The sequence below is a fragment of the Manis javanica genome, chromosome 8, assembly GCF_040802235.1.
Source record: "Manis javanica isolate MJ-LG chromosome 8, MJ_LKY, whole genome shotgun sequence".
Taxonomy (NCBI): domain Eukaryota; kingdom Metazoa; phylum Chordata; class Mammalia; order Pholidota; family Manidae; genus Manis; species Manis javanica.
Genome location: NC_133163.1, coordinates 117078206 through 117354471, shown reverse-complemented (window position 1 = coordinate 117354471; position 276266 = coordinate 117078206). Strand labels below are relative to the sequence as shown.

General features: G+C 47.8%; 2 protein-coding genes and 3 long non-coding RNA genes across 13 annotated transcripts; 3 read left to right on the top strand and 2 right to left on the bottom strand.

Annotated features, from left to right (window-relative positions):
* Positions 1-24394: 24394 nt before the first annotated feature.
* Positions 24395-37222, bottom strand: LOC118970867 (uncharacterized). Of its 5 annotated transcripts, none has more exons than XR_012120760.1 (4): positions 37072-37222; positions 34130-34607; positions 26470-26546; positions 24395-25922 (listed from the first exon to the last, which is right to left on the bottom strand). It is a non-coding gene; the product is annotated as an uncharacterized lncRNA (long non-coding RNA). The 5 variants fall into 5 exon arrangements; XR_005059025.2 differs by having other exon boundaries at positions 27444-34607; positions 37072-37203; XR_012120759.1 differs by having other exon boundaries at positions 24395-26546.
* ANP32A (acidic nuclear phosphoprotein 32 family member A) lies at positions 34497-71608 on the top strand. Of its 2 annotated transcripts, XR_012120758.1 has the most exons (8): positions 34497-34683; positions 64253-64402; positions 64662-64784; positions 66301-66490; positions 67788-67885; positions 70042-70105; positions 70370-71121; positions 71390-71608. XR_012120758.1 is itself a non-coding variant. In XM_017681199.3 (7 exons), the coding sequence occupies exons 1-7, from the start codon at positions 34630-34632 to the stop codon at positions 70429-70431; spliced, it is 741 nt and encodes a 246-aa protein (XP_017536688.1). In that variant the 5' UTR covers positions 34497-34629; the 3' UTR covers positions 70432-71608. The 2 variants fall into 2 exon arrangements, 1 of the variants encoding a protein (XP_017536688.1); XM_017681199.3 differs by having other exon boundaries at positions 70370-71608.
* A 17474-nt stretch (positions 71609-89082) lies between these two features.
* On the top strand, positions 89083-90228 carry LOC118970847 (uncharacterized). The gene is made up of 2 exons (XR_005058999.2): positions 89083-89228; positions 89367-90228. It is a non-coding gene; the product is annotated as an uncharacterized lncRNA (long non-coding RNA).
* Positions 90229-119455: 29227 nt separating this feature from the next.
* On the bottom strand, positions 119456-251740 carry CORO2B (coronin 2B). Of its 3 annotated transcripts, none has more exons than XM_017681201.3 (12): positions 250338-251740; positions 181538-181738; positions 143821-143937; positions 132396-132545; positions 131541-131705; positions 130407-130523; positions 130182-130286; positions 129535-129631; positions 125840-125952; positions 125402-125492; positions 125056-125195; positions 119456-121427 (listed from the first exon to the last, which is right to left on the bottom strand). In XM_017681201.3, the coding sequence occupies exons 1-12, from the start codon at positions 250350-250352 to the stop codon at positions 121296-121298; spliced, it is 1443 nt and encodes a 480-aa protein (XP_017536690.1). In that variant the 5' UTR covers positions 250353-251740; the 3' UTR covers positions 119456-121295. The 3 variants fall into 3 exon arrangements, with proteins under 3 accessions (XP_017536690.1, XP_073068172.1, XP_073068173.1); XM_073212071.1 differs by lacking the exon at positions 250338-251740 and adding an exon at positions 245533-246147; XM_073212072.1 differs by lacking the exons at positions 132396-132545; positions 250338-251740.
* Positions 251741-268721: 16981 nt separating this feature from the next.
* LOC118970849 (uncharacterized) lies at positions 268722-273970 on the top strand. Of its 2 annotated transcripts, none has more exons than XR_012120926.1 (2): positions 268722-268793; positions 273761-273970. It is a non-coding gene; the product is annotated as an uncharacterized lncRNA (long non-coding RNA). The 2 variants fall into 2 exon arrangements; XR_005059002.2 differs by lacking the exon at positions 268722-268793 and adding an exon at positions 271149-271413.
* The last annotated feature ends 2296 nt before the right edge of the window (positions 273971-276266 follow it).

Here is a 276266-nt window from a genome sequence, read left to right as displayed (position 1 = left end):
GGCTATTGTAAATAGTGCTACAATAAACATAGGGGTGCATGTATCTTTTTCAAACTGGGCTGCAGCATTCTTAGGTAAATTCCTAGAAGTGGAATTCCTGGGTCAAATAGTATTTCTATCTTGAGTTTTTTGGAAACCTCCATACTGCTTTCACAATGGTTGAACTAATTTACATTCCCACCAGCAATGTAGGAGGGTTCCCCTTTCTCCACATCCTCGCCAACATTTATTGTTGTTTGTCTTTTGGATGGTGGTGATCCTTACTGGTGTGAGGTGATATCTCATTGTGGGTTTAATTAGTATTTCTTTGATAATTAGTGACGTGGAGCATGTTTTCATGTGTCTGTTGGCCATCTGAATTTCTTCTTTGGAGAAGTGTATGTACACATCCTGTGCCCATTTTTTAATTGGATTACTTGCTTTTTGTTTGTTGAGGTGCAAGTGCTCTTTATATATTTTGGATGTCAACCCTTTATCAGATCTGTCATTTATGAATATATTCTCCCATACTGTAGGATGCTTTTTGTTCTATTGGTGGTGTCCTTTGCTGTACAGATGCTTTTCAGTTTGACATAGTCCCACTTGTTCATTTTTGCTTTTGTTTCCCTTGCCCAGGGAGATAAGTTCATGAAGAGGTTGTTCATCTTTACATTCAAGAGATTTTTGCCTATATTTTTTTCTAAGAGTTTTATGGTTTCATGACTTACATTCAGGTCTTTGATCCATTTTGAGTTTACTTTTGTGCATGGGGTTACACAATGATCCAGTTTCATTCTCTTACAAGTAGCTGTCCAGTTTTGCCAACACCAGCTGTTGAAGAGGCTATCATTTCCCCATTGTATATCCATGGCTCCTTTATTGTATATTAATTGACCATATATATCTGGGTTAATATCTGTACTCTCTATTGTGTTCCACTGGTCTGTGGGTCTGTTCTTGTGCCAGTACCAAATTATCTTGATTACTGTGGCTTTGTAGCAGAGCTTTAAGTTGGGAAGTGAGATTCCCCCTGCTTTATTCTTCCTTCTCAGGATTGCTTTGGCTATTCAGGGTCTTTTGTGGTTCCATTTGAATTTTGGAACTATTTTTTCCAGTTTATTGAAGAATGCTGTTGGTATTTTGATAGGGAATGCATTGAATGTGTAGATTGCTTTAGGTAGGATGGCCATTTCAACAATATTAATTCTTCCTAGCCAAGAGCGTGGGATGAGTTTCCATTTGTTAGTGTCCTCTTTAATTTCTCCTAAGAATGTCTTAAGGTTTTCAGGGTATAGGTCTTTCACTTTCTTGTTTAGGTTTATTCCTAGGTATTTTATTCTTTTTGATGCAATTGTGAATGAAATTGTTTTCTTGATTTTTCTTTCTGCTAGTTCATCGTTAGTGTGTAGGACTCCAACAGATATCTGTGTATTAATTTTGTATCCTGCAACCTTGCTGAATTCAGATATTAGTTCTCATAGTTTCAGAGTGGAGTCTTTGGGGGTTTTTCTGTACAATATCATGTCATCTACAAATAGTGACAGCTTGACTTCTTCTTTACCAGTCTGGATGCCTTGTATTTCTCTGTTTTGTCTGACTGCCATGGCTAGGACCTCTAGTAGTATGTCGAATAACAGTGGGGAGAGTGGGCATCCCTGTGTTGTTCCTGATCTTAGGTGAAAAGCTTTCAGCTTCTCGCTGTTAAGTATAATCCTGGCTGTGGGTTTGTCATATATTGTAATTTTCTTTTTTTGTGATGTCTTTGCCTGGTTTTGGTATTAGAGTGATGCTGACCTCATAGAATCAGTTTGGTAGTATTCCCTCTTCTTCTACCTTTTGGGAAACTTTAAAGAGGTTGGCTATTACGTCTTCACTAAATGTTTGATAAAATTCAGTGGTGAAGCCACCTGGTCCAGGCATTTTGTTCTTAGGTAGTTTTTTGATTACCAATTCAATTTCGTTGCTGGTAATTGGTCTGTTCAGATTTTGTTTCTTTCTGGGTCAGCCTTGGAGGGTTGTATTTTTCTAGAAAGTTTTCCATTTCTTGTAGGTTACCCCGTTTGTTAGTATATAATTTTTCATTGTATTCTTTAATAATTCTCTGTATTTCTATAGTGTCCATAGTGATTTTTCCTTTCTCATTTCTGATTCTGTTTATGCATATAGATTCTCTTTTTTTCTTGATAAGTCTAGCTAGGGGTTTATCCATTTTGTTTATTTTCTTGAAAAACCAGCTCTTGCTTTCATTGATTCTTTCTATTGTTTTATCCTTCTTGATTTTATTTATTTATGCCCAAAGCTTTATTATGTCATTCCTACTGACTTTGGACCTCATTTGTTCTTCTTTTTCTAGTTTCAATGATTGTGAGTGTAGACTGTTAATATAGGATTGTTCTTCTTTCCTGAGATAGGTCTGTATTGCAATATACTTTACTCTTAGCATGGCCTTTGCTGCATCCCACAGATTTTGCAGTATTGAATAATTGTTGTCATTTGTCTCCATATATTGCTTGATCTCTGTTCTATTTTATCATTGGTCCATTGGTTATTTGAAGCATGTTGTGAAGCCTCCATGTGTTTGTGGGATTTTTCATTTTCTTTGCATAATTTATTTCTAGATTCATACCTTTGTGGTCTGAGAAACTGGTTGGTACAATTTCAATTTTTTTGAATTTACTGAGGCTCTTTTTGTGGCCTAGTACATGATCTATTCTTGAAATTTTTCATGTGAATTTGAGAAGTATGTGTATTCTGTTGCTTTTGGGTATAGAGTTCTGTAGATGTCTGTTAGGTCCATCTGTTCTAATGTGTTGTTCAGTGCCCCTATCTCCTTACTTATTTTCTTTCTAGTTGAACTGTTCTTTGGAGTGAGTGGAGTGTTGAAGTTTCCTAGAATGTATGCATTGCATTCTATTTCCCCCTTTTAATTCTGTTAGTATTTGTTTCAAATATGTTGGTGCTCCTGTGTTGGGTGCATACATATTTATAATGGTTATATCCTCTTGTTGGACTGACCCTTTATCATTATGTAATGTCCTTCTTTGTTTCTTGTGACTTTCTTTGTTTTGAAGTCTATTTTATCTGATACAAGTATTGCAACTCCAGCTTTTTTCTCCCTGTTAGTTGCATGAAATATCTTTTTCCATCCCTTTACTTTCAGTCTGTGTATGCCATTGGGTTTGAAGTGAGTCTCTTGTAGGCAGCATATAGATGGTTCTTGTTTTTTTATCCATTCAGTGACTCTGTGTCTTTTAATTGGTGCATTCAGTCCATTTACATTTAGGGTGATTATGGATAGGTATGTAGTTGTTGCCACTGCAGGCTTTAGATTCATGGTTACCAAAGGTTCAAGGTTAACTTCCTTACTGTCTAAGAGTCTAACTTAGCTCACTTAGAATTCTATTCCAAACACAATCTAAAGGTTCTTTTTTTCTCTTCCTTTTTCTTCCTCCTCCATTCTTTATATATTACATATCATATTCTGTACTCTTTGTCTATCCCTTGACTGACTTTGGGGTTAGTTGACTTAATTTTGTTTTTGCTAGTACTTAACTGTACTACTTTCTTTACTGTGGTTTTATTACCTCTGGCGACAGCTATTAAACCTTAGGAGCACTTCCCTCTGTAGCAGTCCCTCCAAAATACACTGTATAGACGGTTTGTGGGAGGTAAATTCTCTCAGGTTTTCCTTATCTGGAAATTGTTTAATCCCTCTTTTGAATTTAAATGATAATCTTGCTGGATAAAGTACTCTTGGTTCGAGGCCCTTCAGCTTCACTGCATTAAATATATCATGCCACTCCCTTCTGGCCTGTTAGGTTTCTGCTGAGGAGTTTGATGATAGCCTGATGTGCTTTCCTTTGTATGTGATCTTATTTCTCTCTCTGGCTCCTTTAATAGTCTCTCCTTATCCTAGATCTTTGCCATTTTAATTATTATATATCTTCTTGCTGTCTTCCTTGGGTCCCTTGTGTTGGGAGATCTGTTCACCTCCATGGCTTGAGAGACTATCTCCTCCAGATTGGGGAAGTTTTCAGCAATTATCTCCTCAATGACACTTTCTTTCCCTTTTTCTCTCTCTTCTTCTGGTATCCCTATAATATGAATATTGTTCAGTTTGGATTGTTCACGCAGTTCTCTCAATATTCTTTCTTTCTTAGAGATCCTTTTTTCTCTCTGTGCCTCAGCTTCTTTGTATTCCTCCTCTCTAATTTCTATTTCATTTATTGTTTCCTCCACCATATCTTACCTGCTTTTAAAACCTTCCATTTTATGTTTCATTTCTGATGCTGTGTTCTGTAATGATTGGATCTCTGACCCCAATTCATTCCTGAGTTCTTGAATATTTTTCTGTACCTCTATGAGCATGTTTATGATTTTTATTTTCAAATGTCTTTCAGGAAGATTCATGAGATTGGTTTCATTTGACTCTTTCTCTTGTGTATGTATGTATGATTTTGCTTTGAACCAAGTTCCTTTGATGTTTCATATTTGTGGGTGGTGCCCTCTAGTGCCCAGAAGCTCTACTCTCTCGAACTGCTCAGCCTGTGGAGCACTGTTTGGCGGTTGCAGGGGAGCAGTATTGGTCCGTGGGGGTAAGAAAGAGCTGTTTCCTGCTTCCCGGCTGCTATGCCCTTCACCACTGCCAGAACCAGTGGGCCAAGCACACAGGTGTAAGCCTCTATGCTTTGCTTTTGTAGCTGCTGTAGGTGAGGCTTCCCTCTGGTTGGCCTGATGCCAGGGCAGGGGTTGCCAGTTTGCTGCAGCTGCAGGCTGGCCAGGAGACAGGAGCAGCAGGCTGCCTATCATGGAGGGGGGCCACGAAGCTGCATAGCCACCCAGGGGGATGGAGCACCCGAAGATCATCAAAGTTCCCAACCTCCTGGGCAGTGTGCACCATGACAATTTTGTCTACCTGTCCTTTCTCCTGAGAAGTAAGCTCTGTGCAATCCTAGCCCCTTTAGCAGCCCTCTTGCTGTTAGGAAGTCTCTCAGACTGCCTGCCTTTCTTTTGTCCCAGAGCAGTTGAATATGGATCCCTATTTTCCACACGCAGCTGGAATCTCAGTCTCTCCAGGTATTCTGCCTGTCTTGGCTTTCCAACACCCCTGGTCTCCAGAGCACCATGCAATGTAGGTTCATGCTCCCAGAGCTGATCTCCAGAGCTAGTTGTTCAGCAGTCCTAGGTCTCCTTTCCCTCCCTGCTCTGTTTCTCTTCCTCCCACCGATGAACTGGGATGGGGGAAGGGCTTGGGTCCTGCTGGGTCATGGCTTTGGTATGTTACTCTGTTTCTTGAGGTCTATTCTTTTCTCCATGTGCATGCAGCCTGTTGCAGCCCTCTTTTCTGTTGCTCTTTCAGTATTAGTTGTAGTAATTGTATTTTCATATTGTATATGGTTTAGGAGGAGCCCTCTGTCTCACCTCTCACACCACCATCTTTAATCCCATTGCCTTATATTTCTATTGGATGGTGCTATTTTAACATTTCATTTTTGTCTGGAAATAGTATGGAGTAGCCCATATTGCAGTTAATGACATTAACAGGTGGAAGGGTTTTTTATGCCCAATGAAACAAAAAATTGTTGCATACATTTCTAGTTTCTTCTGTGCTGAATCTGTGATTTAGTACTAAGTCATACAAATATCTTGAAGCACATGCTATATTATATGCTCTCAAGGACAGACATTTACATGAGTATAATTTCTTTCTCATAGGGAGGGAATAGGAACAAGATTTGCAATAAAAATTTCCATTCATTAAAAAGCTTTAACAATGAATATTTTAGATTATCACTTAGTGTTGAAAAATAACATGGCTGCATCACTTTAGCATCAGTTTACAAACTCTGAATGCAGCCAGCAGTAGGCCCTTCCTGAACAAGGGTGGTGCTTCCTTATTGCCACTATTATTGTTTCATTAGGTCTCTCAAGTGTCTTTCAATCTAACGCACTCTGCTTGTTGCCACTGCTTCTTTTAATTTGTTTTTTCGTGGCACTGACTTTTTGAAGATTTGAGGTCAATTGTCTTGCAGAATTATTCTATATGGTGTCATTTAACCTGTTTCACTACCCCCCCGAATTCCTGGAAAATGAAGATCAGGTCTAGAAAAACTTGATTACATTCAGGCCACACATTTAGTAGGAATACTTAATGTTTTGTACTCAATATTGCATCATATTAGGAAGCATATACATCATGTGATGTTGAATTTGATCACTTGTTTAAAGTAGTGATTGCCAGATCTCTCCATTGCAAAGGTATGTTTCCATGTGTATTTTGTGAGGGATGATACCACATGACTATTTGATTTCTTAGTAATTATTCAACAGATGAATAGGTAAACAAACTTGTGGTATATACATGCAATGGAATATTCTCTTGTCTTAAAAAGGAAAGAAATATTAACACATGGCTCTAGCATGGATGAACCTTGAAAACATTTTGCTCAGTGAAATGAGCCAGTCACAAAATCACAAATACAGTATAAGTCCACTTACATATGGTACCTAGAGAGGTCAATTTATAGAAACAGAAAGTAGAATAATGGTTGCCAAGACTGGGGATAACAGGGAATGGAGAGTTATAGTGTAAGGGGGTACGAGTTTCAGATTTGCAAGATGAGAAGTTCTGGATATTGATAGTGGTAATGGTTGCTCAAAAATGTAACTAACGCCACTGAACCATATACTTAAAAATTGTTATAATGATAAATTGTATGCTATGTATATTTTACCACAGTTTTTAAAAGTACAATTCAATGATTTTTAGTGTGTCCACAGAGTTGTACAACCATCACTACTATCTAACTTTAGAACATCTTTATCACTCTCCAGAGAAACCTGGTATTAGCAATTGCTAGCAATTATTATTAGCAATTCCCCCCCATTCTTTCCCCTCCCCTCAGCCCTTAAACTACATTATTTCTCTACATATTTGCCTACTCTGGACATTTCATATAAATGAAGTCATAAAGTATGTGACTTTATGAGTTCTATCTCTTAGCATAATATTTTCAAGGTTCATCCATGTTGTAATGTGTCAATACTTCATTTCTTTTCATGGCCAAATAGTTCTCATGGTATGGATATACTACATTTGTTTATTAATTCATTAGTTGGTGGATATTTGGATTTGTTTCAGCTATTAAGAACAATGTTGCTAAGAACATCAGTGTACAAGTTTTTGCATGAACATATGTTTACATTTTTCTTGAGTATGTACCTAGGAGTGGAATTGCTGGATTATATGGAAACTCTACATTTAACTTTTTGAGGAGGTTCCAGGCTGTTTCCCACAAGGGCTGAATCATTTTACATTCCTACCAGGATATGAACTCCTACCAGTGTATCAGGGTTTCAAGTGAAGAGGTATTTTTTCTTTAAATATTATTTTCTAACCTTTCTAAAATGGACATATAACATGGCTTAAATCATATAGCTCTGTGTTTTGCTTTGTAAATTTGTAATAATAATAAGCCAGGAATGCCACACGCGTGAAAAATGAACTATTTTAATAATAAAATATACAATGCAACCTCTATTACCTATGATCCAGATGGTTTTCTACTCAACCTGTGGCTTCTGGACTACTTGCCTGGCTCTGACAGGTGAGCCTGCGGACGATGCTCAGACCTGGCGGGCGGTGGTGGGGCCGGCTTAGCCCTCAGCCTCACCCCCACCCTCCTCCGCAATGCGGAGCAGCCGGAACTCCATTTCCCAGCATGCCTCCCACCCTTCCCGGGTGGAGTTTGCCTGAAAGGAAAGGGGGGGAAATTTGGGAAGCAGTGAAAGGAACCTGTTCTCCGGAGATGGTGGCGGCCAGATTCTGAACAGGTTTGAGTCCCCGAGGCTTCCCCGCGCGCTCTCCGGAGCCCCCTCTTCCGGCTGAGACCTTCAGCTGCACCTGCACCTGGGCCGCCGCCGCCGCCGCCGCGAGCCCCGCGCCTCCCCGCTGTCCAGCGACGGCGTCAGCCCCGGGGCTCTAGCGGACCCCGCACCCCAGAAGACGTAGTGGCTTGTGTTTTCCTGAACAAACCCCGAATAAATCGTGTATTTGGGGGCAGAGGTACCATTTAACGTTTAATGTATTTAAAATACAATGAAGGGGAGGAAAATGCGGTATGTCTAGAAACTGTTTTTTCATCAACTGGGTGTTTCTGTTTCGGAGTCAAACTGGAGTCCAGCCTTGCCATCCTTAATGTATAATGAACATTTTAAAAAGCATTAAAAAAAAAGAAACACGTGTCGTTGAAAACTCACTTTAAACACCATTTAATGGTAGAATAATAATCCACCCAACATGTGCCACAATTTAACGAATTACTCCCATAATGGTGGCTTTTAGGTTACTTTTGCTATTCTGAATAATACTGAAAAAAGCGACTTTTTGGATTCCTTCTAGAAGAAGGAATCCAAAAAGTGTTATTCCTGGTTCAAAGGATATAAACATATTTAAGATAATTGATGCACATCGCTAGACCGTTTTCCAGAAATGTAGCAGTTTATACTTCACGTGGTGACCAAGAATTACGTTACCATTGTGTGACTGCCACTAAGTACTAATTACATAAGTAATAATGCTTGCTAATTTGATGGGTAAAACTGCAGGTTTACTTGATGCTCACTTGTTGATAATCCATCTGTCCTCCCTCCCTTCCTTCCCTTGTTAACCTCCCTCCCCTCGCCTCCCTTTTTCTCTCCTTTCCTTTCCCTCTTTTTTCTCTTCCCTCCTTCCTTCCCTCCATTCTTTCTTAGAGTTCACATACTTTGTCTATAAATCTGTCAAATGTTTTTATAAATTCCCAACTTCTTGTTTCATTTGATTTTGTTTATATTTTATGTAGCAAGAACTATTCCGTTACAGTTCCTAACATTGCTTATAACATTAAATATTTTATTTGCAATTCAGAAATCAGATTAAATACTAACTCTATTTCTACTATTGGCTTAATTTAAAATTATGGCTTGATTTTATACATTAACTCTTTAACTTACCTAGACTTTTAAAAAATATGTATGAAAAGGAGAATTTATAACTTAAATTCCTCCTGAAATAGCTAGTTGCTTGAGCATCCTTTGGACAAATCTTAACCTTCATGTAATTACATTTTTTTATTCTAAATGCTTTTTAATAATTAGGGCACTCTTGTTGAAAGAAGTTCAAGCACCTCAGAAATAACGTGGAAAGTGAAAGAATCTCAAGTCCTAGAGATAACGACTGTTGACAATTTAGCGAACTTTAAAAACTCAACTTTTTTTTTTTGAGAGGGCATCTCTCATATTTATTGATCAAATGGTTGTTAACAACAATAAAATTCTGTATAGGGGAGTCAATGCTCAATGCACAATCATTAATCCACCCCCAGCCTAATTCTCGTCAGTCTCCGATCTTCTGAAGCATAACAAACAAGTTCTTACATGGTGAACAGTACAAGGGCATTCATCACAAAAACTTTAGGTTTTCATCACTCATTATAAACTATAAACAATCAGGTCAAATATGAATATTCGTTTGATTTTTATATTTGATTTATATGTGAATCCCACATTTCTCCCTTTATTATTAATATTATTATTTATTTAAATAAAATGCTGAAGTGGTAGGTAGATGCAAGATAAAGGTAGAAAACATAGTTTAGTGTTGTAAGAGAGCGAATGTAGATGATCAGGTGTGTGCCTGGTACACTATGTGTTAATCCAAGCTAGACAAGGGCAATAAAACATCCACGGATGCAGAAGATTTCTCTCAAAACGGGGTGGGGGGGGGATGAGGTTCTAAGCCTCACCTCTGTTGATCCCCAATTTCTCACCTGATGGCCCCTCTGCGACTGTGCCTGTCTTAGGTTGTTCCTCCCTTGAGGAATCTTACCCATCTCTGGCTAACCAGTCATCTTCTGGGGCCATACAGGGAAATGTAAAGTTGGTAAGTGAGAGAGAAGCCATATTGTTTGAAAAGGTTAGCTTTTTACTTCTTTGCAGATTTATGCCCTGTGGCTTCTATGCCCAGCATTTGTCTTGAGGTATCTTTACCACTTGGAGGAATTATGATACTTGGTGAATTCGATATAAGGCATGAATTCTATTTAAGGGTTATAATTAGGAAGGAAAAAGAAAAGCTATAGAGGTAGCATATGGAAGAAAACATGGGAAGATTGATTATTCCTTTGACATATCTTCTTGTAGAGTAACTTAACCATGTATAGGTTTTAAACTACTAATTAAATTGTGCACACACATTAACATAATAAGAATACAGTTACATAACCAAAGCAGATCTATAATTACCAGCCATCTCCAGTGAAGCCAAGAAAACCAGTTAGGCACCCTAGGCATTTGTGAAAATTTGTCTATGATATAATGGATATTGTCCAACTGTACTTGAACAGTCTGGGAGAAAACAGACAAATTAAAACAACCCATTCCTGGGAACTGTTCACATCCCATATGTTCTTTTAACAGTAGATAGTCTGTAGTTGTAAGATTTTGGTGTGCTACAACTTGCACTTCTCCTAATTCTTTGTTGAGTTCCAACAGTACAGATCCAGTCAAATTTGTTGTTTTACTGTATGCACAGGCCAGCTTAGATATCTCCTTCTTCATTCCAATGGCAAGTCCAGACTCTGGTGGGATGAATGCAGCTACAACTGCAGCATCACGTGGATCTTTGTTAAGATTTTTTTGATGATCATCTTCTGGTATGAGTCTTCCAGAGAGTGCTGATGTTGGAAGTTCTTCTTCATATTGTATCTTAGTTCATTTTCTGGGTAGGCAAATTAGGCTTTGATCCTCTGTATAAACACAAACAGACCCTTTGCCCACACTTTAATATGCCCTTTACACCATTGTGTAGAACTCATTGGAGGTCACTACACAGAAACTGCTTTTTTTTTTTAAGAAAAAGGAATATTATCAGAAAAATGTACCTCCACAGCTGATCATCTGACACCCTTTTAGTGATCAAAATAAAGGATATTTAAAGCATGCATTAATCGTTGATTTACAGTTAGTTTTATCCTATCAGGGAGTAATCCCCCTTTTCTTTCTTTCTTTCATTTTTTTTGTTATCTTTAATCTACACTTACATGAAGAATATTATGTTTACTAGGCTCTCCCCTATACCAGGTCCCCCTCTAAACCACTTTACAGTCACTGTCCATCAGCATAGCAAAATGTTGTAGAATCACTACTTGTCTTCTCTGTGTTGTACAGCACTCCCCTTTCTCCCACCACCCCCATGCATGCTAATCTTAATAACTCTCTTCTTCTCCCCCCCTTATCCCTCCCTTCCCACCCATCCTCCCCAGTCCCTTTCCCTTTGGTACGTGTTAGTCCATTCTTGGGTTCTGTGATTCCGCTGCTGTTTTGTTCCTTCAGTTTTTCCTTTGTTCTTATACTCCACAGATGAGTGAAATCATTTGGTATTTCTCTTTCTCCGCTTGGCTTATTTCACTGAGCATAATACCCTCCAGCTCCATCCATGTTGCTGCAAATGGTAGGATTTGCCCTCTTCTTATGGCTGAGTAGTATTCCATTGTGTATATGTACCGCATCTTCTTTATCCATTCATCTACCGATGGACATTTAGGTTGCTTCCAATTCTTGGCTATTGTAAATAGTGCTGTGATAAACATGGGGGTGCATCTGTCTTTCTCAAACGTGATTGCTGCATTCTTAGGGTAAATTCCTAGGAGTGGAATTCCTGGGTCAAATGGTAAGTCTGTTTTGAGCATTTTGATGAACCTCCATACTGCTTTCCTCAATGGTTGAACTAATTTACATTCCCACCAGCAGTGTAGGAGGGTTCCCCTTTCTCCACAGCCTCGCCAACATTTGTTGTTGTTTGTCTTTTGGATGGCAACCATCCTTACTGGTGTGAGGTGATACCTCATTGTAGTTTTAATTTGCATTTCTCTGATAATTAGTGATGTGGAGCATCTTTTCATGTGTCTGTTGGCCATCTGTATTTCCTTTTTGGAGAACTGTCTGTTCAGTTCCTCTGCCCATTTTTTAATTGGATTATTTGTTTTTTGTTTGTTGAGGTGTGTGAGCTCTTTATATCTTTTGGACGTCAAGCCTTTATCAGATCTGTCATTTACAAATATATTCTCCCATACTGTAGGGTTCCTTTTTGTTCTATTGATGGTGTCTTTTGCTGTACAAAAGCCTTTCAGCTTAATATAGTCCCACTTGTTCATTTTTGCTGTTGTTTTCCTTGCCCGGGGAGATATGTTCAAGAAGAGGTCACTCATGTTTATGTCTAAGAAGTTTTTGCCTATGTTTTTTCCACGAGGTTAATGGTTTCATGACTTACATTCAGGTCTTTGATCCATTTTAAATTTACTTTTGTATATGGGGTTAGCAATGGTCCACTTTCATTCTCCTACATGTAGCTGTCCAGTTTTGCCAGCACCATCTGTTGAAGAGACTCTCATTTCACCATTGTATGTCCATGGCTCCTTTATCAAATATTAATTGACCAAATATGTTTGGGTCTAATGTCTGGAGTCTCTAGTCTGTTCCACTGGTCTGTGGCTCTGTTCTTGTGCCAGTACCAAATTGTCTTGATTACTATGGCTTTGTAGTAGAGCTTGAAGTTGGGAGTGAGATCCCCCCTACTTTATTCTTCTTTCTCAGGATTGCTTTGGTTTTCGGGGTCTTTTGTGTTTCCATATGAAGTTTTCAATTATTTGTTCCAGTTCATTGAAGAATGTTGCTGGTAATTTGATAGCAATTGCATCAAATCTGTATATTGCTTTTGGCAGGATGGCCATTTTGACGATATTGATTCTTCCTAGCCATGAGCATGGGATGAGTTTCCATGTGTTAGTGTCCCCTTTAATTTCTCTTAAGAGTGACTTGTAGTTTTCAGAGTATAGGTCATTCACTTCTTTGGTTAGATTTATTCTTAGGTATTTTATTCTTTTTGATGCAATTGTGAATGGAATTGTTTTCCTGATTTCTCTATTGGTTCATTGTTAGTGTATAGGAAAGCTACAGATTTCTGTGTGTTAATTTTGTATCCTGTAACTTTGCTGTATTCTGATATCAGTTCTAGTAGTTTTGCAGTGGAGTCCTTAGGGTTTTTTATGTACAATATCATATCATCTGCAAATAGTGACAGTTTAACTTCTACTTTACCAATCTGGATTCCTTGTATTTCTTTGTTTTGTCTGATTGCCATGGCTAGGACCTCCAGTACTATGTTAAATAACAGTGGGGAGAGTAGGCATCCCTGTCTAGTTCCCGATCTCAGAGGAAAAGCTTTCAGCTTCTCGCTGTTCAGTATAATGTTGGCTGTGGGTTTATGATATATGGCCTTTATTATGTTGAGGTACTTGCTCTCTATTCCTGTTTTGCTGAGATTTTTTATCATGAATGGATGATGAATTTTGTCAAGTGCTTTTTCAGCATCTATGGAGATGATCATGTGGTTTTTGTCTTTCTTTTTGTTGATGTGGTGGATGATGTTGATGGATTTTTGAATGTTGTATCATCCTTGCATACCTGGGATGAATCCCACTTGGTCATGGTGTATGATCCTTTTGATATACTTTTGAATTCGGTTTGCTAATATTTTATGAAGTATTTTTGCATCTACATTCATCAGGGATATTCGTCTGTAATTTTCTTTTTTGGTGAGGTCTTTGCCTGGTTTTGGTATTAGGATGATGTTGGCTTCATAGAATGAGTTTGGGAGTATTCCCTCCTCTTGTATTTTTTGGAAAACTTTAAGGAGAATGGGTATTATGTCTTCTCTGTGTGTCTTATAAAATTCCGAGGTAAATCCGTCCGGCCCCTGGGTTTTCTTCTTGGGTAGTTTTTTAATTACCGTTTCAATTTCCTTGCTCGTAATTGGTTTGTTTAACTTTTGTGTTTCTTCCTTGGTCAGTCTTGGAAGGTTGTATTTTTCTAGGAAGTTGTCCATTTCTTCTACGTTTTCCAGCTTGTTGGCATATAGGTTTTCATAGTAGTCTTTAATAATTCTTTGTATTTCTGTGGAGTCTGTCGTGATTTTTCTGTTCTCATTTCTGATTCTGTTAATTTGTGTTGATTCTCTTTTTCTCTTTATAAGTTTCTCTAGAGGCTTATCTATTTTGTTTATTTTCTCAAAGAACCAGCTCTTGGTTTCATTGATGTTTGCTATTGTTTTATTCTTCTCAATTTTGTTTATTTCTTCTCTGATCTTTATTATGTCCCTCCTTCTGCTGACTTTAGGCCTCATTTGTTCTTCTTTTTCCAGTTTCGATAATTGTGATGTTAGACCTTTCATTTGGGATTGTTCTTCCTTCTTCAAGTGTGCCTGGATCGCTATATACTTTCCTCGTAGGACTGCTTTCGCTGCATCCCACAGAAGTTGGGGCTTTGCTTTGTTGTTGTCATTTGTTTCTATATATTCCTTGATCTCTATTTTAATTTGTTCATTGATCCATTGATTATTTAGGAGCATGTTGTTAAGCCTCCATGTGTTTGTGAGCCTTTTTGTTTTCTTTGTAGAATTTATTTCTACTTTTATACCTTTGTGTTCTGAAAAATTGGTTGGTAGAATTTCAATATTTTGGATTTTGCTGAGGCTCTTTTTGTGGGCTAGTATGTGGTCTATTCTGGAGAATGTTCCATGTGCACTTGAGAAGAATGTATATCCTGTTGCTTTTGGATGTAGAGTTCTATAGATGTCTATTAGGTCCATCTGCTCTACTGTGTTGTTCAGTGCTTCCATGTCCTTACTTATTTTCTGCCTGGTGGATCTATCCTTTGGGGGTGAGTGGTGTGTTGAAGTCTCCTAAAATGAATGCATTGCAGTCTATTACCCCCTTTAGTTCTGTTAGTATTTGTTTCACATATGCTGGTGCTCCTGTGTTGGGTGCATATATATTTAGAATGGTTATATCCTCTTGTTGGACTGATCCCTTTATCATTATGTAGTGTCCTTCTTTATCTCCTGTTACTGTCTTTGTTTTGAAGTCTATTTTGTCTGATATTAGTACTGCAACCCCTGCTTTCTTCTCACTGTTGTTTGCCTGAAGTATGTTTTTCCATCCCTTGACTTTCAGTCTGTACATGTCTTTGGGTTTGAGGTGAGTTTCTTTTAAGCAGCATATAGATGGGTATTGCTTTTTTATCCAGTCTATTACTCTGTGTCTTTTGATTGGTGCAGTCAGCCCATTTACATTTAGGGTGACTATGAAAAGATATGTACTTATTGCCATTGCAGGCTTTAAATTCGTGGTTACCAAAGGTTCTAGGTTAGCCTCTTTAGTATCTTATTGCCTAACTTAGCTCACTTATTGAGCTGTTATATACACTGTCTGGAGATACTTTTCTTCTCTCCCTTCTTATTCCTCCTCCTCCTTTCTTCATGTTGGGTGTTTTGTTCTGTGCTCTTTTTAGGAGTGCTCTCATCTAGAGCAGTCCCTGTAAGATGCCCTGTAGAAGTGGTTTGTGGGAAGCAAATTCCCTCAGCTTTTGCTTGTCTGGGAATTGTTTAATCCCGCCATCATATTTAAATGATAGTCATGCTGGATACAGTATCCTTGGTTCAAGGCCCTTCTGTTTCATTGCATTAAATATATCATGCCATTCTCTTCTGGCCTGTAGGGTTTCTGTCGAGAAGTCTGATGTTAGCCTGATGGGTTTTCCTTTATAGGTGACCTTTTTCTCTCTAGCTGCCTTTTAAACTCTTTCCTTGTCCTTGATCTTTGCCATTTTAATTATTATGTGTCTTGGTGTTGTCCTCCTTGGATCCTTTCTATTGGGGGTTCTGTGTATTTCCGTGGTCTGTTCGATTATTTCCTTCCCCAGTTTGGGGAAGTTTTCAGTAATTATTTCTTCAAAGACACTTTCTATCCCTTTTCCTCTCTCTTCTTCTGGTACCCCTATAATACGGATATTGTTCCTTTTGGATTGGTCACACGGTTCTCTTAATATTGTTTCATTCCTGGAGATCCTTTTATCTCTCTCTATGTCAGCTTCTGTGCGTTCCTGTTCTCTGGTTTCAATTCTATCAATGGCCTCTTGCATCTTATCCATTCTGCTTTTAAATCCTTCCAGAGTTTGTTTCATTTTTGTAATCTCCTTTCTGGTGTCTGTGATCCCCCTCCAGACTTCATCCCATTTCTCTTGCGTATTTCTCTGCATCTCTGTCAGCACGTTTATGATTTTTATTTTGAATTCTTTGTCAGGAAGACTGGTTAGGTCTGTCTCCTTCTCTGGTGTCTCTCTGATCTTGGTTTGCCTGTAATTTTGTCTTTTCATGGTGATAGGAGTAGTTCGCACAGCTGGGATGAGTCACGGCTGGACGAACTTCCGTTCTTGTTGGTTTGTGGCCTTCCTCTCCTGGGAGAATAGCTACCTCTAGTGGCTTGTGCTGGGTAGCTGTGCACAGCCAGGGCTTCTGCTTCCTGCCGGGCTGGTATGGAGTTTATCTCTGTTGTTGCTGTGGGTGTGGCCTGGCTCAGGCTGCTGCTCCAAAGTGGTGGAGTTGCGTTGGAGGGGGAGCAGCCAGGAGGCTAATTATCTCCATAAAGGGCCTCTGTGCTCTCTGCAGCCCAGGGGATTAGAGTGCCTAGAGATCCCCGGATTCCCTACCTCTGGACTAAGTGTCCCGCCCTGCCCCTTTAAGTCCCCACACACAAAAAAATGGCTGCTCGTTTTTCTTTATTCTCCGGCACCAGCCTCAGACACCCACTCACCAGTCTTGCTGCCCTGTTTCCCTAGTATTGGGGTCCCTATCTCTTTAAGACTTCCAAAAAGCGCTTGCCAAAACAAACAACAACAACAAAAAAAAAATGGCCGCTCGCTTTTCTTTTGTTCTCCAGCGCCGGCCTCTGATACCCGCTCACCATTCTTGCTGCCCTGTTTCCCTAGTATCCAGGACCCCACGCATGCACTGTGTCTGCGCTCTGGTGCAGACGGCTGGGGATGGGTGTTCAGCAGTCCTGGGCTCCCTCTCCCTCCCTGCTCCAACTCCTCTACTCCTGCCGGGAGCTGGGGGGAGGGATGCTCAGGACCCGCCGGACCGGGGTTTGTATCTTAACCCATTTGCAAGGTGCTGGGTTCTCGCAGGTGTGGATGTGGTCTGGATGTTGTCCTGTGTCCTCTGGTCTTTATTCTAGGAAGAGTTGTCCTTGTTTTATTTTCATAGATATATGTGGTTTTGGGAGGAGACTTCTGCTGCTCTACTCACGCAGCCATCTTGGCTCCACCCCCAAAAACTCAACTTTTTAAATTGAGATGTAATTTACAAAAGTAACATGCATAGATTATAAGTGTACAATTTGATGAGTTTTGGCAAATATATACACTCATATAACCACCACCCAAGCAAGATATAAAAAAAACATTTCTGTACCCAGAAAGTTCAGTCTCACCCCTTTCCATTCAATTCTCATTCCCCAGAGCAAGAGCTATTCTAATTTCAATCTCTATGGGTTTGATGTTTTGAACTTTATATAAATGGAATCATAAGTATGAAGTCATTGGTGTCTAACTTCTTTCACTGATTTTTTTTGAGATTCATCCATGTTGTTTTGTGTATTAATAGTTCCTATTTATTGCTGAATAGTAGTCCATTGTATGGATAAATAAAATTTATTTATCCATTCACTTACTGATGGGCATTTGGTTCTTTCCAGTTTAAGGCTGTGTCAAATAAATCTGCTAAGAACATTTTTGTACAGGCCCTTCTTTGGACATTTCTAGGAGTGGAATTACTGAGTTATAGGGTAGGTGTAACTTTAATGTTTGAGAAACTGACATACAATTTTCCAAAGTGGTCATACCATTTAACATTTCATTCACCAATAGTGTGTGACAGCTGCTCCACACCACCACTTGGTATTACATTGGTGTGCACATGAATAAAATTTTAAGTTTTTAAATTTTTAATACAATCACAAAAATTGCAAGTACAGTACAATGAACAGTTTTCCATCACCATTTTAGAATACATTGCCAACCTGATGCCCTATTTCCCCCTAATTCTTTAACGTGTATTTCATACAAACATGGACATTCTCCTACATAACCATCAAAATTTAGGAAGCTAGTATTGGTGCATTACAACCATCTAATCTTCGGACACTATTCAAGCTTTAACAACTATTTCAATAATGTTCTTCCTAAAAGGATTCAGTTCAAAAAGTGTATGTTGCTTTAGTCGTCAAATTTCTTTAATTTTCATGCAACTGGAACTGTTCTCAGGTTTTCTTTTTTAAACTTTTGAAGTTTCCAAGCCAATTAGATTGTAGAATGGTCCCAGATTATGGATTGTTTGATGTTTCTTCATAATTATATTCAGATTACACATCTTGTTGAAAAATGTTGACAAGATTATCATAGAAGGTACATAATGTTAGTTTGTCTCTTCAATGATGATACTCACTTTGATCATTTGAATAAGATGCTGTCTGCAAGGCTTCTCCACTATAAAGTTGCTCTTTTCTCACTGTAATTAATACTTTTGTGGGGAAGTACTCTGACATTAGGTAGTTATTCCATTTCTTCCCAGACTTTCTGTTTGCTCATTTATTAATTTATATTTGTATGAACTTGTGGTTTCCGATGTTCTTCAGTAATAATCTATTACTATCAGTATTTTGGTACTCAGATTATACCAGACTTGGCCTACATGCCCTCTTCTGTGTCCTTTTGATATGTCCCTACCATTCTTGGAACAATTTTTTACTTTCTGGCACAAGAACATCTAGAGTCGCCTTGAACTTTTCCTGCCCAGCCCTGGAATCAGCCATTTCTCTAAGAACCCTCACTTTCTTTTAATGGAGAATGGTATTCAGAAACCAAAACTTAGACACTAAGTGTGCTCATTGTTAATAGCATATCACTCCTCCCAGTGCCTCTCTCAGGAGAGAACTAGGGAATATGTGGATAGGCAAACACACACACACATATTTACATTTATGTCTATTTCCATACCTCTCTACATATATGAAAACCATGAATCTATAATCATTACCTCCAATTACAGTCCAGTTCACAGGGTTCACATTAGTTTTGCCCCTTTCAACAGTTGTAGCTTTTTTTCTGCCATTCATTATCCTTATTACATTACTAGGATATAATATTTCCTTATTACATCAGTATGCTGGAGGTATCCACTCTCCCATGTCCACGCCTTTTCCTCCCCAGTGTGGTCATCCTCCTTACTGTGCTTACTCTGACACTCCACTTAGAACAACTCTTCTACCAGGACACCTCCTCTCCTTGCTCAGATTCTGAAATCCTGCTTTGGGCCTCCTATCCAAGTGGATCATCTCCTTAGTCCACTTGGGCTCTGATTCTCCATGTGGGGCCACCCTTATTAGTCAGCTAAGGCTCAAACTCCCCAAGTTGGGCTGTTTCCTGCATGGACTCTGCTTTTCCAGTTCAGGCTCTGGTATTTAACACTGGGCTTCCCTCTGTATGAGCACCTGTCTCACTCTGCTTACCCTCTACTGTGCCGTGTTGGACTGTCCTCGACCATGGGTGCCCCTCACGCTGCTAGAGCTCTGATACACTGTTCTAACCCATATTGCCTGCCTTTCCCCCCAAATCTCCGTCATGTGGCACTTACCTTGCTTTCCTCTATGTAATGGCTTTAGGGCTGAATCATTTAAGAAGGGACGGGAACAGGGAAGGGGCAGAGGAAGGGGCATGGACCTATTGTCATTCCTTTAAATGTCAGTTATTCTCAAGGGTATGACATGGTATCTCATTACATTTTTAGCTTGCATATATGACGACTAATGATGTAGAGCTTCTTTTTTGTGTTTATTGTCCTTTATACATTTTTTTGTCAAGTATCTATTTGAGGTTTTTGCTCATTTATAAAGTTTTTCTTTGCCTTACTGATTTGTAGGCATTCTCCATATATTCTGTATCCAAGTCCTTTTTAAATGTGTGTATTGAGAATGCATTCAACCACTGTGTGGCTTGCCTATTTTTATTTTCTTAATGGTGAAATTTTTACTTTTTATTAAGTCCAATTTATGAGTCTTTAGATTTATGGCTAGCATTTTTTGTGTCCCATCTGAAATATCTGCCTACCCCAAATTCATGAAGATATTCTCCTGTGTTTTCTTCTAAAAACTTCAAAGGTTTAGATTTTATGTTTAGGTCTTTGATCCATTTCAAATTAATTTTCCTGTATGCTATGAGGCCAAGGCTATTTTTTTCCTTACAGATACGCAGTTTTGCCTTTTTGTTGAAAAGGATCTTCATTTCCCAGTGAATGACCTTGGATCTTTTGTCAGAAATCAGGTATCATATATATGTGGATTTATTTCTGTACTCTGCCCTGTTCCACTGCTTTGTACTCTATCAATACACCAATGGCCAATCATTGTACTTGATTACTGCATTATAATCAGTTGGTATAAGTCCTCCAAGTACTTTTGTTCTTCAAGATTGTTTTACTAGGTTCTTTGGGTGTCCAGATAATTTTTAGAATCAACTTGATTAGCTACAAAAATTGTTGCTTGGGATTTTGATTGTGATTGTGTGAATCTATAGGTAAAATTAGGGGAAATTGCCACCTTAATAATATCAAATTTTCTATTCTATGAACATTATATATCTCAATTCATTTAAGTCTTTGCTAAATTTTCTCAGGATTTGTAGTTTGCAGTATCAGTGCCTTGCAGTTCTTTTATCAAATTGATTCACAAATACTTGTTTTTTAATGCTATTTTAAGTGGTATTTTTAAAATTAATTTTGTCAATTGTTGGTAGCATATGTAAATACAGTTGATATTTGTATCATGCAGTGTTCTTAAATTTACTTTTCAGTTTTAGTATTTTTTCATAGATTTTTACAGTTTTCAATGTAAACAATCTAGTTGTTTGTAGTAAAGAGTTTTACTTCAAACTTTTAAAAACTGTATCTTTCTCTTGTCTCATCCCACTGGCTAGGACTTCTAATACAATATCAAACAAAAGTGGTGATAGTGAAGATCTTTGCCTTTTCCTGGTTTTAGGGCAATATCTTTCAGTATTTCACCACAATCATATAATGTTGGCTGTAGGATTTTCTTAAATACCTTTTATCAGGGTAAGGAAGTTCCATCCCAGTTTGAGTTTGTGAACTCATCCCACTTTTAATTATAAACTGATGCTCACTTTTATCAAATGCTTTTTCTGAATCTACTGAATGTTATAGGTTTTCACCATTACTTGATTGTGGCAAATTTCATTGATTTTTCTAATGATAAACTGCCTTTGCAATCCTGGAATAGATGACTCTTGCTAAATTTTGTTTAGAATTATTGTACACATGTTCATGAAAGATACTGGTCTGTAATTTTCCTTTTTTTTATATCCTTGTCAAGTTTTATATTCAGGTTATATTGATCTCATAAATGCTTTGGGAAAGATTCTCTTATTCTCTATTTGTTGAGAGAATTTGTGTAAAATTAGTATCTTTTCTTCATTTTACATGATAGAATTCCATCTGTGCTTGAACTTATTTTGTGGAAAGGTTTATTAGAATTTCAATTTCCTTAATTGATGTAGGACCATTCAGGTTTATTTCTTCTTGATTATATTTTGGTAAGTTGTATAATTCAAGGAATTTATCCAGTAATCTAAATACCCATATTCATGAGCATAAAGTTATTAATAATATCTCATTCTTGACATTGGTATTTTGTTTTCTGTTTTCTTATTCAATCATTGTCTTGCTAGGGTATTTTTCAATTTTATTAATTTCAAATAATTTCATAAAATGTACCCTATTATACATATGTATTCTATTTTACTGATTTCTGATCATATTTTTATTATTTCCTTTTTTCTGTTTGCTTTGGACTTTCTTTGAAGTTCTTTTTCTAACTTCATGCTTTGGGAACTTGGATTATTTATTTATAACCATTCTTCTTTGCTAATATATATACTTTTAGATCTATACATTTATTGTTAGATATTACTTTAGCTGTGTTTCACAAGTTTTGATAGGTTTCATTTTCCTTATAATCCAGAATATTTTACAATTTATAATTCCAGAATTATGCAGTTCTGTAAAATTATAGAATTCTAGGTTGGCAGGCTTAGTTTAGTTTTGTTTTCTTTTCAGCAGTTTTGAAGATGCTATTCCATCTTCTTTCAGGTTCATAGATTTTTGTTAAGGTATCAACTATTATCTTTATTGTTGTTTCCCCAGGAGATACTGTATCTTTTTTTCTGGCTGCTTTAAAAATGTTCTTTTTTGCTTAAGTTTTCAGGAGTTAGACTAGTGTGCTTAGATGTGGTTTTCTTTTATTATCCTGCTTGCTGCTTGTGAAACTTTTTGAACCTGTGAGTTTTAGCATTCATTAGATTAAAACTTTCCTCAGTCATTATTTTTTCAATATTGCTTATGTCCTGTCTCTCCTCTTCTTCTTCTTAGACTCCAATTACGTGTATGTTAGGCCTTTTGCCTGGCCCACACTGCTTTCATACTTTGTTCTTTTTCATTATTTTTTTCCTTCTGTGTTCAGTTTAAATATTTTATTTGACTCCTCGAACCTTCACTGGTGCTATAACGAAATAGTTCCTAATTTCAAATATTTCGATTTGCATTTCTAAAATGCCCATTTGATTCCTGTTCATAAATTTTCATCCACTTTGTCCATCTTTTCTCTAATTCCTTAAGATACTAATTTTAGTTACTTTGAAACTTTTGTCTAACTCTAATATCTGATTCATCTGAGTCTTACTATTTTATCTGATGATTTGGTTGGGTTTTTTTCTTTTTTCTTTGCATGTCCAGTGGTTGTGTGTGTTGGTTAACATAGTGGTTGATACAGTGAAGAGGGTCTAGATTATATTGCCTTCCTCTGAGTTTTGAGTCTTGTTCTGGCATCAAGTGTCTATTTTAGTCCTTACTCCTACTGGTAACACTGCTAATTCATGGTCCTTAATCTTATGTAGCCTTTCTGGGGTCTTCATTAAATTCTAGGTATTTATGAAGGTTTATACATTTTCCATTAGGCTGGGCCTAACCTCTCATGTCTTCCCATTATTTTGAAACCTCTGAAATCTCTGTTCAGCTCTCAGCCTTCCAGACTGTTCTCTGCTAGGTCTCCTGGAGTCTTGCCTTGCTCGTACACATCCTAACAGTGGGCCAACTACCTGAGGGAAGTTGCATGCAGTTTTGGAGGGTTCCTTCTGTGCAGCTCCCTCCTCTGAGGCACTTTGCCCTCCAAACACGGCTGTGCCAGCAGGCCTGAACTCTGGTCTGTTTCCTCTGCCCAGAGACCCTGCTGCTTTCCGCCTGGGCTCATATCCACATGCTGGGATGAATGTGAGACAGACCTAATGTGCTTTCCTTTGTTGAAAGGCAATATTCTGCTTTGGTTGCTGTCCAGTGCCTGCAATTAGTATTTTACACAATTTGTGTAGCTTTTATTGTTGTTCACAGCAGTAAGGGGAGCCAAGTTCAGTTACTCATTACTAAAGGTACTCAGTCATAACTGGAGCTGAAGTCAAGAGGTTCATTTTCTTAAATTTTGTTATCATTAATCTACAATTACATGAAGAACATTGTTTACTAGGGTCCCCCCTCCACCAAGTTCCCCCCACAAATCCCATTACAGGCACTGTCCATCAGTGTAGTAAGATGCTGTAGAATCACTACTTGTCTTCTCTGTGTTGCACAGCCCTCCCCATGGCCCCCCTACACATTATACATGCTGATTGTAATGCTCCCTTTCTTTTTCCCCCTTATCCCTCCCTTCCCACCCATCCTCCCCAGTCCCTTTCCCTTTGGTAACTGTTAGTCCATTCTTGGGTTCTGTGATTCTGCTGCTGTTTTGTTCCTTCAGTTTTTCTTTGTTCTTATACTCCACAGATGAGTGAAATTATTTGGTATTTGTCTTTCTCTGCTTGGCTTATTTCACTGAGCATAATAATACCCTCTAGCTCCATCCATGTTGTTGCAAATGGTAGGATTTGTTTTCTTCTTATGGCTGAATAATATTCCATTGTGTATATGTACCACATCTTCTTTATCCATTCATCTACTGATGGACACTTAGGTTGCTTGCATTTCTTGGCTATTGTAAATAGTGCTGCAATAAACATAGGGGTGCATATGTCTTTTTCAAACTGGGCTGCTGCATTTGTAGGGTAAATTCCTAAAAGTGGAATTCCTGGGTCAAATGGTTTTTCTATTTTGAGCTTTTTGAGGAACCTCCATACTGCTTTCCATAATGGTTGAACTAATTTCCATTCCCAAGAGATTCATTTTTTAAAAGGAATGGATTTAAGGAATCATTATGTTTTTCTTCTCCCTAGCTATACTAAGGCTAAACATAAAGAGCCTGTTACCAAGAGCTCCCACTCAAATTTGAAGTCCAAATCAAAAGTCTTATATTTGTATAGAGTTCTGTCCTTTATTTTCACATCTTCCATAAAAAAATAGCGTAATAAAATATACTCATCCTAATCTTTTCTAAATTTTCTATTCACATAATTGGAGTAATACAAAAACATTTACATATCGATTTTCATGTTTATAGACCATTACAGACAAAAAGTTAAGATTTCTTAAGTCAAAAGATAGAACATGGATGTACAAGTGCTCAGATTTCTCCCAATTGTTAAATAAAACTAAAATAGATGAGCTTTGTCATCTCATTCCTTAAAAATTTTTTTTAATGTTTTTACTAGATTTATTAAAATATAGTTTACATAGAACATTGTATTCATTTCAGGTGTACAACATGATTTGATGTATGTGTAGCCTGCAAAATGGTTACCACAGTAAGTTAACATCCATCCCCACAATATGTTAACATCCATTACCACAAATAGTTGACTTTTTTGTGTGTGATGAGAACTTTCAAGATCTACAATCTTAGGAACTTCCAAATATATGATACAGTATCATTCACTTTAGTCACCATGCTGTACATTACATCTCCAGGACATACTTATAATGAGTTTGTACCTTTTGACCACCTTCACCCATTTTTGTCCCCCACCCACCCCTGGCAACCACCAATCTATTCTCTGTACCTGGTTTGTTTTTTTAAGATTCTGCATGTGAGATCTTACAGTATTTGTGTTTCTCTGACTTATTTCACTTAGCCCTCAAGGTTCACCATTGTTGTTGCTAATGGTACAATTTCCTTCCATTTAATGGCTATTTTATGGCTCACATTTTCTTTATGCATTCACCCATTGATGAATACTTAGGTTATTTCATATCTTGGCTATTGTATAATGCTGCAGTGAACATGGTAGGGTGGGGGGTACACATATCTTTTCAAGATACTAATTTTGTTTTCTTCAGATGTATACCCAGAAGTGGAGTTGCTGAATCATATAGTAGTTCCATTTTCAATTTTTTGAGGAAAACGCCATACCATTTTTCCATAGTGGCTGCACCAAAGTACATTCCCATCAATAGTGCACAAGGGTTCCCTTTTCTCCACATCCTCACCAGCACTTGTTATCTCTTGTCTTTTTGGTAATAGCCATTCTTACAGGTGTGAGGTGATATCTCATTGTGGTTTTGAGTGACATTTTCCTGAAGATTAGTGATGTTGAGCATTTTTTTCATGTACCTGTTGGCCATTTATGTATCTTCTTTCGAAAAATGTCTGTTCAGTTCCACTGCCCATTTTTAAATTGGATTGTTTGGTTTTTTGTTATAGAGTTGTATGAGTTCTTTATATTTTTTATATCATCCCCTTACCAGATACATGATTGTCAAATATTTTCTCCTGTTCTGTAGGTTGCCTTTCCATTTTGTTGATGGTTTCCTTTGCTGTGCAGACGCAGCTTTCTAGTTTTGTGTAGTCCCACCTGTTTATTTTTGCTTTTGTTGCCTTTGCTTTTGGTGTGAAATCCAAAATACCATTGCCAAGATCAATGTCAATGAGTTTACCATTTTCTTCTGGGAGTTCTGTGGTTTTAGGTCTTTGAACTTTATCATCTCATTCCTTCTTGCATTTTGATGAATTCAAAACCTAAAGCAATAAATATTGTGTACCTTCACTGAAAATTGCATAGACTCAAAATTAGAGTTAGTGAGCTCTGTAAGCCCCATCTCTCCTACAAATTGCCTTTTAAACAATTCAATCTCTGGGTAGGAGCCTAAAATAAAGGACAAAACAACTCCTGGGTACAAGACTAAAATATAGTAGAAAAGCTTCTGAATTATGGTCATAGGAACAAAAATTTTTGTTTCCCTCATGTTGGATAGAATAAAGAAGTTATTTAACAATCCTGTCCCCAATACCTTATTGTTGTTTACTTGATGTTGAAGATTAAAGTTATTTAAATGTTTGAAAGGAACTTTTTAAAGTAGGGTGTCTATTATGTTTAAATCATTTATTTATCATTAAATATATCTTGAATATTTAATGTTCACATAATGCAGGGGTGACACACGTCAACTCCTATTCTTATCTTCAAGGATTTATTGTAGGAGGGGTAAATAGAGTACATGGCAGTAAGTGGCCCTTTGGTACCCTTTATAATGTTATGAAAGTTCAAGGAGAAGAACAATCTTACTTGTTTGGGTGCAACATAAAAGGTTTCATGAAGGCAGTGGTATCAAAGTTGGTGTTAAACTCTGCGTAGGATTTTGACTGGTGGGGAAAAAAGGAAAGGGTATATAAGCTGAGAGAATCATATAGTCAAAGATAGAAATGATGGGAATAGCAGAAGGTCTGATTTGTCTGGAAATGAGAGATATCAATGGGAAGGTAGTAGGGAGTCACCTTTTTTGGGAGTTTAAGTACCAGATTGGGAGTGTAGGCCACTGGGAACCAGAGGCTGTTGTTGATAAGAGAAGCACTACGACTAGAGCTCAGACACATTCATCTGATATCAGGACCTCAGAGCCACTGCTGGTCTAGAGGTTTCCAATTCCTTGAGTAGAAATCTCGGACAATGTAAAATTAATAATGTAGGGAAGACTCAACTTCAGGATATAGGAAAGTCCTTTACATTAAATAAATTTAGTTTTATGTAGACTCTCTACATTGTTCATTGCAGCATTATTTACAGTAACAAAAACATGGAAAAGATGAATGGATATGAAAAATGTGATACACACACACACAAACACGTATGTGTGTATTAGCCATAAAGTTTTTATCTGGCAAAATTAAAAGTTGGCAATCCTATGTTGGTCCTTAAAACACTCTTTTGGGAAACATTGGTGAAAAAAAGCCAGAAGCCTGGGAACAACGGGCACAGAGTCAATTTAGACATGATGGAGACTGGAGCTGATTCAAGGCTAAGAAGTGAGATTTTAGTTTGGGAAATGTTCTGTGGATAGTCTTGTAGGAGAGCTGTTTGGAAATGTCCCATGAGCGACTGAAATGTCAGTCTGAAGCTCAGGAGGGAGGCTCATTTATTAACAAGACAACAGATATTTATTTTACACTTACTATGAGCCAAGCACTAAACTGGGGGAAAGATATATTTGTGTGTCAGTTATATAGACTCTCTTACAATAATCTTCTTCATTAAGTACTTACTTAATATAATCCTTTTATCTCTGTTTTACGGTATTCCTAAGAACCTGTAATTCAAACATATATTGCAAATACAATAATAAATATTCAAAATATACAAGTCACCTACAAAATCATAAAGGAATGGAAAACTAAGACTGAAAAAAAAAACCCTTAATGTGTATTAGTTAGCATAGGTCACAGTATAAACAGACTCAAACATGTAATGGTACAGCAGAGAAAAAGTTTCTATCTTGGTCACAGGTCATCTCGAGGAGCAAGTAAATCGGTTTGGTAGAATGGCCCCCCTCGGAGACCCAGGCTGAGGGAGGTTCCACCCTCATGGACAAAACATGGCTTTGAAGGTCACTCTGTCAACTCCATCTCAGCATGCAATGATTTCAGGCCTCAAAGTGGTAAACATCACTTCTCACACTCCACTGACTAGAGTTCAGTCACATGGCCCAATATAACCAGGAAGGGCCACGGGGAAGCATAGGCAAGCTTTGCGTCCCGGAAGAAGACATAAATTTTTGTTGAACAATTAGCAGTCTGCCACAATTTGCATTAAATCTTATGAGTAAAAGTTAAAATTTAATAAATAAATCAGTTGGGTCGTGAATTGCATTTTGTGTATCAATGAACAGATATTTAGCCCTGCATCTCTGGAGAGAAGTTATTGCCATTATGGGAACTTCTGTTCATGTTAACAGTTAAACCATATTTTAATAGTTTTTAAGCAAGAAAACAGTTGAATTCCTGTAACATTGTTCAGAGTCCTTGCAAGGATAGCATTTGCTTTTTCTAGCTGAAAAGCAGTCTAAGCTGTGATCTGAAATGATGGGGAGCAAGAGGAAAGAGAACAGTATCCCAGGATTAACATGTTCTCTATAAGCAGGTCCTTTATGACCTTTTGTTCCCTGGAACATGGGCCTCTTTGACGTGTCTGTGGTTTTTGCATTTCTTTCGCTGTCAGCATTTTTTCTTCAAACTTGTCCTTAAAGTGACTGCATCCTTTAATGAACCCTTACTTAGCCTCTGACCGATTGCCTACTCCCAATAAATTTTTACAAAAAATCTCATACCCTTCAGCTTAGTTCTGCACTTGGAGTCTGAACATGTGCTCAGAGTAGCAGACAGAAACCCATCAGCAACAATACTTAAATATATAAAGATCTCCTATTACTTCATATTCAGAGAAATGTGCATTTATTCATGAAATATAACATGTAGATTATCCCTATCTTTAGTGTATCCCTTATGACTGCTCTGCTTTAAGTATTCATTGATACCAACAAAAATAAATTATTTCTTTTGGCCAGAACTTAGAAAAGGAAGCATGTAAAAGGAAGAAGACACTAGCTCTATCTTAGGTTGATCCTAAAGTAGGTGATGCAGCCTTAACAGTTTTTTTGGGCTACTATAACAAAATACAAGATTGGATGGTTTACAAATTTAAAAAATTATTCATTTTTCAGTTCTGGAGACTGGAAGTCTGAGATCAGGTGCCAGCATGGTCAGTGAAGGCCCCTTTCTGGCTGCAGACTTCTTGCTATGTCCTCACATGGTGGAAGCGCTGGGAACACTTAATAAGGGCACTAATCTCAATCCTGAGAGCTCCACCCTCATGACCTAGTCACCTCTTAATAGCATCACCTTGGGGATTAGGATTTCAGTATGTGAATTTTGAGGGTAGGAACACGAACGTTCAGACCACAAGTCCCTTCCTGGTAAGTAGTAGGGAGCCAGAGAGGATCTAAGACGGATAATTTGGATGATTAGGAAACCTTCACATTACTGTTTAATCAGAACACTTCAGTGGATTTTGCTTTTGGTGACCTAGCATCAGAATACTTTTAGGGGGCAGATCCTAAAATAGATAGGAGGCAGGGTCACACATCTCACTGGAGCCGCTAAAGGGGGCAGATAATCTTTTTTCCTGACAGCTGGGGCATCTGCAAATGTTTCTGCCAAGAGCATTTGAACCTTGAGGGAGTGATGCGAAAATGGAAGTGCCTGAGATCATTTGTGGCAAGGGGGTGGTGCAGAGTCCACAGCTTAGACATGGCCCTCGAGTTGTGGGGTCCTCGCAGGCTGTGCCTGCAGCACCATCTTGGCCACTTTAGATTGGGCAGCCTCCCGTTCCCTGCTCTTTTCTGGGATTTGTTCTTTGGTTCTATAGTAGCCTGATGAGAAATTTTCTGCTGCATCGATCAGGGAGTTTCTTTTGTCTTCAACCAAGAATCCCAACTGGCACAAACATCCCCAAATCTGCTATACCTGTATTTTTCCATTAAATGTAATTTTTTTCTTATTGCAAAGTCATTTATCAACTGAAAAACTTAGAAAATGCAGACAAACCGAAAAACACTGTAACTCCATCACCCATAGAGAACCTTTGTAAAAAATTTTAAACATTTTCTGATGCATACCCTCCCTGACTTTTTTCCTGGGCATATGAATATACTGTTTTTTTTCATTAAGGTATTATAAAAAGTGCTATCACACTATGACCAGCTTGCTTATTTGCTTGTTATTCTGCCTCTTATATAGCAGAGCTTCTCCACATGAACGTGAATGCAGACATAATGAGTTGGGCCAGCTTGGTAAAAAATATTTGTCACACTTTATCAAATTGCCTTTGAGTAAATATATGTAGAAGTGGTATAATTTTCATACACAGGAAGTCATATAAAATGATTTCAGGTAAATTCTTGGAACAGAAAAACAATCCATAGTAAAGCACATGTTCCTCTACTTGGTTAGGTCTTTAAACACCAAACTTGGCTATCTTGCTTGATCATGTGATAATGAAGGCATACTTTTTATATTTAAGTTGCTGGCATTCAGAATTTTAAAAAAAGTTTTAAGTATAGGTATACTCTCCGGGAAACCTAGTATTTCAAGTAGAAATACATTTAAAAATGACTGACTTCTCAGAATGCATTCAATTGACCTCTAATTAAAAAGAGAGTTGTATATGTATTTTAAAAGGTAATTACTTATAGGTACAAATAAAAACTGCCATTAGATAATCTGAGTACAATTTTACTGTATATGCTTAAAATTATAAATAGGTGCAAATATATTAAACATCTTTATAAAGTCTTTTCTACCTCTTGTGTCTTAATAGATGTTAGTCCTCTTTTGTTCAGAGGTAACTTCTACCCCATATAGATGAAAACAAATTAGTAGATTCTAAATAAATTGCATTTGTTTTTTCAACCTAATTTCCTTTAGTCACATTTCTGTTCTATGACTCTTTATCCTGTTATCTGCCTTTATGGCAACTATTTTTTTTTCCTTTATAGCCATATTTTAATACTGAAAGTAAGAGCTTAAGAGCTCTGGTTTTCTTTCCGGTGAATGTTAAAAAAGCTCTCTTCTTGCTATCTCCAAATTATCTTTAATAAATATATTTCAGAAACTGATTCATGAAACTTCTAGTGATTTCCAAACAACTTTGTAATTTCTTTTCCTTTCAAAATAAACCATCTTTAAACTGCTTTTAAGAGTTTTTATTAGTTTTTATAATCACATGACTTTTTATGTAACAGTGCTTTTTCTCCACGACCAACCCATTGATAACTATTCAATAATTAAAAAAAATAAAACTAGCCAATGCTTTATTAAGCCAAAGAATTAAGAAGAGTTAACATTTTAGAACCTGGGCCTTAACATTCCTTTGCTTATTCAAATTAAAATGCAGCAGTCTTCCTATTTGTGACCATGGATTTCAAAAGAAGATTCTACATTTCTAAAGCTGTTTATACAGAGTATATGATTTAAGCTGAGGAACAAAATGTTGAACTGTGAATACTTTAGTTCAACTCATAAAAAGGATGCTAACCAAAGAGTCTCCATCTTTGAGACCAAACAAGATCAAAGGAACTAAAATGGCAGCAGAATCAATGTGGGTTATTTATATAACAGTACTTTCCAGCATGTATCAAGAGGCTAAGATACCCATTGCTCATACGTTTTAGAGAACAAGATAGGCTGCTCATTTGCTTGGAATAGTTCCTGAAGAAAAATATTCTAGAAGGCAGAAAGGTCTTTCCTTACCTGAAGACCATCTTTCTCCCTAGGGGCTCAAAGCTTTCAACGTATCTCATTTATTCTTCTCAGTGTGAATCAAATCCATTTCCAGAGGTTACAGACTCTCGGTCTTTCATAACCTAACTTCCATTGTAGAATCACTCTGCAATTAGGAACTCACCCTGTTCTCAATCCTTATAAAAATTTAGCCAAGATTCTTTGGTATAGGGCTTTTCTTACTGTATATCCTCTGCTATTCAGAGCCATTCAGAGCATTTATTTACTACTATAATATGCAATGAAATGTAATTTAAAAAGCCACTCTGTAAAGTAATATGAAGCTTTTTCATTTTTTAATGTTTGGTCAAGTAGCATGGAGCAAATGGCTCAGTTTAGCTGAGTTATATTCCTAATTCCTTTTGATAATGAAAATCATTAAAATTTTCTGAGAAGTAAACTATAAACAAATCTATTTGTAAAAGGGGAAATCTCTTCTCTCAAAGTATGTTGTAAAGATGGGAAATTAATTCAATTGGTTATATACACTTTCTGGATATTTCCACTTCTGTAAATGTCGACATCCAGTGAAGCCTTATTTCAATTTTCTAACAATAATATAAAAGCTGTTATCAAAATATGTAGAGGTAAATGCTTTTATAAATAACTGTTAAATTTAGTATTTTGACTTAGTGATCAAGCCATAATTTTTTTCAATTCTAATTTTAATTTGTTCCTGTACTCTACTTAAGGGGTGTTTGGGCTTCCAAGTCATCCTTTTCAGTCTTTGTAAGATAAAGTGAGTTAGGTTATTTGCTTCTGTTTAGCAGAGCTGGATGGGGAACATCTCTGCATTTCATTGGCTGGCTTTTAAAGGATTACTCCTCTGGAAACGCACTGTCCCAAATAACATTGCTAGCAGTGTGGACTTAACTGGTGTAAAATTTAAACTGACGATGAACATTTACCATCAAAAGAGGACAGAACTTCAGGACTCCTATGTTACATAGATTCTACACATCATATGACTGTGATGAACAGCTCTGTTTTGAAACAACCTTAAACCCTCTAACCAGAAATAAGAACTGACTGCCAAAGAGAAGTAACTTGAGGTCCCTGTATGTTTTATAAATGCAACCGGTACACTTTTAAAAAGAATAAATTCCAACTATAAAGACTTCCGTAAGATTAACAAAACTGAGGAAGACAAATGTGTCAACTAAGTCAACAAGCAAATACAATATTCTATACTGTTTATACCTAGATGAAATAAAACAATGACTTACCACTTCCATTTGCATTTCCCAGCTACTCGGAGTAAGCATTATCACTTTTCAAATTCCACTTACTATTTTATCTGAAAGAATTCACTGAGTAAAATGCTTAGCTGCAGGATTTTACATTTGCAATCTATCTGGTTACAATATTAAAGTTACTACATTTTCTTCCCCAGTATACAGTTTCTGTATGTGCCTTTTATTTACACTGTCACTCTATATTTCCTCCTAAACTTTATATGCTCAAGAATGAAACTGTATTGGTGTTATATAACAGTATTTCAAATTTGCAGTACATATACTGTTTTATCTCTCCCTTGAACCTATGTCCATGAAAAATAAACACAATGTACCCAAAAAGAAAAAATTACCTTGGAGTGTATGGGCAAGAGTACAGACGTGTAGAAACAAAAGCAGTGAAATATAGTTATGTGGAAGGGTAAAGATATATTTGTCTTGTTGACAACAATCCCCATGATTTATTAACAGTCATAAGCAACCGTTTAGTACACGAAGAGGTCCTAGGCCTGGCCACAATAAGGTGGTAACCCAGTGGGGATGAAGGCGTTAAAGTCTCTTACAACTAATGTGATTTGAAAAAAAGTCCCAAAGGCAGCAAACCGTAAAACCTGGAGAAAGTGTTCCAAATAGAGCCTCTTTGGCAACCCGGATTGAAGCAAATGACTCAGATGGACGATTAAAATAAACTGTGCGCCGTTTTCTTTCACTAGATTTATAAAGTCCATAAATCGTTTGGTCCAGAAAACCAGGAGTTACTAAAACTTTCCTTTTTCACTGTTAAACATTCAATGTATCAACAATAATTCTTAATCCATAGTCTTCATTTATTGAGTAAACAAGATCGTGGGTGGCTCTTGGTGATCGCTCCTGCTGAGCAGATCTCATATGACAGCAAACTGAAATGTACCTCCGTGAAGAGGGTCAAGACCACGAGGTAAGTCATCCCAAAGGTGGGCGCATCTTGCTTTCATGTACTTATTTATTGGAGCGGCGGCGATGGCCGCGGCAGTACTAGAACAAGGCTTGAGGCAAAAGGGCGCGCGGGTTGTGAGCCGCAGCCCCGGTGGGGAAGAGGGGGGGCCGCGGAGGAGGTGGGGGGTATGGGGGGGTAGCAAACACGCTCTACCAACTCTGCCCCCGACCCAGAAAATGACCCTCTCCTCCCCCCCACTGCACCCTTGACCCTCCCCCTTTCCAAGCCTTTCATCCGCCCGCTCACCCAGCACACCGCGGACACCAAACCGCGCACCGCCCACCTCTTCCTATGACCCCACCGCACGGCGCTGGGAGGCCCGGGGCGGCCCCGCGAAGCCCTCGGCCCGGCGAGGACCGGACCCCGACCCCTCCCGCTGCGCCCCTCCCCCTGGTAAAACGCACCTGCAGCCCCGCCCCCGGACAAACGCTGAGGCAGCGGCGGGCTGGCGAGGCCGGGTGGCTCGGCCCTCGAGGCACAGTCACCTTCCCTTCCCCCGCCATTCTGCCCACCCCCCTCGCTCAGCCACCGAGCAGCCGCCGCGCTCCTCTGCCGCCCCGAAATCTAAAGGGGTCCGTCTCAGGCACCACAACCAAATGGCTGAGCCTCCCTGGCCGGCTGCGCAGCCTTCCCATTGGTCCCTCGCCCCCCCCGCCGCTGCCACCATTGGCTGTTGCCCGGAGGCCCTCGGCAACGATTGGTTCAAGCTGCTGCCGTTCATCCGCCGGGCCGTAGATCCCGCCTCCACGGTGATCAGGTTAGTGTGCGCCGCGGGTGCTGGGGGCTCGAGAACCGAGCGGAGCTGGTTGAGCCTTCAAAGTCCTAAAACGCGCGGCCGTGGGTTCGGGGTTTATTGATTGAATTCCGCCGGCGCGGGAGCCTCTGCAGAGAAAGAGCGCAAGAGATGGACATGGACAAACGGATTCATTTGGAACTGCGGAACAGGACGCCCTCTGATGTGAGCATTTGCCAAAAATATCTCTGTCGGTCCATTCTCCTACTTTGTGTGTGTGTGTGTGTGTCTGTGCGTTGCGGGGAGACACTTTTTTTTTTAGGGGGGGACGCCCGGGAGGTGTGGGTTTGGGGATCGGACTGCAAATGAATTGCAAGGTTGGGGGCTTGTAATGCCATCCGAGCATGTTCCTGCTGCTGCCGCCGCTGCCCTTGGTGTATGACTACCTGTGCGTGTGCTCCCGCGTGTGCGAATGTGGGTGCGAGAGTGTGCGTGCGAGTGTGCACCCATCGGGGGCCAGCGGGCGCACGCGTTTGGGTCAGAGAGAATGAGGCAAAATAACCCTCTGAGCTCGCTGCTCCCGTGACTCTGTCTGGGGGAAAGATTAACGAGGAAGGAGGAGGAGAGGGGCTGCCTCCTAGATTTAACAACAAAAAGGGGGGGTTATATTTTATAAATGAATGCCCCCCCGCCCCTCCCCCCTCCCTTTCTCTCTCGCTTGCTCGCTCGCTCTCTTCGCTCGCACACACACAATAAGTTTTGGGCTTCGCGAGTCCGGTTTAGTTTCTGATAAACGTGGGCCGAGGCCCCCGGGGAGAGCGCGTGGGGAGGGGGCTGCAGCGGAGTTGGGAATGGCTCGAGTTTAAAGTGCGTCTTCATTTCTTTGCAGTGATGAGGCGAGAGACGGGGGAGCCATATTTGTAACTTTGTAGTGTTCGTGAACGCGCCCTTTCTCTCCCTCCCTCCCTTTCTCTGCCTCCCTTCCTCTCCTCTTTCTCCCTCACTCTTTTCACCCCACCTTCGGGCCAGATGCTGATGTTTCTTCCTTCCCTTCCGAAGGGAGGATAAATTGGGAGGGGGGAGGGAATCTCGAACGTGCCAAGGCACGGATAATCCCCGCGCCTCACCTCAAGCGATCGCTATTGCAAGTTACCCGAAGGCTGTGTCCCGGTCCCCTCTCGCCCCTGCGCCTTCCGGCCTCCCTAAGATGCCAGCCTGTGACTGCTGGCGCCTCCGGCGCCGACCCCCCGACCCGTCCTTCTCTAGGGTGGGTTCCTCGGCAGCCATTCGTCGCCTGGTTAATAAATGGGCATGGGAAACTTTGTCAGGACGCAAGCTGCCCAGAGCTGGTGCCCGTGGTGGGTATTGGCGCGGTCCAGATTTCTGCGGGCAGAGCAAACGCAGCTCCTGGCCGGGAGTTTGCCTTCGGTCGCCGCTATTGAGTGGGCAGCGGCGGGAGTACCCCCGGAGGAAACTTACACGGATGCGAACTGGGAAGCTCGGGCGAAAGCCAGCCCCCAAAGCGGGGGAAGGTGAGGGTGGGATACTCGAACGCTCCGGTTCGTTTCTGTCTCCCTCTCGCCTTCAAACAGTGTTTTATGTGAGTTGGCGGCTCAGCGGAGGAGACCCCGTGTCTGGGGCGGAGACGCTGGCCGACTCTCCGGTGGCCCCTCTGGGGGACCAGGCGAGCGCTGGCCGGAGGACCCCCCTACCCAGCCGCGGTGGTGAGGGTTCCAGAGTTGGGAGTTTGGATAGCACTGCGCGCTGAACTGTCGCCCCTCCAGCCCGTTAAAACCCGAATCCCTGGCGCAGGGAGGCCTTGCTTCCTCTTTTCTCTAGTTCCTCCCCCAAACCTGAGTGAGACTTTTGAAAACAAGATCCTTTTTGTGCCACCTCCCCCCCCCCATCATAACGCAGCTGGACTGTAGACGTGCAGTGCCTTATGGCGCGCAGGGCGGGGAGTGGGGCGGCGAGGGGAGGGGGTTGCTGCCGGAGAAGGCAAGAGTTTCCGCTAACAATTTGCCAGCGGTTTGTCTTTCTCCGGGCGGTTTCATCCCAGCTGGGACCCCGAGCCGGTGGATTTGGGGGCTGGGTGTGGTGGGAGGGAGGGGGCCGGAGCCGCGGTCTTCCCGCGTCCTCTCCGGAAGCCCCCGTGGCGAGGGGGAAGGGCGCCCAGTTAGCGGGCTGGGGTCTCGGCGGGTGAGCGTGGAGGCGCGGTCCACCCGGCCAGCCCCATCCACACTGCGGGCCAACTGGGAGTGCGATCGAAAGCGGGTCGAACCGGCTCTTTAAACTTCCCCGAGTGTGTGCTGGGGGAGGGGAGCGCGCCGCGCCGAACTGGGAGCGATTTCTCACGCTTCGCCCCCTCGCCTCCGAGTCTCCCTGCCCACGCGCCTGCCCCCTGCCTTGAGGCGGGGTGGGGCGCGGGTGGGGATGGAGGGGGCACTTTCTGCACCTTTGGGGCGGTGGGGGGGGGAAAGCTAGCTAATGAGGGACAAAAGGGGTTGGGGGAGGAGAACTATTTTTTTAAGACGTTCTTAAGACAAACAGCTCCCGGAGATCGCCCCCTGCGCCCCTCCCCGCCGCGCTTCCCCGGGGCCCCCACACACCCACCTTCGGAGCCTCTCCCAACTCCGATCCGGGGGTTGGTGGCCACGCCGCGACGCCGAAATAGGACGAGCAGCCATGTTTCCCGGGTCTCTCGCGGCCCGCCCCGCCCCTCCCCCACGGCGCGGCGGGCGCCGAGCGCGGGGCTCCGAGTGCGGGCGCCGGGCTCCATGCGACGCGGGGCGCTGGCCGGCCGGCCGGCGCCGGAGAGGCCCGGCTTCGTACGCGCGGGCCAGGGTGCGGGCGCGCCCGGCTGGCCCCCGGGCGGGCCTTTTGGCTCCTCGAGCCGGTTTGGAACTCGAGGTGTTTTATTTATTATGATTATTTTCTTAACGGCCAGGCCCACCCGAGGCCGAGCCCGAAGGGCGCCGAGATGTTATTGGGGGGCAGAGGCGGCCTCCAGGGGCCTGCTAGCCTGTGGCACGACTGCCAGGCGCCGGGCTGCCATTTTGTCACCGTGGCTGTTGTCGCTGGGGGGGTGGGGTGGAAGCGGAGCTTTGCGCCATTGCCCCGACGGTCCCGGACGTGGGGGCAGCAGGAGGAGCCGGCCCCGGGGACCCCCAGTTGTGCCCTGAGCCTCGGTGATGTCCCCTCCCCGCGTCAACGGCCTCAGCCTTTGCTGGAGCGTCGCGGCGGTCGTTGCACTGGGAGGGTGACGATCTTCCCTGCAAGGGCGCCCCCCAACCCCCCATCGCGCTCCATACCTCCCCCGCCCCTCTTCCCTCCAGTGTTCGCCCTTCCTCCTGCAGGCGTTTGAGACGTAGTTAAATGTGGCCCTAAAGACGTACCGGTCGCCCTGGTGTTTGCCCTTTTGGCGGAACTGCTGGGAAGGTGGGGGGAGAAACTAAACACGAGGTTTCTTTTTTGGGAGGGGGGGACGCGCATGCGATTCTAGCGGCCCTGACTGAAGCCAAGGACAGCAGCCGCTTACCCGGGAGGGACGAGTGTCCAGGCGCTGGGGAAACGCCCTCCGGGGCTGGGCTCTCCGGGAAGGTAGGTCTCTGTCCCTGCTTCTGGTGGGTGTTGCAGCGCCCTGCCGGCTGCCAGGGGAGCGCCCCTCGATCTTCCTGTGCCCCTCCCCTTTTTATTTTAGCCTAGGGAAAGGCAACTACAGTAGTAAATGGAACACTGAAGCCAGAAAGAGGAGGGAATAAGGTTTGCTGTTTAAAAAAGTAAATGAGGTCTTTCTGTCGACCACCTTTCTCTTTTTTCTGGCTGTTGACTGCCCAGCCAGACAAGGCGTCGCGTCGTTGACATCTCTGGGACTTTTTAAAAGCCGGTATCAATGCGGTTAAGCACGTCTCTGATTGTACTCTGGTGTTTGCATGGAGGCTAGTTTCATGGCAGTGCCAGCGAATACTGCCCAGGAAGCCAGTTTTAACTTTGACCTTTGGAATATATCGCATGATGTTTTCTATTTTCTAGACTGCCTGCCTAATGGGGTTCAGGTAGCCTTATATTAACTCCAGTTTATGCAAGCCAACCTGGGATGTCCAGGCAGAATACTGAGCGGGACCTTGGTATGATCATGGTCAATTGCGTTTTGTTACTGGGTTGGTACTGATGGTAGTTTTGAGTCTGGGGGCTCCAAAGTGAAGCTGGGTTCCGGAGCCACACAGGCCTCAGTTTGATTTCCGTCTACCACAAGAGGTAAGATAAGTTAACCGTCCGGTCTGTAATCTTGCGCAGGTTAACTTAACCTGTATGTTGGAACCTTGGTTTCCTTACCTGAAAAAGGGTAATAATAATTGCGTGTCAAGTGTAAGTGACTTGATCTGGCCCTCGGGTGCTCAGTATATGATAGTGGTATTCTCTCAAAGATGTTGGGGTGTGATGAGGTACACAACAATAATAATATTTAATGCTGACATAGCACCTATGCTGTGCCTGGCATAGTTCTAAGTGGATTACACAGATCAGTCAATTTAGTTCCCACAACAGCACTGTCGGTATTATTATTATTATCATATTACACACAAGGAAATCGAGGCTTAAAGAGGTTATTACAGTCAGTCTGCATACCCAACTACTCTTTACTGACACCCCAGAAACACCCTTTTTATTTTTTTGAAGGATACCATGTGGAAAAGCCTTTTCTTTTCTGTCTTTGAAATGGTGATGCCTTTTGGAAGAGTGAATTTCTTGTCATTGAAGGTATTGAAGACTCAATAGCTTCATGGCTACAGATATTGAGGGGGATGGTCAGGACCAGAGGCGCTGTGGATTGTCATTTTAAGGGAGAAGCCATATACTTTACAAGTTTGGTTTAGCACATCACGTCTGGTTAGACTGAATCTGGTCTTTTTTGGTGTTGGGGGACACATTTTAGGTAACAAGAAGACAGGCAGGAGCCAGTCTTAGGCAGTGGTTTGTATAGTATAGTCTTGCATGTAATGCATTCAACATTTTTGTTTCCATCTACAGTCAAAACACTGAACAGAATTGGCATGTCTGGGATCTAGGATTGTAATATGCTAATAACATCTGGAGGAGCATCTCACTTAATCCTCCCAACAACTCCTTAAGGGTAGGCCAGGCAGTGTGATTTCCTCCTTTCTGTGAGAGTGAATCATCAAGGCTGGAAGAGAAACTTAGGCAGTGGGGCTGGCTTCTTCTCCCACTGAAACTAGAGTCCCCTTAGGTAGACAGAAGGGACTGAATTGTGTAGTCCATTGGGTTCCAGCCATAGCCCATCAGCAGAGTCACACGGAAAGCATGTAAAATGCGGATCACCAACCCCATCTCTGGGCATTGGTTTAGCTCAGGCATCACCAAATTTTGGGGGAGGTACTTGTTTTTGGATCATGAGCTAAGAATAATTTGTACATATAAACATTTCAATTAGTTTGATGATGTGGAACACATAACTTTGAAACCCAGTTAAGTGAAATGTTACCACTCCCCAGAAAAAGAATTCCACTTGTCTCATTAGACCTTTATTACCAAAAAATAGTACCTATTATTTATTTTGAATTTTATCTGTAAAGAATGGTGGAAATTTGTTTTCTCTTATTATAAAAGCACCTGTGTAGTATTGTGAGTTTTGCCTCTAGGTACAGTTTATTGATCCTTTACAGAAGTTTGTTGATCCCTGGTTTAGTAGATTGAGGGGGAGGGACCCTGGGATCTTGAGTTTATAAATTTTTTATTAAGCATGTGGCAAATGGTTCACTTGGATGGTGCTTTAGGGGTCTTTCCAAGTTCTCTTATGTGTTGATGCGTAGTGGAAATAAACCTCAGTCCAAGACCCTCCGTCAGAAGAAAAATTCTTTGCTACCAGTTTAGAATAGAACACCCATTCTGTCCAGAAGTTCCTCTGTGTAACCAACTGAAATTCTTTATCTTGCATGCTCGTATTTCAAAAGATTTTTGTATATTTTGCAGTTACATGGTCACTCTTAAATTTTAGATGTCTTCTCAGAGCTAGACGAAAGGAGCTTTGAGGCCTATTGAAAGTGCAGCAGCTGTGTACCCACTGGCTGACATCAGACCCTCAGAGCACAGACCATTGAAAACCATAGATAATCTGAACCCTCTAGTTTGGACCTGCTTTTCTACCGTGCATGTTTCCTGGGGAACCTACCAGAAGCAAAAGAGGCTTTGCATTCCTGAGCCCTTCCTCTATCTCTGGTCTCTGGTACCTGAGCTAATGAGTGGAAAATGGATGTAAGATTGGCCAGGTGGAGGGATGGAGGAGATAAAACCAAAGGGAAAAACTGCAGTCCCCGTAACTGTGGCCTGTACTTTAAGGACAGCAAACCACAGACCCAGTTCACTGTCTTGGCCTCTGCTGCACCACCAACCTCTCAAGGTGACTTGCTGTAGACTTACACAATCCAAAACCTGGGGCGCCTTTACAGCCATATTTGTGTAGGAGACTTAGCAGATGCATCCTACCGCTGGGCCTGCCCGCTGTACCTTGGAAAGGAGCAGAGCTTGTCGCTGAGTGGTGATGAGCCCTTGTCAAATGAACTTGGCCCAGTGGGCCTGAATTCTGACTTGATGAAGAGGGTCTCATTATTGGTGTCCAGAGTGAGTACTCCTTTACAGATGTTTGCTGCCGTGACGCCCCAGCCCACATTGGCCCGTCCAAACCTTGTTCCTAGCTAGTTCTTTAGTCTCCTAGAAGTAGTCTGCCACCACCACTGCCTTCTTCCCACAAGTAGAGAAACGTGGACCTGCCTCTGAAGCTTGCATTATATTGAAATATAATTATATGACAAATGATGAATACCCAATAATGATGTTTTCATTAAAGAGATGGAGTCTGGCAGGAATGGAGAATTGTGAAAGCATCTGTTATTCAGAACTTCTCATTTAATAAAATTTGTTGAAACGAGATGAGCAAAGCACCCATGGCCCCGGGCCATCTGTCCAGACATGGAAGCAGCCTCCTTGTATAGAACCAGTTGTCTTGATGATACTTGTTAATAACAAAGTCTGTAAACAAGATAAAATGTGTTTTGTTCTCCCACATCAGGCCTTGTCCGATGTCTACTGGGCCGCAACCTGTAACCGCTGTGTTTTCACTCAAATTTATTTTGTCTCTGTTCCGCGGATACCCTGGTGCATTCATCTCTCATCTCCTTTACCAAACTCGCTCCAGGCAGCAGATCTGAAAGATCAGCTTACTCGTGCCACTATCTCTTACTCTAATGTGGGTTAAAGTCAGGGCTGTCTTTCCCAGAGGTATTTGCATTTGGAGATTCTGGTTTGGTGAAGAAATTACCACAGAACTATTAAGAGAGTTGGGTGCTATTCTCAGCTCTGCTATTAACTAACTTGATTAAGTTGTTTGGCCTCTTGGGACCCCTATTTTCCCCACTCTAGAATGGGAGTGTTGACTTAGATCAGTGGCTTTCAAACTTTAGATCCCGACTGTAAGAAATATGTTCTACACCACTACCCAGTATGTTTGTACATACATATGTGAAAAACTGATTAATATGCTCCCTTACTATGTGTAAAAACAATTTTCTGTTTATTAAAAAAAGTATTCTGGCTTTGACCCATAAATTGATTTCATTGCTTGTTACTATTTGAAAGACATTAAAAGATGAGTATTAAGATTCCTTCACACTCAAATATTTTGTGGTTTCATTTGGGGGAATGAGGGAATGGCTTTTGCATTCACAAAATGGCTTTGTGAAATCTCTCCACTGAGGGTCAGTAGTGATTTCTCCTTTTTTAAAAGCCAGCTCACCTCTGGATCCCAAGCTCCCAAGCTGATTTCCTTACTTACCACTCTTTCCTAAACCACACTTTCCTACGGCATTAAGGAATCATCCTAAATTCCCACCCCAGATGGATGCCTTCCAAGGTTCTTGTCCTCAGCCAAGCATGTTCCTCCACTCCCTTCTCTCTACCCTCATCCCCCCTGCCCTCCATGCTGCAGTGTGCTGTACACCGCACAGGGTCCCAGGAGATGCCACATATTGCAGCATGGAAGAGAGACTGTGGCAGAGCGGGGAGAGTGCACTTGGCTTCTGTTCCCACCCAGATTGCCTGGGCACGCCCTGTCTCTTCCAGCCATGGCACTTGGGCAAGTCCCTTCACCTCACAGTCTTCCCTTTCTGTCTCTGCAAAAGGACAATGTAATAGTGCCTAGCACACAGACTGGCACATGGTAAGCTCAATAAAGATCAGTTAGTGTTGTTAAGGTCTGCTCTGCTAAAACACCATAGGTGGCATTCGCTTGTAATAAAAAGCTTACATCATCAACTGACAGCATTATATAAAAAAGTAACATTTGTTTCAGTGGGAAAGTTAAAACCTAGAGATTCAGAGTTGCCGGAAGTTATTTTTTTCCCCACAAGTAATGCAACAGTGAAGGTACTGGTTCTAGGTGTGAATATAGCCTTAGCATCTAAGCTTCCTGGAGCAGCCCCAGCATTGGACTCCAGGTGCTTCTGTTGAGAGTAATGTCATGATTTGCCTCCTGGGCAGTGTCTCCCATCACTGCCCACAGCAGCTCTTTCAGACTCTACTCCTCAAACTGCCTGTAGACTCTCCACCCAGCAAGAACCTCCGCACTCACGGAGCAAATTGGTTTCCTAAGAAATTCCTAGACTAAATCCACGCCCAGCTCAGCTGTCCCTTGGGTCTTAAGCAGTCCTGCCCTTCGGTTCCCTTTTCCATCCAGCCACTCCTCTCCCTAGGGTCTTTCTCAAGCTTGGGGATGTTTATGCCATCTTCAAGCAAATAGAAAGCCTCCCTTTATTTTTATATCTCACTGTGGCTACTGCCTGTCTTCTCCCTTTTACATTCAGACTCCCTGGATTGTCTGAAACCACTGACTCCATCCCCTCACTTCTCACACCTCAACCCTCTTCAGTCTGGTTTGCTTCCTCAACAGCTCCAGAAATCCCAGCAGCCTTCGCTGGTCTTACACTGTTCCTCAGCAGCAGAACTCCCGTCCCTTGGCCTTCATGAGGCGTGTTCCCTCGTGCTCTCCCTTTCTCTAGCAGCTCCGGTCACCCCGCAGCTTCTAGTGGCCTTTTGCCCTCCTGTGTGAAGTATTGTACCCGGTGAGGCCAGGCCCTGACTCTGCATTCCCTTCGCACCAGGTATCATCCTCCCTCACTGACAGCTGCCTGGGATCAGACGTTGACATCTCCAGCCCCAAACTCCTGGCTAAGCTCAGGACCCACTCGATATCTCTATCTGAGTGTCCCCAAAGTACCCACGTTTGACATAACCCAAAGAAATCCCATGACCTCCATTACCCCCTCCATCCTCCCCACATGCACACATCATCTTTTATCCATCACAAGTCCTGTCAGTTCAAAAGTCCCATCGCTCCGCATCACAGGCCTCTTGAAACCATGCTTACATTCAGCCAGCATATTCTTCCCAAAGCACAGATGTAATCGTGCACCTTGTACTTAAAATATATTGTTCCTAGGATAAAGTCCAAAACCGTTGATAAGGTCAATAGGCTCCTGCATGGACTGGCCACTACCAGCCTCCTAGTTTTCCCTTGCCCCCTTCCTGCTGTGCTGGCCCCCCTCACCACCTGTTTTTATTCCTGCATACCCACTCCACACCGGAACTGCCACCACTGCTTACTTTGCTTTACTCATCTTTACCATCTCCTTCATCATCCACCCCGCCTCAGCTCTGGGTCTGGTTCTATTGTTACAAAACTCTTAACAGAAATTCAATTTGTAATTATACATTCTTGGGTGTGAGTGCTTTAATTAGTATCTCTGTCCCCTGGTGTCCCCAAGTAGGCTGCATGATTTAAGGGACGTGTTTTTGCTCACCACTCTCCTCCAAGAGCTCAGCACTGCACTTGGCACTTGGTGGGCATTCTACAAGTACTGGTTGAATGAAAGAACTATTTGCATGTTCTTGTCATTGTCATCACCCTGTCTTGTAAGCCAAGCACGAAGCCACTGAACTGCTGAAACAAAGCACCCGAAACAACACAGTGGTTTGGTGCCCAGCTTTCCCCTGGGTTGGTGTAAGCTGCCTCTGGGTGGGTGATTCACACTTTTTCAGTGCAGTGCGCTGAAAATTTTTCTGGTTCTTTCCACATCAGCAAAAACTTTGAACCTGTGCTCCAGTATGGCCACTTTTTAGTTACCAGTTTTTCACATACACTGTATGTAAATATGTACATTATAAAACAACACACAAAAATTAAAAAGGATCAATTCAAAGTACTGAAAGTCTTAACTAATGCTTTCATCCTGCACACCACTGGACTGGCTTGGGCAATCCACATAGGAGATGACTGCTCTAATCAATTGCTTATTTTATTTTTAATTTGATGATGAAACTTCATGCTGTACAAGAAATGCCTGAACCTTGAGCATTCTTAACTTTATTTGAGAAACGGAAAATGCCCTGGTCTGCCTGAAATCCCCAGCAAATCAGGTGTCCACTGCTGTGTGTCATTCAGTGGTATCCAGGTAGGCTTTGTGCAGCCTGCCGTCGCCCCAGTCATCCCTGAGGGTCCAGCAAAGGCACCCCCTGGGCTGTTCCTGCACGTGTCCTGAGAGGCCCTGAAGTGTCAGGTGGGAGCATTCTGTCAGCCGTGGACTGAGGCCAGTCGGGGTAGGGAGAGAGGAGGCCTTCTCTTATTTTGTCCTTAGGCTGGGGGTAAGTAAAAGGCAGGGTGTGCTGCAGGCTGGGAGAACAGGAGTGGAGGGCCAGAGGAAGCCGGTGGTGTTTCTGAGTGAGGCGTCTCAGCGAAGTTGTGCTGGGGACTCTGCAGTCAGAAGTACCCAGGAGGTCTGGACTGCCGGGTGCTGCTGCCTCCCCAGGGAGGTCTGTGACCCCTGCTTCAGACTCTGCATAGCAGATTGAGTATGTTGAATCCAGTCCCTGTGTCCTGGGGGTCGGGGCATAGGGGGAACCGGGCGTGGGTCACAGAAGGATGGTGTCGCGGGTTTCTGTGGTGGAGTTGGGGAAGTGGAACAGAGCACAGACTGGAGGAAAGAAGGTGCGTGGTTAGTGAGGTGGATTTCAACCCCAGCTGTTGATCAGAACCATCAGGGGAGCATTTTAAGAAATTCCCAGGCTCTATCCAGCTCTGGAGTCCGCTCTGAGGGTGGTGCCCAGTCTGTGTATTTTTAGAATGCTCTAAAGGGGGCTCTGAAGCACAGCTGGTAACTGGCACCTTGAGGCAGGGCGCAGCACTTCACAGCAGGTAGGACGACCTGAACTAGATGGATGTAAAAGAAGAGGAAAAGGGAGCTGGGAAAACAGGAAATCAGAAAGAAGGGTGTGGAGTTCAACCTGCTGGGATGCCTAGCCCCCATACCTTCCCACAGCCATGCAGAATTCACATACACCCACATTCCTTGCTCATCACACTTGTAATTTTGCATTTACCTGTATCTCAGGAGGCTGCTATGGAGTGTTCAGTGGGCTTTATTGAGCACGACAGGACTTGGCCTGTCCTTGATCTCCGGAGGACTGAGAAGTCAGTGGGCCTTCTGTAAGAAACGACGGGACCCCGGGGCTAAGCAGTCAGATGTAGTAAGTGGGTTGTTTGAGAATATCTGGCAGGTCACCTCTCTGAGCCTCAGTTGCTTTATCTGTAAAATGGTGACTAACAATTATACCTGCTTCCCGGGGGTTATCAGGACAAGAAAACCAGCTTTGTGCCAGGTGTATGTTGTGGACAGCTTCTGAAGGTTAGTAGACTGTAACCAGCCCAGGCTTGAATAAACTGCTTGAACCGGGGGAGCCAGCCTGACTGAAGATGGCCCTTGTTCAGTGTCTGAGCTTGTGAGTGGTGGGAGCAGTTTTGGAGAGAGCTGCCCTAGCCTGCCCCAGAATGAGGCCCCCCTTGGAGCTGCTAAAGCAGGTGTTTCTGTGGGGTGGGGATGGGGGCACAGAGTGGCCTCAGGCAGAGAGAAGAGCCCCTGCTTTTCTTTGTTGTTGAGCTGAGGCTGGAGCAGTACCAGCCAAGCTGCAGACCTCCCCGCCCAGGCCTCCCCTGCCCCTTGTAGTGTGTGGGTGAGGGGCTCTCTCCCTGGCTTGCCTTTTCTGGAGCAATTATTTTGTGCCTGTGGTCCCTCCTGCCTCTTGTCTCCTCTCCTGGCCACAGAACTGGTTCTACACCTCTGAGGCCTTTATCTTTCTTTGAGACACCTCCTAAGAGGTCTCCTCTAGGAAGTCTTCCTCAACTCACTGGGGGAAACAGAGTAAATTGTGTCCATCCCAGGTGATACGAAGGTGTAGGATTCTCAGGACTCCTAGGTCATGCAACAGCGTTCTCCTGCGAGCTAATTCCTGTAGCACCTCAAGGGGCTCCATTCTCCCGTGGGTTTGGTTTGCTCAGTGTCTCTTTATTCCCCCTGTGCGAGGGCAGCACTGAGGGTTTGCTGAGCCCAGCATAGCTCCCCTGCAGGTGGGTGCTTTGGGAAGGCTTTGTGATGATGTCATGTGTCCCCAGCTTCCCGCCTGGCTGTTGGTGGGAAGGATCTGTCTGTTCTGGCACAGAGGCCTGTTCCATATGGAGGGCCAGGAACTGGCCATCACAGTCACCTAGGGCGTTCCTTCCACTTCTGCACGTCTCCCCTTCCCCATGGAGATTTGGGTGTGTGCCGGGTGTGGCCTAGGAAGAGTGGGCAGGCATGTACTTCAGTAAATCTCCCCAGCTGTCTCTGGTAGGCATGAAGAAGCCTATGTGCAGAGGTTGGCTTGCTGCCATAATGAGTGCTTCTGCTCCTTTTAGCTCCCATCAGGTTTGCGGCTTTGTTGCAGACATGCCTTTATGTGTCTTGCTTAAGAGAGCTGGGGTATCTGTACCTTTAGGTGAGGCCAGTGAGTCCAGGGAGGCTTCTGCTAGAGTAGGACCCTCTAGGGCGAGGGCTGCTGTTTGGAGTGGAGGTAGAGGAGCAGGCCTAGGAGTTGTGCGTGGTGGGAGCAAAAATGAAACGCTGTCCTCTTAAAAGTGAAGGGGGTATTTGGTTCTGGGCAGGCAGTTGGCCTTCCCTCAATGCCACTGGCCAGTGTGGCCATAGCCAGGAGCTGCCTCTGGGGGAGGTCAGATGTGGAAGTGAACATGCACCTCTGAGTTTGACCAGTGTCCATACACTCCAGCAAGGCCAGGATCCTGTTCTGAAAGGTGCCCACTGCACCAGAAAGCAGACTTGTATCAGGCACATGTTTTGCTAGCTGCAGGAGGCTTATTACGGCCACAGATGTCCCTGATGGTGAGCAGCACCAGAGGTATGGGGGTGATTTCTGCAAATAGAAAATCCTGAGGAGGGGTTCTTCATATTTGTGAATTGATTGGATGCCCACTGTGTGCCGGGTTCTTTTCTAGGCATTCTGGATACAGTGGTGAACCAGACAAGCATCATCTGTGCTCCCCACGTGGAGCTTCCATTCCACTGAGGGAGACAGTAAACCCAAGACACGACTGCTGGTGTGCTAAGTCCCAAGAAGACAAAGACTGTGTTAAAGGGGGGGTGTGATACAGGAAGGCCTCTCTGAGGAGGCGGCATTTGAACAAACATTCGAGTAACCCGCACTGGACTTCTGGCACGGAGGAGCCAGAACCTTAGAATATCTGATCTGGAAGTACCTAGGAATCATCTTGCCCATGAGCGGGCTGAAGCCCAGCCAGGTTAAAGTGCACATTCGTGAGGTGACTAATAGGAAAGGTGATGTGATAGAAAAGAGGCAAAATATAACTGGCCAGTGTTCTCTCTTCATACCAGCCGTAGACATTTCCCCAGGCCAGCTAACCCTCTGCCTTTTCATCCCAGAATGTCTTTTATTATCCTCTCGAGACTCAAACTTTGAAAGATTTGTACTTCTAAATTGCATTTACTAAATAGTAGGTTTACTTTCTCATTTATGGCTGGATGTGGGGGCAGAAATTTGAAACACTACTGTAACTACCAGTCTGCCCTCCAGACCAGGGTAACTACCTGGAGTTGGTCTTTTTCCTGCCTGGAGATGTGGCCCTATCTTGGTAACCACAGGCTCTCCCTGCACATCACAGTGGGATTTCCATTGGCCTTTATGAAATTACAGTCTTGGGGGACTCACATTGCTACTTTTATGATTACATCTGGACCTTTTAGGCCCTCTCACCTGGTCTGGGGGTCCAGGTGCCTATGGGCAGACTGGGGAGACCCTACCAATGTCTCTCACCAGAGATGATGAGGCAGGACTCAGGGCCAACCAGGGCTTATTTAAGGGGGGAGAAGCTCACACTTAAGTCAGATAAAAAATTCAGCCTGACCCACCTCTCCCAAGGACCAAGATGAGCCTTAATTGGCTGATAGGTCTCATCTAGAAGCAGGCATCCTGCATGAATTTAAAAGGAGCTTCTGGTGAAGTAGGACCTCATTAACTAGCCTGTTAGGGAAATGGTTTCCCAGTTTTATGGGAGCTGGAACTTTGAGGACTACTGTTCTGCTTTGAGTTTCTAAAGGGAAGGCCCCAGATTTTCATCCTTGTTACTAATATTGAGAAGAAGTAGGATCTTTTCAGTGTGCTTTTGTTTTTTGTTTTTTTAATTTTGGTATCATTAATCTACAATTACATGAGGAACATTATGGTTACTAGACTCCCCCCATCACCAAGTCCCCCCCACATACCCCTTTACGGTCACTATCCATCAGCGTAGTAAGATGCTGTAGAATCACTACTTGTCTTCTCTGTGTTGTACAGCCTTCCCTGTGCCCCCACCCCCTACATTATGTGTGCTAATCGTAATGCCCATTTTTCCCCCTTATCCCTCCCTTCCCACCCATCCTCCCCAATCCCTTTCCCTTTGGTAACTGTTAGTCCATTCTGGGATCTGTGAGTCTGCTGCTGTTTTGTTCCTTCAGTTTTTTCTTGGTTCTTATACTCCACAGATAAGTGAAATCATTTGGTACTTGTCTTTCTCCACCTGGCTTATTTCACTGAGCATAATACCCTCTAGCTCCATCCATGTTGTTGCAAATGGTAGGATTTGTTTTCTTCTTATGGCTGAATAGTATTCCATTGTATATATGTACCACATCTTCTTTATCCATTCATCTACTGATGGACACTTAGGTTGCTTCCATTTCTTGGCTATTGTAAATAGTGCTGCGATAAACATAGGGGTGCATATGTCTTTTTCAAACTGGGCTGCTGAATTCTTAGGGTAAATTCCTAGGAGTGGAAGTGTTTTTGTTTTTAACTGTTCAGTATCTATGTACCATATTCTTATTAAATCTGTACAGAAACGCACACTGCAAGATGAATGGGATTCTTACCACTTTAACAGCCAGGGAACTGAGGCTTAGAAAGGTAGTTGAGTAACTTAGTTTAGGGTCAAATTGTACTGAGGAGCTGTGCTTGGACACAAAGCCAGGTCACTTGACTTCAGAGCTATGCGCATGACCCTGAATTTTAACTTCAACCTCTCGCCTCCTCCCAGCCACTTTGGGGCTGCCGATAATATGCAAATGGTCTAGACTTCTGACTTCTGTTTCTTTCTCTTCTTTATCATAAAATCTGCTGCATTTATTTCCCCAGGGAAATGAAACAGGATGCCACAATTTCTGATTTTTAAAAATGTTTTGTTGTGAAATAGAGAACATATTAAAGGAAACAAAAATAAATATGAGTGAGGTTCAGTGATTTTTTTTCTCCTTTAGAATTTTTTTCTCTTTAAATGATTATTTTACACTGCCAGGAAAATCCCAACAAAATCAACTTTCCACGTGCTTGTGCGTGCCAAGGCCTTACTTTGTGTGTCTGGGTTGCCCCTTACGGTCCTGACATACTTCAGAAACAGAGCCTATGCACACAGATGAGAAGATAGGCCTAAAAAGGTTTGGAAAGTGGGAGAAGACCAAACCATTTTTCAATAAAGAGAGCCTTAAGACATAATTAGGGGCTTAGGTGTGGCATCAAAAACACTGTAAGTAGCAGTGTTATTACAACCTTCCGTAAGAAAAGGCTAATGTGGTCATGGAATGAGCAGGACGGTGCTATACTTTTTGCCTGGAATAGCTTACTGCCTTTGTCGTCATCAGCAAGACCTCTTCTGGGAATGGAATAGGGCTTACCCCTTACTGAGCACCTACTCGAGGTTTTGCATCATGCTAGGGACTCGGCAGGCATTACCTTCCAGATCCTTTAGAACACCCTGAGGTTTAGGATAGCCACTATTACCAGACAGGGAGACTGGCCCCCAGAGGTTAGATGGCCTTGAAGACACCCCGAACTGCCCCTTTGTGTTGTAGTGGTCCCTACTGCTTGTTGCTCCCAGACTGGACACCCTGGGGGCAGAAGGCAAGGAGCTTTTATCATAGGGTCCCCAGCACCTGATGCAATACCTGCCATTTGGTAGGTTCTAAGTAGCATTTATTGAATGAATGGAAGTGAAGTGAGCTTGTCCACATATGTACAGTGGTGAGCCCATGAGATTATAGGACTCCAAGGCTCCGTGTCCCACAGGTCAGAAGTGGAATCTGATTCCAGCTCTTCAGTTAATAAGCTGGATGAATGCAAAATGACATGTGCACCAGTTTATCTAAATTGCAACATTATTATAGCAAAAGATTGGAAGCAACCCAAATAGTCATTGATAAGGGACTGGTTAAAAGGAATGATGGCACTGTAACAATGCAAATAAAAAAAACAAGGTTTTTGTGTATTGTATTATATGAACTTTATGAAGAAAAGGCAAGGCAAAGATCAGTATATATAATATGAGTAAAAGGGAGAAAAATAAGGCTCTGAATTTGCTTGTATATGTGTAAACTAATTCTGGAACAATACTTAAGTGAGATGGGAGGAAGAATTGACTTTGTATCTTCTAATGCATTTTTAGTTTTGAAATCATGAGAATGAACCTGTTGTTACTTATTCAAGAAAATTAAAAAGAGAAAAGTAACTTAATGTGACTTTGGAATAGCTATTCTGTTCATCTGGGCTTCATTCTCCCCATCTGTATAGTGAGGCAGTTGGATTAGATCAAGGCTTCATCTGGAGTGGAGTGTTGTATATATTGTGTATCTCCGGCTTTCATGAGATTTCCAGGAGACCCTGACCCTGTCCTAGAATGGCTGTAGTCCCTTCTGTGGGTGGCTTGGACCTGGATCAGCTCAGGCTGTTGAGAAGGGCTGGGCTGGTGCGGAAAGCAAGGAGCCTTCTGCAGAGGTGTCAGGCTTTGTTCCTGTCCCTGTGCCCGGGACTTTATCCTCTGCACACCCTGCCCTGATGTGACTCAGTTGGTTCTTCCCCCAAAGTAAAGGGTCACAGGGAAGAGAAACTGTTCTGGAGCATTCTGGCAAAGTGCTGTAGTTTAATAGGAAGAAAAAAATGGCAAAATGTTTTCCCAGGTTATTTTTAATGCTTTTCAGCTCAACAAACAGTTATTGAGAGCTAAGTGTAAGGCAGTATGGGGGAATCAGAGCTGTATAACACCTCATCTCTGCTCTCCGGGTGCAAAGTCTTGTGTAAGAAGCTTGCTTGTGAAATTCCTCCGTGCATCCTTCAGGACAGCACCGTTTACGTAATCTTATCCCACAGAGACTTGCGGGGTTCTTCTCCCCATTGTACAGGTGAGGAAATTGAGTCAGGGAATGTCATGCCCAAAGCCACACAGTGCCTAAGTGGTAAAGTCTGGAACCAAACCAGATTTTCTGACTCTTTCTAATGCACCCAAACACTCAATCAAAACATTCTGTCATTGGCTATTTCCCAGGGGTGTAGCTTAGGCCCATTTCTACCTAGAAACATTGGATGAGCACAATATTGGATACAAAACTCCTATACTTTTTTCCCTTTAAGCAAGAGTGAGGGAAATCTCAGGCATAGGGTCAGGACTTGGGCTCTACCCTCTTTGCTGTGGTCCAAACAACTCTGACTTAGCTGTTTGTGAAACCCACCACCCTACCACCAGTTACATGCAGAATGTCCCACATGTGTGTTAAGACAGCCTGCAGAGTCTCCCCACCCCATTCTTCTGCTACCACTTCCCTTCCTTCCCTTCTTCTACCAGCTGTGTTGCTGCCACCTGTCGTCTTAGCTCCTCCCCGGAAGGGCCACACACTCCCTGCTTGGGGTCTTTGCTTGGCCCTTCCCTCTGCCCGGAAGGCTCTTTCCTTGGTGTTCATTTGTCTTCAAGTCCTTACTGAAAGCACATTTTGAATAGGCATTCCTGGTGACCCTTTCTAAAGTAGCGTCCCTTGTCACTATTGCCGTTATTTTCCCTTTTTTCTTTGCAGCATTTACATATTTATATATATTTATTGATATATTGCTATAGCTGTGTTAAATATACAGATACATACATTTCTTGGTTTAGATCTCACTTGCCCACTGGAATGTAAGCCCATGAGGCGAGGCACCTGGTTTTGTTTACTGCTGTATGTATCCCTAATGCCTGCCTAGCAGGGGCGCCCTGCATCTAATAGATACTCTGTGAATATTGTTGAATGAGCAAGTTTGGCCTGTGACCTAAACAAGTCATTCTTTTAAAGAGGAAAGAATCAAAGCATAGCAGCCTAAGAGGTGAAAAGACCCAAGGCCCATGTCTTTGCAGGGCTTCATCATACAATGTTATTAATTCATTTAATAATCGTTCAGCGCTGTTCGTGGGTGAAGTTCTTTGTAGACAGTCACTTAGCAGACTCTGCTTATGCTGCAGGGTCAGGAGCCCACTGATTTCTCCAAGCAGCCCATTCTTTTGTGGGCCAGCCATAATGGTTTCAACACCCTCTGAGGTCTTACACTGGGCCAAAAACTCCCTCTTTATAATTCCTACACACTGATCTTAGTTCTCCAGCTGCCAGAGAACACAGCAAATGTCCTTCTATTTGCATATGACACTCCTTCATAGTTGGAGAAAAGATCACTATCACAGCAGTCTCCCCACCCTCGGGCCTAAACATCACTGGTTCCTTCCATTGTTCTTCCAGTGTCAGTTGGCAGACACCCCCACCCACGTTGCCTTCATCACGTTTGTTCTGCTTCAAGTTTTGGAATTTAAGGTTTGGTCCCATTGGAGCAGAGTGTTTGGGGACTCTGACTGAGGAGCCTTGGTCCATGCCACTTGTTTCTGTCAACACAGCCTGGGCTGGCCTTGTCTGCATTGGCCCCCAGGGCAGGGACTTCCTTCAGAAGCAAGCATGAGGTTCTTTTTTACACAGTTCTCTAGACCGCCCTGACTCTTCAAGAATCATAAACTTGTAAGGTTTTTGTTTTGATTTGTTTTGTTTCTTTAGCATTTTGAGATTAAAGCAGCTGTAGATCTGTGAACAGCAGTGAACCTGTACTGTTTTACAAAACACTAAATACAGGTCAAGTTCTATCACCAGGTAAAGAGGGCCGAACTCCAAAAGTAAAGCAAAACGTACACAGCCTTTAACTCTATCCTTTCTTCCCACTCGTTGACTGCCTGTGTCTTTTTCTCAGGTGTGTCTGTCTGTCCCCATCCCTCCTGTGTTCTTTCTCCCCTTCCTTCTGGCAGCACCTCGCCTCCCCATTCTTCCCTTGCTGTCTCGTTTCCCCACTTCCAGTTAGTAGATGTGTGGGACTGTCACCAACTTCTTAGCATTTTTTGTACTTCTATCACTAAATCTTTTACCATAAGCATTTAACTTACAGACTTAGACAAGTTGTACATGTCACATTTCTCTAAGGGAGAACGACCTGAGATGAAATTGCTTCTTATGTGTGACACTTGGCTCATTTGTTTCCTGGCCCTGGATAGGAAAAAAGCTTGCAGCCCCGAGCCTTAGCTTCTTTGCATGGTTGCTTCCCGTTCCTGTCCAACTCAGGGGTTCCTGACTGGTGGTTGAACACTAGGGCGTCAGTGCCTCAGTGCTGGCTCTGCTCTGTCATTGCCACTGCTGCTGTCATTCGGGGTAGAGGTGGCAAGGAAGGAGGCTGAGGTTGAGGCTTTGGTCTCTGAGTCCCCCTTTCCCCTGCCTCTTCTGCACTGGGGTGTGTGTGGAAGCCGGGACGGAGGTCAGCGTCAGCTTGGGGCTCTTTTTTGAACAGCTATTTTCTTTTTCCTCCCTGTTGCCTCTTGCTTTGACGAGATCACCCTGGAGTAGCCTGTGGCTCTGGGGTGTGGGCCCTAAGTTAGGAGAACTGAGAATGGCCCAAGGTCTGATTCCACAGTGGGCCAAACGTGGCCTTGGGTGAGTCCTTGGGCTTGGTTTCCACCTGGCTTCTTCAGTCGCCAGAGGAGCCGGATTGGACCCCGTGGTTCCCCGGAGATGGCAGTGATGGGGTCCTTTAGTTCTCTGGAGCACTCTTTAAAAGCCAGCTGGAAATTGGGCAGAGGCTCGTGCTTGGGCTGTGGGAAGCGTCCTGGCCTCCGAGTCTGCGTGGTGCGGTGTCTTCTTCGGTGGATTGTGCTGCCGGGCTGGGCAGAGTCTTTGAACTGCCAGCTCATGGATCTTTGAGTAGCAGAACTAAGGAGTTAACTTTCCTTTTGAAGACTTTTTCCATTGGGGTACCACAGGGAGAGTGGAGCTGTTACAGCCACACGTGGACCCATTTCAGTGACCCTGGGCTGTGCCCTCCTCTCAGACCCTGCTGACTTGAGGAGTCCTGTGGGATTTCTGCCTGTCCACAGATGGGCCCAGCCCAGCCAGGCTTAATCCCCAAATTAGGAGCCAGAATCAACCATATTAGATGCTGGGACAGAGGCCCAGGAAGCCATCTTGGTTGATTTGCCCAAGAGTGGAGTTAGTGGGACACTTGCTTCAGAAAGTGAATAAGGGTCATTAGTCTTTTAGAATCTAGATGATTGCTCAGAGCCATTGCTCACCCCTGCTCCGTCTTTTCCTCTAGCCTAAGTGACCAGGTCCAGTGTGTCCACTTAGCAAACATTTATTGAAAGCCAGCCACTCTGGGCAGGGCACCAGCGGGGGACACTGAGACCTGAGACCTTAGCAAGGCTGTGCTTGGAGGAGAGACCACAGGACGAAGGACTGCCAGACATCCTGGGGCCGAGCAGTGGCTTGCAGAGGGCCCCAGCGGATAGGGGCAGTTAACCTGCGAGCGATGGGATGGGTAGAAGTCCAGTTGTCTGTGGATTCAGTGAGGTGATGCCTGGGGAAGCGCTTTGTAAACTGTAACACGGGGAAGGGGTACCAGGTGGTGTCACCGTGCTGCTGCAGGGCAGGGGGGCTGGCGCAGAGTGAGGCAGGGATAGACTATCTTGGAAGAAGCACAGGGTTTTTGGTCAGGGTGCATTGATGGTTGAGGGGCTGGGAATTCTCTGGACTTTCACTTGATCCGCGTGGCCCTTACAGGCCTTTGGGCAGGGGAACAACATGATCAGAGCAGCGTTTCAGGAACATTGACCAGGATTTGCCCTCTGTGCCCTCCAGGACTCCTTTTCTGTCTTCTCATGGTCTTCCTGTTGCATGGGGCCAGGGCTGTGGCTCTTTAATAACATCATCGTGGACAGTGTGGGTTTTTCTTATGAACCACAGGATTGTCGAGCCCAGAATAGGACCCCATGAGTTGAGGCACCTACCCCCTGCTGCCCTGATGGCAGACACCAGAGGAGACAATGCTGGACTCCCACATTTGGATCCCGACACCCTGGGCCTCTGGGGGCTGTTTTTGTGACCCGGATGTGCTTTTAAGAGAATGTGATTGATTTTTGCATTTCAGTAATTATCCAGGATAATTGCCCGGTGTCCCAGATTTCCTTTCTGGCATTCCTCAATGATGAAACCTGGGCTCCTTTGGCCCATGAAATATCCTACCTCCTTTTGGGGAACAGTGACTGAGTTCGGGTGTGGGGTGGGACTAAAAATACATGGACCCGTAGAATTTTGGAACTGGAAAGGATCTCTCATCCCTGTGATTAGCCTCCACTGCAGTGCATGGATTAGGGGACTGGCAGAAGCCCAGAGAGGGGACATGACTTCCCCCAGGGCACACAGCAAGTTCAGGGGCAAAGTGGGCGGAGCCCATGTCTCAGAGTCACTCTGACTGCCTGATGAAGCATCCTTTGGTGGCGCTGCCTTCACTCTCCTCTGCTTCCAACTCCTCCTTCTTCACCCATTCCAGTACCACTGAAGGTAGGGACATCCATCCGTTTAGAACAGACGTAGCCTGCTAGGTTTTCACTTGATCGTGTCATCCACCAGTTCCAAAACCATCATCTCTGTGTCCCCACTACAACCCTCTCCCCCAGCAAAGTCAGACCCAAAATGACTCCTCCCTACGTGCTGACCCCAAAACAGCTTTCTGGGCCTACTTGCTACTGCTCTGGGAACGCTGCACTTCCCATGCTCTTAAATCCGGCAATGCTGGGCAGTCAGGGAAACTTCCTGTAAGAGGTAGAACGGACACGTCCTTGACGTGGAGTACAATCTAGACCGACTGCAAGGGAAGGATGGGGTTTAAGGGGAGAAAAAGCAAAGGCATAACCCTGGGAAGGTGCCCCAGCTCTGTTAGGGTTCATTAGCTAAGCAGGCCTTTTTGAACAAGCCCAGGCTCTCTACCAGTCCCCGCTGGTCTGTGCAGTACTGCCCTGAGCCCAGTCCGTCCACCTGGCTGCAGGAAGCATCTGCAGTAGAACCAGCGCCTCTGGCTCCGCAAGGCAGAAACCCAGGGCCCCACGCCCTTCGGAGGAGGTAGTCCGCTGGATCCAGGCGGCTCAGGAGCCAGTCACAGGGTTTATGTTAATATGGGCCCTCCCCCCGCCGCGCTTAGCCTATTACCCTGGCCGACAGCTTAATTACTGCTGCAGCACGCCTTGGTTCCCGTTCCAAGGTTCCCTAAAATAATAAGGATGGCGTCACCAACTTCCCGCGGCCGTGTGCTCCACCCGCCCATGCCTTCAGAGCTCTATTGGAGGAAACAAACAAAATCCAGAGACTCGGATGCTTTTTTTCATAGAGAGACTTTCTCTTTTAATTTTTTTAGTAATGTGGGACCCCGTTCGCTGGCTAAGATTTTTTTTTAAAGATCTTTAAAAGGTGTGGAGACCTGAGTTTTAGCTACTGCTGAGGCTGCAGAATATAGACTCCTGTTAACAGAAACTCAAAAGCTACATGGATGCTTCCAAGTTCTTCCACTGGGGACTGTGATTTCTGATCACAGCAGTGGGGTGGGGTGGGGTGGGGTGGGTGAGGAATCACGCGGCTCGGGGTTCCAGGGCTCTGGGCCAACTCTGGAACGTGCTTCTTTGGAAGACGGGGGCTGAGCTAGACCAGCATTTTGCAAACTGTGGGTCACAGTTAAAATAATTTTCTTTTTTATGTAGTAGAAAAGTTATTGCAATAGTGAAGTTTTTGTTTTGGTGTATATGCCTATAAACACAAACAAAAAAAAGTGTGCACTGAACCAAGGTGTAAGTGTGTCTTTTTCTGTGGGTTGTAGTCAGAAAGCCACTGACCTGGGTGATCCTGAAAGCCTCTCTAGGTTTCGAAATGTCTGATTTTTCTCCCAGGTGCTGATTTTCCGCCCCTGGAACCTGACTGATCTTTGCAGGTTGCCACATCGACTATTCAGCAAACTAGAGATGTGACGGTTAAAGGACAAAATCACAAGTATCTATTCACTCCTATCGAACACCTTTGGGAGGCAGCCCATTTCCCCTCTGCCTTGGCGTCTCAAACAGTTTGGCCTTCTAACTAGAAATGGGAACTGCAACAGGGGATGATGGCCCATTTAAACGCTGACCTATTTAAAACCCATGAGCAACCAAAAAAACACGGGTCAATTTGATTTGAGTCTACTCTTCTGTGCAAGGCTGGAACCTGAAAAAATTGGTCAGGGACTGAAAAGGTTGAAACCAAAGCTACAAATATTTATTGAATTCTTGCTCAGTAAAAGAAAAGAAAATCAAGGTTCAACATTAATGGGGGGAAGAAAGAAACAAAACAAGGTGTACAAGCAAAGTCAGGAGGGGTATATTCGGGGCACACTTAGTTCTTCACAGTGTTACAAGGCCTTTAGTATTCCACGCGGAGGCCTTGCACACCCCTTAGGTAAATCAGATCCGCCTGCCTGCCTTTATTTCCATCTTTGTGCCTTGACTGTGGACACAGCAGTCGACATGGCTGTGGATGAAGGAGAAGGCAAGTGGCTTTTTCCAAGCTGGAGGATACTCTAAGTGCAGTATTTCATTTAATCCAAACCCTGGTGATGAGCTGTGTTATCACTGGAGGAAACAGAAGCTCAGGAGAGGTGACATGAGCTAGCGAGTGGAGAATCTGGACTTGAGCCAGGTCTGTCTGACTCCAGAGCCTGCCTTCTGTTCACCTCCTACCTTGTTGCCTCGGGAAGAGCTGGAAAACTAAAGAGCAGTTCTCACTCGAGCTTTCTCCTCTCTGATTCTGGGCTCCTTTTCAGGCCCAAGCTGTCCATTCAAATCAGGGCTAGCTTCACGGCCATGTGACCTCTGCAGTCATACAGATGCTGTGCTTAGAAGGGCTCTGGGTTTAAGGCACTGCTCGCTGTCGGAATTGTTAATAATTTTTGAGCAAGGGGTCTCACATTTTGCACTGGACCCTGCAAATTATATGGCCATTCCTGCCCTTCGATATGGCATGTCGCTCTCTGGTCTCTCTGCGTTCCTCTTATCTGCCTTTAGCTTGCCTGTCCTGTGTGGGGTGGAGGCATTTGAAGAATGCACTCCATCCCAACCCAGGGCTGCTACCTGGCACGCTGGACCGGAGTTGTTTACCAGCCGTCTGCCTCCTCCTGGCCTGCCATTGCACATCTTGCTGGCAAGGACCCCAGCCGTGGCTCGCTGTTGCTTCCGTTTCCCCTCAGCATTCACCCAGGTGAACAGTGTCATGGGAGCACTCTGTGTGCGGAGCACTGGGTCAGGTCAAGAGGAGTGTATACAGTTGACCTGGCTCCTAGGGGCGTATGCTTGCCTTGCGGACACAGACACACACCAAAAAATGGTACTGATTATAAAAGGTAGGGTTCATTCAGTCTGTATCAGACCAGTTACACTGTAAGTTTCATGATGGTTTGACTCACTGTGTACGCCCGGCACCTAGTGCTGTTTGTGCCTGGCACAATAAATAGGACATTTGTTAAGCAGTTGCTCTGGTGTCCGCTCCCCGCTAGGCTGATTACCGGGAAGGACAGTCCCTGACCTCTAGAAGGATCGGATGCTTAATACAAGATTAAATGATTCATGTGGCAGCTGCCCTCAGTGCCCTAGGATGCACAGAGCTGGGTGTGGGGAGGGCTTCCGATGGAGAGGGGCTTGAACTAGGTTTGTAGTACAGGGGTGAGAGGGGGAGCGATGTGATTGGAGGAGGTGGAGAGCCTCCTTAGGTCAGTTTTGGAACTTTAATTCTGCGCTGCCCCCAGACCCTTCCAGGTAGCAGGAAATGAGGAATGTTTTCTAGGCTGGAGTTTCCACTTCATAGGCTAAACAGATACCATCCCCTTTCTGCTGAAGCAGAGCCTGAGACCTCGGAGATCAGTCAGGGTCATTCAGTCAGTGGGGTCCTTGGCCTCCGGGGTGAGTCCTATTCCCAGTAGTCCAGTGTCCCTACTGTCACAGAGACTCTATTGGGGGGCAGAGGCAGCTTAGAATGACTTAAATGACCATGACCAGGACTGCAGTATTGGGAACATAGAGGAAATGGTCAAATTTGAGAGATCTGTAAAAACAAGATTTCAGTTTTGAAACAAGCCACGGGTTGTTCCTTAGAGTAGTAATGTGTTTGTGTTTATTATGGATGTTTCAGCTCCCATTGGTGAGAAATGACTGCCATGTCCTAGGTTTGGGGACATGTTTCTCAGAAAATGCCAGGGCCGGGCATCCCGGGAACCTGCATTGCCTCCCCACTGACATCTCTTGGGGCCTTAGTATGAATATTCAGGCTTCTCTGGGGTGTTAACGAGAAATGAAGCGTAGGATCCTGTGCAGGTTTGTCTGTGGGGTGTTTGAAAAGCCCCTGACACAAGCTGAGTAATTGCCAGTTGTTGGACTAGGAAGAGCGTAACCACATTTCAGATATTTTTAAATGGCCAGTGGAATTGGGAGAGAGTCTAAACCCAAAGTACAAATTTTCAGTTTAATTTTAACTTTGCACTTAGCTCACACCCAGGATTTGGCAGGGGGAAACGGGCCTTAATTTTTTTTTCTTTTTTAAGCAGAATATACTCTGGATGTGAAAGGGATATTCTCTTCCCGTGGATGGGTTTAGAGTGGTAGACACCAAGTTGAGGTGAGAGGGAGTGGGTTGGAATCGCAGCGGGAGTTCAGAGTTGATTTAAGGAATGTTGGGTGGGCTGGAGGTTTTGAAACCCTCTAGCCTGCCCCCAAGCTCTAAGAAAGTGTGGCACTCCACAGAGGCAGAGGACAGACAGAATGACTTCCACAGGTCGGCTGCTAGGCTGGTGTCTTTGTTTTTCCTGTTCGGTCCTTTTCAGACACTTCACAGGCAGCTAGTCTACCATCCCCGGTGTGACACATCACCCCACAAAGAGGCAGTGGGGTTCCCCCATGCGGTTTGGGCTTTTTTGGTGATATCAGCAGCCTGGGGGGCGTGGGCGCTAAGCTTTGATCTCTCCCGCTCCTCTTTGATCTCACCCCAAACACTGCTGACACCCCCACCAGGAAGGAAATGCAGAAACCGTGGGGATGCAGGAGGCCCCAAGGACCTGACCTGGAGCAGCCAGCTGGCCCCCCAGGTACCACAGGCTTTCCTAGGGGACTGAAATCAGCCTCTTGTTGCTTGGGGAAGAGCGGTGCCCTAGGTCCCCCAGCCCCTCTCCAGAACCTTATGCCGCATTGTCTGTACAAGGGCTGGGCTGGGGTTTGTGCTTTGGTTACGGAGGAAGTGTAACCAGGGTGGGGATGCTGGGAGGGACCCCCCAGCTGGCTGGTGGAGCAGGTAGAACAAGGCAAAAGGGAGTACGCACAGTCAGGGGAGCTTGTAGAATTGAATTGGGGGGTCTGGGAGAGCCTGTGCCCTACATTTGGGGATGTCAGAGGAGCCAACACCGACCACCTTGGTCCAGTAGACACCCTCCTGGGGCTTTAGGTTAGGTGTTCCTGACATGTCTGTAAAATGGGAGGGTGCCCTGCCCCATGGAGCAATTGTGAGGATTAAATAAGCCATCTGGGGAAGCACTGAGAGTGGGCCTGGGGGGGCCTCACCAGGAAAGATCCGATGACTGTTAATAAAAACATTAGTAGTGGTGGCTTGCGTATTGCCCCAGAGAGCAACGGATCTGGTTCGGGTGTGGTGCTGGGAGCTGGGACTGGAACCCGGTGTCTGCCTGTAGAATTGCCAGGCAGCACTGTGCCTCTTCGGGAAAGAGGCTGCCTTCTGCCAGGAATTCCCTTGACTCCCCAGTGCCACCTCCCCCACACCTGGGGCCTCCTCCTTGGCTAACAGAGGTAAGAGGAGAAGCCCTGGACCCATCTGGAGAAACCGCATCTGACATCTTTGAGGGTGGACTGGAATCTCTTCATATCTGTCTTTGTTCGGTGGAGCTTAAAGGATCACCAGGGCCTTCCAAGGAGACAAGTCACTAAAGGGGCGGCAGGCATGGGATAGCTGCTCACTGCAAGGGAGGAGCCGGTCGTGCCTCCCCCAGTGCAGGTGGTCGCCCTCCGTGTGCTCCGCTCCCCTAAGGCCTGGCTTACTGGCTCCACAACTGATGTCCTGTCCTGTGCAGAAGGCCTCACAGGACTTATTCCCAGGCACTCTTTCCAATGACCTTGAGAAGGTGGCTTGACCTGGCTGTCTGGCCTCTCCAGGGGATGGAGAGAGGGGGAAAGGACCTAACTTCTCTCCCAGACCCCAGGGAAAGGTGGGCCTTGGCAGCCAGTGCCTAAGGCCAAGAGCTTGTTGGCACTGGGAGAGAGCTGGCTCTCCTGGCTTTGCCCCTCCTGGCAAATTGCCACCGCCCTGGGCTAAGCGCTGTGCCTCTCTACCCCAGGGAGGAAGAAAGCAGGGCAGCTGTGGGGCTCTGCCACCCACGTATTGCCCAAGCTCCCTGGTCTGCCCAAAGGCGAGGGGAGACTGAGCAGCGGATAGCAGGCTGCTGTGGATTCTCTTCCCCCGCGTTTCCACTTGGCCCAGAGATGCCCAGGTAGGAGGGGCACTGGAGGACCACGGCAAGCAGGTCATTCTGGGCCCTGCGGGAAGAAGCGAGGCAAATGGCCTGCTCGCATGGGGGAGCAGCCCCGAGGAGCCCTGGGTAAGGCCCTTCCGCTACCCAGGAGAGGAGAAGAGCCTGGGTGGCCAGAGTGGGCCTTTGGACGATGTGAGGCCGCTGCCGAGGACAGGCCTGTACCGCGTGACTCATTCCTGAGAAACCAGAGCCTGTGAGTGGCAGTCCCAGGAAGGCAGCACATCCAGGCCTCATCAATACCTGTTATCCTGGAGGCCTTGGGGAGCAGGTGGGTGGGGAGGCTATATCAGGCAACAGGCACAGCAGCCTGGAGGGGTCACCGTTAAGGTTCCTGCCAGCCACGGTGCTGGGCAGGAGCAGACAGCTGGGGGCATCTGCCTGGCCCCCCTGCTGACTCCCCGGGGTCTTTCCCAGCCTGAGACTTAATACTCTTCCTAAGCTTGTCTCCCTACCATCTGTACTGGAGCTTGGAATCTCACCATCAGCTAAATTTGCCTTTTAACAACCAAATGAGAGGGTAGCTTTTTATCCGTTTCTTCTACCTCATTAGAAGTAAAGGATTTAGAGGCCAAATTTTGAGTAAGAAGAGAAAAGGAGAATCTAAAAATTCTAAAACTGCCTCCAGGGAGGACAGACGGGGCTACCCAGGTGCCTCAAAGACTGACTTCTGGCCTCTGCCAACCTCACCATTTCATTATGGACCCGCCCTAGTTTTGTGGGTTTCTAGTGTCTTCCTCCACAACTCCTTCTGGGGCCCTGGAGAATGAGGTCTAGAGCCGTGCTGTCCATGAGGGAAACTGCATGGATCTTTACCCTTAAATTAATAAAGTAAATAAGCCCAGTTAGTCAAGTCTCACCCGCACATTGCGGGTGCTTGGTGACCACAGGTGGCTAGTGGCACCTTCTTTGGACAGGTTTTCTTCACTGCAGGAAGTTCTGTTGGGCAGGGCTAGAGAATGGAGAGTTGGAGGACTCTCTGGTTGGCTGCCCACCCCTCCCCCCCATGGGGCAGGCCAAGCAGGTGACAGTGGCGACCATAGCCAGACCTGGTGGGCAGGCTCGGATGTGGTGGCAGGAGCCGGTGAGAGCAGGTGTACGTGTGCTTCTTGGGACCCGTCAGCACACACAGTGTCCCAGGCACATGAAAGAAGGTGGGGGCTGAGGATGGGAGTAGGTAGCTGGCCTCGGGAAGGCAGTCAGACTGAGGCCACGATGGGCATGGGGTGAGGGGTTCTAATGGTATGGGTGATGCTGGCCGGAAGATGGGGAGTGTGGTGCTTTGTGGATGGCGTTTGGAAGAACGAGACCATAGGGTTGGAATGAGACCATCAGCCCTGCCAAGGGCGGCAGCCTGAGTGTCTCCTCCAGTCCAGCCCATGCTCCTGTCTAGGGCAGCCCCTGGTTCTGCAGCTCTGCCCAGCCCAACCCTCCCCTTCCTTCCCCTCAGGATTGCTAAGGGCAGGGACACCAGAGTGGCATTGGCAGTGCAAAGCCCCAGCAGAGCTAAAAAAAAAAGTGCTGCTTTTAGTGTGATAGATGGTATTCTGGGTCTGTCTCCCTGTCCTCTGAGGAGGCCTAGCGCTGGCCCCTGCCTCCGCTGCCATCCCTGACTCCGCTCACATGGCCCTTCCCTTTCCAGGTGAAAGAGCTTGTCCTGGACAACTGTCGGTCGAATGAAGGCAAAATCGAAGGCCTCACGGATGAATTTGAAGAACTGGAGTTCTTAAGTACAATCAACGTAGGCCTCACCTCAGTCGCAAACTTACCAAAGTTAAACAAACTTAAGAAGGTAAATAGGGTGAGAGGAGCTCATGTGTGCAGGGGAGGCAGGGGTGGGGAGGAGGAAGGGTTCATTACGTTGTGTTCAGGGAGCGTAAGTGAAGGTGCAGCCAGCTCTGAGCACCAGCAGGCCTGCCGATGCCCTGAGCCTGAGCCTGAGCCTGAGCCGACTTCCTCTCCCCGCTCATCTGCAGAGAGCCGGGCGGCTCTGAACCCAGAGCCTTAAGAGCTGCTCTGCTTTTCTTTTTTTCTCTCCCTGCCTTGTTTAGCTTGAACTAAGCGATAACAGAATCTCAGGGGGCCTGGAAGTATTGGCAGAAAAGTGTCCGAACCTCACACATCTAAATTTAAGTGGCAACAAAATTAAAGACCTCAGCACGATAGAGCCACTGGTGAGTCATTTGGGTCCGTGCGGTGGGAGGTGGGAGGGATTGATAACCAGGGAATATGACTTTTGCATTTGTGTAATGCCCTTTTTTTAAATTTATCTTACTTTATTTGACTCTCATTATGTGCTTTGAGGTAGTGTCAGAGTTACTATTTCTGCTTCATCCATAGAGAAGTAAAATAGCTTGAACAAGGTCACACAGTCAAGTGAGCAGTCAGGGTGAAGGGCGGGGTGGGACCCTGGTCTTGATTTCTGGGCTGGTGCTTTGCCTCTTACAGTTCCTGCTCAGCTTTGGAAGTCTGAGCTGTTATTTCCTCAGGCTTAGAGCATGGCTCATTGTCCCTCTTGCGGGGTAAGGAGCCATCCAGGAATGAAGCTAGCCCTGGAGGTGCCCACTGTTCTGTCCTTGGGTCCAGGGCCCCTGGGGTGGCAGAGCTCTGTGTGGTACGGAAACCTCACACAGGCCTTCCTCCGTGGGTGACTCTTGCTGTGACAGGCACCAGCATCTCAGAGACCTGGGCAGCACTTTTCAGCTTCTCTGCTCATCCTCGTAGACCTGAACATACCCCAGACTTCATGGATTTACTAGTCAGAAAGGGACAAATCACCGTAAGAATAACAATTTCTAATCACCTGGATCTGAATGACTATATTCCCTTGGTGTCAGGGAAATCAGCTATAAGGTGTGTCATTGAATGAATAATAACTTTTTGGGGAATATAGAAATGCTACCACATTCAGTAAACATACTTGCTGTAAATATGTATGTAAGAATCAGTTCATCAGCCATGCGTCTTAGAATCAGGAAAAGGTAATGAGGTTATTTTTGCCAAATTTGCTGTATTTTCCTTTTCTGGATATATAGGATGGAGTTCGGGGCATCTCTCAGTTAACTTTCGTTGGGTTCTTGTCCAAAAAAACACTCTGCTCTTCATCGTTGCTTGAGGAGCAGGTTGATGAACCAGGGTAACAGAACAGGAAGCTGGCATTTCTTTTCCAGGCTCAAGCTTTACCTGCACACCTGGGGCATGGGGTCAACTATTAGAATATTCCTTCCACAGACCTTGCCTCCTGAGGGTGGGAAAGGGGGGTGCAGGGCTCACCCATCCAGACCACAGCCCAGACTCCTTCCCTGCCCTTGACCTTCTGCTAAGAATGAACCTTCTTAGTTCCCCTCTGGTTGCTTAGTCACGGGGGCAAGCAGCAGAGCTCCTGGCCCATGCACAAGAGAGCCCCAGGTTAATTTCAAACCAGTCAGTGGTAAGGCAGAAGTTGTAATTGTAAAACAAAAGTGTTGGCATTGCATGAGGCTTTATAGATCCTCAAGTCTAAGCCCTCAGAGAGGGAACTGAGGCCCACCAACCAGGGTGCAACAGCAGAGCCACGCCGTTACCTCATCACCCACGGGCCTTGGGCTCACCCTGCCCCGCCTGTTTCCCGGGGTGGCGTCCCTCCTACCCTTCCCCTCCCCACCTCACCTCCCACAAATCGTTCACTGTTGACTCTTTCTCTGCTTGCAGAAGAAGTTAGAAAACCTCAAGAGCTTAGACCTTTTCAATTGTGAGGTGACCAACCTGAACAACTACCGAGAAAACGTGTTCAAGCTCCTCCCACAGCTCACATACCTTGATGGGTATGACCGGGACGACAAGGAGGCGCCCGACTCGGACGCCGAGGGCTACGTGGAGGGCCTGGACGATGACGAGGACGGTGGGTGGCAGGGGGCAGGGCTAGGGCAGGCCTGGAATTCTCCCTGAGGCACAGGGCTCTGGGGGGCTGGGTGCTGGGAGGCCCCCACTGGCCACTGAAGGCTGGCTGGCTGTGGACTATTTTCCAAAGCTCTGGAGGGGTGTGGGGCTTTGTTTATCTTTGTCCCTGGTCTGTCTCATTGGTTGACTCCCCTAAAAGAACAGGGCGTGAGCCCTGGAGAGAGAGCCTGAGATTCTCCCAGCTGCATGGTAACTCCTTAAAACCATCCAACTCAATCTACCTTTTTCAAAGTCCTCTAAAACGCCCTGTCCCTCAGCTGCCCCACAGTGTGTCTCCGTAGTATAACCCTGGACACTCACAGGGAGGGGGTGAATGGAGAGAGGAAGGTGGGGTGTGGCCTGAGGGTCCTTTTCCCCATCTGGGTGTCCTCTAGGTGAGATGAGGGCAGGTGCTGGAGAGGTTGTGGGGCCCCCTGGTGGCTGCAGCCCACAGGCCCACAGGCTGGGACTTGGGAGGTGGGGATCCCCAGGGGCTGGGAAGTGGAAGAGACTGCAGGCAGCACCTTGGGCTCCCTGGAAGTGGAGAACAGTCAGAACATGCTGGAAGGAAAGAAGGAGTGCCTTCTCCTGTCCCTTTTGCACCCCAGCAGAATAGTGTGGGTCCCTGCAGGTCTTCATGGCCAGAGGAAAGTTGAGAGTTGAGATGCTTGTCTAATTAATTCAGATGCAAGATTTTGTTTTTCCTTGTTAGGTAGTAATATCTTGCAAGATATTCAGACACCTTGTTTGCCACAGTTTGTTCCTTTTTGTGATGCAGCAAAAAGGGCCCAGGGACTGACTGGCATCCTGAGCCCAGGTTTGTAGGCCTAGCTCTGCAACTAACTTGGTTTGTGACTGAGTGAGCCACTACAACCCTCTGAGACTTGGAGTTCTCACCTTGAAAGCAAGGAGTTTGGCTCGATGCTCTAAATGGATTGACTTCCTGGCTTCCCTGGGCCCTGTAACTTGTTCCTCTGATATGGCACTTTCTCTGTGGTCTCAGCCTCCACAAGGGATCTTTCATTTTGTAAAACTTGGGAGGAGGGCTTCTCTTTCGGACCGCTTTAGGGTGCTTAATCTTCTGGGTCACTTGAGGACGCGTTCGGTCCTGGTAGACCAGCGTCCAGGCCTTGGGCCGGGGTGGGTGTGGGAGGGTCATGGGCCCGCACCGGAGCCCGTACCTCCCGTGGCAGGCCCCTCAGCTGGGGCCTCTGCTGTGGGAGGCAGGAGCCAGCTCACCATCCGTTTCTGCCGCACAGAGGAGGAGTATGATGAAGATGCTCAGGTAGTGGAGGAGGAGGAAGACGAGGAGGAGGAGGAAGAAGGCGAAGAGGAGGACGTGAGCGGGGAGGAGGAGGTAAGAGGCCGGGCCGGGCTGGGGCGCCATCCCTCGGAGTCCCCTGTGCTTGCTGCCCCGGAGTCAGTCCCTCCGGGTGCCCTGGTGATCGGCCTTTGGCAGCCTGGGGGCTCCGGTGGGGGAAGGAGTCAATTTCAGGGCCTTTTATTGGGCTGTCTGGGGGGAGGCAAGACTTGCAGCCAGCCCTGGGAGGGGAAGAAAGAGGGGACTGGAGGCAGGTGAGGAGGGGACTCACCAGCCCTTGTTCCTAACTGAAAATTACTCTTAGGGAATCCACATGCCCATTTTCTGCCTTTATGTATTCATATGTTGATTTAGATACTTACTGAGCACTTAGAGCATGCTAGAGAAAATCGGAGACTGCCTTGACCTTGATGGGTGGTGGGATAAACACTGCTAGATCTCAAACCAGAGAGTGACAAGGGTCCCTTGCACACAGTGGAAGTAGTGCCCTTGTCCTGACCCAGCAGCTGGCTCCCTGGTTTTGGACGAGGTCGGTAGCCTGTCTGTGAGGGGTGTTGGAGCACAGAGTTTCAGAGCACAGTCTGGGAAGGGGTGGATCCCAGCCCTACCCCTTGCTCGCTGTGTGTCCATGGACAAGTTCCTTGGGCCTTTTCTGAGCCTATTTCTTCATTTAAAAAATAGGTGTCCTTTTACAACTGAGTTGTAAATAGGGATCAATCAGTGGATTTTTAAAAGGATAAAATAATTTGTAAGTAAAATGCTTAAGGACGGTGTCCAACAAGGGATGCTTGACCCCTTACTGTCTTAGGCTCACATGCCCTTTCTCCAAGGTCCTGGCTCTGAGTGCTGGGGGTATTGTGTTCAGACGTCTGCGTCTCTGTACTTCTTTACTATGACTTGTTTGGAATTCTAAATCAACTCTTACTAATCCCCAAAGTTGGACCTGGGGAAGTTTAAAGTGACAACATGGCCAAGGTACCTGCCCTGTCCCCCGGTCTCCCATCTGCCTCCATCAAGGGTGCAGACACCCACCTGGCACACAGACTCGCCGAGGCAGCGTCTCCTGGCCAGCCCACCCCAGTCTTGGGAGAGGCAGGTCAGCGTGAATAGAAAAGCCGGTGAGATCAGCGTGGTTCCTGCCTCATTCTGCTTCTGGGTTTCTCTCCTCCCTAGGCGGAGGCTGCTAGGCTCACCTCTGAAGAATATTGTGTCTTAAAAGTAAAGACTTAGAAAAACAGCGCACCCCCCCCCACCTTTGGGCAGGGCCGCCACCCCTGTTGGCCAGTGCAGCGCTCAGCCCGCCCTCCTTCCACAGGAGCCGCGGCAGGCAGGGCTGGATTTCTTTTACTTGTCCTGTTGCTGTTCTGTCATCTCATCGACCATCTGCAGATTTCCAGCTTCCAGGAAAGGACGGCTTACACACACATAAATAAAAAAAATAAAACAGCAAACAGGCTGATGAAAAAACTATTTGGTGACACTATGAAAGGATATTTCCCTTGACAGAAAGAAGTCTATCACCAAGTTCCCTTTAAACAGTGGGCTGTCTGATGTTTTAGGAACAGTGTTCAGCATGCGGAGATGCCACTAGCATGGAACTTAAGGAGCTGCCTAAAGCGAGGGTCCTGTGTCGAGAGTGAACTCGCATGAATCTCAGTGATGTCCTCAGAAGGCCTTGAATTTATCCTCCCCTTCCCTCCCCTGCAGGCAATCCAAGTTTGCAAGATAGGGGGCTGGGTAGGGTGAGGTCGGACTTGCCCGCAGAATCTGGGTTTGCTCAAACTGGGGTCTTCCCGTGAAGCCAAAACTAGACTGACATGAAAGGACAGCCTTCTTCACGTAAAAGTCAGCTTGGGGAACTTGTTCCAAGAGCAGGCCGACCGGGAATTTTGCATTATAAGAACTTCAGGATTCTTAACCTGGGGCCAGGACCCACCACCCCGCTGACATATCTGCCGATATTGTATGTGATATGAGGGTGTTGTCTGGGGAAGGGGCTTAAAGCTTTCTGCAGATTCCTGGAGGGGTTCTGGGTGAAAGGAGCCTCTGCTTTAGGTCCATCCCAAGATAGCAGATCTTGTGGGGCTCTGACAGGCTAGAGGCCACCTTTTTGAGGTCAGTGTCAGGGAGAGTGGCTTTCTCAGCATGTGCCTAGGCCAGGGGCATTCCTGATGTCCAGTGTTCTCTCCTAGGAGGATGAAGAAGGTTATAATGACGGGGAAGTAGACGATGACGAAGATGAAGAAGATCTTGGTGGTATGGCTGCCTTTTTACTCTCAGCTGATAGCGGGCTGGCCCCTTCGTTGGCCATAGATTGCATAGGCCCTGAGGACCTGGCAGTGGGCAGAACACGCCCATCTGGGGCCCCAGGTGCCTCCCTGGCTTTGCAGATCCCTTGCCTCGGTTTACCAGGGATGGCTAAGCTTCCCGGATGTGTGGCCTCCAGGTTTCCCAGCAGGTGATGTGAGTTAGAGATGGGAACCGTGTTGAGTCTAAAATGCCTTTTCTTTACTCTTCCAGAAGAAGAAAGGGGTCAGAAGCGAAAACGAGAACCCGAGGATGAAGGAGAAGACGACGACTAAGTGGAATAACCTATTTTGACAAATTCCTATTGTGATTTGACTGTTTTTACCCGTCCCTCCCCCAAAATCCCGCCCCCCGAAACTTATTTTTTTCTGATTGTAACGTTGCTGTGGGAACGAGAGGGGAAAAGTGTACTGGGGGTTGTGGGGGGAGGGAGGGTGGGAGAGGGTGGAATAAAATACTATTTTTACTGCCACTCTTTATTTTTATTCCCCCCTACTTTTTTCTTTGTGTCTGGTTTTATCCCTGTAAATGAAATAGCTGAGTACACACCAAGTGAGCATTTATTCCTTACTCTCAAAGAGGATGGTTTGGAGGTCTCTTACATTTCCTGGTATTTCCCGAGGCCCTTGGGTTGGTTGGAAGGCCATGGCTGGTCTCAGTCTGGTTTCCTGAAGCCCAGGAAGGCCTGAGCACCAGCCATGTCTTACCTCTTGCTCTGTCTGGTTCACGTGATTTCTGCATTTCTCAGGCCTTCTAGAGGCATCCAACGCCCTGGTTTGTAAATAGCAACCTAAAGGCGTATTTTGGCACTGGTTGGGGGACATTCCCCATCTCTCATTCCCTTTCCCTCTTCACAGATGGTGGTGGGCTTTGCTCTACAAAGAAGACTCTGATGTCACTCTTAAGAGCTATGAGCCAGAGAGCCGAAAACAGCAGGCTTATGAGTTATAAGAAAAATGGATTTGGTAATTATAATTAAAAGAGAAGCAAACCCTCTAACTTCAACCTCTTTAAAAGATTAAAAAATATGAAAGAAACTGTCCTTTCTCGTTCTGTAAAATACTAGAACTCTTTGTTTTACAAAATGACAGGAGAAATCTTCCACATGTACTTCTGTGCTTAGACCATTTTTACAAACCTAAACGCAGGAGAAGTTGCTGCATGTCGGCTGGGGTTTTTTTTCATACACCTGAGCACGGAAGAACTAATGCAAAATTGTATTTTCTTACCTAGTGGAAATCTGAAATGACTGCAAATTCCTAGTGAGTGTACAGGTTGCTTTCGTGTTCCTCTCCTGGATGGCTTTAGAAGTGACGTGTGATTTCCTAGCCCGTGTTTCATCTGTATAAAAACATCTGCACCGGTTTTTCTCCTCCCCCTCAGAAGAGCCAAGCTTTTGAGTTTTATGTCTGTTTGTCATTGATAAATTTCAATAAATCTTTTTATACAATTTTTTTGGGGGTGGCTTCTTTGAGTCCAACAGGTCATTGATCTTTCTGAGATGCATTCCAGATAACCTGCTAGTCGGTGGGGGGAGGCTTAACTTCAGTTACCTAGTAACAGCTTTTCTTACAGGATATGTAACGTGGGATACTAAGTTTGGGTGCCTTGGGTCTCAAAGCAAGACTTATGGGTTGCTGTCTTCATTAAGAGCTTCATTTTGGGGACAAAAAAAAGAAAAACAACCCAGATGGTGGGGTAAAAAGATATAAAAAGAGTTATTCAAACACCTAAACCGTCACCAAGAAGTTAGGCCAACCTTGGAATCTTATTTTGAATGTCTGTCATTGTTTTGTTGTTCAGGCTGTAGAAAGCATACATGCTTGGAAACCTTAGGGATGTCATAAACAGATTTGTTCTTTTTTATGTGATGTTATAATTTTTCTCCACTTCTAAAGTGTCTTCAAAAGCATGTATCTTAAATGGCTGTGTAGTAGTCCACTAACTATTCTGATTTTTTAGTTCTAGATAAATGGTCAGGTGTTTGGGCTATTTCCAACTCGTCATTACAGCGGGCATTCTGTTACACTTTTTGTGGATTTCTTAGTGCAAATGCTTAAAAGTAGAGTCATTGGACCTAAAGCTGACATTTGCAAGGTTCCGTGTTTTGCAGAGGGTTAGGGTTATTAGCTGTACTGTGGCAGTTTATACACATACATACATACGTACATGTCCGTCCTCAGTCCTGTAGCGTTGAACCCGACAGCCCTAGTTCCTCTGCATTCCAATAGAAAAAGGTGTTTCTCGGGAGAGACTGACCCATACAGCCCTCTGGGCGGTGATTGGACACCTACTGCCCTTTTCTTTGGAGCCTGTTCACATACTCTGGCTCCAAATGGGGGGTAGGCAGGTGGCCTCCCCGAGGGGGGGTACTGCTGAGCACCAGCGCTATGAGGATCAACTGGTCAGGTGTGCTCTGCCTCCCACAGCTGGTGAAAGTGGAACTGGGGCAAAATTGAGAGACCCTCCAGCCTGAGCTCAGGTTTTCTGATGTTGACTCCCCCACATGGGAGGTGATTCACATAGAGAAATAAATGCTATAAAATGTAAGGTAAAATGGATGATGATGAACGGGTTAATGCTAATGAGACTAAAGGTGGGAAACCCTACCTGCATCAGTCATACCAAGTCTTCACATCAACCCTTGAGGAAAGCTTACTACACCCATTCTGCAGATGAGGAAAAGTGCAGTTGAGTTACTTGGAGTTAAGTAGAGCCAGGGTGACCCAGATCTTTTGGACTACATTTCATTGAACTTAGTTACAAATGGTGATGAGAAAGAGGAAGCTCAGCCATAGCCGGGGAGAGGTGGTAACAGCTGACTTCTATTGAGCTCTTGATGTGTGCCAGGTGCCATGTCTTACATGCAGCATCTCATTCATCCTACTGGATCCTCATGGCCTTAGGTGCCGTTACTCGTTACTAAGGTGGCTCAGTGATTCACCCAAGGTCACGCAGCCAGAAAAGGGCAGCGTCAGGAATAAACCGGGTGTGTGTGGCTCCAGAGCCAGCCATCCGACCTTGCCCTAGCGTTCTCCACCTTCCTCCCTGGAGCTGCAACCACCCGCACGAGCCAGCTGTGTTGAGGCAGGTCCTCGGCTTTGCCTGTCATGTCTCTGCTGACCGAGGTTCCCCCACTGAGTGCTAGCAGGCGCTATAGGACAGACCTTTGAGAGAGAAGGGCCCTTTGTCACCCAGCTGTCTGATTGGACAAAAGGGGACACCAGAACCCAGGGGGAGGGTAAGTGGTGTGCCCAAGGTCACACTGCAAGGGCAGAGCCCAGGCTGGACCCCAGGACTGCTGTTTGTATCATGCAGCTACACCGTGTGGCTGCCAAAAGGTCAGCTGTTGTGCGAGCAGAAGATAAATAGCAGAGTGTCTTCCAGGAAGAATGTAGCCAAGCCTTGGGTGGAGAGGATTCACTGGGTGCCGTGGCACATCTGCATGTTTTATGTGGCTTTGGAGTGCATCCTGTGTTTTTAAATGTTCACAGTGCATTTGGCTTTCTGCTAGTGTCTGAGGTTGATCGTCCTGAAAAGGGTGTGCATTTCTGGATAGAGACCATGTCTGAAGAGAGAGTAATGATGATGTTTCTAGATACTCTGTGTCACACAGGCTTAAAGGCACTGCCTCCCTTAATCATGCAGATTTATAGATGAAACAGGCTCTGAGAGGTGAGACACCTAGCCCAGCTAGTAAGTGACAGTTAAGCCTCAAACTTATCTTTCTGATGCAGAGACCTTCTTATCCACCATGTTAAAAGAGCCAGGCAGATGAGTGAAGAAGGTTTGAGCAATTCAGTTTGTCTCATTTGCTGACTTGCAAAGGCTGTTTTTATCCTGGCTCAGAAACTCAATTGTTCATGGTTGGAAGGATTCCCACAGTGGGTCCCTACTAAGCAGCTCTGGACAATGGTGGCCCTGAGTGCTAGGCCAGCCCTTAGGCCTCTGTGGCAGGCTGAGTAGGTGTGAACAGGCCCAAGGATAGGCCTGGAGGTGGATGGACAGATGAGGGCAGGGCCCAGGTGAATCAGCCCGACCGAAGCCCTCCAAGTGGACCACAACTATGCGAGCAGGAAAGAGACTGGAGGAAGAGTCAGACCCGATGGGGACATCCATAGACTGTTAACTGCATCTGTAACTTAGAAAGTTGATGTGGGGGACCACCGTGGGGTTGCCTGCCAAGCCTCAGTTCCTCTTGGTCTGGCAACAACATTACAGGGGCCTGGGAAGGACTGATACAGATATAGACCATCCTTGTTTCTCGAGTTCAGATTGGGCTGACCCCCACATCTTCTCTGGTTCCTGGGGTGAACAAGCGGCCCAGTCCTGGCCAATCAGTGTGTTCCAAATTTGACCACAGTGACTGGGACAAGGACGGGCCCGGAACCCAAACTGGTTCATAAGGCTTGGTCCCTCGAATTCAGAAAATGAGAAACTGCCTGGCTGGGAGAATGAAGGCCTGGAGCTATAAAGGCATATCCCTAAGGGAGAATCCGGAAGATTCCATTTCAGCCTAAAAGAGTCCTAATACAAGGAAGTGTGGACACCAACATGCATTTAGAACTTACTGTTTGCTGGCCATCTGACATTAATTTGCTTGTTTCTCATAATAACTTTATCTGGTTGTCATTATCCCCATTTCAAAGACTGAACATCTAAAATAGTACTTGGTAAATACTAGCTGCTTACTGCCAGACTCAACAATAAAAGCTTTATAAAAATCAACCTAGTGTTTCCCATATTTCCCTGATAAGAACCTCTGGGGCTGGTCAGACTGCCAGGCCTCACCCTGGGAACTCTGGTTCCATGGCTCTGGCCTGGGGCCTGGGAATCTGTGTTTTAACAAGAACCCAGAGGCTTCCCGTCATCCAGGACATTTGGGAAATCCTCCTTTGAACTCAGTACCCACAACAGTAGTGAGGAAAATATGCGCATCAAAAGCTGACAAAAGCGAGGTTCCTGAGAGGCTAAGTAACCTGCTGGAGTCGTCACAGCTGTGTGTGCAAAGCTGGGGCTTATACCTGGGGCTGGATGACTTTCACACTTTTGTGGCAAGGGGCTGATGATAACCATCTGTGTATCACAAGTTGTGAGACAATAGAAAAGACAGGGAAGAGCATTGCAAAGTGGGAAGCAAAAACTGTTTAGAGATGCTGGCTTTATGAAAAAGAAGTTCAAGCAAACCAAATATTTTCTGTAACAAGATAATAAAGTCCTAAAAGCCACTTGGTAATTAAGATAATCCATGTGAAGTTTTTTAACCCTCTCTTTTAAAGTTGACATACAATAAAATTTGCTCTGTGTCAACCACCACAGTCCGGATACAGCTCATGGGAGATCTTGGTTGTAAAAAGAAATGGATTTGTGCACTGGGAATATCCCAAATCTTGCTGGTGGCCTTGGGAAGGTGTTAGAAATTTTGGCCAGGGCTCAGGAGTCAGGAGACCTTGTTTCCCATCCTGGCTCTGAGACTACGTAGCTGGGCTATTGCAGACAAGACACCTTTATGTCCTATACGAAGAGCAATCCAGTCTGAATGACCTTTGACAGCCAGTCGATAGTTTATCACTTTCTTTCCCTCATTGCCCTGAGTCTTCTAGTTGAGTCTATTTGAACAAAGCGGTTAGTGAAGGCGTTTCCTGCCGAAACTCTGAGGCAGCAGTAGGAAGGGTCAGTGAGAGAGAAACAGCCCCTCCCCTGAGGCGGGAGCACTCTGACAAGGAATTAGCAAAATGACTTCCTGAGGTTTCAACAAGTAGATGAGTAACCTGGTCTGTTCACAGCCACATTGCTGGGGTGAATCAGCTGGGCCAGTAAGGAAGCAGAGATAATGCTAATGACACTGCATGCTCACTGGTACTCTGAGCTTGAAATTATTTCATTTCATCGCCACAGCACGATTCTCCCTTGAGGTGGTTGCTTTTCTCCTGGCTTCCCTGATGAAGAAAGTTCATCAGTCTATGAATGTCCCCAAGTTGCATATCTCTTGTTAGGATGTAACTTGCTCAAGACCACACAGCCAGGGCACAAGCTGGTATTGAACCCATAGCTTCCTGGCCTGAAGTACAGAGGTGTTTCCCCAGTTCTCAGGTCCTGTGCAGTCTAGACCTAACTGCAGCAAGAGTCATCTCCAAATCTTGATTTGACTAATTTCACATCTCTTCTTACAGAATCTGGCTCTCAGGCCCAGCACGGCCCTCCCTCTCACCCCGACTTTTAAATCTAAGACAAAACCAGTTTCTCCATACTTTCTGGGAAACCAATGTCTTGCAACAAAAATGATTCGAACCTCAGGAAAAGGAGAACTAATCTCTCTACCTCTGGAGAGAGGGATGCGGGATGTTTTGAAGGATCAACAAGCAGCTTTGTCCAGTGCTTGAGACTTCGGGGGAGGCAGTGCAGATGGTGGTGCCATCCTGGGCTAGAACCAGGAAGGAGGCCTGGGTGACCTGGGACGAGCCACCTCTCTGTAGCGTCTACCTCCCAGAAGTGTCAGGAGATACAGAGCATGTTTGTGTGCTGATAGGGGTGGTCCAGTAGAGAGGGAGGCATTGATGATGTGGAATAGATGGAGAGAATCCTGGGGAAAATTAGAGGTATGGCATCCTGTCACTAAATAGAAGCTCAGCCTTTGGCAGAGGAAAGAACACTTCATCCTTCATAGCAGGAGAGAAAGGCTATAGATATGGGCAGGTGTGGACATTTGGTGGTGGAAGATGGCAGAGCCCCTGTCTGCTTTTGAAGGAAATATAAGGCAAGGTTATCAGTGGGGGTGAGGGTGGAGAGGGGCAGGATGGGAGAGATGAGAAGGTGTAAGACAGCTGTTCTGGAGGGCGGGCAAATGGCCACCCCTGGGAAGCCTGAGTGGGTGAATGCCCATTTACCTGCAGCTGCTGACCATCACGGTAAATGGGACCAGTTGGCACAGCTGAGCTGCTTGCATGCAGGCCCTGAGGTGCAGACAGCTGGGTTTAGCTATCTAGGTGATTACAATGCATAAAGCACAAGGCAAAGAAGATGGAGGGTTTAGAAGATGGTAACGATGGCCCAGGGAGGGAAATGAGTCATGATCGATGGTGAGAAAGTGGGAGAAGGTCAGTAGGTTGAAAAAGAGCTGAAGGATGTTGGGATGGGAGCACCACGGTAGGTGAGCCGCAAGGAGAGAGGCAGTAGTCGGAGAGGAGATGCCCAAGGTGGTGCAGTTTCTGTGAAGCCAAGGATGCGCCCACTGGGTCGGTGTCTGAGGTGGGATGAAGGAGCACATCTTCACTGGAGGTGAGGAGTTTGCAGAACTGAGAGTCCAGGGTACTGGATCACTTATCCCGGAGGTTGTGAACAACTGCCCAAGCCCTCACTGATGAGGAGGCAGATACAGTGACCCAGAGGTGGTCGTGACTCTTTAAAGGAGGAGGGAGGAGAAATGGAAGCAATGATGAGCAACAAGAAAAATTCTCCAGTTCTCCACATGTCCAGCCTTGGGACACATGAAGAAGGGGGACAGCGTCCCTTGTGGTCTCATGAGAAGACTACAGGGGAAGTGGAGTCACCAGGTTGGGACCAAGTTTGCATTAGGATAGGAGAGGAGGCCCATTAGCTGCCTACCAATGGACCACACACAGTTCCAGAAGGTTCGAGGAGGTGAGAAGGGTGGAAAATAGCTCTTGTTCTTCCTAATAACAACTTCCATGTATTTTCAAGTTGGTGGGGGTGTGGACTGGAGCGGGCGAAAGGGCCAGGTTCTCCCTTCTGGCACTTGTGGGTGTCCACAGAGGAGCTGGTTGTCTTGTCCTGTTGGTTGTCTCAGACTCTTCGGAGTTTGCTGGTGTCTCTCCTCGGGGGCTGCCGACTCCCAGCAGCCCCACACCTCAGCTTCTCTATTCTGGCCAGGTAGTCTCTGCCTCTTGGCCTAGGCCCACTCACCCTGAGAACTGTTCTGGCAAGAAATTTACTGATTGAGCTTCCATTTATGCATCCATTGGCCAAATAGCCAAGCCACATGTCCCTTCGTATACTCACGCACCTTTGGGCAGTATTCTAAACTTCATTGATGGGCTTCAGATGGCAGGGAGGGAAGCGGGAAACACCACCTCAGCCTAGTGCGGAGGGTTAGATGTGATGTCACCCCAGAAGTGACATCACTAGATACAGGCTCCAGGCATTGATATCACCAGAAAGTGACATCACTGGAAGTGGGGTTCCTGAAAACAGAAGTGACAACAGTGAATGTGAGATCAGCCTGGAAGTGACATCATTATGAGCTTCTGAATATAAGTGGTGCTCAAAAAATAAACTGCGTCACTTGTCCGCCATCAGCAGGCAGTGAACCTCCTGATCCCAGCTTTGGTGTCTGTTGTCTTTCTTGTATCTTTCTCTGTGTTTTCATAAAGCTCCTCACCTACTCCGCTCAGGTTCAGCCGGTTCGTGGAGCTGGTCTCCGCAGCCTAGTCCCGCTGTGTCCTAGCTCCTCATAAACTATCCAAGAGGCATTTTGGAGAATTGCTGCTAATGCTCCTGTGTCGCTCCGATAGAAGGGCAGGCAGCCCTGGGCCTCTGCCGTTCAGCGTACTCTGCTGCTCTCTGCACATCACCTCCCCCTCCCGACAAAAGTGAGCTTCCTCAGGTGATTAGTCACCAACAATAGGGAGCCCCCACTACTGGCAAGCTTCCAGGGTGGACCAATCCCTACTTCAGTTTTCTCGCTAGGGGACCCCCAGCTTTAATTTATAAGCCCTTATCAACTGGGCAGAAAAAGCTGCCTTCCTCAGAGGAGGCTGTGAGCATGCTGTACATTTGAACTTCATGGATAATCTGAGGAGTTAGTTTATGAGGTTTGTTGCCCTCTAGATCTTTGGCATTTTAGGTCTTTTATGAGCCTCGATCACACGTGTTCTAGATCTTTTGTGAGCCTCCATCGCAGTACAGTCTGCCCACTTCCTAGAAGCCTGTTTAGATTCTGTAGTGATAGAGTCAAACACTGACAGTTTGTCTTTGGAGCCGTGGGGCTGGGGACTGATTGGAAAGAGGCACAAGGGAACCATCTGGGCGGATGAAATTATACTGTATCTTGATTCTATATTTGTATTTTGTGGGTTACACACTTGTATACATTTGTCAAAATTCATCAAACACAAGGTGATGCATTTCACTGTATGTAAACTTTAACTAAATAAATTAAGAATTGCAAGTAAATATTGACCTTTAGCTAATGATATACATACTGAAGTATTTAGAAGTGAAAGGCATAATTTCTGGAACTTACTTAAATGCATTTAAAACAATAAGGTGGATTGATGGATATATAATAAAGTAAATATAGCAAAATGTTTATTATAGAAGCTAGGTGGTAAATATATGAGAGTTCAATGTACCATTGTTTCAGATTTTCCAGTATGCATGAAAATTTTCTGGGTAAAATAATGATGTGAAGATGACATACATGCAAAACAAAGATATGTTACAGAATTAAGATTATGGATTATTTTTAAATAACCTAAAACACTAACTTTGTATTTACATTCAACAAAATACTTCAACATCATTCTTGTATTACCAAAGTTTTAAAAAGCATATTATAGAAATTTTGCAATATGTAGAGTAGAAACAAAAATTTTTAAATCTGTAATCCCATGGCCCACAAAAAAATCACTTAATGACATATTTGTATTTTTTTTACTTAACGTATCTTGAATACTTTCCTGTCATTAAATATCCCTTAAAACATAATTTTTAGATAGTTGTACATTCCATTGCATATATATACTATATGTAAGTTGCTAATCATTCCCTGTTGTTAATGTTGGCTTGCTTCCAAGTTTTTCTGTTGCAAACAAAGCTGGGGTGCACATTTCTGTGAATACATCTTTGACCACATTTTGATTTTTCCTTAGGATAGACTCCTTGAAATTAGTTAATAGGTCAAAAGTTAGAAGCATCTTTTACATTTAATACTAGAAAGGTTACTTTCTAGAAAGGTTACACCAGTTTACATACCCCAAGTAATGAAAGCACTTTTTTTCCTGTAACTTAGTCATTGGATATTTTTAAAAAATACAGTTTGTTGTCAGTTTCATAGGAGGAAGATTGTATCTTATTAAGTAGTTTTAATCTGTATTCCTTGGAATACTGTTAAACATTCTTTTTCCAAATTTCTATTAGTGGTTTCTATTTCTCCTCTGAATTACTTGCCCACATCTCTTTTCCTCTCATTTTGAGGGGATTGTTAGTATTTTTATATTGATTTATTAAAACTTTTTAAAAATGATATCAAAGCTTTTTAAAATGTGTTAATTAAATCCCATGCCTTATATGTTTGCTACAGATATTTTCCCCATTTTACTGCATGTCTTTTTTTAATTGAACTTTTTGATAATTGTAGATGCACATGTAGTTGTAAGAAACAATACAGAGAAATTATATGTATCCTCTACCAATGGTAAGACTTATAAAATCATACTACAATATCATAGCCAGATATTAAGATTGGTACAGTGAATATACAGAACATTTCCATCACCACAAAGATCCCTCATGTTGCATTTTTTTACAACCACATCTATTTCCCTCCTTCCCCCAAACCCTCCTTAACCCTGGTAACCACTATTCTCTTCTCCATTTCTGTAATTTTGTCATATGAGGAATGTTATATAAATGGAATCATATAATATGTAACCTTTTGGGACTGGCTTCACTCGGCATAACTCTCTGGAGTTCATCCCAGTGGTGCAGATATCAATAGGATGTATCAATGCTCCTTTTTTATTGCTGAGTAGTATTCCATGACATAGATGTATGATGGTTTAACCCTTGCACCCACTCTGTGACCTCTGGGTTGTTCCCAGTTTTGGCTATTATGAACAAAGCTGCTATAAGCATTCATGTATGGTTTCTATGTGAACGTAAGTCTTAATTTCTCTTGGATAAATGCCCAGGAATGCAAAAACTCAATTGTATGGCAGTTGCATGTTTAGTGTTCAAAGAAACTGCCAAACTCTTTTCCAGAAAGGCTGTACCACTTTACATTCCCACCAGAAATATAAAATGATCCAATTTCTCCTCATCCTTGCCAAGATCTGATGTTATCACTATTTTTTATTTTAGAAATCCTAGTAGTGTAGTGATATTGTGGATTTAATTTGCTCATTTCCCTAGTGATTAATGATGGTAAACATCTTTTCATGTGTTTATTTGCCATCACTGTATCTTCTTTGGTAAAATGTCTCTTCAAGTATGTTGTCTATTTCTAATTGGATTCCTTCTTTCTGTTTTTTTTTCTTTTTTACTATTGAATTTTGAGAGTTCTTTAAGTATACAAGCTACTAGTCTTTTGTCAGATATGCCGTTTGCAAATATTTTCTCCCAGTCCTCCCAGAAGCTTGCATTTTCACCCTCTTCACATGGTCTTTTGCAGAGCAAAAGTTTTTAATTTTGATGAAGACCAATCAATTCTTTTATTTATTAATAAATTTAGATTTATTGTCAAGACTAAGAACTCTTTTTTATCCCTGTGTCTGGAAGATTTTCTAGTATGCTTTCTCTGAAAGTTTTATAGTTTTACATTTTCTATGTTAATCTATGTTTCATTTTGAGATAATTTTTGTATGTGTAAGGCTCAGGTTGAGGTTCTTCTGTTTTGGTTTTAGTTTAATTTTTTTTTAAACCTATGGATATCTTTAAACCTTAAAAAGGCTATCTTACCTGCATGGAATTACACCTACATTAAAAAATCAATTAGGCATACATGTGGGCATATATACAGGCATATGTGTATTTCTGGGTACCCTATTCTGTTGATCTATGTATTTATCTCTCCACCAATAGCACACATTTTAATTACTGAAGCTACTTAATGAATCTTGAAATTAGGTAGATAGATTCCTCCCACTTTATTCTTATTCAACATTGTTTTAGCTATTCTAGTCCCTTCGCTTTCTCATATACATTTTAGAAAAATCTAATCTATGTCTACAAAAAAATATTTGTGAGATTTTGATAGAAATTGTATTAAATTTGCATATCAATTCAGAGACAAGTGACATCTTCACTATCTGAGTTTCCCAGTCCATTAATACCATCTATTTCTACCTTTATTTAGATCTTCTTGCTAATTTCTTTCATCAGTGTTTCATAGTTTTCAGCTCGCAAGTCCTCATGTTTTCTTGGACTTAAACTTAAGTACTTCAACTTTTTGAGTAATTTTAAGTGATATTTTATTTTTCATTTCAGTGTGCATATGTTCACTACCAAAATACAGAAATACAATTGATTTTTCTATGTTGATCTTGTATCCTTCAACCTTGCTGAACTCACTTATAGTTATAGGAGGTTTTCTGGTAGACTCCTTGGAGTTTTCTATGTAGGCAATCATAGCATCTGTAGATAACGCAAGTTTTACTCCTTCATTCCAATCTTTATGCCTTTAATTTCCTTTTCTTGCCTTGATGCTTTGACTAGAACATGTTGAATATGAGTGATGGAAATGAACATCATTGCTTTGTTCCTGAAATTTGGGGGTAAGCATTTATTCTTTCTCTAGTGAGTACAATGTTAGCTGTAGGTTTTTTGTATTGAATTGAGGACGTTTCCCTCTCTTCCTCTATTTCAAAGCATCTTTATCAAGAATGGATGTTGAATTCTGTCAAATGCTTTTCCTACAATGACTGATACAATCGTGTGATTTTTCTCCTTTTGCTGTTAATGTGGATTGCATTAATTGATTTTTTAAACGTTGAACCAACCTTGTACCCTGGAAATAAACCCTACTTTGTCATAGTGTATAATTCCTTTCATATACTGTTAAATTCCATTTGCTAATATTTTGTTAAGCAGTATTTATCCATAGTCATCATGGATATTGGTTTGTAGTTTTCTTTTTGTACTCCTTTTATTTAGTTTTGGTATCAGGATAATACTAGTTTCATAAAATGAATTGGTTAAGTATTCTTCTATTTTCTGGAAGAGATTGTGTACAATTGGTGTTAATTCTTTAAATGCTTGGTAGAATTTTCCAGTGAAACCACCTGGGTCTCAAGATTTCTTTTTTGGGAGTTTTAAAATTATGAATTCAATTTCCTTAATAGTTATAGGGCTACTCAAGTAATCTACTTCAAATTAAGGGAGTATGGCAGTTTGTGCTTTTTGAAGAATTGGATTTTTTCAGCTAAGTTGTCAAATTATGTGTGTAGAGTTGTTCCTAGTATCACCTTATTTTCTTTTTGATCTCTTCATGGTCTATAGTGATATCCCCCATTTCATTCATGATATTGGTAATTCATATCTTCTCTCATTTTTTCTTTGTCAGTCTTCCTAGTTTTGTCAATTTAATTGGTCTTTTCAAAGAACCAGCTCTTTGTTCCATTGATTTTTCTCTGTTGTTTTTCTGTTTTCAATTTCACTGATTTCTCTTCTTGATTATTTCCTTCTTGCTTTGAGTTTATCTTGCCCTTTTTCTAGGTTCTTGAACTAAGACTTTAGACTATTGATTTGGGACGTTCACTCTTCAAATGCATGCATTTAGTGCTAAATTTTCCCTCTTAGCACTGCTTTGACTGCCTTCCACAAATTCCCGTGTTTTATTTTCATTCGAGTTTGGTTCAATGTACTTTTTTATTTTGGGGGGGACATCCTCTTTGACCTATGGATTTCTTTGGTAGTGTGTTGTTTAGTTTCCAGTTGTTTGAAAATTTCACTCTTATCTTTGTGTTATTGATATCTGGTTTGATTCCATTGTGTTTTAAGAACAAACTCTGTATGATTTTAATTCTTAAATTTGTGGAGGCTTTATGGCCCAGAATATGGTCTATCTTGGAATATCTTGGTATATGTTCCATGCGTGCTTGAAAAGAATGTGTATTGGTAGAATGTTCTAAAAATGTCAATGAATTCCCATTGGTGGTTGTGTTTGTCTCTGTCTTTGCTGATTTTCTGCCTAGTCCTATCAGTTCTTGAGGAAGGGGTATGAAGTCTTCAATTCTAAGTGTGGATTTGTCTGTTTTTTCTTTCAGTTCCAGCAGTTTTTCTTTCAGGTGTTTTCCAGCTGTGTTGGTGGTGTACAGACACTCAGTTTATACACTACTTTCTCAGTAGATAGGCCCCATTATTATTGTGTAATGTCTCTCTTTGTCCCTCGTAAAATTCTTTGCTCTAAAATCTACTTTACCTGATATTAATATAGCCACTCCTTCCTTTGACTGATATTTTAAAGTCCTTCTTTAAAATAGAAAATGGGTGATGAGGATTCTAGTTAAATACTTTTTAAAGATATAGTAAACCCTTAGTTATCCATAATAAAAAAGAACCTAAAATTGCAAAGACAAGTAGCACTGAATTCACTTATTTTCCTCACTATGTGTCTTCTTGTGGCTGAACAAATTAATAAAAAAAACAAGTGATCCTAGTAACTTCAATATGCCTGATTTAAGGCTGGCTTGTACCAATCCTTGCAGAATTTATGCCAAAAAGCAGAACTGTGGTTAGAGGTCTTCTAATTTCTGTTTCGTAGGAACAGTTCTCCCCAGCCTCTTAGAATTTTGCTGGATTTCCTGAGGCCTCAAATTCATAAAACATCCTAATATAGAATTTTAATCCTATTTCCAAATTTAATTGGAAGTATAGCCACAGAGACACACCAACAAAACTGAAAGAGGATATTTATCCAGCAATTTTAAACTTGTGGCCTTTTACTGGACCACTTCTGATATGTGCCTTGAATTAATATTTTTATAAATTCTGTAATTATCTAGTACATTTTGTTATTTCTGTTTCTTATTTTTTATTAAAAGAGCCAACTAAAAAATGTAGGTGTTTAAAATATACTGTAATTTTTGTGGCCTTACTTGGGCATTTCTTCATTTTGTAACTTAACAGGAATCCTAAAAGAAATGGCATTAGCCAAGGTCTGTTTTGATGGTTCAGGAATCTACAGTGATCCCGGAATCTACTGAAAACAGTGTGCCCTGGGATGACTGAATTCATATTACCTGCTTATTTTGGCCTTTATCTAGAAAGAAATAGAATCCAGGTATTTTCCTCTTACGCTGGAACAGCACCCGGGAGAGTCAACACCAGAAGTATGATTGCTTCCTACCCACCCCCATGAAGCACAGGCTAGGCCGCCGATCTATCCACTCAAATAAACCATTTAACAAAACCAAAGTGTATACCAACATGTCCTTCATGTAAATAATAGCAGGAGAGCTTGGCAGACAAAGTAGAGTTGAAAAGTAGACATTTTATCATCTTTTCTGGAAAGCCAAAAGCTTTCTCAAAATTCACTTGAAAGCTGATGCCACAAATGTAGAATATAAATACCAGCAACCCATGTTCTGGCCCTTCAAGATAGGGGTTTTTTGGGGAATCTAGGTATTCAAGAGATTTAGATCTTCTGAATTATGGTAGAAGAAAATGTTGGGAAAGTAAATGGCTTTGCTAAATTGAATGCTATATAGTGAGTGGAAGACTGAAAAAAAATCAATACACAACACAACTGATGTTCATTTTATCCCACTTTTCACTCACTGGAGGCACCAGCCCAAGACAGCACAGTGGTCAGAGAGAAGGATGGGATTATGCATGGGTTGGTCATTCGTTACCACCCTTGTATTGGCACGGTCTGGCAAAGCCATATGGAAAGTGGTGTGACGGGGCTCAAGCCCTGAAGTCATGGCATCTGTGGTCAGGATTAATAGAGGCTTTCACATGTTATCTGTTGCTACTTTAAAAAGAATAAAACAGAGTCCTTCTGAGGGTTGAAAGATAAATATTAAAAGAGCAAATGCTTACAGAAATCTCATTAACTGAATAGTTAGGACCACTTCTCTTACACCACTAATAGATTAATTTGAAACAAAGTTACAGTCATTGTTTTGGTTTGGTTTAAATCGGTAATACATTCCCATGGGTCAAAAATCAAATAACGAAAAGGTATACAATGAAACATCTTGTTCCCACCACATCCTCTGGTTACTCTGACCCCACCCACCACCCTACTGATACACTGGCATTGCTTTTGTTATTCCTCCTAAGATGCCCTTTGCAAATATGACTAAGTTATTATAACTCCCCCTCTTTTTACACAAAAGGAAACATAAAAGACCATTCAGAGCACAGTCTCTGAAGCCAGACTGCTCATGTGCAGACCCCAGTTCTCCCACTGGCTGGCTGTGTGTCTTTGAGAAATTTTTGTAACCACATAGTGCCTCAGTTTCCCCATCTGGATAATGAGGGCAATGATAGCATCTGTCTCATATGATAATTTGAGGGTTAGATGAGCAAATACATGTGTGGGGCATGTGGGTTAGGGCCTGGCACACAGTGAGGCCTCTCTATATTATATGCGGCACTGTCATCATATCTGCAACATGCAGAAAATAATAGTACTTACCCTCCCCAGGTTATTGTGAGGTTGAAAAGGACAGGCCTCACACTTGATAAGCACTATTATATTTCATCAAATCCAAGATGCCATGGATTGTAAGACACTTCATTATTTTATGCACTAAGAAAGAAAAACCATTCCAATTAAATTATGACATGTCTGTGACTAGAATAGATCCTCATTTCAAAAATGTTAGAGTGAAAAAATGCACATCTTAGATTGATGAAATATGGGATACAAGTGTTAGTTGTTATACTCTTTTTTCACTTAAAAATACATCTTGGGTATTGTTCTGTATTGATATAAAGAGAGCTTCTACTTTCTTTTTTTAATGGCTATATAGTAATCTGTTGTGTGACTAAGCCATAAATTATTTAACCAGTGTCTTATAAGTTTCCAGACTGTTGCTGTTACAAACAATACCGCAATGAATAACCTGAGAGACATGTCATTTTGCAAGTCTGCTAGTGTATCTGTGGGATAAATTCCCAGAATTAGCATTGCTGGGTCAAAGAATATATGTGTCTGAAATTTCGACAGGTGTTCTAAGCTCAAATTTAAATTGCCCAGCTGTATCAAGAATGTTTGAAAAGGACTGACTTAATAAATGAGGAGAGTCGAATTAGAAGAGTCCTATGGCAAAGGTACGGGGGGAAACATTCATACACTCCTAGGGGCCATGCACATTTGGCCAGACTTTTGAAATGCATGTTGGCATATCTCTTAAATTCTACCTCTAGAAAGCATTCTTACAGAAATACTAGCACAAGTTGCCCAGGCGTATGTTAGAGCAACAGCAAGCACTTGTGGCAGACGTAGCACAAAGTGCCTTACAGATATGAATGCATCTAGTCCACACAAGGGAGGGACTATAGTTTTATAGCTCTGGAGACAGAGGGGGTAAAGCTGTCAGCTGCAGAGATAGGCCTGGACCAAGCAGCCTGGGACCAGTCTGTGCTCTTGAGCATTACACAAATAAAATATTTGAAAAGAGTGAAAAATTTTGAGAATTCTGAGTGTCCCAAAGTGAGTTAGTTAATATTATTTTAAATTCACACTGTGAGAAACAATATACCATGATAATGAAATAAATCTTTACATAGCAACCTCAACATGTGTCCAACATGTGCCTTGTTAAAAAGAATTAAAAAGCAGGCTGCAGGGCATTTTGCACAGCATGATCATGTACCTGTCGATATATATGAGTATGTGACATATCAATCAGATAGGTAGATAGCTATCAACGAGTCTGGAAGGGTAATTAAACAATTAAGGATATTCATTCCCAGTACCTCTGGATGTGACAGAGTGGTCAGGATGGAGGACTTTACTTCTGTGTATTTCCAGATTATTTGAATCTTTTTAATGATGAGCATGTTCTATACAGAGCTTGTTGTTAAGAGGCATTTAATTTCAGACTCCGAAAATTTTACTTCATTCCTACACTAACGTCATGAGGAGCGCCAAAAGTGTTTGGGTATAAATGACACTGGCCCCATAAATTAAAAACGAAAGAACCAACCCAGATTCAAAGATAAACAGCACTGGTGCCATACTATTGTATCACTTGGAAAATGATTCAGCACGATGATCATCTACTGAAGTCACTCAGCAAATACTAATACTCAAAAATTATTTTTAAAAATAGTTGTTTTCTTTAGCACTTTCAGTATTATTTCCTCCATTTCTAAGTCATTTTTACTCCTTAGAATCTTCCCAAGCTGCCTTGAATCTCTCTCTAAACACTACCAAGTAAAATTATTATTAAAGTAAAATGCAAGATATTTTATACCAGGATGTGCCAGGTGTCTGAATGATCCTAAAGGGAATCCCTTGTTTGAAAGGGCCAGTCTAGGGTGAGGTGGCGGAGGAGGCCTGGGTGGTTGCAGGGGAGCAGCTCAGCCCCACACCTGACAGTGCAGCCCCCGTGGAAGCCTGTCCTGCCCCTGGGCCCCTCCCTGAAGGTGGCGCCTGCTAAGCTCAAGGCTTCTCAGGAAGACCTGCTCTCCAGCAAGGTGGAAGGTCACTCAGCACTGCTTTATCTTTGGAGAAAGGCATTTGAAATCATCTAAAGGGCATTGGTGAGGAGTCTATTCTCCACCAGGAAAGCTGAGAAGGGAAGGACTGGTTTCATCTTCTCATACAGGAGACTCTTAGCCGGAAGCCCGTATGTCAGTACCAGACTGTAAGGTTGCCCTCTGGCTTCTGCCTCGGGATAAAGTTCCCATCAGGAGACCCTAGGTTTTCTAGCATCTTCCTCTTTTTATTTCCCTATTTGCGCTCTTGGAGGCATTTGGCCTGACCTCCTCTTCACCTTAGCTTTTTTATTTTTGGTCCCATTCTTCTGCTGAGTTTTGTGAAATATGAGGCATTTGGAAATCTTTTTTTAGGATGAAAACCTACCTTCTCTCCCGTTTGCCTTAAAATGTGTTGGGGACCCTGTATTACTGTCCTATCACTCACTGTACCAATTATTATCCTGTCCTGCTCTCTTGGAGGTGCTTGGAAGGGGTTTTTTTGAACTGATTCGATTCCTGAACTTCTGAACTCCCTTTACATCCAGAAGCCACAGGAATCTGCAGTCGCTGACTTGATGGGAGTCCCTAAGCTGGAAGCTGTATCCAGCGCTTTACAGCAAGAAGGAACAGACCCAGCCATCTTCGAGGAGATCTCTCCTGCCACTGCTCATCCTTACCGGTGAGTATTTGCTATTGGCGCCTTGGTGTTTGTGCTACCTTTTCTTTTTTCTCTCCTTTTCTTTATTTTCCTTAGTTAACTAAACGTTGTCTTGATTGTCTTCTGCTTCACAGTATTTAAGACATCTGTTCTTTTCAGCCGTCCTTCACTCGTGATGTAAGGGGGCAAATATGGAGCCTGGGAGAAGCCTGCTTCCTGGTCCTGTGTCATCTCGAGGTGCACTTGCTGGTGGAGTGCCCGGCCTCAGGGCACGGCAGTCACCTCCCAGGGGCGGCTCCTCCAGCCCCCAGCTCTCTACTCCTTTCGCCATAGCCCTTGCGTCTCCTGCTAAGCTCTGCATCTCACCCTGAGCCCTTTGCTTAGGAAGTTCTGCAAGGATGTCTGCCTCCGTGTGTTCAGCTGGAATTAAAGCACCATTTCCTGGACTGAATCTTTCTGTGAAATATGTAACTTCCTGGATTACATCACTTCCATGGAGTCCATCATCTCACTGGGCCCGGGGAACCAACTTCCCCATTTGATTTGTCCTTGTCATCTACAGGTTACTTGGAAGTCTCCTACAAGTTACTTGGAAGTCACTTCATGACTTTAGTCTCTGATTATGGTATTGTGCACATCAAAATGTGCTAAATTGATGTTAAGAGTTCTTATCATAAATAAAGAAAGAAAAAAGGGGTGTTAAGGAAACTTTGGTACGTGATGGGTGTCTAGTATCTTGTTTCTGGTGAAGGTATCATGAGGCTTTGCATATGTCCAAACCAATGTAATTGTACATATTAAATATGTGTAGTTCTTTGTATATCAATTATGCTTCAAAAGATTTTAAACTTCAACTTGTATATGTTCTGCAAGAAAACCTTTGTCCTACAGGGATGAATACAAGAGGATTTCTTTCCTTTAGGAGAATATTCTTGGTAGATTTTTTTGCATTTCTCAACCAACTATTTTGAACATTGTGCACACACACATTCAGTGGGCAAAATAAATAATATTCATATTTTGTTAGTGCTTTTTCATTACCCTGAATTTTTTAAGTTATACTTCAGTGATCTGTCCCCCATACTGGAGTTGCTCCTGGGTTGGAGGAAGGAGCCATGGTTTGTCACTGATCTATGATGGGTGACGGTAAAAGCTTCCCCACTCATCATTTATGTCCTAGGCTACCTCTTTCCTAAGCACCAAAATCCGTACTGATCTCTCTTTTTTAAATTTTATTTTGGTATCATTAATGTACAATTACATGAGCAACATTATGGTTACTAGACTCCCCCCATTATCAAGTCCCCACCACATACCCCATTACAATCACTGTCCATCAGCGTAGTAAGATGCTATAGAATCACTACTTGCCTTCTCTGCATTATACGGCCTTCCCCGTGCCCCTCCCCACATTATGTGAGCTAATCATAATGCCCCCTTTTCCCCCTTATCCCTCCCTTCCCACCCATCCTTCCCAGTCCCTTTCCCTTTGGTAACTGTTAGTCCATTCTTGGGCTCTGTGAGTCTCCTGCTGTTTTGGTCCTTCAGCTTTTTCTTTGTTCTTATTCTCCACAGGTGAGTGAAATCATTTGATACTTGTCTTTTTCCACCTGGCTTATTTCACTGAGCATAATACCCTCTAGCTTCATCCACATTGTTGCAAATGGTAGGATCTGTTTTCTTCTTATGGCTGAATAATATTCCATTGTGTATACGTACCACCTGTTCTTTATCCATTAATCTATTGACGGACACTTAGGTTGCTTCCATTTGTTAGCTATCGTAAATAGTGCTGCGATAAACATAGGGGTACAGATGTCTTTTTCAAACTGGGCTCCTGCATTCTTGGGGGTAAATTCCTAGGAGTGGAATTTCTGGGTTAAATAGTTTTTTTATTTTGAGTTTTTTTGGGAACCGCCATACTGCTTTCCACAATGGCTGAACTGGCTTACATTCCCACTATCAGTGTAGGAGGGTTCCCCTTTCTCCACATCTGTGCCAATATTTGTTGTTGTTTGTCTTGGATGGTGTCCATTCTTATTGGTTTGAGGTAATATCTCATTGTGGTTTTAATTTGCATTTCGCTGATGATTAGTGACGTGGAGCATCTTTTCATGTGCTTGTTGGCCACTGAATTTCTTCTTTGGAGAACTGTTTGTTCAGCTCCTCTGCCCATTTCCTAATTGAATTATTTGCTTTTTGTTTGTTGAGGTGCATGAGCTATTTGTATATTTTGGATGTCAACCCTTTATCAGATCTGTCATTTATGAATATATTCTCCCATACTGTAGGATGCATTTTTGTTCTATTGATGGTGTCCTTTGCTGTACAGAATCTTTTCAGCTTGGTATATTCCCACTTGTTTATTTTTGCTTTTGTTTCCCTTGCCTGGGGAGATATGTTCATGAAGGAGTTGCTCATGTTTACATCCAAGAGATTTTTGCCTATGTTTTTTTCTAAGAGTTTTATGGTTTCATGACTTACATTCAGGTCTTTGATACATTTTGAGTTTACTTTTGCGTGTGGGGTTAGACAATGATCCAGTTTCATTCTCTTACATGTAGCTGTCCAGTTTTGCCAACACCAGCTGTTGAAGAGGCTGTCGTTTCTCCATTGTATGTCTATGGCTCCTTTATCATATATTAATTGACTGTATATGTTTGGGTTAATATCGGGACTCTCTATTGTGTTCCACTGGTCTGTGGATCTGTTCTTGTGCCAGTATCAAATTGTCTTGATTACTGTGGCTTTGTAGTAGAGCTTGAAGTTGGGAAGCGAGGTCCCCCCTGCTTTATTTTTCCTTCTCAGGATCGCTTTGGCTATTCGGTGTCTTTTGTGGTTCCATATGAATTTTAGAACTATTTGTTCCAGTTTGTTGAAGAATACTGTTGGTATTTTGATAGGGAATGCATTGAATCTGTAGATTGCTTTAGGCAGGATGGCCATTTTAACAATATTAATTCTTCCTAGCCAAGAATCATGGGATGAATTTCCATTTATTAGTGTCTTCTTTAATTTCTCTTAAGAGTGCCTTGTAGTTTTCAGGGTATAGGTCTTTCAACTTCCTTGGTTAGGTTTATTCCTCAGTATTTTATTCTTTTTGATGCAATTGTGAATGGAATTGTTTTTGTGATTTCTCTTTCTGCTAGCTCATCGTTAGTGTATAGGAATGCAACAGATTTCTGTGTATTAATTTTGTATTCTGCAACTTTGCTGAATTCAGATATTCATTCCAGTCGTTTTGGAGTGGATTCTTTAGGGTTATTTATGTACAATATCATGTCATCTGCAAATACTGACAGTTTGACTTCTTCCTTACCAATCTGGATGCCTTGTATTTCTTTGTTTTGTCTGATTGCCATGGCTAGGACCTCCAGTAGTATGTTGAAGAAAAGTGGAGAGAGCTGCTTTTATCCCTGTCTTGTTCCTGATCTTAGGTGGAAAGCTTTCACCTTCTCACTGTTAAGTATGATGTTGGCTGTGGGTTTGTCATATATGGCCTTTATTATGTTGAGGTACTTGCTCTGTGTACCCATTTTGTTGAGAGATTTTATCATGAATGGATGTTGAATTTTGTTGAATGCTTTTTCAGCATCTATGGAGATGATCATGTGGTTTTTTGTCCTCCTTTTTGTTGATATGGTGGATGATGTTGATGAATTTTTGAATATTCTACCATTCTTGAATCCCTGAGATGAATCCCACTTGACCATGGTGCATGATCCTCTTGATGTATTTTTGAATTCGAATCGCTAATTTTTTTTTTGAGAGGGCATCTCTCATATTTATGAATTGCTAATATTTTATTGAGTATTTTTTTTGCATCTATGTTCATCAGGAATATTGGTCTATAATTTTCTTACTTTGTAGGCTCTTTGCCTGTTTTTGGTATTAGAGTGATGCTGGCTTCATAGAATGAGTTTGGAAGTATTCTCTCCTCTTTTATTTTTTGGAAAACTTTAAGGAGAATGGATATTATGTCTTCTTTATATGTCTCATAAAATTCATCAGTAAATCCATCTGGCCTAGGGATTTTGTTCTTTGGTAGTTTTTTGATTACGAATTCAATTTCATTGCTGATAATTGGTCTCTTAAGATTTTCTGTTTCTTCCTTGGTCAGTCTTGGAAGGTTGTATTTTTCTAGAAATTTGTCCATTTCTTCTAGGTTATCCAGTTTGTTAGCATGTAGAGTTTCATAGTATTCTCTAATAATTCTTTGTATTTCTGTGGTGTCTGTCATGATTTCTCCTTTCTCATTTCTGATTCTGTTTATGTGTGTGGATTCTCTTTTTCTCTTAATAAGTCTGGCTAGGGGGTTATCTATTTTGTTTATTTTCTCAAAGAACCAGCTCTTGGTTTCATTGATTTTTGCTATTGTTTTATTCTTCTCAATTTTGTTTATTTATTCTCTGATTATGTTCCTCGTTCTGCTGACTTTGGGCCTCATTTGTTCTTCTTTTTCCAGTTTCAATAATTGTGACTTTGGACTATTCATTTGGGATTGTGCTTCCTTCTTTAAATAGGCCTGGATTGCTATACACTTTCCTCTTAGAACTGCCTTTGCCGAGTCCCACAGAAGTTGGGGCATTGTGCTATTGTTGTCATTTGTCTCCATATATTACTTGATCTCTGTTTTAATTTGGTCATTGATCCATTGATTATTTAGGAGAATGTTGTTAAGCTCCCATATTTTTGTGAGCCTTTTTGTTTTCTTTGTACAATTCATTTCTAGTCGTATAACTTTATGATCTGAGAAGTTGGTTGGTAGAATTTCAATGTTTTAGAATTTACTGAGGCTCTTTTTGTGGCCTAGTATGTGGTCTATTCTGGAAAGTGTTCCATGTGCACTTGAGAAGAATGTGTATCCTGCTGCTTTTGGGTGTAGAGTTCTGTAGATGTCTGTTATGTCCATCTGTTCTAGTGTGCTGTTCAGTGCCTCTGTGTCCTTACTTATTTTCTGTCTGGTTGGTCTTTCCTTTGGAGTGAGTTGTGTGTTGAAGTCTCCTAAAATGAATGCATTGCATTCTATTTCCTCCTTTAATTCTGATAGTGTTTGTTTCATGTATGTCGGTGCTCCTGTGTCAGGTTTGTAGATATTTACAATGGTCATATCTTCTTGTTGGACTGACCCCTTTATCATTATGTAATGTCTCTTGTTACTTTCTTTGTTTTGAAATCTATTTTGCCTGATACAAGTACTGCAACACCTGCTTTTTCCCCCTATTAATTGCATGAAATATTTTTTCCATCCCTTGACTTTTAGTCTGTGTTATGTCTTTGGGTTTGAGGTGAGTCTCTTGTAAGAAGCATATAGATGGGTCTTGGTTTTTTATCCATTCTATTACTCTGTGTCTTTTGATTGGTGCATTCAGTCCATTTACATTTAGAGTGATTTTCAATAGATATGTACTTATTGTCATAGCAGGCTTCAGATTCATGGTTACCAAAGGTTCAATGGTAGCTTCTTTACTCTCTAACTGTCTAACTTTAACTCACTTATTATGCTATTATAAATACAGTCTGATGATTCTTTATCTATCTTGCTTGTTATTCTTCCTCCTCCACTCTTTATATGTTAGGTGTTTTATTCTGTACTCTTTTGTGTTTTCCTTGACTGCTTTTGTGGATAGCTGATTTTATTTTTTGCCTTTAGTTAGCATTAGGTTGGTCTGCTTTCTTTGCTCTGATTTTACTTTGTCTGGTGACATCCATTTAGCCTTAGGAGTGCTTCCATCTAGAGCAGTCCCTTTAGAATACCCTGTAGAGGTGGTTTGTGGGAGGTAAATTACCTCAACTTTTGCTTGTGTGGAAATTGTTTAATCCCTCCTTCAAATTTAAATGATAATCATGCTGGATACAGTGTTCTTGGTTCAAGGCCCTTCTGTTTCATTGCATTAAATACATCATACCACTGCCTTCTGGCCTGTAAGGTTTCTGTTGAGAAACCTGATGATGGCCTGATGGGTTTTTCTTTGTAGGTGATCTTTTTTCTCTCTCTGGCTGCTTGTAATATCCTGTCCTTGTCTTTGATCTTTGCCATTTTAATTATTATATGTCTTGGTGTTGTCCTCCTTGGGTCCCTTGTGTTTGGAGATCTGGGCTTCCGTGGTCTGAGAGACTATTTCCTTCCCCAGCTTGGGGAAATTTTCAGCAATTATTTCTTCAAAGACACTTTTTATCCATTTTTCTCTCTCTTCTTCTGGTACCCCTATTATGCTAATATTCTTCCATTTGGATTGGTCACACAGTTCTCTTAATATTCTCTCATTCCTAGAGATCCTTTTATCTCTCTCTGCCTCAGCTTCTCTGTATTCCTGTTCTCTGATTTCTATTCCATTAACAGTCTCTTGCACCTCCTCCAGTCTGCTCTTAAGTCCTTCCATTGCTTGTTTCATTTGTGTTATTTCCCTCTGGACTTCATCCTTTAGCTCTTGCATATTTCTCTGCAGCTCCATTAGCATGGTTATGACTTTTATTTTGAATTCTTTTTCAGAAAGATTGGTTATGTCTGTCTCACCAGGCCCTCTCTCTGGCGTTTGAGTGATTTTGGACTGGACCAGGTTATAGCTGGCAAGTGGCACATGTGTCAGCTGGGAGAACATAGTCCCCTCCTGCTTGTTGGTCGCCTTGCCCTTCTCCACTGGCTGTGCCAGTTAACTACACACAGGGAGCAGTCTCTGGGTGAATCTCCTGAGCTGCTGTGGGCTGGGCGGCCCTCAGGATAGCCTAGGGCACTGGCAGAGGTCCCAGATGAGCAGTGTGTGTTCTCCCCTGATAGTGGTGCCCCTTCGTGCTTTCCAGACCTTGCGCCAGCTTCCTGTGCCTGTGCCAGGCAGCTGCGCAAAGGCAGCAACCTCTGGGTCTGGCCCGATTAGCTGCGCACTGGGAGAAGACTCTGTATGGTTTCTGTGGGTGGGGCTGCTCCCTGGCTGGTACGTAGCAATAGCAGGTCAGCCGGTTTGCTTGCAGTGCCAGCAGGGAATAATGAATGGCAGACTGCTTACCACTGTGAGGGGCTTTGGAGCTGCATTGCCACCCAGGGGGTTAGAGTGCCTGAACTTCCTTAAAATTCCCAGCCTGCTGGACTGAGTGTGCCAGGACGATTTTGTCTGCCTGTTAAGCCCTTCTCCCTTTAAGATTTTTAAAGTGCCAGCTTTTCTTTAGTCCCAGGGAAGCCAGCTGTCGGGACCCACTCACAGTCTCCATCTCGGATTTTACTTTTCTGTTTCTCTAATATCTAGTACACCATGTAATGTGTGTCTGTGCTCCTGGTGCAGATTACTAGGGCTGCTTATTTAGCAGTCCTGTGCTTCCACTACCTCCGACCCTGATTATTTTCCTCCTTCTGGTGAGCTGGGGTGGGGGGAGTGCTCGGGTCCCACGGGGTCATGGATTTGTATCTTACCCTTTTCATGAGATGCTGAGTTCTCGCAGATGTAGATGTAGCCTGGCTGTTGTACTGTATCTTCTGGTCTCTCTTTTAGGAATAGTTGTATTTGCTGTATTTTCAAAATATATATGGTTTTTGGAGGAGATTTGCACCACCCTACTCATGCCACCATCTTGAGAAATCCTGTCATACTGATCTCTTTTTAATTCTGAATTCCTACAACATCTGTTATGAATTCAATATATTTATTAAGAATCTATGATACATGAGGCATCGTACCAGGTGCTGGATATGATGGGGAGCAAGACAGACATGGTGTATCCTTCTGTGAGCTTGCAGAGCTACAATTGTGTAAGTAATAGCTGTGAAGTGGGATGAGCATTAGGATGGGAAAGTCAGGTGCAGGGGGAGTGGTGGAGGGTAAATTCTAACCTATTCTAGTGATGGTCTTGAAGGGGAGACCAGGAGAGTAGGCATGAATAACACAGACAGATAAGACACAGTTTATGGAGGCCAGAGGGCAAGAGAGTACCTGGGGACTGCAGGAAACCGGGAAAGAAGTGAAATAAAAATTACACATCTGTAATGACAACTACCGATTCTCCAATACCAGCTGAATGTTCAACAATTCACTTCTGAAACTAACTACCCAGAGTTTGCACAGACCCCACAGCTTTGGGGCTCAGGCCTGGAAGATTGCCCCTGCTTTGGATGCTAGTCTCAGCTCAAGTCTCAGAACACCCAGACTTCTGGCTAGTTATAAGCCGGGGATTCTGATGATCCCCTCCTAAGTTTCAATAGTTTGCTGGATCAGCTTACAGACTTCAGGAAGCTACCTTACTTACAGGTACAAGTTTATTATAAAAGATGTAAATCAAAAGCCAATTAGAGTTATACAAGGAGAGGCCAAGAAGGGTTCTGAGCACAGGACCTCCTGTCTTCATGAGGCTGGGGTGTGCCACCCTCCCAGCATATAGGTGTGTTCAGCAGCTCCAAAGCTCTCAAGCTTGTTTAGACCTCAAACTCTAACCTCCCTTCCCCAACTCCCAGGACATCAGGCTGGTACTTTCCACCCACAAATCACATGGTCTTTCTGGTGACTAGCCCCATCCTGATGCTATCAAGGCCCCACCCACCCACTGCATCCTAAGTCACCTCATTAGCATGAACTCAGGTGAGAAAGAAAGGGAATTGTTGTGAATAACAGAAGACACTCCTGTTACTCAGGAAATCCCAAGGGTTTTAAGAGCTCTGTGCCAGGTAAAGGGACAAAAAGCCAATATTTATTTCACTATACAGCCATCTATAGGGAGCAACAGCATTTCAGGCAACAAATGGTAAGAGATGAGGCCTGAGAGATAAGAGGACCAGATCAAGAAAGACTTGTGGATGAAGTTAAAGAATTTCTACTTTAGATTAGGGCAGTGGGGAGCCACTAAGGGTTTAAGGAGGGGAGTGGCAGGGATGAGATATGAATGTTATAGAGATCACTGTCTGGAGACCTGTTTAGAGGGACAAGGCTGAAATCAGAGACACTAGAAGGTACCTCTGTGGTAGTCCTGGTGGAGACAGTGATTATGGCCTTGGGAGGTCAGGAAGACAGAAAGAAGTGGGTGGGATTATGAGAAGACTGAGTTGGCCCTACTTTGATTTTGGAAACATGGTGATCTCTATCATTCCGGCAATTGTGCTCTTCCTTACCACCTTTATTTTTATATAGGTTCCTACTTGTTTAATGCTGTTATTTGACTTTTCCTGCATTTATATCTTATCTCTCCAACACTCTTTAAGCTCTGAAATTCTCATACCTAATTAAATACCAAATTTCATTGTCTGATTCTTTGGGCCTCAGTTTCCTCATTATTAACACAGAATTGATAATCCATACCTTTCATGATTCAAAGAGTTATTTTGAAGACCCAGTATTCAATAAGATGATGAAGCACACAGTCAGATCTTTTTACAGTATGCAGAAACAATGGATTGTTGTCATAGAGGAATTACCTGTATGCATTACATCAGCACTGCCCAGAGCATATATTGGTCAGGATGCAGTCAGAAAGAAGATAAAAGCTGGTGTACTCTTCACTCTGTGTGGTTGATTCTTAAATTATGACTGAAGTTCAATCAATAATGGCCAAATAATATTGACTCAAGCCAGAGAGAAGCCTAGAAAAATGTTTGTCATGGTAACAAACAAGAATTGGATAGCCAATGGTTTCATATGTCTACTAGGGTAATCCTAACACCTCAACTCTACATGTGATTGTTTGGAACCCCATCTCACAAGGGGGAGAAAACCCAGGACTTCTCCAAGATTTCCGTGGTTTCCCTGGACTTGTATTTCTTAGTGTGACCTCTGTTAAAAATAAAGACACAGGCTCAATGTGATGTCACTTCTGCTAGGCCAAGTCACCCAGACAGGGCCTAATACTTAAACAAATTCCAGTTTCAACATCCCCTGGAAATGTGGTCAGTCAGGAATTTTCTGGTCAGCATCAAGGATAAGATCAAGTCACATGAGCCCCCTCCATCTTTTCTAAAAGAAGAGGTCATCTGCATTTTAAGACCCCTGCTCTTTCCCCTGAAAGAAAGTGACTTTCTTGAGACAACCCCTTCTTTTCTTTTGATGATAACTTTTCCCACCTTCCTCACTATCAACACCTTCCATTCTGGGCTGACTCAATCCATAAAAGGATTAAAGATGGCGGCGAGAGAGCTGACACAGAGAACTCCTTCCAAAACCACATATAATATGAAAATATAGTTAATACAACTAACCCTAAAAGAGCAACAGGAAAGAAGGCTGTGCCAGATTGCATACATGTGGAGAACAGGGCAGACCTCATGAAACAGGGAACGTACCAAAGCCTTGATCCAGCAGGACCCAAGCTCTTCCCGCATCCCAGCTCACCAGCAGTAGGAAGAGAAACTGAGCAGGGAGTTGGTGGAAGCCTAGGACTGCCGAATACCCAGCCCTGGAGATCTGCTTTGGGAGCACAAACCTGCATTGCATGGTGCTCTGGAGACTAGTGGGGTTGGAAAGCTAAGACAGGTGGAATATTTGGAAAGACTGAGATTCCAGCCATTTGTGGAGGACAGGGATCCACATCCAGTTGCTCTGGGACAAAGGAAAGGCCGGCGGTCTGAGAGGCTTCCTAGCAGTGAGAGGGCTGCTGAAGGGGTGGGGATTGCCTGGTGCTTTCTGTTCGGGAGAAGGGATAGGTGGACAAGGTTGTCTGGGTGCACTCTGCCCAGCAGGTTGGGAACTTTTAGGAGCTTCAGATGCTCCAGCCCCCTGGCTGGCTACTCAGCTCTGAGGACCCCACTGTGATACGCAGCCTGCTGCACCTTCCTTCTGGCCTGTCAGCACCAGCTTGCAAACTGGCAGTCCCTGCCCTGGCGTCAGGCCAGCCTGAGGGAGGCCCTGCCTACAGCAGCTACAGACACAAAGCACAGAGGCTTACACCCGTGTGCTTGGCCCACTGGTTCTGACAATGGAGACAGGCACTGCAGCTGGGAAGCAGGAAACAGCTCTTTCCTCCCTCTAGGCACCAGCACTGCTCCCCTGCGACCCCCAACATCACTCCAGGGACTGAGTAGCTCCAGAGACTAGAGCTTCTGGGCAGTAGAGGGCGCCACATACAAATATGAAATGTCAGAGGAAACTGGTTCAGACCAAAATCTCACGAACACCAGAAAAATGCCCAAGTGAAACTGAACTCACCAATCTTCCTGAAAGAGAGTTCAAAATAAAAATCATAAACATGCTCATGGAGGTATAGAAAAATATTCAAGAACTCAGGGATGAATTTAGGTAAGCAATTCAATCATTAAGAAATTCCATATCTGAAATGAAACATACAATGGAGGGATTTAAAAGCAGATTAGATGTAGTAGAAGAGATGGTAAATGGAGTAGAAATTAGAGAAAAGGAATACAAAGAAGCTGAGGCACAGAGAGAAAAAAGGATCTCTAGTAATGAAGGAATATTGAAAGAAGTGTGTGACAAATCCAAATGGTACCAGAAGAAGAAGAGAGAGAAGAGGGGATAGCAGTGTCTTTGAGGAGGTAATTGCTGAAAACTTCCCCAATTTGGGGAAGGATTTGGTCTCTCAGGCCATGGAGGTACACAGATCTCCCAACACAAGGGACCCAAGGAAAACAACACCAAAACATATAATAATTAAAATGGCAGAGATCAAGGATAAGAACAGACTTTTAAAAGCAGCTAGAGAGAGAAAAAAGATCACCTACCAAGGAAAACCCATCAGGCTATCATCAGATTTCTCAACAGAAACCTTACAGGCCAGAAGGCAGTGGCATGATGTATTTAATGCAATGAAACAGAAGGGCCTTGAACCAAGAATACTCTACTCATCAAGATTATCATTTAAATTTGAAGGAGGTATTAAACAGTTTTCAGATAAGCAAAAGCTGAGAGAATTTACCTCCTACAAACCACCTCTACCATGTATTTTGGAAGGACAGCTATAGAAAGAAGTGTTTCTAAGGCTAAATAGCTGTCACCAGAGGAAATAAAACCACAGTAAAGAAAGTAGAACAATTAATAACTAAGAAGATGCAAAATCAAATCAACTACCCCCAAAGTCAATCAAGGGATAGACAAGGAGTACGAATATGATACCTAATTTATAAAGAATGAAGGAGGAAACAAAAGAACCTTTAGGCTGTGTTTGTAATAGCACACAAAGTGAGTTAAATTAGACTCTTAGATAGTAAGGGAATTACCCTTGAACCTTTGGTAACCACGGATCTAAAGCCTGCAATGGTAATAAGTACACACCTATTGATAATCACCCTAAATCTAAATGGTCTGAATGCACCAATCAAAAGACAGAGAGTCAGTGAATGGATTAAAAAAAACAAGACCCATCTATATGCTGCCTACAAGAGACTCACTTCAAACCCAAAGACATACACAGTATAAGGATGGAAAAAGATATTTCATGCAACTAATAGGGAGAAAAAAGCAGGAATTGCAGTACTTGTATCAGAAAAATAGATTTCAAAACAAAGAAAGTGACAAGAGACAAAGAACATTACATAATGATAAAGGGGTCAGTCCAACAAGAGGATATAACTATTATAAATATCTATGCACCCAACACAGGATCACCTATGTATGTGAATTGACCTGGGAATTCCACTCCTAGGAATTTACCCAAAGAAAACAACTTCTCAGATTCAAAAAGACAGATGCACCCCTATGTTTATTGCAGCACTATTTACAATAGCCAAGACATGGAAGCAACCTAAGTGTCCATCAGTAGATGAATGGATAAAGAAGATGTGGTACATATACACAATGGAATATGATTCAGCCATAAGAAAGAAACAAATCCTACCATTTGCAATAACAAGGATGGAGCTAGAGGGTATTACGATCAGTGAAATAAGTCAGGCAGAGAAAGACAAATACCAAATCATTTCCCTCATTTGTGAAGTAAAACCACAAAGCAAAACTGAAGGAACAAAACAGCAGCAGACTGACAGACTCCAAGAAGGGACTAGTGGTTACCAAAGGGGAGGGGTGGGGGAAGGCAGGTGCGGAGGGAGGGAGAAGGGGTTTGAGGGGTATCATGATTGGTGCACATGGTGTGTGGGGTCACGGGGAAGACAGTGCAGCTCAGAGAAAACAAATAGGGACTCTGTGGCATCTTACTACACTGATGGACAGTGACTGCAGTGGGGTATGGGAGGGACTGGATAATAAGGTGAATGTAATAACCACATTGTTTTCTTGTGAAACCGTCAAAAGAGTGTATATCAATGATATGTTAATAACAAATAAATAAATAAAAATAAAATAAAATAATAGATGCATCTATAGAATTTTAAAAAAAGAAACAACCTTCCATACTGTATAATTCCTTGGAGCATCTCTCTGCCTCCTAGAGGATATGCAGCCCGATTTATGAATCATTTAATAAAGTCCATCAGATCTTCAAATTGACCTGAATGAATTTTGTTTTATAACACCTCTGACTCTAAATTTCTTTCTTTGCTGTATTAAGGCCACCCCTGTATCTCTCTCCCAGAATTGCCCCAAGAGTTGAACACAGCTCCTTCTCTTTGATGCCTGCTAACCTTGATCCCATAAGCTAGCTTTGATTAAGAGACATTTATTGGCAGTTTGGGGAATGGATTCCATTGAAGACTGGTGGATTGCAGAATTTCAGTCCAGAGATCTCTCTGTTCTTAAAAGGCCTCCCCAGTTTCCCAACAATGAGGGCTTTGGTCTCCGGCCATTTTGCTTAGTTTTCCTTTCTCCTTTGTTCCCCCTCATCCCCAAATTCTTGTTTACTTCTTAGGTGGAGCTGTGTAGCTATCTTTGTTTTTTTTCCTCTCCCCCGCCCATCTTTAAGGCCTCACCTTCTATCCCTAAGGGGCCCCTCAAGGTATTTTCCTAAACAAAAGACACTTCCTTCCCTGAAAGGAACTCTGGTACCAGCTGATAAAATAATAATTTCTGTTACCTGCTACAATAATAATAAGGTTGCCAAATCATGTTTATTCTGTGGGAAACTTGCCATTAGTGGGGCCTAGTGGCCCATGGGAAAACTAACTGGTCCGCACTCCTGGTATTTTAGGTTCGCACCCATTATGGTATTTGATCTGATGCTCACAAGTTTTGGAGAAAGGCTGGGTAGTTCTGATTTGCCCATTTTATGATGGGCAAAAATAGGGCTTTGAAATGGTCAGGGGCTGGACGAAGCAGCTTCTGAGCTAGAACTTGAACCCAGATCTCTGCTCATTCAATTCTCTTTCCCTCGAGAGTTTTCATGGAAACAGAAAATGTCCCTTGTCTGTAGTCAAGTGGGCTGTTTTGAGAATGAACTTGGTGTCCCCATGTAGAAGGTCAAAAGAGACATGGGTTATTTGGCAGATCTGTTTACATAAGTGCTGGAGGAAAAGATAAGCTGCCAGCAGATGCTTTTCTGTGTTGTGATTGAAATATTATCCCCCCACGATAACCATCTTGAGGCTATTAGAAAGAGTGAAGGCTGGGGAGGGATCCAGCAGGACTCCTGGGACCCACCTCTCTGGGCTTCTCTCTGCTGTGGAGCCTTGTCCTCTCCTCCCTGTCCATACCCTATCCTCCTTCAAGGCCCACCTACATTTGAACCTCCTCTGGGAAGACATCTTTGTTAGCCACTCAAAGACTGAATCTCTCTCTCTCTCTCTTTCTTTCAGGAATCCCATTGGCAATTACTCTGGGCTTTGCACCATTAGGTGTTCTAGATCAGGGGCTTTCAAGTGGTTGACTGAGACCCACAGTAAGGAACAAATACTTTACCTTGCATCTCAGTACACACACTGTACCACCTGCTCACTCTCTCACACGCACACACAGAGTAATAACACACATGTACACTACTGAACCAAGGGTCACACACAAGTATTTACTCTTATTTTGTATGATGCATACTAACAGTTTTTTATTACACTTAACTCTTTTCTATTCTGCTAAAAAAAATGCTGGTTGCAACCCACTTAATTGATTTCATGACCTACTAAGAACACTTATTTTTTTTATCTCTTTGCAATGCAAAGTATGGTGTTTTACTATATAATCAGCCCACCTCATTCCCTACTGCCCCTGATCCTCGAGTTCAGGTCACTTCCTGTCTTACCTGGGTACTCCCAGAAGCCCCTCATTGGCCTCTCTCTCTCTTTCTCTCTCTCTCTCTCTTTTCCATCCTCCCCACTGATTTTTTTCAAATGCAAATTTCATCTCATCATCCTACTGCTTAAAAACCTCCTGAGGCTTTCCATTGATCAAAGGCATATTCCGAATAAATAGCTGGAGTATAAAGCCCTTGTCACCAGTCTTCCCCTTGACCTCAGCAACTCAGGGCCCTTTGTAATCCCAAAGGGCTGTTTCTCCATGACTTTGCACATTCCGTTCCCTGACTGGAATGTCTCTCTCTTCTCTGGTGGAAAACTGCAGAATGGAAAAGAATTATGTAGAATAAAAAAGAACTGTTAGTGTGCATCACACAAAGAAAGAGTAAATACCTGTGTGTGACCCTTGGTTCAGTAGTGTACATGTGTGTTATTACTCTGTGTGTGCATGTGAGAGAGAGAGAGTGGGTGGTACGGTATATGCATTGAGATACAAGGTAAAATATTTACATCAAGAAAGATTACTAGAAAGAAGGAAGTCCTGTCATTTGTGACTACATGGTGGACCTCGAAGGGTCTTATGCTAAATGAGATAAGCCAAACAGAAAGACAAATACTGTATGATATCACTTCTATATGGAATCTAAAGAAGCCAAATTCATAGAGGATAGAATGGTGGTTAGTTACCAGAGGTGGGAATTAGGGGAATTGAAGGGTATAGACCTGCAACTAGTAGATAAGTAAGTTCTGGAGCTCTAATGCATAGTATAGTCAACAGTACTATTATAGACTTCAAAACTGCTAAGAAAGTAGATCTGAAATGTTCTCATTACAAAAAAGAAATGATAAAATTATGTCACTTTTTAGAGGTGTTAGCTAAGGCTATGGTGGTGATCATGCTACAGTATAAAAATGTACAACACACTGTACACCTTAAACTCACATAATGTTATACACCAATTATATCTCAATAAATAAAAAGTAGAACTCAGATTACCTATCAGCAAGAGGTCTTTCTCTATTTTCTGTGTTTTGATTGCTCTTATATACAGCTTTGATAGAGTACTTATTTTACACTGTGTAATTATTCATTCACATGTCTGCCTCCTTCAATAAACCTGAGGCCAGTAACTTGTGTCTCTCAACTGGTTTTATATCACTGGCACCCAGTGTAAAGCTTTTGTCCAGCAGGTGTTAATTGTAAATGAGCAAAAGAACACTGTTCTCTAGGTTCATATCATTAATACATTTCTCCCATTCCGTATGATCTTAATCTCTCTGGCCATTTTAATAATCCAGTTATATATATGTGTGAACTCCCATGCTTACTGAGGAAGAATTTTGGAAATAAGTTATATCTTGCAGTCCCTGGGTGCCCTCTCCCCAACCCAGCCAGCAGTAGTCACCACCCAGAAAGATTAGGATTCTGATAGCAGGAATGCCTAAGGACACAAACAAATGAATATCTGTCGCGTGCCCTGTCCTCGCCGGCAAGAACAGCATGCAACAACAGCAGGATTCTTCTGCAGAAAGCTTTATTCTTCAGCTCTTTGTGAAACAAATGAGTTGGGCAGGACCCAGAGGGGAAGGAGAGGCTTGCTTATATAGTTCTCATGCTCTGACCTGGTTGGTGCGGCTCCATATGCCTTATTAGCATAACCATTTGGTGGGTCTCATTGGTCCTTATGCCAAGGCGCAATTAGCATGTAGTTTAGTGGTGTGGGATGATTTGTCATTAGGAAGTTCGGGGCCTTCCGGCTGCCCTGCATGGGGCGCTATTTTCTGAGCGCGGCTGCCAACATCTCCCCCTTTTTTGTCTAACAGAAGCTCAAGGCGGAACTTGCCAGCAGAGGCGGAGACAGAGGCCTGACCTCCATCATACTTCCTGATGCCCCCTTTTTGGAGAGGGGTTCTGGGCATCTACCCCTATGCAGTCAGGCATGCCTCTCAGAGGGGTCCAAGACCTCTTGCAGTGCTTTGCCTCGCATCCTCTGGCTGGCGTTGGGACCGCTTGGTACAAAGGGTTTGGACCCTTTTTCTCAACCCTCTTGCACCATGAGCTTCTTAAAGAAAGCTGTGATTAAGCATTGAGGTACTCGGGCCTGGTGCAGTGCCACATGGGCTCAGGGTGCAAGAGCTACCTCAAGCTAAAGCCGAGCTTCCTTCTTAAGCATGTTGAGCCACACTTGGGGAGAGGCGCCAACGTCTATCGCCATTAGGGCTTGAGCAAGGATCACCTTGTCCTGCTTATGTTGGTTGCGGAGTCTGCATAACAACCAGAGTAAGAGCATGAGACCTCCAAGCAGGAACACGCCCATCCCAGCCATGCCCGCCCACTCCTTGACGTGGGAGAGAGCTCTGAGGAACCAGGAAGAGAGTCCTTCCGCTACGGAGATATCTAGACGGGTGGAGTTGATGTGGATAATTTCTCGCCGCAGCTCTTCTAGTGTCCCATCGAAGTCTTGGGACCAGTTTCCTGAAAGATACTGGGACAGGTCTCGTGACAGATTAGCTGCCCGTGTAAAATTTTTATATTGAATGCTAGTGATGCAGAGGGCACGATATTTCCGCTCACATCCCAATTGGGCCATTTGCCAGAGCACCTCCATTTGTTCCTCCACGAGATCTATGCGTTGATTGAGGATCATTATTCCTCCTTTCAGTTTGCCATCAAGTGTGGACTGTTGGTCCAGGGCAGAAGCTACTGAGGCTGCAAGGTTATTGAGCTCTGTAGCCGATTTGATGGAGGTGTCTAAAGCTATACCAGCGGCGGTGGCTGCGACCGCGGTCGCGGAGATCAGGAGCACTATGGCGGCTGTAACACCGAAATCGCGCCTTTCTCGAAACAGAGTCATGGTGTTAGGGGCGTCTACGGGAACAGGGACCCAACGGGGGATGCGGACTACCAAAGCATTGGTAAAGTTACGCGCATCCCAACACTGAGACAGAAAGCAGGTTTCATTGGAGCAGGAGTCAAAGCTACTATTGGATAAGATAAACAGAAATGGGGGGTATACGCATACTGGAGAAGGTGGAAAAAGGGAATTAGGTGACTCTGGACCTGATTTTGCTGAACACGTGTAGTTCTCGTTGTTATGGGTCATGATCATGTTCCAGTGTGCGCGCATGTGGTTATTCTCGCACCAAAAGGTGATATTTTTTACACCAATTCCCCCACCCTGGAGGGCGGAAAAGGGGGAGAGGTCGGTACACGAGCCATTGACTCCACACAGCATCCATTTATGGAAGGGGTTCATGCTCAGCTGCTGACGAAACTCGCCTTCGAGCACCTTTACTGGCCACCAAGCCTCATTGGCTGGCCGTCCCTCCATATCTGGGGAGATGGTAAACTCCTGCCTCTCAGTTGCCCACGTTACTACAGTTGACTGACAGTCAGTCCAGGGCCACAGCTCTCCCTCATAGTCGCCCACACAATGGGAGGCATATTTGGGTTGACGAGGCCTGTCGGTGGAATTGTTCCTGGGAGAGTGTACAAATGTGCCATTGATCCAGAGAACCATCTGGTGGATAGTCATGTTCTTATAGGACGGGCTCCCTTCCTTATTAGGCCCTTCAAATTTAGCTGACATAACGGGGAGGCTACTGGCCTCTAGAATTATGTCACTGAACCATCCGTATTTCCTCCGTTTCAGGGAGATACAGCCAGCTAGATTCTGAGTGGTGAAGCATAATGACCCATTAGTTACGAAGGATCGGTTTTCTCCCAGGGGAGCTACTAGGGTGTCTTTAACTAAGTAGGGCAAGTTCATACTAGTATTGGTAGTGAAAAAGCGCGGAAAAACGGCTGCATTGAAACGGACAGGCATAGGCTTAGGAAAGGCAGACAGGATTCCCCATCTCAATACTCCCTGAGTCGGGGTCTCCAGTGTCAGGAGCAGGGTCAGGAGGTACAGCGAAGTCATCTCCTTTGTTTAGGACTTTCCTCGTTAGGCGCTCCGGGATCCAGAAGGGATTTTCTTCACCCTGGGGGAAAACACACACAGCTCCCCTGGATCTGATTATGATTGGATCCGGGCCCTTCCATTGGTTAGATAACACGTCCTTCCATTTTACTAGTTCTTGTGGGTCTTTTGGCCACTGATTATGGCGATCCGCTGCTGTATGGCTTTGAGCATCCAGATTCAAAAAATTTATAGTGAAAAGTGCTAGGGCTATGGCAGTTTTTGGTGTGGGGGGTATATCTTCAATTCCCCCTTTTTGTTTAAGTAAATAGGATTTGAGCGTGCGGTTCGCGCGTTCCACAATCCCTTGACCCTGTGGGTTGTAGGGAAGGCCAGTGATATGTTTTATCCCCATGTGATGACAAAATTGAGCAAATTTTGTAGAGGTATAGGCTGGGCCATTGTCTGTTTTCAGAATCTGTGGTAACCCCCATGCGCTCCAAGCTTCAAGGCAGTGCTGGATGACATGGGAAGCTTTCTCTCCTGACAGTGGGGAGGCAAAGATGACTCCTGAACAAGTATCCACGGATACATGTACATATTTCAGTTTCCCAAAAGACGAAATATGCGTCACATCCATTTGCCAAACTTGTAAAGGCTTAATACCTCTGGGGTTGATCCCAACATGAGGTGTGGGAAGGAAGCTGCAGCAATGTTGGCAGCTAAGGACAATGTTCCTAGCTTCGGCCCTGGTTATGCTAAACCGCTTGCGCAGTGTTTCAGCAGTGACATGAAATTGTGTATGGAATTTTGAAGCTGTGGTGATAGGGTCTAGCAGGGGAAAAACTATATTTCTGGTTGCGAGGTCTGCCAGGTGGTTGCCTTGGGTCATAGGCCCGGGAAGGCCTGAATGTGCTCTGATATGAGTTATATACAAAGGAGATTGCCTATGAAGTAGTGCTGATTGTATCTGTTTGAACAAAGTGGCTACTGGGCTGGACGCTTTGATTAGCCCGGCCACTTCTAGAGATTTGACTGCATTAACTACATAACAGGAGTCAGACACAATATTTAAAGGTTCAGGAAAGATTTGTAGGACCTCTAAGACTATGCGACATTCCACTATTTGTGGAGTGTCAGGCGTGTAGCCTTTTGTCACAACTTTGCCATCATGGACATAGGCACCTGTGCCTGTCTTAGACCCGTCCGTGTAAACTGTTTTTCCATGAGGCAGCGGGGTTAGGCTAGTGACCCGAGGAAATACTAGGAGATGATTTTTGGCGAAGTTGATGAGGGGATGTTTAGGGAAATGATTATCAAAGGTTCCTGAGAAACTGTAAGCAAGTATGGCCCAATCATCGTTCATAGCACATAATACTTGTATCTGTTCTACGCTGTAAGGGGTTATAATTTTAGCTGGAGCCTCTCCGAAATGTGTCATGGAGGTTTTTACTCCTCTCAAAGCAAGTTTGGCCACGGCTGCTGGATAGTACTCTATTGTCCTAGCCTGAGAGGCTTGGGGATGAATCCAGATCAGTGGGCCGTGCTGCCATAAGACTGCTGTTGGCAGCTCTGGGGTGGGAAGGACACACAACTCAAAGGGTTCATTCGATTGCACTCTATTTAATTGTGCTGTCATCAAAGCCTGTTCTACTTTGCGAATGGCTTGTAATGCCTCAGGTGTGAGGGAGCGCGGTGACGTTAGTTGTGGGTCTCCTTCTAGGGTTTTAAATAGTGGAGTCAATTCAGTGGTGGGTATCTTTAAGTATGGGCGCAACCAATTAATATCCCCTAGGAGTTTTTGGAAGTCATTCAAATTTCGCAATTGATTATGTCTTATCTCAAGCTTTTGGGGGCAAATTACATCTGTGTAAATGGTTGCTCCTAGGAATTTGCTAACACTAGATTTTTGGACCTTCTCGCTTGCTATATTCAGTCTCCAATTTTCTAGGGACCTAGTGAGATCTATATATGCTTCTTCTATTTCCGCTGGTTGTGGGGAGCAAAGAAGGATGTCATCCATGTAATGGATGATCTTTAGCGTGGGATAGGTCTTACGAATTGGGTCTAGCGCTCGCTGAACGTACAGTTGACATATGGTGGGGCTATTTGCCATTCCTTGAGGGAGGACCTTCCACTGAAATCTGGCATCGGGTTGTTCATGGTTAATAGCTGGCAAAGTAAAAGCAAATCTTTCCCTGTCCTTGGAGCTTAGAGGTATAGAAAAGAAACAATCTTTAATATCTATTATGAGCACTTTCCATTCTTTGGGTAAGGCAGAGAGGAGTGGCAGTCCCCATTGTACGGGTCCAAGCATTCTCATTTGAGCATTTACTGCTCTCAGATCATGAAGCAACCTCCATGATCCTGACCTTTTCCTGATTACAAATATGGGTGTGTTCCATGGGGACACAGAGGGTTCTAGGTGTCCCACTTGGAGCTGCTCTTGCACTAAGCAATGAGCTGCTTCTAATTTTTCAGAGGATAGGGGCCACTGAGGAACCCATACGGCCTCCTCTGTGAGCCAAGGTATGGGCATGGCATCTTCAATGGCCCCTATGAAAAACCCAGGCCGTGACGGTCATTCTTTACTTTGGGCAGGATGGGCTCTATGTGTCCCTGTTGGTGTTTCCCCAGCCCCTTGCCAGGGATGTATCCCATGTCCATCATCATGCCTTGGGCGGGGGTGGAGTATTCATTAATGAGTTTGAGGCCTAAGTCTCTCATGACATCCCTCCCCCATAAATTGACCGGTAGAGGGAGTACATAAGGGGTGACTGTACCCTCTTGTCCTTCAGGGGCTCGCCATTTCAATGGTTTGGCACTAATTGAAGGGCTTGACTCATATCCTAAACCTTGTAATGAATGTGAGGATTGGGTCACAGGCCACTTGGAGGGCCACCAGGTTGCAGAGATAATACTTTTATCTGCTCCAGTGTCTAGGATTCCCTCAAAGCTCTTTCCCTCTATTTGAAGAGTTAATTTTGGTCTGTCTGCTAAATCTAATACTATGAAGGCTGAATCCCAGTCAGAGGAGCCGAAGCCCCTTTCTCCCCTCTCCGTGTTGGTAGCAGGATAATTGGCGTGGAGACTAGGTAAAACTAAGAGCTGGGCTATGCGGTCTCCCGGGGATATAGGATAGATTCCTCTGGGAGCCGAACACATGATTTTTACCTGTCCTTCATAATCTTGATCTATGACTCCGGGATGAACTACCAGGCCTTTCAATGCAGCAGAAGAGCGCCCTAGGAGTAACCCAATGGTATTTGGTGGTAGGGGGCCTTTAAAGTCTGAAGGGATAGGCTGAACTCCCATCTGTGGAGTCAACACTATTCTGGTGGTGGCACGGATGTCCAATCCCGCGGAACCTGAAGTGGCTCTCCTTGGGGGGCCTGGTTGTTCCCGAATGACACTTGCGTGCTGGTTGCCCCATATATTTGCGGGCCCTGGTGACGGGGGCCCCTCTGGGCGTTTTTTGGCAACTCTAAGGGTTTCCCTTCTATATCTTTAATAGACCGGCACTCATTAGCCCAATGCCTGCCTTTCTTACACTTAGGGCACAACTCAGGGGTCTTTTGGGTTGTTTGTTCTGAAGCTGGGCTCCTACACTCTCTCTTTATATGTCCTAATTTCCCGCATTGAAAGCATTTGATACTTCTGTTAGTGATCCTGGCTTGTTTGTGGCTCTGTAATATGGCCGCGGCTAGGCCCGCATTGGTGAGTGGCCCTCCTATTTCTCTACAGGCTTTCAACCAGGCATGTATCCCTTTTTGTTTCCAGGGTGTTATCGCCTGTCTGCATTCTTTGGTACATTGTTCAAACACTAATTGCTCCACTAGGGGCATTGCTTGTTCCTGATCTCCAAATATTCTGCCTGCGGCCTCTATCATACGAGCGACAAAGTCAGAAAATGGCTCGCTCAGCCCCTGAATAATTTTTGTCAAATTGCCTGATACTTCTCCTTTGTTGGTGAGGGCTTTCCATGCCTTGGCGGCGCACGTGTTTATTTGTGCATATACCTGTAAGGGGAAGGCGGTCTGGTCGGCTACCCACTGTCCTTGGCCCGTCAGCATATCATATGACCATGCAGGCTGTCCTTCGGCCGCGTTTGCGCGTGCCTGGGTCATGCTGATATCATGCCACAATGCCTTCCATTCTATGTATTGCCCCATACTAGAAAGGCATGCCTTAGTTACATATTGCCAGTCTGCGGGTGTCATGGCTGTCTCTGTTAATCTCTCAACTTGTGCTATGGTATAGTTAGCACTGACTCCATAAGCCCGAACGGATTCTGCTAACTCCTTAACTTGTTTATGGCTCAGGGGCTGGTGAGAGCGTACACCGTTATCCTCAAATACAGGAAACATTTGTCTAATTGCCTGAAGAGTATCTGGGTGGCAAAAGGAGAGTGCGCCACTCACGTAAGGTGGCGGGGCAAAGGGCGTCGGGGGACACCCTGCTTTCATTTTTTCCTTGGTCCGCTTTTCAACTTTGCTGGTTCCCTTACTTCTACACTCTGCGGTTTTATTTTCTTCCCCTTCCTCTGCGGACGTTAATTCCTCCTCAGATTCCCTATTGGAGAGTTGGAGGTCCCTCAACTCTTTCCAGGGGTATTTACTATTTTCTCCGAGGCGATTGTTACTCGCTTCTCGGGGCTCTTTCGCTTTTGCCCTAGGCGGGCTTTCTCCCTCACTCTGAGGTTTCTTTACCTTCGTTTTTGTGGCCTTTTTTCGGCCGCGCGCGCTCTCTGTTTCCCGTTCCGTTTCTGACATGCTCTCTTGGATATCTGTCAATGCTCTCTGACCTTCTTTTATTACCTTTTCACATCTCTCATCTTGCAGACAAGCTCTAATCAGTTTCCAGAGGGGCCTGGTGCCTCCCCTCAGGCTACCCTCCTCCTCCTCTCTATCAAGATCTTTCCCCAGTTTGTCCCAGCTCGGGATTGAGAGGGACCCTGAACAAATGAACCAGGGGGCCACACGGTCTATCTCCTTCACAAAAGATCCTAAGACTTTGCTGGAGACCTTCAAGTTTCGCTCTTTGAGAGCTGTCTGCAGCGCCGTGACTAATGACGGTGCATTCCCCATGGTGCCTCCTTATTTACAGAGAACCATCAACCATCATCCTAAAAAGCAGGGGCCTCTCGGAACTTACCCCTCCGGGCTTTCTTCTGACCTGCAGTTCTGAATCCTCTCCAGATGTCTGAAGGGTCCTCCCTGTGCCGGTGATGTTCTGGTTCCCGGGTTTCGGCACCACTTGTCGCGTGCCCTGTCCTCGCCGGCAAGAACAGCATGCAACAACAGCAGGATTCTTCTGCAGAAAGCTTTATTCTTCAGCTCTTTGTGAAACAAATGAGTTGGGCAGGACCCAGAGGGGAAGGAGAGGCTTGCTTATATAGTTCTCATGCTCTGACCTGGTTGGTGCGGCTCCATATGCCTTATTAGCATAACCATTTGGTGGGTCTCATTGGTCCTTATGCCAAGGCGCAATTAGCATGTAGTTTAGTGGTGTGGGATGATTTGTCATTAGGAAGTTCGGGGCCTTCCGGCTGCCCTGCATGGGGCGCTATTTTCTGAGCGCGGCTGCCAACAAATATCCGTACCCAGCTTTTGGTTTCAATACAGATTTTCAAAAATTCATGGCTGAGACAATAAACATTCTTGAAAGCTAAAAGTTCTGATTTGAAGAGGAGAAAGGCCTCAGTGCTGGAGGAAAGTCACAGAGTGTTTATGCCACAAACAATAGACTGGGAAGAGGATGGGTGAAAAGCCAGGGCACCCTGCTCTTCCATAGGCAAGATTAGGGATTGGGGCCACCTGGGGTGGAGTGGAAGGAGGTGAGCGGGTGGGATGAGACCTAGAGGGATCCAGGAAGGCCAAGTCAGCATCAACAGGATCCAGGGGAAAAGCTGTTGTCACCCTCACTTGCACAGGAATCCGTGGGAGCTGAGCATCATAGTGGCAGGGAGCTGGGGGCCTTGGCAGGACCCCCCCGTCAAGTGCCCAACAGAAGTGACAGCTGACCCGATCTGAGTCTGCTCCTGCCATCCACCTTCCTCTTAGGTAGAAAGACAGACATGAGCAGCAGGGAAGGAGAAGACGGGGAAGGAAAAACCACCCAGTTAGGAAGGCCCCACCTGATTACAAAAGCTTCGCAGGGAGATGACTTCCTTGCCTACTAGGACCAGGCCAAACTGGCCCCAACGAGATCATGATGCAGGTACAATCAAACAAAACTAAGAACCCCTCAAACTGTGCCTCATCATAATCTCATTCAAATAAAATTGCACTTCTGCTCTTCCCCCCACGCCCATGGACTTTTCTGTGTGCATTTTGGGAAAAGACGTGCGCACTAAGAGGAGTTGGGTGTATGACTAGAACTCTCGATCAAATGACCTCATCCTGTCAAAGAGGTGCCTCCCAGCTAGGGCAGGATAGATCGCGCCTCAAGTAAAAGTTCGAGGCTTTTGTCTACCTGACTCTGGCCCACTTCTCCCCTTGGAGTGTGTTCAAATAAAACTTTTGCTCTGCTTTGCTGTTTCGGTGGGAGCAGGAACCAAGGAGAATAAAGTCTTCCAGCAACACACGCACGTGGGCAGTCTCTTCTGGTCCAGAGGGCCAGTGATGATCAACAGCCCCAGAACTCACACCCTATGAACAGGACAGAACAAGCCTCAGGTTTCATCCCCAGGGAAACAGTTGGTGGCAAATTCTAATGTTTTACATGTGTTTAGAATACCTGTAAAATTAAAAATACCTTCTCTTACTGCAAAAAAAAATTATTATAGAAAACACAGATATTCAAAAAAGCATCAAATTAATCTGTTAACCCAGAACCCTGAGATAATCACCATTAATCACCTCAGTCTCTCCAGATATTTCTCTTTGTACCGCACGTGAATTTTAACTATAAATTAGAATGGAACCTTTTTGAGAGCAAGAACTACCTCATTTCTAGCATCTAGGATAATACTTGGTGTAGAAAAGGTATTTGATAAATATTTGATAAAATAGTGTCTGAATGAAAACTATCTCAAATTTCCCAGTAGGCAAGAGAGAAAACCTATGTTCATTATCATTACAAATGACTTAGAGGAAGGATGGATAAATGTGTGAATTTCAGGCATCCTGAGGCTGATGGGAAACAAGTTAGGGTGGGCGACCCTCTGGTGGGTGGGAGACTCTCACAGGACAGTGCCAATCATCCCCAAGGGGCAGCCAGCCTTTCAGTAATGGAAGAACCCACCAAGTTTCCTAGGAAGGGCCACTCCTCCATCCGCTGGTCCAAAGGACACCAGCTAAGCAGGGAGCAGCCGCACTGTCTCAGGTCCCCTGTTGGAAGTGGACCAGTGGGTGGACTCTGCTGCTGGTTTCAGAGGCATAAAGTGCTATGCCTACCTCAGTGGAGGGCCCTGTTGGCAGGGCTGGTTCATATCCCACCCCACCTCTGGTCCCATTCCTGGGAGGTGTGGCCCCCTCGTCCATGGCTCCTTTTCTCCATCCTCTTCTCTCCCCTCCTCCTGCCCCAAGCCCTCTGACCAAGTGTCCATTCTGAAGTCCGCCCTCACCACTGCTTCAACTCCCCCACCTCTGCCCTGGACCAATCCTACCCCCTCCCCCACCCCCTCCAGACCCCTCACCTTGCTTCAGTGTTGCTGTCTAACCTAGGCAGCCAGAGGAGAAGGCCGTCCTGCTTCCATTCCTTCCCAGGCTCCTGGAAGCAGCCTCCAGGGCAAGAATCCAGAGCTTCCGTGGTCTGGCCATGACCTCTCTTCCTCCGCCATGCTGTATGCGTGCCTGGGACACGTCCTGTTTTGCTCATCAGCACCTCCTGGGAGACTCCCCCGGGCTGGGCTGAGTCCCGGGCTGCAGAGCCTGGTCCTCCCTTGCCGCCTTTTCTTCCCTCCCTCTCACGGTCTGTCTTTAACTTCTGCCACTTCCTCAGCCCCAAGCACCATGGAATTGCAGATGCTTCAGGCCCCTCCCTGTCATTGTCCCTGAGGGGAAGCTGCCCAAGGTCACAGAGCAGGTCAGGGGCCGGGCGGGAACAGGAACCCAGCTAGTTAGGGCAGGTAACCTTAGAGGAGGAACTCCAGGCGGCCACTCCTTGGAGAAAGTTGACGGGCAGTGAGAGGGACTGGCTGCCCCTTTTTCAGCCTCCCTTCTCCTACACTTGAGGCATTTCAGATCCTGGCTCTTCTGCCTTCTTTGCCACAGGCCCTAGTGTCCTTGGTTGGGTCATTAATTCTAGGGTAGGACTGGAGGTGGCAGAGGGGACCCAGCTCAGGGGTTGGGGTAGAAGGGGTAAGATGGGCTTGATAGGAAGGCCATCATCTGCCACCTGCTGGCTGGATTCAAGCGCCAAGCAATCTCTTCCTGGTCTTTGAATCTTGCCTTAATCACTGTGACCTTGAAATCCAAGATCTCTGTTCTCAGTGTCCCCACCTTCCTCCTCCCACTGGAGGCATGCCCTTGTTTATTGTCCCTGTGGTCCCTGCACTCAATCTGTTAACCCTGCTCACGTTAGCATCCCCATGCCAGCGGGTCTGTATCTGAAGAGGGCTCTGGCAAGAGCGATGCTTGACCCAAAAGGACTGTGTGCTGACAGGGGGCTTCCCGGCAGTGGGACAGCCCGCTGGGACCAGGGGCTCTGGGGCAGAGAGAGCTTCCTAGAGTCCTCAGATCTGACCCTGTGGGTATTCACTTTCTCTCTCTAAGTAAGCCTGACCCATTTGTGTTTGTCACTGAATTAAAATTCCAAGGAAAGGCAGGCTGCAGGTTGTTCCAAATAGAAACACACATGCACAGAGAACAAGGGCTTCTGCCAACATCCCAGACGGGCCGCCTTCCCTTCCCTGCTCTGCGGGCCTGCAGGCCCTGGGCTGGCCAACCTGGGAGGAGAGGGATCTGGTAATGCTTCCTGTGGTCCAGTAAAAGTCTGCTCCTGCTCCAGGCAGTCCCTGGGGGCTCCAGGCAGTCCCTGGGGGCTCAGCCCTTCCAAGCAGGAAGGGTGAGGGGCTGGGGTCTTGTGGGGAGGGTGTTTTCAATATGAAGTCATTTTCCACAGTGAAAAAGCAGCCATGTTCTGCATGGTCCACTGGCAGTCTGGGATGTTTGCCCAGCACCAGGAGAGAGTCTAAAAATGCCCAAGCCCATCTTGGGATCTCAGGAAGCTGGCTAGAAAAGAACCTGCGAGTCAGCAAATCTCAGAACAACTGCCTTCCCCTCACTGAACTCAGCAAAAGGGGGGAAACTCATTCCAGCCTCTAGGGGCTCCACAACCTGCTGGGTGACACGGTGCCCAAGATTGAGCACTGCCTGGAGAACCTGCAAGGGTTCTTTCCTGTCTCTGGGTTCCCAGTGCCGAGAACCAAGTAGGCCCCACCATGCAGTGTGTTAGACCGAGTTGAAAATCCGAGGACATGTCAGGGGGAGGGACAAGGAGTCCTAGGAATGCCTAGGAGGGGCCCTCCGTAGAAGAGAAGGGTCTGGAGTTTCGCCTAAGATGTCCTCACCTGGAGAAAAGGAAGAGGCAAGCACGTGGTGGGGAACATGGCAGAAGGAATGGGCTCCAAGAGCCAGGCGGGCCTTGCTCTCCTACATCACTGTGATAATCAAAGCAATGTGGCAGGCTAGGGCGTAACTGGCAGTGGGGTCAGGTAACAGACCAGGCATGGAAGATATCTTAGTATGTGAAGAACTAAAGGACACATAGATAACCAATGAGGAACTGATGGGTTATTCAACAAACGCTGGAAAATGGGCTACCTGGGGGGAAATCACGTTTGACCCTGACCTTGGACAATGTGTCTTAAGTAATGATAAACTAGCAGCCAGGTGGGCTGAGAAGGGGGGATTCAGTGGGACAGAGGTACACAAGAGACAGGTCGCTTCATGCATTCACCTGCTCCCCTGGCTGAGAGGGGAAGCCTCAGTCAAGGAACCTGCCCCATCTTCCTTAGCACCCCAGGAGAAGGTGCTTACGAAGGCCAGACACCTAATGACCTGAGCATTTCTTTCAAGTACAAAACTTTGTGAGCTGATCTAGAACAGAAACTCCATGGGTGTCTTTGTTCAAATTCAAGTTTATCAAAAGGCCATTTCTGTACCCAAGCCCTGCAGGAAGCCGCCCTGCTGCTTCCCTTCCCCAGACGCATTTCTTGTCTGTACCACTCATGCTAGACACTCGGGGGTCCTGGGGATTTGTCCCATTCTCCCAACTGCTGGTATAATGGAAACCTAAGTGTTAGACCACCCATTGTCCCACCCCTTTGTTCTATGGAGGGAGAAACTGGGGCCCAGCGAGAAATGAATTCTCGATGTCACACAATGTCAACCAGAGGCCGAGCTGGGCCTGGGCCATCCCTTCCAGGCTCCAGTGTCCTGCCCGGTTCTCCTCTGGAGCTCCTTACAGTTTCCTCTCCAGCCCCTTTTTCTAAGACTTTTCCTTGCTTTCCTCTGGCTTTTCTGTTTCCCTGTGATGTCTATAGTGCTATGTGCCTGTCTGCTTTGCTGTCTGACAACTCTATTCCATGATGACCCTGGCTTGGTGAGACAGGGAGGGTGTCCCAGGGGCCCGGAACATGCCCTGTGTCCTGATAGACTCCAGCCCTCCTCCCTGCACTGAGCCTGGCTGGGGACCAGGGACATGCACCCCCTCTGGCCCTGGGCTCAGAAGATAAACGTCCCCATGTGTTTCCCCCCCTCCACCAGCAGATGCTGTGAGCATGTCACCTCTCTGGACCTGGCTGCTCTTCTTGAAAATGGGAGGAACAATTGGACATACCACCTTGAGATACTGTGAAGCTCAAAAGAATCAAGTATATGGAGAAGTGCTTTTTAAACTGCGAAGCATCATTGCAGGATAAAACACTGATGTCCCCAGACCCCACCACGGGCCTGGACACAGAGCACATGTCTACTGAATAACAGTAGAACAGTGGTTCTCAATTGGGGATGATTTCGACAGCCCAGGGGATTGGGTGATATCCAGAGGTGTTTCTGTTTGTCACAGCTGGGTGGGGGCTGCTACGGCATCTGACTGATGGAGGCCAGGGAGGTGCTAAACACCCGACAGTGCACAGCACAGCCCTCACAGCAAAGAACGATTTAGCCCCAAATGTTCATAGCGCTGACGTTCAGAAGGCTCACCGCAGATGAATGGAAGTGTGGACTTGTATCTGTGGATAGAGACGTGGCTTGTTGTTCCAGAAAGGCAAGGAGCTGTGGCTGGGGAGTTGACCAGCAAGACACCACGGTGACCACGAGCCGGAACCTACGAGGTTAAATGAGATGGCCATGCCCAGGTTTGACAAGTTGAAAACATTTTATTTCAATTCTTTCCTTGGGAGGCAGCATAAATAATCACAGAAGACTGCAAAGGTCAATGGGGAAGAAAAAAAAGCTCAAGAAGTGTGGAGAAGAGATGAGAGCTGACAGTGTCTAGCTGCGGGGGGTTGGTGGTGAGGAGACCCTGCTTTGGCTTGCCCAGGGGGGAAGGGTCTTGGAGGAAAACCCCGGGGGGTGGGGAGGCTTTCCCTGCCCAGGTCACCTGGAGGGCCTTAGGGAGGTGGGACCTCTGAGGACGGATGTTCTGCACCGAGGCCATGAGAAAAGCAGGTATGGAGAATAACGCATCTAGTAGATCCTGGCTAAGAGAGAGAAGAGCAGACACCCCCATTTCTTGATCCCCAGGCCAGATCTCACCCCCAAACTGTGACTCTTCTGAGAAGAGCAGTGTTTATGGATTCTGTGGATAGTGGGAAATGAAGGGAGAAAAGAAGGAAGCAAAAAAGAAAATGTGTAGAAGACCAACTGAAATGTGGCGTCTCCAAGAGTCCTGTGACCTTTGGCCACTTCTCAGTTTCCTCATCTGCAACATGGAAAGAATGCTCCCCACCTTCTGGAAGGGATGTGAGGCTCAGATGAGATCCTAAGTGCCAAAGAACTGTGTAAACTTTAAAGGGCTATACCGACGCGAGGGGCTGTGGTCACTCTACAAGCGTAAGGCTGAAAGTGGCTGAGACAGCAGTGGGCAGAGGCACACAGGGCACCCCCTCAGAGCAGTCAGACCCTGCTCGGTCTTCCCCGGGGCTCTGCTCCACTCCTCTCAGCCTCAGCCTCCAGGAGGAAGAAGCCTCATCTCAGAGGGAGTCCCCTGGGGGGCGAGAGCAGAGGGTGGGGCCAGGAAGAGGTAGGGGCACTGAGCGTAAGGGGCCTCAACTGGGCATGTGACACGTTGGCACTACTGGTATTGGCGGGTGGTGGAAGTGGCTTCCAGTTCTCATTCTCCACAGAGACTCGGGCACTGGTGAAGCCCCCATGGGATTGGCATCTTGATGCAGTTAGAAGGGGCTGCCCTGGGGTCTGGACACCCCAGTCCTGGTCCTGGCTCCACTGTTGGCCTGCTGGGTGACCAAGTAAGTCACTTCTCCATTGCAACCCCCTCAGTTCCGTGATTTGTAAAATGGGAACACTATTCCCTACCCTGCCTGCCTTACAAATTAAATGGGAAAAGGGGGTTGCAAGAGCTTAGAAGAGAATCATGGGAAGGCAAGGAGTAATTATGGCCTTGGCGAGCAATCCTCTTAATTCCCTGAAGACGAGAGAGAGGGGGTAAGAGACAGAGGGGGCTGGGCTGCTTGCAACCCTGTCTGGTGGCTCGGGCTTCCAGGGCTGCCCAGGGGGGAGAGGGCAGTCGGCAGGGGAGGATCGGCCAAGGTCTGCAATCCTGCCCTTCCTGTGGTCCATTAGGAGTGCTGTGAGCCCCAGCAGGGAGCACTGAGATGTCCTGGAAGCCCCTTTCACAGGGGAAAAGTTCAAGTCTAAGTCAACTGTGGGCCTGGCCTGCCCTTCTGCTCCCTGATCTGTTGAGGGCACCCTTCAGGGAGTCTGTGGTCTTGGCCCAGCTGAGGGGAAGTCAAGGTCCCTGGGTGGCAGAGAAAGGAGCTGCCAGCAGTGGATCTCCGGCAGAGGCTGAAGACTTTTATTAGCATGAGGTCAATAGGTCAAAGGTCAGCTTCCAGTTCTTGAGGCGGCAGGCAGGGTCCTCAGGCTCTGTCCAGTCCCGGCTCTGTCTCTGGGGTCACCGGATGGGGGCAGTTAGGGGACGAGTACAAACAACAGAGAAATCGGCCCCACAAAGGAGCTAACAGTTCTTGGGGCTGTTGCGCAAGTTTTTCAGTTCCAGCTGCAGCTGCCGAATGCGGATGTCCCTCTGGGCTAGCTCCTCTTTCAGTCGCCGGATCTCATCCTGCTGCCGGAAGAACATTCGGAGAAGCTGGGGTGGACGAAGAGAGGGCGTCAGTCAGGGCCGGGAGGGAGCAGTGAGGGGGTGACTGTCAGAGGGGTCCCGGACCCCACCCCTGCCCCCCGGTGAGGCCTCTGCCCTCCTCTCCCTCTCTCCCAGGCCTTGCCCTGCTCCCCACAGCTACGTCCCAGGTGACTCATGTCACCAGGGCTCTCCCTTCTCCAGACCCAGCCCTCAGCTCCTACTTTCCCTTGTGAGGTAGGGAAAAAAGAGGGCCCCAGCCTGTGGCACTGACTCAGGGTCACCAAGGAAGGGGTGCGTTTTGGACAGTTTTCCAAATATCCAAGCTTGGCCTTTTAGGGGCTCAAACCTAACACTTGTATTTACCATTCTGAACAGAAACCTTTCTAAACTGATATGCATCCTTCTTTTCTTAAGGAAGCTCAGCAGTCAGGAAGAAATCCAGCTCTTTTCCTGCTGACATGGGACTGTCACCGGCACACCAAAGTTGGCACTGGGCAGCCAGTGGTCCATTTGCTGGAGTGGCATGGGCCAAGCATAGGTGTCTGACAGACCTTCACTTAGATGATCCCCTGGATTAACCAGTCCCTCTATTTCTTCCATAAAACAGACTGACAGATGCCCACCAAACACTGAGCCCTGGAGGGCAGCAAGCTGCTTGAGGGCCGCAAACACTTGAACTGGATGTTACCAACAATCAGTCGTGGGTGTCCTCAGACTTCTTCATCATTTGTTCTTATAACTGGATAATTTAATTAAGTATAATATCAACTGATGAAATGCATACAAAAAGAAAGTTTATAAAAGCTATAAAACTATAAAAACTAAGTTGAATGCATTAGAAAATGTTGATTAAGGTCAGCTAAAAAAGCTGCTATTAGTGTGAATTAGTGTGGATGATATAGGCCTAGAAGACTGGGGGAATATTATCTATCTTGATTGTGTGATGGTGGCTGCGTGTGTGTGTCAAAACTTATGGGACTGAACACTACAAAGGAGGATGTTTTAAAGGGTCTGAGCAGACAACACAAATGCCACAATCTCTCTGCACTAACGCTTGCACACCTTCCTCATCAGGAACAAATTTCCTCACAGCCTACTGATTCTGGGTTTATGCACAGTTTTAATCATCACAGCAGGCTGATTTACCACAGGTAAATCATACCTCAGTTACCTCAGTAAACCTGTCTTTAAAAAATCGGTGCGAGAAGGATACTTTGAAAAAACTAGGGCTTTATTTTTAGATTGACTTGAAGTTTTCTCCTCCACCTAAAAAAAAACTCCAACTGGAAACTGAAGTTAAAGTGTTAGTTTTCAGAAAGACAGCAGATCCCAACCAGAGATCTCCTCAAAGAAAAGGTCTTAGTCCTACATCAAAATACGTTGAAGGAGTATGTATGTTTTATCTTTGAAATGAAAATAAAATAGTTTATAAAGAATGTCTCTATCATTTTTATGATTCTTTCCTTTAACTGGCTTTTTAAAAATTAACTGGCAAACCGGTTCTGGTTATGTCTGTTCAGAGGGACTCTAAATGTCTATACATTCCTGTGCCTTCCAAATTCTCCACATTTCTTTGAACAATTTTTTGGTCAGCTTTTGTTTAAAAAAAAACAGCTTTATTGAGGTGTAATTCACATACTATACATTTCACTTATTTTAAGTGTACAATTCAGTGCTTTTTAGCAAGATTACAGAGTTGTACGACCCTAAGTTCTTCCTCTATGTCAGCCTACCAGTTGTTTCTTCACGCCTAGATCACCTACATCAATACTCTCTACAGCCCTATTTTCTAACTGGTTGCCTCCAGTCTGCTGTGATGATTAAAACTGTGCATAAACCCAGAATCAGTAGGCTCTGAGGAAATTTGTTCCTGATGAGGAAGGTGTGCAAGCTTTCGTGTAGAGAGATTGTGGCATTTGTGTTGTCTGCTCAGACCCTTAAAACTTTTCTTCCAGGCCTTCAATTCTCACTCATATAAACAAGTCATAGCTAAATGTTACTCAGTTTTACTATTATTTAGCCCTGCCTTCTATACACCCACTTCTAGCACTAAGTTTGGTCGACTCACCTGGGCTATGACAGCAACTCAACTACCTATACCTTAAGAGGGCACTTAAAAACTTTTTTAATGGAAAAGTCTACATGTGTACAAAAGTAGAAAGAATAGCACCATAAATCTCCATCACCAACTAGCACTAACAAATAACATGTGACCATTCTTGCTTCATCTCTATTCCTATCCACTTCTGCACCACCTCCCTTGGGGATTATTTTGAAGCAAATCCTATTTATCACATGATTTCATCCAGCTCTAAAAATGTGCACTCCCTTTTACAGTGTGACAAGAAACCTCTAAGATAGCCTCTATGATATTCCCTCCCCTAAAGTGTGAACTGTATTTCATAATTTATTCCAAATAAATAGAACATGGCAGAAATGATGAGATGTCTTTCCAAGGTTAGGTTACAAAAAGACTGTGGCTGGCATCTTGGCTCTCTGGCTTATTTGCTCTAAGGGACGCAAGCTGCCAAGTTGTAAGCTGCCCCATGGAGAGGTCTGTATGGCAAGGTCCTGAGGGGGGCCTCTGGCTGACAGTCCAGAGGACCTGAGACCCTCAGTCCAACAACCTGTGAGGAAATGAGTCCCACCAGCAATGATGTGAGTGAACTTGGAAGCAGGTCCTTCTGCATTGCAGTTGAGCCTTCAGATGTGACTACAGCCTCAGCTGACAGTTTTAACTATATGAGAGACCTTGAGCCACCAGCATCCATAGAAACTGAGATAATAAATGTTTGTGGGTTTAAGTCACTAAGTTCTGGTGTAATATTCTGTACAGCAATAGACGGCTAACATAGTTAGCCCCTTTGGGTACATAATATGAGCCAGGAAGAGTGCTTAGGGATTATCTCTTTAATGCTCACAGCATTTCATATCCCCATTTTACCAAGAGAAATGGACTAAGAAGGTCAGGAAACTTGCCCAGGCAGAGAACCAGGATTCAAATGTAGGTGGGTCCATGCAGCCATCTCTATCAGCTGCCATCAAGCCAAGTGCCTGTCACATGATAAACATGCTGTGAATCCTGGCTAAGCTAAATTGTACTGGCACCACGGACTGACGGTATGGCTAGGAGGAGAAGCCTTTGGGGGGTCTGGACAAGGCCAGCTATGGTTGTCCCTGAATGAGCTGCTCCCATTCTAAATGGCACAAAGAGCACTTTCATAAACACTCAGCCTCTTCCACAAAAACAGGAAATTGTCAGACCCCGTCACTGCCGAAATGCCAGGGAGGAAGGCAGTACTGTAAAGCATGAGGCCGGACTCCCGTGTTAGTCAGGAATTTATAACTCCCATAACACCAAATGACAGTGACATTCTGAAATTCACAAGGAGACAGTAACTGGGTGGGAAGTGAATGTGAGTGTGGGCGGGGGGGCATCCATATCACGGCAGTACCCCAGCCTCTATTTATTGGGGTCAGAGACAATGGAAACCAACAGCAGGCTACTTAGGGTATTTGTCACAGAAGGAAAAATGCCTTTGAATGTAGCTGGCTGAAAGGCCTGAAGCCCTCACCGAAATGCACAGGGCTCACTCTCCCGGGACCTGTGGAGGCAATAACTTACATTCCTTACCTCATTCTCTGTTCTAGGGGGGACATTTTCTAATAAATCTATTCCATTGACCACAACACTCTTCTTTTCTTTGATGGGAGCCTTAAACACCATTTTTGAGGACTTCTTATAGCCTTCTTTCAAAGACATCAGCACGGGATCTACAAAAGGCAAGGTAAATGTTCACACTGACATTCAATGGACTGTCAAGCGTTGGTGTCTTTCATTGACACCACGCTTGACGGTTGGCCAAGTGTGAGGGGCAGTTCAAGTGGAAGCAGAGACCCAAGGCAAAAGACCTTTGCTAGACCCAAGGCAAAGGTTGCAGTCTCTTAGCCTTTTCGGTAGACTCCAACCCCTGTGGTACCTCGGTTGATGCCTCCCAGCCATTCATCGGGGGTCAGAGCTGGCTCCGTGCCTGGCGTCATGGGGTAAATGTCTTCCTGGTAGGAATCCGACTGTAGTGAGGGGGAGCAGAAGAATGGATAGATTGGGGGCTGCTGAGAAAACCCCTGTTCTCCAGCAGACTGTTCTCCTTGCTGACCTCCAGTCATACGACCTGCTTTCCTGACTCCAAGCCTTTGCATTGACAGTGTCTCCCCCCTTGGAATTCCCACCCTGCTTTCATTCGCAAACCAAACTGTCCCCACCTCAGACTATCCTTCACCTCCCACCCCAAAGTGGGTCTAAGGAACCCTGATCCACAGGAACTCCTTCTTCTGGGCCTCTTAGGCTTACAGTCAGTGGGGAGCAAGCTAGGATTCAATGCAAGGGCCCATTCCGAGCCCAGCCCAATTCCACTCACCCTCCGGGGCACGATCATGGAGATGGGCTCAATCAGACCCTTGAGAGTCACCAGCTTGTAGAAGCGGAACACCTCACAGGCTGACACGTCCAGCCCGTGCTTGGGCATGACCCCTGTGGACAGGCACACACAGCTGTTTGGGATCCTGGGGATGGCCTCTTCAGCACACCCTCCTTCCCCCGGTGTCCTTGGCCAAGAGCGTCCTCGGTCACTTAGGTTTCCAGGCAATGATGTGCCTACTATGCTGAGGGTAGCAGGTAGGCTGGGGACCTGCTCAGTTAGGCTCTGTCTCCGGGTGAAAAGTTCTCAGATAAGCCCCTTGGACCAGACCTGCCTCAAAAAGGTGCATGCTTTAGAACTGGGGCCTTTTAGAACTGAAAGAGGATGCACAGTTATTTAAGTCTAGTCTGTTCTTTTTATAGACGGGACTCCTGAGAGTCACAGGGGGAGAGCCTTGCCCACTGTCAGGCAGTATGGCCGGGGCAGGGCCACAGAGCTTGTTCTCTTCTGAAATGAACTGGCTGCCCCAAGCCTCTGTGTCTCTGGTCCTCAGAAACAAAGAAGAAGGAAGAAACCTTTCCCTATGCACCCGAGGGGTTTACAGGCAGCCTACGACTGCCGTCCTAGCATACCTCTCCTCTCCTAGGACCAGCAGTGAGTATGCACATGTGTGCATTATCTGTGTTCACAGCAGTCGCAACCTCTCCTCTCCTAGGACCAGCAGTGAGTATGCACATGTGTGCATTATCTGTGTTCACAGCAGTCGCAATGCTCCTGACAGCTGCCGTGACTGCACACCTCCTGAGAGAGCAGGGCCATGCGGTGTTAGTGACACAGCTCTGGGGTCAGGCAGATCTGGGTTTGAATCCTGACTCTGCCCCTTGTTCCGGCTGGGAGTTCTTGGGCAAATCACTATATCTGAGCTTCAGGTTCCTGGGTTGGTTAGAGGACGACAGTAATGGCTGCTGATGAAATAGTCTGGGAGTTGAGTGAGAAGATGCTTCTTAACTGCCTGGCACCATCATGAGCACAGTAACATTAGCTTCTTTCTCCACGACGTGAAAATGAGTTAAGGTTCTAGCTCTCTTTGAGTGGAGTGGAAGGCTGGTCTTCCAGATAAAGAGATTCCAGGAGCTGGAGGAAAATGTTGGAATGGTACCCAAGTGGGCTTTGGAGCCAGCAGGCCTGGCTTTGAACTCAGGCTTGGCCACTCAAGATGTATGTGACCTGCCTGGGGTGAGTTCCTTAGCCGATCTGAGCCTATTAAAAGTGCCCGGCTCCTGGGAACGGCTCAGGAGTGGCCACGGGTGAGGAGCATGGGGAGAAACAGCTATCCCTGGTTCCTCCCTCCCTCCCCTCTCCCCTAAGTCCTACTGTCCCTTCTTACTAAGTATCTCCCGAATTCACGCTCTTCAGCACATCTTCATGCCGTCTCCCTAGTTCCCACCCTTTCTTGCCTACAAGTCCTAAGCGGCTTCCTAAGTGATGTCTGGGCCTCGCTCCTGCCTTTTTAAAATACATCCTCCCAAATCAGTTCTCCCTATTGGGGCCAGAACAATCTTACACTAACATTTCGGATCACACCCACCTTCCGACAAGTTCCGACAAGTTCCCAGTAAAGCCCAAGCCCCTTCCCCTGTGCGATGGTTAATTTCATGCGTTGGCGGACCCATTAAAGAAGTGTGAGTGGGCATCACCCAATCCACTGAGGGCTTGACTAGAACAAAAGATGGAGAAGGAGGACGTCGCTCCTTTTCTTCCTGCCTCATTGTTTGAGCTGGAACATCTCATCTCATCTTCTTCCTGTGGCCTGAGATTTACGCCATCGGCTCCCCTGGTCCTCGGGTCAGGTCTCCAGGCTCGGACTGATGACACCACTGGCTCTTGCGTGTCTCTAGCTTGCAGATGGCAGATAACGGGACTTCTCATCCTCCACTATAGTGTGAGACGATTCCTCATAAACTCCCTCTATAGATAAATTTGATTCTGTTTCTCTGGAGAACATCCCCTCACTAATACACTCTGTCTAATGCATCCTGTGGGATCTGGCCCCTGCCCACCTCTCCACTGCCATCTCCTGACGCTCTCACCATCTACAGAGTCTGCTCTAGGTTTAGCCACACTGACCTCTGTTCTGTTCCTGGAACATGCGACGTGCCTACTTGCCACAGGGACTTTGGACTGACTGTTCCTCCTGCCATCATTATTCTCCCTCCTTCTTCATTTCAGATCTCAGCTTAAAATATCACCTCCACATTGAGGCCTTCCCTGATCACATGGTTCTAAAATAGCCCCCCCGTCACTCTCTGTTCTCCCACCCTATTTAATTTTCTGCCTAGAACTTACTTCCGTCCAATGTTTTCTTTCCTTATTTGTTTACTGTCTGTCTCCCCTTGGTGGAATAGTACCCTCTCTTAGTTAGAAGCGCTAAGTGTGACTCCTATTGTGGGGAAGGCTGTGTTCTGTACTATTTACCACTGCGCCCAGGAGCTGGTACAAAGTGGTATCCAAAAAGTGTTTGTTGAATGACTATGTGAAGAAGCAGGACTCAGGTGCTCTGCCAGGTGCCTTGTACATATGGTCCCTCAGCTTTACAACAGCCATGCAAGGTAGGTTTGATTGTCCTTATCTTGCAGATGAGGAAACTGAGACTCATAGGGCTTAGGCACACACAGCTGAGCTGGAATGTAAGCCTAGGTTTGACTCTAAAGGCCAGGCTGCTTTTCTTTAAGTTCTATTTGATGAAGAGATCACAGTGAAGGAGGGGGAGAGGCCAGAGAGCTGGGGAAGGGTAAAGGTGATGAAATGGTCTTAGGACCTCAGGCATATCTCTGGGCCTTCATTTTGCTGTTGGTCACTGCGGTGGGCTCTTGGTCCCTTCCACTGGCTGAAGCTGGCTCTCGGGCCCTGCCAGAGTACCAGATCCCCAGAGGGAACAAGCCAGATCGGAGCTCCAAGGAGGTGGGAAGGGAATAAAGCCCTGAAGAGACTTTTTCCACTGGGCAATTCTGACGGCAAACAGGGAATTGCTGAATAGTGTGCACTGCCAGTGTCAGTTGGCAGGGATGAGGGTTTTGTTAAGACTTCAGTGGTGGAAGAATGTGGGGCGTGAAGAACATCTCATCCCCACCCTGACTTAATGTGCTCTGTCAGGCCTGGGCCCTCTCTGGGATTGGCCTGGGAACCTGGGAAACCTGAAGATGCAGTGATGGGAACACCTTGGAACTTCCTCCTGTCCTCTCAGGCAAGGACAGAACTGTTCCTGGGAACTGGGGGTCCTGGCTGTCCGAAGGCTTCAGGAAGGGGGCCTGGGTGGAGACCCCTCTCTGACCTTCAGTTACTGAACCACCACCTCCTACCAATGTCAGAACTCTGCTGGGTTTCAGTGTCCCCAGTAGGAAGTGGGACTGAAGGTACCTTGTACCCCACTGTGGGCTGCTGATGGTCGGACATGAAGGAGGATGTCAAGAACCACACAGCGGTCAGGACGAGTGGGCAGGGACTGGCTGGCTGAAGGGCAGGCCGGCTTCACAGAAGCAGCATCTAGAGGTTCTGTTCTGACTTCCTCATGAACTGTGGCCTTCTGAGTCTGATTTTATCATCATAGGTTTTTCATTGAACAGGGGAGGGTGTGCTCCATGAGCCAAACGTCCAGTGGCCCATTCTCTAGCATAGTAGGCTCTGGACGCCCTTACCGAGGCCCTTCTGTGGGGCTGGGGAGCGGAACTCCATGAGGTAGCTCAGGAAGGGCTTCTCACTGCTGATCTCATAGTACCGGATGTTTCCATCTCCCTGGGGACAAGGAGAGAGGGAGGTGAAGATGGCAGGGTGGGAGGGGAGGGCTGAGCAGGCCCTGGTCCCAGGGGTCTGAAGAGAGCCTTCGCTGTGCTCCAGAGGTGGTCAAAGGACCAGGGAGGAGCTCTAGATCCCTTTAGATCCCCGGTGGACCTGCACAGGGGACTTGCTGGGAGCAGTGTGGGGTGTGTGTGTGTATAAACAGCCTTTCTGACAAACACAGTCATGTCTGCCAAAGATCTCTTAGCAGGTACCTCAGATTCCATCACTAGTCAGTTTTACACACTTCAGGCTCTGATCCATACTCCAGTACAAAATCCCACTCCAATCCACCTCTGAAGTAGTTGTCAGTCATTGACACTTCAGTAAGAATTAGTGTCAGACTTGAGGGTAAGTTTCAGTGGAAGGGGGTGAGAGCCAGGCTAGGTCAGGGGAAGGCCAGAGAGGTGAGGCTGGCTCCTCTTAGGGGGGTATGGCAGGAGCAGGAGCACAGTGGAGGCAGGGGTCTCCCCTAGGCTGCCCCAGTCCCTCCCCCATCTTCTACTACCTTTCCAGCCAGGTAAAGCATATGAGTGTCAGCATCGTAGAAGGGGAACAGGAGGCCGGAGAGCCCATCAATTTCCTCTTCGATCAGAGGCATGGACAGGTCCTCCTGTGGGGAGGTGGCCAGTATCAGCCTATGTCCAGGCAGGGTGACACCTTACCTTCCCAAACCCCAGCAAGGCCCCCAAAGCTACATCCCTTGTCACCCTCCAGCCTTCCTGAGGCTCACCTGGTCCCAGAGGGCGATCTGTCTCGTGTTCCACCTGGAGACCCCTGTTGTGAGGAGCCGCTTCATGTTTCCCAGGAACACCACCCGGTTCACTCTGTGGTTTTTGCGGTCTGCCTCCTAGCAGAGGCAGAGTGAGCTGGAGAGCCAGGACCCCCTGGCACTAGGGTGCTGTAGCGGGCACAACAGTGGCCTCCAAAGGATATGTCCATATCTTAATCCATGGGACCTGTGAACACTTCCTTATTTGGAAAAGGGTCTCTGTAGATGTCATTTTAAGTTAAAACCTCAAGATGGGGGTCCTTAATCCCTCTGGAATATTCAGTTATTCATATGTATTCCTATATGTCATCATGAGTATCCTTACAAGAGATAAGCACAGGGAGAATCTGCAGGCACACAGCGGAGGTGATATGACCGTGGAGGCAGATGCTGGAGTGGTGTGGCGACAAGCCAAAGAAGCCAGCAGCTACCAGAAGCTGGAAGAGCAGAAGGATTCTCTCCCGGAGCCTCCAGAGAGGGTGCAGGCGCCCTGATTTTGAACTTCTTTGGCAGGAAGTAAGCCTCAAATTTCATCCAGATTTTCTGTCCCACCTAGCCCCATGACTGGCACCCAGGAGGTGCTCAAGAAATGTTAATTTCTTACTCCCAAATGGTATCTAATCCCTTCCTTATAGTCAAGACCCAGGAGACTCAAAGACCAAAATGAGCTCAGTTCACCGCCAACCTCCCCACTTGGAGCCGTTTCAAGAGCTGACACCTTGAGCCATTCCCCCAGGCCTATCCCATGCAGGTGGCTGGGCAGTGGGTCCAAAGCGCCCTGCTCCTGTGCCCATGATGGGGCTGGAGCAACACCCAGGATGCATGAGCTGAAGGGTGTCACCAGTTTGGCCCCCAGACAAGCCAGAAGAATCCCATCTGAGGAAAGGGGTGCAGTGGGGATGAGAAAGGGTGTGGAGACCCCTCTCTGTTAGAACAAGGCAATGTTCCTGTAAGCCAAGAAGGGCCCGGAACACATGGAGGTGCAGGCCAGATGTATGGGAGAAGGGAAGCTGGCACAGCCCTTCCCTTCAGGACTGAGAGCCACGCTCCAGGCTCCAGCACCTTCCCTTCCCCTCAAAAACTGTGGGGCTTCACCTGCAGTACACGGCCGGAACGGGGCTCAATCACACGCAGCTTCTTGTCCTTGCACGTGGTGGTGAGCAGGCTGCCGTCGGTGTTGAAGGACATGCAGAGGATCACATCCAAGTGGCAGTCGATCATCTTCACTGGCTCACCCACATCCAGGTTCCAGATGAGGACCTGCGGAAGGTGGAGACATGTGGGAGGTGGGGTGAGCCCTGTGGCTGGGGCATCTGCCCTGGGTCTGCCCCCAACAGCCCCGGGAGACCCCGAGCAGGGTCGGGCACACTGGGAGCAGCACAGTGCCATGGAGTTCTGTATCAAAGGCTGATGCATCCCTGTTACATAAATCTGCTGCTATCCTTGGGCAGATCTCAGCCCCGGCCTGGGCTCACTTTTGCTACTAGCAAGAAAGATAAATGTTCCTTGCCAGGCTTCTGTGGCCGGCATACCTCTTTGGGTGGCATGCCTGGGGGTAGGGGTTGGGGTTCCAATCTCTTCCCTCCAGCAGATTTGGTTGTTTCTTTATCCTACCAGGAGGGCAGCAGTCACTTCTAGGTTAAGAAGTGGCCAGGCAGAGGGTGTGGGCATGGAGTGGGCATTCTCCTCCAATCCATCCAGTCCAATCCTCCAATCTATAGCCACAAAAGGTAGTAAAGATGCTTCCAGCCTCTGAGGACCCCAGGAATGACAGGACACGCAGAAGATCCTACACAGTTGTGTGTAGCGAATGAATGAACAAACGTGGTAGTATTAGTGAATGTGTTCAGGGGAGTAGCAGTGCTTCCCACAGGCCCCCAAAGGTGTCCTTCTCTCTCTCTCCCCACTCCCTACTGGGCCAGCTCTGGCCACAGTTGTCCCCGTGCCCACCTTGTAGTCATAGCCGGCGCTGAATAGGATGTTGTTGGTGGTGGGGTGCCACTCGACCAGCCCCACGCGCCGGCTGTGCCCATGCAGCTCCAGGCGGGCCTCTGTCATGTTCCGCCTCAGCCCGCCCTCGGGGATCTCCCAGATCCGCACCTGCAGGGGGACAGAGGGCCTGGGCTGGGTGGGCAGGGCCAGGAGAAGCCCTGACAGCCCTCTCCCTGGACCCCAGGCTTTCAGAGGTCTGCCTGGTGGGGCACCGCCTGGCCAGGACAGAGAGGGAGACTGGCTGAGGCCTGGGGCATGGGCTCCAGGGCACGGTGGCAGAAGAAAGAGACCATCTCCTCTTGGCCTTTGGGAGGGTTTTCACTGAGAAGTCTTGGCCAACCTAGGTGACTATTATTGCTGGCGGCTGTTACTGTTATGGTCTAGCCAGGCCCAGAGGACCACACAACAAGCAGCTTTCGGCAAGTGTTACACTGAAAAGCCTAGCTGTTTCCCTTCCCACACCCAAGAGATCCGCCTTCAGCCCCAGCTCCCATGTTTGTGCCACACGGCTTTTTCCCCTACTCTGTCCCTCACCGAGGATGCGCACCTGAGCAGAGGGAATCCCATCTGGGGGGCTGGGAGGCCCAGATTCTCTCCTGAGAGGTGATGGACTAAGGGGCAGAGACTTAGATGTTGGAGCCTGAGTTGGGAGGATGGGCAGGGCTGTCTGCTGGCTTGGGATGCTGATAAAGAAGAAGAAAGTAGTGATCGTGAGGGAGGAGGATGGGACAGGTAGGGAGGTGCAGAGAAGAGACCATGTGGCCTCAGAGAGAGACTGAGCAGTTGCTCTGCAGTCTTTCACCCCCGCCTCCCATTATGTACATTAGCCATGCTGGGCTGGGCTTCTGTTTCTCAAGCCAAACATACTCTGTACAGTTCAACTGTTTCATCTATAAATGAGAGAGAAAAATCTTAGCCTTACCTTGTCTACTGGTAGAATAAAATGAGATACTGGTTGTAAAAGTTTGTGAACTACAAAGTGCCCTACTGCCCTACAGAACTACAATTCTTGTTATAATTGCTGTTATTATCATTACTAATGCTATTCATTATGAGCCAATGAGTTGGAGGGGAAAATGCACATGTGACTAAACTTAGGACACCCTTTTGAAAATCTGAACTCCACCCTTGCTAGTAAGAAGAAAAATGGGAAAAATAGCTTTGAGATACCATTTATAATCTTCTAAAATCGCCAACTGGGGAAAAAGAGTCAGTGCTGGCAAGCTTATATACTGGAACTTGTATATTCAATTGGCTTTGGTAGTATTATAAACCAGAGTAACTCTTTTGGAAGCAATTTGGCAATGGTTGGTACAAACCATAAAGACATTTATACTCTGTTCTTTGACCTAGTAATTTCACTCTGAAAATCCAGTATGAACAAAAATCTCCATGCATGAAGATGGTCATTGCAAGACAGAAAATTTAGAAACACTGTAAGTGACCAACAGTAGGGGAACAATTTAACATGTCAGATTAATCAAATATTAGCTATTTGATTATAATTCTGAAGCCGATGGATAAACATGGAAAGCATGTTAAAGAAAGTTAAAGGCAGTCCCAAGGTCAGGGGAGCAGGGCTGGGAACTGGGGGCCCCTAAGGGGATCCCCTTCCTGGTGCTTTCCTCTCAGACCACAGAAGGGAGCATTTCCCACACGTTTCCCTCAAAGACCCAGCTCTACACATGTACACCCAGGAGCAGGTAATAAAGGCAGGTTCAACCATGGATTTGGGGTCATCCTTAGGTACACCATTTTCTCAGTTTAAAGAACATTCTCTAGGAAGTTTTTAATTGGGGACAGTTTGAAATGTTTTCTTGTGCCCGCTGTAATCAGCTTCGGGTGCTCCAGCACTCCGTGAAAGCCCAACACTCTGTAACAGCTCTGTGTGGTGGTGGGGCTGGGGGTGAGGGGTGACATAAAGGAGCCCAGTAGGCCCCATGATCTTGTGACAGACCCTGCCCAAAGGCATTCAGAGATGAGTTCTGATCTGGAGTGGAGGGGAGGGTGAAGGGGCCATCAGGGTAGATGACTCAATAGTCACCAATAAGACACACATGTGCTAGAGGAAGGTGACCCTTGAAGAGGTGACTAATGCTTGGGTTAGAGACACACACACCCCACACATATCACACACATACAACACGCAAATGCCACACACACCACATTTCTTTCTTTTCTACCCAAAGGGATGCTATATGCATGTTCTTCTGCAACTTGCTTTACTCAGGTACCAGAGGGCATCTTTCTACCCCATTGCTAATGATCAACTTTATCTTTTAAGAGGCCAGAGGGAATCTGTTGTCACTGTGCTCTGACGAATTTAACGAACCTCTACTAATGGCCACCTGGGTTCTGCCCACTGTGTTCACTATTATAATTTATCCTCTGATGAACAGCTCGGTAGTGCAAGTTTGTGCATGGGTGTGACTATTCCTGTAGGACACATGCCTGGACATGTTTTACTTTTTTATAGTTACTGTAGAACTGTCCCCAAAAGCTGTCCCAGTTTCCACCACAGAGTCCAAGAGCACTTCTTTACCCACGTCTCTAAAACTATACCTTCAAAAAAAGACTTCCGCCCATCCTGTAGGTTGAAAATGCTGCTGAAATCACTGTTGTTTAGATCTGTGTTTCTTTGATTGTTTGAAATACCAGGTGTCTTTTTCTGTGTTTATTCACCACCCTTGTTTGCACATGACGAGGGAGCTTTAGATTTTGGACCCAAAGTGATGACATTTCAGGGGGCGGGATCAGGGGCCAGTGTGGAGGTATTTGGGGGCAGAGGATGCCGTCTACCATGCCTTGCACTATATCTTGAGGACAACAGATAAGTATGTATACACATGACCACCAGGGCATTTGGTGTGGCAGTGCGTCTGAGGCAGGAAAGTGGCCCCTGGCCTTTGAGATAGGTCTTTGAAACATAAAGTTGAGCCTCGTTCATTCCAAACACCCCTTAGGAGGCTGAACCTTGCTAGCCAATGGGATGGGCTCTGAGTGTCTCTCTCTCTCTTTCTCTCTCTCCGCTCTCCAGCAGCACACAGTGGGGCAGACAAGGCAGAGAAGCTGTAGGAACACAGAGCAGGAGGTGGGGTGGGGTGGCAGAGGGTCTAAGGTGAATCCAGTCTGGGGTGGGGGAGGGTCTGAGAAGAGCAGGGTTAGAAGACAGGATGACGACTCAAGTTTGAAAAGACAGCATGGGGCTATGGAGAAGGGCAAGGAGACAGAAAAATGGCCAGCCCGTGTGGGTTCAGGCATAGCAGGCGGGGACATTGAGGGCAGGTCAGCCTGGCTGGTGTGGAGCAGGCTGGCAGGTGGCAGAGGAGGTCAGAGGCCGGGTGTGTCACACCTGGTCACTGTGGCCCAGGGTTAAGTCCTAGGAAAACCTTTTCCCAGAAGAACCTACTTCCAGAGCAGCCAGCTAATTGAGGTGTCCCTGGGTAATGTCATGTCCTGGTTAAGGGAGAGACATGAGGGAAGCCATGAAGTGAGATCCACCCAGGCTCTGTTCCCAGTCACTAGCTGCACGATCTTGGACAAGCCAGTTAACCTCTCTGAGGTTCAGGCTTCTTGTCTAGACGATGAAAATAGACGTGTGTGCCTTATTATAAGTCAGTGGGTTAAACTAAGCCAGGCTCCAGTGTTCTTGTGAGACTGAGGCTTCCTAGCGGCAGGAGCTGATTTGTTGGGGTGACAGCTCTACCTATGAACTGTTAACCTGAAAAATAAAACAGTTCATTTACTAGCAAAAATCGGTTTATGTGCGAAAAGCAGAGATAGCAATCTGGGACATGCAACCTCCAGCAAAACCATAGGCATGTCCAGAGAACAAAGGAAAGCAAACTCTTAATAGAGCAGAAAGGGCTCCGTTAGGAGGGCTTGTCTAAGCAAAGTCCATTGGAGTAAACTGGAGTCCCACGTGTCACGATTCTCACTGGCTGAGTTCTGACAGTCTCTCACTGGCTGGGCTGTTGTGGAGAGGCAAAGGTGAAAACCTTTCTGCTGGGGAGTCAAATAGCTAAGGCAGTGTGGGCTGTCTCTTTGGGTGGGGTCTGACATTTACCAGGACTGGCAGGTGTGAGAGCTCCCCCTGCAGGCCTCCTGAGGCCATGTCAGCGAGGTTTCCCTTTGTTAATTTTTGCAGAACATTAGGGGCTAAGCCAAGGGGCCAGGGAGGGCAGGACCTATCTGTGCCCAGGCTCAGCCCTTGGACTGGATCCAAGTACCATGGAGTTAAGGGCTTCAAGGGAAAGCCCAAAGAGCTGTTTTCACCAGTAACTGTTAGATGTAGGGTTCCAGGCAGGACTTGGGGGACCCTGTTGAAAAATGTCCCACAGGGGGAAAGAGGTACCTTCCATTTGATACCAGCCATTCCCCCCCCGGGGCCCAGTTTTCTCATCGGTACATTGAGACAATATTGGTTAATCTTCCAAAGGTCTCTGCTTTTGACATCATTGAATGTACCACTTTGGGGAAGAGACTGGCTCTGTTTGACCCACAGCTACAGCTAACATGCTATAGGAGTTCAGAAGAGGAGCTGGGGTTCACAATGGGCTTAAGTGGCTGAAAAAGGAATTCCAGTCTCTTAGTAGTCCAGGGATTTGTTGGAAACGAAGAGTAGATGGGCGTGGGAGGAACACTGCAGATCTGCTGCTCTGGGAGGTTGCTTCAATTCAACAGGAAACCTAAGAAAGTCTGCCACACCAGATTTCTGGAAGGAAGGGGTGGGGAAAGGTGGTAAAAGCACTCTCTCCAGCAAACCAGCTGCGCCTGGGACTGTCCCTTTCTTAGGTCCCTGGGTCAGAGCCCTCTTTCACTCAGTTACCTTCAATCCAACGACATATGCCCCACCCCTCCCTGTGTCACACAAGCTAGATTCCTCTGCCTCAAGTAGCTCCCTTTTCGGGGAGACAGCAAACAGTGCAGACGAAGCTGAAGCAGGGCGGCCGATCAGGACGTTGTATAAAGCTACAAAACCAAGTGCCCCTGTGCTAAGGGGAGGGAGCAGCTGGTCAACAAAGCGAGAACCGTGCATCCGACAAGCTGTGTTCAAAGCAGGGCTCTGACCTCCTTGGCTGCCCAATCCCTTCTTTCTCTCCTGGACCTAAATTTGACAACCTGGGAAGGATATAGTCTCTTCTTGCGCTTATCTATTCCAGGAAGGAGCAGCTCCCTGGCCTCAGGGTCTAGAAATCACCCTTCTTGGGGGCACAGACAACCTGCCAGGCCTCCCAGTGGATGGTCAACATGCATACTGGAGTGGAGTCTTCTAAGTCACTGCCATACCTTCAGCGCAAGGAGCAGTGCCTGGCGCGCACTGGTTGAATGAACGAACCAATGGGAGAATCCTAGCTGAGAAGCCTCGCTACCATCAGCAGGTTCAGCGGTGTATCAGCCTGTGCCCTGAGGGGAGCGGACAAGCCCTCACTCCCGCTGGTGGTCAGCTGCGTAGATGCGAAGTCAGCCCTTTGATCCTGATTTAGAAGGGGGATTTTGGTGGGCGATTTCTCTCTTGGATTATGTGGCTCAGCATTCAGCTTAGACTTTTTTGGACACCAGTGATGGAAGGACTATTTTGAGGCTCAATGAGTACAGAATGAGATATAGTGGAAAGGGCACTGGGTCTTCGACTCCAGCTCTCCAGCCACTCCTCACCGGGGCATTTAAACTCTTTGTAGCCGTTAATATTTATGAAGTTCTTAGTAGACATGAAACACTTTTATGTTCAGTTCTGATTATGTGCTCAGCATGATCTCCATTTCACAGTAGGGCAACTGGTGCCCAGAAAGGTAAAGAAACTGGTCCAAGGTCACAGGTCTGAGAAGTGGCCAAGCCAGGATTTGAACCTAGGCCTATGGACTCCTAAGTCTGGCTGCTTAGTGACAGGGACACACTACCACTTTCTCTGCAGCAGCCGGGCTCGCTGGTGGGGCTCCAGTCAGGTCTCTGGCCTCTTGGGGCTACTGTCCTTCCTCTAAAAGGGATGTATTGCTCTGTTCCAGCTCCAAGAGATACTGGTTCTTGCATGTGTAGGAGGGCAGGGTGGTAGGTGGCTTCCGGCTGCTTACAGAAGGGCTGACATCCTGTCCATCCCACCCCCAGTGCCTCAGGGAGGGGCATCACTTCTGGGGGGTGGAAGGGGGGAGGGCAGCTGCAGGATGGAGCAGCAAAGGAATAGAAGGCAGAGGAAAGCTGCTGAGCTCAGCGCATCAGGGAGAGGGGCCTGCCTCCCTCTCCCCTGGGATCACACCCTGCCTCTCCTTGAGATGTCAGAAACCTCTCCCCTCTGCGGCTGCTGGCCCCCTGAGAGACGCTGGGAGCATGAGGCTTGCAAGCCCATGGTGCCCTTCCCTGCCGCCTGCCTGCCAGCCTCCCTCCCTAGCTGCAGCAGAAGCTATAAAAAGCACAGCCCTTCAACAATAGGTGACATCACCCAGCAGCGGAAAGAACTGGATTCTACCAGATGCCAGGGGGAGTTATGGTGCCCGCCCCTCCCTCAGGATGGGAGCCCCTTGGGAAAGGGCTTGGGTACGGTCCCCTGGAGCCCTGGAGGGATGGGCTCAAGCTCCTGAGGACCTCCTCACGGGCCGAGGGAGGGGAGGCTGATCCTGAGGGACTTGGGCATGGACTTCACTGGGCATTTTTCAGGGATGGGGGATATGGGAAAGGAGCTGGCGGTGGTGGAGGCGGGGTGGTCAAGAAGGGCTTGCTAGGTCCCCTCAGTGTTCTCTGAGTGTCCCAAGAGACAAGGAGTGGGTAGACACGGCCAGACCTGCTTCCAACAGCTTCTCTCTGGGCCCCTTCCAGCTGGTGTGGAGCACAGTGCCTGACACATAGTAGGTCTGCTGACTGACCACCTAGCCCTGGCTCTGCATGTTGCACTTGATACACATCAGTTGATCATCTGGGTTGGAGTGAGTTGAGGGAGGGTGTCTCAGTGGCCTGCCCCCGAGGTGCTCTGATGGAGGCAGGAGGGTCAGGCGGCACAGGCCTGGCAGTACTGACAGGCCTGGTCACCCCCCTTCAGGGCTGCAGGTGCCATTTCCCTCACATCCCACCCTTCCCAGCACCTGGCCAGGGATGTCTCCCCTCCCGGTGCCCTCAGTGCCTGGCACTGGCTTTGCACAGAGAAGATGCTAAAATGTAGAGATTGAGTGTGATGGATCTAAACCGTCAGCCCTCCATGGCTCTGAGCCTCGGTTTCCTCACCTATAAAACCAGAGTGGTTGGTGAGGTGCTAAAGAGTGCTGGTGGGGAGTCATGAGACCTGGGTGGGACAGGGGTGCCCTGTGTGACCTTGGGCAAGGCGCTGCCCCTTGGGCCTCAGGGTGCCCTTCCCCAGGAGAGGCTGGGCTCTGGTCACGGGGACTGGTGGCCCCATTGCCAAGGCCCTGCGGCTGCAGCTGAGGATGGGCCGAGACTGAGGGGCAGAGTGGGGCTCTGAGCTGCTGCTTCTGGGGCAGCTGGGGTCAGGCCTTGGTTCCTGTCTGATGCAGTCTCCTCTCTGCATCAGCAGCCCTAGGCCAGCCCCTCCTGCTTGGTATCCCCAAGCCCTGTGCCCTTTCTCTTCGTCCCTGAGCCCCCCGCCATACTCCTTCTCTTCACTGAGCCACACCCCAGGACTTGCCAGCTGGCCTGGGCCCCAACTCTTCCACAAAGCCACTGTGCCTCCTCCAGCCCCACTAGTTCCCCTTCCCTGATCCCTGGGAGTGGGCGGGGTCTCCTACACACCTGGCATATGCCCTGCTCTGCCCCTCAGGTCTCAGGCCCTCCACAGCTGTAGGCGCAGGGCCTTGGCAATGGAGCCAACCATCCTCGTGGCCGGAGCGCCTCTCCTGGGGAAGGGCACCCTGAGGCCCAAGGGGCAGCGCCTTTCCCAAGGTCGTGCAGGGCGTCCGTGCCCCACCCAGGTCTCCTGACTCCCCACCAGAGCTCTTTAGCACCTCACCAACAGCGCTGGTTTTACAGGTGAGGAACCTGCTCTGGCTTACACTCAGATGGCTGGAGAAGCACAGGTCTCACTTCAGAGTTCAGCCGCTCACCCTGGCTCCCCAGTCCTTCTCTCCCTGGTTCCTTCCATCTCTGCCACTTCTCTGGCCCACTCCCCTCCAAGGCCACCACCCGGGGCCTCCAGCTGCACCAGATCCTCTGTTTTCTAAGCATGCCACATGCACTCTGCTATGGTCTGAATGTTCGTGTTCCCCAAGTGTCCTATGTTGAAACCCTAACCCCTAAAGGGCTAGTATTAGGAGGTGATTAGGTCATGAAGGTGGAGCCCTCATGAATGGGACTAGTGTTCTTATAAAAGAGGCTTCCGGGATACCCCTCACTCCTCCCACCATGGGAGCATAACTGAGAAGACAGCCCTCACCCCACCAGGCTGGCACCCTGATCTTGGACTTCAGCCTCCAGAACTGTGAGCAATAAATGTCTGTTGCTTGTAAGCCACCCAGTCTGGGATTTTGTTACAGTGGCCCAAGCTGACTAGGACACACTCCCTGCAGGCCCTTGCCTAGGCCCTTCCCTGGGCTTCCTTTAATGCTCCCATGCCATCAAAGGCCTGCTTCTTTAGGGTCCAGCTCTCTCTAACCTCCTCTCCCCCACCTGCACCCCATCGGAACTGATTCCCCTCTCATCCTTGGGCACACAGCTCTCGGTTTGACTACCATGGCTGCAGTGACATGATTCTGCATTGCATTTAGGGCAGTAGCATGTGATCCGTGTGGTCCTGCACCTCTGCTGGTGGTATTTCCAGGGCAGGACAGACCAGCAGGCCTGGTGTTAGGCACAGACCTGTCAAGCCTCACAGCAACTGCCAAAGGGGTGGATCATTATTATTATTACTGTTGTAAAGAGAAAAAAAACAGGCTCAGAGAGGGTAAGTAACATGCCCCTGGTCACCCAGCTGGTAAACAGTGAAGCTGAGATTTAATCCTGGGTCCCCCAGATTCCACAGTCAAACTCCCTTTGAAGCCCAGTATCTGGGAGCATGGTCAGCACACTGCGGTCTTTCCATTGTTCTGTGCAAAACTAAAGAGGGACACTTGGCTTATGTGGCCAGAGCCAGGCCTTCCACTTTTCTTGAGCACACAGCATGGGCATCCGGTTTATTAGTGGGGGTCCTGGAGCATGAGCCACCTGACTTTCAGGTGAAGTAAGGTGCTGATGGCCAGGCAGTGGCCCTTCCACCCTCACCCCCAATCAGAGGTTTTGACCAGTGGTGTAGCCAGGGCAGCCAGCAACTCCGAGCAACTAGCTGACTGTCTGTTCCCTCACAGAGCTGGTCTCTGCTCATGTCTTCTCCAGATGGCTCCCGTGGTGAGACACAAGCACCAGGCAGGGCCTGCGGCTTCTAGCACAGACTGTCTGTGGATTTACGCCATGACAAGATTTTGTCGGGCAGGAAGAACATGGGCTTTGGAGCCAGCAGCCCTCTTTCCACTTGCTAGTTCTGTGACCTGCCCCCAATCCCTAGTGCCTGTCTCCTGAGGACTAATTAACTACACTGCAGCCGGAGTAGGTGCAGGGGCTGGTGTCAGGCAGCTCTGAGTTTCGGGTGTCTGCTTCCTGGTGGCTGCGGACAGTTGCTCGATTCCTCCGCAGGCAGGGCCAGAGCCGGCTGGGGTTGCCGGCACTCCTTCCTGGGCCTCCTATACCCTGAAAGGAAGGATGGGCAGCAGCTCCACCTGCTCTCTTTTCCACCAAGCCCAGCCCTCCCCTGCGCTGACCTCTGAGCCTCCAGCCCCCACCAGCTCCAGCTGCCTCCTTCTCAGCCTAGGAACAAACCAGCAACCTCCTTGCTCCCCCTGGGCCTCCCCACTTGTCCGGGGCTCCATCACCTCTTGCCTGTCCTCTGGTCTGCTTGTGCCCTGACCCCTGTCCCCAATTTGCGGAAGAAAGTAACCAAACCCGGTGAACTCTGTTCACCTGAAGCTCTCGCCCTCCCCGCCCACATGGGCCCTGTCTCACTGTCACAGATCTCAGGGTCCTTACGTTGACTCAGGACTTCCGCCTGCAGGAGCGGGTCAAGCCCACTCACTCCGCCATCCTAATTCCCCCCCCACCTCTCCCATTTATGAGGCACTGTGCCAGAGGACCTTCCCTCCAACTTTTTTAACTGATGGTGACTATTTATTGTGAAAATCTTCCTTTGGATAATTGATTAGTTGGGCTGTATTCATTCTTTCCTTCATTTGCTTGTTTTCCCATGCATCTATCTACCCATCCATGCATCTTCATCCAGCCATCGTTTCATTCATCTATCTACCTTTATCCACCCACTGAGTCATCTTTATCCATCCATCAATGTAGTCGGCCAACAGTCCATTCATCTATCTAGCCGTAGCCATCTGTCCAGCCATCCATTCACCGAAGCATCCCATCCAATACCTACGAAGCATTTAGTAGGTACTGGGCTCTGTGCTGGGTATTTGGGATTCATGGTCTGTGCTCTCAGGAGCTCACCATCTAGCCTGGGAAGACAGGCAACATGAGCTCCGTAGTTCTTTCCAGTTCCAGCCCTCTGGGAGTCTATGACCTGTACCCAGGCTACACCAGTGGGCAGCGGGCAGATGCATGCGGTCTGACTGAAAGGCTAATATTCCTTCACCCGGGAACCCCAGGAGCTGGGGCAGCCCTTCCTCACCAGCTCAGCTGAGGTCTGAAACCCCCTCTTGCTTCCAAGCTGGTGTGCGGACGGTGTTCAGCGTGACACATGGAGACTGCTGACTGCCTGACCCAGCTCCACCAGTGGAAATCGGCAGAGCCTGGGGAAAGGGTGGCCAGGAAGCAGCTTCTCTGTACCCTCTTCCCCCCCCATCCCTCTGCCTCCTGGCCGGCCTCTCTCCTTCCCTCTGTTTACTCCCTCATCCTAGTCTTCTCTCTTCCCATTAAGTCTGTGGGTCCCTGGACAAGTCGCAACAGTTCTCAGCCCACTGTCCTTCCCTGCAGCCACGACGAAACCAGACGGTACATTGGCCGTGCCCGGCCTGCAAGAGCAGCCTGCCCAAGGGGAGACCCCCAGGGCTCAGCCTGCCTTGCCCCTTCCTCCTTGTCCATATTTTTCCTCCTGCCTTCCTCTTTTTTGAGAACACAGATGAGTGCTGAATCACATTTTTCTAATGTTCACCTACAAAATCAATACTTCCAAACAAAATCATGCAAACGGCACGAGATCTGCCAAATATTCCATGGATTTGCCCCCTCAGTCCTTTTCCTAACCCTCTCCCCATCCTGGGCTAGCTGGAACGATGACAGAGAGGCAGAAAAGGAAAAGACAAGACAGGACCGAGAGGGGCGTTCCAGAAGGGAGGCCCCCAGGAGGCAGCGGGGAGGAGCCCACTGCGGGCCCACCCTCCTTGGGGGGCACCCCTCTGCTCACCGATGTGTCCTCCGAGCATGAGGCAATGATGTTGTCAATGAAGGGGTTCCACTTGATGTCCAGCACGTTGCCCTGGTGACCACAGACCTTGGGGTAGTTGGGCTCAATTCTGCCTGTCTGTTGAGGGGAAAGAATGAGAGAGAGAGAGAAGGGGATGAGTTCCACGGCCCTGGGTGGCCCTGAAAGGACAGTCTTTATTCTGGGCTTCTAAACTGGGCTGCAAGGTCCTTGAGGACCCACCAACGTCTTATTTGCCTTCACATTCTTGCATCCGGATGCGACAAACTTCTCTGTGGCTGTGTCCTCCCCAACACTGGACGGTGGTGGGGGAAGGGGGTACACAGCAGGCAGAATGATGGGGCGGGGCCGAGGTTGGTCCATGTGGCATCTTGTGCAAATTAGGAAAAGGTGTCCCTTCCTCAAATAAAAACATTGAAAGTTAAGATGCTATTATTCCGTGGACAACCAAAGCATGCTGGGCAGCAGCCTAGGCAGCACACACATCCAGGCACTGGGGTGCATGCACCTTCCCTGGCATCCAGCGTCCCTTGTCCTCAGGAACCATAGGCAGTGTGGGATCAGAAGGGTGCTCTTCCCTGCTGCTCCAGGAGCCGGCAGAGAGGCCTGCACCCCTGGGTACGCCTAAACACTGTCATGTAAGTTACTCTGCCTATGATGGGAACAGTGCCGCTCCCAGATGCGGCGTGCTTGGTCAATGTGCATCTTAAACATCTGCACACAGTGCCCTGTGGTTGAAAGCATAGTCTTGGGAGTCACCCAAGCTAGGGTTTGAATTACAGCTCTGTCACCTTTTAGCTGTGTGGCCTTGGGAAAGTCAATGAACTTCTCTAAGTCTCAATATATTCTTTTCTGAAATGAGGATAGCAGCACCTACCTCTTAGCATTGCTGTGATGATTGAATGAGCTACTGTGCTTAGCAGAGTGCTTAGTGTGGAGATTATCATCCCAATGAGTGCTCAGTATGTGACAGCAGTATTTTTATTGGAGAGGTCAGATAACATCTCTTCCAGGAAGTCTTCCCTGTTCTGTCAATGGGTTAAGAGCTTCTCCTCTGTGACTCACAGCATTCTGTGCTTCCCTCTATTATAGGCACCATCAAGGGGAACTGCAGTCTGTCTATTTATGAGCAACTGAGGACAGGGTCTGTGTCTTATCTCCGAGTCTCTAGTGCCTACAAGCCTGGCAAACAGTAGGTGGTAGGTTCATGACCTGAAAGACATCCTGCGAGGGAAATGAAGTCCACAAAAAATGGAATAAGGGACGTGGGGGTGGGGAGTAGGGAAAGGCAGGTCTGTGTTCAGTGGCTATGAAGGTAGCAGGGAAGGGAAGGAAAATGATAGGCAGAAGCTGTGTCTCCATCCCCCCATCTTTTTTCATACTAGCTGTTTGGGGCACCTGGAGGAAATAAGGAGGCTTTGTGCAGTCACTGCCCATCTGCTAACAGCAGTTAGGGTGTTAGAGGCACCTTAGGCAGGTCACACCTCTCCCCACTTTAGGTTCCTTGACTGAATAGTGAGGAAAAGAACCAGTGTCTGCCAAGCCCCTGGTACACGTGCCTTATGCTTCACCAGTGTGATGGGGCAAGAGTTATTTCAGGGTGTGTGTCCTGCTGTAACCTGTTCCCTACCCACTTCCTGCCTGCATCTCTAGCAGCTCATTGCCAGATCATTTGATTTTTTTTTTTTTTAATGAGACAGCGATGGCAGCATGGGTAGAGAAAAAAATAGAACTAAGGAAAGTGGCAGTGGTATGGAGGGTGAGGAATGAGGCAGAGAGGAAAAAGCCTCTGAGGTTACTAGGAGAACTTCACTGACACTACATTGTTGGAAAAATGAGAGAATGGAGGAAAAAGATTTGGGAGTATTCCTCTCAGGAATGGGATCCCTTTGACATTCTGAGAGAGGCGGTTAGAATTGGATTATCTTTTTCAATTATTTGTGGGTTGTTGGACTACATTTCTTTAAATGGGACTAAGCAGAGATTGAACCACCTGTGACCCTGGCACTTATTTGGGTTATATTACCTTTGTTAATGCTCATGATAACCTGGAGCATTAGGTATGAGGCAATTCAGGCCCAGAAATGTTAAGCAACTTGACCAGGGTTACCCAGCCGAAAGCAAAGCTTAGATTCCCATCTAAGGGTGACCCTCAAAGCTGAGCTTTTTGGACCCACTGCTCATTGTTGGCCAGCTGTGCTCCTCCAGTTCTGACTTCCATGGGCCATTCAGCGCAGCACTGTCTGCTTCCACAGCTTGTTTCCTCTCTGGAAGAGCCATTCCTTAAATCTAATCCCAAAGGCTGCATCTGAATGATCCCTGGGCAAAGCTGTCCGCACTAAGCTTTTGGCACCCAGCCCAGCCCAGCCCAGGCAAACCTGAGGGGCGCCAAATGAATCAATAGGTGGCCATAAGCAAAGAGCAGCTTCTGGACAGCAGCTTGTACGCGATTCGGTGGAGGGACAGGTTAAGCAACATCACTGGAATCTATTCAGAATGGAAAGGTCAGCGCCCTGCACTGGGAAGGGAATATGTCTTTTTAAAGCTGAGAATGGTCCTGATGTAATGTATGGTGCCAGGCAGACCTCTCTTTACACAATGTATGCATTCTCCGGCGGGGCAGTAATTATGATTTTGGTGACTGAATCACATTGTTGTTTATATGAATGGTGACCCCTACATTTGTGCAGTGCACAACCTGTTTGGTTATACATGGCAGCCCTGGAGAGATGGGCCTCCTTTCAACCTGGTAGTTCTGACTTTTCAGTGTTATATAGCAGGGGTCCACATAAAAGTTGACTTCAAAAATAAATCCTGCTGCTAAGGAGAGAAGCTTGAAAACCACTGTTCTATAGGGAAATCAAGCAAATTTAAAAAATACAATTATTAACTCGAGGAAAAAAAGTCGTAAAAGAAAGCTAATGTAAATCATGATGATAATGATTTATGTGCAATGTGTACATAGTTGAAATGATGAAAAGCTTGCGTATTTATTTAAACAAGAGCTTTGTTATAATACACTGGGAGGACAGAGGTAAGGAAAGTATGTGTGTGTAGTAAGAGGGGAGACAGAATGGAGGGCAGCCAGATGCTCAACTTCTGTAATAGGAAGTCACCAGTATCTAAGATTGAAAAAATATGGACATGGCAGTATAAGCATGTAATCAAGAAATGTGAGGAATCAGTGCAAAAACAAACAAACAAACAAACCAGCTGAAAGCCATGAAAATATCTACCTTTGGGAAGTAGGAAAGGCGGGTGTGCAGCACAGTGGGAGAGGAACTGAGGTTTTATGCAGTCCTGTGCTGGTAACTATTTAACAACTGGTTCTCTAGGGGGAAAAAGGCTCTAGTTAGTAGCATTTGACAGTTTGGGTGGTGTAAATATTCCTATCCTGGTTAATTCAAGTTATCAGGGTAATGTCACCGAAAGTAGAGTTAGAAGTGACTCACAACACACCATTGTACATCATTTCTACCATCTGCATATAATAGATGCGGATCACTTCAAGAGCACAGAATAATTAGGAAGTAATGAGTTTTTAGTATTTCATACCTCCATTTTTAATGTGATTTACTTAATTGAAAGTTTATGTAACTTAATTTCAATAATGGCCATATTTAACAACTAGGTGTCAAAACTCCTCAAAATCTGACAATAGGCTCTCATGAGCTAGTACGAACTGACGCCTGCTCTTGTAGCATTATAGGCCTTGTCATGCTATTTGACTTTATGAACTCTGGATAATTATTACTTTGACACAAAATCTAAAAATGTTAAGAACAAACAAAATTAACATTTGAGACACAAAAATTGAAGAACAAACAAAATACACATACCAGGTGTCCTAAAGGAAGTATATTCTGAAGTCTGAAAACACGTGAACAATCCCGTGCACAAATGCCTCTACTTTCTGTCCCAGGTTCTGTATGGGATGTGATTCGAGGCCAAGTTCAGACTGGTTCTTAAGGGCTACACAGTGCAGCCTTCTCTTGTACGCACTCTAGTACTCCTGGCGACACTGACAGCTATTATTAATGTGATACGTATTAATCAATTTAATCCTCATAACAATCTCATCTTACATCTGAGAAAACAGAGGTTTAGAGAGCTTCCAAGGAGTGGAGTCAAGATTTTCAGTGTTTCATAACTTCAGAGTCGCAATTGGGATGGTCAGCCCACAGAATTGCCCCAGCAGTGGGGTACCCAGGGCGCCTGGCGTCTAACCTGCCATCTGGTCCCTGAACTTCAATGGGAGCTCTGGCCTCAGCAGATCTGGGGCAGAGACCTTGCTGCACAGGATAAAGTGGGGAAGCCTGTTATTTGGAGTCTATAATCCTATAATTACTAGGGAAATCTTCATGCTGTTGGTGTGGGTCTTATCCTGGAAGCCTCCAGGGATAAATCCAGCCCCCTTCCATAGGGACAGGCCTTTAACACCAAATGCCGGATAGCAGCTGTTACACATCTTCAGTCTTTTCAAGGAGAAGCCTGGTGTTAGGGATTAGGTTGTACCTCAAATATACCTTATCTATCAAAAGACAGAGTTGGGAAGGGCTGGGACACAGGCCTCTCTCCAGGGCAGGAAGGAGTGAAGCAGGACAACCTTCCCACAGGTCTTTTTGACAGGGGATCTCAAAGACTTGTAAAAATTTCATAGCCTTTGACCAGTCATTTCTCTCTGGGAGTTTATCTCAGGGAAATGAACAGAGAGGCACACTAAGACATTCTCTGCTGTATTATTTATAATAGGGAATGATATAATAAAAGCCCAATGATGGGGTATTGCCAAAATGAGTTACAGTACACCAATATAATGGAATATGATGAGGTCATCTAAAATTGTGCTTTTCAAAGAATATTTAGTAATGTGGGAATTGCTCAAGATCTAATGTTTAGTGAAACAGTCAGAATCAAATTATATATATATACATATATATATATATATATGTATATATATATAAACACTCCTATCTATGAAGAAAAATAGAGTCTGTAGGAAAATACATCAGAATGGTAATAGTGGCCATCTTTGGCTAGTTGGATGTTCACGCTTTGCAAAGCTCCTACAATGAATAGTGACAATTTTTATTAAACGATAGATGTCATTAAAAATACACACACACACACACACACACAATAGCTTTAATTGAAAAATATTCCTTCTGGTTGTGGTCAAACAGGTCCTTAAGAAATGAGATGCAGTGTGGTGTCCACCAGATCGCATTTCAGATGCTTTTGTGGGACATGCATGTGTTTGCTCCTCTGGGCTTCTCCACTCCCTTCTTATCTTATGAATGGTTTGGGGGAAAATCAGACCCTTGAAATTGAATAAAACTGTATAATTCATTGAAAGCAGGTTTCAGAGAGAGAGAGAGAGAGAGAGAGAGAGAGAGAGAGAGTGTGTGTGTGTGTGTGTGTGTGTGTGTGTGTGTGTGTGTGTGTGTGTGTGGTGCACATGTGGGCAGCCAAGGCTGCGCCTCCCTTGGAAAGGCTGGAGGGTGCGGCTCACCCAGCAAGCTGCCCAGGGGAGCAGTGGGTGCTCTGGGCTTCAGTCCAGGCTTTATCTGAACCCAGTGAACTGAGTGGGCATGAGATTATTTTCAAAACAACCTGCATTGCAGCTTCAGCTTCCTAGAATTTCCCATCGCTGCAGAGCTGAATTTTGTACACAGAAGCAAATTGTTTTCTTACCTGGGGAATCAGCTTAGCGAGGCAGAAAGGACAGACTTGGAGCAGGAGGCAGGTTCGTAGGTCCGTTTCCGGGCACTCACCTCAGTGGCTGAGTGACCTTGAACATGGCCCCTAGTCTCGCTGGGATTCTCGGAGTCCTAGACCCTGGGCTAATGTCCTTCCTGCTTCTTCGTGGCTGCCCTTTTCACTACAGGAAGTAAGGTCTGCCTGCAACCCAAGTGCCTTGCTTCTGGCACAGCAGGACAGAATGAAGACATCCGCATCAAGTCCGCTGCGGGAAAGACCGCGGGCGGCAATACTGACAATGACGACGAGAAAGACAGTGATGGAGACCATTTACAAAGAACTAGGCCTTGTGCTAAGCAATGTATATACATTATTTCATCTAATTCTTGGAAGAATTCTATGAAGTTGCATTGACTCCTTATAACCCTCCTATCACAATCCATTTTATGGAGGAGAAAGCTGAGCTCTGGGCCACGGCTTGCCAAAGGAGGGGCAGTGGGGAAGCTAGGAGCTGGAATTTGCACTTGGTACTGTCTGGCCCTGAGGCACCTTGGCTTTGCTGCTCCTATTTCAGAATGTAGGTGGGACACTTGATGAGTTATGGGGAAAAGTGGTCATAAATCAGAAGTAGGACCTCAGAATTTCTTGTGGAGTTCTCAGAAGTGGTTGGCTGCAATTTTGCTGTGAAGTTCCTTCGACTTGCTCTGGGACCCTCCCTCCCTCAGTCTCTCCCCTCTCCCTAGTGGTTCCCAAACTTTGTTACATTTTAGAATCATCTGGGAAGTTTAAAAAATCCCAATGCCCAGGGTGCATCCTGTCTCAATTTAATCACAATGTCTGGAAGGGGGAACCAGGCATCAGTAATTTTTTTTAAAGATCCCCCAGTGATTGCAACTGGGCAACAGAGTTTGGGGACCAATATCCCAGAGGCTCCATATTCTACTGGGGCCTCAGGGAACCACCTGCAATATTCATGCAGTCCGAGACAGGGCCAGAGGCTGCCTGGCTGGTGGTGTGTGTGTGTGTGTGTATGTGTGTGTGTGTGTGTGTGTGTGTGAGAGAGAGAAATCAAAGAAGATTACTGCATATTTAAAACAGGCTCACTTCCAGAAACCACAGAGAACAGGAAGTTAACAGTCGCATCAGGTAATGTGCAATTTAAAGGGGGACCCAGGATGGCAGACAATGCTGAACGAGGAAGTGGGTGATCTAACAATGGAATCCCAAACCTCAGTGTGAGAGACACTGTTGGATGAGCCACCCCAGTATCCCACTAGCTCCTCCATGTGCTGCCCCATGCGTTCTAGACCATCCATTAGGCTGCTTGCAGTCTGCTTTCTCTCTCTCTCCTGGTTGGAAGTTGATATTAAATAAGAGAGAGAGAGAGAGAGAGTGAGAGAGAGAGAGAATCATTATAAAATGGGCCCCCTGGTCCTCCCCAGAGCCCTGGGCAAAGGTCAGGCCCTTGTGTCACAGCCCTGAGCCTGAAGGAGGCCTGCTCCCAACTCCTAGCCCTTAACATATATATTTTCTTAATTAATATTGCCCAGAATATAACACGTGACTTGACAAACAAGGAAATTTGCCCGTGGTCACACCACCCAGCGGCGACAGCCAGAACAAGTTTGTAAAGCTTCAAAGCTTTGGGTACCACCACGGCCTTCTTGGCGCAGGGAAGGTGGCGTCTCGTGCCTCTCAACAGTGTGTACCCCCATCCAGAGTGCAGGTGCCCCCACCCAGGATGTGTCCAATGTGCCAGTGGCTGTCTCCAGCACTCAGGTGCCTGCACACACCCTCACATACTTATACCCCCCTGCCCCCCACCCACACAAGCTTGTGTCCACGGCCACTTCTGCTCAGGCCTCTGAGTATTCTTCCCTCCCTGCCTCCTGATCAGAACATGCTGGTCTCGTGTTCCAACTTCAGGACCCTGATCTCTGTGCCCGTTAATCTAATAAATGAAAACTTTCAAGGAGGACCCTGGGGGATGTAACAGGTGAGTCAGTTTCTCTTGGCAGGTCATCTATGTTCATGCTGACGGGAGTCTTTTAGAGAAAGTCTTTTGGCCCAGAAGTACACTCTCCTAGATTTTCAGACTCGCAGGCAGTCTGCTGGGAGATCTATTTTGGGTGGAGGGCTTCATTCATGCTAGAGCTTCCAAGATTATTCTGCAGGATTTCTTAAGTGGATCCTTGCTTTGTCTCCTTGCCTCTGCTGTTCTCTCTGCTCTGCTCTCTGATTCATCTTACCTACCTTGCTTAATTTTCCTAGAGTACGCTGCTGTCATCACTTCCTCACTCTCAAATTTTTAATGACTCCCTATTGCCTAGATTCTATAAACCAAACTCTTTATCCAGACATCAGAGCTGTCACAGTCCCAGCTTGACCCAGCTTTGATGCACTCCCTCGCCCCACTGGCCATGCCACACCTGTGACTGGGCAAGCACCAACGCACCCGCCTCTGGGGCTCCCATCACCGACGTGAACTTTGGTTCCTGGTTCGTCCCAGCCACCAGGCTATGAGCATCACCAGGACAGTGACCTTAACCAAGGTGTCTCCAGGGCCTCACTCTGGGTCCAGCTCATAGTAGGAGCTCCAGCTGGGTGAATGACTGTCACCCTCTTTCCCACTCCTGGGTCTCTGCTCATGCTGTTCACAGCCCAGACACCCATACCCTTCATTGTGCTCACCCATGCTTGGCACCCAGAAAATATCAATGAGGGAATAGACAAATGCCCTCTCCCTTCCCCATGTGGGAGGGATTTCTGGATCCTTGGGTTGTTACCTTGAGAAATTCTAGATCTGAGGCTGAGCTTCAGGGTAGCGGGTAGACTCAGAGGCAAAGGGCAGAGTGTGTGATAAGGGCTGTGACTGCTCTAAAGTTAGTTACCCAGTCAGAGAGAAGGTCATGGTTAGACCTCAGAAAGCCTCCTAACTTCATAACTTCCTGTTTTGATTTTCCCCATTCTTTTATCTTTGTGTTTTTCAAGATGGAAAGCGTTTGCTGTTTTTTCCAGTTAAAATCCCTGGTGTGTATGAATGTGTGTCTGTCTGTGTGTGTGCTGGGGGAGGGGTGGGAACGGGCTCCTTTGGGGAGGGGGAGGTTTGTCTGGGGAAGAGCGGTAAGGAATTCTGTTTCTCTTGGTATTTCAGCTCTTGGAGATGCACTCAAGTCTCTCAGTCTCCAGAAACAAGAGGTGATAGGGCTGCCTTTGTCCTGGGCAGTGTGTGTCCTTCTGCAGACCTCGGGGTGGGGAGAAGTCAAAGGCTCCCTGGGCCTGGGAAAGGAAGACAGTGAGGAGAGTGTGTGCGCATGTGTCGGGAGGCGGCTGCCTGGGACTTCAGGGCACGTGCCTGGCCCTGCAGTTTCCTGGTTATTGACCCCTTTTGTAAAACCTCGAGGTGGAACCCAAAGTCAGGAACAGTGCCCAGGTCAGCTCTCTGCATTTTGGCCCAAACGCCTGGGAGTCTGCTGTGCCAGGAGCCATCTCAGGAGAAGCCCCATCAGACCTTGTTGTATTTTTCAGGGGCTGCTTCTAAGTGCGTAACAATCCCTCCTTCCATTTGCTGCCTGACCCGGGAAGGAGATGAGAAAGGGGGACCCTCTCACCTGAGGCCCTTCCTGTAACCTCCCTGGCAGTATGCAAGGAAACTCACTCAGGGTGATCACTGTTGCCACCCCCCTGGGTTTCAGGAGCCCGCTAAACCAGTTCCAGGGGGAAACGGCAATAGCCTGGGGGTCAGGGCACCTGGGCTGACCTCAGCCCTGCTGCTCTCTGCCACGTGGCCTGCAACAAGTCTCCACCTCTCTGGGCCTCAGTCTCTCCTTCTGAAAAGTGGAGACATCTTGGAGGGATGCAGAGTACAGATACGTGGTCCACTGGCCGCCCCTTGGACTTCCGTCTCTCGCGGGCATTGCTGATGGTTCAGAGTCCAAACTGAGCCCTGCGCTGCTCCTCTGTGATTAGAGCGGGCAGATGAACTGTCTGACTTACCCCCCGGGGCCATATGACCCTCTAAAGCTCTGGCAGCTCTTTGCTGAGCCTGAGATTCAGCACACCTCTGCATTCAGAGAGGGTTCCGGAGGACCCTGATAAATTAATCCCCCAAATGCCTTCACATCTGCCCCTTCCTCTCCAGACCCACTGGGTTCGTACTCCCGGAAGTACTCCAGCAGCCCTCCAATTGGCCTCCTTGGCACTTGGCTCTTCTCAAACCCTACTGTAACTGCCCCTTTCATTGTGCAACTCTTCCAGAATCTTCCATGGTTGTGACAGCTTGTGGGAATCTTGGCAGTTGGGCCTCCAAGCCACTTTTCTGATCGGGGAGACTCTTCTGCTGTTTGCTGTACTGATGGGATGCAGTGCCTCCCTCACCTTCCATCATGAGAGCTGACCAGAGGTCCTCCTACCCAGAGTCCTCTGCTGGCCAAGAAGGGGCATGTGACCAGGCTTAGCCAATCCGGCCCTCCCACCCAGGCTGGCCAAGGACTGATTCAACTGCCTGCTTGGGGCCCTCGGGAACGGATTTGGTGCTCACCTGTGTTCCAGGTCTACTTCTCCACCCCCCTCAGCCCCTTGAATCTGTGAAGGACCCAAATCCCTGTCTGTTTCAGACTGCCAGGGGTAACCAGGAATCCTGATGGAGTCATCTTCCTTGTTGCTTCCTGTCAGATCCCGCTGATCTGCTTGGCCTCTGAGGGACCCACACATCCTGATCCTACCCCAACCGCCCCTCCCTGGACCTGCCAGTTTGCTCAACTCTTGGAGCCACACTTCTCAGACTGCCAAGAGGCCCAGTTGAAATGTTATCTCAGGTCTTAACAAAATTCCGAAATCTCCCTAAATCCCATATTTTGTGACCACACCTTTTCTCAGACCACTCTCATTCTGGAAGAAACACAGAACGTTGCCAGATCCTGGGTGCCCTGCTCCATGGCCTGATCAGGGTGTTCCTCGCTGGCTCGGGAGAGGCTCACCCTCCCTCCCCACCTTCCTCAGGACACCATCCTTAGAAGGACCTGTCCCCCTGGGCCTCTGCAAGCCTTAACCATCATTCTAGAGCCACCCTGACTCTTGCTCCTGCCAAGACACCTTATCTGACTCCTCCACATCTTGTGATTTCCCATTTTCCTGAACTTACACAAGGCTTTCTCCCTGTAATCCACTATTTGTGATATTACTGGCTATCACCTACTGAGGCACCTTCCATGTGTTAGACTTTAAAGTAAATGTTATTTCAACTACTTACCACAATAACCTTATGAAGTACACATCACTCTGTCCATTTTACAGATGAGAAAATTGAAGCTAGGTGAGATTAATCAATACAATGGCAAGCGCAGGACACACGCTTCAGTCTGTGTGACTTCTGAATTAGAATGTAAACTGCATGAGGGGTGGTATTTGGTCTTGTCCCCCACTATAACCCCGGTGTCTGGAAAATGCCTGACTGATGGGAGACTCAGTAAACTTCTGTTGAATGAATTAATGATGCCATAAACTGTGGACCTAATCAGGTCAACTGTACAGTTGCAGGGATTGTGCACTGCACAACTCACCAGGGCACCGTTCGCATGGTGTACAGCCCTCTTTGGTGCTCTGGGCCTAACCATGATGCTGCCCTGCTTCTCAATTTAGCACTGCCTTGCACTATTTGCTATTCATGGGTGTTGGTTGTTTTACCCAGGAGGTCATCAGCACCTTTATCTTAAATGATAATCATGGGGGGTTCTCAGGAGAGTGTGGAACACAAGTGAAACCGAAGACATATAAGACGCGCTTCTTATGCTCTCTGGCCCCAAACACAATGTCAGTCTATATTCAGAATCATACGATTCCCCAAGGACATGGTGCCAGTTGCATGGGTGTTGTTTTTGCTGGCAGTGGGAACGGATCACAGGGCACCAGTCACACACCCCAGAGCTGGGCCACTCCTCTGCTACCCACCATCAGGAGCACCCACCTGCAGGGGGCCTGATGCCTAGCATCTCTCTTGCCAAGACTCAGCCCCGGGAAGCTGTGGAACCCGTGGGCAGGGCAGGGGGCCTCTGGCTCAGACCCGCAGCCTTGCTCCATCAGGACATCTAAGAGACCAGAGAATGGGCTATACCACCTCGGAGGCAATGGCCCTGGGGCAACAATGGCCTTGAAAACTCCCTTTACATGGAAAGTAAGCAGCCCCATTCTTGATGCCTACCCATCCCAAGCGTCCCCTCAGCTAACTCTGCTGAGGCTGGTGATCCTGGTGGGTGGGCGGTCAGAGATGGAACACGCGGCACTCCAGGCTCCTAAGAACCAGGGCCTAGTGCCGGCTCCGCTCATGCTGATGAATGGCCGAGCAAGTTCCTTCCTCCCTGGGCTTTGTTTCCTCATGAGACAAACATGTGCTCACGGGGCCCACTGCCTGGCACCAAATACGCACCCAATAAATATTACTTATTATCATCTGCAAAATGAGTCCCCACCAGCGCCTGTGCTCTGCACACCCCCAGGACCACCCTGGCCCCTCCTGTGCTCAGTATCTCGTGGCTCTGTTTCCCCACCTGATGGCGAGCTCTCCAAGGGTGGGGTGCATGTCAACATCTGCAACCCCAGGCCTCGCACAGCCCCGGGCGTACATGCTCAGAAGAGTCTGCAGAGCAGAGATGAAACCCCAGGGCCCTCCCAGCTCTGACAGTCTGTGATTATAAACTGAACCTCCACCCATCCGCTCATCGAACACAGACAAGGACCCTCCCTGGCTTGGCGCTGGCTGCCTGGAGATGAAATCCTCCCATGAATGTCAGCCTCGTGACATTCTGTCTATTGTCGTCACTGCCGTGTCCCCAACACCTGGCACACTGCTAAGCATATAGTAGGCTCTCAATAAACATTTATTGAATGAACATTATGAGTGAGAAGCATTTTTAGGGGCCCACTGCCCCCTCACTGGCCCAGAGGGCCAGGGCAGGGCCTGGCTCCTGTTGTCTGGCAGAGCCGGGCTGCCAGAGTGGGTGGGGTGGGGAACACATCCCCTGGCACTCCTACCCCCTGGCCTCGAGCCAGACCTATTATCTTTCTAGTGACCTGGTTACTTGGATTCTCAAATGGGACCCAGGCCCTGGCCTGAGTGTGTAGCGTCTGCGTGCCTGGCGATTCCCCACAGAGACCGTAGACCACTCCTCTGAGCATGGCCCTGGCTGCTGCACCTGTCACTCCCTGGGACACTCTTCACGGTTGCCCCGTGGCCCTGTGGCCACTGCTGGTGCTTCTGTGTGAGGAAAGGGAGAGGGCTCCCACTGGCACAGAAACTGGGGCTTCCTCGTCCCCCAGATCCTACGCTCAACGCTGTGGGGCCCTCAGCTCAGCAGTCTTCCCAGACGGGTAGGAAGGGGCTCTAACCCACATGGGGTTGTAGGATGAGCAAGTAGCTGGTGGCACGGGTGCTGCCGAGTCCCTCTTTTGGGGATGTCAAGTGCCCGTTAGGCCTTAGGAGGGGACAGTGGCACCTGGTGCAAAGGGGTGCTCTTATCAATCACAGAAGGGCCAGGTCAGACCTCTGGCCCAAGGCCCTGGGCCTCACAGGTCCCTAAGAGGCAGGGATTCCGACTGAGGCCTGGTGCCTGATTAGGAGGAATAGGGGCCCCTGCCTCCGGCCAGTCTCACGTCTTCCCACAGTTGCAGAGAACCTGTGGCCAGTTGAGCCAGAGGATCAGGGTCTGTTCTTGTCATGACAGTAGAGGGCACCTGGCCACCCACCATGGAAGCAGGAGGGAGGGGAGAAGGGTCAGGGGAGGGGAGGCGGCGCACACAGAAGGGGGGGCTTGGCAGTGGGAGGGTAGCCCCTCTGACTAGCAGGTGGATGGGGGCTGGCCCAGGATGAGCGATTTCCCAACACACAGCCACTAAGGCCCATGGCAACAACAGCCATTTCCCTTCTGCCCACGGAGGCCTTGCAGTTCAGCTCCCAAATAACCTTTGCCTTCCCGAGCAAATTCTCCAACCCCCCTGGGTCACAGCCTTACCGGCCCTCCCTGCCTGGCCTTTCCCCAGAGGAGCCGCCTCCCAGCTTCCCAAGAAAATGTGTTTGTTCTGAGGCAGAACTCCTCAGCTAGGGCCCCACCAAGGTGGGGTCTCAGCACCACCACCTGCTGTGTGGCTTGAGGCCTCTTGGCCCCATCGGGGCCTCACCTGTACCATCTATGCCATGGAGTTTTGTGCCAGGAGACCCTCTGAGGTTCTGAGATTTTCTGATGTGTGGACTCCGCTGGGGCCCAGTGGGGTGAGCAGCAATGAGCCCTGTAAGTAGAGCCGTAAGAATCACTCACTCGGCAGCGGGGACAGCGACAGCGGCAGGAAGGGCTAAGGAGCAGGCAAGGTGTGAACGCTGAGATGGCCCGGAGGGGCGGGAGGGCGGGCACTCGGGGCTGCCGCCTGGCGGGGACTGCAGCCCTTCAGGCCCTCTTACGCACAGATCTTGGGCCTCTCATGTACCGAATGCACTTTCTCTGATGTACTGACACCTCCAGATGCACTGAATCAGGGTCTCTGGGGAATGGGCACTCGAAACACACTCCTCACATGGTTCCAAGGTGCCCAGACCAGCACAGAGGCAGCAGCAGGCATCTGGGAGCCCCTGCTGCGTGCGGCAGCCTGAGCACAAGCTCGGGAATCCCGTAGACCTGGGTTCAAGTCCCGCCTCTGCAGCTTTCTGGGAACAACCGCCTACCTCACAGGGGAACAGAGACAGTGTGTGGACATGCCTGGCATGTGGTGGGTTTAGTCAGTGTGGCTATCCTTGCTATTAAAGCAGCCCCCTCACCCTTTGTCACCTCAGTCTTGACAACTAAGGGAGAGGACCTTCAGCTAGACTGGTCTTAGTAAGTGGAAGGCCAAGGCGGACCAAAGGGAGAAGTTTCCGCTTAAACCAACGGTCCTTCCTTGGACTGTCTGTGTGGCTCACAATGACTCCCTAACTGTGTGGCCCTTACCCCTAGTTGCAGAGGCTCACAGCCACTAACACATACACCCTAGGTTCACTGGATCAGATGAACATTAAATCAAGCTGAGCCAATCAGATTGTCTGATTTATTCACCCTCCCAAACATACCACCCCCCCCCCCCCACACACACACAGCTGATCGGACTAGGATGAACATTTAATACAAGATGAGCCAATCAGATTGCCTGATCTATCCCCCTTCCAAATACACACACCTGACCACCTTATTTGAAGTTGTAACTACCCTTTTACCCTCCCACTCTCCTGACCTTTCCCTAATTTATCTCTCTTTCTAGCATTGATTACCTTCTATTATACTCTATATCTACTCACTTTATTATCTGTTTCCCACACAAGAATGTAGGTCCCTAAAGACCAGGACTTTATCTGTTTTGTTTTCTGCTGGGTCCCCAGTGCTTCCAAAATGCCTGGCACATAGAAGGTACTCAGGAACATTAGTTGAGTGAATGAATTTTCTCTTCCAGGAGATGTAATGATGTAACATTTAGTGAGCACCTACGAAGTCTTAGTGTTTTCTGAACACTTTAAATGTGTATTAACTTGCCATTGTCTCCATTTTACAGATGACTTCCTAAGGTCACATGAGGAGAAACAGAACTCAGCGGTCTTGCAGGGGCTGAGTGTACATGCGAGTATAATTCTATTAATGATCTTGGTTTTATGGTTTGCAAACACATTTATAAAGATCTTAGGTGAGTCTCACCACTCCCATGTGGGATATTGTTTTCCTAATTTTAGAGATGAGAGAACTGAGGTTCAGAAAGGTTAATTGACTTGCTCAAAGTCCTGCAGCAAAAAAGTGGCCGAGCTGAAAGGAGAACCTAGGATTTCACACCCTCCCCTGAAGTTCCAGTTCTTTCCAGACACGAAGGCATTCCCTCCTGGGTCTAGAAAATGCTGTTCCTGCTCTCAGAAGTGTGCGGTTTCCCTAAGAAGGTAAGTTACACGAAGGGACAGATCTGCAAGCCCAGGCGAGGCTGAACTGACTGAAGGGGAGTAACTAACAGGAGTTTTTTTTCCCCTCAGTTATTGTGAAATTCTCACAGAGGTCTGGCAGCACAGCAGCAGGCAGACACTGGGAGGGGAACCCCAGAGCAGGTGAGGGAGGGTACACTAATTCATGCTGCATCAGAATTATTTTTGCCATCATGGCTGCCTTCTTCGGATTACCTTCTGCTCTACTTCCCAATTACAGTACAGCTCATGGAGCCGAGAACAATACTACCCTTCCAGCCTGTGGTATGACCAACACAAAAGGGAGGGGAAAGATTTCCTCCTTTCTTGACTCTAAGATCTTGCTGCCTTATAAAAGGATCACCGACTCTCCAGTTGACACATATCTAAATTTCTACCATTAGGGATTCATTCCTTTGCACCACACTTTGCTGCTTGTAACATATAGGTACTACTGAGAAGTGCATAGAGGTGGGGGATGTTGTGGGTCATTGACAACTCATTCTAAGTGAGCTCTGGGAACTCTCCCAGAGGCAGATCTTAGGGGAAGAGCATGAGAGCACTGGTGGAAAGGGCAGAGGGAGGGGAAATAGAAAAAAAAGAATAATGTGTCTGGGATTAGTGCAAACTCTTAACCTCAGACCTCACCTTATGAGGTCATAGGGCATCATTGAGTTTGGTGTTCTTCATGCTGTGTCCCACAGAGGTGCCCCTACCTATGCCCCTCCACCCACCATCAATATGGGGCCCAGAGAGAGGAAGGCATCTTCTCACGTCACCCAGTGAGGACGTGGATATTAGCTAGGACCCAGGTGAGTGCCCAGTCCGGTCCTGTCAGTTCTGGAGGCCCACCTCACAGGAAGGGACCAAGTAAGGCCACCTAAGGATGATTCACTGGCTTCCTCCCCTGTCCCAGTACCGGTGGGGCATCTCGCTGGCCTCGCCTGCCTTCCTGGCACACTTGTGCAGGGAATATCCCACAGCCCCTCTCCTGAAGCCTCCAGTGGGGAAACCAAAGGATTCTTCCTATCTGGGAAGCCCTATCCGGACAGAGGGACGCAATGGGGGCCAGAGGAAGCTGTGCTACCGCCATTCTGCCAGCAGAGGGCGGTGGCTGCGCTGCGCTCAGCCGCATCCAGACTTGCAGCCCCTGTGGCAGGAAATTTAGACCAGCTCTTCCTAAGGAGGAGATTCCTGAGACGAACTCCAGCCTTCAGGGCTCCCAGTCAACTGTAGCTCAGTTTACTAGGAATTCTTCTTTATATTGAGATGAAAATCTACCGTCTTATAATTCTTGCCATAACCTAGCTCTGCTTCTGGGGCCACACAGAGAAAGTCAACCACTGCTTATTCACCAGCTCTTGAGAGTCGGAGCCCCTTTCCAAGGTGGCCACCCACAGTGCGGTGTGACTTTGGGCAAGACACATTCCTTCTCTGGGTCTTTATTTCTTACCTATAAAACAATGGAACAGACCCTTTGAATTCTGACTTTCCAAAGGACATGGCTTTCACAGCTATCGCTGAAGGGCAGAAGAGGATCACTGAACACCCCCACCTCTTGGCCTGGGTTTCCGGCACTGGGAGTGGTTCCTTGGCACGCCTTCAGTACCCTCCACAGACAGCCCGTTCTTAGTCCCCTTCCCGTGGTTTGGGGCCTCGGGGCTGGTGCACACCCTCATCCACCTCTGGCCGAGCTCATCTTCAGCCCAGGCCGCCTCTGACACTTCCCACTAAATGCTTCTCATCCAACCACTGTGTGGGGGCTGCTCACAGCTCACTGGGCTCACACCCCCGGCTCTCAGCTGTCCTGTGGTCCCATAATGCCTGGCCATTTGGTGGGGATGGCGGAGGACAGGTTCCCGGTGGCAGGCCCTACCTCATGAGCTGGACGGTCTGGTTTGCTGCCTTGATCTGTTCCACTTCCACCCCTCCCAGGCCTCTCTGTCCTGGACCAGGATTCTTCCTGGTTCCAGGTACCTTTTCTCTTCACTTCCCCAGCTGAGCCACTGCATCACTTGTGGGGGTTTTTTGAATTAGATGAACTCATCATCGTCTTTAGATACTTCTGTTTAAATTTCAAAAGTTATACATACACTTCCTCAGAATGCTCAAAATAGAAATACCATTTGACCCAGGAATCCCACTTCTAGGAATTTACCCTAAGAATGCAGGACTCCAGTTTGAAAAAGACAGATGCACCCCTATGTTTATTGCTGCACTGTTTACAATAGCCAAGATATGGAAGCAACCTAAGTGTCCATCAGTAGATGAATGGATAAAGAAGATGTGGTACATGTACACAATGGAATATTACGCAGCCATAAGAAAAAAAAACAGATTCTACCATTCACAAAAACATGGATGGAGCTAGAGGGTATTATGCTCAGTGAAATAAGCCAGGCAGAGACAGACAAGTACCAAATGATTTCACTCATCTGTGGAGCATAAGGACAAAGGAAAACTGAAGGAACAAAACAGCAGCAGAATCACAGAACCCAAGAATGGACTAACAGTTACCAAAGGGAAAGGGACTGGGGACGATGGGTGGGAAGGGAGGGATAAAGGGGGGGGGGGGGGAAGAAAGGGGGCATTACGATTAGCATGTATAGTGCGTGGGGGGCACAGGGAGGGCTGTGCAACACAGAGAAGACAAGTAGTGATTTTACAGCATCTTACTACGCAGATGGACAGTGACCGTGAAGGGGTATGTGGGGGGACTTGGTGAAGGGGGGAGCCTAGTAAACATAATGTTCTTTCTGTAATGTAGATTAATGATACCAAAATTAAAAAAAAAAAGTTATACATACTCAAAGAAAACAACTTGAAAAACAACCCAAGTACACATAATCACACACACACACACACACACACACACACACACACACACACCAACTCCAAACCACCAAGCTGTTCTCCTCTCCCCAGGGATAATCCTAGTATTTTGGGTGTAAGCTCTCCCCAAGCTGCACTGGGGGAATGAGCTGAAGAGGGTTCCTCATCTCTCTCTATTCACTATCCCTGTGGGCCCCCAATCACACTTTCCAGGGCTTCTGAAAAAGTCAGGCAAAGTCGGAATTTTGCGAGCTGATGTATACCTTCCATTCCCCCAGAATGCCACCTGTTTCCTGTAAAGCGCTTTAACCCTGAGATGTGGTGGTTGGCAACCCCAAGGCGCCGACTGCCGCCTCCACCTGCTGGTACACACACCCTCATGCAGTCCCCTCCCGCGCTGTGCCAGGTTGGTCTGTGGCGGCAGTGAGAACTATATCCGCTTCTGGCGTCTGCTTTGGGGTCTCCGCTCTTGAATCACTACTCAGGGAAGGCCGGCTGCCGCGGGTGAGGACACAGCCTACGGAGAGGCCCAGGTGGTGAGGAATTAAGGCCTCCTGCTAACAGCCATGTGAGTGATATTTCCCCAGCCAAGCCTTCAGATGACCGTAGCCCCTGCTGAAACCCTAACTGCAACTTTATGGGAACTCCTGAGCCATAACTACCCCCCTAAGTTTTGGGGTAATTTGTTCTGCAACAATAGAAAACAAATACATAAAATAATAATTCTAAATATTTCTATTTTGCCTTCATGGTCCCTGTCCAGTTCCCTATAAGAAAAAAACAATCTTTTTATTAGCAGGAAACCATCAGGGATTTGTTGAGCCCCCAAATCACCCTTGAAATGACCTCACCAGTAAGTTCATATTGATTTCTGGTCCAGGGGCATAAAATCGTAGCTAGCTCAGAGACAGTCTTGCTGATTGCTCCCAGAGAAAGTGGGGCTGCCCAGTGACAGACCAGAAGTCAGAGGAAATCACGGGAATAGATCTCTCTTGTTAGCTCTCCATTCCTGTGTTGATGTTTGCGAAGCACTGCAATTTCTTTCAGAGAACATGTCCCACCCACGGGGCCAGAAAAATCTCCCACACTCTTTGCAGCCACGCCCCCTTTGCCCTGGCCAGAGAGAGGCCCTGTTAGGATTCTCACGAGGGAGTTGCCCATTTGCAGGTAGGTGAATGTGCCTGTGTAGATTCCAAGCATCCAGGTGGGTCCTGAGAGATGAAGGCCCCAAGCTCGACTTCACCCCAGCACAGCAAATAAACCATGGTTCCAATGTGAACAAGGTGCCCTGCTTCTCCAGCTCAAGACCTGCCGCAGGCTTTCTAAGGGATGCATTATTAGGTGTATCTCTTGGCTTAGCTCAAGTAGGAGGTGATCTTGAGCTTGGAATCCTCCAATGGCTTCCATTATACCTAGCTGAAAATCCAAAGTCCATAGGATGACCCCAGGGTGCTGGGTAGTCTAGCCCCTCCCTATTTCCCCGACTGCATTCCTGCTGCCCTGTGGCTCACACACAGCACTCCCTCTACATCAGCCTTCTCGCCTTCTTTTCTGCTTTGGGCCTTAGCACATGCTGTGTCTCTTGCTTAAGACACATTATTCCCTGTGGTCTTTACATGACTGGCTCCTCCCCATCCAAGTTTTCAGAGGTCTTTCTTGTCCATCTTGTCTAATATATCCCTCATATGTCTCTATCGCATTTATTGAGTTGGGTTGTTTTTCACAGTACTTACTAACTGGTGTGTTCCCTTGTTTATTGTTTGTCTCCTTGGCTGGTCACACGGCTCCTAAGAACAGGAACTTGTCTGTACACCTTGTCTGTACTGTAAGCATGATCCAGAAGGTTTTCTGATCTCCTGTAGTGCCCCTTGCTGCTGCCCACCACCAATCTGCTCCTGCAGTGCCAAGCCTGGGCACCCAGGGAAGCTGACGGCCCAGGCCGTCTCGCTGACTGAGGCCCACTAAACACCAGGGACTGCTGACCTCTGGGCCTGCATCATCCAGTGCTCTTCTAGTTCTGTCACTTCCCAGCTGTGTACTTCTAGGTTAAGTTACCTAAATTTCCTGTGCCTCAATTTCCTCATCTGTAAAATGGGGCAGCCTTTGTTTCATAGGGTTGCTGTGAGCATTTAGTAAGATAAGGAGGAACAGTCCCTGGCCCATTGTACATGCTCAACAGGTGGAGTGATTATTGTTCTCATAACAGCCCTGCCAGGTAGGATTTATTACCTCTAGTTTATAAACAAGAGAACCAAGGCTTTAGGGTCTAATAGCTCAGTTGGGGAGTAGCAGAGTCGGGATTCTAAGCCCTGAAGCCCATAACTTCATGGCCACATATTCTAATTCATTTTACAGAGACAGAGCTAACTGGTCTGACGTCTATCAACTAGAACACACATATGCAGAACTGGCTCTTTCTGCATTCCCCCAGTGTGAGGCGCTCCCACATTATACCAGTCTTCAGAGCACTGTCCCATCTCACAGATGGGGCACACTGAGACCACGAATGGGCATGTGGGTGAGAAGAGAAACTGAGTGCAAACCTGTTTTCTTGACCCTAAGTTCACTGGATAGCCACACAGGCTGCTTCTCTATATGAGGGAATGGCTGCAGGGGGCTGGGCTGGGATCTGTTGGAAGATTCTGTCTTGTCCACAGGGCCTCACCCACCACAACTCTCACCCAGGGCCTTAAATTCAAATCCTGTGGTCTGGCAGACTTGGGGTTTTGGCCAAGACTCATCACCACCCTGGACCTCGACGTTTCCTGGTCCAACAAGATCCTGGTCCAGGATCCTGGTGGTACCCTGGCTGTTGGGAACAGAAGGGTGAGTAGGCATGCTCCCAGCCTCAGGGAACTCAGCACGTACTAGCATAAACAGGTGTGAAAGCAGACTGAGACCCCTGGATGGCAGGGAAGGGTGTGAGCAGAGCCCGGTGGCAGGCCAGAGGAAGGAGCAGGTGGCTGGAGGGACAGGTCAGGTGGGCAAGGCCAGGACCACTCCGGGTTGGAGTGGAGGGTGGGGAGAGCCCCAGAGGAGGGGTGGGCCATTCGGTGGAGCCAGGGTGGGGGTGGACTATATCTGGAAAGGGAGGGGAGGCCTTGGGAGCTTCGGAGGAGGAAGGGCCCATGAGACTAAGGAGTCCAGAGGCTGAGGAGAGGGACACCCAACCAGTTTGCCAAGGGCCTTCCTCCGGCAGGTGCAGACTGGCATTTCCATGGAGGTTGCCGATCCTCTCACTGTCCCAAGGAGGAGTTGACAGCCATAACCCACCCAAGGTCACACAGCTAGATTCTGGCAGTGCCAAGATTTGAACCCGAGTTTACATGGCTATAAATTATGCACTTTCTTTTACCTTTTTAAAAAATGAACTCAAGGGGGTGATTGCAATAGTACAAATAAAAAATAACAAGGCAGAGGCCTCCTGTCCATCACGGGGTTGAGGGAGGCACGAAGCTCCCTTGGCCCCTTCCTTCCCCGTTCTGCAGTCCCCAGCCCCCACCCGCCCCGCTGCCCACTCCAGCTGTCCAGGAAGAGCTCATTCAGGGGAGGAGGAAAGCACACCTTCTCAAGCCACTTCCCTTTCTTTGTCTGGGGCTCTGCCAGGAAGGGTCAGCTGGGCAGGAGCAAGAGACAGAGAAAGGAAGGAAGGAAATTCCCACCAACTGTCAGGAAAGAGACTGTCTTTTGAATGCTTTCACCCTCTCCCTGGGTCCTGTAGAAGTTCAGAACACTGTGGGGTAGGGGAGGCTGTCATCCTTGGTCTCTTTCACCTGAGAATCACCCCACCACCTTCATGTCCTAAAATCTAGGCTCCCCTCTACTTTTGGCACCCATGTGACACCTTGGGCAGGACATTAAGCTGCTTGGGGCCTTACTTTTAGTACTTGTGAAATACTCAGATGTATTTGAGCATCACCTGATGACTGAGCATCATCTGATGACTTAGCGTGTGCCAGATCCTGTGCCAGCTGCACAGAATGTCCCCAAGGAATTCTCTGTCTGAAGCCCTTTCCCCACCTCAATTATATGGGACACCCAACACTGGCAGGTAGAATCTGGGTAGTGTTCACTATGAAACTACTAAGACTGTGGGGTCTCTTTACAAAGTTTCATGATTAAATGCTGGTGGGAAACAGCTAGCTTTCTCACCATACCCGAGAGTATTTATTTAATGGGTAAACACTTGACAGTGCCATCAAAGTTAGGAATAAGACACCACTATTATTTAATACTTTCTTGGAGGTATTATCCAATGCAATTAGAAAAGGAATACCAGATATAAAAATCATCAATAAAGAGGTAAAATTATCTCTACTTATAAATAATAAGATAGTATCCCTAGAAAATCCATGAGGAGACACCAAAAAACTACTATAAACAATTTCCTGATATGATGGGATAAAAAATTAGCATACAGAAGCCAATGCTTTTCAAATATACAATCACCAAGTAGCAGATATAATGGGAAAAGGACCCTACATACAATAACAACAAAAAAAGGTAAATATGTGTATCAAGCAATAAGTGAGATTTATGTAAAGAAAATGTTTAACACACTACAAAAGGACATAGAAGCCTACGGCAAGTAAACTATGTTCATAGACTCAATAGGCTATCTGCTCTCTTTAATGTATTCTACAAATTTAACATAATCTCAATAAAAATCACAGAGGATTTTTTGTATCATATAAGCAGATACTAAAATTAAATACTAAAATAAGCAAGCGGGAAGAGGCGGCTAACATTTGAGAAAAGACAGTAATGAGGGATGACCAGCCCTGTTAGTATTAAGACGTGTTATAGAGTCCTACTAACACAGCATTGTGGTACTGGTAAGTGAACAGAGAGATCAGTAGAAAAGGGGGGACAGTCCATAAATAGACCTAAACACACCCAGAAACATAGAATGGAGAAAAGACTGTATCTCCAATCTGTGGAGGAAAGATGGTTTCCTCACTCTGTGGTATTAAGACAACTGGATAGCCATTGGATAAACAATGGGTTAAATCTATACCTCACACTTTACACCAATATAAATTTCAAATGTATCAAAGATTTAAATATAAAATGAAATTATAAAAGTACTGGAAGGCCTGGTGGGAAGGGTACTTTATGTAACCTCAGAGAAGGGAAGGCTTTTTTTTAACTATGGCCCAAGATTTAGAAGCCATAACATGAAAAGACTGGTAAACCAGACTTCTTGAAATTTGGAAGATGAAATCTGCATTGCAAAATGAACTGTATGAAAGGTGTATTTGCAACTCATGCTCCAAACAAAGGGCTAATATTCCTAATAGACGAAGAGCTTATTAAATCAATAAAAGAGACTCAATGCCCCTGTAGAAAAATGTGCAAAGAATATGGACAGACAGTTCATACAAGAGAATGCAAATAGATTTTAAACCTATAAAGGTATTTTAACCTAATTTTTCATAAAAATTCAATTTGAAACTACTTTTGAGAAAGTTACCTACACATCACCTTAGCAAAACTTGTAAAGGAATGGTGACACTCCATTTTCAAGGGAGTTAGGAAACAGGCACACTTATACTTTGCTGGTGAAAATGTAAATTATTGCAAACTCAGTGGAAGACAATTTCTAATATCTATCAAAATTTCAAAAGCACATACCTTTTCCCCCTAATTTGAAAATTTTAACTCACGTATGTTTATATCTAATCAAATAAAGAGATCTTAGCTATACAGCTATTTGAATTTCTACGTATGTGTATACTCATATAACTACTATCACAATCAAGATACAGAACATTTCCATCACCCTGAAAGTTTCCTTGTGACAACCCGAAAAGCAACCTCTATTCTGACTTCCTTTACCACAGATCCCCTTTGCCTGTTCTTCACCTTCTAGTAAGTAGAGGCATCCAGTGGTCACTGTTTTGTTTCTGGCTTCCTCTGTTCAACATGTTTTAAAGAGTCATTATGCTGCTGTGAGTACCAGTATTTCTTACTGCTGTGTGTTATTCTGTTTTATGAATCTACCACAACTTGTGTTTGGGTGTTCAGTTTGGGGCCATTATGAATAAAGCTTCTATGAGCATTCTTCTACAAGCCTTTTTTGTGGACAAAGGACTCACTTTTCTTGGGTATAAACCTATGAGTGGGATTGCTTGGTCACAGGGTAGACATTTGTGTACATTATTAGGCACTACACAACAGTTTTCTAAAGTGGCTGTAACATTTTACACCCCAGCCAGCAAATATGAGAGTTTCAGTTGCTCCCCATCCTCATCAACACTTGATATTGTCAGCTTTTAAATTTTGGCCATTCTGGTGGGTGTATAGTAGTAACCCATGGTCTTAATTTGCATTTTCCTAGCGAGTAATGATGGGCACAGCATGTAGATAATTCACACACAAAAAAGGGCAAATGGGTCTTCAACATGTAAAGAAATAGTCAGCCTCAGTTTTTTAAAACGTGCTCTTTGAAGCTACTCTGAGAAAGTAGCACCTCTTCATATGCTTATTGGTCATTTGGACCTTCACTTTTATGTGATACCTATTCAGGTCTTGCCTTTTTATTTTTGCCCATTTTTATACTCAGTCACATGTTATGGATACCAGTCCTTTGTCAGGTGTATGCATTGCAAATATTGTCCCAATGTCTGTGGTTCGCCTTTTCACTTTCTTAATGGTATGTTTTGATATGCAAAGATTTTTAACTTTGATAAAGTCCAATTTGCCAGTTGTTTTTTTATAATTATTGCATTCTGTATCCTGTTAAACAATCTTTGCCAGCTACGATGTCAGAAAGAAATTCTTCTGTGTGTGTGTGTGTGTGTGTGTGTGTGTTTTGCCTGAGAGGAAGCACATATCTCTTGAGCCATCAATTAAACTTCTAGGAATTTTTTCTACAGAAGTGTGAAACAAGACATGTCCACAATTATTCTCTGCAGCATTGTGTGGTAGTAAAAGTTTGCAAACAACCTAGGTGCCCACCAGGAGGCAACATATGGCTCAACAAATGATGGTGCATCCAAACAATGGAATTCTGCGTAACTATAAACATGGGTGACGACAATTTCTGTATTTGATATGGAAAGATCTCCAAGATAATAATGACATGGATAAAAGCAGGGTATAGAGAGAACAATTGAAGTCGTGTGCTCTCTTTGTGGGAAAAGGGATATAAGAGAAACTCTTAACACTCATGGTTAAGAGTGGAAGCTCCAGGTGGAAGCTAGGTGTCAAAGGCAGACTTCTCAGTGTGCACTTTGATTGCTCTCGAAGTTCAAACTATGTGAAGGTTTTACTATCTGAAAATAAATACTTATTCATAAATAGATATTGCTGTAAATGGGCGAGGTTTCCTGTCTGCAGATATTGGTGAGCAAGGGCAGTCCTAAGCTGGGAGGAGCTGGAGCAAAGGCACGAGGAGGGAGAGTCAGCTGTAAACGCCCATGCCTGGGGGCAGTGAGAGCATTTCACAGACCTTTGCCTGGGTCTCATCAGGGCCTCCAACCACTAGGAGCTTTTCCTGTGCCAGGTGTAAGCCCTTTCGAGATGGCCAATAGCACTGAGCCTGCAGGAAAGTGCCTACCACTGTCAGGACTTGGGGTAGTTGACCCTGTGTCATTTAAATCTCACTCAGATTCCAAGGCAGTCTTAAGAATAATGTCTATTGGATAGAGGGGAGCAGTGAGGCTCACAGGTTAAGTAACTTGCCCAAGGTCACACAGTCACTAGGTAGCCTGGGCTGAGTATTCTCCCCTCTTCAGAACTCTACAAGACCAGGGTAGATAAAAAGGAGGGTGGAAAGAGTTAAGCCTCAGCAGTAAGCAACCAGGCTCTCCCCTAGCTCTTCTTTGGGCCGCCCCTCCCCCCCACCCAGGTTGCAGTCTGGCCTCAGGCCCCATCCCCACCCCCCCTCCTTTGGGTGACAGGGAGGAGGAGGCACAGATGGCAGGCGAGGATGAGGCCCCCAGCCAGGCTCACCCAGCTGTCTCTTTGGAGAGCACCACACATCTCCTCCTCCTCCTCCTTGAACAATTGGGAGCCCGCCAGCCTGGCCCCAGCTGTTCCCTCGCCCTGGTCCAGGGCTCCCACAGACCCACACTTCTGAGGCCTTTGTCTCTAGGGGGGAAGAAATATAGACTCCCAGAACGTCAGAGCAGGATAAGCCCTCAGAGGACAGAAGGTCCAACATCTCATTTTACAGATGGGGAAACTGAGGCCCAGAAAGGCAAAGGAACTTGCCCATGGTCACAAAGAACCAGGCAGAAACGTCAGGCTCCCTCGTTGCCAGCAAAGCTTAGGATTTTGGGGTGCCCCACAGGGGTGAGGGGTGCTCAGGCAGGTCGCATTGCCCCCTCCCCACCAAGTTTCCTCTAAAGCTTATCCTGATTTTATACAATGATCTTCTGTCTGTGATTTTATTTCGGGGGGTCTTTAAATCTAGGTCCACAGACCTGTTAGAAGGTCTATGAGCCTGGACAGGAGAAAAACAGCATCTATATTTTCACTAGCTTCTAACTGAAATTTAATATTTCCTTTGTTTATAAATGTAGGCAGTAAAGCCCGGGATAACTTTTTCATCAATAGGTATCAGAATTTTCAGACCGCCCTGTCCTGTCACTGCCGTCTCAAAATAATGGTGGTGCTCATCACTGCTTTGAGATCACAGTACTTATTCGGTCCCCTTGGTCATGTTATTTAATATATGCATTAATAAAAACGCACATATACTTCTAGATCAGTCCTGGTATACATTTTGACAACTATATTTCAACATAATTGGTTTCCTTTGGAATCCTATTTATTTCATTTTACCGACTTAATGAAGGGGCCCGTGGGCTTTTCCTGAATGCCAGAAGGGTCTATGCCCCCACCCCCCAAGGTTAAGAACCTGTTTTATTGGAAAAAAATGTTCCAGTGTTAAAGCCTAAGGTTTGATAAGTCCTGTACTATATCCGTGACCTCCTAAGACTCATCAAACTGAGGCTGAACTCCGGTGAGATAAAGAAGGAGTGAGATAAAGGAGTGCGCCCGGGGGCGGGGGTGGGAGTGGCGGGGAGTCTGCGTGCTGCTTACCAGACATCTCTCCAGGCTTCACGGAACACCTCCGTGAGGCCTCGCAGCAGCCCTACGGCTGGGACTAGTATGTCTCCCATTTTGCAGCTGAGGAGACTGAGGCACAGAATAGTTACGTAACTTGCCTAAAGCACCTGGCTAGTAAATGGTGGAGCTGGGATTTGAATCCAGGTCAGCCGATGCCAGAGCCTTTGTGCCTCACCACTGGGCAAACCGCTTCCCTGTCTCAGTAGATGCAAGGCTTTCGAGGAAAGTCTCTCTGGGGTTGCTGCTGTCGGGGTATTCCTCTTGGTGGGCATGGGTTGGGGGGTGAGATCCTGCAGGATTTGCGGTCCCAGCTGATCATGATACATGGAGCGCCAGCGAACTGTGAAAATTTGACCAAGTCCCTCGCCCTCTCTGGGCCTCAGCATCTCCAACTACAAAATGCACAGTTTAAGCACTGTCACCCCTACCTTCTCCCTCCTGTGCTCACCTGACAGATGACCCACTTGGAAACTTAGGCATAGGTTGCTTGGCAACTAAAATCAAGGTCCTGGCTGGGTGGGATGGGAAGTGGGGAAGACAGGCTAGCGCCATGTGATACCGATGCCACAAAGCCACCTCTTTTTTTAACCCACCTTTTAATTTTTTTTATTTTGCTATCATTAATGTGCAATTACATGAACATTATGGTTACTAGACTCCCCCCATTATCAAGTCCCCCCCACATACCCCATTACAGTAACAGTCACTGTCCATCAACATAGTAAGATGCTGTAGAGTCACTTCTTGTCTTCTCCGGAGCCACCTCTCATTTTAAGAGGCTCAGTGTTGTGACGTATGTCCCTCTCCCCCAGGTGAAGTTGACCAGGTTCTTTTAAAAGTCTTGAGATGGGGCTCCAGGCAGGGACTTGAGGAAGGTCATCCTAAAAGGAAACTGCCCCGGGAACTAAATCAGGCCTGGAGTTTCTCAGGCAAGGTAAACACACACTCATTGTTCTGGAAGCTGCCAAGAGAAGGGCCACTTAGTAGGGGGTCTTGGCCAAGGCTTCTGAGCCTCCAGAGAGGTAGGTGCTCTGTTTCAGGCTAGGCCACTGTAGCTCCTCTCCCTGCCGCCCTCTGCAGCCATCTCACCGTGCTCCCTGAAGCATTTGTTGGGAGTCCATGCACACAGGGAGAGTTTCAGCAGTGGCAGCCCCAGACCTGACGGAATAGGCATGTCTCTTGAGGGCTTGGGATGGCTGCCCTGTATGAACAGATTTCCTTGGGGTCTGAAATTCCACTATGAGCAACACATGCCTTTGGGTCTCAAGAATATGGTTTCTGTCAGTCTCACCTTAACCTTAACCAAATGTAAATCCCCTTGGTAAAGGGAAGCCATTGTCATTGCCAAGACCTTAGCAGGTCTGATTTTGGACTCTGAGAAGTGGCTGAGTGCAAGAATTCCTGGGAAAGGGCACAGAGGGTGGCCAGGCACGCTTGGGGCCAGGATTGCTCATGGGTATAACGAGGCGCTTGGAATATGTGATCGCTGAGTCTCCTGACGCTGGCATGGTGTTAGTGTAAGACCGGAATTGGGGCACTGGGAGGTGGGGAGGGAGGGGAGAATACGGGAGGACTGCGTGACTTCAGACCTGCTCAGAAAACAGAATCTCAAATCTCATGTGCTCCAAAGCCTTCAAGCAACGGCTTGGGTGAGCCAGCTAGATGCCAGAGAGCCCTGCCCCCAGTTCCCAGCACTCTCTTCCCCCTGACCAATCGGGAGCTTATGAGAGTAGCTATAATAATCGAAGCAGTATAGGTCAGGTTTACTGAGCACTTGCTATATACCAGGCACTATAAACCTCTACAGGCCTTAGCTCACTTAACCCTGCTGACGGATGGGCTCCAGAGAAGCAGGCAGGCTGACTCCAGAGGGGCATGAGTGGGTGCCACGGTAAGCCCAGGCTACTCCCCACACTCCCCTTCCTTCAGGCACCCAGCCTGGTATAGTCACATCAATGTGCCCCAGTAGAAACCCTGCACCACTGTCCCTACTCCCTTTTGGGTGCCAATGACTGGGCCAAGTGCCATCCCCTCTAGGCAGGGAGAGGGCTCACTGCTAGGAACACTCAGGGTCAGAAAAGACAGTTATAAGGACAGTCACAAGCCTCCCCCTGCTGGCTGCAGACTGGGGAGCCCATGGGCTATTTCTGGGCCTGGGTGGATCAAGGAAGGCGTGGAGATGGGCAGAAGCCCTTGGCATCATTGTAGCTCTTACTTACTGAGCACAGGCTGGGTGCCAGGCGATGTGCTAAGTGCTGTATACAGCATCTTATTTCATCAGCATGGCATGCTGGGAAACAAGTGCCATCATCATTTCACAAATAGAGAGTGAGGCGGAGAGTGTTTCCATGCCCAGGGTTTCGCATCTAAGGGACAGAGCTCTGATTTCCAAAGACCTGGGCGGCTCCAGGACTTAAAAGAGGAGTGGGGAATGGATCAAGCTGTCTGGCAAACTTGTCTGGAGTCCAGGTGGGTGCCCTTGAGCGGAGTGAGAGCCCAAGGCCTGAGCTCACACCGAGTGAACAGGCCCTGTTGTTTCCTGTTTCCGGCCTCACTGGCCCTGCTGGGAATGAGAGGAACAGAGCAGGGAGACAGCTCACAGACGGCCTGGCCCGAGGCAGAGAGAGGGATCCTTGGCTGCCCATGATACCCGCAGGCAGGCTGCATCCCCGGACCCTGTATCCCGAATCCAGAGCGCCCCACCCCATAATGATGAAATAAAATAAAGGAGCAACCCTTCATTTCTGCTGCAGAGCTTGCCCTCACTTTTCCTCAGAAATAAGCAGTCATTTTTCCAAAAAAGGGAAAAACACAGCAAAGGCTGTCAATCTCTGGCCTCAGACAAATGGAATAAAGTTGTAACTTCTCTCTCTCCTTCAGAGCCCAATTCTCCCCCCTTTCCCAAAGTCACTTACTGTACATTTCAGGCTGTCACTGGCTTTGAGATGCAAATTGTACCAAGTGGAAGGCAGCTTGAAGAACAAAGAAGGATTGAGGAGAGATCTGAAAAATGGATTTGGAAAAGGGTCTCTGGATTCCCTCAGAGAGGGGGAGACGGCTCTGCTGAGGGGAGCAGGGATGGCGATTTGGGGCTTATTTTATGGGAGAGAGGGGTTGAGGAACTCAGCGCTGACTGTGGGGAGTGATGGGAGGGTGGTTTTCAGAGATCTGGGATGGAGCGAAGGATTTGGGTGGGCAAAACAGTCTGATTTCATCACATTCTTCAGCTCGGAGCTGGGCACTTTTTTTCTCCCTTCTTTTAATGTTAGGCCTCAAGCATACCGACTGGTCTTTCAACTTCTCGGTTTTAATTCCAGAATAAGAGCAGCTGGGTCGGGCAATACTGTTCTAAGGGCTCTAAGAGGAGAATGCAGCCCCTCTTCAGTCCGGGAAGCCCCTGAAGGTTACCACACTGTCCCTGGGGCTCAGAGGGGAGGGGCTCTCAGGACCAGCATGGAGAATACCAGCTGGGGAGACAAGACACAGTACCTCTTGGACCTGGCCTCAGATCAACCCAATGCCTCTTGCTGAGCACCTACTGTGTGCAGGCCCTGTACAAATCAGACATGCTTCCACCCTTGGGAGCTCTCAGTTCGCTAACTGGACTGCAAACTCCCTGCCAACAGAGCCCTGGCCTTGTTGACTGCTGCATCTATAGTCCTTAAACTACAACGGAAACATAGTAGGTCCTTAATAAACACTGGGGGATGGATGGGTATGTAGTTGGGTAGATGGATGATTCACAGAACCCCTCCAGGTGGGTACTGGGATGGGAAAGCTTCATGGAGCTGGCCCCATTTGAGTTGGGCCTTGATGGGTGAGAAGGAGCCATTCTATAATCTGGACAGAGCCTACCAGCACACCGGTGAGGGCATGTCTCTGAATTTAAGAGCTAAATTTAATTCTAGAGATCACGTGGTCCAACCCCATCATTCTGCAGACTGGAAAACTAGGGCACAGGACGATTAAATGACTCACCTAAGGTCACACAGCAAGTAAACGGCAGGGCAGAGATTCCAGCAAGGCCTGTCTGCTTCCGGAGCCTGACCTCTTAGCTCCTGCCCTGTGCAGCTCTCTTGCTGCAGGACCCTATTCTCCTCACTGAGATGCCTGGTCAATTTCTGCTACTATCCCTCCCCTACCCATCCCTGCAGGACTGGGGACACCAGGAGCAAATACTCGGCCCTGGTTAGGCCCCCCGCCCTTGAACACCAGACACAGGAGAACAAGGAGGAGGACGCCTTTCTGCTTGGGGTGGAGGGAGAGAATGCGGCAGCACCCCAGCGTAAGACCAAGGGGGAAGCGTTCCACCACCAGGTCACTGAGACTGAGCAGGCATGGGAGGGGGTAGGGAGAAGCCACTGGGCTCGTACAAGGAGTGACCCCCACCTGGAGACCAAGCCCAGCACCCCAGTACCAGAACTGGCAACCTCGGAGAATCTAAGCTCTCCTTGCCAACTGAAATTGTTACTTCTGTCCTTCAGAGAGGAAGCTTCCCTGCAGAGCGCCAGAAATCCCTGCTCTCCAGGTTCCCAGAGGAGATGGATCCATGTGGTATTAGCACATCAGAGGAACTCATAAAGTACTAGTTGAATTAATGTTCAAGGAAATCCTTGGAAACATTCAAGCGACTAAAATAATACAATAGGCACGCCTAGAGACATGCCCCCCAATAATCCTCTATAAGGTGGGCAGGCATGTGGCTGGGAGAGCCCTGACTTTAAATTCTGCCACTTGTGTGCTATGCAGCCTTGAAGGAGTCTCTTGACTTCTCTGAGCCTCCAAAATGGGAGAATAACTGTACTTTCATCATGTCACTTGAGGTGAGATTCAAAAACAGGAGGTAGGTTAGACCCTCAAACGTTCTCCAGGTGATTCTAGCGCGCAGCCAGGGCTGAGAACCACTGGGTTACGCTGAGATGTCCCTGATGTCCAGGTCTTCCTACAGGTGTCAGGTGGGGTACCAGGTAGCTGCGTAGAGCTTCAGCATGCAGGACTGATTCAGTTTTTGCCTTCTTAGGCCTGGGTCTGGAGACAGGCAGGCAGCCCCACTGGACTGCAGCAGGAAAGGGGTGGAGCACCTGGGGTGGCCCAAGTGGTTAATGAGGCTGCTGGGCAAAGTGCCTGTTTTCTGGAATATTCAAAAAGCCCCTCCAGCTGTGCCAGGCAATCAGGGTGCTGATTGCTCCCCCATCTGCAGCTTAACATTCCACTCCTGAGAGGAGAGAGCTGGCGGCTGAATGTTAACTAGGGAAAAGACAGGCTCCGGCCTTCCCAACAGCAGCCTGAACAAGAGCCCTAGGAAGATAAATACACTTCTCCAAGATCTGCCAGCCAGCTAGAACTTACCCACACACACACCAGCATCACGGGCAGTGGAAAGAGCCACAGAGTCAGAAATAAGCAAACTAGCTTCAGGTCCAGCTACTGCCCTGAGCAACCGTAGGCCCGTCTCTGCAGCCTCAGTTTCCTCAACTGTAACATGGGGGTGGCTCTTCCCAAGAGGATTAAGACCATGTGCGGTACAAAGGCAAGCCATCATCACTGTTGTCTGTAGTTGTTGTGGCACCCTTCCTACCGTGGAGAAGTTCTCAGTCACCAGTACGGAAATCTCCGGCAAGCTGGCTTTGGGGAAAATGAGCAAAGGGAGAGAAGCTCCCTGGGGGAGCCTCTCACAGGCTTGGCGTCAGCAGGGAGTTGGGGCTGGGCTGGTGCTGTTCGCATCTGGCTCAAACCTCTGGGAGAAGCAGGACAGGAATGGGAACGCACAGGAGATGGAAAACTTTGGGAGAAAAACTAGGAAAGCAGATGAAGTTCTGTGGCCTTCTGCTTGCTCAGGAAAATAGCCTGGAGCGATTCAGTGTAGGGACAAAAGTGTGCCACCACGAGGCCACTGCTCATAATTAACTTGCTCAAAGCAAAGATTAGGATTCGCCAAGAAGTGCCCACAATCTTTTCTGTTTGTCTTGAACCATGCAGGAACCCGTTTATAGAGAGATTTCTATTAAACTGAGACAAAATACCTGGAGCTAAAATAATATAACCTTCTTCTTACAAAGCTGACCAATGTGGAATAGCTCATCTATGTACTGATAGTGACAGATAGTGAGGGGACTCTGAACTTGGCCTTACTGTTACTGTGCTGCGTTCGCCCTGCCACCGCACTCCCTACCCAGGCCTGCAGGTCCAGCTCTGACCACTGACAGCCGAGCCCAGGCAGTAAGGGACGGCAGGAGTTCGCCTTGGTTCCTGACAGCCTCCTCGCAGGGTGGGACCCTGCGCCACACGGTCTCAGGCACGGAGGGCCTGCCTGAAACTGGATGAATCGCTCGGCTCAGATCAAGAGCTGCCTCGGCTGCCACCGCCATCCCTCGCCCTCACTGCCATCCCTCGCCCTCACTGTGGGTACTTAGTTTGTTAGCATTTTCTCCAGCAACCTCATAAGCATGTGTTACTCTGGGAGAAAACATTTGCAACATAGATAAAGGAGTGTTGAACTGGCCCGGGCTCTGAAACTGCAGGGGTTCCCTCTTCATGACAGCAAAGTGCTTGTATTGTTTTTTTTCCCTTAAAGTACAAAACATTACGTGTTCATCTAAAAAAAATTTAGAAAATACAGCTAAGGAAAAAGGAAAATATGAACGAGCCCTCACGATCCGGTACGCAGAGATAACCACTTTTAGCATTAGGTGTATGTTCTCCCAATCTTTTCCAGAGAGGGAGATGGATAGATAATTTTTAATGGGATTAATTGTATTTGACATTTTTTTTTTCACTTAACAGTATGTTGTAAAATTTTTTCTTATTAAAAATTCCCCTGCATGGGTGGTTCTCAAAGTGTGGCCTGAGACCCCCGGACATGTCCAATACTTTTTCAAGGAGTCTATTGGGTTAAAACTATTTTCATAGTTTTCATTGGGTTAAAATAATATTAAGACATTATCTGCCTTTCAGTCTCATTCTCTCAGGAGCATACAGTAGAGTTTTCTGGAGGCTGCAGGATGTGTGATATCCCAATAGGCTGAATGCAGACACAGATATGCAAATCCAGTGTTTTATATTAAGCCAGACTAATTTAAAGAGGTTTGTAAAAGGGTAAAACAGTGCCCCTTTTCTCATTAATTTTTTTTAAATATAGTTTTTCAAAAACATATTTTCTAGTAGAACATGAAATGGGTTTATATTGTCATCCTAAATGACTTCACAAATACATATTTTTGAATTTCCTTCATTTTATTTTGAATATGCTAAATATGAATCAGTGTAGTCAGTCCATCTAAGCCAAAGCTCTTTGGGGTCCTCAATAATTTTTAAGAGTATAGAGTGATTCTGAGGCTGAACACTTGAGAATAACTGCTGTGTATCATTTTTTTTTTAACCAGAGTCGACACACCATGTGATATTAGTTTCAGGTGTACACTTCACTTCCAATGACTGCATAGTAGCCCTTTGAGTGGATGTCCCCTGGTTTGTTCGTCCATATCCTTATTGATGGATGTGCAGGTTGCTTCCAATATTCACTATTATAAAAGTGCTTCACAAATCACCCAGTGCTTAAGTGAAAACTCTTTGACATTAGAGAAAACAACAGAAACCCACTGGGAGGGCCAACCATCACTACCAGCCCATTATTAATTACATTAAACAAAGCATATCATAGAATGAAAAGCTATATGTACACTGAGTAGATATGAATGCATACAGATACAGCACGTATTTCTATAGCGAGAGATTATGCTCTGTAAAGAGTACTTTTCCCCCTGTTGTTCAATGAAGTGTTTACAAATTTGATCATATTCTAGACCAGTGCTACTGTCAGCATAAAACTTGGTGCCACTGCAGAAAACTGAGTTTAGAAACTTCTAAGCAATTTGAGAGAAATTTTATTTCTGTAGAAAACAACAAAAAATTGATAATTGTAAAAAAAAACGTCAAGTACTAAAAAACGCTGCAAATATTCATTTTTTATATGTTGAGAGTATTCCTGTAGGATAGATTTCTAGAAATGGAATTGCTGGGCCAGTGGACATGCATTTTGCAATGTTAATAGACATTGCCAAGTTACCTCTAAATTTATTTACTTCTCACCAAGAGTGAGATGTAAACACATCAAATATGCTAAGAGTATATTTGCACATCTGTTCTCTCACATCTGTGTCCATATCAAAGATCATTACTATTTTAAATCTTTTTCTATTGAGGGGGTTATAAGACATACTTCACCTTCTGTGAATTACTTATTCATATCCTTTTTCTCTTGTTTTTTTTCTTACTGATTTGTCTGGAAGTCATATTCTGGACATGGATGTTTTAATTGCAAATATTGTATTTAATTATGTAGTTTGCTTTTAATTTTGCTTCCATGTCTCATTGTAGCACAAAAACTTTACCTTTAAAAAAAATTTTATTCTGATCCATTAATAATTTTCTTTATGGTGTGGGGGATTCTTATTTTGCTTTGAAAGCCTTTCCTCTTGCATGATTTTTAAAATATACTCCATTTTCCTCTAATACACTTGCGGCTTCCCTTCTTCCCTTCCCTTCCCTTCGCCTTCCTTCCCTTCCCTTCCCTTCCCTTCCCTCCCCTCCCCCTCCCTTCCCTCCCCCTCCCTCCCCTCCCCTCCCCTCCCTTCCCTTTCTTTTCTTTTCTTTTCTTTGAATGTTTAGAACTTTAATCCATCTGGAATTATTTTTTGTTGTGGTGTAAGACCCTGACTGTTGACCTTTGCAGGTCATAAAATGGAGTATGGCGGGGTGCCTGCAATGAGCTTGCTCCCCAGAAGCCACAGCCCACATGTTGCTGGGGCCTGACAGGACTGCTACAGCTGGAGCCAAGCTGGTGCCCAAGGTAGACAGATATCTGGGCCCATCTGGCTCAGGAGGGAAGCCAAGCTACATTTCAGAATCTTTCTGAAGGTGTTAGAGCTGCTATGGTCATCTGGAAAGCTGATGACCAGGGCTTTCCCAAGAAAATACCAAAACATCTTTAACATGCTGTGTTAAACTCCACAAGGAGTTTTCATGTCCATTATCTTACTTGATGCCAACATTGTGGATATAGGTGGAGGAGGACTTAGGATCCCTGTTTTACCATTACAGGAAAATACGGCACAGAGAGGTTAAGTAACATGCCCAAGGTCACACAAATGGCAAGTGGAGAGTGAACTAGACCTCAGACCTCCTGCCACCAAGTCCACAGCTCCTTGGACCTCTCTGTGCATCAGGCTCCGTCCTCAGGGACAATGCAGGTGACCCCTTCCAAGGAAAGAAGGATCTGACCTAAAGCTTTGCCAAATCTGTGCTCTCCCACTGTGGGTAGGAGAGACTGGAAAAAATCTATCCTCCACTACCAGTTGACAGTGGATTTCAAGAACTAAGGCTTTCTTCTGCCTGCATGTCCTCCTTCCCCTGAGAGCTTTGGCGAGGGTGGGAGTGGAGATGAGTCAGGTCGGGAAGGGAGAGCTCAGCCATAAACAAGTGGAACTGACAGCGAGCACCTTCCTGGAGGCGCAGGAACTCCCACGGGCCTCAGGGATTCTGCCAGAATGGCAGAGCTTCAAAATTTCATGATCTAGTCTTTGCAGATTTAATTTGCTATATTCACGAAGGCAGCCGCAGAAGAGGGAAAAACCTTTAGATGGGAGGTGGGGGATGAGGAAGAAAACAATGATTGCCCATCTTTCAGCAGACAGCTCGCGATATCTTGTTTAATGATGTGCCATTCCTGCAGATGCCCAATGTGCCTACTGCTGGATCTTCATCCCTTCCAATTCCAAACCAAAAAGACATTCAGGATGCAGAATCGTAAAGCTGGACCTGGTCTTGGAGATCAGACGTTCCAGTCTCTTGGGTTAACAGGAACCCCATGGATCCCAAGAGAAATGACTTGTCCAAGTGGATATTTTTGGGTAAGTTCTGGGAACAGATCTGAGGTCTCCTGGATCCTGACCTGCCTTTGCCCTGGTGAATCTCAGGAGAACACCAGGGAAGGTGTGGCCACTGAACACATGATGAGGAAGTAAAAGGTGGAGCAGAGGCAGAGAGAAGCAGGGGCAACAGGCCCACTAGTCACTGAGGAGAGCTTCTCTCAGCTCTGGGGCTGCAGCTAGGGTTAGGGAGGTTTCGGCCTACCTGCTCCAGGGGGATGACGAGGAAGGAGCCACCTCCCGCGCTCTCGGTGACAATGGCCAGGAAGCGGGCGTTGACGGCACAGAAATGGTTATCGTGCACGTTCTTGGTAATCGGGATCCCATCAAAGCAGTGCTCCCGGTTTGCCACCTTCCCATAGACGTTCCGGAACTTGGAGCTGCGGTATTGTGGACGCCAGGACATCTGTGAAGGGCCAGGAGAGACAAGGGTCAGGCTGGTCACCACTTCCTGAAGGGCCTGGGCTGGGCACTGGGGGGAAGGAAGAGGGGAGAGGGGAAGGAACCTATAAGAATGCAGGGCCCACTGTATGCCTGGCCCTATGCTAGAGGACTTTTAATAAAGCCCGACAAGAGCAAAGACCCGCATGAGAGCATTCACACATTTCCTGCCGTTGGCACCTACTCCCATCCCACCTTCCAGGAAGGATGTAAGGTCCCTTCTCTTCCCAGGGACACGCCACGTGAAAGAGCACACCATCTACCCGACAACGTGTATGGGCCGCCTCCTGCACGTCTGAAACTGCTCAGTTCAGTCGGGGAGGTGCACACAGAGATTAGGTGTTCACAGAGAGGGCACTGCTGGCACGAGGGGCTATGAGATGCCCTCCTCTATGTGCAAGGAGGCAAATGATGTCCTCATGCCCTCCTCTGATTCTCTCAGAGCTCCTAGTCCACAAGAACATCCTCAGAAATCTCTTAGTCCTATAGACCATTATCATCACCACCACCAGGCACAGAAAGGTTAAGTGACTTGTCCAAGGCCACACAGGTAATAAATAGGTCCATGAACAGAGGTCTCCTGATCAGAAATCTAAGACTATTTCCTATGCCAGACCACCTTTAGGAGCAAGGTTTTCCAATGTGTGTGGCCCAAGGATCACCTGTATCAAAATCATCTGGGGTAGGGGAGGTTTCTGTGCCTTGTTAGAAATGCTGATTCCTGGGTCCCAGTCTAGACCTACTGAATCCAATATGTGGAGGACGGGGCCCAGAAATTGGCATTTCAATTCAGCTTTGCTGCACACCCCCTTCCCCAGTGAGACAGAAACACACAGAGAATGGGGTGGTGTCCCTCCCCACCCTTCTCTGTTCACCATCGATAACACAGGCTCCCAGCAACCAGCTGGCCTCTGCTGCACGCCTGTCCCCTGCTGTGCACGGTGGGGATCACCAATGTGCATGCGTGGGTGGGTGGGGGGCTGAATGGGCAGCCCACAGGGGACGATGCGGCACTGCAGGATGGTGCCTCCTGTGCAGAAGCACTACAAATGGGCACCACGCAAGGGTGATGAGCCACAGTCGAGTACCCAACCGGGGGCCAGCAGGAGCTCAATGAGTGCTTTATAAAATGAACACACCCCTAGCCCGAAACTGGCATTACCTATCCCTTCCCCTTCCTACCAAGTCTCCTGATGTGCCTTGAGTCTCCTACCCCACCTCGGGACAGAAAGGGGCGAGCTCATTTCTTCACATGAACTTTCCAAGGGAAGGAAAACTCAGAGGAAACACCACCACCGAATCAGGAAACCAACTCTGGGAAACTGAAAACAAAACGTTGCCCTTGTTTCCAATATAGCCAGGAGCTCAGCTATAGAGGCCTCTTCATTGAAGGAAGGAGTTCATATCCAGTGAGGGGAATCTCAGGGAGGGCCCCTCACCTTCAGGCCAATCCTCCGCCTCCACCCCCGACACCCCCTCCACTCCTCCAGGCCGCGCTTCACCCGACAGGGCCAGGCTCCTTATCCTCCAGCCTTCCTGCCTCCCAAGCCACTGCCCGCTGGGCCCCCTTCCCGCTTGCCTTCTCTCTGCCCAGCTCTGCCAAGACTGCGCGGCACGAAGCCCTGCCTGGCGAGGCAAGCGCACCGGATGGGAGATGGGAGGCTGGCTGGTCACTCCTGGCACGTGACCTCAGCCAGGGCCCCCTGCTCCCGGGCACTTGCCTCCCCGGGAGGATTACAGCCGCCATTCCCTGAGAGGAGTCTGCAGACACACAGTGTGTTTACACGGCACAGAGATGAAGTTTTTAGTTTTAGTAGTTGTGTACTTGTTTTAATTTGCGTTAGACAAAAAATATAGCTTGTATGCCAAATCCAGGCTTTCATGGATATTACTGCTCATAAGGCTAAGTTAAAAATAATGAATCGATCCAAAGAAAAATATGGTAGGGCCGCTCACCTCTGCAGCACACCTGCTCTCCTTTCTTGAATGTGTACTTTGCTTTATTCAACTACTCTTTGAAAAAGGGAAAGAAATACAGTATGAAAAATATAGTATGGGTGGTATATGAATCTGGCAAAAATTCAATCTAATGTGGGAGTGCTAGGAATAACTCTGTCCCTTCCAGGTAGAACATTCTAGATTTCAGAGTTCCCACAGAAGAGAAGGGAGGTAGCCAGCTTCCTCATCCCAACTTCCAGTTCCTTGGGGGTGTACTTCCTACCTGGAGTGCCTTCACCCCTCTTTTCTGCCTCTAATCTTAGCGGCCAGGGCCAGACTCAACTCTGACTCCAGAGCCCATAGAGACCAGCTCAGAAGCCCTGGACAGCCAGCCTCTCCCCGGCAGCAACTAGTCCCAGCTCCGTGAAGGAGGCCCACACGGTCCTGGGTGCCATGGGGAGACCAGCCAGGCACCCAGCCCCATGACAGGCCCAGCGCCTCTCCGAAGGGAGCCCAGCCTGGGAGAGGCAGACGGGTACAGCAGCTTCCACCAGAGTGCAAGGCTCAGGGAGCCACTTCCTAGCCCACGTCTGGTGAGCAGGACCACGATTTCTCTCTCCACCTCCAGCCCAGCCCGAGGCCAGGCCCCTGGGATGCGCTGAACAAGGCCTGTTGGTGACGCCCAGCTCTCTGCTCCTTCCCAGTGCAGACTCCATTGCAGGGTCTCATGGGCGGCTGAGGGGGGAAGGGTAACCAGAACCGGTCTGGGAGCCATTCAGATCTTGATGCAAGTGCCACCTTTATTGCTGCCCAGCTGTGTGATTTGGGCAAGCCACTTAACGTCTCTGTGCCACCTCCAGCTGCTCTTATATAGAGGAGGCTAGGAATCCGCACTACCTCCAAGTGTACAGGGAAGGTGATGCCAAGCTGTGTGATCTGTGCAGCACGGGCCTGGCACCCTCTGTATGCTCAGTGATAGAGCAAAGTACGAGGCAGGAGAGCAAGGGCTGGGCTCTGGGCAGCCCACCCTGGGCCATGCCCAACAGCCCGGAGCCCTGTAGGCTAAGGGGTGGGGCCGGAGCCCAGCCTGCGCTCCCCACGGCTGGGGGGTCGACATGGGCCTTCTGGGAAGCCATGGTCCTAGACCTTCCCAGACACCCAGGCAAGCTGGCCCGACAAGCTCCAGGAACCCTCCACACACCGTGAGTATTTCCCAGGGTAGAGCCGCAGTTACTGGCCACCTCTGGGTCTCCTTTCCCGTCTGACCTCACCTCTCCTCCTCCTCCTCCCTCCTTCGCCATGCTCCTCCTGTGTTGCCCCACTCTCTGCCCTTCCTTCCCTCCCTCCCCCACCCCCATCCCCACTCCTCAGTGTGTCCATGTAGCAAAGAGGCATCTGTGGTCAAGGCCCCCGGTGGGCACACTTGCATTCTTCTTGAACATGTCCCCACTGTTGCCTCCCACAGCCCAGCTAGTATTTCTCAACTGGACGCTGCATCCTGGGGGCCAGAGCCTTGGCCGTGGGGCTCGCACTCAGCAGCAGCCTTCTTCCAGTGAGCATGTCTCCTGGGATTGGGCCCTGCAGACCCTAGAATGATGCAGGCCTGCTTCCTGGGAGAAATGGAGAGTGTCCTTCCAGGGGCTTTGTTCTCAGCCAGCTGGGCTCTGGCCTCTCCCCACTGGCTGGTAGGCTGGGGCTGGGTCTCCATAGAGATTCTGCCTTCTGGGCCTTTGGAAGGGCTAGGAGAGGGAGGTCAGGGAGCTCTACTGATCAGAGGTTGATCAATGGCTCCTCATCACTGTGGCTGCAGCTTCACCCCCCTACACACACACACACACACACACACACACACACACACACACCCATAGCCGTGTGCACAGCAGAGTGCAGAATGGGGAGTCTGCACACACACACACACACACACACACACACACACACACACACACACCCATAGCCGTGTGCACACAGCAGAGTGCAGAATGGGGAGTCTGCACACACACACACACACACACACACACACCCATAGCCATGTGCACAGCAGAGTGTAGAATGGGGAGTCTGCAGGCCTGGACATCCACCCCCCTTTCTGACTCTAATTAACCCTGGGGAAGACACTTGGCCTCTCAAGCATCAGATGCTGCAGCTCTAAAATGAGATCCATAATTTCTGACTTTATATGGTCGTTTTAAGAATCAAAATGAGAGTATGTAGGTATAAGGTCCCATCCCAATAAGATACTACTGCTTCTCCCACAGGCCCAGTCTACTGAGAAGTGCCCTGGAAAACACCAGACACAGACCCTGCTTTCAAATATCTTGTAAGTCAACAGAGTTGATGAAACTGATGCCTGACAAGTTTATAGTAAGCTCACAGAGGCTTGGTGGCAAATAGACTGGAGAGACGGGAGGTGATACTGTAGTAAAGAGAAGTGGGGAAGGGGGTGGGCAATCAGGGCGGGCTTCATGGAAGAGGGCCTGCACTGGGCACGGAGAAAGCACCAGGCACTGGGCACAATCCCCCGTGAGGTGGCAGCTACCACTATTCTTGTAGAAAACTGCACAGAAAACGGATCCACCCCAACTTCAGACAGTGAGCAAGCACGGGCTTGCCTTCAGACTGTCCTTTCTGACTCTGATGTCCACATCAGACTTGCCCAAACGTCTTGTTATGAAATATTTCCAGACATAAAAATAGTTGAGAGAATGGTGAAATAATCACCCATCATCTAGGTTAATTGTCATTAACAGTTTGCCATATTTCTTTTTCTCTCCCTGTGTGTGTGTGTGTGTGCTTTTATTTTTTCTTTTGTAGAATCCTTTGAAAGGAAGTTGGAAACATCATGGCTCTTGCCCTCTTATTACACTGGCATGTGTCTCCTACAAAGGACAGTTTCCTACATTAGCACATCGTTATTATCACAATTAAGAAAATCAATGACAATTCTTCAGTACCACCTAATACCCAGCCATATTCAAAATTCTCCAAAGTGCCTTTCACAGCCACCCCATATTTTGAACCAGGATGGGGAGCAACATTCTGTTTCATTTGGTTGTGATCTCTTTTGCCTCCTCCCATCACATTTTATTTATTTTTTTAGTGACATTGACTTTATGAAGACACCAAGTCATGTGTCTTATAAAATGTTCCAGTGATTTGTCTCACGTTGCTTTGTGGCATCTCCGAAGTCACTCCTGTATTCCCTACAAACTTTGAGTTAGGTGCAAAGCCTTGATTCGATTCAGAGTAAGGACGCTCCTGCTCGCAGTCCCTGGCTTTGGAGTGGGTGGGGACGGACTGCAGAAGCAGAGAGAGCATGTGAGCCTGCACCTGGTCGGACTGGCGGCAGTGAGGGGCTGGCCGGCCAGTGCTAAAGGCTGTCTCTGGAGGGTGATGGGCAGAAAGCCAGGAGTCCAGATCAAGCACTGGCACATACTGTGGGCCAAAGTGGGGCACCTGCAGGTCCTGGAGCTCTGACCCTTCCCCTCGGGGTCACTAGGGGGCTGACTTAATTCTGGCCCTTACCCACCTCCCAGCAGTGCTTCTGCGTCCAAGCCCTTCCTTGCAGTGTTTGGCCTTCTGGTCATGCAGCCCATCTCCTCTGGCTCCTTGTCACCAGGATGCTAAGGCCTCTGAACTCAGTTCAGCTCTCAGGCTAGGACTTAGCGGGTCCCTGGCTTGCTGACAGCAGCAGCAAGGAGACCAGGGCCTGCAGAACGAAGCCGTAAAGCCCGCCCCCAGCCACAGCCATGACTCTCTCCAGACACCATCTCATTCACCCCCACCCAGCTGACCAATGGGCAGAGCTGGGCAGATACCACAATCCCACTGAAAATACATAGTATATATGTGACTAATTTGAGGCTCAGAGGAGTTAAGAGACTAGCCCCAAGTCATAAGCTGTGGAAGTGGCAGAGCCAAGAACTTCTGGCTCTTAGTCTACTGCTCTTTCCAATATAATAAACATCTTCTCCTCTTTTGGCCTCTTTACCCAAACTCATATCCTTCCACACCTGCTCCATATAAACAGGGCACTTTACAAAAGTGCCTACACAAGTAGGCCAGGTTTTGGGAGTCAGAAAGAATCCAAACATTCTATCTTGGTTGTTATTTGTTAGCTGTGTGGCTTTACACTAGTTACTCAACCTTTCTGAACATCAGTTTCTTTCTGTAAAATGAGAATAACGTCACCCAGCTCACTGGATGCAATGAAGTGGTCAAATGCAAAATACCTGGCAAGGTGTCTGGTACAGGGTGGGCACCTGCCAAATGCTAGTTCCATTCTCTCTGCTTCTTCTGTAAGGGAGAGGCTCTAACCTTAATTGTTTACTTGGGGAGGCCAGGCTTTGCCAGGAGAAGAAGGGGGCTAGGCTGGGCCAGTCTGAGGGTCAGGAAGAGAGAGGGAGAGGCTCTGGCCTCCAGATGTGCACAGCTGCTGGGCCTGCTCCCTGGTGGCCTCTCCCTGGGCCCAGGGTCATCCCTGGGAGAGCGGGAGGGCCCGGAAGGAAACAGTATTCATTTTGCTGCTGAATGGCCCTTATAGCCTCTTAAGAAATGGAGGCTGGCTTTTTTCTCCTCTGAGATAATCACCATGTACACTCCACATGGAAGCAAATTGCATCCTGTCCTCTGATCCTGAAAATGATTTATTGTGGCCAGCGGGTGCATTTTCTAGATGATGATGACTAAAATTCAGCCCTTTAACTGGAACACAAAAATGCACGAGGGTAGTTCTTTTCTTGCCTCTGACTCAGGTGAGGGGGAGCTCATGGCTATATGCTGGGGGGAGAGTTGTCAGCCAGGGAGCCCAGGAGGCCTCTGGGGCCTGCCCTGGCGGCTACTGGGCACTTGTTCCCATGGGACAGCCCATCAAGATCTGTAAAGAGCCACTTCCTGCCCATGTGTGGTCAGAGAAAGGCTGACATGTTCAGTCTTATTTGGATCTCTAGCTGTGTGACCAGGGACAGGCCACCTTCCTGTTCAGGCTCAGGGTCCTCTGCAATGAAGCACAGGTACCAACCGCACCTACATGCTAGACTCCCTCTAAGGATGAGACACCAAGAATACAGGAAGACGAGCTTTGCAAATAGTAGGCCACTTTAATGAACAGCAAATACTAGTATCAGTATTTTAGTCTCATTTGACCACAGCGTGTGGGTCTGTGAGCTGGTCACCTGGCCCTCCGTGATCTCTGAGCCAGCTCTGCTTTCCTGTGCCCAGGGCTGGACACACAGGAGGAATATAGTACATGTTCCCAAACTGGAGGGAGCAGAAGTGAATCAGCCCAGAGTCCTGAGAAGCACATCACGCTGGGCAATAATACTGATGGACTTTATGACTGGTTTCCTCCTTCATTAAATGAAGGGCTATGATCTTTTCCTTTTGGCAAGAGAATGCTTTCTCTAAATAAAATATTATTCAGATCTCCAGAATGCAAACAAAGCAAAGTCAGAGCTGTTGGCATTCAAGATGAGAAGGAAGCTGGGAGCACCTTCATGCAATGGTCTTGGACTGCACTGTGGAACCCTGGGCCTATGCAACTATGCAACCCTTCCCCAACTTGAGAACCTCTGCAATGAGGACAATGCCAGAAACCTGTGTTCCACCAGGTTGATCCACTGGCTCACTGGGGACCCTTAGGCAGATCCCTCTTCCTTCTTCCACAGAAGCCAGATGACCCACCACCTAACTCGGCCATTTCATGGTCTGGGCATTGGGTTCTCAGCAGGTTCCAGGACTTCTGAGAAGATGTGTCATCATTCAAGACATCCCCAGCATGAAGAAGCTGGACCACCCATGTTCTCTCGTAATGTTCTCTGATTGCTGAATCTGCTGGGTTCGGGCCTCCAGGGACCAGGGTGTTCCTTGAGGGTCTGCCTCTGAATTCTCTACCCTACAGCACAGCTTTTTAGCAGAGGCGCAAGATGAAGGAGGCTGACTCACGATGCCATTCTACCTTTAGGCCAGAGCTCCCAGCTCAGCAGCTCAGCAGAGGCGAGGAGGGAGGGCCCTACATTCGAATCCCGGCTCCACCTCAACCAGGCTGACGACTGACAAGTCACTCAACCTGTCTGAAACTCAGTTCTCTTTCTCTGTGACATGACTTCTCTGTGAGGATGCTGCTTCCCCTTCTTGGAATGCTTCTTCTCTGAAAAGTGACCTCTCAATGAGACCTTCCCCAAGCGTGTGTCATTATCAAGCGCACTACATATTTTACTCATCAGCTTTGTGCCCTTTTCCTGCACTAGAATCAGCTCTAGGAGGGCAGGGGTTTCTGTCGCGTCTCTTCACTGCTCTATCAGCAATGTCTACAACAGCACTTGGTTCTTGGCAAACCCTCGAAGAATAGAGCTGCCAGTGGGTCTGGGGCAGTGATGTGCTAGTGAATGGTTAGCAATCAGCTCTCTGAGGGGCGGCGGGGAGCCACCCTGGTTTGTAGTGTTTGCGAGTTTCCATGGTGTAAATACTCCCACCGCGGCTGATTCCAAGACACCAGTGTGGCCTCACTGAATGTGTGGTTGGGCTAAACTGCAATGAGAAGATGACAATGAGAAAAGAGGCCCAGGTTATTGTGACAAACAGATGGACAACGGGAGGCTACATGAGCTGTGTGATTTTCACCACTTCCTTCAGTACATCATCTCTCAGTCCTCTGGTCTGGTGATTCCCTAACCTGACTGTGTATCGGGCTCACCTAAGGGGTGTGTCATGAAGGCACCTATCTGTGGACGCCAGCGTTTGGGAATACCTGCTCTCTCGCCCACACACCCAGGAGTAGGCCGAAGCTGACCTGTCCCACACAGGCGCTACCAGCCACGTGCAACTGTTTACATTCTGTTGAAGTAAAATTCAATATAATTAAAATTTCAGCTCCTCAGACTAACCTCATTTTGAGTGCCCACTAGCCATATGTGGCTAACATCCTGAACAACAAAGATTTCAGAGCATTTCCATCACTGCAAAAAATTCCACTGAATAGTGCTGGTAGAGTATCAATTAGCCTCCTGCCTGCAAAATCACATTACCTAGAAGAAAAGAATCAGAATGAACCCCACACCTGGGAGGTCCTGGCTGAGATGCCCAGGGACCAAGAGACCATGATCTGGAGTTACCCCAGTGACTTTCTCTCCACCCCTTGCAAACGTGCAATGCCCGGATTTCAGGCCAGCTCTTCCACCAACTCAGAGCCTCCTGGGCAAGCCCCTCTGCCTTCTCAACCACCCAACGGGGATTTCTCCCCTCTGCCCAGCTCTTTCCTGCCTTCCTGCTGCTGTAGGGGGTGGATCGAAGTTAAGTGGGTACAGACCCAGTTGGGACGGTACCTCCTCAACAGCCTACAGATGGGAGGACACACATTCAGCACCCATGGGTGCCACAATCTGCCCATCACCCAATGCAAGTCCCGCCAGACTGGAAGTCTGTTCCTGGAGCAGGCTTCTGCCCCAAATCCCCACAGCCTTTCCTGTTCTGCACAGCAGGGCTGGACACGTGAGAAAGCTGCCACTTCCTCGCTCCAAGTTCTTTAGGAGAGCTTTTCACCTCCCCCAGGATGGTCCCTGAGCCATGGAGTCCTTCCTGAAGCCCCTAGATTCTGCCCTGTGCTCCGCTTTTCCTGGCTCATCATGCTAATAACAATAGCCAACATTTATTAAGTGCTTACTCTGAGCCAAGCATTTTATTCATTATATCCTGTAATCCGTTTAATAGTCCCGAAGAATAGATACAACTATTATCCCCGTTGACGGTGTAACCGGGCTTGCCAAGGGCACTTAAGTGGAGGAGCTAGAATCTGAAAGCAGGTCTGACACCAGGGTCCCTACGTGTTTGCTCCCCAACCACACCAGATGCTATTGAAAGCAGGAACTGTATCTCCTCTTCCTCATTTTTCCAAGGCTTACCATTGGGCTTAACGTAGTGTTGAGAAATGTTTACAAAACACATAAACGAATGAAGGAATAAGGGGCAGGAATAAGGAAGAGTGACCGGGTCACTTCCCCTCAAAGCCTCCAAAAGCCCCCTTGGTGCTCCCAGATCCCAGCCCTTGTCTGTCCCCTCAGGAGGATCTGAAGGACCAGACCCTGGCTTCTAAGATCTCACCTGGGCAGAGAGCCAGGAGAAGGAAGTGTCTGCCTCCTTAGAGGCCCAACTTTTCCTACACATGGTCCTGACACAAAAGGACTTTCATGAAACCATAGCCTGCTAAAGCAGGAAAGGACCCTTGGGTCCAGTAAAATCCAGCCTCCCCATTCCAACGACTGAGGCTTAGAAAGGGGAAGTGACTTGGCAAAGGTCATACAGCAAGGTCACCTGGCAACCCAGTCACACTGCAAGCCTCCTGTTGGGTGGGGAGGGCAGGGGTAGGGACACCTGCGGCCACCTCCCCTCTTCAGGTAGACCGGTGGGAGTGTCTGGGGTTGGCAGGCCCCGCCCAGGGGAGCACCCACCCTCCCCTGGGGTTCTGAGTTCTATATTCCTCTGCCCAGCGAGGGAGGAGTGGTGGAGCTCAAAGTAGAGGCCCAACAGATGGTTTCTATTTGCAGCCACTGAGCCTGGTCTGCCAGACTCCTGACCTATTTTGGGGAACGGAGGGCCTGCTGGCTCAGGGATGACCTCCCACTCACACCCCTTAACCTACAGTTTGGCAGGAGACCAGATGTGTGGTCAGGGCCAGTGGAGGGGGTTAGTGGAGGAGGAAAAACCCTTGAAAAGGAGGCTGGGGCAGATGTCTGTAAGCTCCAACTCCGGAGAAGGGATCCTCGAGTGTGAGCCCAGGCTGCCCCTCTCAGAGTCACCTGGGGGCGTCTGCAGAAATCAGGTTCAGGCCTGCAGGATCATACTCTCTGGGAGAGGGCCAGGGAATCTGCATTTGAACCAAGCTCCCAGGGGACTCCTGCTATTCGGTGTACCGTCTGTGGACCAAGAGCACTGGCATCATCCAGGAGCTAGAAATGCAGAATCCTAGGCCCCACCCGGGACTGTAGTATCTAGTTTAACAAAAGCCCAAGTGATTTCCAATATGCTAAAGTTTAGAAGCACTGCTCTGGTTCAGTGCTTCTCAGACTTCAGCGTGCGGTACAATCACCTGGAGGGCTTGTGGACACATAGGTGGCTGGGCCCCACCCACCGAGTTTCTGACTCAGGAAGTCGGGGGTGGGGCCTGGGAATGTGCATGTCCGAAAAGTTGCCAGGTGATGCTAAAGCTGCTTAAGTCCCTGAGCTGTAGTGCAAGGAGCACTGTGCACCCTGGAGCCCTGGTGCTGTGACCTTTCTCAAGTCCCTTTACTTCTCTCTCTCTGAGTCTCACTTTCTCCATCCCTCAAATGGATATAAATCTTACTTTTTCCCTAGGATAGTTGTGAGATTCCAATGAAATAATAATGTGTGGGAAACTGCTTTGTACAAAATTATACAAAAATTAGTTTATATACAAAAATTAGTATATAAACCTTAAGTTAACTTTGCAGCTTAAAAAGTGCTTGAGGTGCTCTCATTTGTCCTGCTATACGCTGAAAATTGGCCCTAATGTGGTCCTCGAAGGTTTTACCCTGCATTCCTAGACTGCCCTGCACAAGACCAGGCATGCAGTAAGTGCTTAATAAGGGCTGGCTGGTGGAATTCCCCCCAGGACCTCTGGCTCTCAGCCCAGTTCTCTTTCACTGTAGTCTCTAGTTCCCACACCCTCCTTGGTAGCCCTTTGATCTCCTGGTAGGTCTCTAAGCAACTTTTTTAAAAAGGTTGTTAGACAGTTGAGGCTAAAGGCTGAGCTGGGGACAAGTCAGGCATAGCCGCCTCCCGCAGGGCTCCTCATCTGTGCATGGCCTGCCTGACTCAGGGTGATCTGGGGCCCCTCATTCAGTGCACTTGGCTCCGCCCCTGGCAGCCAGAGGGCACAGCCAAAATGCAGGGGTCCTTCCCTAGTCCCCCACACTCCCCAGCCAGGGCACTTGAAGGCTCCTGTTTATAGTCAGACCCAGCATGGGCCGACCTTTTATTGTCAATTTTCTATTTCTTTATTTTAATTGATGGGGAACCTCAAAAAATAAAAGTGGTCTTGGCAGGAAAGGAATTTTGAGGGACCATAGTAAGCTGTGGGGACTCCTAGTACAGCGTGGGCATTCTGCTGCCTCAGTTTCCCCCCCAACTTCACCTAGGTGTGTATGAAATTGTGTGGGTGTGAGGGGTCTGGGGATGAGCGGTGGCCCTCCAGCCTCTGCCTCAGTGTGGAAGTCTGGGGCAGCCTCCATGGCTGGTCAGCACTGTTCCCATCAACAAGACCTAAAACAACATGCCAAGTGTGCCTGTCCAGGGATGGAGTCCAGTCGGAGCTGCCTGTGGGGTGGAATCCCACAAGCTTCCCCAGGCTGCTCCTGCGGGGAGCCTCCTACTTTTTGGTCCCAGTAGTCAGGGGCCCCTTTGACCACCCACCTCACAGACCAAGGCCTTGGCTCCCTGTCACCTGGCAGTGCAGAAAAAGATGGGCTGGTAAAACCGTCCCGGGGAGACATGATAATGGCTTGGGCCTTCGCCTTCCCAAGAGATAATTTATCACATTAGCAACCAGGGGAGGGCATAGAAGAGAAAGGCAGTCTGCTATGTTGCAGCATCTCTGTTAGAGAACAGAGCCGGCCCATCTCTCAGTGCCCCAAATGAGCAAGGAAACAGATTTACATTACTGTTAATCATCTTGGGTATGAGAGAGGGCAGTGTGTCAACCTGCGCACAGAGAAGCCGACACCAGGCCATGTGCACGGAGCTTATTTGGGGATAAACTCTTTGCCCTGGCCACCCATCCCCCACCCCACTCCCCTCCACCCACTCTCCCCAAGGGAATGTATGGGGGCTGTGTATGTGCAGGAGTCACCATTTCCTCCAAGACACTGGAAACAATTCAAGGGCCCTTATCAGCTGAGGGTCTAGAGTGTAGAGCGGGAACTTTTTGATCAAATTTAATGTTTCTGAGAAAATCAGCTTTTGTTTGAAAAACCATCTGACTGATGACTGTCTCATGTTTTCCACCTTTCACTCAGTGCCCTATAAAAAGAATCTACTGGTTAATGTAGGACCCAGCAAGGAAAGGAGAATTTCCTGGATCTTTGGCCAACAAGTCCTCTACAACGGCCTGTTCCCCAAATTCAGAGGGGACACAGCCTCATCTTGGCGGCCCTGTCATGAGCCTTAGCTTCAGAGCTCCACCCAGAAGGGGGAACCCACACTCAAGGGTGATCAGCTGGGCCTTGGAGAGTTTAAATGGGGGCTGCGCTGAGCCGGTGGTTGGTACCAGAAGCAGAAGCCATACGCTGAAGGAAGAGGCCTGGGAAGAGGACAGAGAGAAGTGCACAGGACCGTTTTTATTTCTTAGATACGTGAGTGTGCTTTGCTCGTGTGCTTTTGCTGATAGTGGCCTTCCTTTTCCTCCTCTGATGTCACCCATTTACCCACAGAGGGTTAGGACTGTTAAAGCAGGAATCCAAAAAATTCAGGCCCTGACATCCAAAGTAGGATTCCACAGCTACTTAACAGTCTTAATTAAGAGCCAGACTTCAGAGGCTTTTTTCATCTCCTCTTGTTAGCAGAGGAATAGTCTCGCCTGGCTGACTGGATCGTAGAGCGGTCCTGGGCGGGCACCAGGGGAGGGAAGCCTGGTCCTTGGTGCTGGGAAACCCGTGCCCACGTGAAGGGGAGCTGAAAGCAAGTGCATGTTCAGGTGTCTGCCCTGATGCTCCACGCTTTTGGCCAAAATATTAGGGGGAATGTGCTTGGCAGGGTGAGGGTGGTGCAAGGGGCAGAGGGTAGAGGGATTTCGCTCCATCTGGGTTAGGATACTGGAAGGAGAGAGACCAGCATTCAGGAAGCCTCTGGGCCAAGTAAGAGAGGGCCTCGCAGAATTGAGATGGCCAAGGGGCATGGCCAAGCAGAGGGGGCTGGGCGCGCACTGGTGAGCCTCCTGCAGCTCTGGCCTGGCGGAGAGAACCCGGCAGCCAGTCCCTGCACACCCTGAGGGAGGACATGGGAGGTCTAAGAGCCATTGGTCACCAAGAGGTTGCCTTGGTGAGGCTCCAGCCAACTGTATCAGAGGCTGTGAGGAAGAGAGTCTAGCCTGGAGCAAGATGGCTATGAGACAAAGGCCCAGCTGGGGATGGATGCTGCCATCAGGCCAAGAAAAAAATGGGTTGATCAGTCGCATACTCCAGGGGCAGATGCTCAAGGAATGCTCGAGGATGGGACACACCAGCCACACTTCAGTGGGTATCAACCAGGAAATGTCTAAGGCCCAGTGCTGAGCCAGAGGACCCCTTTCCCCTGGCACCTGAGGTCACATAAGCCAACATCGATATCCCCAGACACCATTGTGAAAAAGAGCCCAAGGTGGAGGAGCTCTTCAAGACGAGCCCTTTGGAATCACTCAAGCAGAAGCCAAATTACCCCCAGAGAGGCAGAGCCTTCACATCACAAGACTGTTTAAATGGCTGATTCTCACTCCACTGGACTGGACTGCAGGTGAGCGTGTCATCACCATGACCCTACGACAGGGGCTCCTGGTTGAGATCAGATCAGCTTCAGAGAAAATAAAGACTGTGCATCTCCTTTGCACATCCAAGTCGTCAGGGTTGCCCTGTGTCTGTGCACCGCATAGCTTGACTGGGGGAATAGGGAATAGCACCCCCTGGAGTTATGCCACACGGAGCCCTGCCAGTCCCTTCACAATAAATAAGTAGCAGGTGGAGTAAGAGAGCTCTCGTCACCATCCCAGAGGCTAGGCTAGAGCCGACGAGACGAGCCGGGAACATTCCAAGCACTTGCAGCTCTGAACCGTCATTCCAGGCTTCTGCTGTCTGGTCCTGGGGCTGCCCCTGGGGGCTGTGAGGCCTGCCTGCTGGGTGCTCTCTTGCCCCCTGTCAACAGACAGAGTTTGCTTCTGGCAACCAACAGACAAGCCACTCTGGCAGTGAGAAGGGACAGCACGTGGCCCTCCCTGGGCATCTGCCCTGAGCCATCCCAGCAGCCAGTCTACACGCACTGCAGCTGGAAGTGGTTCAGCCCTGGCAGTTCAAGAAAGGGGCTCTCCTCGCCCAGAACTTTCTCCAGTGTGGATGCTGGCATCAAGAGCTTAGTGACCGGGCCCCAGTGGGTCCTTGACCACCCTGCCTCTGGGGACTCGCCCTGCCTGAGCACCTGCAGCACTGCCTGGCTGCAGCCCCCACTTGGCAGTTGGTCCCCCCCACCACCAGGTCTCTTGCTCAAGAAAACATAAATATGCCTACAGTTTCAGTCACTGTTGGTTGACCTTTTTGGTTACTTGCAGCCAAAAGTGTTCCAGCTGACGGAGATGAGGAAGAAAGGGTGGGGGCTACAGACGTCTGTCTGAGTGTTTGGACACAACCCATGACCTTCTCCGCAAGGTCACTGTGTCTCAGAGGCTCCGCCCACAGCAGAGAGCCTGGAGACTGTGGAGGCACAGAGGCCACACAGCCCTGCCCATTCGCGGCAGGCCCGCCCAGCCAGGGGGCAAAGAAAATCCTGGGCCCTCCATTCCCTTTCCAGGTTTTCTTTGCTCTCTCGGCAGTCCCTTGCAGTGGGCAGGTGAGGGGGGGAAAAGCAGTGCACCCCCAGGGTAATAATGACGCAGTGGGGTAGTGGGGAGGCCACGATCAAGTTCCGACTGCCTGTGGCCACTCAGCCACGCGCCACATCCCAGGTCCAGAAACACTGTTGAGACTTCAAAGGAGATTTTCCCTCACCCCACACCCACTTTTAAAAAATTCCACTGAGTGGTGTCATCACTACAGAAACCATGAGGAAGAGAGCTGGAGAGGAAAATGAGGTCATGTATGTAAAACATCTGGCACAGCGTGTGGCAAGCAGCGAGCGACCTCACATCAGCGCCTGTCTTTTTCCCTTCCAACACAAGGGCAACACAGGTGGCAAAACATGGCCACTGGGCAGCTCCTAAAGGGTGACGGTCCTCTGGCAGGGCACCGTCCCACTGTCCTTTGGGATTCTTGCATTCTTCAAAGTCTTTTTCCTTTCCTTGGTGGTATCACACGCACGCGACACACACACACACGAGCCCAATCGGTGAGGTGGGGTTATGGCCATAGGGTCAGGGCTCTCAGTGTCTTCTTCAGCCCTCTCCAGTCCCCACCTGTCCCTGACTCTTCTGCTGGCCCCCCATCCATTTCATGAGCACATTATGAAGCCCTGAGGTTGCTCAGTGTGCATCCCTGCCATATACATCATTTCATCCTAGTCCTGGTCCCAGGCTGGGTTCTTGGCTGTAGACCCTCCTGTCACTATGAAAATCAAAGCCGCAGTTCCCCGAGTGCCAACCCAGTGGCACCATCTGGCATCTGCCAGTAGGCTCTCTACATACCTCTCCATGGAGTCAGGACCACCCCAGTCTGTGCAGCATTTTGTGAAAAATAGAAAAGGGTAGCCCTTCCTCTGGGCAGACGCAACTCCAGAACGAAGCCCGCAGCTCGGTGAGTGGAACATGGGCTGGATTTTAGCCCCTACTTGCTCCTCTCCCAGGTACACTTGTGCAAGGCACACCTTATACTACTGTACATGGCGGCCATGCATGGAGCCTTTCCAATTATTCTTCTGTGTTTCTGACCTAAATGCCATTCTCTCACAGGGAGCAGGCCAGCTCAGGCAGCAACGATTCTACAAAACACAGAGACTCCCCAGCACAACCGTGGCAGACCCAGCATCCCCTGCAGGTCGCATCCGCTGGGCTCTCTCCGCTAACACTAGTTGCTAAAGGCATAGCACCTCTGATGCCCAAATCCAGTTCATTCCTCCCTGCCCCATGGCCCCATCTGGAGGTGAATCACACAGCCATCCGTCCCCAGACTCTGGGATCCCCCCCTCCCATGTTCTCATCCTGCGCTGGTTTGAGGCTTTTCTTTGCCACTAACCAGCAACTGTCATAGACAAATTTCCTTTCTTTTGACGGTAGAGAGAAAAGATTTGGGGTACAAAAAGGAGGGTGAATAAACTCCATCAGCCTCATTGAACTGGTGGTTCATGAAACATACAGCAGATCAAGTTGGGCGGGGGTGGTCTGGGGCAGGAAGTACGCCATCCCTACGAGCCTGGAGTTTTCAGCAAATGGGGCTCACAGTGGTGCTTTCTCTTGAGTTTGATGAGGGGATTAAGAGGGAAAATGCATGTGAAATGTTCATGAAATTACCTGACACATAGTAGGCGCTTAATGCATGTAGCTCCTGTAAAGTCCCTTAACTCAGCTGTTCCTGTTTCTTTGTTTATAAAATGGATTAAAGCAACATGTTGCATGTTTAATATTTTGACACTTGGTGTGTACATGTGACACTTGCTGTGTGCCAGGGTCTAAGCATTTTGTAAGTATTAATTTAATCCCCATAGCAATCCAATGAGGTCGGTGCAATTATCTTTCCCTAATTACAGGGGAAGAAATTGTGGCATAGAGGTTAAGTGACTTGTCCAAGTTCACCTAATGAAGAGGCACAGAAGGAATCAGAAACTAAGCCTTCCAGTTCTGCTGGAAGGAAACTGGGTGTGGGCTTACCAGGCAGGCCACAGGGCTTTACGGTGGCTATTGCGGGAATTACATGAGATAATGCATGCAGAGTGCTCGGCATACAGAAGGCACTCGCGCAATATCTGGTCACTATGTTAACTGAGCATTTATGTCATTATTACTGACATAAGCAAAATGCCCACCAAAATTAAGCTGCCTCTTGTCCCCTTTTCTCCTTCCCTCAAGTTCTGCGGCTGTGTTCTGGTGGTGGTGGGCAGGAGTCTTGGCATTTTTTACAGGTTGCCTGCTGGGTCTCTAGTTTGGGGGTAGAGAGAAAAGATTTGGGATACAAAAAAGAGGGTGAATAAACTCCCTCGGCCTCACTAACCTGCTGTTTCTTGAAACATACAGCAAATCAAGTTGGGGGTGTGTGTGGTCTAGGGCAGAAGGGCCACCATCCCTGTGAGCCCGGGCATCAACAGGAGCCTGCCATTCCTTCCCACCAGGCTGCCTCTGCAAGTTTTAACTCAGCAAATGATAACTGAACCACCTACTACAATCCCTGAGGTCCAGTGCAAACACTACTTCCTCCAGGAAGCCTTTCTAGCTCTCCCAGTCAGATCAGCCCTCTCCTCCCCTCTGCAATCAGAACACCTTATATTTCCAGCCCTGCCCCACCCACACTGCACCTACTTAGTTTTAGACTTACAGCACAAAGACGCCCAATGTCTCTGACTACAGTCTTTGGGAAAGCAGGGACCAGGTCTACGACATCTGTATCCTTAGGAGGGCCTTATGTGTAATAGAGGCTTAATGTACGCTTGTTGAGTAAATAGGTGAATGAATGACATACAGCTCCCGCCCACTCAGGCCTCTCTTTTCTGTGCCCTCATCATTGCAGAGCCACTGTGTGGCTGGTGAGACCCCAGAGTTGGTCTGGGACATGAACAACATGAGGGCCCAGCAAACGTGGAGGGACAACAGAGGGGACTGCCACTCCTTCCCACTGATAAGGGGCCTGCCTCACTGGGGGAGGGCAGCATCCCTGGCTGGGCTGCCTCCCCTTCCCAGGCCCTGGCTTTGGCCAGCACCCAGTCATCCCTAAGGTGGAGCTCAGCCGGGTCTGTCCAGGCCCTCTTCCTCCTGAGCACTCCCTGCTCACCCCACTGCACCCCACACTGTGCACAAAGCCCAGGCTTGTCCCGCTGCCTCTCACCAAACCATCATTCATGTCTCCCCTCCCACTGACTTGTCATGCTGCCCCCAGACTCAGATCTCCATCCTAGGCATGCAGTCACCTCCCCTCCTTAACCCAAAAATGGCCCCAGGGGGACACTCTCCCTCTTCTCTTTGTGTCTTGGAATCCTACCCATCTCTCCCGCCAGTGCCCTCCCCACCAACATGTTCCTTCTTCTTGGGGACCCACCCTCACCTAGGGTGCCTTCCCAGGGCTTGTGGGGCACTGAGGACATTGCCCTGCCCCGCCTCATTGCTTCTCACATGTTCAGATCTCGCTTCTAAATTCCCTGAGGGTTAGGATATCAGTCATCCATAAATTCCTCATTATGAAACCCGCACAGGGTAAAAGTAATAATGAATACATACAATTTAAGTAAAACAAATAAACAAGAAAAAATAAAATTTTATACATAATAAGTAATTTAGCAAATACCATTTATTCAGGGCCTATGCATCAGGCACTGTTGGAAGCAGTTTATGTGAATTAATTAATTTTGTCCTTATTATCCTTTTCAGGCCAACATAACTGTACCCATTTTGCAGATGCGGGAATGGAAGCAGAGGGAAAGTAAGCATCTTGTGACAGTTGCAGAATTAGTGGTGACACTGGCAGTGAGCCCCAGGAGTCAGGCCCCAGGGCCTGAGCTCAGAGCCCTATCTCAGTAGTTGCTGAGTGACTCGGTGACACGTGGCCTCCTACAGCTTCCCCAGGGAGAGTGGTGGTGAGCTCGGGGCTTGGGGCTGGAGGGCTGGGGGGCTGGGCAGGGACAGGGACTGTGGCCCCGACCTCCAGCCGGACCTCCTGGCTGCCTTCTGGAGCAGTGGTTCTCAGCCCTTGCAGCACCTTAAAATCACCTGGGAGATCTTTTTTCCCAAGCGCTGACAGCTGGGCCACCCCAGCCAGTGAGGCGAGATCACTAGTGGGGCCTGGGCCTGTGCATTTTTCAGAGCTCCCGTCAGCGGGAACTAAAAGCCACTGCTGTAACGGCAGTGGGTCCAGCGGGTCCCGAGCCCTGTCTTGCTACCTCCTCCCCTCACTCAAACACTCAGAGTCCTGCATCTGCGTCACGCTGGCCACTGTCTTCTTTCAGTCAACATCTCTCCTCCCAGAGGACACAGGGGAGGTGAAAAGAGCAAAATTCAATCACATCATTGCTACATTACACATGGTGCCAGGCCCCTACCCGCAGCAGAGAAGGCTCAGAATATGAATGGAGTGGAGTAGTTTCGAGAGTTGTTGTTCACTTTCTCTAGGACATTGAACAGTCCCTGCTCCTTGTTTCCATCCTTAAGGCTTAGTGATGCAACTCCAGCTCCCTGGGGACTGGTGCTAGTTGTCAGTTATTTACCCGTTTGTGCCATTTGGTCTTCAGCCCTTCCTCAGAGCTGGCCTTGATGATTTTACTCGCATGGCCCTTGTGCACCTTCCATCCATCAAGCGCCTCTGGTGGGGACCGGGAGAGAGCCCCGGAGCCCGGGCCTCCAAGGGAAAGTGGTGAGCTGCTGGAGAGAGGGCCACAAGTTTCCATCAAAGGCATAGCAAGACTTCTAGGACAACGGACAGTAAGGCCCTCTTAGACTACGCTACCAGAGTGAAATAATCCAAGGGCAATGCCACTTCCTGATTGGAAAGCATCTCAGGGTCAAGTCCATGAAGGGAATTCATGACTAATCACTTGTGGTGCCTGAGGTCCTCATCCACTTCTGCTGACTCACCATTCTCTGCAGGGTCCGGCCTCTTCTGTTCTCACATTCCTTGGCCATGCTGACCCTTCTGAAGGTCACGATCCTCCCAGTGGGCAAACTCCTATTCATCTGTCAAGGCCCATCTCATCTGGGGAGCCTTCCCTGACAGTCCTTGAGTACTAGGTACAGTACTGTCTTCTCAAAAACATCTTCTCCTGGGAATCACGGAGGCCTTACCCCAGTGTAGAGTTACTGTTCTGCAAGCACAGGCTCTCCCACTGGTACACGATCAACCTGGGGGCAAGAATCCTTCCTCTTTGCATCCTTAGCACTTAGCACAGTGAAAGCCACAGGCCATGAGACGCTGTTCCATGGACTCAATCGCCTGAAGGCAAGGGATTTGAGGGCCAGCACAGTAATTTAAAATGTTCTGAATTTGTAGCCAACATTAGAAATATAAGGATACCTCACATAAAATTTATTTTTTCTTGAAAAACCAGAAGTCAGAAGATGTGGCCACTCTGGGCCCACATTCCCACTGCTGCCCCTTCAGGAGGGAACTGGGGTATTCAGTTAGGCCCAAGCTGTCTCCCTCATTATACTTCTTTTCTGAGTCTCATATACACTTTAATTGTGTGCCCTGGTAGAGGTACATTGTAGGTATTTAAAATAAATAATGCTGAAGAAATTAGTCTACTTTGACTTCTGAAGCAGCCAGTGCAGAACAATCTACATGTGATCAAACAAATTGATTTCTTGCTAGATAGTATTTCTGGACTATAGCTAGGGAAGATTAAATTACCCTAGGAGAACAAACTGCAGTGCATCCATACAATGGAATATTACCCAGCAATAAAAAGGACAAACTACCAATAGCCACAATGCTGTGGATGAATCTCACACACAATATGCTAGTGATGCAAGCATGGCACAGGTTGCATGAATGATTCCATTTACATGATATTCTGACAAGTCCGAAACTATAAAGATGGAAAACGGACCAGTGACCAGGTCTGGCAGCAGGAGGAGGAGCTGACTACACAGGGACAGGAAGGAATTTGGGGGGGGATGACAGAAATGTTCTATATCACAATGTGTGGTGGTTACACCACTGTATGCAGTTGTTGGAACACAGAATTGTGCACCAAAGAGGATGACGTCTACTGCATGTAAATTATACCTCAATAAGCCTGACTTTTTTTTGTACTTGTGTTTCTTTTTTTTTCTAAAACTTGACTTTAAAAAACAATTGCCTAAAGAAATTTTTGTTCTTGTCCTCAATATATAATGTGGCATAAAAGACATGTGGTAAAGCTTCAAGTTCAGAGATTCCTAAGCCCCGTGTGGTGGACCAAGGGCCCTGGGTCCCCCTGCCATTGCAGTGGCAGGCCCTGGACGCTCACTGCAAGGAGCCTTGGCGTAGTGCAGAAGGAGGGCCCCTGGGCACGCTGCCACTTGTCCACTTGTCCTTCAGTGTCCCGCTCTGGGAAGGTGTAGCCTTCAGTCACTGGCACTGGAGTGAAAAGAGACTCCCGGCCACACCCCAGATGCCCTGAATTCGAATCTCTGGGAGCGGACTGCAGGAACCTGCCGATCTGATGTTTAAAAAACCCCTCAGATGATTCCAATGCACAACAACATTTGAGGTAAGTCTCATTTTGGTTTTAGGCCCTACAGATAATAGTTCCTAACATGAGTTCAGGCTGGGAACACACTGTGAAGGGTACCTTTCAAAGACTCTGGGGATCTGTGCGTCACTATCATTATTTGTGTTGGTAACTGTTCACTGCTGATTCTAACCTCACCTTGGTAGGGTGTGTCAGGCTTACAGAGCACCCTGGCGTGGACTACCTCATCTAAACCAGGCAGCTAGCCTTTTTAATCCCCATTTATGGGATGAGGAAAAAGAGTTAGAGAGGGAGGTCAGGTCACCTGCCAAGATGGGGCAGGGGCAGGACCTGCCACCTGATCCTCTGAGTCCAGCTGTCCTCACCTACATCACCTGCTTAAAATCCTCCTGTCCACTGGAGCTGAACTGAGGAGGGGTGGGCAGAGAGGAAGGGGTCAGAAAGGGCTTCCTCTCAATCCAGCCATCAAGAAAACGGCTCCTGGTGCCCATTGGCAGGGTGGCTGCTGAAGTCTGTGACTGGCAATGAGGAGGGGTGGGGCTGCTCAAGGCGCCGCTTCCACTCTCCTCCCCAGCAAGCGACACACACTGGGCCTGCCCAGCACCATACCCAGAGCAGTGGCTGCTCCCGGCCCTACAGCCCGAGGTGACTCTTGGACGCCGTCAGGGACGGCCTCAGTCCACATCACCGCTGGGAGATGCTGACCTCACCAGCTTCTGTCCCTTGGGATGGGGCAGGGTGGGGCTGAGGAGGCCGAGTAAACACAGCTGTGGGTGGGGAGGGCTGGAGGTCATTCACGTCAGCCTGCCCTGGCTGGACGCTGCCAGAGCTCCCACATGACCTTCCCATGGTGTGCGTGAAGCCTAGGAGCTCAGTCCAGTGCTTCAGTTCTGGCCCCAGCTCTGCCGCTCTGGCAAGTCTCAGGGCCTTGATTCCAGAGGCAGTACAGGGTGGGGCTGAGAAGAGCTAGGCCAGTCCCTTGCTGTGTGACCCTGAGCCTGTTTCCTCATCTATAAAATAAGGATGTGACTAGCGCTTGCCTCCTGAGATCAATCTGAAGATTAGATTCCATAAAGCATATAAAGCGCCTAACACATTCTAGACCTCTATAAATTTTAGCTGTCACCATTGTCACCACTTCCTCAGTTTCCCTCTCTGTTAAATGGGAATAATCCTAATTCCTGCCTGGCCTACCTTACAGGGGTGTTGAGAGATGAGACAAACAAAACTGTAGACCCCACAAGGACATAGGCTGTCTCTGTCTTGTTCCCTGAAGCATCCCCAGGATTTAGAATAGTGCCTGGTAATGGCAGGTACTCAGCAAATATGAATGAGTGAAGTGTGGGGATGTATCTTGGGACTCTGAAGGCGCTCCACAGAGGTAAGGGCCTTTTGTTTCTAATGAGTAGTCGGTGATATCCAACAAAGGAAGATTGCTGGCAAGGGGCAAGTTCCCCAATGCTGCAGGCCATTAAAGAAATTGGAAGTCACTTGGCACGGGAGACGGGACTCACAAATCAGGTTCAGTTTGAAATGGATGACACCTTGAGAGTTCTTTCCAAACCAGAGTGAATCACAGGCTTCCTCATCCCATCCCAAATCCTGCCAGCCACCTACAGGCCTCAGTGAGAGCTCGGCTTGTCAGTTCACACTCAGGTGAATGCAAAACCAACCCATGTATCCCCACACCGTGGTCACATCAAAAACGCACTCACGTCCGTACACACTTACTCCACTTTGCGCGCACAGCCACTCGCCAAGCAGCTGTCACCATCATCACTGACAGCAGCCGTTACTATACTGAGCATGCGCTACAAAGCAGGCTTTGGGCTGAGTCTTCCTCCAACTTGGTCTCATTTAATTCTCTCTTTTAAAAGGAATTCATTTTCCCAATTTTAAAGATGGCGAACCAAGGTTCAGAGGGTGAAACGACTTGCCCAAGGTCACGTGGTTGCCGAGAGCAGAGCTGGGCTTGAACCCAGCACTGTCCTGCTCCGAAGCCCTTCCTCTTGAGCTACACTGTTCCCTTAACACAAACAAATAACCGAACCAAAGTGAGCCCAGTTGGTTCCTAAAAGGCTGCTTCTAACCCAGCCGTCATCCCAACCTTGATGGCAGAGCTAGTTAGGAGACCTGCCTGCCCATCGGGGAAAGACAGACCTGTGAAGCTAAAGGCATGTCACCTGGGAGCCCCCGCGCTGCTCCCCAGACTCATGCTGCTGCGGAGGCCCAGCCACGGGGAACTCCTGCTCGGGCATGAACAGTATGTCGACCCCAGCTGGGAAATGGCTCCAGCCCGCCTTTGTAGCTCATCTCTACTGCTGCCTCTCTACTCGATATCCCAGCCAGACTGGACCCTTCCTGGTCACCCACGGGCTTTTGCTCAGGCCGGCGCCTGGTCAGGGATGTCTTCTCTTCCGGCGAATCCTGTTCAATGCCGCAAGCACCACTCAGATGTCTCCTGCTCCATGAAGCCCCCCTGGTCTCTGTGGGGCAGCTCATCACTCCCTCCTCTGGCTTTTTCCCTAGCACTTGGTCCATTCCTCCATTCCAGCACTTACTGCATTGCTCTCAGCCTAGCTGCTTTTGTGTCTGCTTCCCCTGCTAGACTACGAGTCCTCTGGGGCCAGGGCAGCGTCTGATTCAATGTGAAAGTCCATCTGTGAGTGCAGGGCCTAGTACCACAAAGATGTCTAATAAATGCTGTGGTTTCATTACTTATGGCCAGGAGGGTCCCCACATGGGGTGCTGGCGGGGTTCGTGGTGGTCACTGAGTTGCGAATGTTCACTGCTGATCATCCGTCCGTGCTGAGCGGAGTGACAAGCCCATTAGCAAGCAGGCGAGAACATCTGGGGCTCCTTCAGAACGCAGGGCCTTCCCGGAAGTGGAGCCGCGTGGAATCAGCAACGTGCGCCTCATGCTGCTCCCAACGAGCCCGGCGGGCGGACTGCACTCTCACCCGGCCTACTTTCTACATTTGTTGTGGGTATTTCATCACAGAAACTGGCTCCGCGCCTGACCCTGCCTGACGCGCACAGGACAATAATCAATAATAACTAACGCCTGCGATGTCCGCCTTGGAGGACAGGAGTGCAAAGGGGTGACTAAGTAGAAGACAGAAGGAACTATGAACCTGATTCACAGGCAAGGTGTGGGGGCGAGATGAGGTTGGAAAGGGGAGGCTTGCTTTACCCCTACGGCTTACAATGACCTGCGGGACCCATAGCCGAGGTCCTTTCTGGGCCTCAATTTTGTCATTTATCAGATGGGAGTTGAACTGAATCAGTGTTTTCCAAATTTCATAATTTGTGTACTGCCGCAGACATTTTTGCCATGTCTCCTAATCACCTGAACCACCGTTATTTAAAGAATTTTGCTTAAATTGACTCTTTCTAAAATTTAAATACCTGCTTACGCCTCATTCTAAGCAATTTTATCCATGACATACTGGCTTGATGTGTTAGCTACATTTTTTTCTAATATACATTAAATAAATACGTGATGATTAAACCAAACCATGTTCATTTAGTCCCCACTGAAACCGTCTTGCACACCACTGGTAGTCCACATCCAGAAGGACAGGGAGAGAGATCCTTTGGGCCCTTCCCAGTTCTGGTAATCCATCTATGTGATGCACTGATGTCACACTTGGCCCTGGGACAGAAGACCTAGGAGATGGTAGGACAATCCCACCCTCTAGGAGCTTCCAATCTTGTCTGCAGAAAGTGCTCTCCAGTTGCTTCCATGTGTTTTACTTGTATTTTTTAAAAGCTTTGCTTTAAAGCATTGTACCAAAATACATAAACTACCATTGGATGAAAAATTAAGTAGTGATGAAATTCAGATTAAAGGACAGTGAGAGGAGGACAACTAAGGCAAGGCAAAATGAGAACATAAAAGGCTTGCCAGAGCTCTCAAAGCTCCCTGGAAGAGTACCACAGATTAGAGTCTGAGCTGCCTAGCAGCCAAAGTAAAAAGGGAAATATAATTCCTTCTTCTTTCATTCTCAGCAACTTGTAATATATAAGCAAGGTGCTCAATGCATCCCTAATATAAATATGACAAAATGGTCTCTGGGGCTGCTGACCTGAATAGAAAGATGCTGCTCCCATATCCTGACAGGTGTCCCTGCCTCTGCTGAAGCCCATCGCCTATGCTGATGCCACTGTAATCTTCCCCCAAATAAACCTTTGATCATGTCACTTCCCTTTCCCAAAAATCTATAATGTTTTCCTCTTACCTCCAGAATGAAATTAAAAATTTTCAGGCTTGTATTCAAGCATCCCCACGAACTAGCCCCAAATATCTCTAGGAACCTCATATTAAGATCTCAGTGGAACTTACTGAGTTCAAATATTGACTCTACCACTTTGTAGCCATGTGACCCCTGGCAAGTTACATAACTTCTCCGCATCTCAATTTCCTCATCTGTAACATGAATAGGGTTTTTGTCTCCTAGGATTATTATGAGAACTGAATGCGGTAACCCAGGAAAAGCACTCTCCAGGTGCATCAGCGTCAGCTCTTCCACGTGTGCTCCTATCTCCTGGCCTGTGCTCCATCCAGTCAGTCTGGCTGCCTTTCCCCTTTCTCTCTTGACTGAAATCCTATCCTTCATCCAGACCCGCTCAAATACCATTTGAACTGCAGGCCTTCCTTGACTTTACCAATCAAAAAACCCATTCCTTGCTCTCTTTTCCCACAGTGTATGACTTTTGTGAAATACAATATATGCAGTATACGCAACACTCAATCAGTGTTCACACGAAAGGTCACCTTCTAGTAGGAGGTTATGAAATCAAAGCGGAAAGACTAGAAAATGTCAGAGTGCCTAGCATGACTCTTGATTCGGTTTTGTATACACAACATTGCATGTGTGTGTGCATGTGCGTGTGCGTGCGTGTGTGTGTGTGTGTGCATCATTTGTTTTTTTATTATGAGTGTGTGGTTTTATTACTAGGAGTCAAAGCCCAAAAGTGTCTAAAAGCCACAGCACTAACTGGGTTTCTGGAACCAAGTCAGGTTCACCTCTGTGTTCCTAACACTTAGCACAAAGCCTGGCACATGGTAGATACTCAATAAAAGTTTATTGAAAAGTGAACTGAAAATTCAGTAATCCAGAATGACATGCTTACTAGGATGTTCTAGGTACCTGGGATTCAACTATCAACTCCCATGTTCAGCCACAACTTCTGAGGGCCCCACTCAGGCGCAGGAACCATACAGTAGATGGTGGCCACCCAGTAGGGATTTCAAAGGTGAGGGTGTTGCACGCAGGTGGAACAGAACAGTATGGCTCAGTCCTCACTTACCAGGACTCCTCCCGAGGCTCCATTGCCCTCTTCTATAAGATGGGAGCAGTGAGGCCAGCACTGCCCACGCACAGGGAGGTAACATGGCAAGGAAAGGTCTAGAGTCTATCTGGTCCTACTCTGCACATTGAGTTGGCCAAGAAAGAACACACAAACACAAACACACACACATGCAAATAAACTCACAGGCAGGCACACTACTCTTCACCTCATAGGTGGTAACATGGAGGCCCAGCGAGGGCACGTGACTCTGCTAGTGGAGAGAGGGGGCTAGAACCAAATCCCTTGGTGCTCAAACCACAAGTGAACAGGGGACAAACGGTGCGTCAGAGAGACAAGTGCTGGGAAACACATGGATGGGCCCATCGCAGAGTGACAAGTGGTGTCATGCCCACCCCTGGGACCTGCAGAGCCAGGTGGCCTCAGCGGCCAGCACGCTGTCCTCCCATCCTCTGCTGCTGCGCTCCTTCCCATCCCCTCACCAGTCCCCAGGGCCAGCTGTGCCAGGACAGTGCCCTGTCCTGCTTCGCAGAATCAGAGAGAGCCGACGCCATCAGCAAGCACAGAGCAGAGGCAGACAAACTGGCTGTGACTCAGGCCCCGGGGTTCCTGAGCTGTTTGGTTAGCCCCTCAGAGCCCTGGATCCTCAGCTGGTAACCATGGTTGCTGAGCTCCACTTCCATGGTTCTTGGGAGGATTAAATGACACAAGGTAAGTTCAATACCTAGTAAGTATGTGTACATGTTAGTTCTATCCCTTCTCCCTCTCCCTCAAAATCCTTTATTTCATCCTCACAGATTTCTCCCAAGCAAAATGAAAGCACCTCTGACCACATCGTCTCCTGCTCTAACACTGTCAGTATCCCTATGCTAAAAGTATAAAGTCTAAGCTCCCCAGCCCAACACTCAAAATCCTATTGCTTTGGCTCTTCTGTCCATCAAGATGGACCTGTCACCTGTCACCTGGGATCACAGAGTTTGCTGAGAATAAACAGGCCTGCACATACACACGCAAGCACATACTTCTACACATACACACACTAACTCACACATCTACACACACACACGGGGTACTTTCCCCTTCCCTGTATCATCCTTTTCAACCCCAATTCTGAACGTCTTCTCAGATCCATGTAGTTGGAATTAGTGTGTGTAGTACCAGAACCAAATGCACTTTAGCACACTGTGGGATTGCTCCTTGGGTGCCTGCCTGTCTTTTCCAGGAGACAGTGAGCACCTGGGAGATGTGACCCAGCTCTACGGCCCCTGGGTGCCAGCAGGTCCTGGCACAAGGGGGTCTCACAGATGACTGCAGCATGGGCTGCCCTGCGCGTGTTGCAGCCCACGTGGGGACCCACGGCTTGTCAGCATCATTCCAGCTGCAGCCTGGAAGACATGCCCAGTTGCCCACAGCGTCCAGCCAGCAGTTTGAGTCTAGATCCAGGGCAGCTGCCTGCTTTTAAGGGAGTGTAGCATGGCAGAAAGAGCAGCAAGCCAGACAGTCAGAGGCCCTGGCAGGGGCTGAGTGACCTGGAACAAAGCCTTGCTGATCTGTTGGAGCCACAGTAAAATTTGGAAATCTATAAATAACAGTAAAAATAAGGCTAAATACCCATCTGAGAAGGAACTAGGACAACCAGAGAGCTTTTTCCAGCTACACACATCCTGCCTAAGTATCCTCACCCGCCTCTCTCTTATAAATGCGTATCAGAATCTGGGGTGGTGGAGAAGAGGCATGCATATAATTTTTAAAAGACTCCTGAGATCATTTTGAGTAGTCATGTCCCCACAGCAACCCAATTAGGCCCATCACTATACTGTCCACCACCAGAGCGCAAGCTGTAGGGTCAGGCCTCGGGCAGTGTAAGCCAGGACGCAAGGCGAGACCCCCTGAGCTGAACCAGGGCTGGGCAGGACACAGTGAGCTCCAGTCAGAGCTGAAGGCAGCGGACAAAGGGTTCTTCCCGCACAGGCTGCAGAAAAGGTCTCCTTGGAGGTCTCCTCCTGCTGGGAGGAGGGAGTGAGCCCTGGGTGTCAGCCTGCTGGCAGGTCTGGCCCCCAGCAGGGGCTCTAACAGGGGCAGTCTCCTGCACCCCCTCATCTGGGTGAAGTTCATGACTTCTGCCAGGCAGTGAACCTCCAGGAGGAAGGGCTGTGCATTTTCCTTTCGCTTCTCCTTGGAGGCTGAGCTCCCACCTCTGGCTCGGGAACGGGTCCATCACAAGGGCTCAACATACCCTTCTCACTCCACAAACACCTACTGTGTCATGGCCCTACACCAGGCCCCCATGTGAGGGGATGCAGAGAGGGGCAAGACCTGCCTGCATCTCTCAAGAGGCTCCCCATCCAGGGAGAATGACCGATTCACTAACCACTCTGATGAGGACAAAGGGCATCAGTGCATCTCCGGGTACCTGAGGCCCTCAGGCCACACCACATGTGCCCCGGAAGATTATGGCCTGACCGGGGCCAGGGTTAGCCAGAGCCTCTGTTGATGACTAAACACTGTGTTCTGAGATGGCCCAGGAGCCCTGGGATATGGAGGGACCATCTCTCTGGCCACCCTGGACTCGAAGTAAGCCATCACTCCTGCTGTGGCCAGGAAGTCCTGCATGGCATCCATGATGTAACGCCTCACCTCCCTCTTCTCAGAGGCCCCCTGCAAATCCCAACTCCTGTGCACGGCACCCCCCACCATCCCACCCTCTGGGCATCCAGTGCCTGGTAAACAGGACTCTGTGGGGGGCCGAGCCCTCACCCCACCCGGCTCCCACACACTGAAGCTTTGTCTGAATGGCTGATGCATAATACATGGGCGCAGGCCCGGACCAGCCTCGGGCCCTCTTGGACAACAGGCCCGTCACTAAGGGGCTGGGAGGGCAGAGCCAGGACACAATGGGCTCCAGTCAGAGCTGAGGGCGGTGGATAAAGGGCCTGTGGGGGCCCTGGGATGGCCCCTCCCCCAGCACACAGAGCAGGGTGGAGAGCAAGGCAGTGACCGGAAGGCTCTAGGGGGGTCCTGAAACCTCCAGCACAGCCTCCAGCCACATACTTGACCCACAGGCTCAGTGCCCCTTCTCCCTGTGAGCCATGGAGGGCCAGGATCCCACCTCATCTTGGTTCCATATTCCTTTAAAAGAGTTTCTCCAGCAGCTGTTGCCACCGTCAGGGTCTAGTATGCTCCTTGGGGTCTTGGGCAGTGACTCTGATCCTGGCTGGCCCTGATGCCCCTCACCCACCCACACCCATGCATCAGTGGGGGAACAGTGTGGGGATAACAGAGAATAAGAGGGGGCATTATGGATCACCGCCCATGTACTTTCTAGAGTGATGCACAAATTTGTGTGATAAAACAGCACCCTTTCTCTTGCAGGATATTTAAGCAGAACAAATCCCCATGCCACCCATCTCCATGTAAGCAGAACTGGGGGATGACGTGCACAGATGCTTGAGCAGTAAGGGTCTGGGAGACACATTCTTGAACCACCATGCAAACACAGTAAAGACGTGTTCAGAGGTTCTCACTGGCACACAGATGCTTACCCTGGGGTCCACTCCCAGAGATTCTGATTTTGGAGGTGTGGGTGAGAGCCCAAGAATCTGAACTTTTAACAAAGGACCTAAGAGACTCCAATGCGGGTGGTCCACAGATGACACTTTAAGACATAGCAGTTAATGAAAAATTGTTAAGTTTCATATATGAAAATACATGCCACACCCTGGTGGTTCACTAAACAACCCATAACAAACTAAATCTATAATGACAGTGCTAAACTCATAGAAATTTATAATTAAAAAGTGGGAAAAGCTCACAATTGGACATAAGAGCCAATTCAAGATGACATGGAGGGCAAATTGTTCTTACTGAGAATTTTGGGAGTTCCAGCTAAATATACAGGTACACACAGTAGGAGCTTTGCCAAGGACTGCAAAGGTAACAGCCATCTTTATACAATACTGATTTCAAGGCCCCAATAAATCCTAGGCATGTACTAATTGTTTACAAACACCAGGATTCGAGAACCTTTGTTGGATTCAGGAGGATATTGCAGGCAGCCTTTGGTTACGCAGTAAAATAAAAATCCGTGGAATTGTGCTTCTTAAGAATCTCAGGATGGGCTTGTATTCTGAATCTGTTGTCCACCCTTCAGGGAGAGCCTTGCCTCCCACCAGTGGCCTGCAGACTAGTCCTTTAAGACTGGCAGCATAGAGAAATAGGAGGGAAGGCATGTGGGTCAAGAAGGGGAAGGAGTCAGACTCCATCTATTTTGATAAATCTCGATTTGGTAAGCCATTTTCATAAGCTGCCACTGCCATCATACACCCTTTGGAGCACTGAATCTCTGGTTTGAAGATCTGTTTTTCGAAGAGATTGTTCATTTCCTCCAAATTCTGTCCTCCTTTTCTCATAGTAAAAGAATCCCAGTTTTTAGCAGGGAAAAACACTACATTTCCCGGCCACCTTCACAGCTGAGTGTGTGGTCATGTGGTGAAGTTCTGGCCAATAGGATGTAAGCAGCAGTATCGTGTGGCAACCCCAAGACATCGTATAGGAAGGAGGGCCCTCCTCTTCTTCCCACAGGTAGAAATATGGACATGGGTGAGCCATCTGAGATGACAGGGCACAAGAGAGAAGGAACCTGGGCCCCTAACCACTGTGAAAAAGTGAGCCAGCTTAACAGTCTGGACGCTTATATCTAGTTGTCATGTGAGAGAAACATAAACTTCAATTTTGCTTATGCCACTTTGGGTCTTTATTAGAGCAGCCTTAACGAAAATACTCTTTCTAACTCCCATTTCTCACCCTTTCATGACTCTAGGGGGCAGGGGAGTGTGAGCTCTGATCTTGAGAGGCCAGCAAAGATTGACACACACAAGCTAAGACTACAGGCTTCTGCCACCTGCCTTTTCTGGAATTCCTGGAAAAGAGCAAAACACAGCAGGTTTTTCTCAAGAATTATCAGGAACTTTGGTGAAGTTAGGAAGGGGAGTCCCATGTCATGCTAAACCCAGCCATACCAAGTCCCTGCACAATCCCAGGAGTTGTTAGCAGCTCTGACTTTCTACCTGGGTAACAGATACCAAGAAGGTTGTCCCAGGCCCCAAGGAACAAATGGGTCACAGGGGTTGGGAGAACTGGAGTCAGTGACAAACCAACTATTCTAACTAGAGCCTCTCCCCAGATACTGGGAACTCCCAAGCTATCAGACTATAGACTGGCAGAATCCTAAAGATCACACAATCCCACTGTCTCATTTACAGACCAGGAAACTGAGGGGTGAGGTGGGCAAGCCATGTGTTCAAGTCAGTTAGAGAGCAAGTTAGAGAACCCAGGTCTCCTGCCCCATCCAGTTCCACGCTCTTTCTTGGCGATGTCCTCCAACCACTGGAACAGCGCAGCTTCCAGAACTCTGGGGTATGCAATATCTTACCAAATAGCCTGTCACCCCAACAGCTCGGAGCACTCACTCCCTCATCATCCATTCCAGGATTCGAGGGCTCTCTTTCAGTGCTGGGCACCTTCCACCCTCCTATTATCTCCCATTTGCTATCTCTCTACCACACACACACAACACACAACACACACACACACACACACACACACACACACACGTAAACAAATGGAGTTATTCGCTGTTGCTTTGTCCCCATGATCATCATATTAAAGTCTATGCACAAAGAACTTCACAGAAAATAAGAAGTTGGTAAGTGTAATGGCCATCTTTATCCCTCTATATTTGCTTTTGGTCCTTGTTGACATGTACAGGTGTCTGCATCAAGAGCCCTTAAGACCTTCATTCATTTTGTCTTATATTTATTCCTGGGAATGACAGAATTCCAGTGAACAATGAGAAATGCAGACATACTTCCCATACTGGGATGTTTCTTAAAAGTAGAAAGTTGGACCCACCTGAATGTCCAGTAACAAGAGGCTGACAACATCATGTTTATGTCCATGTGACAGACAATTCTACAAGCATAAAAATCAGGCTTTTGAAGCATATACCATATTTCACCAAATCTAATCTAATTCAGTCAGTTGTAGGACTGACCACTATTTTATGTTCTTCTGAGAAAGAAAGGTAGTAATTACCTATGACATGTTATCAATTGAATATATCCCAGTTTCAGAGATCACAAAATATGAAATATTATAACCAAGGAAATAAGGTATAAATAATTCCATGGGGAAATGCTCCTGATACAGTGTTACAATAATGAATGCAAAATGTAGGACACACTCGTATGCACTCAGGGAAGAGCAACAAATGCAGGGAAAAGCGCCACCGTGCAAAGGGTGGGACCCTGGAAGGGTAGGCAAAGGTGATCTTTTATTTCTATCCTTACCCTGTTCTGATTTTCCAACTTTTCAGAATGACTATATATCATTTTTATAATCTAAAATGAGATATTGTTACTTTAAAAATAAACTTAGGAAGGAATACAAAGGAGCAGGTGAAATCACGTGAGCACATGCATGGCCATTGGGAGAGCCGCTTCCCACAAGCCGTACTTGGTGACTGGAGCGCGTCCTGGGGTTGAAGACCCTCAGCTGGCTTAGCTTAGTTGTTGTTCAGTCCATGGAATGTTTCCCAATGTTTTGCCAACACAAATAAAGCACTGTGCAAAGTGCTTCTCTTATTTTCCCTCTTGGGTTATTTCGTTGGCCACTTCCTGGATGTAGCCTGGAAGGTGCTACGTGACATCTCTGGAGGGCAGCGGGTGTCTCTGGGGGTTGGAGTCAGGCACAAGGTGGTGTCTGAGGTCCAGTTTCACTCTGGTGCTCTGTTTTTATAGTGAACATTCTGGACTGGTCTTGAGGCTGGGTTGGCCTCACAGAAGCTGAAATTCTTTGACTGGGGAGAAGAATATTCTACTCTGCAAACTGATAAGACATTTGAAAAAGTTAAATGGAAACATCAGTTCCTTGAGGGATGGAACCCTGGGAGAGATGTGCCCTTGGGGATAGAAGGTGGACAGAGTATCTAGCCTGGGACAGGTTTCAACTTAAAGGCACAGGGTATTTGGGGAGTAGGTGGAAGGGACTGGGGAGAGGAGGAGGGAATGTATGATGGGAGGGGGCATGAAGGAGAATGCAGAAGGGACATGACACCAAAGGAAAGGGTGCAAGAAAGGAGACCTGGGGCGTGGGAGACAATCTCTTCCAGGGAGAGCGGCAAGCTAGAGTCAGTGCTGCCTCCATGCAGAGCCGGGGAGATGCCGGGGCTCCATCATCTTTGGGTGCCAAGCCAAACTCCCTGCAGGTACTTGGACCAGCATGGAAAAAAGGCGGGAGATGGCAGAGCAGAGCAGTGTGAAGATGCACAATTCTTACAAAGACAAAGATGTCCCTTGGCCATGCCCGTGCCCAGCAGCCCGCGAGACCAGCCAACGTGTCAGGAATGGTCAGAATCTTGGACCAGCACCGGGAGACTAAGGTTTGCACTATGACTCTTTCAAGTGATCTTCAAACATCATGTGCCCTCCAGGGCTCAGCTTCAGGAAATACGACACAGCATGCATCAGGTGGTCTTTAAGGTCCTTTCTGATGTGGGCATATGGTTCCAGAATAGATGCAACTCAGTCACGTCACTGACTTTAAAAAATTTTAATTTACTGTATATTTTATTATATTTTTAATAAACATTTTATTTTTAATAAAAATGGAATATATTTAAGGTGTACAATATGATTTGATATACATATATATAGTGAGCTGATTACTACAGTCAAGCTAATTAACATATCCATCTCCTCAGTTACCTTTTGTGTGTGTGTGTGTGTGTGTGTGTGTGTGTGTGTGTGTGTGTGTGTCGACTCTCAGCAAATTTCAGCATTCAATACAGCATGATTGGTTATAGTCACCATGCTGTACATCAGATACATCAGATCTCTAGATTTACCCTACATGACTGCCACTTTATGCCCTTTAACCAGCATCTCTCCATTTCCTCAACTCCCTGCCCCTGGTAGCCATTTATCTACTCTCTGCTTCTATGTATTTGGCTTTTTTAGATTTCACATACCAGCGAGATCAGGCAGTATTTTTCTTTCTGTCCTTATTTCACTTAGCATAATGTCCTCCAGGTTCATCCATGGTGTCACAAATGGCAAAATCTCCTTTTTTAAGGCTGGGTAATATTCCATTGTATTATATATATAAATCAGGATTTCTTTATCCATTCACCTGCCAATGGACACTTAGGTTATTCCATATCTGGGCTATTGTAAATAATGCCAGAATGAACATAGGGGTGCAGATCTCTCTTCAAGATACTGATTTTACTTCCTTCGGCTATACACTCACAAGAATTGCGGGATCATATGGTGGCTCTAGTTTTTTGGGGGTACCTGCATGCTGTTTTCCATGATGGCTGCACCACTTAGTATATTTCCACCAACAGGACACAAGGGTTCCCTTTTCTCCACATCCTTGCCAACATTTATTATGTTTTATTTTATTTTACTTTATTTTTGATAATGGCCATACTAACAGGTGTGAGGTATCTTACTGTGGCTCTAATTTGCATTTCCCTAATGATTAGTGATGCTGAGCAACGTCATAGAAACTATTGGCCATTTGTATGTCTTCCTTGGAAAAATGTCTATTTAGATTCTTTGTCCATTTTTTAATCACTTTTTTTTTTTTGCTGTTGAGTTGTATGAGTTCCTTATATATTTTAGATATTAAATTATTATCAGATATATGCTTTTCAACTATTTTCTCCCAGTCCATAGCTTGCCTTTCATTTTGTAGATGGTTTCCTTTGCTGTGCAGAGCTCTTTAGTTGGATGTAGGCCCACTTACTTATTTTTGCTTTTGTTGCCTGAGTTTTTGGTATCATATCAAAAATATCATTGTCATGGCCAAGGTCAAGGAAATTTTCCCTATGTTTTCTTCTAGGAGTTTTATGTTTTCATGTCTTACATCTAAGTTCTTAATCCATTTTGAGTTGATTTTTATGTATGCTATAAGATAAGGGTCCAATTGCATTCTTTTGCATGTGAAAAATCAGTTTTCCCAATACCATTTATTGAAGAGACTACCCTTTCCTCATTGTATTATCTTGGTCCCCGAATCTAAAATTGACTAACTATCAACTAATATATGACAAAAGGGGGCAAGAATATACAATGTGGAAAAGACAATCTCTTCAGTAAATGGTGTTGGGACAACTGATGGCTACCTGCAAAAGATGGAACTGGAACACTTTCTGATACCAAAGATAAAAATAAATTTGAAATGGGTTAAAGACCTATATATAAGACCTGAAATGATCAAACTTCTAAAAGAAAGCATACGCAGTCAACTCTTGAACATTGACATTAGCAATTTTCTCTAGATATGCTTCTCAGGAAGGGAAACAAAAGCAAAAATAAACAACTAGGACTACATGAGAGTAAAAACTTTATGCACAGCAAAGGACACCATCAACAAAATGAAACAGCAACCTACTGAATAACAGAATATATCTGCAAATGATATCCTGATAAGGGGTTAATATTCCAACTACATAAAGAACTCATACTACTCAACACCAAAAAGACAAATAATCCAATCAAAAACTGGGCAGAGGACCTGAATAGACATTTTTCCAAAGAAGACATTCAAATGGCCAACAGACACATGAAAAGACTCACTATCAGGGAAATGCAAATCAAAACCACAGTGAGATATCACCTCACACCGGTCAGAATGAATAGTATCAAAAAGACAAGAAATAGCAAGTGTTGGTGAGGCTGTGGAGAAAAGGGAACCATCAGCCACTATGGAGGTTCCTCAAACATTAAAAATAGAGATACCATATCACCCAGTAATTCCATTTCTGGGTATTGACCCCCCCAAAAACACGAAATCACTAATTCAAAAAGATAAAACTTACCCTATGTTTATTACAGCATTATTTACAAATAGCCATGATGTGGAAGCAACCTAAGTGTTCACTGATAGATGAATAAAGAAAATATGGTACATACACAATGGAATATATTACTCAGCCATAAAAAAGAATGAAATCTTGCCATTTGTGACAACATGGATGGACCTAAAGGTGATTACGGTAAGTGAAATAAGCCGGACAGAGAAAGACAAATACTGTATGATTTCACCTATATGTGGAATCTAAAACAACAAAACAAATGAAAAAAACAAGTAAAACAGAAACAGATTCATAAATACAGGGAATGAACTGGTGGTTACTATGACAAGAGGGTGGGCAAAATAGGTGAAGGGGATAAAAGGGTACAAACTTCCAATTATAAAATAAATAAGTCAGGGAATTAAAAGTATAGCATGGGAAATATGTAATCAATAATACTGTAATAACTTTGTGTGGTGACATAGTAGCTACACCTACCATGGTGACCATTTCATAATGTATATAATTGTCAAATCACTATGTTAGACACCTGAACCAATATGATATTCTATATCGATTATACTTCCATAAAATGAAAGAAAATTAGCTGACCGCATATGCTCACGTTCTGAGCTCCAATCACTCATTCTGTTCATCAAAAAGTTATTGAACACCAGCGCCACAGGCACTGCAAAGCGGAATGAGAGGAGGAAACCACATTTATGGACTATTTAGAACCTGTCAGGCACCAAGCTACCCTATCATTAGTGACAATCTTAGGAGGCAGGTACATTCCCCATCCTGCAGACAAAATTGAGGCTCAAACGTGTTAGTTCATCTGTCTGCCCAAGGTTTCATAAAATGGTATGTGGTTGAGTTGAGAGACTAACCCAAGTTAACCCACTAGGCCTCGTCTGCCCTCTAAGAAAAAGGCGCCACCTTTGCCTCCAAAGGGCTCACAATCCAGCAAGTTTCTGGGTTAGGCAACTAGCTGCAGTGCTGGGCAGGAGGCTGAACAATGCCTGATTGACTCTGACAGAGAGATGGGGAAGAGGTCAAGAAAAAGCTAGCTTGGGAGTCTGTTCAAAACTTGACTCAGATGCCAGATTCAGAGTGCCGAACCAGGGGCAGGGGAGGGGAGGAACGGCATCGGCATTTCGGATAGAGGAAACAGCATGAAGGCATGAATGGAGAGAGGGTAAAGTTCATGGGCAGTGAGGGAAAGAGCAAGGAGCCCGTTGTTGCTGGAACGAGGGGTCTGGAGATCAGGGTAGGAGACGAGCCTGGGAGATGGGTGGGGCCAGGCAGCAATGGGTCCTGGATGTCAAATTGAGGGTAGGCAGTGACGGGGTGCACCCGGGGCCAAGCCAGTGCCAGCCTTTCCTCCAGAGGGTCATGAGGAAAACATCCAACTCCAGGGCAGGGAGTGGCTCACCACTTGCTTTGCAAACCAGGCCGTCCTGCAAGAGTAGCCCCTCTTCTAAGCCACATCCATTCACACTTACTGAGGGCTGCTGGTGCCAGGCCAGAGAGCTGTGGGCTCCCTGGGGACAGGGCCCATTTCTGACCAGCCTTCAGTGCCTGCCTCACAGGAGGTGCTCAATAAATGTTCATCTAGTTAATATTTTTTATGGGTCTACTGCTATTTTATTCATTTTGTTTTGTTTTTAGATTCCACAAATAAGTGAAATCATATAGGATTTGTCTTTCTCTTATTTCACTTAGCATGATACCCTCTAGGTCCATCCATATTGTCACAAATGGCAGAATTTCTTTATTTGTTATGGCTGAATAATATTCCATTGTGTATAGGTACCACATCTTCTTTATCCATTCATCTACTGATGGATGCTTAGGTTGCTTCCATTTCTTGGCTATTGCAAATAATGGGCAGTGAACATAGGGGTGCACGTATCTTTCTGAATCAGGGATTTTTTTCTTTGGGTAAATTTTTAGAAGTGGAATTACTGGGTCCTGTGGTATTTCTATTTTTAGTTTTTTGAGGGACCTCCCTATTGCTTTCCTCAGTAGCTGTACCAATTTACATTCCCACCAACAGTGTACCAGGGTTCCCTTTTCTCCACATCCTCGCCAAACACTTGTTATTTCTTGCCTTGTTGATATTAGCCATTCAGACCAGTGTGAGGTGATACCTCATTGTGGTTTTGATTTGCATTTCTCTGATGATTAGTGACAGTGGAGCATCTTTTCATGCACCTGTTGGTCATCTGTATTTCTCCTCTGGAAAAATGTTCAGGACCTTCACCATTTTTTAAAAGGGTTATTTGTTTTTTTGGTGTTGAGTCATATGAGTTCTTATATATTTTGGATGTTCACCCTTTATAGGGTAAATCACTTACGAAAATATTCTCCCATACATGTAGGCTGCCTTTTTGTTCTGCTGATGGTGTCCTTTGCTGTACACAAGCTTTTAGTTTGATGTAGTCCTACCTACTTGGTCAGTTTTGATTTTGTTTCCTCCACCCAGTTAATCTTGAATAACAAATGGAACCAGCACCACATCCATTTTCTCTCTGTGTCTGAATCCCTGGCCAGGTTTCCATCAAGAAAATGGGAGCGCAGAGAGGAGAGGTTGGTTGCAAAATTGCAGGGCCTCCTGGGGAGGGGCCACGGGGCCAGTCTGGATGATTCACCCAGATTCCAGGTCAGACCAGTGTAATGAATAAAACCTCTTCACGCTCCCCCACCCCATTCCATCCTGTGTGCCATCACAGCCAGGGACAAGCCACTAAAGCCCATCCACTCAGCATGCAGTTAAGGCAGCTCTCCCGCCCACGTCCTCACCGGCTGCCCCCAGCTCACCCCGGGGCAGCCAGAGCAGCAGCCTTCCGCCAGTCGCTTTATGCCTTTGGTTAAGGCACACAGGATGCTCTGGGTACAGAACGGGAGGGAGTGAGGGCCAGAGAACAATGGGCTTGGGCCAGGCACGTGAGGGAGCTGAGAGGCCAGCAGCAAAGAGAAGATGGGGACCTAGTTCCTCCCCCAAAACCCAGGAACCCTCCTGTCAAAGACAACTCAGCAAATGCTCCCGAGCATCTCCTGTGTCAGGCAGCCTCCATGCAGGAGGCCAGGCCAGCCCAGAGCTCAGAGATTTTTCTTCCTGTTCCTCCCCATGGGCCCTACTCTGGTTGGGACCCTTAGTACTATCTACAGGGTGCTGATGTGGCTCACTAACTGATCCCCTGTCCCAAAGTTCACGCAGCCAGAGCCCTCTTCTTAAATATAGGCCCATTGCGAGAAGGCCAGCTGTGCCGTGGTTCACCAGAGACTCTGTCCTCTGCCAGAGGAGCCTCAAGATCGCAGAGGGGCGGGAGGACTAATTCTCCTGCCATAGCACAGAGGCCCTGAGGGCCCGGCATTCCTGGCCCTCAAATGTCCCACACTCGGGTCATTCCTGTCCACAGAATCTCCTTTATCCCTGTCCCAGCCCCATCCCAGCCAGCGCAGAGGCCCAGGTCGGTGCTGCTTCTCCAAGACCCCCTCCCTGCTTCCGGCGGGTGGCAGGCCCCGGGGCACTTGCGCTGAGTGCGGCTGCTGCTGCAGGTCGATTCCCTCTCTGCTGCCCCTGGAGGACTGGGTCTGAGTTTGAGTTCACTGTCCGTGCCTGGCACTGACTTTTAGTAAATGCTTGTTGCAGTACATGTTGAATGGCGGGAAGGAGGGCTGCAAGGGTGGACACAGAGGGAGGCAAACGATGTCGACACAGCGATGATCACGGCGATGATGGTGGCAATGAAGAATTCCAAGCCTCCTGGGGCCCCTTCACCCCAGCTGCAGGAAGCCTGAGAAAGGGTCTTCGGGAGTCTGGCAGGGGCAGTGCCCCAAACAAAGAGCCATGAGGTTCCAACCACTCAGAATGCAGGAGTCCTGGCCCCTGGAGGCATTCCCTCCCTAGTAGAGGAGACACTGGGAGGAAGAGGGGGCAAGACAGAAATGCCCCCCAACACACACACACACACACACACACACACACACACACATACAGAGGAAGGTAGACAGCTGGGCTCCCCACCAGCCACACACACACACACACACACACACACACACACACAGAGGAAGGTAGACAGCTGGGCTCCCCACCAGCCACACACACACACACACACACACACACACACACACACACACACACACACACACACAGAGGAAGGTAGACAGCTGGGCTCCCCACCAGCCACACACACACACACACACACACACACACACACACAGAGGAAGGTAGACAGCTGGGCTCCCCACCAGCCAGGGGGTCAGCCTGCACGGATTGGCCTGGCTGGGGGAGTTGTCCTCTGGCCCTTTACCTAGGAGGCCTGCAAACTGCAACCTCCACTGCTGGGGTCTGGCCGTGGGCAGCCAGCCACAGGAGGCCACGCCTTGGACACTTCACCCTGGGCCCTGCCAGCCCACGTCACTGGAAGACAGCCTGACTTCCAGCTCTGGGCCTGCAGTGGTCCTGGGGAGGCCACCAGGTCTGGTTTTGGTGGCACAGGTCCAAGGGAAAGGAAAGGTTTGCCCAGAGGCAGGTGGGAGGAAGAGCATAGTGAGTCCTCTGGCAAGGGCAGCACCTCACAGTCTACAAACGCCTGTTCAAAGTTGTCGTGTAGCAGCGGCAGCTGAGCCTGGGTGCGGGGAAGAACCCCTCGTTCCTAACCCCTATTCCATGAAATGCTATGCCTGTGTTTTGACTGACAGATGTTAAAGACCCTGGGGCCTCTGGAAAGCCAGGCACGTGAACGTGGGATGGTGTCTATTCCCAGAGATCTAGTCTGACCCACCTTAGGGAGGAGCTGGACGTGAGCTAGAGGAGAACTTTTGGAAAAGGACTCTGAGGTGGTTTCCACATCCCTCCCCTTGAACCTGGATCAGTAGGTGTGGAAGGGACACCGTGTGACTATGAGGCTCAGTCATAAGAGGTCTTGCACCTCCTACCTTGTTTGCTGGAATGCTTGCTCCAGGAATATGTAAGAAATTGCATTGCAAGAAATCTGACTACTCTGAGGCCGCCATGCCATGAGGAAGCCCAAGTCACATGGATTTGTCACGTTTAGGTGCTCCAGTCCAAAGTCCCAGGAGGAGCCCAGCCTTTAAGTGATCCTGGATCAGACACCAGACATGAAAATAAAGAAACTTCTAGATAATTCCAGCCCCTAGTTATTTGCATTTCCTAGCTCTGATCCCAAACATTATGGAACAGATACAAGTACCCCCTCTGGGCCCTTTCTGGATGCGTGACCCACAGAATCTATGTGGCTCCTTGCCACCCCTCCACCTGCTTCAAAAAGCTCAATATCTGCCTTCACCCTGGCAAGTCAGAGAGGGAGTGGAGAGAGAGTCAGGACGTTTGGGGAAGCTCCTCTTTGTAAAGCCCTCCAACTTGGGACACCCTTTCTATGGTTCCAAATTAATGCACAGTTCATGGCAGATGTACTGAGCACCCTCTAAGTGTCTGTCCAGGTGGCAGCCGCTTCAGGGGATATCAGAAGTGTCTTCCATGTCCACCCCTCTGTGCTCAAGAAACTTACCCTCTATCTGGAGCATGGCATCAGAGGCTAACTGGAGATACTGGGGATACGTAACTGTTAAGTTATGCTTAGATTTTTCTCTGTCTGTCCGAGTTTCAAATATTCTGCCCCACTGTACCCATGAGCTATCAAAACATGCCCCTCATTTCAGTGTTTCTATATCCAAACTGCATTTTTTACATGGCCTCTTCAACCCAGAAGCAGCTCAAAAATTTTCAGACAATGCGCCAGATTTTGGGGTATGGAAAATGTTTACTTTAAGGAAAGTGACTGATCAACAACTGTTCTGTTCAATTCAACAGAATGAACACATACAGCCTGTGTCCTGCATGGAAGTCCCTGTGCTAGGCACTGGGGGGGTCATTGATGCAGTTGTAGACTCAGGAATCCCAGAGCTGGAAGGGCCTCATCCACACTGCTAAACCCAGAGGTCAAGGCCTGCTCGCGCTTGCCCTTTGGGAGCCAGGTGGTGCAGATGACCACGCCCTCCTCCCTGCCTCTCAATGGACTGCACCTTCTCAGTCACCTTGAAGGTTTTCCCCCTTCACAGTCTCAGCCACAGAGCGCTTCAGGTTTTAACCCAGCCACTCCTCCTTCCACTTTAACCCAGTCCCTCTCCCCGCAATTACCTGGGGGGCTTTGAGTAGATGCTGAAGCCACCCCCACCCCAGAGACCCTGGGTCACCTGCCTGGAGGGATCTCCAGGGGATTCTAACAGCATCCATGGGTGAGACCCACTGTCCCATTCTCTTCCCCAGCTGAGCTTATCCACCACACTCAGGGATTTAGATACTACCTACATGCCAATGATTCTAAAATTCCCACCCCTGGGCCTCTTTTCCTGAGCTTCAGACCCATCCATTCGGATTTTCAGACATATCTGAGCTAACAGGTCAGGGACTATCGATCTTCTACCCCCATCTCCTCCTCCTCTGCCACCGCGACTCCCAGGAAATGGGACTCTCATGTACCAGCTGCTCAGCCCACAGACCTCACAGCCATCTGTGAGTCCCCTGCTCCCCACTCAGCCCACACCTGGGCCCTGTCAGCTCTCCCTTCACTTTCTAGTCTCAGAGCACTGAACCGTGGACAGTTACAGTCATGGGGTGCATAAAACTTTGTATCCTGCCCTATTCACGTAGCACGAACATTTTTCCACATTGCCACATATTCTGGTATTATAACTTTTAACGGCTGCAGAGTGTTCTATTAAATAAATGCTGCCTGAGTTACTTAGCCAGTCTTATATTGTTAGGCCTTCATTTGGTGTCTTATCTTTAGTTGTTATAAATAATGCTATAATGAGCATCTTGATGCACGGAGCCTTTCCCTGCCTTTGGATTATTTCTTTTGGACAGATTCCCAGAAGTGGGATTACTAGGTCACAGGATATGGACATTTTTATTGCCCGTGATGCTCGCTGCCCAATTGCTCTCCTCTCCAAAAGAGTGATACTCCTTCGCTTTTATGTGTCTTTGATGCTGCCCCATCCAATGTGGGAATACGCCACCAGAGGACCTAGGATAGTCCTGGGCAGCTGGGAGTTGGGAGTTTTTCTCTTTTTTTCAAAGGCATCTTAAATGTTTGCTTAATTTTCTCCTGATTATCAAAGTAATAAATACAATTCAGAAAGGCAAACACAGAAATGTATAAGCAAATAAAGCCAAAGCGCCTGCAATCCCACCTTTCCCTATGGTCTCCAAAGACAGGATGGTCGGTATGCTAGGATGAAGAATGTGGGCTGGATTCATACAGAAGTGAGCTGGTTGTTTTACATCAGGGCTTATGCACATAGGGGACCCAGAACAGTCCACTGGGAAGGACATGGACCTATTCTACCCATACTGTCGAGATCAAATCACCTTTAAAAAAAAATCACTCTTTAATCCTAGGTATGAAATCCCACTTAGGACTGGCTACAGCTATCCTCCCTGAAGGCATATCTCTGCCCTTCATTAAGGGTATTAAGTTCCTCTTCTTAGCCACAATTTGGAATCATTCAGACACAAGCTCGGTCCTTTCTAGGTTGGGAAGATGGTTTGGGGGGTATGGGGAGGCTGCCTATCAAGCACCAAACTGATTTCCTGACCTTAGAAGCTAGTACTGAAAGCTGCTCTCAAGTAGGTCCCCAAATGGCTGGAGCCCCTGGAATGCGTGTTGAGAGAAGAGGGCATCTGGAGTGATGACGTTGACAAGCAGACACACTAAAGATGAAAGGGGGGCAGCTCGTGTCCACTGAGGACTTAGGACGTGCCGGGCTCTGCGCTAATTGCTTTGTATGCATACAATTAATTTAATGTACAACAAAGAGGCACAATAGCGACTATTATTATTATCCCCACTTACAGATGGGAACACTGAGGGCATAAAACCTGTCTAGGACCTCACAGCGGGAGGGTGGGAAGGGCCAAGATTTGGACCCAGCAGCCTGACTCCATAGCCCGGGCTTTTATTCTGACTCTCCTGGGCACATGTGTCCTAGTATGAGCCCTGAGGGAGCCTGGCTGCCCTGTATTCTGGAACAGTGCACTCCTCCCCCAGGTGCTGCCCTCCCCGGCCTCCCAACTCAGGTCTAGCGTCCCCACGTATTAGTCTGCTAGGGCTGCCAGAACAGAATGCCACGGACTGGATGGGTTAAACAACTTCCCAGTTGGGGAGTCAGGAAGTCCAAGATCAAGGTGCCAGCAGAATTGGTGTCTAGTGAGGCCTCTCTTCCTGGCTTGCAGATGGCTGCCTTCTTGCTGTGACCCTGCACAGCCTTTCTGCTGTCTGCTGCACACACCTGGTCTCTTCTTCTTCTCTAAGGACATCAGTCCTATAGGATTAGAGCCCCATTACCTGATTTAACCTCAATCACCTCCCTAAAGGCCCTATTTCCAAGTGCAGTCACACTGGGGGTTAAGGTTTCAACACAGGAATTGTGAGGTCAGGGCACAATCAGTTCACGACCACATCAACCTAACCCTGCTCTGAGAAACAGGGGCTCCTCACTTCTGCCAGATGGCTCTGCACTGTCCCCACAGCTCCCCTCCATGGGCTCTTCTGTCATTATACCCATGTTAGCATTATCAACAAGCATGCTTTTTCTTGGTAGATTATAATTATTTGCAGGTTATAGGTCAACTTCCACTCATCTGCTCATATCCTCCCATTCATTCGTCTGCTCAGTCACTCAGCCAGCCAGCAACTAGCTTAGTAATCACCTACAGGTCGAGGCACACTGTATTAGCCCTGGGACTTCAATGATTCACAGGTGCAGCACCAGTTCCGCACCCCAACGGGGCCAACCCGCCCACTTCTCCTGCTGTACTCCCTATGCCGGGCCACCTGACATCCCTTGCCTCTTATCCCAAACCCTTATCAGCCAGGGGCTCTTTAACACCTTTCTGTTCCAGGGAAACAGATGGTGTTAATCCAATGGGGCAGCTGTTTCTAAGCAAGGGATTGCAGAGCCATGTGTCCCCTCCAAGAAAATAAAGACATACATGTCCTGACAAAGGAAATAAATGTGTGATTGCAGCATTTGTACAAGCAGTCCCTCTTTGAGCAGGAAACAGGTCTGCTGCCATGAAATATTTGTTAGAAAACAGAAAAGAGTTGTCTCTTGGCATTCTCTGAGAAGAAAGCTGGTGTTGTTTACCAAACCTTCACAGAAGTAGAAAACTATGAGCCTCACACCTACCGTCCTATCCCAGGATGGGGAATAAAGGGGAGAGAAATCCATAGCAGGCAAAAACTAAACCATGCGACCCCCACCAGGCAGGGCTATCAGAGCCCTGGGACCACGGAGGCAATGCTAGATCCTGTTTAATCCAGTGCAAAGAAAGGATAGACAGGAGTTAAAAAGACACATATTACAGAGGGCACTGCACTGAGAGCCCACCCTTTGGGGCCTGAGCTTTCCTTATCAAGGTGAATTTAAACATCTGGGCAAGAAGTGTGTATGCATCCAGGGTCAGACCCTAATTTGGGCCAAATGGCCCAGTCCCCACCATCCCCACTTGCCTCTCACTTGTTCCACAATGAGAGGAACACTTTCACAGCACCAAGAGTGACCTTCCATGAAAACAGACTATTTTTATTTTGTAATAATACAGAAGTACATGCCAGAGTGACCTTTGTAAAACCTGAATCTGGTGTCATCCTCCTGCTTAAAGCTAGTAAGCAGCTCCCCCTGGATCCTCCGGATCAAGTCCATGGTCCTCACAAATCAGATCCTGATGGCCGTCCTGGGCCCAGGCCTCACTGCAATTCATCTATGCTTCCACTGTGTTCAGTCTTTCTGTTCATCAATGCCTTTGTTTCTCTCTTTTCCTTTTGTACAAAAGGCCTTTGCACGTGCTAGTTTCCTCCACCTGGGTCACTCTCACCAGCTGTTCACTTGGCCAGTTCCTCCTCCTTCTTTGGGGTCTGCTTCAGTGCCACTTCCTCAGGCAAGCCTTCTGATTCCCCCCGACTTGGTGGCTGCTGCTCGGGGCCCTCCATGCTTCCCTCACCCTAGTGCTGGTCACATGGTGCTGTAACAGCTGCCTGGGCAGAACCTGAGCTCCGCACCCCCACACCACCCTTGACTGTAAGCTCCCTGCTGGCCAGGATCTCTGCTGCATCTATACTTCATCCTCAGTACCTACCAAAAGGCGTGGCACAGACGCGGTGCTCGGAGGTGTTGGCTGAAGGAGGGTTGAGGGACAGGCAGACCCCTCAACCTCTTGTGCGGACCCTCTCCCAGCCCTGGAGGCCAGGGGCAGTATCTTGTCCATCTCTGGGACTCCACGGCCTGGCACAGGGCTTGGCACACCGCAGGTGCTCAAGAACTGTTTGCTGCTTTAAGGGGAGTGGGTATGCAAGGAGGAGTGAGTAGATAACTCAGCTTTCTGGGTAGGTTTTCAAATCTATACTTGTTTGTCAGCCATCCACACACCTGCTCATCACGGCCTCCCTTCATGGAGACACACACACATCACGAGTGCCGCTGCCTTAAGGGCTGGCCGGGAGGTGTCCTGTCCCTTTTAATTAAAAGTTAGACAGGCAGCTTCCATCCCACTCATTCCTCTCTCTCCAGGTCATTTCTGGAAACTGGGACTCAGCAAGACAGCAGAGAAGGGGATTTGCATCTCTGCCTCTCAACCCTCCTTCCACACCACAGTCTCCTCGTGGGTCATCAGGCTGAGGGGCTAAAGGGCCCGGGGCCTGGGTCTGAAGTGTCCCTGACTTACTATTTTCATTTCCCCAAGTCTCCTTTTCTTTTCCACTCCTTCCCCAAGGTCCCAGTTTAGAGCATCCCTTTCTCCTCAAGTGGGAAAGGCCAAGTGGCTGCTCCTGGCCATCACCCCAGTCACGGAGGCAAGAGGGCCTCTGAAGGCCCTGGGAGCCTCATCAACAGAGAGGCTCCCAGGCCTGTGCCCTGGGGTGGGACTGAGGGCAGAAAGAGGCCACTAGCAAAGACGCCTTTCTCCTTCTGACTGAGCCTTGTGGGAGCCTAGGTCTACGGCTCCAGAGAGGAAGGCAAAGGGTTACCCATGCTGGAGGAGCTTATCACCTTGTGTGACACAAACCTGGCATGTATTTGGTGAAGCCCACTCCTGGGCAGGCTGTGCTGAAAAACATTCCTCAGGCACAAACCAAGCACAGTGGCAAAATGAGTCTGGGAGACAGACATTCCAGGAAGGCTTCCTGGAGGAGGTGGCATTTGAGCCAGATTTCCAAGGAGGAGTGCAACTTCCACATTTTGGAAAGATTTGCAAAACAGATGGTGCTTAAACCAATGGAAGTTGGTGTGTGTGTGTGTGTGTGTGTGTGTGTGTGTGTGCACGTGTGTGTGTGTGTAGATGAAGGGGTATTTATTTGATTGCCTGTGGAGGAAGGGAAACTATTCTGGCCAGCAAGGAGGCAGTATGATCATCTGTGAGTACCTTTTATCCCCGCAGTGCAGGCAGTATTATGGATCACACCACAGGGGTTGCAGTGGCTGCTGCAGAAGCTGACTCCAGCCCTGCTCCCCAGCCCCAGGCCCCTCTGGAGGGGGCCTCTGCCAAGAAGCAGGAACAACAGCATTCCACAGTTGGGGGTGGGGGAGTGGGCAGGGGACACCCCCCACCACCAGTCTCCAAGGATGCAGTTCATTAGGACGCATCTCCTGTTGCCATGGAGACCCAGGCCCACAGAGCCTGGCTAATAGTTCCTGAATTCACTCAGGCCTCCAGTACAATTAGACAAGATGAATTTTTGAGTTGGAGCATAATGAGACCCGGACATCCGGAAAGCATATGGCAGCCTCCCAGGGGATGGCAGGGCCCTGGGGGAGCCCACTGCTGTCACGAGGTCACCAGGCCACCGCCTCTCTTGGTCAGGAAGTCTGGGAAACACTTCCCCTCCTTTAGAATTCTCCAAGGGCAGCACAGCTTCTGAGCAGCGCTTGGGGGATGGGAGAAAGGAAGAATAAGCTCCTACATCTATCCTAGGCCCTTCTGGGGATAGGGTTAGGAGGCTTTATTCTGCACCCTCTGATAATTTACAACAAATACATCTCACATGGCTGAAGCTATGCAGCATGCACAGAATAGATTCTTCTACCCATGCAAAAAATACAAATATGTCATTCAAAAATCTCTGCTTGAACATATACAGGACCAGGCACAAGAAACATGCCATGGGATCTGTGGCACTGCATGCTTCCCATCCATTCAGGGTATGGGGCTTGCCCTCTGGCAGGGGAGACAGGACATATTCAGTTATAGCCATCTCAACAGAGCATGTGACATGAGAAGAACAGTGTTCGGAGTGAGGAGAAATCAGAGAAGGCTCCACGGAGGAGGCAGCATATTAGCCAGGCCTTGAAAGCAGGGATCAGGAGGCCTTTTGAGTAGGCAGGGAGCGGGAAAACACAAGTTGAGTTTGGGGCAGCAAGCATACCAGTGCGGTGGGAGAGTAGGGTCTGGGCAGGGACCATGAAGGTACAAGGTGGGCAGAGAGGGAACACTTTGAACACCCTTGGCAATAGGAAGCCAAAGAATATTGCCACCCAAGTGGGCCACAGGCTGCAGGACAGGCTGGTAGGACCCAGGGCAGTCCAAGGCGCAGCTTGGACCTGAACCCAGGACAGGCTCACAGCATGGCTGCCCCAGCTCCCAACCCCACCAGCTTGCCTCGGGCAGTGTCACACTTCCAAAACTCCAGAAGTCCCAGGCAGAGGAGAAACCTCTGGCAAGGCTCCCACACAACACCACGCCCACCTCCAGTGTTCTAAACACAGATCGGTTTACAGAGTAGCCCCTGGTGCCTAGTAAAGAGCCTGACAAAGACAGGGGAAGGGGGCAGGGAGTTAGGCTCGCTGCTGAGTCAAGAGCGGGAAACAAGGAGCTGAGTAGGAAGGTTGCTGCAGAGAGGGGCCACCAGGCCTGGCAGGCTCTAGGGCACGAATGCCCCAGGGACTTGCCTCTCCAGGGCACTAAACTCCTTGGTTTCTCTAAGGTCCAGAGACAGAGCAGGCCTACTCTCCTGAAAAAACTGGATCATTGTCTTTGGATCAATTTTTTTCCCAGGAGGTTGCTATTAGCAAAAAGCACTGACCCTGCATGACAGAGAAGCAGAGACGGCAAATTGGCCTGGTCGTTTTCTCTCTCTCTCTCCCTCCCCACCCTCTAATCTCTCTCCCTGGCCAAGAACATGGCTTAGTTCCCCAGGAGCCAGCACACCCCCATTCTGGCCAGCTGCCACCCCTCTTCTCCTGGGGCTGCCTGCAGAGCCTGAGGCACTGAGCTTCAGCCTCTGAGGGACCTGATTTTCTGAAATTGAAAATGCTCTCAGAGCCAACCAAGTCTATGTACAGACAAGGTAGCTGGTCCGGCTGAAGGGGGCTGGGCCTGGAACACAGCACACTGAGGAGCCACCTCCTCCTGGGTCCTCAGGAGACCTGGCCCTCCCGACTTCTTCTGTCTCTTATGTGTCTCCACCAACTCACCAACCTCCAGAACGCTGCCCACATCCTGTTTCCTCTGTTTCCACCCCGCTGGCTTGGGCCTGTTTGCCTGGACCACCACAGTGGCCCCCTGGCAGGTCTGCTGCCCCAAGGCCCACCAAGAGCAATGGTCTAACTGGGCAGGCCGGAGAGGGGCAGGGACGGAGCTGTGGCCCGGACGGGACACTGGCCAGGGCATCCTCTCTGCCCTGATTCACCTCAGTAACTCTGAGGAAGCCTCAGCCTTCCACAGTGACTAGAACTTTTTGTTTGTTTGGTCTTTTTTTTTTTTGATGGGAGGGAAACAGAAATTAGGGAGAAGTTATTGGCTGAATGCAATGCTTCTGAGGAACAAAACAGCCAGGCAGTTAAGGGCACAGGCTCCAGAGCGCCTCAGGGATGGGACAGAACCCCGGCCCCATCTCAGTTTACTAGCTGTGTGGCCTGGGCGTGTGACTTAATGCTTCTGAGCCTCAGTTTCGTCACCCACAAAATGGACATGATGGTAGCATGCCCTACCCTGTGTCTCACAGGCTGCTGAAAGGATGATATGAGATACACGTAAACAGCACTGTCCCTGGAACATGGTCAAGATTAAATAAACATTAGTCATGAGTGTTTTGTTACTGGTGAATTTGAATCCTACAGCACCTCCCTCCTTCCTATCAAACCCCAGCCAGCCCAGAACAGATGTGCCCAGCAGCCAGCAAAGCAGCCACATCGCTTGCCTCTGTCAATTATCCTTGACCCAAGAAGGCAGTGCCCTTAATTGCTCTTTGGTTTTACTCAATTTGAAATGAGCAGGGCACCAATTCCCTGCAGGAAAAAATAAATATGCTTCTGCTCAAAATACTAATGAGGTTGGATGCCAGGTGAGGCTGGCAGGGGAAGCTGCCCTTAAGGACTTCTGCCAGGTTCTGCTGGCCCTACGGGAGGATGCAGCCCAGTTTGGAGTATCCTCAAAAGGGCAAGTGGAATGGGAGGCTCCACGGGCCCTAGGTCTGGGGCCTGGCTGCTCAGGCGACCCATGGGACAGGGTGTGGGCAGCCTGCTGCGGTCACGCCCCACGGATGTGTAGGCCCAGCTCTTCTCTGGGGAGCTCCCAGAACATCCTGGCTGTTGTCCTCCTCTCCTCCTGCCCAGTCCCCAAAGCCTGGAGTCCTCTTCTGTGTGCCCACTGCCTGGCTCAGACCCTCATCAGCTCAACCTGGACACCAGGCTCCTGGCCTCCAGCTCTGCCCCATCCAGTCCAGCCTTCCTGAGCAGTCAGTCAAACATCAGTCAACAAACATCAGTGAGCACGAAGCATTTGCCAGCCAAGGGAGGCAAGACTCAGTGGGCCCCAGACCCACTCAACCCTCCTTTCTGACCCTCTCCCCTCATAGTACCCCAGGCCAAGGCCTCAGGACTGTGCCTGGAATGGCAGGCAGCCTGCTCCTTGGAGGCTTCGAGCTTGCTGCTCTCTCCACCAGAAAGTTCTTCCCAGATTCCAAGTAGCTCCATCCCCCACCTAATTCCAGTCTGGGCCCCAACCTCCCCTTTTCAGAGCTGCCCTAAGGTAGCCCCTCCCATCATTCTATGCCTTGGTCCTGCTGCATTTTTCTTAATAGTGTTTCCCACCACCTGACCTCCTAATATTTATATATTTGTGTTCTGTCCTGTCTCTCCACCCTCCAGTCTCCTGAGGCCGGGGACTTTTTCTGTTTTGTTCACCGATGCTGATGTGTCCCATCGCCTGAAATGGTGGCTGGCACAGTTTGTACTTAATGAATATTATTGTCACGGAATCTAATGACTTGATCATCTGTCCCATGAAAAGCTCTTGCTGACTCATATGCTACTAGCCCCGAACTCCAGCTTCACTTCCCCTCTGGCTTCTCCCACCTTGACCCTCCCTGGACAACCTCAACGTTCTGCTGCCCTTAGCCTTTACTCAAGCTGCACCCCCTCCTCCACCTCCTTACCGAATCCTACTTGCCCTTCAAAACCAAACCCCCACACCACCCCCCCTCGGAGGCCTTGACCAGCCTCCCTAGCACCCCATGCCTTTAGGACCTGCATTCGGCGCTGCTATGATCACTTCAGCAGTGTCTGTGTTGGCCTCCCAGGCATAAATACAGTTGTCTTAAAGGTGAGGGCAATCGGTCTGGATTGTATGTCCCCTGAGCTGGCAGGGCCTGGCATGAAGCAGGTGCTGACTGGATGGGAGTTGGTACTAAGATTCAGATTCTTCTGATGCCACTAACAACATTACTATTACCTCTTACCAAGTGCACCATGAGAGACAGGAAAGGCAAGCCGATTATGAAGCTGAGAACAGAGTCCCTGTCCCATGCGCTCCCCGGAGGGCAGGAGGTCCCAGTCCCCCGAGTGCGGAGGGCAGATGGTTTGAAGCCCACCACGAGGCTCAAGGCACAGAGCCACAGACTTCCACGTCTGAGAACAAGGCCCATCCCGCTGCCAGGGAGAAGAGAGGCCTTGCTCCTTGGACCCTGCTGTTCCTGGGGGATGTAAACCAGACACCCGTGTCCTCTTCCTGGGAGGAAATCCTGCAGCATTCTCAGGGACATGGGATGGTGGGGCTCAGCTGGAGAAGGAAGGGGGGAAGAGGCCCCAGGGTGGGCCTGGGCCCCGGGAGCACCCCCTCTGGTCTGACCCCACAGGCCACAGCTGAGGCTGCTGGATGGGCAGGCCACTCTGTCCTACTTTCAGTCAGTTCTCTGGCCTTGAACACTGCAGAGCCGGAACTTTTCCATGGTACAGTGATCTCCACAACCCTACTCCCACCTGCTTTGGAGCAAACCCCCTCCACAGCTCATCTGACTCTCCAAACATGACCGCAGGGCAGACAAAACTGGATTGAGTACCTCCCTCTTTTAAGAGTTGGAAACAAAGACCCAGAGAGGTTAAGCAACTTGCCCAAGGTCACACAGCGTGTTAGAAGCAGAGCCCAGAAGAGAAACTAGGCTGAGATTTCAGTTGTTATTATTTGGAGTCACCAGGAAAGCACGTGCTGAAAGGCTTTCCTGGGACTGGAGGCAGGAGGATGAGAACGCTTTTTGTCTCCTCCAAAAATCCCACCCCCTTCCTTCTGCAAGCGCATGGGCTGTGTCTGGCTTCAAATCCAAAGAAATTCCATCTCTGCTTGCTGGCTCAGAGATAGGAAGCAGCCTATTTTCTGAGGCTTTTTCCCTGGGGGGATGTGTTCAATAAACAGAGCCCCTTTCTCATCTTCCTGCACAAATATTTCAGAAGGCTAAGAAACAAACAGATCTGCATTTGATCTGTTGCTGACTACTCAGAAATGGGGGCTCCTCTGTCCAGGCAGGACCCTCTCCACCGACACTGTGGTGTCCACCAGGCTGGGGGAAATACAAGATGGTAGGGAAAGCCTCCTTCCTGCAGGGCTACCTGGGTTGGGGAACCAGTGGGATCAGAAAGCAAAGCCCAGGTTTTACCAGAAGCACCTCCCACCTACCCACCCATGGCTCACTGTTCCTAGAAACGGGAGAACATGGTCTGCTAGGTCTGTGGTTCTTGGGGACGCTTCAGTTGCTGCTGCCCAAGATCACACCGCAGGGGACATGAGGTTCCTGCACAGACAGGCACCCCCCTACCAGGAGGAGGGTGCAGAGCTTCTAAAACAGGTGGACCAGGGTTCTGGCCAGTACCTCCTGTTTCCCCCAAATACTTTTTGTTTAGTCATTCAAATGTTCATGGAGTACATTATTCTTGGATCTACAACATTCAGCGGCTCCCCACTGCCGACAGCATTCTGAATTCTCAGACTGTCATTTCCTGTGCTTCCCAGTCTTGCCCCACCCCGCCTTCCCAACCACATCTCTCTCTGCTCAAGTCATACTCTGCATTCCAGGAAGCCTGGTTCCTCCCTTTGCCCCAGAGTCCTGCAATTTCTAAATGCTGTTCTGCCTCTGCTTTTGCTCTGCTCCCATTCTTTTCTCTCACTCTTCTCAGGATGGCAGACTCACCGCCTCCTCCATGAAGCCTTCCTTGACCATCCCACTGCACAATAACCCCCTCCCCTCTCTGAACTCCCTCATGGATTGCTGCCACTGCGACCGCCTAGGAACTGATCCTGTGGGACTCTCACATGTGAGGTCTTATCATTCCAACTTGGTTACAAGAGTCTAGAGAGCCAGGTTCCAGGCTCGGTTTCAGCTGAGTGTCTGAGGATGAGGGCTGCATCAGGGGAGGGCTGCCCCCGGGGAGGGCTGCCCCCGGAGGAAACTCAGCTTTCAAGAAATCCCGATGCCTGGGCCCCAACTCCCAGAGACTCTGATTTGATTATTCCGGAGGAAGACAGGTGGGGAGGATCAACTCCATAATTTGTAGGGCCCCGTGATAAAAAATTATGAATTTCCAGATAGTGTCTGCAGAATATTAGACCAAGTGTCACATAGGTCACACACCTGAGAAGCTGGCCCTGGGGATAAGCATTTAAATCTCCCCAGGTTATTTGCAGCCAGTGCTGCAAACCACCGGTAATGCAATGGAGAGCCACTGAAGGTTCTGCACCTCTGAGCTTCCACAACAGTATACACCACCTGTGTCTCCTTCACCTTTGCTTTCTTGGTCTGCCTAGAGCACAAACACATATTTGTAGAGTGAATGAACATATGAATGGATGGAGAGAGAGAGAGCTTGAACCAGAAAACTGGGAAGGCTTTTTGCCATTTATTTTTTTAGAGCAAATGTAAAACATATCAAATATTAATATTTGTTACTAATTAATAAATATAACATAATCTACTTAATAAAGTATTAATATTTAATAGTAACATATTAAAATAGATCCAACGTGCCTATAATGCACAAAGCTTGTATTCAGTTTGAAAAATTTTTGCATTTATACATTCACCTAACCATCATGATTCCAGAAGGTTCTCTTGTGCTCTATCTAGGTAATACTACAAACTACCCGCAACCCAAGTCACCACTGAAAAACTGGGTAGAATGTTCATCAAAAAAGGGCTCTCCAGGGAAGGAGGCACAATCTGTGCAGGTGGGGTGCAGTAAAATGCTGAGGGAGAGGCTGACTCATAAAGTTCTTCTGTGCCCAAAGAGCTGATGTTTACACTGAATAGGGAGTGGAAATGCACAAAGGTTCAGACAGGCTGAATGATGCGCTCAGAGTTATAGGGCAAACTGGTGGCAGAGCCAGGACTTGAACTCTGGTCCTGGACCTCCAAATTTTGTGAACTTCCCACAACCTTGGCAGTCCAGAGTGTGTATGTGCGTGTGTGTGTCTGTGTATGTGTATGCGTGTGTGCCAGAGGACACAGCTCAGGGGATACTTGCTGCAGGGTCGGGGCAGCTGGGGGAGGAAGGAGGGCGGGGCAGGGCCTGAGCCTGGGCAGTAACAGGGCTTAAGCTCTGGGCCTAAGCGCCTCCATAAGCTCGCTCCTGCACCAGCCTCCAACCAGGGGATATTTCCCTAAGATAGCTGGGGAGACAGAATCCCAGCAAGAGGGGCAAGTGACCTACCCAAAATTGCACAGGCACAGTGTCAGAGCTGGGGTTTAGGCAGGAGCCTCCGAACCCCATTGCAGTGGCTTCTCACCAGGCTACAACCACATCCTTCTAGAGAGAGACAAGGCCCTCTGCCCCCTCTCCTGAGATCCCAGCTTTCCAGCAGCCCCGGGCAGATCGGACCAGCAGGCACCGTGGAGTGGCCCGTACCAGGCTCTCTCGTAGAGGGAGGAGGAATGCACCGTGCTCACTCCCAGGCACAGGGAGGTACTTGTGGGGAATCTGGGCTGGGGGCCTGTGGACCCCTGTCCCTACCTCATTGCGCACAACTTTTGTGAATGTCCACTCACTTCTCTGCCTCTGGGGCAATATGGGTTGGGCAGACCACCTAAAGTGCAAGTTGGACCATGCCCCTGTTAGAGCCCCTGTAGGGCTCCCAGACACCACAGAGTGAAGCCCAAGCTCTCCCCTGCCTCTTGCCTGCCTCTGCAGCCTCATTTCACTACTCCTACCTTACCCTTTCCACCGTACGGCATTCCACTCCTAGAAAAAGCCAAACTCATGTTCCCCCTTCCGGGCCAGCGCTCACGCCACCCCTCCACCTGGAATCTCTCTGCCTCATCTCCATCCACCTCTGCCTACTCAGCCTTAAGACTGAGCGAAGTTCCCTTCCTCCAGAACGCTTCCCTGGCCTCCCCACCTCGACGCCCCACACTTCAGAGCTCTGCGCACGTCTGTCACGGCTCCCACACCTCTGCTCCCCAGCCTCCCTTCTCCCACGCCCCTGCAGCTATGTGTCCTCTGAGCAGCCTGTCTCCCCCACTGGACTGGGATTCCCTGAGGAGGGAAGTGTTTGGGTTCATCCCTGCATGTTCAGTGCCACATGCTTTGGTCCTGGCACACAAGTGCTCAGCAAATGTGTTTTGAATGAATCTAGCACCTCATTTCATTTGCACAGGGGTGAGGGGTGGGGGAAGGTGGTCAGGAGAACAGGGCAGCCAGGGCAGAGAGGAACACAGAGTAAGGGACACCCTCTCCACTCCCAGTTCCCTGGTAAACTGGCTCACAATAACCAGCTCTCCCCTCCGGCCTCACTTTCTCCCCAGAACCTCTCCTGAGTCTTATTATTCTCGAGTTTGCTATTGGCAGGCTGGGCCCAGTCAACAACCACTTGAGGCATTACCCTCCCAGGGGAATTTTGTTTTATAATATCTAAAAGGCCCAGAGGAGCCAACCTCTAGAGTGGGATCTGGGCACGATGACTAGGAGAGCATTCTTATCAAACCATCATACGGCAAAGTCAGCCACCCGGTGCCAGGCCGGCAGGCGCTCTTTCTCTCTGTCCAGGAGCAGGCATATTAGGGTCAGGTCCCTGCCCACCCTACCCCACGTGTGGCCAGGGTGAGTGCTGCATCTCTGAGGCTCGGTTTCCCCTCTGCAGAGCTGGGGGTACATGAGGGAACGGTTGTACGGTGCTCAGCAGAGGGCAGGCTCCGGGGCTGCTTCATTCATGCTGCTTCCCTAAGGCAAAGGCCCACAGAGCCTGCAGCCCCAGCCCTCTGGCTCTCCAGGCGCCTGCAGAGGGCTGGCTTTGTTTCTGGCACCTGAACCCCCTTCTCCTTCCCTCCACCCACTCTCCTTTCCTCCCTCCTTCCATCCAAGCCAGAGTTCCAGGGAAAAGTTTGCCTGGAGATTTCTCAAGCAGGTGATAAGGTCTGGCCAGAAGAAAGCTCTTAGCAAGCCCAGCTCCCAACCCAGAGGCCCTTCTAAGGATTTCAGAGAAACAAAGGAAAGAAAGACTGCCTGCCCTGCAGCCCAGCATGCCAGGAGTGCTGGCTTCCAGGAGGGAGAGCGGGCTTCAAAAGCCACGCTGGAGGCCAGGGTGGTGGCTTGGCATGTAGAGGCACACGGCGGCCAGATCTCAGTAATCACAGCCCTGAGACTGGCCAGAAAGGGCCTCAGAAATTGCCCCTCCTGCCTCTGCTGCAGCCATGACCAGACCCCAGGGCAGGGTGCTCTTGGTTGGCAACCTGGGGAGACAAGCCTCTGATTCTTGTGGCTCCTGCCATCTCAGTTCTCAAAGTCTCTTTTCTGGAAGTTTTCCCTACCCACTTCTGAACCAGTCCTTGGCCTGGTTTCTACTAGAAGCCTAGAAAAATTCACTGAACTGACATTCACCCAAACTGAGCCCGCCATTAACTCAGGGAGCCCAGCTCTGCTTGGCCATGTGTGCTCCTTGGGTAAACCTTCTGGGGTCCCCGTTTTCTCCTCTGCAAAATGAAGGGTCCTATGCCATCTCTTTAGAGGCCCTTCCAGCTCTAGCAATCCATGGATCTGTAGGAGTAAGGATTTAGCCTTAGCAGCAACATCCATCAAATATTCTAGGCTTCCTCCAGACCCTGCCCTATCTTGTATCTTTATACCTGGTACCCCAAAGTCCAAGCCACATGAGTGTTGTGAAAGGTACTGAAAAGAATCAGACATGACCCCTGGCCTCAGCAAACTCACAGTTAAGTTAAGGAGTCAAGCCAAGGTTCATGCTTCTAGGACGATCAGCCTACAGTGTAACATGCTGGGTCTTTAGCTGCACCCAGGTAGTGCTGACTGGGGGCTATGGTCTGATGGGGGGCAGAGAAATTAGCCCAGATTTGACCCTGAAAAGGCCAGTTTGATGGCATAATTCAGGCCCTGAAATTGCCTCAGTCTGTAACAAATTGAGTTTATTCTCAAATATTATGACTACAGCAGGAAGGCAGACCCAGGGCCTTTAAAGGGCAGATTTGTAGTAATAGAAAGGTATCAGACGGACCCTCAGGTACATGGAAATCCCCTTTCCCAGAATTCCAAATTTCTTGGAATCCCTGATTTCTCCACGCATTCCTGCAAACTGAGCTTTCATCTGGAGGTCAGCAGGGCAGGCAGGCATAAACAGAATTTCTTCATGGAGTTAAAAAAAAAAAACTCAGGAATTAAATTCTTTTGTCCCTTCCGCCAACACCTTTCTTTCCATGAGGTATTCCATGTCCTGGAAATTCCCCCAGAGCCCAGATCATAAAGCTGTTAGTTCTGAAATCACACCCACGGTGTTCAAATGGTTTGTTGCAAATGCCTCAAGCAAGTAAAGAATATTCCTTTCCATAAACTCAAAGGAAAAGTAGGTCTGAGCTCCCAAGGGCATCAGGATGTATCTGGAGCAAAGGTCAAGATCACTTGCCAGTGGGAGAGTCTCCCTGCCCAGGGACCTGGGGGAGACTGTGCCCTGGGACCCGCTCTCCGCCACCTTCCACAGGGAGCTCAGGCCCGGAGGGAGCAAGGCTTCGGTGCTTTATTTGGCTCGCTTTTCAAATGGAGGCAGGACACCCAACTTTTACAGCCAGGTTATTTGTCCCAGGTACATCGAAACAGCCAAAATAGAACAGGAAGAAAGAAAAGCAACTTTTCATCTGTATCAAACAAGCCTGACAGAGTAAAAACAGATAGAGGCTGTTTGGAGATGAACTCGCCTCTCCCACCAGCAGGCTTATGAACCCATTCTGAAGTCAGGATTATAGCAGGGGAGAAGTGGGTTAGCTGTTGGAGGGAACTACCTAACTCAGAAGGGGGGGGCAGAAGGGGCAAATGAGACATTACAATAAACCACCGCCTTTCACGACATCTACAGTGTGCCTGCTTACATGTGACTGTGTGCGAGTGACAGTGAGTGCTAATTCCATTTCCACAGATGAGGAGGCAAACACGGTGAGGGACTAGCCCAAGGTCACACAGCAGGCAGCAGAGGCAGGAGCCAGGCCTCGGCCTTTGCCTCCAGGTCCCCTGCTCTGGCCACGTTTCAGGGTCATTCCTAGCAGCCTGACAGAGCGGCAAGACAGAAGGTCTAGGCGGTGGGCTCAGCCCCTCACCGGCTTTGTGACCTTAGTAAGTGACCTCCCTTCCCTCTCTGGGCCTCTGTTTCTGCAGCTATAGAAAGAGCAGGAATAATAGCACAGACAGCATAGCTTACTGTGAAGATCAAGTGATTAAATACATAGGAACCACTTTTTATAGCCTGGGCGTGACCTTAAGCCCTCTACAAAGGCTAGCTATTCTTGCTGCTGTTATCATTTATTTCACTGCCACATCTTTGAAAGCAGGGAAAGACCCACCTGGGGAAAGGCTAGGAACTGCCCACTAATAAATCAGTATTCATTCAACAAATCTAAATTAAGATAAGAAGTCATTGGCATGTTCCTAGGAAGTGTAAAGTGGTGGGGAGGCAGAAGGCTGGACCGGACGGACGAGTTCCTGCGGCCCCCGGGGAGGTAAACACTGAGCACTTCCTGGGATCAGTGTGCGCACCCACCCACAGTGAGCCTCCAACCCCCCTCTCCCGGGGCCAGAGCCTGCAGGGCGTTATCATCTGTCTCACACAGGGGCCAGGGAGTTTAAGCCTCTGGCATGGACTCTATGAAAAAAAAGAAACCAAAATGCAGACACCCAGTGGACTTCTAACATTAAAAATTATATATATGTGAATATAAAATAATTCCATATATAAATTTTGTGTAAATTTGCATATGATTTTGTATATAAATGATTTATGTATATAAATTACATAAATAGAACTAATAATATATATGAAATATATCTATATAGATATATGTGGATACAATTTTTTTATAGACCAAGGCCCAACTCGGATAACCAGAAAGATTTCAAGGATAAAAATGGTCATAATTGAACCCACTAAAAATATAAGGTGGAAATTTTCCTGCTAGAGCAAAGTTTCCTTCTGGAAAGATAAATCGACCTCTCCCTAGAATGCCCGCAAGCCAGGAGGGCCCAGGGAGGCTCTGTGGGGAGTGGCAGAGGGTTAGACTACTGAATGTGGCACTTCACACCCTTCTTGCCCAGGTGAGTTTCAGCGGCCCAGGGACAAGCCATCCATCCTCCCAATGGCCGTGAAAATGCAGGAAAAAGGAAAGAATGCCAGAGTCAGGAGGCCCAGGCCTAGACCAGCCTCTATTCTGCCTTGCTGGGCAAACATTTGCAGCTTATTTGGCTTCTCTGTGCCTGTCTCCTCATCTGTAAAATGGGGTAACACCCAACACCATGATGTCACTCTGAGGATTGAATAAGTTAATACACGTACGAAGCTCTCACCAACGCTGGCATGCAGGAAGCAGTCCTGGTGAGTCCGGATATTTGCCCGGGCTGTTCCCTCTGCCTGTTATCCACTCCTCAGCTCCCGTCCTTTCACCTGCTACCTCCCAGTCAGGCTTCATGAATCAGCTGGTAGGGCCCTTCCTGACCCCTCTGCTAGAGCAGGCCCCTGCTATTATTCACAGAGTTCCCAGTACTTCTCATTTCATAATCCCCAGGACACTCATGGTAGCATTTGTTTAATTTTCTGTCTTCCCGATGTTAATAGCTAACACTAACTGCCAGGCATGTGGTAAGTGCTTCACACGGATCAGCTCATTTAATCTTTATAAAAGTCCCCTAAGTACTACTATTATCAATCCCAATTAGTGGATGGGGAAACAGATGTTCAGAGAGGTTAGGCAACTTGCCCAAGAACACACAGCAAGTAAATGATACAGTGCCATCTGTCTGACTCTAAAGCTGGCATTCTGAGCCACGGGCATCCCCTGGTAATCAGAAATCATCTCAAGAGAAAGCCACTTCTGGTAAGGGCTACAGGCCTGGACCACAGACCTGTGTTCCCTGCACAAAGCTAGCTTTGTTGAAATGGAGATGTCAGCTCTGCCTCTGTCATACTTGTTTCCCCCTGGGCTGGCCACCTGCCTAAGACACCATGTACAGGATACACACTTCACTTGCACTCTCCCCTGAATTATTCTCATGGTTCCCAGCTCCAATAAAGGCCACAGAGAAGTCTAAGCAGGACACATTCACGGGTGTCACCCTCAAGACAAGCAGCACTTATCAAGCACACTTTGGTGCCAGGGCCACAGACACACAAACAGGAGCCCTTCGCCTTGGGGCTGGGGTGGCAAGTACAGAAAATAGAGTAGAACACGAGCACAGAGGCCTGGGAGTCAGATGAATGTGTGCTGAGGAGTCAGACGCCCAGGAGCAGATTCCCCACTCCACCACCACGGAATCTGCGGCCTTGGACAATTCACCCACCCTCACTGAGTCTCCATTTCTTCCTCTGGAAAGTGGGATCATCTGATAATAGAATCGACCTCACACATCCAAAGTAAATGTGATTATGCATGCCCAGTGCCTGCTTAACTGTTACAGTCATGACAGTGGTGATTGATCTTCACAGCATGTGGACCATATGTGATTGGATTGAGAAGGCTTTGGCTCAAAGTCAGAAGATCTGGGTGCACAGCCCAGCTCTGACCCACATTGGCTCTTTGATGAGGGTGTGGCTGCCTCTTTACTCAGAGGCTCTGTTTATTCATCTGTAAATAGGGGGATTCCTTCCCACCATGCGACCCTCAAAGGGGTTCAGTGTAGTAGCCTATGTTTGTATTCTGTAAACAGGATAGTCCACAGCAAACCTGGGGCGCCTCTCATTACTGTGTTAATTAATTGGAAGAAGGGTGCCAGCCAGAAACCAATTATGAAGTCCCTCCAGGGGTCTCCTGGGGAAAGACAGGGAGAGGGGGTGAGAAAGGGGGGTTGACAGTCCCTCCCTGGCTCCCCCACCCTATTTGTGCCTCCTTTGCAGCTGGTGCCACACAAAGGAGAGGTTCATTCTAAACAGCTTCTTTTCATATGGAAGCCACTGGATTTGCATCTGTCCTTCCCTGGCAGGGCCTGCTTGATGCCAGCTGCTGCAAGCTTCCCAGGCTGCAGGCTGCTCTGTTCAGACCTGAGTCTGGAGGGTCCACAGGCCGCAAAAGGAAGGAACACTACAAGCTGGTCAGAAGAGGGAAGGATTGGGGACCAGGCACAGAGGGAATCTGCACATTCTGTCATCTGCTGGACACCAGACAAGTTCTGTGAAAAAGTCAGAATCTGGGCTTCCCAGTGCTAGGAGCTGGCATCAGCTGAGGCCATGTCTCCTCCAGGCTAGTCAACCTGGGAGAGAAATGGAAAAACTCAGGCTCTCGCTGAGCTGCCAGGGTCGGATGCTGCCAGGCCGCTGGTCCGGCCGGCGTCCACACTCCCAAACCAGCCAAGCTCAAGTCTATACTGACTTCACAGGGCTGCTGTCTGGGGGTGGTTCTGGGGCCTGAGCCTCATGATCCTTCCCAGATGCCCCTAAGTGCTGCCATAGGTGCCAAGGTAGCAGTATCACCAGGGAGCAGAATACAGGCCATGTGGGCACATTCAGGAAGAAAGTAAGGCACCAGAGTTCTGAGAGTGAATATCATTGCCTGGAAGGAGAGACAGCACAAAAGAACAGAGTTTGCATTTTTAGGCACTTGAAGTGTGCAAGAAAGACAGATCTCTCCTGGCTTGTGTCCACTGGACCATGAGATTCCTAACCCAGGACTCTGGCACATCTCCTCCCACACCCATCTCCTCAGGGTCCTGGACGGCACGGGCTGTGGCTCATGCATCCTGTGGCCCTGACGCCTAACACACGGCCTGGCCCAGAGCAGGGGCTCAGAAGGTCTGGCTGAACGAATGAGTGGATGTTAGCCACATACCTTCTGCATGAGAATGCTAGGTTTCTGGAAGCAGAACAGAGCAGCCGGAGGAGGTATAATGTAGAGCAGAGAAGGCGGTTTCTGGGAGCTCATCTGTGCTGGGACCGCTCAGCCTTTTAGCTGAGGCTCTGTGACATGCAGGCTTTCTCATTTCTTCTCCCAGTAAGAGCCAGACAGGAAAGAGATGCTGGGAAGTGGTCCAGGCAACTCCCGGGAAGGCTGGATGTTGGGTCTCAGAGGTGGAGGCCAGTGGGCCTTGTAATGCCTTCCTCCCCGTGCTGACTCCGGGTATAGCGAGGGCTTCCACACACTTCAGTGCTTTTTCTCCAAGGGAAGAGGCTGCCCAGCAGAGGGAAACCCAAACACCAGCAGTCTAGGCTGGGGGACTGCAGTGGGATTTAAATGGAGTGGGGCCCAAACACCTGCCCCTGCTCAGGCGGCCTGAAGTCCCCCTCGGGGCAGCCAGGTGGAAAGAGCTCTGACCAGGAGGCAGGGGCATCCAGGTTCCAGCACCTCCAGCCTCAAACTTGCTGAGGGACTGCAGGCAAGTCACAATTCTGTTCCCTGGGTCTCAGTTCCCTCCTTTGTGAAGGGAGAGCACTGGATGATTTGACTGCTGAAACATCCTACTCTCCAATGAGACACTGTACTGGCATGCTAGCAACACGTGATCGTTGCTACATGAAGGCCTGCTATTAATTACCTGGGCAAGGCAGCGCTGTCCTCAGTCCTAGCAGGTTCAGCCGGAGCCAGGGGCTCTCATCAGTGCACTGCACTCTGCCTCCACAGAGGCAGGAGAGAGAGGGCTGACCTGCAGAAAGAGGGACCAGGAGCAGCTGACATGCTCCTTACAAACCTGGAATCTACTACTTAGAGGAGAATGCTGGTATCTAGAATCTTCCCTTTGCCCACATTCCTTTTCCAAAGTCCAGCTGAGGCATGGCAGACATTCCAGCTGCTCAGGGTGCTTTGTTTTTGGACTGCTGACACCCTGAGCTGGCCTTGGGGACTTGGAAAGCACTGACCTCATTGGTATCTGACCTAACAAGTCACACCTGGGAACAAGGAAGCCCAGGCACTATAAGCTCATCTTCCCAACAACATTTCCAAGTCCCAATTTTGGAATGGAGTCCAAAGATCCTGATTGGGCTGGGGGTCTCCCCCTGTAACCCATTCCCTCTCCTGGCTATCACCTTCCTTACCTACAAGCCCCATTTCTGGTCCCATCCCAGAAAGAAGCCAGGAAATCACTCCAAAGGCTCTCTGAGCAGCAAAAAGGGGTTGCAAAGTCCTATGGTACAGTACGCAAGTTTTTCTTATAGCCCATTGACTTGCACTCTACACACAATTCTAATGTACTTTGTTCTGTCTTCCCAATTGATAGCAGTTTAGATATATATATATATTTAGAACTGGACAAGCACTGCTAGTCTGGCATATGACTGAGATGACACAGAGATGGAAGAAATACAAAAAGCAGGCACGAGAACTCAAAGAATAAATTCTTGTTACTAGGAAAGTAGCCTTCCCTCCCTCGCCACTGACTTGCCCTCTGCAAGGACTAACTCTGGGAGGAGGCGGGGCGTTAAGCTCCGGTGATGTTCACGGCCTGGAAGCTGCATCTGCTCCTTCCCTCTGCTCTCTCTTCTTTTATTCGTCCTTTCTTCTCCTCCTCATTACAGAAAGAAACTAAGGCAGCTGACTGAAATGCACACAATACAATAGAGTTTGAAATGTCATCAGCAGGGCTGCCATGGGGCAGGGCTGGTGGGGGGAGATGCGTGAAATAGGGGAAAGGGGAAAACTTAGTGAGTGTTTGATATCTTGATCTAGGTGATGGTTACGTGGGTGTATACACATGTCAAAATGCATCAAGCTGCACCCTAAGATTTGTGCATTTTATTGTATGTACATTAATTTAAAAAGCTAAAAAATAGAAAAGAAAAAATATCACCAGGAAAAATGCCATCAGGCTAGAAGGTCACAATCCAGAGATCTGCATGGCTATGTATCCCTAGTGCAAATTCAGGCAGGGGCCCCTCCAGATGCCCCACAGAGGAAGGACTATGGGCATGTATGAGAGGGAGGGTGGTAAATGGAAAGCAGAGGCCCACCTCCTCCAAGGAAGTGCTACTGAGGATCAGCAACTTGCCATATGCTTTCCTCTTCACTTCCTAGGGTCTCTGAGCTGTCAAGAGCATCCCCTACAACCCACACCTAACCCTGACCCAGAGGACTCTGTCCCCTGCCTTCAGGGGGCCTAATATGAAAGCTCAGAGCCTGGGCCCAGGGGGGCAGGAGGCTGGGGCTCACACAAAAGAGGGAACCCTTTGCATGGAGGAGGAATAGCAAGGGCTGGAGTCTCATCCTCTAACGCATTCCCTCCCCTGCCTATCACCCCCAGTTTGTAAGCAGTGATTCTGCCTCCCAGACCCCCTTGAGGTTTCTTGTTCATGTATATCTTATAACCAGACCACCCTCAGACAACACAGAGACCCCCAAACTCCATCAGAGCTGACTTCCTTGGGAAGCTGTCCTAAGGCCCAACAGAAGGGACCCCAGACATCACTGAAACCATTTCACAACAGGAAGAACAGAGGCCTATAGATGGAGGTGACTGACCCAAGGTCACACAGCCCATGAGCGGCTGATTTAGGATACGTGGCCAGGCCTTCTGACTCCAAGAGCACCCTGGTACTTCTAGGACTCGGGGAGGAGCTTCTTCCAGCAGGCTTCCAAATAGCAGGACAGCCGCAGACCCCTCTCCTGCATCCCCCTTGCTCCTCTAACCCATTCCCTCCCCTGGGTTACACTGCGAGTGTCTGAAAAGCTGGCGAAGAGAGAGAAGACAGGGTTAAGGTGGGGGTTTTATTTAATCCTCTGAGCTGGCTTACACTGATGCCACATTGGTTAGAGCAGAAGGTGAGAGACACAGAGGGGCTTGGTGGGGGTTGGGGAGATTAGGGGATATTAGGGAATAATCACTAGATACCCAGAGGCCAGGCCTGCTAACGGGTTTAACAGAGAAGTACTCACCTCATGGACTCCCCACCCCAGGGCCCAGGCCTCCAAATACGGCCCCTCTACCATAGGAATAATCCAATCTCCAGGGAACTCAACAGAGTGCAAAGCAATCAGAAGACTACAGGCCATAGATTGAGACAGATCTAAGGGCAAACTCCAGCTCTGCGACTCACTCACAGTGCGACCTGAACGCAAGTCACTTTACCTCACTGAGCCTCACTTGTTCTGTTAAAGGGGGCTGAACACAGCTTCCCTGCAGGCTCCTGGGAAGGAAGGCTGCCTGAGCTCGTGTACAGAAAGAGGCACAGGGGATACACTGGGTCAAAATCTCGGTGCTATTATGACAAATCTCATATCTTTTCTTTCTCATCCAGACCCATCCAAAACTCGTCTGCCCTGGCCTGCTTGCATCTTTGGCATTAATGACCTTATGATAATACTCCTCCCCAGCTGAATAGCATTTGTATCACTTAGAAACACTAAGCATCCTATTCCCATGGGTCACAGCAGCCCTACCAGCAGTAGCAACAGCTGAGGTAGCCTCTTAGCCCCCCAGGCTCATCTTACCCAAAGATCCTGACCAGATGTGCTATCTTACAGCAGACCTCATAGGGTCACTGGCAGCCCCTGGCTTACTAGAGGCAGCCAGAACCACTCCTCACATTGCCTCCACCACTGACCCTCCATCTGGTCCACTAATTGATCACAAGGAAGCTGCTCTTCCCACTTTGGCCTCCAACTCTCCAATTCTGAGAGCCAGCTGGGCCGCGGATGGAGCACAGCCTCAGGTGCACTGATCACCAGCCCCAAACCAACACAAGGCCAAGACTGTGAGTTCCTCCCTCTGACAGAGTCTCTGAAAAGTGTGCATTCACACCCTTGATCTCCGTTCTTCGCCTGCCCATCACCACCTCCAGAATCCAGATTATCATCCTCACATTCCACAAGAGGAAACTGAGGCCCAAAGAAAAAGGGCCCACCCAGCCAAGGTCATATGGGGGTTTGGGATAGAGCTGGGGAGTGAACTCTTGTCTCCTCTGGTCTCCTAATCCTGGGTACTTTCCGCTACCCGGGCCGCTTTCCTCTTAACTCTTTCCTCCCCACAATACAGAAGTCCCCAAAGTCTCTCTATGGCAAAGTCCAAGAACCCTCCTCCAATATGGGGGCTGCCAGAAGGAGCTCCCCGCCCTTCCCTGTCACATTTTCGCCCCATATTTTCAAGCCTGCTCACCACAGAACCTTTCCTATCAAGGGTAGCAACTCCCCGGACTGAGGAGCGCCTTTCCCAGAGTGGCTCTGGAGTAGGGCCTGAGTTCCAGGGATCGGCAGCAGAGGCCAGCAGGTGGGGTGGGCCTTCCCCTCGGCCAGCCTCCCTAGGGCAACAAGCCCACTCTCACACCCACTGCCCGGCTCCAGTCCCCGCCAGCGACGCTCCCAGCGGCGCGCTCCAGTGAGGGACACCACTGCAGCTGGCCAACACTGCTCCCCAGGGGTTAAAAATGCAGCATCCTCAACAAGGGTTAAAAATGCAGCCCTGGGGTTGGGCCGGTGCGGAGGGACGTTGTCCAAACTACAGTGGCTGCCAAAGCGGCATCCTCCCCTTTCCCTCCAGTCCTTCAAGGCCGGGATGGCTCGGGCGACTTCAGGGAGCTGAGCAACACGCCGCACCTTCCTGGAACCGGTGCCCGCTCCCCACACCCACACCCCCGCGTCCTCCGCAGCCGAGGCCGGGGGCTGCAGGCTCCGGCGGGTCCCGAGCGAGGCGTCCGAGCGGCGCTTACCTTTGTGACAGTCATGCAGAAACTCCGGGGCGGTGCGGGGGCGCGGGCGCGGCGTGCGGGGGCGGTGCCGGGGTCCGCCGGGGGCCCAAGGCAGCGGCGGGAACAGGGTCCGGTGCAGCAGGGTGCGCTCCCCGCGTTCCGCCCGAGGCTGGGCCGAGCCTGGGGCCGCGCTCCGGGCGGGCAGCGCGCAGGGACCGCTCGTCGGCGCTCGCCCGCCGCTCGCTGCTGATGTCAGCCCCGAATGTGCATTTATAATAGATGAGCCTTCTTCGCCGCAGGAAGGCGAGGCAGGAAGAAAGGGAGAGGAGGAGAGGGCCCGGGCTGGGGGGCGGGGGTAGGAAGAGGGGCCGGGAACTCGCTACAAAGGAGGAGGCGGGGGGAGGAGGAGGAGGAAGCGCACGCCCGCCCGCTGCCCTGCCCCGCGCCTCCGGGCTGGATCACCGGCCCCCGGGCACCCCCGTCCCGGGAGCCCGGGGCAGGCGCCCGTGCCCGCGGCCTTAACCCCTTCCGGCCCGCGGATGCCACGCGTCTGGACGAGGCTGGGTCCTGACACCTGCCGACGGGGGAGTGGGCGGCGGCCCGGCTCCCGGACGCTCGGTCGGCCCGGGACGCCGGTGGAGTCACACGCTAGACGGCTGGGGCGCCGCGTGGGCCAAGCCCGCCGGGCTGGCCCCCCGGAGGTTCGCAAAGTCCTCCCGCGGGCCTAGAGTGCGGCGCGGCGGGCGGAGAGGGGCGTGGCAGCCGCAGGCCCGGAGCCCCGTGGCCTCCCATCCTCCCAGACCCCGGGCACAGGCTCGCCGACGGGTGGGGTAAGCAAGCGTTTGAGTCTAATCCCCGCTGCGATTGGCTGGCCCACAGGGGATCGTGGCCAGTTTTACGTAAGTGGAAACTGAGGACCAGAGCGGGAAGTGACTTAGACAAGGGCACACAGCCGTGCTTCTCCAGGCGCCCCCTCTCTCCCCGCCGACGCAAGCTCTCTACGGAACCCCTTGTTGTAGGGGCAGGAGAGGCCCTGCCCTTGGGTGCCACGCTGCTCCGGGGGAACACAGGCGCGTCCCGTGTGGTGAACTAATCCTGACCAGGGTCACCCCATATGCTGGAGCTGCTGCAGGAACTTGAGGGGGAGTCACCAGAAGGTGGTTCCGCAAGTCTAGGGAAGGGAGCCCCGTTCCCGAGTAAGCAGAACGGGTTTTGGCAGATACGGAGCCGCTGGGACCGAGGAGGGGAGGGGATCGTAGAGATGGGGGCGGAGGGATCTTGGATGCATCACGACCTCCCTGCCAGCCAGGAAGTACTGGCGTCCTTCTCCGTGATTATACAACGCGTTCAATCACGACTTTGTCGTGCAAGTGGCGCATGAGCACCTGCTCTAAGGAAGGGGCTGGGAGAAGAGAGATCGGTGCCTGCCTTCAGGGAGCCCGCTGTTTAGACCACAGCAACATCAGCAGAGTAGTCAGCAACTGTAGGGCGCTCTGTGGATGTCATGCTCTTTTTATTTTTACATTTCCTCCTGTAATCCCGAATGCAACTGCATGAGGCAGGAATTAGCACCCTCGTTTTGCTGAGTGGACAGACCCAGAGGACAGGCCTGCTCTCGATCCGGGCTGGATCACCGGCCCCCGGGGACCCCCCTGGACTCAAGCACAAGTTTTTAGATCAACACAGCATTGTGCTTTACATCTTTGCATTCCGTCCCTGCTGCCTTATTTGAGCTTCACACTTATCTTGGAGGTATTTTGGACAGATCATCAGTCCAGGTTTCCCACATGAAGAGTTTGCAGTGACTTACCGAATATCTTGGGTAGCAGATATTGCTGCCAGGCCTCCATCTCCTTTGTGCAGCCCCTTCCCCACGTGACCCCCTGTTGGACCTCTTGCCTTTGACCACACTGCTTAGCAGCTGAGAATGCCCTCCTCATTCTTCTGCATGAATCCAGATGCTCCCCAGCTGTCAGGACCCTTCCTTCTTGTCAACCCCGGACAACTCCATCCCCCATGCACCGCCCCCCCTGCCCGTTGCATGTGGGGTCTGAGTGTCTGGTCTTGTTTTCCTGAGGTTGCTGTCAGTATAGACTGTAAGCCCTCAAGCGGCCTGAGCACAAAGACATGCCTTCTCTTACTGTGCACCCAAACAGTAGTTGTTCTGAATATTTAATGCCACCAGGAACAAAATAAACCTTTAACCTGCAGCAAAAGAAATCTAAATTAGACCCACGAAAGCATTTCCCCGCAGCAAGTTGTCCAAGCATCAGAATTAGTCACATTTTCTGTCTGGATTGTCAGGGGTCAGTCAGCCTCAAGACAGAAGATGGACCTGAAGGCCTTTGCGACGCCCCTCCAGCCCTTGGAAGTCATTGAAGGGCAACTCAAGAACACTTGTCACCCTTCCCCCACGGCTGTGACTTGTCCACTTTTATCTTTCACGGATATTTAAAATCCCAGATTATTATCCTCAGCCACCCAGCATTCCTCTTGGCACCTTTCCTGCCATCCGCCGGCGCTGTGGGCTCTGAAAATGAGACAAATACTTAATATCAGCTTGAGCCAAATGTAATTAGAGACATCAATCTGCTGTCCACCACCCACGTGACATGCTCCAAAGAGAGAAAGAAAACATTTCTGATGCTCTCAGCCCCTGTCGTATCACCCCAGTCAGAACGGAGGTCTGGGAGAGTAAGGGCCTCTCAAAGAATTCTGCATCCTCCCTGTCAAGTCAGGGGCTGGGCCTCTGGAAGATGCTTGGAAGCACATTTTCTACGACCTGACTGTCCATACCGTAACACCTCCCACCCTGGGTCCCCAGCACCACCGCCCACGTCAGCCTGGATTTTCCCCACGTACCTTCATTGCCCTCTGTGCCAGGGTGTGGGGCCCCTCCTCCCTTCCCTGCTCTTGGCTCTCATGGCTTCTTTCCCTCCTGCCCCTCGTCCAGCTCTGTCCTGCCTCCTGTCTGCTCATTTGTCCTCCCACCATTCTCCATCTCCCTGTATTCCCATCTCCATCTCCCCTCGTCTCTGTGGCTCTGTCTCTTCTCTGTGTTGCTCTCACTCACTCTCTCCTTCTTTGTCCCTCCCTGCCTTCTCCATGGCCCTTGTACAATACACGTAATGCTGACTTTAGCAGAGGGGGTGTGGGCAGTTGGGGCTCTGACCTGGGGTGTCACCTTTCACCCTGTATCTGAGGGGTGACGATGGGTGAGCTACCTAGAAACTGGCATGTCTAGAGCCTCGAAGGACTGTGTCCTTGACTGGGGATGCCCACACCCGGGCAACAGGCTCTTCAACCATGCCCTACTCTGTGAGCTTGCGTGAGTGTGTGTGCACTGTGTGTTTCTGTATGTGGACTGAGCATTCGTGGGAGTATGGACATGGATGATGTGGACAGGAGCACAGAACTGGGCTCAGGGAGGGAAACTGGGGTCAGCCTGCCCCAGAGGGCTGCTCTCCTGGCTCACTCTGGGCCCTCATGGCCAACAGGCACACCCAGCCACAGGGAGGGCAGGTGGCTCACCCTCGCAGGGCTCTCTGTCAGATGCTGCATGTGCAGCCCAGAGACAGATGTGCTGCAGAAACATTGTCCACTCTTACACTGTATTGTGGTTAAGCACTTGGCCCTGGAGCCATGAGACCTGGGTTCAAATCTGAGCTCCCCCAACACTATTTGTGTGATCAGGACAGTTGTTTGACCTCCTCTCCAACACAGAGGTAATAACAACAATGAGAGAAAGCACTTGGGGCAGTGTAGCCACTCCATAAATCCTTTTATAACTGGTCAAAACCAAGTGCTCCCATCATTCAACCCTGCTTTCTTCTCTGTCCTCATAATATTCTGTTTAATATAATAATTTCTGTTCAGTCCTCATAAAAACAGAATACACCATTATCATTTCCATTTCCCACACAAGGAAACTGAGTCTGGGAGAGACAATATGGTTTGTCTAGGCTCACAGCTGACACGTAGCAGAGCAGGCCCAGGACCTAGGTCTGACTCCACAACTCCGTCTATCTGCCTGAACATCTTGTAGATTAAGGCTCCTCCAGGGCACAGAGAGGGAATCAGGAGACCTGCGTTCTAGCTCAAGCTGTGCTATGCATGAGCATGTGGTTTAACAAGTCCCCATAGCCTACCCAAGCCATGGTTCACTCATTTATAGAGTGGAATTACTTAATCCATCTACTTAAGAGCTATCGACTGGCAAACGTTTTATTAAAGATGAAAATTGTTTGAAAAAAAAGAAAAAAAGGAGGAAAAAATACCTGCCATGCTGCCAACCACCAACAGAGGGCGGGAGGGGTCCCTGATCTAGAGTCACTTGGAACCTGGGAACCAGATTTCCACCCTTCAGGTCCTTTTGGAGCTGAACTTTTATAACACGTAGGCTAGTGGTTTTCAGAGTGTGGGTCCCAAACCAGCATCAGCTTCACCTGGAAGCTTGTTATAAATGCAGATTCTTGGGCCCCACACCAGGCTTTCAGATACAGAAGCCCTGAAGGTGACGTTTCCAGCAGCCTGGTCCTTTAAGCCTTCCAAGGGCCTTTGAGAACCACGGACACCCCCCCACCCCCCCACCACCATGAGTTGCGGTGAGCACCCTGTCGAAGAACAGATAAGGAAGTGCTTTATCAACCATGCAGAACTGCTATGACTGAATTGTTTCCCCTTCCATAGTTAGTTTTTAACTTGGGCTTCCTATCTTAGCCTGAGGCTTTTACAATCTTTCCACTGCAGATGAGATTACAAGCATGGTAGGGGGCAGGAGAAGGGTGAGGGGAAGTGGCCTGGAACAGACCCAACAAGGGACCATCACTTTGACATTTCATGCTTTGGTTTGAAGTTGTGGGCAAACTAGTGGCTGCAGGTACCAGCCTGGCTTAGTCCCATTTGCCTTTTTGAGAGGCTGGCCCTGAATATGCCCCCAGAAGTGGGAACAGCAAGAATCCTGACAGCCCCCTGCACCTTGATTTGTGGAGCCACAGTGGGGGGGCCTCACTGACTGGGGAAAGGTCACTTACAGCCCAGTGTCCCTTCCTGATGCCCCTCAGCCAGACCAGGCCGTGACAGAGCCTCAAAGGCCCTAGCCGCTCCTGCACGCTGTACCTGGTCTCCCAGTCCCCAGGAATGCTGTGCTCTGTTTTCTTCCAAGCTGGCCAGATCTGGTCACACTTCAGGGCTCAGCACAAAACCCTCTCATTCCAAGAAGACCCCCTGTCATCACCCGGACATTCTGTCCTCTCCCTCCACTGAGCTCCCAGCACTTACCAGGTTGTCCATGTTAAATACCCTGAGGCATCTGTCACTGCTGCTTTCAATCCCTTATCATTTGTAGAGAACAGGCTTTGGACCAGATGGTTACCAAGGTCTCCTCTGCCTGCTGCAAAATGTTCTGAACTCCAGTTCATAGAACAAGGTTTATCTCCTCCTTAGTGTGGGAAGGGCCTTGAGCAAATTTTTGTGCATGTGGTACCTGTGTTTGTATAAACAATTTGATTTTAAAGTATAATACAGAATTTTAGGCCCATATAAGGTATTGTGATTTATCAGTAGAAATTAAGATAATGGGTAGAGAAAAAATACTAGCATGTTTGTTATTCATGCAATCAGTGCATGTGACGATCCTTTGTAGGGTCCAAGAGCCAAATTTTCCTCTTCAAGTCCAGAAACCATCTCTTCATGATCTTTCTTATCAGTGTGTCATTTCTGGTTAATTTCTTATCTTCCAAGGTGAGAAGAAGGTGAGAAAACTGTTATTATTCACAACAGCACGGCTCCTAAGAACCTGTTTGTGTGAAAATGGTATGGCTCTCCTTACCTCCTCTGTTCCCTGCTATTGCTGACCCAATGCTGGTTGCATCATTACATGGGATGCTGTGTCATCTATTGGATGCCACGAATACCAGCTTCTGATGACTCTCTCAAAGGACCTTCATCTGCATCATTGACGATGACCTTAGATGCAGGTCTCGCCCAACATGTGGGAGAATGAGAAGCATCATTTGTTTTCTGGTCATAAATTGGCCATTCAGAGTGTTACAGTGTAAGTGACAGCCCTTGAGGCCACAGGAGACTGCAGAGGGGCAGAGTGGTACCCTGGGTGTCATGGAGGTTGGCACCAGGGTAAAGGATATTTGGTACCACCCCTGCCACTCTTGGTGCCATAGGCCAGAAGTGATAGCATGGTCAAACACAAGTGGGCAAGAGCCGCCACAAAGACCCACACATGGGGCTCAAGCCCAGTAGTCAGCAGTGGATGGACGAGAGCCCAGAGGCCTGAACTTGTCCTGAGTCTGACGTGCGAATCACTCAGTATCAGCACATCAGCACCGTTCTAGCGGCCCAAGCTCTCATGATCGCTGTCCTGCAAAAGCAATAGGGCACCAGCCAGGCTGCGGGAAGAATCTACTCGCCACACCATGCTCTTGGAGCTGGGGCCTTGTCCTAGGGCCTAGGACAGCTCCCTAGGTGTGAGTCCTGGAGGTCCCGGTAGGGGCTTATCTAGCCAACCCCAAGCTTGGGCTCAAGATCAAAAAGGACCCAAAGGAGAGAAATAGGGGACTGAGGCCCAGGCAGGGTCCAGGCCAGACTCCTAGGCACCTTGCATAGGTGGCACCATAGGCCCCAACTGGTCTCAGGTCCTGGAAGAGAACTTAAGAAGTTTTGACGAAGGCACTCCACTGAGGCGAGGGCTGTACCGCCCCTAGCAGATCTTTGCCCTCCTGAGAAGGAGTTTGCCTTCTTCTTTCTTCCCTCCCTCTCTGCCTTGGCCTTCTGTGCCCTCTGTTCATGGGTTGGCGCAGGCGGGCAAAGGCTGCCTGGAGAGTCTCTGCCTGTAAAACCTGCTGTAAACAAGGCTTCCAAGCAGTCATGAACCCTCAGGCATCTTGTCGCCATGCAGGCTCTGAGCCAGTAGGTCTAGGGCTGCAGTAACAGTCTGCATCTCCAAGAGCTCCCAGGTGCCACGGCTCCTGCAGGTCTACAGACCACAGTGAGTAAAAAAGCTCCCCCCTGGTCGGGACTTAGCCCTGAGCCAGCTGACAGCTGCTTTCAAAGAGAGCAGTGGAGGCCGCTTGAGTAGTGGAGAGAATGCCAGGCTGTGGGTCAAAGGACCCGAGCCTCGACACTTACTGAGCAGCCTGTGAGCCTGTGCCAGGGCCAGCCCCACAGTTAGCCCTGGGAGGGCAGGGGACACTTAGTCCCATTGCAGCAGGGGACTGGTGGCCCTGGGACCAGACTCATTTCCACAAAGATAAGATTATCTTCCCCTTGTGGCTACCTCCCTTCCATTACTGGGGCTTCCACCAGGATAACAGTATTAATTAGATGATTCATTCAACAAATAGTTAACAGGCACCTACTCTGTACCAGCCACTGTAGTGGGGGCTGGGGATGTAGCTGGGAACAAAGCCAATCCTTACCTCCCATAAACTTTTGTCCTGTGGGTGCACATGGGGCCAGAGATAGAGACAATGAACAAATTACTAAGGAAATAAATGACATGGGGTGATAATTCTGATGCAAGGTAGGGGTAAAGGGAGTGGACTGGGGGCATTTCTGGGGTGGTCAGGAGAGGCCTAATTAATACAGTGACCCTTGGGCAGAACCCTGAGGAGATAGGACAGAAAGTCCTGCAGGTGCCTGGGGAGGAGGAGCCCAGGCAGGGGGGAAGGCGTGCACCTGAGTTTCTTGGTGCAGAGGCCTGTGTGGCTGGACAGAGTTGGAGAAGAGGATTCTGGGAATCCCAGAGCAATCCATCAGGTGCTTACAAAGAAGCCAGTTTAAACATTCTTGGGCAGCTCTTTAAAGAGATACTGCCATCACATCTGTATCCCCAAACTCTTCCACACCCTGGGGCATCATTCATTTCCTTCTTCCTCTTCCTCCAGACTTCCTCTAACAAGACAAAATCCTGCCAGGGGACCCCTTGACGTGGGAAGATTAGGGTTTTCTGCCATCATCAGCAATGGGGACTCATGATCAAGACTCAAAAGGTGACTGGGTTTGGGGAGCCCTCCCTGGGCTGGCGCTTTAGGTCCACTGTCTCGTTCCATCTTCACTGTGGTCCTAGGGGACGTTTGGCTCCATTTACAGATGAGGAAGGTGAGGCTCAGAGAGTTCAAGCCCAGGATCATCCTGCGAGGCGGTAATGGAGACAAGACTGGATTCTGGGTCTGCCGGGCTCCAGTCTGGCTTCCTTCTGCTGCACCACATGGGTCTCTGCCCTTCTGGACACAGATCTGTCCCTTGGGCTCTGCTCAGATGGCTGGGACAGGCACAGCTTACAGAGTCTTCAGTGAACCCTAGGGGAGAACAAAAGGAGAGCTTGGAAGCACCCCTGCTTTCCTGCTAGGGGCCCCGCAGGCCCTCGGGCCAGCCCATCTGGTTTATTCCCAACATCTTAGTCCCGGCTCTTGTCTGTATGTAAGGACACCAGCTTACGAGTCACCACCCAGAAGTTCCCCCTGCTATCTTACAGTTTCATGATAGAGACCCACAATAGCCCCTAGCTCGTTCTATGGGGTCAGAATAACCTTGATACCTAATTCAGACAAAGACATCACAGGAGAAGACAACTCCAGACCAATGTGCCTTATGAATACAGATGGCCTAGTTTTTAAATAATTTCCATTACATGCAAATACTTCATGTGCAGAGTATTCTACCATCAACCCCATGAAGTTGCACTCATTTTGCAGGTAGAAAAACTGAGGCTCACAGGTTAAGTGACTTGAAATAGTTGCACAGTTAGTGAGTGACAGAACTAGGATTCAGACTCACTTCCAGTGTACACCACCTACCTACCATACCACACAGCTGTCCAGGGAGGAAGAGAAACAACTGTCCCTACAGGTTTGGCCCTTGGTTCCAGAATCACCTCTGTAAGCTGTTTGCTCAGGCAACTCGCTAGAATAGTTTCTCCCTCAGGTGAGAACTTCTCCAAGCCTGGAGGGGGAGGCCGCCATTGGAAAACAGCTCCTTAGATAAAGACTACACCTCACTCTGTGCACTGAGAGTTACGTGTGTTGGAAGAAGGTTGAGTGGGAGGGCAGTTGTCACTGCCTGGGCAAAGCCTGTACCTGTCTGCCCTCAGTCTCCCCATCTGCAAAATGGGGGCAAAACTCCAAAACATTGACACCACCAAATGCTGGCAAGGATGTGGAGCAACAGGGACTCTCATTCATTGCTGATGGGGATGCAAAATGGTGCGGCCACTTTGGAAGCCAGCTTGGCATGTCCTTACAAAACTAAACATACTCGCATGATACAATCCAGCAACTGCACTCCTGGGCATTTACCCAAAGGAGTAGAAAACTTACATCCACACAAAAACCTGTACATGGATGTTTATAGTAGAAGGCAGCTTCATTTATAATTGCCAGAACTTGGAAGCAACCAAGATTTTAGCAGGTGAATGGATAAGTAAAGTGTGGTAACTCAGACAATAGAATATTATTCGGCGCTTAAAAGAAATGAGCTATCAAGACAGGAAAAGATAAGAAGGAAATTTAAAGGCATATTATAAAGTGAAAGAGGTCAATCTGAAAAGGCTCCCTTATTTGATTCCAACTATGTGACATTTTGGAAAGTCAAAACTATGGAGACCGTAAAAAGATCAGTGGTTGCCAGGGGCTAAGGGGAGGAATAAGCAGAGCACAGGGGATTTTTAGGGCAGTGAAACTACTCTGTACGATGCTGTAATGGTGGGTAAGTGCCATTACACATTGTCTACACCCACAGAATGTACAGCACCAAGAGGGGGAACCCTAATGCACACTATGGGCTTTGGGTGACTATGATGTATCTTTGTATGTTCATTGATTGTATACATGTGCCCCTCTCGTGGGGAATGAGAGTCGGGGACACTGTGTCTGTGTGGGATCAGGGGTTTATGGGAACTCTGTGCTTTCTGCTCATTTTTGCTGTGAACCTTAAACTGCTCTAAAAAATAAAAATCTATTATAAAAAACAGGGGCAAAACCACCCTGGTCATAGGCTGGGATAAATAAGCCAATGCCTGTGGAAACAGTTTGTAGACAGCAAGTTGGTTCGTTGCTATAAGGGTCTGGCAATATTTTGTTTTTAAATCCCAGCTGTGTCAGAAATCTGCAGTGGGAGTTCAGCTGGGTCATTTTGACTTTGTGAGTCTCAGTGTCCGTAGTTACAAACCAAGACAAAAATACTTATTCTTGGTTCCCATCCCCATGACAACCTTTCAGCGAATAAGTGGCAAGTAGTGATAATGATGGTGATAGCCAACATTTATGTCTGGGCACAGTGCTAAGCACTCTATACACATTATTTCATTTCATCTTTATAGCCACCCTGATTTTACAGATGAGAAACTGAAGCATGGGGTGGGAACACTTACCCTGGTCACACAGTTGGTCAGTGGTAAAGAAGGTTCTGGAAAAGTAAATGCTTGTACTCAACCTCCAGCTTTACCCACATGCCTCCCAGGCTAACCCTAGAGGGCGTCCCAGGGGGTGGCCCCATTGCCTGATCACTGAGAACTGGCTTCATAATAACAAATCATGCCCACAGCCAACATTTCTATAGGACTTACTATGAGCCAGGACTATTCTTAAGCATTTGACATACACTGTTTCATTTAATTCTTATAAAACTCCATGAGATAGGTATGTTATTATGCCCATTTTAGAGATGAGAAAACTGAAGCATAGAACTCATAAGAACAGGTCAGAGCCAAGAGGGAGTGTGAGGATCAGCAGGTCTGAGCCCTTTATTGGATATTCTCCCCCTGCAACCCCGTGACCTCAGGTCCTGGAGCAGCTGCAAGATCAGCCGAGTCAGTGTGAGAGGGAAAGAGAGTGTATGTGTGTAATAATGCACGCCATTCTGCGCTGCAATACTTCCTTTGGGGACCCACCAAACCCATAGCCAGAGAGGCTACACCTGGGCCCGCGGCGCCCTGCTCCCTCCCAGAATGCCTGCTGTCCTCACATTCCAGGCCAAGAAGGAAAGTCAGGAACTTGGAGCCTAATTTGCCCCTTAACTATGGAGGAAGCCTGTGGAGCAGGAATTGGTCACAGCGAAGGGAGGGGCAGGCAGTGGCCTCGGAAAGCAAAGCATCTAGGGCCAGGCAGCAAATGTGTCCAGTGTCCCGACTGCCAGAAGGTGAACCAGAGGTGGAGGGCAGGGAGGACCTGCAGCCCCATGGGCACCTCCTCTTGGTACCTATGGAACTGGAGACTGGATTTTAAGTGGGAGCTCCTTACAGAGGACGTTTTATGTAGGGATGAGGAACACAACAATTTAGCATTGGCCAGATCTGGTCCAAATCCTGTCTCTGCTACTCCCTGGCTGTGTGACTTTGGTTGAATCACACAGCCTCTCTGGACCCTAGTTTCTTTCTCTATCAAATGGGGATAATAATGGCAAGCACCTCGTGGGGCAAAATCTGTGCCTGGCCTGGAATAGGGATGGAGAGAGTAAGAACTCAGAATGCATTAGTGGCTTCTCAGCTGTAAAATGGAATTTCTAATAGTACCTTCCTTGTGGTTAAATGAGTAACATACACGAAAAGTGCTTACAAAGAATCCTGGCACAGAGAAAGTGATGACTATTTTTAATATTAATGTCCTTTCCCTCTACCCTTCCTCCTCATCCAGGCAGGGCACCTAGGGTGTGGGGAAGGGGGCTGCTTGACTCTCAGATGCAAAGTGCAAAGCAGGCATTCTCAGCTGCCTCCTCACAGCAGTGGAGGAAAGATGGGGCTGCTGAATTCATTAGCACCAATTAACACCAGGAGGCTCCCTTCTGCTCTCACCCTGGTCTGCTTCCCTGCTGGCTGGGGGCCTACAGCCACATAGCAGAGGAAGCACCCACCCAGGCCCAGGATGGAAGGGGACGTGTGGAACCACCAGCTAAGGCTGGGTGCCTCAGCAGCTATTATTTCTAACTGGGCAGGAAGTGTCCGGAAAGGAGGGTGGCAGGCACGGGACATCGGGTGGGCCTTGTTCTCAGGCCACAGACAAATGTCTCTCCTGGTCAGTGGCCTTCCCAGTGCATCTGCCACCTAGGCTGTGGGTCATCCCTTCCCCTGTACAACGAAGTTATTTTCAGTTCTAATCTTGCCATGAAAGAAATACTAAAAATGGCTCAAAAAGCAATGCAGACAGTGAAAATGGTTAAGACTTCCTATATATACATTCAGGCCAATAAAACAATTTAAAAATAAAAATACAAAAAAAGGGAAAATAGCCATGGATTAATACTTTTTGACTACATTAATGTGTTTTCAAAAATAGAAACTTATATCTCTATATTAATGTGTCACATTACAGCTTCTGCAAATCTGGGAATGACAACATTCAAATTGATTTTCCCAAATCCAATTCAGTTCATGACAGTAAAGCCATACTTGTTCATCCTTCCATGCTCATAATTCATTCCAGAACAATTATCAATCTTAACCTTCAAACTTTCTTTCTGAAAAGCAACAGATATATAAATAGGAAAAATCTTAAATACAAAGATAAATTTGATAGCACTTATTTCACAACAAAATCTAGATATTACAATACTGTTTATATCTTTGTTTCTCTAGTATTGGTTAGAGTGGCTTTCAAATGTTTCTATTAAAGATTCAAAAATTTCCAGTAAAATATCTTCACCAGGAAAATTGTCACTCTATTTGGTAAAGTCTTCTGAAGTTTTTCTTCTCTCCAAATCAGAGAAATGGTCAAAAGGTAGAGAATATTGACATGATTTGACCTATTGCTTTAGAAGGATGACCAAAGTGAGTAAATCAGGTTCTATTTTTCATCTTTACAATGACTCTGTAATCACTGGTAATTTTTAATCTACTGAGACACAACTAGGTGAGAAGTTTTGAAAGATTTCACTGTTACTAAATTGTTCTCCAAACAATTCCATATAGAAGCTTAGTTTAGGTGTCAAGGCCCACTGTATAATTGGGAGTTCTCTGAATGACTCACGTGTTGAAAATACTATTAAAGGGTAAGTGATAAAAAGTGCCAAAGTATAATACACCCCCCTCCACACACACACATTGCACAATAAAAATAGCAATTACTTAGAACTTAGACCATCTACTGTTCATAAGGGATACTGACCTCTAGTTTCTTTTCTTGTCACGCCTAGTCTGGCTTTATTATGAGGGTAAGGGTAGCCCCATAGAATGAGTTAGGAAGTGTTTCTTCTATTTTTTGGAAGAGTTTGAGAAAGATCTTCTCTAACCATTTGGTGGCATTCATCTGTGAAGCCTTATGGTCCTGAGCTTTTCTTTGCTGGAGATGTTTCATTATTGATTCAATCTCTTTACATCTTATAGGTCTGTTCAGATTTTCTATTTCTTCTTGAGTCAATTTTGGTAGTTTACGTCTTTCTAGGAATCTGTCCATTTCACCCAGGTTATTCAGTTTTTTGACATACAGTTGTTTGTATTCTCTTATAATCTTTTTTTATTTCTGAAGAGTCAGTAATAATATCCCAACTTCATTTCTGACTTTAGCAATTTGAGTCTTATCTCTTTTTTCTTAGTCAACCTAGTTAATAGTATATCAATTTTGTGGTCTTTTCAAAGAACCAACTTTTGATTTCATTGATTTTCTCTATTTTTCTATTCTCTGTTTTCTTTATCTCTGCTCTGATCTTTCTTATTTGCTTACTTCAGCTTACTTTGGGTTCCATTTGCTCTTTTTTTCTTGTTTCTTAAGGTGTAAATTTGGTTTGCTGATTTGAGATCTTCTTTTATTTACAGCTGCATATTTCCTTCTCAGCATTGCTTTAGCTGAATCCTGGAAGTTTTTCTATATTGTTTTGTATCATTGTGTTAAACTGTTTTCTAATATTCTCATTTGCTTTGTGGTTTTCTCTTTGATCCATTGGTTGTTTAAAAAGTATGTTGCTTAATTTCCACGTATATTTGTGAATTTTACAGTTTTCCTTCTGTTTCATTCTAATTTCATTCCACTGTGGTCAAAGAAGATATTTGATTGACTTAAATATTTAAAATTCATTGTGGATTTGTTTTGTGACCTAATATAAGATCTATTCTGGAGAATGTTCCATGTTCACTTGAGAAGAATGTGTATTGTGCTGTTATTGGGTGGAGTGTTCTGTAGGCACCTCTCAGGTCTATTTGGTTTATAGCTCTGTTCAAATCTTTTATTTCCTCATTGATCTTTGTTCTAGTATTATGCCTTATTGCAATCATAGGGGTATCAAAATCTCCAACTATTTTTGTAGAACTGTATATTTCTCCCTTCAATTCTGTGAATGTTGGCTTCATATATTTTGGGACTCTGTTGTTAGGTGCATATTTGTTTATGTTGTTATACTCCTTGATGTATTGACCCTTTTATGAATATATAATATTCTTGTCTATTATAACAAATTTTTACTTATAATCTATTTTGCCTGGTGATAGTATATATAATCACACAGTTCTATTATAGTTACTATTTGGAATATCTTTTTCCATCCTTTCATTTTCAACCTATTTCTCTTTTGGGGGCCTTCCGGTATGGATTTGCCAGATTTAGTAACTAAAAATATAGGACACCCAGTTAAATTTGAATTTCAAGACACAGTGAGTAATTTTTAAGTATAAGTATATTCCATGCAATATTTGGGATGCATTTATACTAAAAAATATTCATTTTTTAATTTGAAATTCAAATTTAACACAACAGTCTGTATTTTACCTGGGAACCCTATTCCAATAAGAATGTAAAGACATAACCCTGCACTGGGGGAACTTCTGATTTAAGGGGAAAAATTAGGACCTACATTGAACAGGCTCCCAGGTCTAGGGAAATAAAATCTTGGTAGAGGTGCATACAGCTGAGGTGAATGAAGAAGGGGAGAGGCAGCACAATCTTATGAAGACAAGGGGGGTTAGGCAGGCCTTTGCTCCAGAGTCCCTGCTCCTCCTTGGTCTCCCCAGGTTTCCCTACCCATACTTCCTTGTCCACTCAGTGCCCAGCACCCAGAGTTCACATTTTCATCCAGTGGGTAGCAGATGGGGAGTCTCCCACATCCCCCAAGACTCATCCCCATTCATATACACATAACACGGTCACCACACTCCTGTTAATGCTCACAGGTACACCTTAGTATATACACATTCTCACGCATTACTGTGCACGCAGGCCCACCAAACACAGGATAAACATGGTCTCATTCACACAGACCCACTGAAACATTTCCACTCACACAGACACATGGCCCCGCACACATTTGCATACCTGTTTACACTCAACCCTTCAATCCTGTTCACAATAATAGATCACAGTACAACAAAGCTTGTATACTCTGCCTGTACTTTCTCGGGTATCAGGTGTGTGTGTGTGTGTGTGTGTGTGTGTGTGTGTGTGTGTGTGTGCGCGTGTGTGTGCGCGCGCGTGTGTGTGCGGCACCATTTTTTCCTGCTGCCCCTATCTAGTTATCTGTCCATCTTCCACTCTCCCACCCCAGCCATGTCTGCCTCCCTCCTGGCAGCAAGGCTGGGGGAGGATGGGCAGGCCTGGTCTCCATGACAACCAAGGACCCTCTACCCTGGGAGGAGAAGGTGCTGGAGGCAGTGTTGATTTTTGCCCCCTTGCTCCGAGTAGGGCTGGGGGTGAGGGCAGTGGGGGATTGGGGAGAGGAGGGGTGGGATGACCATCTGGGCCTGGGAGAGTGCAGCCATGGGCACTGCCCCAGTACTCCAGAACGGCAGATGGGCATCGCGGTGCCTGCGAGGTACTGGGAGGACAGAAGCAGCCCAGTGTGGCAGATGGAGGAGAGCCCCCTCCCCCAGCTCAGTCCTCCCCCGACAACCTTATCTCCTTGAGCACCCTCAGATCGGACTGATTCTGGAAAAGCCCCTTTCACTGCTCCTTTTCCAGGACTGCCAGTCCTGAGAGGTGGAGCTCTGCTAGAAGTGCGGGGGAGGGAGAGCCCCTTAAAGCAGCCATAGTTCATGTACCCTAAAGGTGTGCCAGTCCCTTGGGGAACATGGATCCCCATTTTGGATCCTATTCCTGGGCGCCGGTGGGGGTAAGTACTCTGGTTGTGCCATAGATGCCAGTTTGTGCAAACCCTACAACAGGGTGAGGAGGATGCTCTGGTTCCCAGGGGCACCTCTGGGGTGTCGTCCTTCCCTCACATCGAGTCCATTAGCGAGAAGGCGGCTTATGCCTGGCACCCTGCCCTCCAGGTCCTGAAAGCTGCCCTGAAAGGGAGGGCTCTGGGGAGGCAGCTGGCGGGGGCCGCCGACCAGCAAGGACCGGGAGGAGGAACGCGGGCTGTCTGCGGGCGACCATGCTGGGAGAGCGAGGAGGCTTCCCGCCGCTGATCCCTCTGCAAGAAGGAACCTGCGGGTCGCTGCAGGGCGCGCGTTTGGCTGATGGCCGCCGGCCCTTCCGTCCACGGAATTTGAAGCCCTGTCTTGGCCAGCGGCCCTCAGCCATTGACCGAGCGCAGCAAGTTTCCAGGACCTGCCCGCCTCGGCCCTCCGCGAGACTCCGCAGACGAGGCTCTCAATGTAGCTTCTCCCGTAGCTTCTCAATGTCGGCTTGCCGAGGACCCAGAGTGACAGATGCCCAGCACCACAGTCGTGTGTGCGCACGCGCGCGTGCCGCCACGCGTTCCGATTTGAACCCCCGAGTTCATAGGATGGGGGCCTTCCGCCCTCTGGTGGGCACTCTGTGGAACTGCACACCCCAGAATGGGAGGCAGGTGAGAAGCAGGGGACGGCGCCCCTGCGGCCTCAGGCTCTCAGGGTTCGCTGACCAGCGGAGAAACAGAAGCCCAGAGAGGAAAAGGATCAAAGACAGAAAAGGCCTTGAGGGTCATCTTGTCACCAGCGACTTTGTTTCCTGTGTCCCCCTGCACCCCCGTCTTGTCTTTTGAGCCCTTCTTATGGGCCCTGGCTGGGGTAGTATCAGCTTTGCCCTCCCCTCCTCCCGAGGTAGGCAATCCACCCGCGCACCCTGTCTCACACGACCCCCCTCTCGGCTCCCAGGACCGCTGTGACTGCCTCTCCGCAGGCCCCTTCGGTCCTCTCACCTCTCTGCAGCCCGGGTGGCCTTCCTGAGCGCTAACCGGAGCCCATTCCGTTCCGGCTAAAGCCCACCACCGCCTCCTGTCTGCCAGGCCCTCGGCGTGGTGGTCCCACCTCCCTTCCGGCTCATTCCCCACCCTCACCGAGTTGTCACGGAGCACCGAATCCTAAAGAAGTCCCCGGCCCCCGGCCCAGGGGAGGCTGTTTCTTCCGCATGGACTGAGCTTCCTGCACCCCGAGGCCCATCTGAGAGCAGACCTCACACCTCTCCTCTCGTCCCCTCTCCTCGAGCCTACTGACCTTTACCCCATATGGCAGGTGCAATAGATGCTTATTGTTGCTGCAGCAAATCACCACCAACCTCTTGGCTTAAGAACAACACATACTCACTGTTTTACAGCTCCAGAGGCCAGAAGCCCAAAATCAGTCTCACTGGGCTGAACTCAAGTTGTCAGCAGGTCTGGTACCTTCCGGAGTCTCATTATTCAGCTCACCTATTCAGGTCTCTGTTCAGTAGGTGAGGTTCAATCCATGCTTTCAGAGTGCAAGAAGGGAGACAGGTCTTAATTTTCCTAAGCCAAACAGACCTCTATCAAGGCACTTCAGTGTGTACTTTTTCCCCACACCACCAAAAATTTCTCCACTTCTCATCAGACACTGAGTGGGTGTCCCACAGATTTAACTAAATTCTGACACTATCTGTCTGGAGTTAGTATCAGATCCCATAGGTTAAGGTCTCCGTCCTACAAGACTGCTCCCTCCCTCTTCAGACAACAGCGTCAAGTCGTGGATGTCACTTCTGCTTCTGACCGGCTGGCTATAGCTCGGGGGTTCCCATGACCTCCTCCTGGGGCTTGATTAATTTGCTAGAGCAGCTCACAGAACAGAGAAGCATTTTCCTACGTTTACCAGTTTATTATAAAGGATATAACTCAGGAGTAGTTAGATGGAAAAGACGCACAGGGTAAGGTGTGTGGGAAGGGGCGTGGAGCTCCCACCCTTTGAGCACACCACTGTCCCCACATCTCCAAGTGTTCACCGGCCCGGAACCTCACCCTCTCAGGTTCTTTGCGAGTGTTTGTAGAGCTTGATCTGCAGCCCCCCATTCCTGGAGCTCAGCCGGTGAGTCTGAATGTTCCAGTCCTCTAAGCACTTGGTCTTTCTGGAGACCAGCCCCATCCTGAGGGTATCTAGACCCCCGCCCTCCCAAGTCACCTCATTAGCCTACACACAGGTGTGCTCAAAAGGGACTCCTACTGAATGACAGGACACTCCTAGTACTTGGGGATACCAAGGTTTTTAAAAGCTCTGAGTCAGAAATGGGGACAAAGACCATAATATATTTCTTTTTATTCCCCAGGCACCAGCAAATTTGTTGGCAAGAAGTTGACCAGGGTCTTCCTGAAAGAGACGACAGGACTGTGGATCAGGTAAAGCTAAGTTTATTAGGCCTTTTTGCAGGAAGGGAGAATCTAATTGACAGGCTCGTAGAAGTTTCCAAAATGGGTAAGTCAGGGAAGAATGTTGATAGGGTTTTAGGACCTGCACTTGCTTAAAGCAGGCAGCAAGCTGGTTGGGACTGGGGAGAATTGACAGAGTTTTGAACTGGAGGGCACAGGGACAGGAGGATCTTGAAGTGAGCCTTGATGGTCTGCCTGTTGGGGGCCTGTTCGGTTAGCTCGCCATCCTACCGCTCCTGGAGCACATAACTGAGTTTGTTTTTCTTGGTCTTCGACTGACACAGGGACAGGAGCTGTCTCAGCTTCATTTCTCACTTCATGAATGACCCTATCAGCTGCATCAGGTCACTGCCTGGGGCTGCCCCTGCCTCCCTGAAGAGGGGCTGCAGAGAGCAGACTCCCCTCCCAGGCATAGTCCCACTGCAGGGATCCCCCCGAGGCTGTGAGGTCTCCCAGCTTATGACTTGTCACCCAGGGCTCACTGAGGCTGTCCCCTGGTTCCCCCAAGCCCTGGTTGTGTGTGTGGCCTGGCCTCTGACTTGCCCCAGCAAGACCACTGCCCACTCTGGCCCTCAATGTCCACAGGCCACCTTTTGTGAGACCAAGCCCAGTGCAGCCAGTAGCCTCACAGGGATTCTCAGGCTCTGTATGCACCATATCTTGAGGGCAGCTCACTAAAATGCAGACTCCTGGGCCCTGTCCCTAGAGATACTGCTTCATCAGAGTGCGAGTGGGGCCCAGGAATCGGCTTAAATAAGCACTCTAAGTCATTCTGATTTGCTGTTGGGGTTGGGGGTATCTTCTGACTACACTTTGAGAAAGGTGGACCAGAAGTTGTGTAATGAATGCATGTGTGTAAATCCATTAGAGGCCCTTAATCCACACCCTGTCCCACCGTGCAAAGGAGCCCTAAACAACCCCAGAGGCTGCCACTGAGCAGAGGAAACTTTCCTGTTTATTATTTTTTCTTATGCAACTGCTCTAGGCAGAACAAAGCATAGGGTTATATATACATTAAAGTATTAATAGAATACCCTGCCACTTTTAACTAGCAGGGGTGTCGCTGAATTATAATTGCTCCTTGCCCCTCTGGTGTACTCTTTTGGTAAAGCACAGACACATGTTACACGTATCTGCCTACCCACCCCCTTATTCTCAACATGCACAATGGCATCCGGCATGTGACGTGCTTAGTAAATATTTACTGAAGGGAACTGAAGGTGACACAGCAGTGGAAGAGAAGCATGCTTACTCCTAGGTGAGCTGCACCAGTCTCTTCCTCAGCCATTACCTCATTTTATTTCTCACAATGCCTCCATGTGGTGAGTATCAGGACCTGGAGATAAGGGAACTGGGCTCAGAGAGGGGAATTAACTTGTCCAATGTCACACAGCAAGTCAAGGCAGAGCTGGGATTTGCTCTAACATCGTCCAGCTGCTGGCACCTCTCCTGTAGCCACCAACAAGGAGCTAGGAAGGAGGCCAGTGGCCCAATATCCTCCTCTCTCTTTTTTTCTTGTAAACCACGTCCTGTCTGGAGACCAGGGGAAGGCAGTTTGCTTTCACCTTCCCACTCCGCCCTTCCGGCCATCCAGAGCTCCAGCGGAATGCCTGGGCCTTGTAGGCGCGGCAGCAGGAGACAGCTTCCAGAGAGGCTGGGGTTAGTCCGGAGATGCGGTATGCATGGGGCCCCCACTGACCTCACAAGGTACCCCAGCAAGGGGATGGGGGGCCAGCCTCATCTGTCACTTCCCTTGCCCTCCCCCAGGCCTTTACGGACCCCAGATCACTGACCAGCCTCTGTGAAAGTTTGGGGCGTAGCTCCCATTGATGACCCCACCCAGCTTTCTTCAGAAGCTGGGTGAGCCCTGCCACCCCTGTTCCCTGCAGAGCTTGGAGACACGTGAGCTCTGCCCATTCCCTGGGGGCCCAGTCCTGTCACCCCATCTTCCTTCCTGCCACTCACCCCTTATTACTAGGCATCATGGGAAGATAGTAAAAATGAGTGGGCTTCCCTTCTTCTGTCTTTTCCCCTTTCTTGGTCGCTGAACCTCCTGCCTTCCCTGTGGGCCGAGCCAGGCCCTGCAACTCAGACAGAGGTAGGCGGGCCTCCTCTTTCTGAACCCTGCCCTGCTCTGTGCCAACCTTTAACCTCTGCTCTAACAGCTCCAGACCCTCTCCCTACAATGCTCAGATCACCAGGAGAATGGGGCGGATGTGGCCTTGAGAGCGACCTGACTCACCTTGACCCCTGGCCTTCAGCACTGACCCTCGGGGGGGCCCCAGCCCCTGCGCCCCTCCCCCCAGACTCCGCCACATGTAATCAGAAGGGCGTCAGAGAGAGGAAGGGGCCATGTCCCCACTGCCCTGACTGCTCAGAGTTGGGGAAATCAGCAGGAGTGAGACAGAATCCACTGTGGGCAAAGTCCATCTCTTGTTTTCTTCTGCGGTAATGAAATACCACACAAATGGCATCAGGAAGGAAAACTGAACCCCCACCTCACATGGGACCGAGCGACCTGGGCCGCTCTCCCAACATCATGCACACAGATCCCTGCAGCCAGACACAGGATGGCAGCCCAGGGTAAGAGGTGGGTGCGTCTCCACACCCCGGGGTGCCCCTGCCTCCCCTCCCCACCCCAGTGAGGACTGTGCTTCTGTCACAGACTGTCGGGGCCACCTTGAGGAGGGAGTGCATTCATTTCTCAGTCCATCCCTTTGCTCATTTGCCAAAACAGGGGCCTGAACTAGAACCTTCTCCAGCTCTGGGGGGAGGGGCAGGTGGGGGAGGGGAATGCGTGGTGTGGAAAGCACACCTGGTTTGGGACAGGAAGGGAGGCCCAGCCTCCATCAGCCCTGACTTCCTGGCTCCCTGGATGGCAAGTGAAGTCACCCAGTGAGGAGGCCATGCCACTAGGGTTAGGCCCTGGTCAGTCAATACCTGGCCTCTTTCCACCTCTCAGAGGGTCCTCGAACAAGCTGGGCGCCATAGGGCCACTGCACTTCTGCAAGGCACTCCCAGGCACGCTGACCCTCCCAACAACCTAGGAGGGAGTGGAGGCAGTCAGAGCATCCAGAGACGTCAGCCTGGGGCTCAGGGCCCAGGCGCTCACCCAGGAGGAGAGCAGAGGCTGAGGGGCAGAGCCTCGCAGGGGCTTCCAGTGGGCCAACAGGCTGGGGGGCCCTCAGCCCACGGGCAGCGGGGAAACCGCAGCTCACCTCTCAGCCTCAAAGTCCTACCCACCCCTACGGCAAGAGATCTGTGGCTGCGAGCCTGGGGGGAAACCACAGATGCTCTTGGGGACACAGGTGGTGCCACGGGGGCCTTCCCAACACCTTCAGCTTGACCCGCCTGAGGCTGGGCAGTGCAGGAAGCCCCCGGCCTCCAGCCCTCACTGTGGAGCAGGCTGGGGCGTGCAAGCACCACAGATGGCCAGGGTGGGGGAGCCAGGCCCAGGGTAGGGGGAGAGGCCCTGGAGAAGCACAGGCAAACAGCACGCCCCTGACACGCGCACATGCGTGGGGCCGGCCTGGCAGAGGACGGCCGGTGCAGCCGCCCCATCTGCAGCAACAGCACAGGGCTCTCCATCCTCAGACCGGAGCCCCGGTGTGGGTGGGGAGCAGGGGGGGTTCTGCTTGGGAGTCCAGAGGTGTGGGCCCGCTTTCTCATTCCGCCTCCAATTAGCTGTGTGACCCTTGGCAAGACAGCATCTGGGAATGTTCAAGTTGGAACAGACTTCGTACAGAATCTAGTCCAGTGGTTTTCATTCCTCTGTGCACATTGAAGCCACCAGGGGACTTAAAAAATGCAGGTGCCTGGGCCCCACCCCAGAGAATCTGCTCTATTTGGCTTGGGGGCAAGGCCTCAGCATCTGTATTTTTAAAAAGCTTCCCAGGAGGCGTTAATGTGCCCTCAGGGCTGAAGCACCTGTTGTCCAATCCCTCCTCTCGGTTAGAGACATACCCCTGGGTTTTGTACCTGATACTCAGACAGGCCTGGATTCAAATCCCAGCTCCGCCGCTTACCAGCTGTGGAGGATGGCCTTGTCTGACCTGGGCCCCAAACCCTGCGGAATCTGGGGGTGAGCCCTGGTTTTCAAGTACCTTACCTGTCTGCTTACTCAGCCTCTTTGAGCCTCACTCTCCTCACCTACAAAGTGAAAGCAATACTTTTTTCCTAAAACAAATGAGAAAATTAAACCAAAGGATGCAGCTGCCCAGCACATGGGGAGTGGGCAGCAAATGGTGGGCGGGGAGTAGCCGCTGAGATGGAGAGACTGCCGCTCTCCCGCAGGGCAATGGTGACTCCGTGTGGGAGCCGGGAGCACCCAGGGGCCCGGTTTGCATGTGAGCCGTCTTCTCCCGGCAGCTCACTGCCCTTTGGGGCCCACTGATTTGCAGAGGGGTGGGGGGGCTAGACTCACCTTTCCCAGGAAGGCCTTGGGCTTATGAAACAACAGGCTCTTGATTTCCAAAAAGACTTTTTTTGGCTTATTAAACTTTTTTTTTTTAAAGTAGTATCTGTATATTGTAGAAAGTATGAAAAATTCAGAAAATTATAGAGAAGCAGGAAAAGACAAAACAAGATAACCAAAACAAAACCAAAAATCCAAAGTGAAAAATTTATAGCCAGTCAAGGTTTCACTTTGGTATATTGCTTTTAAATTTCTTTCTTGGCAATTTTCTCGGCAGAGCTGAGTTTATACCATTAAGGCAATTTTGCATGATATGAGTATTTTATCTTGTGTGTATTTCCCCACATCATTCATTTTTTTTCAAAGATCTTTTTGTAAAGGCCTCATAATGAGGGACCCTGAATTTCATATGCATCACCCTGTTGTTGAATAGTGAGATTGTTTCCATTTTCCCACTTATGAACACTGCCATGAGGTCCATCTTTGTACATAAATCCCTTTCACATCTCTGCTGTTTCCTTAGGACACATTCCTAGAAGAGAAATTACTGGGTGAAAGTGAATGAACATTTTCCAAGCTACCGGTTCTCAAGTTGCTCTCCAGACACATTTACCAATTCTGTCCCCAGTGTGAGCAAATTCACTCCCGGAACACTGGCTGTCATTGGATATGAGGATGTTTTGCAGTTTGATAATCATTCCTTTGATTTGTAATAAAGGTGAGCATCTTTTTCCATCTGTTTCCTAGTCATTTTCTAGTGGAGCCTTCACAGCTCCTAACCCAAGACTAGGGTCACACAGGGTACAAAGGGGTCATGTTAGCCCCTAGCTCTCCCTGAGTGTGGGGGAATTCAACAATTCTATAGCCACTACCTCGCCCCAAAGACCAGGGCTGACTCCTCATGTGGTTTAACAGAGAATTTGGTTTAACAGGGGTGTTTCACCAGGAACAGAATCAAATGCCCCAGCCTGAGCAATGGCAGTCCTGGGACCTTAGAGTCAGTGCACTTCTTCTGCTAGGTCTGCAAAGACGGAGGGGCCTTGGCTTGAGTGCTTCCTGGGGGAGGAGATGAAGGTCTGTTCCAGCCCTGGCAGCCACAGGTTCTCCAGATGGGACTCCCTGGCCCCTGGTAGGCATCTCCTGGCCTCTTGAGGGTTTTGCTTGGGGCCGTTGGCAGAGCCTAAACGTGATTTCTGCCCAGGATTACACCCACCTGCTCCAGGTCCTGAGGCACAAACCCCTGGTTGGTCCTTCCGACAGTTGTCACTGAGTCCAGGCTCCTTACCTGCCTCCAGCCACTCATCCCAGCTCCCCAGATGTGACTGATGGCATCACCACCGGCAAAGCCAAAATCTCCATGTTCTTTGACTTCTCCCTCCTTCTCCCCATATCCCAGCAGTACCAGAGCCCGATCAGTCCATCTACTGAGCTCCTCCTGTCCTATCTTCCACCCGGCTCTTCTGCGTGCCGTACTACTGGCAAGCCTCCAACATCTTCCTTGTCCCCTGCAATCCATCCTCCCTTTGGAACCAGAATGACCTTTCTAGGATTCCAGTGTGACCCAGCCACCTCCTGCTTATAACCTTCCATGGTTCCCTATTGCTCTCAGGCAGACATCCAAACTCCTTTCCATGGCTTGTAAGGCACTGCATGGTCTGACTCCTGCCCTGGTCTCCATCCTCATCTCTGACAACAGTCCCTTCACCACCCCAAATCCTCACGGCACCTCATATGAGGCACAAAAGTGCAGGGACCCCTCTGGCTTTCTGGCCTTTGCCCAATCCTCTGTCCCTTTGCTGGACTCACTCCTACTAATTCTTCAAAACTCTGCGAGGCACCACTTCGTCCAAAAGCTTCATCCTCATGGTAGTTTCCCGTGGCTGTTATAACAAATTACCATGAACTTGGTGATTTAGAACAACACAGATTTATTCTCCTACAGTTCTGGAGATGAGAAGTCTAAAATGAGCCTTCGGGGACTAAAATCAAGGTGTGGGCAGGGACGCATCCCTTCTAGGGGATTCAGGGGAGAATCTGATCTTAGCTGTTTTTGCCTTCTGAGGATGCCGGCTTCCTTGCTCGTGACCCCTTCCTTGAATCACTCCAACCTCCTTATGTCACCATGTCTCCTGTGTCTCTGGCCCTCCTGCCTCCCTCTTATGAGGACCCTTGTGATTACCTTGGGCCCACCCAAATAGCCCAGGAGAGTCCTCCTGTCTCTAGATCCTTAATTTAATCACATCTGTAAACATTTGCAACAGAAGGTAACATCTGCAGGTCCTGGGGCTTGGGGGACTTTATTCAGCCTATCATACCCCTTCCCTCCAGTTATGGACAAGATGCCTTTCTTCCTGCTTACACAGCTCCCAGAGGTGTCCTGTTTATTGGAGCCCATCTACCTGTGTGTAACTCTTAGTATCCCTGTCTGACTCCCCTGCTAGGCCAAGCTGCAGGTTCTGGGCTGTCCAATGCACCCGTGTTCCCGGGCCTGGCATGGTGCCTGGCATCCAAGCAGTGCTCACTGAATGTTTGTTGAGTGACTAATGGCTACCACTCTGACTTTGTCAGTCACCCAGGCCGATGGCAGAGAGCCCAGCTCACAGGCAGTCTCTGCATCCTGGTCTGGTGGCCAGCCTCCCTCTTCTCTGCTCTCTGCTCCTCGGAGGCAGAAAGCCCAGCAAGCCACTAGGTTGGGGACCTGCTTGAGCAAAGGTCTACAGGCAGGATCAAGGATGTTGTAATCAGAGAATCTGACAATTTGGGGTGGTTGAGCATGAGTGCCTCTGGTGAGGATCGGGGAGAAAGCAGGAAATGAGGCAGGAAAGGGTCCTTGCATGTTTGGGGAGCCTCAGATGTGTGCAGGAGGCAGTTTGCCATGGGGGAGGTGGCTCTAGCCAGCTGGTGCTGAAAAGGCTGGCAACTCCTAGGCACACATTCCGCACACAGCCTCCCTCTGATGGGCTGTCACCGAGGCAACAGATGAAGCTGGTTGCCCAGCAACGCGGCCCTGCCTGCCCCAGCCCTCCTGC

Coding starts and splice junctions, on each gene's coding strand:
- ANP32A (XM_017681199.3), top strand. CDS start 34,630: ATGGACATGGACAAACGGATTCATTTGGAACTGCGGAACAGGACGCCC. Junction 66,491..67,787: donor CCTGGACGATGACGAGGACG/GTGGGTGGCAGG, acceptor TCTGCCGCACAG/AGGAGGAGTATGATGAAGAT. Junction 70,106..70,369: donor AGATGAAGAAGATCTTGGTG/GTATGGCTGCCT, acceptor TTACTCTTCCAG/AAGAAGAAAGGGGTCAGAAG.
- CORO2B (XM_073212071.1), bottom strand. CDS start 245,625: ATGAGCTCCCAGAAACCGCCTTCTCTGCTCTACATTATACCTCCTCCG. Junction 130,287..130,406: donor AGATCGCCCTCTGGGACCAG/GTGAGCCTCAGG, acceptor ACCTCCCCACAG/GAGGACCTGTCCATGCCTCT. Junction 125,953..129,534: donor AGCCCCACAGAAGGGCCTCG/GTAAGGGCGTCC, acceptor GCCTGTCCACAG/GGGTCATGCCCAAGCACGGG.